Here is a 288,358-nt window from a genome sequence, read left to right as displayed (position 1 = left end):
CAGTTTCCAACCTCTCCTCATTTGATTTTATACATTGCATCAGGGGTCTTGTACTTCAGGCACTGGGCTTCTTCTTGGTAGTTTACAATGGCTCCATATTGTTCCTGGATAAGGTAAAAAGTTCTCACTATGACCAACTGACTTTAAAACAACAACAATTGTTTTTTATCTTCCAGAAACATTCATTAAACTCAATTTATTAGGTGGCTTTCATGTGCTAGAAAGGTATTAGAAATAGAAAGATGAATAAGACACAGACCTTGTTCTCAAGGAGTTTACTATCTAATGGGAGTACTTAAGTGCAAAAATAACTAAAACAAACTAGAATGTGATAAGGGCATAGTGGAAATATAAAATTCCGTTAATGAATGAAGGAAGGAAAAAATACTTACTAAGCAATTACTATGTGAAAAACACCAAAGAGAAAAAGAGAAAAGCAAGATAGTCCCTAGTCTTCAGGAGCTCACATTCTAATTGGGAGAGAAAGCATATGTAGGAGGTTTCAGTTGCAAGTCAGATAGAAATACCCAGTAGTCCTTAGGGTGCAGTGATGAAGTAGATGACAACCCATCATGTTCAGTGTCATTTCCATGGATAAAACCATAAGTTGAACTATTTAATGGTGTGGAGGATTTCAGCATCAAGAACCACCCCCCTTTGTTTAAATAAGACTTCAGTGTTATGATTGCTGAAGACTGGAGGACTGAGGCATCTGCAGAGGTAGGTGCCAAATCCTATCTCCACAAGGATTGCTCCCCTGGACAATGACTGCAAGAGCTAGGCTGGATGCAGGCTTGATAGTAGTCGGGGTTGGGAGGAGGGTGCTCTGAGGGGAGGTGGTGAGAGTGGTTTGACCCATTTGTCATATGCTGTTTCCTGTCTCTCAGGGTGCCTTGCTGCTTTAGCTAGGCTGACTCCCTTGCCCTGTTTGTGGCAACTGATCAGCAGTTAGCTGGTGGTGGCACACAGTTGCTTCACGGGACATTTGAGGAGGGCAAGATCACTTTGGGCTGAAAGAGATTGCTTTTGGTCAGGGGTGGGGGGCGGAGATGGTATCTAAGCTAGACCAGAAATATGTGAAGGATTTTAATAGATTGAGAGATAGGGAAGAAAGTGCATCCTAGGCATTTGGAGACAGCATGAGCAAAGAAACAGAGGTGGATTAGTATAGTATTAGTATAGTATGGTTTGACTTGCAGTAAAAACAAAAAACAAAAAACAAAACAAAAAAAAAAAACACGTGAAGGGGAGAAATGAGAGGCAACCAAGAGAAGGGTAGAAGAAAGCAATCGATGACGTAAGTAGGTAGGACTAGGGAGACCTAAGGATATTTAAGGGCAGAGGAGAAGGATCTAGTCTGTGTTAAAATTGTATCTTGTTCTGATCTTTCTGAAGATCTACCCCCTTCCAGTCACTATAGTAAGTTTATGTGTAGCCAGTATAAAGGGGCAGTAGCAGGAAACAAAATTGCAAATGGACAACCTAGAAGTTGTATACCAACTATCCCAAAGATCAAAGGAGCATAATTTCCGGGTTGTATCATATAGTAAACAAAATTCAAATCCTGGTAAAATGTGCTGAATCAACAGAATCCATCTAGGCACTGTTGTCAGGATTCTGGTCCTATGATATATAAATTCCAGGCAAAATCCAAACCTCCACAGTTCCAGACCAGCAGAACATCATTAAGGTGCTGATAACTTTGAGATGATGACTTTGAATTCTTACCCATAACTTTGAGATTATTTGGATATGTTAATAAACTAACCCCAGGTAGCACAGGTTTGTTCTCCTAAAACTCCATAAAATAGACCTCAAGCTCTTGCCTCCCACCCCTCCCCAAGCACTCTTCCATCTCCACTAGGTCCATGATGCCTAGTGCTCCCAACTTTAATCCATGGTTATGGGAGTGATACTTTCTGCCTCTCCCTCTTCCCCATTCTCTTCCTCTATACTTCCCATCTTCACTACCTCATCCTCTGATACCATGCAACTGTCTCCCTCTGTATCCTTTTTACTGCCTGTCTCTGTGCCTTATTAAAGGTACCCCTATTCCCATGGTCAATCATAGTGTTTCCCAGAGAGTATCCAAATTCCTGGACATGTTTGCCTCCATTTTATAATTTAATAGATTAATTATCAATTCACAGTGAAGAAAAGTTTATTGAAGATATATGAAAGTGAGTAGCTAACTGCTGGAGCAGGGTCTTGGGGGAGACAGGAGGGTATGGGATCAGTGGTAAAAGGTTTAGTCTTGGTCTAGATGACAGGAGTCGAGGAAGTTCCCTTATGACATCTTCTACTTTCTCAGTAAAGTAGGGAGTGTACAGGTATACCTCATGTTATTGCTCTGCTTTATTTTGTTTCACAGAGAGGACATTTTTTTTTTTACAAATTGAAGATTTGTAGCAACCCTGTATCTAGCAACTCTATTGTTGCCATTTGTCCAACAGAATGTGCCCACATCGTGTGCCTGTGTCACATTTTGGTAATTATCCCAATATTTCAAGCTTCTTCATTATCATTGTATCTATTATGGTGATCTATGATCAGTGATCTTTGATGTTACTATTGTAATTGCTTTAGGGTGCCATGGACCCTGCACATATAAGACAGAAACCTTTATCAATAAATGTATATATTCCGACTGCTCCGCTGACCTGCCATTCCTATCTCTCTCCCTCTCCTTAGGCCTCCCCATTCCCTGAGAAACAAGAATATTGATATTAAGCCATCTAATAACCCTACAATGAAGAGTCAATCAAAGTGGCAAACTTCATTGTTGTTGTATTTGAAGAAATTGCCATGGCCACCCCAGTCTTCATCAACCACCAACCCTGATCAGTCAGCAGCCATCAACAATGAGGCAAGACACTCCACCTGCAAGTAGATTATGACTGGCCAAAGGCTCAGATGATGGTTAGCATTTTTTAGCAATAAAATATTTCTTAATTAAGACATATGCATTGCTTTTTTAGACATAGCACACTTAATAGATTACAGAATAGTGTAAACATAACTCTTACATGCACTGGGAAACCAAAATATTCCTGTGACTTACTTTATTGTGCTATTCATTTTATTGCAATGAAATAAACCCACAATATCTCTAAAGTATGTGTGTAGTCATCTCCAGAGTGGCGCAGTAATAAGGCTGAGGCCCAGAGATTAGAAATGTTTTAGAGCAGCCAATCTAGGAAATGTGAGAAGGATGTGATCAGAGATAAATAAAAGGATAGCCAAGAAGCAAGTAGGACATAGCAGAGGTTATCTAGCATAGATCTGTAGCAGGGGGTTGTGACTTTTCCTAGCAGTGCTCAGCATTCTGACAGAAGGTCAGACAAGGCAAATGCCAGAAGTTACCCACCTAGAGCAGATTGTGCATGGGGGTTCTACTAATTTATATTTGCTTCTTATATATATATATGTGTGTGTGTGTGTATATGTATATATATATGTGTGTGTGTATGTATGTATATATGTATATATATGTATATGTATATATATGTATATGTATAAATATATATAAATAATTCTTATCCTTTTGGAATATTCTTGTGGAATATTCCGGGTAAAATTTGCACTGCCTGCTTTCTTCCTCTACACTAAATCTTTCATTCTCTCAAAACTGTATGCAGTCAATTTAATTCACTTATTAAGCACGTACTAGATGCCAATCACTGTGCAGTCAATGGGAATACAAAGACAAAAAAGAAATAATTCCAGCCTCCAAGGAGTTCACAGTCCCTTGTAATATAATATATACATAGATAAGTAAATACAAAGTAATTTCAAATGGAAAATAACACTAACCACCACTAACAACGTAGAAGGTAGGTATGAAGAAAGGTCTTCTTTAGGAGGTAACACCTGAGCTTTGATTTAAAAGAATCATATTGAATTAAACTTTCCCATACTAACCCAATTTCCACCAATCATTCCAGTTATCTCAGCATACTACATCTCTTCAGAATATATTTGTGTTTCTTTGATTTCTTTCAATTATCTCTATATATCTAAATGTTTCAGTTATCTGAATTTGGGGTATCTTTCCCTCATTAGACTTGGTAATTTTCTTCTATTTGGGCAGAAATCCTGTCTTCTCTTTCCTTTTTAATGATCACTCAGCAATTAGTACACTATTTGCACACAGATGGTGTTTAATGAATGTTGCTGAGTGATGGCTTAACTAAAATTTGATCTTTGAGATGGTAAATGGTGATCGTTCCAGGAAGTTTTGATGACAACCCCAATCGAGGCATGCTAATCATTCTGAATGTGGTGCTGAGGTAGGCTTAAACTCCTAATTTAGCCTATTTTTTGAAAAAGATGGCCCAACTGGGGACATGATCAGAACTGCAAATGACTTTTCATACACAAATGCTAATTTAAACACTGCCAAAGCTACCTTCATTAATTTAAACTGCTATGTATTTCAGCTTCAAAATAGGAACATAAATTCTCACATTAAAAGTGAAGTCTCTGGAAAAACAACAGTCAAATCAGGAACTGTTAGAGTTGGGGTGCCTTATCTCTTCTTATAGGAGGAAACAAGTCCATAGTGGGAAAGTTAGCTGTCCAATTCCACATAGCTGGTCAATGGCAAAGTCTGAACCTGTCAGTCACTAAACATTTATTAAGCAACTACTGTGGGTCAAGCACTGTACTACACCTTTGGATTTGGAGAAAGGTAAAAGGCTTTTTCTACCCTCAAGTAGCTTACAATCTAATGGTCAAGAGAACATGCAAATAACAATATACAAACAAGCTATAGATAATCTTCTTACTCCTTGTCCACTATTCTCTCTCTCTCTCTCTCTCTCTCTCTCTCTCTCTCTCTCTCTCTCTCTCTCTCTCTCCCTCAGCACCTTTTGTGTTTTCTTTATCTATCTGTTTCTTCCTATCATTCCCTTCTGAAATTTCTACTTCTTTTGTCACTACCTGTTGAAGCTCTGCTTTTCAAGGCCTGGCTCAAATGTTATCTCCTCTAAGAAATCCTCCCCGTTTCCTTTCAACTGGAAATGATCCTTCTCACCTCTGAACTCTGTCCAATTCAGCCTCATGGAAGATCTTGGGGGAGATCTTAAACATGGACTGCATTCTATTTTGTATCCTATTTTTGTTGTAACCCCAGTATCAAAGGCCACTGGTGGTAGGGGACTCTTGTCTTACTGGCAGAGATCAGTGCCCCGAGACTATTATCAGGGACCCACTGGAGTTCATCCAAGCAGGAGGACTTCAGCTCCCTCATGTAGACATGGAGCATAATGAGAAGAGAGTCCCCTGGCAGAAATATGTATACACTCTGAGTCAATTGTTAAATTTTCAGTGAGAACATTTGCATCTCAGAATTTCTGCCAGAAATCAGAGTTTGATTTATTGTTTTGTTGATTATCTAGACTTAAGACAGTGACAGAGAAAACATTAGTAATGCAGATTAAATTTGAGTGTGTCGTATGTACATTTTCCCAGAAATCCAGTGTTAAATATTTACCAACTCATCCACAAGCAAAGACATCACCCCATAATATCATTGCTCCTTTTTGAAAATGAAGGACAAAGAACAACACCTCCCTCAGTGTCTAGTACTAGTGCTAGATAAATGTTCACTAAGATAAATTGATTTGATCATCTCCATTGATTACTTCAGTTCATTATTTTTTCAAGTTGCTTTCATTGTGATAATCATAAGATTTTCTTTTCTTGCAAGTTGTGTATTGTTTTTAGAGTGGTTACAGAAGTTGTGATTTATAACTGCTTTGAAAAAGATTTGTATATAGCCATGTAGAAATATTGATTTTTTAAAAAGTGTTGATATTTTGAATATTGTGCATTACTCTTCATCGACTTTTCATTTGGATTCTATCAGCATTTTTATGATGAGTACAGCACCTATATCCATGAGCTTTGTTTGGTCTTGGCCCTAGTCGTGCTGACCTACCTCATAAGGGCATTAGGAAGAAATACTAATAAAAATGTTTGTGATGCAGTTTTGTGGAGATTAAGTGCTACAAAATGCAAACAAGGATAATTATAGAGAAACAACCAACCTGAAATACAATGTATAAGAGCTGTACTGAGGCAAAGTAAAATAGAAATCTTGCTGTTTTAACATAGCAAAAGCCAAATATCATTGAAAATGACTCACATTTCCATTGCCTTTTAAGGTGTACAGTCTGCTTTCCTAACAATAATCAAGTAAGGCACAGATAGTGCCTTTCTCTTGAGGAAACTAAGTTTCAGAGAGGGTATCAAACAGCTACTTCAAGTTCTGGACATCTCTCCCTCCCCCCCAATATCCTATGAGGGTTGGGAATAAGAATTTATATAGCCTGTGCTAAGTACTTTATAAATGTTATCTCAGTAAGCTCTCAGAACTCATGACACGATCTCTCCAAAAAGCCTCCAAATAATGCCATGGGATAAATGTTATCTCATTCAATCCTCACAACCACAGTTAGAGACAGGTGCTGTTATTATTCCCATTGTACATTTGAAGAAACTAAGGCAAATAGGGGTTAAATGACTTATCCAGTGTCACACACCTAGTGTCTGAGGTAAAACTTTAATTTAAATCTTGCTGATTTCAGTCTCAGCACACTATCCACTTCACCAACTAGCTGTCTCCAATAGGGATATATAGGACTGCAGTTTGATGAGAGGACAGATAGAGATTTCTAGGATCAGAAATTATCTCTATCAACCCTCTAATGTTAGATTTTGGAGTCATTATGAGATAGTGATTAGTCAACCCCTCAATTCCAGTGCCTTCCCTCTGTTATTTCCTTTTTTTCCTGCATATAGCTTGCTTTGTATATATTTCTTTACGTGTTGTCTCCTCCATTAGATTGTAAGCTCCTTGAGGGCAGACACTATCTTTTGCCTCTTTTTGTATTCCCAGTGCCTGGCACATAGTAGGTACTTAACAAATGTTTATCAATTGACTGAAATGGAAGAAAAATAGGTTGTTCTGGGTACATTGCATTCCATTCCCTGTCTCTGCCCCCCAAGTTCAGAATGCATTTGTTCTTCTCTTTCCCCACAGAAACACTAGCTTCCTTCAAAGCACAGCTCAGGTAGTACCTTCTGTATGAGGCGTTTTCTGATTCTTTCACATGTTGGTGTTCTCCTCCTCCCCCCCTCCACTGGAATACAAGGGCAAGGACTGTTTCTTTTTCTTCCTTCCTTCCTTCCTTCCTTCCTTCCTTCCTTCCTTCCTTCCTTCCTTCCTTCCTTCCTTCCTTCCTTCCTTCCTTCCTTCCTTCCTTCCTTCCTTCCTTCCTTCCTTTCTTTAAATATCACCATTACTTAGCCCCAGTGCCTCACACACATAGTAAGCATTTAAATCATTTCAATTCAATTCAGTTGGTGGAGTTTGTTTTTTATTTCTCTTATTGAAATAATGCCTGTTTATAGATAGCTTATAGTCATGTCCTTATATAGGTCTTACTACTTTTGTGTTCAACAGTTCATATTTACATCATGCTTTATGGTTTACAATGCACCTTTACCATAATAACTTGGTGAGGCAGAGGATGCATGTATTATTATTATTTCCATTTTAAAGATGAGGAAACTACAACTCAGAGAAATAACACAGTTAGTGTCATACTTAACATTTGAATTCTGTTTGTTCCACACTACCACATGGCTATAGGGTTTTCAACAGACAAATTGACAATGATTAAATATTTATTTTGTACGGATGAATCCTAAGAAACCCCAAATTGTGAAAATTCAAATTTATAAACATTGATAAGTTAAGGAAGGGATGATTATTCACATTATATAAGAATTATTTGATTTCTAAAAACTCACTACAATACTCCCCTTAACTAGCTATTTAGCCTAATGCATTGAAAATGGGTTCAATTTGTGAAAATATGATTTATGTTCTGCTTTTCAGGGGGCCGCATAAAGTGAGGCACAACTATATTCATGACAAGATCAAATTAAGTGCATTGATTGAGGGTATGATGAAAGGCAAAGTCAAAGTCAAGAAACCTGCATTAGGCACCTATTGTATGCCAGATACAGTGAAGGGGGAGAGACAAAGAAAGGCAAAACAAATCTCTGTTCTTGAGATACTCACAAACTAATGGTAAAAGAGATTAGAGCTACAAGACCTTCATGCTTAGACTGGTAGAGATCAGAAAAGAATCACTTGCTTATTATTCTGGGATGGCTTTCAGGATGAGGTCAGGACCTCGGGAACTGCTCTTCTTTTGGGACATATCGCTATGCAGATCCCCCTCTTTGACCAGTCCTTCTCTGTGTCCTTTCCTAGCTTTTCTTCCTACTAGTTCCAAGGCTCAGTCCTCAATGCTTCTTGATTCCCTCTGAAAGCTGAACTATTCTCACTCATGGCTTCAAACTCTCAACTCTGTGCTGATGAGTCCTCTGCTGCTAACTAGCTTTATGACCTTGAATAAATAACGTCTACTTTCTGGGCCTCAAGTCTTTCATCTATAAAATGAGAGAATTGAACTAGATGATCTCTTTGGTTCCATAAATCTTTATCTCCAAGCTCCTATCCTATAGTTCTCACTGCTTACTGGATAGTTCTTGGATGTGTGACTATAATTTCAAGCTCAAAATGTCCCAAACCAAACCATCTCTCTCTCCCCTAGCCCAAACCAGCTCTGACACTCAATTTCTCCATTGTCTGTGGTACTAGTCATCCATTCCTAAAAATAGAATCACTTTGATTCATCCCTTTCTTTTATTTTCTGTCTCCTGTTTCTTCACTAATGCCTATTGATCCAGACAAAAGTTTTGTATATCTAACTGATCCTACCAATGATCCTATTCCTGTTCATCAAATAATTAGATTACTATATAAGAACCTCTTACCTGGCCTCCTTGCCTATAAACTCCTTATATTCTTTTAAAAAATTGATTTTTTTCTGAACTTAATGAAACAAGAATTTCCTTAACAGTAGAATAGAAAAAAAAGATGATTGCACACAAAACTTCAAATCTATTAGGTATAACTTGGTATTCCTTTTCAAATATAGAATAAAGTTATCAAGTAACTTTTCCCCCCCTCTCCCCACCCCACAGATGGCCACCATTAGACACAAATATGTCTGTGTTTGTGTGTGTGTAAATGTATATATGTACATGTATATATGTAAAATCATTCTACACATACTTCTGTTTATCAGTTCTTTCCCTGGATGCAGATAGTATCTTCCTTCATAGGTCCTTCGTAGTTAATTTGGGTATTTATAATAGTCAAAATGACTTAGTCACTCCAAGTTGTACTTAGAACAATATTGGTGTTACTGTATATAGCATTCTCTTAGTTCAAAGGATATGAACAGGTAGTTTTCCTATGAAGAAGTTAGACTCCTAACCCATCTGGAAAACTGGTATTAGATGAATTTTCCTTCATCATTTTTTTATTCCACCATGTCATTCCTTTGCTCAAAATCTTTAATCCTTCCAATCTATTGCACCACTGCATCAAGCCTAAATTCCTAGCCTAAATTTAAAGACCCTCCTTAATCTAGTTGTGCCCCATCTAAAAAATGCTTCCCACCACACTTTGCCATAAAACCTTTGCTATAACCAGGCTAGCTGCTTTGCTGGTGTGATCATTCTATAAACACATCAGACTCAGGTTGGAGGTCCCAACTAGTCCCTAACATCTCAGTATCTTTCTGGATGATCTCCAGGGATTCTTTACATGCTCACACCTGGTCAGAGGAAAGTCTTTTTTTTTTCTTTTTCTTTCCACTGTTCTTGTCTTATTCTGATCCCCACCTACTCACATCCAGTCAAGGGTTTGCTGGAGCCCGCACAAACTGACTCTTGTTAAATTGTCAGTGTGAGCATTGACAATTTAAAAATTGGTAAATACTACAAACTGGGACTTGATTTATTGTTTTGTTGAATGTCTAGACTTAAGAGAGTGATGGAGAAAATGTTCTGATGTTTTAGATTAAATTTAAAAGTGTGTCAAATGGACAGTGTTGTTATTGTTTTTATTAAACATTTGCCAACACAGCCCTGCCCCCACCCCACAAGAGACAAGAGTTGGGTTTTTTGTTGTTATTGTTTAGTTGTTTCAGTTACATCTGACTATGACCCCTTTTGGGGGTTTTCTCAATAAAGAAGCTGGAATGGTTTGCCATTTCTTTCTTCAGCTCATTTTACAGAATGAGGAAATTGAAGTAAACAGAGTTTAATAACTTGCCAAGAACTAGGAAGGCTGAAGGCTGAGGCTGAATTTGAACTCAGATCTTCCTGACTCCAGGCCTAACTCTTTATTCCTTGTGCCATGTGGCTTTCCAAAGAGGTTAGCTGTATCTATGCTAATGCTAAAAAATTATACATTGGTGACTGATTTTCTAAACAAAAATTATTATAATTTTCCACTCTCTTCTTAATATACAGAGAGGGAACATCTCCCAGCAGGTATAACCAGCTTCTAGATGTCTGAAATTTGTCCAAAAAGCTAATCCTCTTAGTCTGATATTGGCCTTAGTAATCTATTTGGGTAGCAATTTCTTGAGGAGGTTCATTTACATAATTTCTAAATATTCATCTAGCTCTGACACTCTGTAGTCTAAGTTCTAAAGTCCTTTCCAACTCTAAATGTTGTGATCCCATAATCCTTTCACTCGTGTGGTTTCCTTCATTTAGAATATGTCCTCTTTCCCTTCCCCCACCTAGACACCAATCCTTCAGGGTCCAGTTCTAGTTTTATATCCTCTGTGAAATATTCTTTGACTGCTCTTATTTCTCACTGATCTCCATTTTTCTCTGAACCTTTAGAACACTTCAAGCAAGTACCGTGAATTTGGGACTTAACCTGCTGTTATATTGTTCACTATGCTTTGCCAAATAAATTGCAGTCTTCTTCAGGGAAGGAATCGTGTTTTAAATTTCCACATCTCTTTCAGCACTTAGTACAGCATTGAACCTGAACTAAGGTCAATAAAAACTTGTTGATTAGTTGAAAGATGGCTTTGAGATCTGGGTAGAAGTAAAAGTTTTAGGATAATAATAATAATAACAATAGCTTACATTTATATAGAACTTTAAGGTTGCCATAGTGTTTTGCATGTTTATTATTCAGTTGATCCTTCAAATGACCCTATCAGTTGGATGCTACATGTATTATTAACTTCATTTTAAGGATTCTGAGGCTCTATGAGCCTCATATCACATAAAAGAGGATAAATCTTGAAGGGTGGGATACAATTACTAAATCACAACAGTAAGAAGCAAGTTTGTCTCAGGAAAAAAAATGGCTCTAGAAGCTAGGAAGTACAAGGCAAAAAGGGAAGGTTATTGATACTGGTGAAGGACTTTGGGCATGTACATGTATAATTGTAAAGAGCACTGACTCTAGAATAAAAAAGACCTCCGTTCAAATTCTATCCTTGATACATACTACCTGTGTGATTTCAGGCAAGTCAGTCAACTTGCTTGGGCCTCCATTTCTTCATCTGTAAAAAGAGAGATTTGGACAATACCATGAGTTTAAATGACCTGCCTAGAGTCATGCAGCCAATTTGTGTCATTGGTGGGACTTGAACCCAGGATTTCTTAGCTTTGAGACCTGCTCTCTATCCACTATGTCAAGTTGCTTCATTGTATGAGATCAAATTAAAATACATTGGGACAGCTGGGTAGGACAGTGGATGGAGCACTGGACAAGGAGTCAGACCTGAGCTCAAAACCTGCTTCAGATATTCACTAGCTGTGTGACCCTGGGCAAGTCACTTAACCTCGGTTTTTTTATCTGTAAAATGAGGATAACACCTACTTCCTAGGGTTGTTGTGAAGATCAAAGAAGATATTATTTGTACTTTGTAAACCTTAAAACACTATATAAATACTATTATTAGTCAGGAAGACTAATCTGAGTATAAATCCTACCTCAGACACTAGCTGGGGAAGCTTGGGCAAGTCTCTGTCTGCCTCAGTTTCCTCATCAGTAAAATGGAGATAATACCTGAGAGGGTTATTGTGAAGCTCAAAGGAGTGAACATATTAAGGGCTTTGCAAATCTTAGAGCATTATGCAAATGCTATAATAATAATTGTTTATTATATATATATATAGTATGTCACTTGTGGCCAGGGGGGAGAGGATTTTTCCAGAAAAGGGGTCCAGAATTCCAGCTTCACCTAAAGACATGGATATTGTCTCCCCAAATGGATTATTTATAAGAAATCTTCTCCAAAAATGTACTCAGTGCACAAAGTAGACATCAGGGTGGCTCAGCTGATTGTCCTCATTGCATATGCAAGCGCTCTTTGCAAACCTTTAAGCACTATATAAATGTCAGTTATTATTTTAATCATCACAAGAGTAAATATTATTTCTCTGGAGGAGATATCACTAGACTCATCTCTCTTCAAAGCATGGCAAAGCCAGGGACATTTAGAGAATGCTGAAGTGTGGATACCCTGAGAGCCTAACCATGTTTGTAAAGCCTTTAAGATCTACATTTATTGTAGCAAACCAGTAAGCCCCTTAAAAGCCTGGCAACTGCAGGAGCCCCAAGGGACCACTGCAGAAATCACCTTAAGGTCCAGCTAAAATTCTGCTTCCTCCAGAAAGTCTCTGAGCTCATCAAGTAATTATATCATATAACACTAAAGGTATACACACATATACATATATGTAGATATGCATGCATATATGTGTATGTGTATGTGAGGTTAATCTTCGGTTTGTAGGCTCTTTAAGGTCAAGTAATGTTTCTTATGCTTTTGTAAGTACAGAGGTAATAGCCAACACATTACTAGATACTGTAGTACAATGTGAGGTGTTCTAGAGTTAATTTCCTCCATGTTTTGATGGGCTGAATCAATGAGGAATATTTACAAAGCTTTAACAAAGACTTCTAAGACCAGAAAATATGTTATTTGCATAATATTCACTTCAGCTAGACTCTCTAAAATTGCAGAAGGCTCCTACTTGCTTCCTCATTTTTTAAAGACAATGCTGATTGAACAACTACCCCACAAAAAGCAAGACTCGGAACCCTATAAAATAAGAAGAGTGTCCTGGATGATGTCTATGGTCCTTTAAATCTATAATCCTTTAATATCTTAGCACCACTCCTGCCATTTACTCACTATTTTTCTTAGGTACAGCTATCCTAAGAGGTTTTGTTACTGTAGCGAGTCCTGGAGATCTGCCTATTTTGCAAATACTATTCTGGAAGCCATTGGTTCAGAACCTGGTATTTGGAAGTGGAAGGAGATCATTTGGTTAAACCCCTCCCCACTATGGTTGAGTAAATTGTGACCTAAGGAGTGAGACTGATTTACCTACATTCACATGCAAGTAGTATGTAACGACGGTGACCTTTCCTTACGTACCTGGTAAACTCAATGCCTAGTTAAAACAAAGAAGGAATGGAAGTTGGCATCCATCAGTCATCCTTACTACTCTGTATTTGTGACTTTTTACACATCAGTACAGGATGAATTTGGCAGGAGTTAGGGGCAGGGGATGCGTATTGCCTGGAGGATTGGGTAGATGTCACAATTTGGGGTGGGAAATTGCTTTTCCCAGGATCCAAACAGGCGGAGTGACAGTCAGAGGGGAAATAATCTACTCTCCTGCTCCCCCCCCCCCAAAAAAAAAGGTGGGTGGTGGAAGACTAGGAATGGAGAAAGAGTATATTTTGTGGAGTGGGAATTCGGTAAACTGTTGGCCTCATCTTAAGAAGAATCCTGCTAGCAACATAGCATGCATTTTACCTGGAGGCTTTCGAGATCGGCTGCACCATTTTCTGTCATTTCACTGCCTAAGAGTCCCCTAAGTAGCCCCGAGCTCAGAGCCTCAGCACTGTGCTCCCTGCTAGGATTTGCAAGTGAGCGAGCCCCAAGGGGAGCAGCTGGCTCCTTTCCCAGCCCTCGCAGAATTCCAACTCAGTCTTAAGTGCTAAGTCTAGGCTTAAGGCCACCTAAACCCTTTTTTTCCTGGCGCTCCCATTACAGTACAATTTCCGTCACGGCTTCGAAGTGAAAAGGGAAGAAGTAAAGAAGGGAAGGACGGAAAGGAGAGGGAAGGGGTCGTTCTTCAGGGTATATGGGCACGTGGATGCGAGAAAATGCGAAAGAGGAGTAGAACCGGCAAGTGAGGGTTGGTCCAGGACTACAATTCCCGGAGCACACTGCGCCGGCCACGCCTCGGCCTGCCGGACTCCTGTCCCTCCCGGAGGCTTAAAGGGGCGAGATCTGAGCTTGGGTGGGTGCTGGAAAAGGTGGTTGGGTGACCAGCCAAGAAGTTGATATTGTGTGAGGCAAGGCTCAGTTGGGAGTGTTCTACGCTGGAGATTTCTGCGCGTGTGCGCTCATGTCCTTTCTGTTGTGCAAGAGCGGCGGGAGCTCTTAGGACCTGGACGGGTGCCCTACAATCTTCAACGCCTGAGGTCTGGTCCGTTAGCTGCGCAGATGTCAGTGGGAAAGCACGTTCTACACCAGACTGTCAGGGAAATTCTTTACTTAAGCAAGGATGAGCGATGTGAAGAAGGCTTGGGGTCAAAATAGGGGAATAGGAAAAACTCAGAAAGAGGGGGGAAACCTTTCATTTTTGTAAGCATTTTGTGCCCTTAGACATTTAAACAATTTTTTATTGTAACATTTTTGGATGTTTGGATGCTAACTTTGCTTTCCCTCCGGGTTCCTTCTCCGCACCGTCCCTGCCCTCTCAAACTAAGCATAAACAGTAGGAAGTTTTAATGCAAATATATACACTGCATTTCTACGTGTGATTTCAGACTGTGCATTTATGTCAGAAACTCTTTATCTGGTGGCACACATTAAATCACCTGCACACATCCATTTGCTTACCTAAAGTGTTGGAAATTGCCCTGCACAGAACCCTAACAATGGTAACAAAAAGAAAAAAAAATAGTTCTTTGTTGGTGGACCCTCCAAATGGGAGCATGTGGAGCTGACATTGTATCGTACACATAGAAGTTCCTTGGCGAAATCCACAGGAACCTCTATATGTACGATACAATGTCATCAAAAGAGCTTGGTCTCAGCAGCCAAACTTGAAAAACATAGTGGATGAATGCATGTTGTCCAAATTAGCTGGATGGATGCAAATAAACCGGCTACCTTCCAGGGGGTTAATCCAGCAATGTGCTGTATGTAATAAGGTTTTCACAGTGTGACGTAGTAGATAGTACCTGGCCTCAGAAAAGGCAGTCTTGCTTCTGCTGTCTACTGGTTGTATGTCCTTGGGCCACTTCTCAGTGCAGAAAAGATGCTGCTCTGCATGTAGGAGCTCCCTACACTAATGAAATCCCAAGTCCCATTAAAAACAATTCATGTCAGCACTTGTGATTTCATCAGGGTCGGGCTACCAGTCTCACAGTAAGCATATGTATATGTATGTGTATGTGTATGTGTATGTGTATGTGTATGTGTATGTGTATGTGTATGTGTATGTGTATGTGTATGTGTATGTGTATGTGTGTATATATATATATATATATATATATATATGTAAAGAGGGAGAGATTTAAGAGTGGGAGGTGGAAGGTAGTGAAAGTGTTGTACTGCAGAAAACTGGAAGGAGCTTGAATCAAGGGGAGATGAGGTCTTGATAAGAAGGGTCATTTTCTTCATCAGATATTGGTGGAATATGAAGAAGAGAACATTATAAATTGAAGAGAGGAGGGAAAAGGGAGTTCATTGAAATGGTCTCTCTTTTCTGGGTAAAATATGAGACTAGGTCTCTAGTTGTGAGGTTGGGTATGTATATAATACATAATTTATACATAATTGTTCATAAACATATACATATACATATACATACATACATACATACATATATATATATATATATATATATACACACACACAAATCACAAGTCCAGGTGTTTTAGGTGTTGTTTTTTTTTAATCACAGGTCTGCACCTGGGCACAGTCAGCATATACATACATAGATGCAAATATGTGTGTATATATGTAGTTATAAACTTTACAAAGACTTTTGGAGTAATATACATATACACATACACCTACATAGACACCTACACCTATACCTACCTACACCTACATATAAGTAGTAAGCATATGTATATGTATACGCATATGTAGGTGTAGGTGTAGATGTAGGTGTCTATGTATGTGTATGTGTATATGTATATTGGTCCCAAAAGTCTTAGTAAAGTTTAAAACTATTAAAGCTTATACTTACATATATACACATATATTTGCATCTATGTATGTATATGCTGACTGTGCCCAGGTGCAGACCTGTGATTAAAAAAAACCAAAAACACCTGGACTTGTGATTTGTATGTATATAAATGTATATGTTTATGAACTATTTTGTATATATTATGTATTATACATACCCAACCTCACAGCTGGAGACCTGGTCTCATATTTTACCCAGAAAAGAGAGACCATTTCAATGAACTTCCTTTTTCCCTCCTCTCTTCAACTTATAATGTTCTCTTCTTCATATTCCACCAATAGCTGATGAAGAAAATGACCGTTCTCATCAAGACTTCATCTCCCCTTGATTCAAGCTCCTTCCAGTTTTCTCCAGTACAACACTTTCACTACCTTCCACCTCCCACTCTTAAATCTCTCCCTCTTTACTGGCTTCTTCACTGCTGCCTATAAACATGCCCAAATCTCTTCTACCCTTAAAATGCCTTCAACAGCCGGACGATCTCTTTGATTTTTCATTCTACATTTCTCCTCCCTCTTTCACTCAGACTCCTAGAAAAAAACATCTATATTTGTTGTGCCCATTTCCTTTCCTCTCATTTCTCAACTCCACAGGCTGATTTCTGACATCTGGCTTTGTTACTCAACATTAACGGCTTTCCCCAAAGTAACAATAATTTCTTCATTGCCAGATCCTATGTCCTTTTCTCATCCTTCTTGATTTCTCTGCAGCATTTGACACCGTTGATCACTGTGGGTTAACCTGGGTACTGCTCTCTAATCTTATCCTCCTGCCTGTCTTGTTGTTTCAGTTGTGTCTGACTCTTTGTGACCTCCATGGGGTTTTCTTGACAAAGATACTCAAGTGGTTTGCCCTTTCCTGTTCCAGTGGATTAAGACAAACAGAAGTTAAGTGATTTGCCCACACAACTACAGTCTAAGTCTGGGATTTGAACTTAGGTCTTCCTGACTCCAAGCCTAGCACTGAGCCACCTAGGATGCCTCATAGGCCTCAATCCCTTTTGCTGGATCATTATTGATATCATGATCCCTAACCATTGCTATACTTTCAGGCTCTCTTTCTGGATCTTCTCTCTTCATATTTTCTAAGTGATCTTATTAGCTCATATTAATTTGAGTGGCATCTCTCTCCTAATGACTCCCATATCCATCTATACAGCCCCTAGACTCCCTCCTGAGTTTGGGTCTTAAGTAGATGCCCTGTTAACAACTCAAAAACATGTCCAAAACAGAGTTCTTTCTCCACAAACCCACCCTTCTTTCTAACTTACCTATTCTTTTGAAGGTGCAACAGAAAGAATTTCCAATCACCTATGCTTGAAACTTCATGGTCAGCTTCTGCTCTTCACTCTTGCTCTCCATGTGTTCAATCACTTGGAAAATCTTGTAGTTGCTATCACCACAGCATCACCTGGAGCACTGCAATAGCCTCCTAATTGGCTCTCTGCCTCAAGACTCTCTCTCCTCCAAAAGACCCTCCATATAGTTGACAAAGTGACTTTCAAAAAGTACAGTCCTGGGGATAGAGCCAAGATGGCAGAGGAAAGGCAGTGACTTGCCTGAGCTCTCCCCAAAACACCTCCAAATACCTTCAAATAATACCATAAGACAATTCCCGGAGGAGCAGAACCCACAAAAGGCTAGGGTGAAATAATTTTCCAGCCACAGACCACTTAGAAGGTCAGCAGGAAAGGTCTGTTATACTAGGGTGAGAGTGGAGTATCCAAAAAGAGATAAAAGACAAAAAGTTGAATTCAAAATTGAGAGATGCCCATCAACTGGGGAATGACTGAACAAATTGTGGGATGAGATTATGATGGAACACTATTGTGCTGTAAGAAATGGAGCAGGCTGCTATCAGAAAAAACCTGGAAAGACTTACATAAGCTGATGCAAAGTGAAATAGATTGTATACAAAGTAACAGCAATATTGTAAGACAATTCTTAAGGGGGGGTGGTGAGGGAGGGAGGAAGAGAATTTGGAACACAACATTTTAAAAATCAACATTAAAATTGTTTTTATATGGGGGTAGCTAGGTGGTTCAGTGGATAAAGCACTGGCCCTGGATTCAGGAGGACCTGAGTTCAAATCCAGCCTCAGACACTTGACACTTACTAGCTGTGTGACCCTGGGCAAGTCACTTAACCCTCATTGCCCTGCAAAAAACAAAAAAAAATTTTTTTTACCTGTAATTTGGGGAAAAAAAAATTCTAAAGGAAAAAGTATAGTCCTAAGTCACTCCTTTACTCAATAAATTGCAATGCTTCACTATGGTCAACTGTAAACTCCTCTGTCATTCTTCCCATCTTTCCAGTCTTATTGCATGCTACTTCCCTCCATGCACCCTGTGTTCCAGCACTCGTACTATTCTATATATGGTCCATGTCAGTTCATTTCCCTCCTCTGTCCCTTTGTGTGGGACTCATTCTCCTCTATGCATTGAATGTATTCCCTCCTTACCTTCATATTTTAGAATTGTTGGTTTCCATCAGGGTTCAGCTCTACATGAAGCCCTTCCACCTTGCCTCCAGTTTTCCCTTCAAAATCACCTTTGCATCCCTAGTGCTTTGCATTGTGTTTGGCGCATGGTAGGTGCATTTTTGTGCGCCTACTATGCACTTTGTTGATTGACTGACATGCATATATCTAGAGCTAGAAGGGACCTCAGAGCCTATTTTGCCCAATGCCCTCATTTTGCAGTTGAGGAGCCTGAGTCACGGGGAGACTAAGTGACTTTCTTGAGACTTCATAGGTAGTATTAAAGGAGTAACATAAAATGTATTGTTAAGGATAAATGTGCTTAGAAAAGGAAGTGGACCAGTCACTTTCGGAGAATAAGAGACAACAAATGGACCTCTGACATTTTAAAAGAATGCAAGAGGGGTCTTAAGCTCATTGGATAGATTTGCTGGAGGATTTATAGAAAGACATGGATAAAGATCCAGGCTAGATTATGGAGGGATTACAATTTTGCTTTTGTGGAAGAGGTGTCCATACCAATGAAAATCACAGCTCCATCTTGCATTTCTCCTTATAAATCCAGGAAAAACAAAAACAGTTGCAACATGGCATAATGGAAAAAAGCACTGGACTCAAGATCAAAAGATCTGGATTCAAATTTGTTCCATGATGCTTACTTGTGTGACTTTGCACAAGTCATTTTAATTCTATAAGTTTGCTTTTCCACATCTGGAAAGTGGGAATAATAATGCTTTTACTACCAAGATCACAGGGCTGTTAGGAGGAAAATGCTTTGTAAAACGTGAAATATTAATAAATGTGAATTGTTAAGTGGAAAAACTATTAAGAACACATGAGGAATTTTGTTGGCAGATAATTCATGCTGCTATAAAACTCTTGGATCCAAGATTCAAAGGCAAAAAAAATGTTAATGATGACAGCCCTGCTAATATTTGAATGGATTACAAAGCATGTTTCATATTTAAGCCTTGTTGTTGGAAAGACACTTTCAGATAATATAAATTATAAAAAGTCTTTAGTTGTACGTTTTGGGGATGAATTTGGCGATTCTTCTAAACAGAGAACAGGCACAATAAGGAATAGTTCTTAGTCATCCATGAAACAGGCACTGAATTAAGAAAGGAATTAGTAGTCATAACATCTGGTAATACCCAAATTCTCCTAAAGGTTCTTAGATTCACTGAGCTCTCTTCACACAGTACTGAGGATTTAACAGTGCCTCTGCAAGTAGAGTGACTATGGTTAATAACTGTCTTGGAAATATTTTTGCTTGGGCCCACAGGGCAGGCAGAAGTAGATCCTCTAAAACAATGAGCAGAAGGTGCAGAGAAGAACATTTAGGCTCAACATAAAGGAAAATTTAGTAACAATTAGAGGTGTCTCAGAGTGGAACTCCCAAGAGGCCTCAGGAGTTGGTGGTTACCTCCTCAAAAGACATCACCAGGGGGCAGCTAGGTGGCTCAGTGGATAAAGCACTGGCCTTGGATTCAGGAGGACCTGAGTTCAAACCCAGCCTCAGACACTTGACACTTAACTAGCTGTGTGATCTTGGGCAAGTCACTTAACCCTTATTGCCCTGCAAAAAAAAAAAAGACATCACCAAAAAACCAGGACTGATGTTGACTTGGGGATATTGTAGAGTTTTTATTCAGTTATGAGTTGACTGGATAGTCCCTGCATAGTCCCTATTTCACTTCTAAGATTTTATAATTTTTGGAGCCCCAGCCTAAGTCTGAGTGACCAAGGAAGGTTAGGGATGGGAGGATGTAGGAAAAGGCCATACTGTTATGATCAGTTAAACTCCAGAGCCTCTTTTAAGCTAGTCATTTGGACAGTTAGTGCGGGGTCAATTTGCATTGAAAAAAGACACATAGGAGCTTTCAATGACAACCACTTGTCTTATTTTCAATCCTTTTAACATGGTTTTATGGTTAAACTAGTGGGTAGGGATACAATTAGCTAGCTTTCCCAGAGGATCCTGGAAATGTCTTGGAATCTCTGATATGCTGGTGGAGCAAGCTGTCTATATGAAAACTGAATGCCTACCTGTTCCCATCTTCCTATCAGATGAACCCATGTCTAGTATGTAGAACTAAGTGGTAAAGTGAGAAATTGCACAGATCCTGGCCCTTCTACCTGTGTGACACTGGACAATTCACTCCACTTGTGTGGGCCTCAGTTTCCTCATCTACATTAACCATAAGATGATGTTAACTACTAACCTTTATGCCATTCACTAAACAAGCACTTGACTCTGGGGAGTCCCATGCTCACCCTAATGATTATGTACTCCACCCACCTGAAGGGGATTGCTGGGGAAGTGACAACACTCTATAGCTCTCAGAGGTGACCTTTCTCCCAGTTCTACCTCTCCCGGGAAGGGTGTGCTCATCTCTTTAGTCCAACAGGTGTGGTTTCTCTGGATTTACCCAATCAGAATGAGCTCTGAGCCCCTAACTAATGAAAACCTCATTTCTTCTCTATTTGCTACACGATATTACACCGTCCTAGTGATGTGACCAATCATAACATAGTGGCTCCTTCACTAAGCAATTAGGCCTTTTTGAGTACTGTACTCTTTTTGCACAAAACCACTGAAAATAATAAACACTCCAAACCTAGGAGTTCCAGGAAAGACACAGTTCAGGTGTTTTGTCCCCCTTCATGGCTGTTCCGCCTGCGAGCAGGCACAGGTGTTCCCAATTAATGTTTGACACATGGCATCCAGTTGGGCAAGTCATTAGATGAAAGGCTTAGTACCTCTAGATATGGGTTTCAACTTATCCTTGTGGTACAGGGACATGGACCCATGTGTAGACAGATGCTCCTAAAGGCAGAGGTGTCCCACTTATAGTCTTCTGCCTGCTTCTCACTGTGGTTAGATCATTATTGGTAGGATTAAGGGGAGTGGACCCCTTAAGGTAGACCTCCACAACGAGAGCCTGCCAACACTAATCCACTTTCTCCTTTCTAATCTCTAGACCTTCAGGTTATTTTGTTTGTTTGTTTGTTTTTTTGAGGCATATATCAGATCACCACACTCCCTTCTCACTACAACCACTCCTCAATGCTCCTTTCATTTCTCCTTGGATTTTTAGCTTTATGGGCAGGGTTGACCCAAAGCACAGAGGTACAGTTGTCATATGGGGCATAGATATCTAACCCCTATGTCATGTGAGAGATGTATAATACTTTTATTACCTACCTCAAAGGGATGTTTTGAGGAAAGTGCTGTGTAAACTTTAAAGACAGCACATAGTAGGTGCTTTATAAATGCTAGTTATTACAGTTATTATACAGGTGTATCTTGGTTTATTGTGCTTCACTTTATTGTACTTTGTAGATACTAGTGGGTGGGGTGATTTGTTATTGTGTTTTGTTTTGTTTTGTTTTGTTTTTTACAGATTTGAAGGTTTGTAGCAACCCTGCATCAAGCAAGTCTATCAGTGCCATTTTTCCAACAGCATATACTCAACACTGTTTCTCTGTGTCACATTTTGTAATTCTCCCAGTATTTCAAACTTTTTCATCATTATCGTATCTGTTATGGTGATCCGTGATCTATGATCTTTGATGTTACTATTGTAATTGTTTCAGGGCATCACGAACCACACCCATTTAAGACAGCAAACTTAATTGATAAATGTTTGCTCTGACTGCTCTACCCAATTCATATCTCTTCCCTTCTCCTTGTGCCTCCCTGAGACACAACAATTTTGAAAATAAGCCATTTAATAACCCTACAATGGCCTCTAAGTGTTCAGGTGAAAGGAAGTCAATCTATGCAACAAACATCATTGTTGTCTTATTTGAAGAAATTGCTGTGACCACCCCAGCTTTCAGCAACCACCACCCTGATCACTCATCAGCCATCAACTCTGAGGCAAGATGCTCCACCAGTAAAAAGATTATGACTTGCTGAAGGCTCAGATGTTGGTTAGCATTTTTTAGCAATAAAGTATTTTTTAAATTAAGGTATGTATATTGGGGGTTTTTAGACACAATCCTCTTGAGCACTTAATAGACTATAGCATTGTGTAAACATAACTTTTATAGGAACTGGGAAACCAAAAAATTCATGTGACTAGCTTTATTGCAATATTCACTTTATTGCAGTGGTGTGGAACCAAACCCATAATGTCTCTGAGGTATGGCGTATATATAGATGAGAAGTATTATGAGAGTTAAATGGCTAGCCCTTTTGTAGCCTATCACAAGGCAGAACAAAATCTGGCATAAAGTTTCTCTTCTATTTTCTTTTTGAAATAAGGTTATATGTGTATATGTCCTACCAAACAGGAGGGGTGTCTTGTATAGGTCCAGTGAAAAGTTTCCAACCATGTGGGCTATCTGAGGATCAGGCTGGCTGAATTTGGAAAGACTCATCACCAGGGTGTACTAGGTGCTTTATAAGTACCTTTTGATTGATCATGGATCACTAAAATATTATAAAAGTATTTTGTTTAGTAGTATCTCAGTGTTGTATCATATGGAAAGTTACCTCTAGATAGCCAAAGATATCTTTATATCTACAAAGGAGACATAGGAGACTTTGCATTCCTCCCCCTACCATATATATGTATATATACACATATATAGTTATTTGTAAATTATATTTATGCATATGACTATAAGTTCAGTTTATTTAAATGCTTTTATATTTATTAAAAAACTATTATAAAACATTTTAACATAGAATATAATATACAATGTCACATAATATATTATATACATGATAGATATATTACATAGCAATTTAAATGTTACAATAAAATTTAAACTTTTTTATAAAAACTATTAATATCAGGGGCAGCTAGGTGGCACAGTGGATAGAGCACCAGCCCTGGAGTCAGGAGTACCTGAGTTCAAATCTGGCCTCAGACACTTAACACTTACTAGCTGTATAACCCTGGGCAAGTCACTTAACCCCAATTGCCTCACTAAAAAACAAAACAAAACAAAACAAAACAAACAAAAAAACCTATTCATATCTTTTTTTATATCACCTTAAAATACTTCATTTTTAGTAAGTTCCTCCCCTCTTCCCAAATATGAGAGTCTTTTTTAATAACAAAGAATAAAAAAAAAAGAAACAAAAACTTTTTTTGGCAAAACTAAACATGAAATGAATCAAACACCATACGCATAATCTCCCACTTCTAAAAATAAGAAAGGGAGATGACTTTTCTCATGATTTTTTTCAGGGCTGAGTTTGTATATGGTATAATTATAATGTACTATATTCAAGTTGGGGCAGTCTCCTCTCCCACCCCCATCCCACCATTTATATTGTTATAGTCATCATGGAAATCATTTTCCTGATGCTGCTTATTTTACTTTGCGTCAGTTCGTATAAGTTTTCCCATCCTTCTCTAAATTCTTTATCTTCCTTCTTTTTTAGTAGACAATAATTCCATAACATTTATGTGCTGAAATTTGTTTAGCCATTCCCCAATTGATGGTCATCCACTTTTTTTCTATTTCTTTGTTACCATAAAAAGTGCATCTTTGAATATTTTGCTGGATAAGGGGCCTTTCTTTCCGAATTTGATCTCTTTGGTTATACTATAGGCCTAGCAGTTAGAACTTTGTGTCCAAAGGTAGTCACTTCTTAAAACATAATTCCAAATTGTTGGACTAATTCACATAGCTCTACCAGCATGGCTCTACATCTCCTCATACATTAATTATTTCCATCTTTTGTCATCTTATATGATTCACTGAGTATAAGGTGAAAATATCAATATTATTTTGATTTTAATTTCTTTTGTTAGAAATTTGAAGCAATCTTTCATATGGTTTCAATAGTTTGCAAGTCTTTTTTTGAGAACTGTTTCTCTATATCCTTTAACAATTTATTCACTGGAGAATGGCCCTTGGTTTTCTATATTTGTGTTAGTTCCCTACATGTTGGCGATATCTGACCCTTACCAGAAGCATTACATTAATTTCGTTCTTATTTGAGCTTTCTAATGTAATCGAAATCATCTATTTTATCTTTTGTGATGATCTCTATCTCTTATTTGGTAAAAAATTCACACACACACACACACACACACACACACACACACATGCCCTAGCCATAGATTGAGTATGTCCAAACCTAGGTAAGAAAAATGAAGCAAATCAAAGATTCCGAGCGATCAGTGTAGGATTGGTGAGTAGTTCCCTGTCCTTCCAGTGTGAGACAGATTAGGGGGGACTTGGTCTCAAAAAATAATTTTTCTTCACCTTTAGGAGATGTTTTAAAAGTTGCTTTTAGATAGTTAATTGAGAAATACAATAGTTGCTGTAAGGATTAAAGTTAATGGTCATTATTTTAATGGACACATAAGCCATGATTGATGGTCTAAAATATATATCATGTACGATCATAACAAGGCAATTTGGAGGGGACAATTAAGGAGATTTGTTACCTATACCATTGAGTACTTTAGTCTCAGAAAGCCTATAGGTCGACTCATAAATCCTCTTTGATTCTCAGGTGGTGGCTCAGATCCTGAATGCTGTGCCTAATAATAATTGTTGATTAGTGACCCACCCATGAACTGAATTATAATTGAATATTTTTATGGATCTGTTTAAAAAGATGAGATCTTTAATCTACTAGATCCTAAATCTACTAGAATCATATTCTAAACAGTTATGTTGGCTAGAGTTTTTCCTTCTTTTTCTCTGACTTCACCATCATGGTCCTATATCTCTAAAACCTCTATATAGCCTGTGCTATCAGTAAGTCCCTGGCACAGTGCTTTAATGCAGTAGGAAGTTGATAAACACTGATGATCTAAAGAAATACAGAGATGATTTCTTGAACTCTGGTAGACCATGCTGAGCTTGTGCTGTGAGCAATTAATTTTTCACATTCTCACCTGGTTTTAAACACAATTATGTGAGGCAAGCAGCCACTAACCTTGTTTCAAAATTATTTCCACCTAGGGGAGGGAAATAAATAGTCTGTATGTGAAACATGTTGAGGGAGGCCCCCCAAAGCAGAAACTTTAACCTATAAAATCACCTAGGTAGTAGCACCAGCTGCCGGTAATATCCACCCACATGCACACTTGAATTGTTTTTTATGAGCCTTCTTCCCATAAGAAACAAAGCTAAAAGATATACACCTGTAAAAATAATGGCCAGGGAGTAGCACAACATTATCTAAATACTTGGCACTGGGTTAGCCATAACTTTTTCTTAGCAAACAAAAAATGTGCTGACCAAGTGTCACATGAGGAGCTCTCTTTCCTCCAAATCAGAGAGGGATAGGTTTAAGATTGGTTCTGTGAATTAAACTTTGTTTTGTTATCACTCTGAGGTCTAATTATCAGAATTCTTAGAGTAGGTCTGTTCTTGGCCAGCACAGACTTTTGGGTCAAGGATTGTGATCTAGTTGAACAAGTGAGGTGTGTGACTCAGCTCTCTCTCAATGAAGAGTAGGAGTTGTCTTTTTGAAAACTGGGAGCTTAAGCACGTGAGCAAATTGTAATATGAATTACATGAGTCATATCCACAGTGAGGGGAAAGAGCTGACTATAAACACCTTAGTATATAAACACCTTCCTAGAGGATTTTTATACTTTTTTGGGTGCTATACAAAATTGAATCTCATCATAGTAGGTAAATATAGCTTAGGTATAAGGGTAACAACACTTGTGGATGAAGCACCTGTAGTAAAAGGTGGATGAGCACAGGACTTAGAGTCCTCTATTACGAGTCCTGAGTTTTGTTTTCTTATGTGTGAACACAGGAGGATTAAATATGAGGTATTTGAATCCAGTTCTGACATTTTGCTGATATGCCCCTGGGCAAGTCACTGAATTCCTCTGAGGTTCCATTCCTTCAAATAAAAAATAGAAATTTATGCTACCTAGCCCATGGAGCTATTGTAAGGAAAGTGCTGTGTAAAGTTTAAAGTGTATTTAAATTATCATTATTAATAAACTTCTCTTGGCTCAAACTCTAGCACAGGAACCTGTGGGACAGTCCAAAGATTTCCTAATACTGATCACAAACACTCATCACAAAATATGAAGGAGAAACTTTTAATAATAACAAACAAGTAACACTATTTAATATTAGCAAGAACAAGAGACCAGTGCCTCCATTTTGAGGCCCCCAAAGTCACTTACTCCAAGATTCCCTACTCCAATACTGATAAATCTTGTGTTCCTCCCCTCTATCTATCACTTGTCTGTCTGTTGGAAGAACCACATAGCTATCCCCCAGACACTTTGGGAGTTACTAGAAAGTAGCCTGGTGGCTGTCTCTACATCTAGACAGCATACTGTGACACCCTTGATATCATGGTGGCAAATCAGAAATAGAACACTGGTGTTAGGAGTGAGGGTCATCCACACCTAGAACACTAAAGATCACAGGTGTAGCTACTGACATGAGACCATGCTTTTTTGTGTCACTAGGCCTCAGTTTACTTCTCTACAAAATCGAGAGGCAGGGAACTAACAAATCAGTTTCTAAGGGTCTCTTCTAACTGTCTATGTAACTGTGAGGGTCTTGTTATCACCTCAAAGAATAGTACATTCTTCTCCTGTGGAGCTACATTCAATCTTGATGTGGTTTGGCAGGAATCCCTGTTGCTGATGTTATACTTAGGGTGAACTAGGGCTCAATTTAGGCCTCTTGTCCTTTCAAGCTCTTTGTAAACGTGTGAGACATTCCCAAAAGATTATACCTACCTCTCCAGGGGAGGAAGAACCCACCTAATTGTTCTTTGTTTCTTATTAGGCATTGAGACATTATATTCATTAACCTCAAACACACACACACACACACACACACACATGCAAACTGGTCCTAATAACTACCATGGGTTAAAGTAGGTGAGTATGATTAGGTCATACTTTGTAGGTAGACAGGGTCCTGGGTGTTCTGTAGAAGAGTGGCATTCTGGAGTGTGTGAGTAAGAACTATCAGGTAAAAGGTGATACTTCACTGTGTCATTATATACTTACTGTCAGAAGAGGTGGTGGTGATGGTGACAGTGAGATGCAATTTAGTATAGGGAATGGAACACAGGATTTAGAATCAGGAAAGTCTGGGTTTGAATATTTCCTCTGACACTTATTAGCTGTGGACAAGTTATTTAACCTCTCTGGGACTCGATTTCCTCATCTGAAAAATGAAGGATTGAAGTTTATGATCTTTGTAGATAATATCTATGATATTATGATACTATGGGAGTGTGAGACTAGGCAACCTTGGCCTTCTATCTCACTTGTGACATCTCTACCAGCTTTTATATATCTACATAGCTATACATACATGTATATATGTATATGTATTCTATGATTAGAAATGAAATTGTATCTTAATTTAAAATATAGTATATGCATTTCTTTATTTTTAAAAGTTCAATATTGTATTTTGTTTTTACATTACATTTTCACATTACCAACACACCATGAGAGCTCTTTTTAAAACAAAATAAAATTATTAAACAAAATTAACAATGCAACGACCTCAACTGAAAGTAGGTGAAACATTCTACCTCTGTAGCACTCCTCACCTCTATTTTTTAAGTTTTAAAAAGTTTTCAGAAATACCCCCTGGAAAAAGAGAGAAAAGAAAAAAAACAAATTCTTTGTAATAAATGTTCATAATCAAGAAAAAGAAATTTCATCACTGGCTGAATACAAAAAACCAATTGTGCTGTAAGAAATAAAGGAATAGGTGATTTCAGAGACACCTTGGAAAGACTTACACGAACTGATTACACCTACTATGAAATATAATGAAAATCCATCCACCATTTTAACTTGTACCTCCCCTCCAGAACTGGAATTTTCCCAAATTTGTTTTGTAAAGTCTGTAAATGAATTCTGTGATTCTGTCCACATTTTCCACCCTCCAAATCCTCCCAGAAGGTTTATGGTAAGATAGTGTGCCCTGTAAGAAACGTTAAAAAAAAATGGTCTCTGTCTTCAAGGAATTTCTAGTCTAAAAGCAATTAAATGAAAGATTATAGAGTTTTAGAATTAGAAAGGGGGGTGTCATTTAACTCCTCCCTTTTTCCCTTTCCCCATTCCCATATTTTACTAATATAGGAAGTGAGACTTAGGGAGTTGAAGGGCCACATCAATAGAAACAAGGATATGTAAACATACTTCAAGTGGGCATTATCGTGAGAGAAGATCTATAGCTACACTCCCAAGTAAGTAACTCATTACTCCCCAACACAAGCCCTATTAGTCCTGACAAACTGGTTTTATTCATTCTGGGGAAAACACAATCCACTTTTCCAGCCCTTGCAGTCACTTCACACCAGTTCCCCTCTCCCTGGATTGCACTCTTCAATTATAGAATCCTAGAATTTTAGAGTTGGATTGAACCTCAAAAGCCATCTGGTCCACTGTGGTATCTGAATTGGAATCCCCTCTGCATGCCAGGCAAGTGGTCATGCAGCCTTTGCGGGCTTCTCCAGGCTGAACACACCCAGATTTTTAACCGTTCCATAGGTAGCATGACTTGCAATTCTCTCCTCATTCTAGTAGATTAGGATCTTTTTTGTTCTCTTCTCTGCGGGTCAGTGTCTTTGCTCATACATAGCACCCAGCACTGAATACAATTCCTTCATCCTGCCCAAAGAATCGATTTTCTGGCTCATTTAGAGTCTTCTCTCCTCTCTGGTACAGAGATCTTCCTACTGCCAAACCCAAACAGTACCTACTATTTACACCATTCGTTTGATACCTGATAATCATATAATGCATTGTATTGTTGCTTAAATAAATAGCATTATGTAACTTTTTTACATCCTTGTGTTTTATCTCCCTATCTAAACTGTGAACTCCTTCAGGGCAGAGCCCTCGTCTTAAGTTTTTCTGCATGATCCATTGAATAACCCCAAATAAAGTGTAAAAAAATGAAATTGACTTTAAAATGTGTAATGCTAGTATACAGTAAGGCCTCAAAAAAAAAAAAAGAATGATAAAACATATGACACTACAGGCTGTGAGCCTTGGGGAAGTTACTGTGACCTGACTGTCCTTTCAGAAGTGAAACATTGATTAACCAGAATCCAGCTAATTAATCCTGGCTCTGGTATTGCCTAGTTCTGACTTTGGCCAAGCCACTTCCCTTCTCTGAAAACTTCATCATTGGTTAAATGAGAGGGCTGAATTAGATAATGTTATGTGTCCTTTCCAGCTTTAACTTTCTTTTTTTCCTTTTTTTTTAGATAGCTTTCTGTCATTCTAATCATCTCTTAATTAACTGAGGTTCCTTGTCTAACCCCTACCCCAATCATATACCAGACCCTGAGAAGAAAAGAATTAATCCTAAGAAAACATGCTGATCTTCCAAAAGACCAATCTCATAGTTTCTCCTAGGAGGCAGTATAAATTTAGTAACAACAACAACTCTTATTTATATAGCTCTTTGAAGTTTTCAAAGTGTCTTACCCTCTGTCTCCATGTCTTTGCCCGGGCCATCCTGTAATACACTTCCTCCTCTCCTCCCCATTACAGAATCTTTCTCTTCCTTCAAGACACAACTCAAACACCACCTTTTATATAGTCTTTCCTAGTCCCCCCAACCCCTCCTGTCCTCCCTCCCAAACTACCTTATAGTTAAGTACTTTATATTTACCCTGTATGGGCTTATTTATGTACATGACTTTCTTGTTAATATGTAGGCTCTTTAGGAATAAGAATTGTTCCATTCACTATATTTGTATCCCTAACATCTAGCATAATGCCTAGCACATATGTGGCATTTAATAATAGTAGGGATCACTGGTGGATGGAATAATGCCCTTGGGGTACTATAATTTAATTGAAACCTAATTAATCATCATCTCTGTGCAGAACATTGTACTTAGCACTGAGATAGATGGAAATTTTAGATAACATGGGATCCTTGATCTCATGCATTAGGAAAGAAAGACAACTCATATTCTATATATTGTAGAGGTCAAAAAGATTACTAACAGATTTTAATAAATATTTACCAATAATGAAAGGCAAATGAAAGATGCTAGGAGTTCTGTTTAATCTTTAGGTCATTCAGAAATAAGACCAAAAAAAAAAAACTCTTTGGATATTCTCATTAATTGAAGTTTTATTACATAAAACTCTCAGACCCTCCCAATACCTCCTAAAGTTTTCACCCCCATGCTTTTCTTTATTTCTTTTTTTTTTATTTGCAGGGCAATGAGGGTTAAGTGACTTGCCCAGGGTCACACAGCTAGTAAGTGTCAAGTGTCTGAGGCCAGATTTGAACTCAGGTCCTCCTGAATCCAGGGCCAATGCTTTATTCACTGCACCACCTAGCTTCCCCCCCCCCCTCCTAAAGTTTTAATGTATAAAATGACTGTAAAGTTTTCTAATCATATATATTGTGGGTAACTGAGTAATTACTCCCTTTGTGAGAGTGCTAGGAAACTCTGCTACGGAGAGATTTGCTTTGCTAGCTAGAGCTCAGGTGGAGGATTACCACATTTAACAATGAGTGAAATACATTTTGGGATTAAAAACATTAGGTCTCATAAGGTTAGATTGAGGAGGGGTACTAAGGAGAGGTTGGACATAGGAAAGTTAGAGTTGAAAAGGACCACATTTATGAAGGTTATATGGTGTATCCTAGAAACACATTGATTAAAATATACAAAGTACCTTCTCTCAGAAGCTTATATCTTAATAGAGAGGAAGATCATTTGTATATATATATATATATATATATATATATATGTGTGTGTGTGTGTGTGTGTGTATGTATATATATATATATACACACACATATATTGTGTATATATATATATACATATAATACAAATTAGACTATCAGCACTTAATTGTATAAAATTAGGAGTCCATACTTATATAGTGCTTTAAAGTTTAGAGTTTAATTTGAGTCCTAATCCATTGATTCATGTTGACTCAGAATTGACGTAGGTTCTTGAATTTAACACAAACTTGAAAAACTGGGTATGGTTCAGGTGACAGAATGTACCTGATGTCTGAGGACCAGCCCAACTAAGAATGAAAAGGCACATCCTCATTAGCATGGAGGTGAAGAATTCATTATCCAAGAAAATGAAGCAAATAAAAATGCAAAATGGCCCTTGGTTCTGCCCCAGTAGTGGTAGAGTGGTGGAGAAAGAGTCAGAGGGTATGAAGAATCACACAGTTTTTAAAAATCTATAAAATATTGGTTTATTCTAAATGTGATCTCCTCCTTGTCCAATGACCAACAAGTCTTCGTACTTCTGGAAGAACTGAATAATATCAATTCTGACATTATAATTGTGAACAAAACCAGAATTTGTAGCCACATGGAAAAAAATGTTCAGGGATTCTCCTTGGAGAGGTAAAAAGGTGAAGCTGAATGTAAGCTCCTAAAAGGAAAGGACTTTCATTTTTGTCTTTGTATCCCCAGTGGTTAGTACAGTATTTTACACTTAGTAGGTGCTTGCTAAATGTCATTTGGATGGAAATTGAATTGACATTGGTTTTATCAAGTGCCCAAAAGTAACAAGAAATAATTCCATTGGACACTTGGTTATTATGAATCGCAATACTCTTGATGGGCATAAGCAAAAAGATTACCTTGAAAATATCTGAATCTAATGAGTTTATATCTGTTTCAGAGAAAGAGAAGAGATCTAAATTCCATGAAGAATTCAGTAGAACTCCCAAGATCAGATCATCTCATACTTTGATTCTTAGTGACTTCATTGCAAAGGTGGGAATTAGGAGAAAATGGTCTTGGTCATGGTTCCATATATGCTACTATGGAACACTCAGAGACTGAAATTTCAAACAAATGCTTTTTCTAATAAAAACATTTAAATAGCACCAGATAAAATGGTCTCCAATTGGTTAAATAGTATTTCATAAGAAGGTAAAAGCAAGGACAATAAATGTACTTGGCAGAGAGGTTCCTTGGAACTTAGGGTTTCCCCGACAGAGCCCTAGAGTTGACTTTTTCCTCTTCTTACAGCAAAGAGCTCATAATTGGATCAAAGATCAATATGCTTGGGGATAAAGCTACTTAGAAATCTCCCAAGTCTGCTCCTTAACTTCACTTAAATAGTCCTGGCTGGTGTTTGTGGGAATGTGGGGGACGTTAACTTAAGCCTCCCCCATTCTACCAGTACTCTGTCCCTGCAATACTTGGCAAAAAATTATGTTAGAAAATATGACCAAGCATCAAGGAACAGATAAATCAAAAGGCTTGTAGACTATAAAGAAATCTAATGCCTACATATCTTGAATTCTTTCTTCTTGAGAAGTTGGGGAGGCAATGGACAAAGTGATTGTTGAATAACATCAAACAACAAAGAAAAATTAACTATAAAGTAAAAATTGATAGAAAAGGTTAGTGATGTGGAATTATTTCCACATGATAATCAAAATCAAGATCAAATTAAGAAAAAGAATATATATGATAAGCAAGTATGGCATTTATTTAAAATATGACCTATTTAAACAAATTATTGGGGGCAGCTAAGAGGCGTGGTGGATAAAGCACTGGCCCTGGATTCAGGAGGACCTGAGTTCAAATCAGGCCTCAGACACTTGACACATACTAGCTGAGTGACCCTGTGCAAGTCACCTTAATCCTCATTGCCCCATAAAAACAAAAAACACATTATTGATTGATGAAAAATTATAAAGGGACAAAGGAACAGAAATAACTACCATCTCCAAGTAAATTGTCCCAATTGAAACTGTTTATCACACACACACACAGCACACACACACACACACACACACACAAAACTAAAATGCCTAAAAGCAGTTACAGGTCAATAACACTTAGTATACTAGTCAGTAGAAAAAAATGTCAGTCAAAGTCAGTTTACAATATCAACTCATTAGCAAATCTTACAGAGGAGTATGGTGAAAGGGTTATGATTAATACAGCTCATAAAATAATCTGAAATGTAGTAGAGGAAAAAACAAACTTGTAGAAAGCTTGACATAGACTTAATCTGAACTGATTCAGAGGTGAAGTGAATGAACCAGGAATGGAAAGAAACAGAACCAGTGCAATTTGTATGGTCACAACAAAATTACAAAGACAAACGACTCTGAAAATAGAAGAACTCTGATCAAAGCAATGACCAACCACAGTTCTGGAGGAATAATGTTGAAGCAAGTTACCCATCTCCTGACAGAAAGCTGATGGCCTCAGAGTATAGAATGAAGCATTGCATTTCTGGCATATCCAATAGCATGAATGTGTTGTGTTTGACTATTCTTAATTTTTTTCCAAGTAGTTTTGTTATTCTTTATGTTTTGGTTATTGTCAATTATAGGAAGGAAGTGATAGGAAAAGACTACATATTAAATATATTCTTTATATAGGTTACATTTATTAAAGTAAATAATATCAATGAAAAATAGGAACTAATCAAAAAGCAAAATTAGCATGGATATAGTCACTGGACTTAGCTGTTTCTGTGCAGTAGCTATTTTCTTTCCAATATATATAATTCACCTATTTCTACTAATGTCATCATAATCCTTTGAATGAGACCACACTGTAAAAACTCCTTGTTGGCAGGGTGCCCGGTCTCTGTCTTCAATTCACTCATATCACCAAAAGATTTGCTAAGTTCATCAAAGTTTAACAGCCCTCTCTGATGGAGGGTAGAACAACTTTGTTGCAACCCTAATGAATGAGATGATGGGTAGAGAGGATCCCAGAGAGGAACACAGCTTTGTTGGACATAGCAGGAATAGTTCTTGGTGGAAGGTGATGCAACTTTCAGGGTTTCTTTTAAGTCCAGTGTCATGTAAGTCTCTTGTGTATGTTATCTGAAAATGGCCTGTGAAACTATCCTCTGTTGCTTTTCCTGCTTGATTAATTTGTCCTTGGGAAGGTCCCGAATCAAGTGCCCTAGTTGTCACTTCTAGGAAGCAAGCCCTTGGACTTTTTATAATCTGAAAATATACATATGCTGAAGAGAAATGCATGCTACAAGGCACTTTACATACTCTGCTATCTTGTCAATGAGAGTATTCTTTCCAAAGGCACAGATCACAAGCTGTCCAGATCTGCTCATCCTGTGTAACTCTTTCTTAGTCAAATCAATATGGGGGTTCTACCCAGGTGAGCTTCAGGTCTTTGTCAGACTCTCTTAAAATCACAAGGACACCAATGTAGCCCTTGTCTTTCTTTTATTAGGCAATGTGATGCCATCAAAAGAGCTCATTTTGAGGGCAGTTAGGTGGCGCAGTGGAATAGAGCACCGCCCAGGAATCAGGAGTACCTGAGTTCAAATCCGGCCTCAAATGCTTACACTTACTAGCTGTGTGAACCCTGGGCAAGTCACTTAAACCCCAATTGCCTCACCAAAAAAAAAAAAAAAAAGAGCTTGTTTGGGAGTCAGAAGTTTTGGAGACCAAATCCTGATTCTTCTATCTGTATTCTATCTGTATGACTTTGGCAAGTCATTTAACTTCTGTGGGCCTTGGTTTCCTTGTCTTCAAAATGAAGGAGTTGGATGACACAGATTAGGTGTTTATTAAATTAGTCTTGATCTGATTGGACTAGATAGTCTCAAGGGTCCCTCCCACCTTCAAAGCTATGATTCTATATCTCTAGCCCAGTGTTATAACCAACATCAGCACCTCTGAGACATAATCTTTTTAAAGCATTTTTAATTATGAACTTAACAAATACCAAATAAAATGAGCATTTCCATGTGAAAAGTAGAACAGGAAAAGAAGATTGAACAAGATCGCTGCAAATATCTGTGACATACAGCATGCCTTTTCCTTTTAAGTATATAATTAAAAGCAAAATCTAAGTTTCAAAGGCTAAGTCCTAATCTTTCCTGAGGTGGTTGTGATGTAGTAAAAATTCAACAAATATTTATTAAGCACCTATGGTATGTGAGGTACTAGAGATACAAAGACAAAAAAAAATGATCCCAGACCTCAAAGAACTTACATTTGACCTGTATGTTGTTATTGTTGGGGTTGTTTTTTTCAGTTGTGGGTTGACTTTTACGTGGGGTTTTCTTGGAAAAGACACTGGAAGGGTTTGCTGTTTCCTTCTCTAACTCATTTAAGGGGTGCGAAAACTGAGGCAAACAACGTTGTGACTTCTCTAGGGTCACACAGCTAATAAGTGTCTGAAGCCAGATTTGATATTCAGGAAGAGGAATCTTCTGACTCTAGACCCTGCAATCTATCCGTGCACCACCTAGCTGCCCCATTTAAAATGTATACAGATAATGGAATTCTATTGTTCTGTAAGAAATGATGAGCAGGAGGAGTTCAGAGAAACTTGGAAGGACTTGCATGAACTGATGATGAGTGAGATGAGCAGAACCAGAAGAACATTGTACACAGTATCATCAACATTATGTGTTGATCAACTGTGATAGACTAGATTCTTCTCACCAATACAACAGTACAAGAAAGTTCCAAAGGACTCATGATGAAAAAGGCTCTCCAAATCCGGAAAAAAAAGAACTGTGGAATTTGGATGCTGATTGAACCATACTATTTCTTTTGTTTTTGGTGCTGTTGTTTTTCTTTTTTGAGGTTTTTCCTTTTTGCTCTGATTCTTCTCTTATAACATGACTAATGCATATATATATACGTAACCTATATCAGATTACCTGTAGTCTAGGGGAGGGGGGAGGGAGGAAGAGAGAAAAATTGGAAATTGAAAATCTTATAAAAACAAATGTTGAAAACCAAAAATTAAAATAAAATGTATACAGATAAGTAAAATACAAAATAGGGAGTGAAAGGTACTAGTGAGATTTGGGAAAATGAAGGAACTGCAGAGGACCTCTAATCCCTAGCTTCTTAAACTGTGGGTCAAGGTCCCATACAGCATTGTGTAACTGAATGTGTGTGTGGCGGGGCAGGTCACAAAAAATTTGGCAGCAGTAAAAGGTTATGTATATCTATTTTATATACCTACATGCCTGGGGTTGTATAAAAATACTCGGTAAAAAAGGCTCATGAGTGGAAAATGTTTAAGAAGCCCCTGATCCTAATCTACTCCCTTTAATTTTATATAAGAGAAAATTTACTTGTCCAAGGTCACATAGGTAATAAATAACTAAATGCAGGTCCCTGATGAATGTATCTTTCAGCTAGACCACAAATGACTCTAGGAAAATATGAAAAGGGGTGAGTACTAACAACTGGGGGGATAAAGGAGGTTCACTGAAGAGGAAACACCTAATCTGAGCCTGAAGAAAAGCTAGGATTCCGGAGAGGTAGAAAGTGAGGAGAATGCATACTGGGAATTAGGTACATATAGGTTTTCAATACACAGAAATGGTAATAGGGAATCAGAAAGATAGTCAGCAGGACCTTGAGGGGCTGACATGCAGAATGGTATGGAGAGAATTATTGTGAAATTAGGCTGGAAAAGCAGGTTGGAGATTGATCATGGGGGCCTTAATGCCAGGCAAAAGAGCATATATTTTGTCCTAGAGGCCTCTGAAAGGTTTTTGAGCAAAAGAATGTATGATCATATCTGTTCCCCTAGTACAAATGTTTTAGCAGCTGTGTGAGGGACAGATTGAAGAGTAGAGAGACTGAGAGATGGAAGAGCAATGAGGAAGCCAGTAAAGGGTCCAGAAGGAGAAGACCCACATTAAAGCAGTAGTCAAGTCAGTGGAGAGAAAGGGCTGGGCTGGGAGAAATGTTATAGAGGTAGAGTCAACAGGACTTGGTAATTGCTTGGATGGGGCTAGATCGATGAGGGAAAGGGCCAAGTGAGACTCATGGTTATGAAACGACTGAAAGGTAGGTGGTACCCTCAGTGGAAATAGGGAAATCATGGAGGAGTGTTGGGTTTAGGAAGATTCTTGTTTCTGTTTTGAACATGTTGAGTTTGATGGGACCTCCATGTGGAGGGGTTCAATAAAGAGTTGGAGACTTGAGACCAGAATTCAGGGGAAATATTGGGGGTCACCAAATCTAAGGGAGATCATAACTGAACAGACTCCACAACAAGATAAAGAGTGTAGAGAAGGAAGAGAAGACTACCCTATGCAGATCCCCTTGGCCATACCTATCCTGAGATCATGGGGAATGAATGATGATCTAGTAATGGAAACCGAGAAGGAAAGGTCAGATTGGCAGAAAAAGAACTAAGATCAAGCACTCTTCCAGAAGCCAAGGGAAGGAAGAACATCCAGGAGGACAGGGCACCCAACTGTCAAAAGTTGAGGAAAGGTCAAGGAAGATGAGGAGTGAGAAAAGGCAGCTAAGATTCAGCATCTAAAATCCAGTGATGAGCTTTTAGGAAACACAGTTCAGTTAATCAGTGGGGTACAAAGCCAGACTAAGAAGTGAATGAGTTGGTAGTACAGAGACAAGTAGGTAGGATTCTTTCTTGGAGTTTGGTAGGAAAATGGAGGAAATACATTGGTCAATAGTTTGACTAGACCACAAATGACTCTAGGAAAATATGAAAAGGGGTGAGTACTAACAACTGGGGGGATAAAGGAAGGTTCACTGAAGAGGAAACACCTAATCTGAGCCTGGAAGAAAGCTAGGATTTCTGAGAGGGTAGAAAGGAGGGAATGCATTCTGGGAATTAGTACATATAGGTTTTCAAATACACAGAAATGGAATAGGGAATTCAGAAGATAGTCAGCAGACCTGTGGGCTGGAATGCAGAATGTATGGAGAGGAATTTTGTGAAATTAGGCTGGAAAAGCAGTATCTTGAGATAACAGATTTAGGGCTGGGAGGGACCTTAAGGATCATCTAGCTCAACAACCCTCTCAGGAAAAGACTGTCTAGAGAGCTGAAGTGACTTGAATTGAAATCAACAGACATTTATTTAGTGCCTATAGCACATGAAGTATCCATCCTTTTACACTGCCCACCCCCCCATAATAGCTTCCCCAGGTTCATGTTACTACCACTCAAAATCATAGCTCACAAGTACTATTAATGTGATAACTTTCTTTCTCTAGAGAACAGAGTTTAAACCAGAGTGTTAATGAAAATCTTAATAAATCATTTTCCTTTCTAAATCTGGGGCACACTGTCCTCCCACAATTATACACATGATCAGTGGCACGACTGGATGTATATATAGGGATCATGCATGAAGGGTATACACACCACACACACACACACACACACACAGAGTGTAACAAGTGTGGCCAGGGCATATTTGTCGAGGGGTAACTCATGCTTCTAATGCTCCAGGACTATAGGCGTTTCCTGGTGATGTCACTGAGCTGGATCTGCTTCCTGATGGGTTGTAGCAGCATCTCTGTTGTGCATGTGACTGTTGGTCCCCAAGTGTGTCCTGGTGATTTCAGAGCAGTCTCACTTAGTCATTTGGTATTTTCTGGGATTGTAGACTTTGCTGAACATTGCTCTGCTAGTGTCAGATGATATCTACTAGGCAGAGTATTTTGTCAGCTTCAGCTCTAAGGATCATCTACTAGCCATTTCATCTTTGGTCCACTAAGGCACAGTGACTAGAACCTCTCCTAGATAAAGGCAGAATGACAGCTCTATAGCTAACAAAGGACACCTCAGATAGCTAACAAAACCCAGGAAGACTGCCTCAGGGCTAAAAGAAAATCTTTAATATTTTAATCCTAAATCTTCTTGTTGCTTGTTGTTCAGTCCTGTCCAACACTTCTTGACCCTGTTTGGGGCTTTCTTGGCAAATATACTGGAGTGATCTGCCATTTCCTTCTCCAGCTCATTTTACAGATGAAAAAAACTGAGGCGAACAGGGTAAAGTGACTTGCCCAGGGTCACACAGCTAGTAAGTGAGAACTGATTTGAACTCAATTCTTCCTGACTCTAGCAACTGCACCACCTAGATGCCCCTAATACTAAATCTAGGAAGAGGCAAAACTAATCAGTTACAGAAACTATCTCATTCAGGATTAGACAACCCTCAAATCTTTTTAGGTTTACTATGTAAATTCAATTGAGCCAGGATAAAAAGTAAGTAAATGAAGCAAAATCATTGTTCTTCACTCCATTACCAGGCACGGAGTTCTTCCTTTATTGTGCATATCAGTCAGTAATAAATCTGTTGCTTTGGTATAGTGTTCCTACTATGTGTTAGGTACAGGAAAAGAGGCAGCTAAGTGGTGCAGTGGTTAGAGCACTGGCCCTAAAGTTGGGAGGACCTGAGTTCAAATCTCACCTCACACATTTACTAACTGTGTGACCCTGGGCAAGTCACTTAACCCCAATTGACTTAAACATTTGGGGTCATCCTAGTCTTGCCACTGGACCCAGATGGCTCTGAAGAAGAGAGTAAGGTTGGTGATCTTGCACAGCCTTCTCTTACTTAAATCCAATTCAGTCCAAGCCATGACATCACCTCCCGATGTCATGCTTCTCTTTGAGAATGAAGGACAAACAACAACAAGGCACTGGTAACACAATGAAAACCAGTCCCTGTCCTCCAGGAGCTTAAATTCTACTACAAAGTGATCTGAGCAATATAGATAATAAATAGAAGAGCCTGATCTCAAACTGGAGTCCCCTGACTCCAAAGTCATCACTCTCCACTGAGCTACCCTCTCTCTAGTTAAGGTCTTTAAAAAATGGGGGGAGACCTTGGCATGTTGACAGCTGAGAAGGAGCCACTGATTAAGGAGAGAATGAATGAAATGGATGGATGGAATGGGTTGATCACTACTGGCCAGGTCCCAGAGGAGACATAAGAGAATGGAAAGATTTGATCTGGAATGAAAAGACCTAGGTTTGAACCCGAATGCTCATATGTACTAGTTATGTGACCATGGACAAGTCTTTTAAATTCTCCAAACCTCAATGTGCTCATCTGTACAATGGGAATGATAATGCCCATTTTGTAAGGTTGTGAGATAATGTTTATTGTGTTACATAAAAGTTGGTTATTATTACCATCATTCCCCACCCCCTACCCCTCATCCCTCTACCCCCACTACTACTTTCCTTTTTTTCCCTTACACACTAGCCTTCCCAAAGGCCAGTGCTGTTCCTCTCTGGCATCCCATCAAGGAATATTGGTCCACTACTGCTCTATCACTACATGCCACACCTTCCTGGAATTTGCTCCTGGGGTTCCATTTCCTTCCAGAGATACAAGTCTCACTCTGGGTCTAAGAGGAAAGAAAACATTTTTGTTGTTATTTACTTTGTTCTATTTCCAAATAAAAGAATTAAAGGCAGTGCAAGTAGAAAGAGTCTTGGATTTAGAGTTATAAATCTGTGATTGAGACTTTGTGGTTCTGGGCATGTCATTTAACTTCTCTGAGATTCAGTTCTATATCTCGAAAGCAAAAATAATAATATTTGTACTTCCTACCCTTCAAGGCTTTTGAGCAGATCGAATGAAATAATATACATAAAGCACCTTGTAGCCATAAAGCCTTATAAAAATGCAGCCTATTATTATATGCTATCACAAATTGCTAATGGTGGGATGGGAGATCTGGAGGACACAGATTTGAAGGTATATTGGACTTCACCAAGAAAAAAGTGTTCTCCAAGACTGCTCAATTTTTACAAATCTAATCTAAGTCAATCGATTAAACACTCTACCAGTGCCTCAAAAAGTAAACAACAACCAACTACTGGTAATATTTTTTTTCCCCATAGGTCAAAAGATTTTTACTTTAATACACAGATATTTATAAGAAATCAATTTAGTTCAAATCAATATCCTCCACTAACATTTTCCAGATGACCATATCTAACGTATGTGAACATAATTAGGAACAGGGCTGTAACTAGTGTGGAATGACTGGGGATTTGCCCTAGGGGACTGACATCCATAGGATATACTTCCTCCCAAGAGGGATCATGGTTCATTCCCACAGGGACCACCATCCCTGTACCTTACTGCACAGTTCTCTGCTGCTTGAAATACCCTATGAAATGACCACTCATAAGCTGCCATCACTCTCTTGGGGGTTTTTCTTCCTCTATTTCTCCCTGTTGATACAACATGGACTTTCAGGGCAGTGGTCCCTCTCTCACTCTCCTGGAGTCACACTGCCTGTGATCAAGCTATCCCCATCTATTGTCATACTCTTTCCACCCTTTCCTCTCCCCAGGTACAAGAGTTCTTCGTTTTAGTTATGGTTTGGCTATTTACATCTATAGCAATGTGTAAAGAATAGATGAAATGGACATAATTTTATGTAAGTAATTTAAATTTTATATTTTATTACCAGTGCTATTTTCTCCTTTCTAAAATGAGAGGATTACCATGTTATAATGGATAGAGGACTGATTCGGGATTCAAGTATCCGGGTTTGAATATCATCCGGCCACTTCCCATTTAGGTAGCATTAAACAAGTCACTTAACTTTTCTGTGCATCAGTTTTACCATCTGTAAAATTAAGGGGGTAGACTAGATGACCTCTAAAGTCCTTTTGAGTTCTAACATTCTGTGAAGATATTTCTCCAAATAACCGGGTGATTCATTCCTAGGTTTCAGTCAGCAGTGTTGTAAAGGAAACTTTATAGCACCATAAAAAGGCAATAATTTGACCAAGGTCACACAGCTAATGGGAGAACTAGGACTACCTGTTGGACACAAATAGGAAAAGGTTGTTTTTTCATTCTTGAATGAAAAAGGGTTGTATTTCTGTTCAATTAAAAACCTACTTATTCGGAGGGAAAAAGCCAGTCTAGATATGTGAAAAAAATCAGAAAGAAAGAATATTTATTATAGAATATAGATGGAATGCTTAATAAAATATTGAATCTTATTTATTGTGATATGATTTCTAAAGTTCTGTTGATAGAATCTTTATTATTTGGAAGCAGTATCATGTTTATTGAGTGACAGCCTGATGAAGTAAGATAGAGATTTGGCCTCCAGGAATAAGGAAGACCTGGGATCAAGGCCTGCTTTTAACACATAGCTGGTTGCATGACTCTGGGCTAGTCATTTAAATTCTCAGTGCCCTGGGGCAAGTCTTAAAGATTATAATTGCAGAAAAGTTGCTAATTTGCATTGGTAGAGAGATGTCTCCCCATAAGACTGACAACCACAGTTTTGGACCCCTCTCCCACAATGCCATTTAATATTAAATTACTATTATTTCATACAAATCATGGAATCTTTCAAATAAACAGACTACCGACATTCCTCATAATCATAATGCCATTACTTTACACTTGTATGACACATTACAAAACATATTTTATACCTTTTGCTTTTTTGGGACACTCACAACAGAATGAAGAAACTAAGGTCCAATGACTTTTCCAAGGCACACAGCAATAGTTGCATGAGTTGATGATAGAACAGATCCAAGCTCTTTTTGTTACATATAATGACTTTTATATTCTCTGTCATCAGAAGATAGATCAGTGCTTGACAGATAGCCGTCATGTTCATTATATTAAATAATATTTACTAAACATTCCCTATGTTCAGGGAAGGGCATCTTAAGACTAATCTCCTCTTGAAATCTTTTCTAATTATAGCTGCCACATTTGATGCCTTTTCTGAATTCATATAGCGCTGATAGGCTCTGCCACACGCCTGGCACATGATGATGTACTGTCTTGTGTTGTTCTCTAATTGTTTATGTATGTACAATATACTTCACATCCTATCCAGCCATCTTCCCCAAGCCATATTCTCTCCATTTGCCCAGCTGCTACACTCTCCAGGCAACCACACCTACAAAGACTGTGCCCTGGTGGGAGGGGATTAAACCTTTCAGCTTCGGGCCAAACTCTTCTGATTAGTGGGTGAGTGAACGCAGGCTCATACAGCTCACTATATCTAGCCTGTCTCAGACCAGACTAGACAATTCTTCCTCATCATCTTCTTGTCATTCTTCCCTTCATTCTCCTTCCCGATCCCCTGCCCAATTTCCAGGAACTATAATTGAATCAATACCATCATTGCTTCTGGAAAGAGTGTGCCAGTCAATCCACTCATGGCTTTACTCACCAAATCTAACTTCCCAAATCAAAACATGCTCTGTTGTTATTATTGTTAGAGGATATCTCAATGACATCTCAAACTCAATGTGTCCAAAACCCCCTTCCAACCTGCCCCTCTTCAAAACCTATTTTTGTCAGAGGCATGCCCATTCACCAGTTTCTCAGGTTTGTGACCTTGGTGTTCTACTCAACCCCTCAATTTTTTTCACTCCATATCAGTTGCCAAAACATGCCATTTCTACCTTCATGATACCTCTTGCCTCTCACTACTTCTCTTCCATTCACAGAGTCACCATTTTAGCTCAGTTCCCTCATCACCTCTCCCCTAGATTATTGTAATAGCCTCCTCATTGGTTTTCCTACTTTAAGGCTCCCTCCAGTCCAAACCATCCCCCACACAGCTGCCAAAGTGATTTTCCTTGAGTACAGATCTAATAATTTCACTTCTCAGTTCAATAAACTTCAATTGCTCCCTGATATATCTAAGATAAGGAATAAACTCCTGTTTGGCTTGTAAAAGCCCTTTGCAACCTGACCTCAACCCATCTTTCTGGCCACAATCTACATTACTCCATCTTCCATACTATAGTCCAACCACATTAGCCTTTTTTCACACACCACATTCCTATCCCGTCTCTGCATGTGCCCTATTCCTTTTCTAGGATGCACCACCTCCTTACCTCCACCCCATGGAATTCCTCTTTTTATTCAAGATGTAGTTCAAGCATCATCTTCTACATGAAGCTTTTGCCTTAACCCTCCAACCACCAGGCCCCTCCCTGCCCAGCTACCTTGTATTTATTGTATATTTATTCTGTATACATGTGTATATGTCGTGCCCGTCAGTGGAATGTAAGATCCTTGAGAATAGAGAGTGTGTCATTGTATCTGTACCCCATGACTTAGCACAGTACCTGGATTGTGGTAGGTACTTAATAAATGCTGGATTAGTTTAAATGAAAAAAAAAAGAGCTTAGCAAGTAACCAATAGAAACCTCAGGGTTAGAAGCACTTAAAGCACCAATTTTGCCTCCTACCACACTCTTCCTGGAGATGTCTATGGAACTCCTATAGGTAGGCGTGAAGGATTCAATAGCCTATGTACCCAGAGAGCTGTTCATTGGCCTGTGTATCCCGAGTTAGCTTTGGGACAAGAAGCAAAGATGATGGCAATAATTCCTGGTCAGAAGAGATGCTTTTTATAGCTTTAGCAGGAATTTCAAACTGAAAAACAACCAGCAAGGATCATGGGGCAAATAGGATGGGATTTTTTTTTTTAATTGGTGTGAGGGACAGTATTATGTAAGTATCACATAGTATTATGTAAGCATTATGGCAGTATTATTATGTCTGGAATTGGAGTGAGAAGATGTGGTTGTCACACTTACTAGCTGCATGACAATGGGCAAGCCATTGTACTCCTTTTAGCCTAAATTTCTTGACCTTGAACTTAGATGATTTCTAAGGTCTCTTCCAGTTCAAACATGCTGTAATTCTCCTCAATCACAAAGAATTCACTGGAAGATAGGTTTCCAAGCTTGAGTAAAGAGTGGGGTTTTGTGCTTTCTTTATTTGGAGAGGAAGCATTTGAAGAAGGAAGGTGGTGAAATGATAGTAAAGATCCTAAATTGATAGATTAAGAGCTTGAATGACCCTTAGTTGTGCAGTCATTTCAGTCATGCCAGACTCTTCATGACCCCATTTGTGGTTTACCATTTCCTTCTCCAGTTCATTTTACAAATGAGGAAACTAAGGTGGGGTGGGGTGAGGGGGTGGCGGGGTGTAGAACGCTTGCCCAAGGATGCACAGTGGTAGAATTGGGATTTAAAACCAGGTCCTCGACGGGGCAGCTAGATGGCGCAGTGGTTAAAGCACCGGCCCTGGATTCAGGAGTACCTGAGTTCAAATCCGGCCTCAGACACTTGACACTTACTAGCTGTGTGACCCTGGGCAAGTCACTTAACCCCAATTGCCTCACAAAAAAAAACAAAAACAAAACAAAAAAAAAAACCCCAGGTCCTCTTAGTTCAAATTCTTTGCACTGTTTCTATTCTACTGTGCTAAACTGTCTATAAGGAAGATCGAGAAAAGAGGCCTCAGTCGACTATGGGGGAAAACACTGTGTTTCAGCCCTTGATAAGCAAACTGTAGCTCAGGGCTCCTCCACCCCAAGTGGAGACATTCATCAGATAACACACTCTTAACTCTACTGTTGCCTGCCTGTAGGGCAACTGGGCTTACTTTGTTCTTCAGGCCTACACTTATATACATCTCCCCATAACCCTGCTTAGGGGAAATGAAGCCCCTCATTCTGGGAAGCTGACTTGTTTATTGTAACTCTGAGTCATTTGGGAGTATTCTGATGTCATTTGGTACTGGGGACAAAGGGCAAACTGTTCTTTTCCCTCTGTTGGAATTAGGGATTTCATAGGCAGCAAGGGTCATACAAGTATTAACAAAACCAACAGCAAAATACCCCCCCCACACATTCCTTCCCAATAACTTGATATAAATGCCTTCTTTATCAATAAAACTACTCCTTTGCCTGGCATTCAAGGCCATCCAAAAATCTGGCACAACTTTCCAGCCCTGTCTCCAAGAGTGTTTTCTCTATGCTTCTGCCAAACTAAAAGACCTGTCATCTCTGGAAATATGTCCTGTGCTCAGATTTTATGCCTTTTCTCATACTCTTCCCTGAGTCCTCTCTTTGCTTATTAAATTCCTACCCATCCTTTGAAGCCCAGTTTTAGTGTAACCTTCTGATTTTATCTCATCAGCAATTACCTTTCCCTAAGGACTGTGAGAATACTTTTTCGGCTCATGTATCCATAGCTATAGTTGTGCCCCAACTAGACTGTAAGCTTCATGATGGTAAGGGCTTTTATACCTTTGAATCTTCCCAGCCAATCTTTATGCACCCAACAGATACTTAATACAGGCATACCTCATTTTATTTTGCTTCACAGATACTTTGGGGCAGAGGTTGGGGTTAAATTGAAGTTTTATGGCAACTTCATGTCTGCAAATCTATTGGTGCCATTTTTCCAACAGTATATGCTCACATTGTGCTTGTTTCACATTTTGGTAATTATCTCAATATTTCAAACTTTTCATTATTGTTATACTTGTTATGGTTATCTGTGATCAGTGATTTTTTTAATAAAGTATTTTATTTTTATTTCCTGTTACATGTAAAGATAATTCTCAACTGTTTTTTATACAAGCTTTCCAATTTCAGATTTTTCTCCCTCCCTCCCCCATCCCCTAGACAGCAGGTAATCTGATATAGGTTTTATATATATATATACATATATACACATAATAACATTAAACATATTTCTGCATTACTCATGTTATAAGAGAAAAATCAGAGCAATGACGAAAAACCTCAAAATATAAAAACAACAGCACCAAAAACAAAAGAAATAGTATGGTTCATTCAGCATCTATACTCCACAGTTCTTTTTTTTCCCTGGACTTGGAGATACTCCTCCATCATGAATTCCCTGGAACTCTTCTGTACCATTGCATTGGTGAGAAGAATCTAGTCCATCACAATAGATCAACACACAGTGTTGATGATACTGTGTACAATGTTCTTCTGGTTCTGCTCATCAATCAGTGATTTTTGATGTTATTACTATAATTATTTGGGGGTACCTCAAACCACGCCTATATAAGACAGCAAACTTAACCAATAAATATTGTGCATGTTTTGACTGTTCCACTGACCAACACATTTCCAGTCTTTTTCCTATCCTTGGACCTCCCTATTTCTCCAAGATACAACAATACTGAAATTAGACCAATGAATAACCCTACAATATCCTCTAAGTGTTTAAGTGAGAATAGGAGTTGGTCTATGTAGCAAACTTCATTGTTGCCTTATTTGAAGAAATTGCTATAGCCACCCCAACCTTCAGCAATCATCACCCTGATGAGACAGCTGTCAACACTGAGGCCAGACTCTCCACCTGCAAAATGATAACAAATTGCTGAAAACTCAGATGGTTAGCATTTTTTTTTAGCAATAAAGCATTTTGTTTCGTTTTTGCGGGACAATGAGGGTTAAGTGACTTGCCCAGGGTCACATAGCTCATAAGTGTCAAGTGTCTGAGGCCAAATTTGAACTCAGGTCCTCCTGAATCCAGACCTGGTGCTTTATCCACTGTGCCACCTTGCTGCCCCAGCAATAAAGCATTTTAAAATTAAGGTATGTACATTTTTAGACATAATGCTAGTGTATACATAATAAACTACAGTTTAGTGTAAACATAACTTTTATGTACACTGAGAAACCAAAAACTTTGTGTGACTTTCTTTATTGCGATATTTGCTTTATTGTGCTGGTCTGGAACTGAACCCATAATATCTCCGAGGTGTGCCTGTACATGGTTACTGTATTGACTTAAAATTGCATTTGCCAACCTCAAACCAATGTGTCACGAAGGTCATTTGCAAAAGACTTGTTTTTACAAACAAAGTGGGGAGAGAAAGGCATTCTGTCTTGGCAAAGCTTGTGCCCATCCTCTTCCTTTAGACCGAAGTATGCATGACAATGACATTTTGTAAACTGATGCATCACTGCCTTCTCAAGGTTGTCCCTTGCATTGTCTCAGTTGTATTATCTGATGAAGAAGGCCCAGATGGGACGGTTACTGTTGAGGTCATTTCAGGAAGATGAATGGGGCTGGAAGCAGAGTTGGGTATGGTGAGCAGAGTGGTCTAAGAACATTTTTGATTCAGATTGCCAGGACTTTGAAAGAGGATTAAGTCTCACATCTACTTACATGCTATTTGGGATATGCTAATGCTGCATGGTGAAACAAACGTTATAAAAATATTAATTGCATTTTTCATTCCCTTCTTTGTATATTTTATAAAGAAACCTTTTAATCCTAATGTTGGTGATTGATCTGTCTGGTCTCAAGTGGGTGGACATAGAGAGGTAAATGGGATGCAATAGGAAGGTGTGACCTATCTCCAAGTCAGATGGGAGATATGGAAGTGATGCGCTTTCTGATGGAATTGAACACAGAATATGCTCTAAAGGTATTCGGTGAGAGATTCTTAGAAGACAGAGTGGGATAGTACATGACTCCTACCCTTATTCTCCCCCTCCCCAGCCCCTTACTTTCTATTTTTCTCTCCTCCTTCTGGACCTCTTGTGGAGGGAACTGATTCCTTCTCACTCCCTATAATTATAACCCCAAAAATGTTAGGGGTAAATTTATAGACCTAATCTCTATAAAGAGCTTGGTAATTTGATCTCAAACCCTTGAATCTTCTCCTCTACCATTGTCCATAAGTGCATTATCATCATAGTCATTTGATATAAATTCAGTTCTTTGAAATGTCTTCCCAAAGGACTCTGTGGGTCCTGGTAACTTCCTGAACTCCTTGTTGCTGTGTACTGATGTCGTTTCAACAAAAGGTTAGGGGCAGCTAGGTGGTGAAGTGGATAAAGCACCAGCCCTGGATTCAGGAGGACTTGAGTTCAAATGTGGCCTCAGACACTTGACACTAGCTGTGTGACCCTGGGCAAATCACTTAACCCTCATTGCCCTGCAAACAAACAAACACAAACAAACACAAAAAATGCCAAACCAAACCAAAAAACAAAAGGTTAATCCAACACATTATGTTCTCTAGGATTCTCTTCGGTCTGGACTCTGCCATGCACTAGTTATCTGACTTTGAGCAAATCACAATCTCTGAACCTCAGTTTCCTTATCTGTACCAGTCCATGGGTTTGTGTCCTATCATTTTGACTGCTGAGTCCAGTGGTGAGAAATAGTTATGAGGGCTCAAGAAACTACCTGGTTTTTTTTTTTTTTCATACAGAATGCTTTTTTTAGTCCAAGGTTTGGTATCTCATTCTTGCTTCTTAGTAGCCAATCCCAAGGTTTCTTCTAAGCTTACAGGGGCATAAGCACCTCCATATCCTTCTTTTAAAGGTAGGAAGAATACATAAAACAGAGACAGAAGTTACAGCAGGTTCACACAGGTACAAGTCATGGAGCAGAAGCTCTGGTAGGGAGATGAAGGCCTAAGGCCTCTCTCTCCACTGGGGGTTTATAGCAGACTCTCCTCACTTAAGCACAGCCTGCCAGGAGAGAGCAAGAGGCTTGCTTTGGTTGCTTAACACCTTTTAAATGCACCCACCCAAGTTCTGGCTCATTAGCCAGATAAAAGTCTGGTTAGAATGACTGAAGACAGTTTATACATTCTCCAAATTAGGGAGTCAGACCCTTCTATTATAAGTCATACTGCCTTTTAAGAAGTAGGCTCCCCCAACCCAGGCCATTGCACACGCTTTGAGGGTGCGGCTTCTATGGGCTAAACCTCATAACAAGTTACTTGTCTAATTACTTCAACTCTTGGCTTGAACTATGGATATTGAATAAATTCATGTTTATACATTCATAGATTTAGAGCTATGAGACGTTCTAGATGAAGCAGATGAGACACAGAACAGGTAAGGTATTTATCTATGGCGACACAGCTAATAAGTGTCTGAAGTAGGATTCTAACTCAGGTCTTCCTACCTCTAGGTTTAGAAATCTATCCACCATGCCACTTAGTTGCTTGATAGTAATGGTGATAGAAGTCAGATGTGTCTCCTACATGGGGCCTTTCCTCATCCTTCAAGTTATTAACTTTACATCTCTCTTAAAATTCCTTTATATTTACTTAATTGTGTACATATGTATTCCTTGCCCCAACATTCTCGGAAGAAGGTGCTTTTGGAGGGCAGAGAACCTTTCATTTTATATGTTCGTGTCCATAATGGCTGGCACATGGTAAATACTTGATGCTTATTGACTTGAAGGGATTACACTACTAGTACAATCACATTTTTGAGGAAAGATCTTGGTGGTGACCATGGAAACTCAAGGACCCTACTCAAGAAACCACTGAAACGAATGAACCACCTCATGTATCACACAGTTCATTCAGAATCTCATCCAAATGTTCCCAGAGTATGGACTCAGGTGAGAGCTCAATATCTCATTAGCTCTCCATGTGTGTTTTTGTTGCTTCATCTTGTCCCTCAACTTTGCCATAGCTCTGTGCCTTCCGTAGAGCGGTATCTGGTTCTTCTTTGCTTACTTTGTTTATCTCATGACTTGAATCAATAAACAAAGTATTATGGGTCAAACGGATGACTTCTGTGGTTTTAGACTGATCACCTGGTCCCTTACTCTTAACTAAACAGCATTGTTTCTTTCATGGTTGAATTCAAGAAGTAGCAAGAGGGGCTTCCAGTGAAAGTTGGATAACCATTTGTTAGGGATGGGGTAGAAGAGATTTCTGTTGAGATGAAGGTTGGATTTGATGACCCCTGAGGTCTCTTCTAATCCTAAGCTTTGTTTTAAGTAATATTTTATATTAATATTTTTATAATTTTTATAATATTTTATATTAAAGGTTCTTTTCATTATTAGGTCTTTGACACTTAAAATATATTAAGTTGTTGGGAAACTGGAGTGACTTTTGTTAGATGCCATTGGTGCCTTCTATTGTTTCATTACTAAAGTCAGATTGAGCCCACTTCACCAGAGTTGCTCAAAAAACAAACTTTAAGCAAGATTTTTTTGGAGAAGGTAGCATCTCAGGTTCATCCTCCTCAAGAAGAAATGCACACATCTTGTAACCACAGTGGCAATGGTATAGTATAGTGGGAAAAGCAATTGTCTTGAGGTGAGAGGTTCTGGGCTCAAGCCCAGGACTCTTAACTTACTATCTAGAGTTAGCTAGGTGATGCATTGGATAAAGCATTGGAAAAAGGAAGACCTGCGTTCAAATCCATCCTCAGATATTTACTAGTTGTATAACCCTGGGTAAGTCACTTAAGCTCAGTTTCCTTAATTGTAAAGTGGGAAGAATAGTAGCACCTACCTCCCAGGGATATTGTGAGGATCAGGTGAGATAATAATTGTAAAACTCTTAGCACAGTGCCTGGCACATAATAGGAATTATATAAATGTTAATGTTAATGTTATTATTATTATTATTATTATTATTAATTATGTGACCTTGGGCAAGCCATTTAATCTTTCAGAACGTCAGGTTCCTTACCAGTAGACAGGAGATGATAGTAACAAATATTATACTACCTACCTTTCAATAGTGTTGTGAGGAAAGTGCTTTGGTAAACTTCAAGTGCCATAAAACAGAAGTCATTTTTTAACTTCTTCAACAGAATATAAGCTCTTCAAGGGTTCAACTGTGTTATTTGTTGTTGTTGTTAGTTCCAGCCAACTAGTGCCTGGAACTAACAAAATGTGTGTTCTATGTTAGGATGGAGCTCTAGGTATTTCATGTAGTTATTGAATTGCTGGATCTTTTAGGCCAAGTTATAAGTTTAGCAACAGCATGAACTGACTCACAACTTTCCATGTGCCAACTACTTAATTGGTTACTTTTTGTATTTTTTAAAAATCACTTAACCAACCATTCTGGTGAGCAATTTAGAACTATGCCTAAAGGGCTATAAAACTGTGCATACCCTTTGATCCAGCAATGTCCGAAAGACATCCCCCAAGAGAGAAAAAGACCTATTTGTACAATGATATTTATAGCAGCTCTTTTTGGGGTGGCTAAGAATTGGAGAACAAAGGAATGTCCATCAATTGGGGAATGACTAAACAAACTGTGGTATATGATGGTGATGGAATATTATTGTTCAATAAGAAATGACAAAGAGGATGATTTCAGAAAGGTCCGGAAAGATTTATATGAACTGATGTATAATGAAGTAAACAGAACCAGGGGATCGTTGTGCACAGTGACAGCAATATTGTTTGATGAAGAACTGTGAATGACAACTATTCTCAGCAATACAATGATCCAAGTCAATCTCAAAAAACTAATGATGAACTATTCACCTCCAAAGAAAGAACTGATATTGATTGAATATAGATTGAACCATGCTATTTTTCACTTTTTTCATTTTTTCAAGTTTTCTTATACAAAATGACTAATATGGTAATGTTTTACATAATTGCACATGTATAACCTATATCTGATTGCTTCCGGGGTGGGGGAGGAAGGGAAAGAGGGATAGAATTTGGAACTGAAAATTTTAAATAAAAATGTTTATTATTATTTTTTAAAATAACTTTAAACATTAGGATTTTAACATGAGAAACTAAAATATTTAAAGGTAAACATTACCAACCAGAAATCACACTGGAAAAATATCCTTAAGGATGTTATCCTTTAAGATCCATCCATTTAAGATAAGAACAAAAGAAGAAGGTGGGCTGGTCACATGGAGACATTGAGGATAACTGAACAACAGCCCCTGTGCTCTACTGATATCCTTGCAATGGTGAGAGAATTTGAGGAAAGATCCCAGCATCATTGGAGGCAATATCTACTTTGGTGAGATCAGAGATTTACTGGAGTTGAAAAAAGATAAACTCCTCCATGGAGCACTTAGATTTCAGTTTAGTATAAATTATCCAAACATCCATCCATCCATCCATCCATCCATCCACTTATCCATTCATTCATTTGTTCATTCATTCAGCAAACATTGATTTAGCACATACTGTTTGCAAGGCATGGTGTTGGCTTAATAAAAATCCACAATTACACAGTGCTCTAAAGTTTATAAAGTGTTTTCCTCACAACAATCCTGTGAGATAAGTAACACAAGTATGATTATCCCCATTTTACAGATGAAGAACCTGAGGCTTGAGAAAGTTAAGTTACTTTCCCAAAGTCTCATAGGAAGGTTGGGGGGGGCGGGGCTGGGTACTACATATATATATGTGTGTGTATATATATATATATATATATATATATATATATACACACACACACACATGTATATATATGCAGTTATGCAGTACATATGCATACATGTATGAATGTGGATATGGTATAGTGTAATACACCTTCACTCTTAGTAAATTTTATTAGACTACCCTTCTTCCACCGCTTTCTAACCTTATCCTCTAGTCTTTATGTTTCATTTAAATAAACTGGCAATTTTATTTCTGTTTATACACGTGTAGCCTTATACCCAGGGCTGGGTGGCATGATTACACTAGAGATCCCAGTAAATAGCCAGGACCTAAGTCAAGAAAGGGAGGAGCCAGTCCCGTTCTAGGCAGTTTCTGGGGCAGTTGTGTAGGAGACACATTGAAACACTCCTCTACCTACTTACATACTTGGGAGCCTGAATGAGCTTGCACCTGTGGGTTATTGTGAAGGAGGAGGCATAACTAAGCCTTGGCCTGGATTTCTTTGGCCGACTTTCATAGCATTATTCACTAGAAGAATGATGCAAAAGAGAGAGAGGATAGCACTCTCGTGGGTAAGGTACAGTGCAGAAGAACCAGGCATCCAGTTTTGGAGAAGCTAAGGTCAAGTATGGGCACTCTAGCTTTCCTGATTTGGAAGTGAGGGAGTTGAGGGTATGAATAAAGGGAAAAACAGGTAACCATTCTGGAGAAATTGATCCTCAGATGCTGAAGAGATGAAATAGAATGTTGTATGCCTTTGTATCTGGGTGACAGACGATGCCTGGCTGACTTCTTAGCTTTTTAATATACCAGAGAGAAAAAGGAAGACTCCCAACTGAGGTGAAACATTCCAAGAATGTTATCCCTTGTTATGAAGAGGATACAACTAAATGCTTTGGACCTCTGGCTGGAAGAACAACCAGAAAAAATTAGGACCAGGAATGTGAATTCTTATTGTGTCAAAACGCCACTCTGAGAAAGGAGAAACATTTACAACCATCACTTCTTTCACAACCAAAAACTTTCTTTTTATTTTTTTATTATTTATTTATTTATTTTAAAAAACTTCCTTTTTAAATTCACATACTCAATTCCCTATGCATGTCCACTAAAGATTTGTTATATTCCAGCTCCAACATTTAGGATGATAGATTTAGAGTTGAAGGCAACTTAGTGGTCATCTAGTGCAATTTCTTTACTTTATAGATGAAGAAACTGAGGCATGGAATGATGAATTGACTTGTATTATACCTAGGAAAATTAGCTAAATCAGAATTTGAACCCAGGTCTTTGTGACTCCAAGTCCACTGCCCTGTCTACTAAGTAATTAGCTGTTTGTCCATGGTTCATCTAATTCCTGTGAACCTCAGTTATCTCACCTGTAAAATAGGAATGATAATTGTACAATTTACCTCACACCTCACACAAGTATTGTGAGGAGATCCTTCATATACTTTAAAGTACAATAGAAATATGAGTTGGCATATTCATAACTAGTGGTATTGTTTATTATATTAATAAATTGACTAATGTATAACAATAACGGGATCATAGATTTAGAGCTGGAAGGGTCCCTAGAGATTCTCTAGTTTCTCTTCCTTATTTTACAGAGAAAACTGACGTCCAAAGAAGTTGACTGATGTGCTCAAAGTCATAAAACTAGTGAGTGAAAGATCCCTGGGGCATAAAAGGAGAGAAGCCCCCTAAGATCTTGATTCAGCTCCTTTTGTTTTACAAAAATACCTGGTTTGAAAACCACATCTTCCGACTAGTGATAGAGTAGATCCCATGTTCCTTTGACATCCCAAATATCTCTAGCCCCTTTCTGACCTGGGTCTCCCAAGTCTATAAAAGCTTTTACTTCCCTCCTTCCAAAGAATTCTTGACTGATTCCCTTATTTACAACCAGATCTTTTAAGCAGGGTATCTAAATCAGTTCCCTCCATTTCTTTACCTCCTCCTGCTTAGTCCTTACTTTTCATAGTATTTCCTAAAGTCTGACTTCTGTCTTCATCATTTCACTGAAACAATTTTGTTGGAAGGTGATAAAAGACTTCCCTGTGACTAAATCAACTCTCAAACCTATAATGAAAGGGTCTGTTTTCCAGTTGTATGAGAGCTTAGATTTCTGGACTTCTCCATTGCCTTTGGTATTCTTGAACACTCCTTCCTACTTGGTAATCTCTATTCCTGGTTTGCTTCTCACCATTTTTCCTTGTTTATTTTTCATCTCCCCAACCCTGAACAATGGACATTCAGTAAGTGTAGCTAACTAGTTAGTATTCCATACCTTTTTCCCCACTTTTTGGTCTGAGGATACTTTTATTCAATATATCATTGTATCTATGATCTCATTCATGTGGGTATTGACTCTGTTAGAGAAGAATAAAACCCATTCAAGCTTTTTCAGCCTGTGGAATTCTTGCCCATGTTCTGCCCCCACTGATTCTTCACATGAGATCTACCTTACTCTAGGTCTTTTTCTGTTTGGAGTGAAGTGCTTCAGTTGTCTACCTGCTTTGTTCATTTTAGAGACAACTGGACCTATTCCTTTTCTGATAATTTATTTCTTGGATTACATCTCTTAGGCCATAAATATGATTATTGGAAATATATTATTACTGACATGCCCACCACACCTCTATCCAATGCCTTTTGAGTTACCCACAACTTTGATTTTTCAGAGATAGTTGTTTTTTAGGATTCAGAACAAAGTAATTATATATTCTCATCAGGAGAGCACTAGTATTTTAAAAGATGGGTTTTTGTATTGGGAACCAGCTTGGTGTCATTCAAAGGACTTTATATCTTCCCCAATACAATCCTGTCTGCTCTATTCCTACTATTCAGTTCTGGGTTCCAATCATTGTCCATTTGCACTAACTGTCTTAGATGTGTCTACTATTGTAGTAACTGGACTGTTCATCTAGTTGCATATCATAGCCCGATCAATAGATATTTTTCATCCATTTGGTTGTTCCTATATAGATTGGTAGGCTAATCTATTTTACATAATTATGAATCTCATTGAGGAAGCCCTCCTGGTATCCTGGGATTTGATACAATCAACACAATTCCATCCTCAAACAGGAATATATGGAGGACTTCATTATCTTTAGTTACCTCTTCCATTTAGACCTTGCACAGGCCAGTCTCCTTGAGAGTGGTGAACTCCTTTGGAGAACAAATGCCTTGCTGTTTTATATCTCTTCTAACATTAAGAATCAGGTGAAACTGTTGAAGAGTTATCTCCCTAGAAGCATATACAAAGAAATCTTGTATTATCTTATCTTATGCATGAGACTCCTTATTGAAGGAGAACCTCTAAGGCTGTATTTTGTTCTGTCAAGGCATTTGTTTTTATTTATTTATTTTTTTTTTTGGCAATCAACAAACAATGCATATGGCAGTATCTTGTAATTTCTGTGTTTTTCTCAGCCAAAGTCCCTTTAAAAAGCTGTTTATACTTAGTGCTTCCACTTCTTTTCTTATTCACATTTAAACCCTCTTCAATCTGGTTCCTGACTTCATCATTCAAATGAAACTGCTCCTTGCAGGTACCAGTAATTTCTTAATTGCCAAATCTAATGGCTTTTTCTCTCCTCATCTTTTCCCATTTCTCTGCAGCATCTGGAACTGTGGTCTACTCTCTTTCTCTTCTTTGGGTTTTTGTGGTATTGCCTTTTCCCATTTCTCCTCCTACCTGACAGGATGCTTCTTCTCAGTCTCTTGTGCTGCACCCTCATCATTTCATGCCCACTAAATGCAGATGTGCCCCTGAACCTTTGGATTGGTCTTTTTTTCTATTTGCTGGCCTAATGAGCTCCCATTAATCCTAATGATTATCCCTTCAGATGGTTCCCAGATCTACATATTTGTAGCCCCAATCTCTCTCTTGAGCTCTAGTGATGTAGAAAACAGAAATCATCTTTTCCTCCAATGCCACTCTTCTTCCCAACTTCCCTATTATTTTTGAGTCACCATCATCCTTCTAGTCAGCTTGATTCCAACTATGGTGACATCCTTAATTCGTCCCACATATTAAGTGAGTTGTCAAATCTTGATATTCCATCTCCACGTTTTTCATCCCTCCTCTTTTCTCTACTCTTATTTCTGCTCTCTTAGCCCACATCCCTATAAATGCTTGTACAAATAGCTTGATATCTCATCTTGCCTCACACCTCTCCCCACGTCGATCCATTTCCCACATAACTGACAACATGAAGCATGGGTCTGCTAGCAGCTAGCATCTAAAGCTCTTCACAACCTGGTTTCTTCCTACCTTTCCAGTCTTTTCATACATTATTTCCCTTCATAACCCTATGATCCAGTCACACTGACCTACTTACCCACTGTTTGTCATATGTGGCATTCCACCCTCCACTGCTCTGTCTTTGAACTAGCTATACCCCATGCCTGGAATTCCCTCCCTCCTCACTTCAGCCTTTCACAAACCTCTGGTTTCCTTCAAAAACTCTCCTCAGGCATCACTTTCTATACAAAGCCTTTCCTGACTCTCCCAGCTGCTACTCCCCTCAAAACTAGCTTGTATTTACCTGGTATACATTTAATGCATATTTATGTATGGACATGTCATCTCCCTGGTTAGAATGTAAGCTCCTTGAGGGCAGGGAATGTTGTAATTTTGTCCCTGTATCTCTACTGCTTAGCACAGTGCCTTGAATGTAGCAGGTGCCAAACTCTTTGCAGAACTTTTCTCTACTTACCTCTCTATCCTTTGAGTATTGTACTTGGAGTCAGGAGAGACCTATATTTACAATCCCATCTCTGACACTTATTAGCTGTGTAACCATGAGAAAATATTTTATCATTTGTGCCTCAGAGTTTTTTTTTTAATCTGTAAAATGGGATTGATAATATCTGAAATACCCATCACAGAATTGTTGTGAAGATCAAATGAGATAATGTGTATCAATATTTTTGCAAACTTTAAAACTCCATGTAAATGTCAGCTGTTATTATTGAATTTGGACTAGAACTCCTTGGAGCATGTATATGCCTGGTCCCAAATAATTTCTAATGCATATGTGAGTGGATATTCTTTTGTGTGGATGGGCTCAGTAGGGGTTCATTCTAGTTTAAACTAAGGGGTGCCAGGGGCAGCTAGGTGGCAGTTGTGGTTGACTTTTACTGATCCCATTTGGGGTTTTCTTGGAAAAGACACTGGAAGGGTTTGCTGTTTCCTTCTCTAACTCATTTTAAGGGTGAGAAAACTGAGGCAAACAACGTTGTGACTTCTCTAGGGTCACACAGTTAATAAGTGTCTGAAGCCAGATTTGAATTCAGGAAGAGGAATCTTCCTGACTCTAGACCCTGCAATCTATCCAGTGCACCACCTAGCTGCCCCATTTAAAATGTATACAGATAATGGAATTCTATTGTGGATAGAGCACCGGCCCTGGAGTCAGGAGTACCTGAGTTCAAATCTGGCCTCAGACACTTAACACTTACTAGCTGTGTGACCCTGGGCAAGTCACTTAACCCCAATTGCCTCATTAAAACAAAACAAAACAAAACAAAAAAAAACTAAGGGGTGCCACCCAACTAATCTCCAGGTCACTCTTGGAATTTGGATCAACAAAGTAGAGATTTAGAAAGCCCAGGAGAGAAAAAAAGAAGGATATGGATGTTTGTACCTGTGGGTTCTATAGGTAGGGACTTGCAGCCATGTTAATAAATGCATGATTTTTCTTTACACCCAGGATACATAAGAGAGTAGTAATAGGATAACTTGGACATGAGACCAAAAGGTCTCGTGTCAGTAAGGTAGTCGGGGTTTGCTTAGGAGTGTGTGAAGCTAGCAGGAGGGAGTCAGGCTTATTACCTCCAGAAGTATTCCTGAATAGATTTGTGACCTCCTTGGTATAGGCAATCCCTCCAGTGGTACAGATAGCAGGCCTCTACTGTCCCTTCTCAACTTGCGCAATTTCTTCTTCAGAGATATTGGAATGAGGAGGACCTTTAGTTGGGAAGGTGAACAAAGACCTCGGGGTAGAGTGGGGAGAAAAGCCCCTTCCCCAGCCACACTCCCCCCCTACCCTCACAGCTTAATCTAAGTTATATGCACTATGGAGCTCTCAATTATTCAGATAGTTGATGAAACTGTTACTCAGGCCAAGGGTTTTTGCAGCTGACCAAAATGCTTTCCCGAACTAAAATAACAAGTCTCTCAGTGGTGGAATTTTGGGATTTAAGACAATAATAGGCAGGGACAAGATGTGGGGCAATGGAAAGCCTCCTGGATTGGGAGGAGAAGGCTGGGGTTTGTGTATCTTAGATTTAACCCTGGAAGGGATAAATCCTCAGAGGTCATCAAATCCAGTCCCCTCATTTTACAGATGAGAAAACTTACCAAAGTCACATGGATAATTAGGAACAGAGGTGGGCTTTAACCCCAGGTCCTCTGATTCTGAATCCATTGATTCAACTTTTCACTGCTTTGGGTCACATTTCCACCATTTACTACTTATGAGTCCTGGATCAATCGATTAACTTCTCTGGCATTCATTTATCTCATCTTTAAAAATTCAGCGGGGTGGGTTAGATGATAACTTGCAGTTCCATAATGGTTTATGATTCACAAAGACTTTTTTTATGACAAATTAAAAATTTTAAAATATTAAGTCCCTACTATGTGTAGGTACCAGGGATACAAAAATGAAAAATGGCTTCATCTTTGCCCTCAAGGAAATTACAATATCATAGGGTTAGTGGTGACATGTATACAAAGTAACTATAATACAAGAGAGCGCCGTATGATGGCAAATGCACTGGACTTGTAATCCTAGGTTTGATCTAGATTTGAATCCTGGCTCTGCTACTTATTATCTATATGACCCTTGGTCAAGTCACTTAGCCTCTCAGGACCTGTTTCTTTATGTATAAAACGAGTAGGTTGGACTAGATGACTTCTAAGGTCACTTCTGGCTGTAAACTCATGATCTTATGTGATAAGTGTGTAAGATAGGTCAACGAGAGAAGGATGAGAGATCAGAGAGACCAGTTTTAACCAGAAACATCCCTTGATGAAGTAGAATCTGAACTGGATTTTGAACAAAGGGAAATCTCTCCATGTGTGGAGTCATGGAAAATCCATTTGGTATAACATTAATTACCCAGTTTGGAGAAAACAAGATAGGTTTAGGGCATGGCCAGTACATCAATGGGTCTGGAATACAGGGAGTATAGTGAAATAATGCTGAAAAAGTAGGTTGAAGCCATGTTGTAAAGGCCTTGAATGCCAGAAGCAGGAATTGATATTATGTTTTGTAGGAAATAGTGAACCACTGAATGTTTTTGACTAAAGACTGACTTGGACCTGACTGGTGCAATAGGAACCTTGCTTTGGCAGCTGTGCAAAAGACAGACAGGAGAGAGGAGACAATAGATAGTGAGGGTTGGAACTAGAGTGGTGGCATTTGGAATATAAAGGAGGGTATGTATAAAAGATATTGTGGGAATTGAATCAAAAGAAGTAGGCAGGGGCAGCTAGATGGCGCAGTGGATAGAGCACCAACCCTGGAGTCAGGAGTACCTGAGTTCAAATCCGGCCTCAGACACTTAACACTTACTAGCTGTGTGACCCTGGGCAAGTCACTTAACTCCAATTGCCTCACTTAAAAAAAAAAAAAAGAAAAGAAGTAGGCAGGGCATCTGGGTGGCACAGTGGATAAAGCATTGGCCCTGGATTCAGGAGGACCGGGGTTCAAATCTGGTCTCAGACACTTACTAGCTGTGTAACCCTAGGCAAGTTGCTTGGCCCCCATTGCCCTGCAAAAAAAAGAGAGAGAAAGAAAAGAAGTAGGAAAATGATTTGCAAGCAGGGAATGAGGGAGAAGGAAGAGTCAAACCTGAAATTGAGGTTTTAAGCATGAGTTACCTGAAGGATCATGGGGCCATCAACAAGAATGGAAATGTTTGGAGGAAGGACAGTTTTCCTGGGTAGGAATTATAATAATAACTGGTACTTATGTAGTGTTGTGAAGTATGTTACATATGTTGTCTCATTTGAGCCCCACAGCAATGCTATAAGGAACACGCTATTATTTATCCTCATTTTAGAAATGAAGAAACCTGGACTGAGTGAGGTTAAGGTAACTTGCTCATAGTCACACAGCTAAGTAGCATTTGAGACAGGATTTGGACTCAGATCCTCTTGATTCCAACTCTAACTCCAACAGTCTATCTGCTGCGCCACCCAGCTGCCTAATTCAGTGTCAGACAAGTTTAAGTGTTACAAATATATCCACGCAAAGCTATCAGCAAGTGGTCATTTGGGACTAGAACTCATGGCAGAGGTTTGGGGTGGAGATATGGATCTGAAAGTCATCTGCATAAAGGTGATAATCGAAGCCATGAGATTGAAAGAAAGTGAATGGAAAGAGCCACAGGGTTTTTGGAGGATGCTTGGATTCAGGAGATCAGAGGAGGAAAAGGTGCCCGTGATACTGTGTGACCCTGGGCAGTTTCTTAACATGTTGGGGTCTCAGTTTCCTACCCTGTGAAATGAAGAGTTAAATTCTTCTAATGATCCTTAAAGCTTTAAATCTATATGCCTCTAATCTTATTCAAGAGACTGAAAAGGAATAACCATCAGAGAAATAGAATAGAAGAGAACATTAACATGGAAGTCAAGGAAGAAGAGAATATGAAGAGTCAGCAGTATCAAACTCAGTAGAAAGGTCAAAGGGGTTGAGAACAGCAAATACGGAAATTAATAGGTCGTTAGTAACTGTTTTGGGGGAGGCAGTTGGGGTTAAGTGACTTGCCCAGGGTCACATAGTGTCTGAGGCCAGATTTGAACTCAGGTCCTCTTGACTCCAGGGCCAGTGTTTCATCTACTATCTACCACCTAGCTGGCCCTGTCATTATTAACTTAAAAAAATGTGTATGTATATATATATATATATATATATATATATATATATATATATAAAATTTTTCCCAATTACATGTAAGAACAATTTTTAACATTCATTTTAAAAAATCTTAGTTCCAAATTCTCTCTCTCTCTCTCCCCTCTCCTCCTCCTCTTCCCCTTACCCCTTTATTGAGAAGGTGGTCATTAGTAACTTTGAGAAAAGAAATTTCAGTAGCTCTGTGGGAATAGAAGTTATAAATCCAGGAGATGAGTGGTGAGAAAATGGACTCATAAGTCTAATCTACTTTGCCCAGAAGTTTGTCAATGAAATGGAAAGGGAGAAATTGTATGACTGCTTGATGGGCTAGTAGGTTTTTTTTAGGATGAACTGATGGAAGCAAATTTAGAGACACAGGGAAAGAAGCCCAGAAAGAGGGGAGTTAAGGATGTAAGTTCTTTGAAGTAGGTCATTTCACAGATGAGGAAACTGGCTCAGAGAGGTTAAATAACTTTTAAAGGTCACACAGCTTATATATGTTGGAGCCTGGACTGTAGCCCAGGTCATCTCATTCCTAAACCAGGGTGATTTTCACAGTGCCTCAGTTTCCTCCACTGAAATGATCTCTACCAGCCCTTCAAGTCAGGCACTCCTTTCAAGCTATAGAAGTCAAGAAGAAGCCAACTCTATTTACTCATAAAACTAGCCCATCTCTGCCCTCTCAGCTATAGCAAAACTTCATAAGTTTTTGTTGGCTTTCAGTTTTTAAATGCAATGTGTGGGAAAACATCCTATCAGAGCAAAACTGCTTTATGGGCCGTGCCTGCAACCTAAAATAACACCATCAACCATATAATAATACCTTCTATGTTTATAGGGCCTTTCTTCTGAGAAGCTCAAAGTGTTTCAGCAAATATTTTATTCATCTTCATAACATGCCTGTGAGGCAGGTAGGGGATAGATATTATTAGCTACATTTTACAGATGAAGAAAACGAGGCAGAAAACCCATAAGTAATTTGCCCAGAGTCACAGAGTTAAAGCAAATACATACCGGGGACCAGAACTGAGATCTCTAGACTCCTAATGTTTGTTCAGAAGAGGGTTTGGCGAGCAGAGTTATAATGTAATTACCAAGCCTCAGGATTGGTTCTCTATGAATCATCTATACAACTCAAAAAGGGCATGCTGTGTGCCTTATAGATTCATCGACAATATGTTTATTTTTCATTGTGTGCTGAGAAGAAAGATAGTTTTCTAAACTGGACACTGGCCCCAAATGGGCAGTCTGAGGCGACTGTGAACCCTGAAGTTCCTGTTATCCCGCCATGGATTTCACACCACACACCCGTCTTCCCGCGGGGGAGGGGGGAGTCACGAATGCTTGTAGGGGAAGGGGGAAAAGACCGAGCAAGTGCATCCTTACTTATCCTAGTGTAAGGGGGAATCTCACTCTGGGCAAAGGGGCAGGGATCGAGGAAGGCGTTGAAGGGGGGAAGAGAAAGTCTTTAATTGCACCTTCGACATCAAGAGTTAAGTTGATAAGGTTTGAGAAAACAAGAGAAAGCGCCCTCCACCCTCAATCGCTGTTTTAGGCCTCCATCACCAAGCTAAGGAAACTGAGAATAGAAAGGGCAGAAGGGGCTCTTTCAAGCAGTTTGCTCCCACTAGGGCTCCCTCCCCACAAAGGATGAGGAGAAAGCGGGCTTCTTGCTTTCTTCTCTTCTTTACTCCTAAGTTAAGGGGGGCGGGGGGGGGAGGTACTTTGAAGCTTGAGAAGAATATTTGAAATACCGGGTCGCCTGTAAATACAGACGGGAGGACAAAGCGCGGGCCACTTTACAAGGGCTTTTCCTAGAACGATCCTGGGCCGACCCACCCTTGGTGACCTGCCTCAGTTCATCCCATCTCCCACTCAGCAGCGACCAAGACTGGGGGAGTCCGGCTCGGCCTGTTGCCCTTTTAAGGGGCGTGCCGTTCCTCCACGTGCTTTCGGTGAGTGACTGAACTACATAAACAGAGAGCGGGGAAGTAGGGGGTGGGGAAGAGAAAGAGAACAGAGTTTGACCGATAATAACCCCGCTGTTCAGAGCAGCCGAATCTATAAAAGGAACTAGTCCAGGCTAAAAACCCTTAATTCTGGGAGTGAGGGACTGAGGACCGTATGCTAGGCGCAGCAGGAGGAGCCCGTTGGTCGCACACAGGAAAGCCAAGGCAGGGACTGGCAAAGGCAAGGGAGGGGGCGCCAAAGGGGTATCGGGGGCGAGAGCCCATTTCTTGGCTCTCGTTTTTTTTTTTTTTTAATTTTTGTTTTGATTTGTTTTCCACAAGTATTTCCAAAGGCATAGGGGAGAGAGAGTCGCAGAAACAAAAGTGGAAAGCAGGTAAGAGACTCCAACAACTTAAGATTTTGCTTTTTGTTGTTTGTTGTTATTGGGGGGTCCCTCTTTTTCTTTTGGAAGGGGGGAGGAGGAGGAGGAGGTAGGAAGAGTAAAAGTCTGATTTATTTGATTTGTTCTAGCGATTGGGGTGGAGGGACCCCCACATCTGCCTGCCATCTCTCGCCTCCGGGCAGGGTTTCTACCCAGCCCATAGCTTTGCTTTGGGCACTAGAATACCCCCCCCCCCATTCCGTCATTGCACTCTTCTCGGGAGTAAGTCTGGGAGGCTCGTCTCCTCCTGAGAGAAAGACGAGCATCCCTTGGGATCCGAGGGGACTAATGGCACAGGGCCCCTGCCTTTGTCCAACCTGCTGACCGCTAGGCTGACTCGGGGAGAAGGTGGGCTGGGAGAAGGAGAGGAACATTGAGGGGGAGAGACCTACCGGAGCGGAATTCAGAGTTTTTGTGAACTGAAGGGAAGGAGGAGCAGTACTTGGTGCAGCAAGGGCTCTCGCCTTTGTTAAGGGATACCTGAACCCCGTTTTGGTGTTCTGGTTCGTGCGCTTCTTTAGCTGGGGGACGGTTCCTTCGCTTCCTCCTCTGGGTAACCAACAAGAAAGATATCGAGCTGTCTTCTTCCTGATTAGGTGTTATTAATAAAGCATTTCTTGTGTATCCTTTTAACATGCCACATTGCTTACACAGTTTAACTCCTCTCACACCGGTGATTATTGTTTTTCTCCCCTCCGACACCCCCTTCCCCCCATTTTGAGGATAGTTCTTATCATTTCTAATGGACATTCGTGTGGTTCACCTGGTGAACATTTTTGTTTTTTTCAAAAGAAGGCGTGAAGCAAAAGAGGGGGTGAGGGGAGATGGTGGATTAATGTACACTACGTGCGCTTCTGTCTTCCCTCCTTGACTCTAGCTCCCGCCCCCTCCCCCAAATTTTGGTCTTTTTATGCTTTGCTGCTTGTCTCGGTTGCCTGTGTGTGGAGACGGCGGCGCAGCTAGAATGACCGAGAGTAACCCCGGCCGGCTGCGCAGAACCCCGAGCTCTGCCACATAGCGTGGGGAGGGCGGGGGCGCGCAGCAGCACCCCCCGCCCCCCCTCCAAGCCTTTCCTCCCCTCCTCTTTTTGTCCTTCCCTTGCTTCTCTCCCCCTCCTCTTGGGTTAAAGAATCCCGAGCTCCTCGTTCCAGGGTAGGATTTCATCACGGTGGGTGGGTGGGGAGCGGGGAGCTTGAAGGGGTCCCATCTAAGAGCCAATAGGACGGATTCGGAGGAAGAGCTTGACGATTAGGGCAGACAGCCCGTCTGGGCTATAGATTGGAAGTTCATTGTTTCCTTTCTGATCTAGACTGAGTCAGCCATGGTTTGGGAAGCCGTGTTGGCGCAGACTAGGAGGAAACTCTATAGAAAGCCCTATTTTGTTGATTTTCATGTTTGTTTCTCTGCCGCCAACAATCCTTGGCTAGATCTTGGAAGTTTCCTGGTGGTGCACGTCCATAGCTCAGCGCACTTTCATTGTCTTTTGACTCCCTCCTTTGGGGACTTTACAAAAATGAAACAGACGCAGGACAAGAGTAACCAGGCACCGGGTTACTGGTCTTTTTCGGTATTGAGATAATCAGATTTTAGAAGGCAAGTGATACTTTTGAAGGATACTTCGTAGAGTGAGCGCAGGCCTGAGACTCATTTCATTGTTTTACTCTTGTGACGCCCTGTGGAGATCTGGTTCTTAACCAGCAAACAGAATAATTATGTGCATAACTTTAGCAGCTCACAATGCATTAATTATTAAAATGGAACCAAATGAAATCACAGCTCTAATTGTCTTTTCTCACCTTTGGCAATAACATCATGTTGAGGGTGAGCTTGCTCTCTCCACCCCTGACTCCCAATAAAACAAAGCAGAGCAACTTTTTCTACAGTACATATTGGACTGTGTCCACGGTATGGACCAGTTTAAATGAAAATGCAAAAAAAAAAAGTAGTTAACTCATTTTTATTTTAAATTTTACTTTTCCATTCTTAACAAACTCCAAATGAAGAAGCATTTACATATCCACAGTAGAATAGAACGGCTTGTACCTGAAACTTCCAATCTCTTATGTATATACAGTTTGCTTTTAAAACTAACAAAATTAGCTTTTATGTAGTGCTTTATGGTTTCCATATATTTGATCCCCAATATATTCGGTGAATTAGGTGCTATTATTAATAACCATTTTATAGGGGCAGCTAGGTGGCACAGTGGATAAAGCACCGGCCCTGGATTCAGGAGTACCTGAGTTCAAATCCGGCCTCAGACACTTAACACTTACTAGCTGTGTGACCCTGGGCAAGTCACTTAACCCCAATTGCCTCACTAAAAAAAAAAAATAATAACCATTTTATAGAATGGGAGACTGAATTCAGACGTACCTGACCCTGTCCAACATTATATCATTATAACATTATATGGTAGTCTATAATAAATTCGACATGTAACTTTCAAAGCTGTCCTGCTTGTTTGATATGCCTCATTTTAATGTAATTTCCCATTACCCACTTTTAAAAAAGGATGTTTTTATTGTTATAAAGCCCATTGGAAGACCTTTTCCCTCAGACCCTCCCAAATCAGTGAAAGTGTGAAATCCCGAAAATCTGATTTGAAATGGTGCTGTAATTTTTCCCCCCTTTGAAGGATCTATCCTCAGCTAAGGTTTTCCTCTGCTCTCATTAAAAGCAGTATCATTTTGGGTATAGTGGAAAGAACACTGAATTTAAGTCAGAAGATCCGGTTGGAATCCGGACTTATTAATTGTGTGACTTTGGGCAAGTCATTTTTTCTCTGAATCTCAACTTGCTCTTCTGTAAAATAAGTGGTTGAGAAAGTGGTCGAGGTCAATCTCAAGTCTAACAGTCAGTAAGTATCAAGTCAGTGCACAAATACAATATTTTTTAAGGCATTTCATATATACACACCCCAAAGTAGAATTGACTTGAAAGCAAAAGTCACCAATGAGCTTATGACCTTAAAAGAATATGGGGGGGGCAGCTAGGTGGCACAGTGGATAGAGCATCGGCCCTGGAGTCAGGAGTACCTGAGTTCAAATCCGGCCTCAGACACTTAACACTTACTAGGCTGTGTGACCCTTGGCAAGTCACTTAACCCCAATTGCCTCACCAAAAAAAAAAAAAAAAGAATATGGGAATTTGCAATCATTTTAGTTTTAAGTCTCAAGCATATATGTAATAGATCAGGCTCATATTTTGTTTTCAGTAAACATCTGTACAGTATTTTGAATTGACACTATCACATCTTCCAGGACTGGTAAAGTGCTCATTAATGTTCTTTGGGTTCTCTAATATTCTGATACATTAGGAACTCATTATACATGCATTATTAAAATGGAGTGAAATGAAACCCCAAGTCAGATTGTTTTTCCCCCTCATGTTTTGCAGTTATATCATGTAGATGGGGGAGCTGGATTTTTTGTTTTATTTTGTTTTAAAGTTTTTTTCCAGTTTCTTCTTAGTATTATATTTGTCCTTTAGTCTAAGATTTTAATTTACCTTATAATTTTTTCCCTTGAGTATCTTGAAATAACCAAATAACTATCTGATGACTTTTGCATATTAAGGAAGATTTTTGATAAGAGATAAGATAATAAATAATGGAGGTAGCCTGAAACTGGTGGTCTCTTTAGGCTGTGGCTTCCATTTATCAAATAAAAAGATGTTTTTGAACACTTATTTTAATGCATCTATCCTCAGAGAGGACACAACACATGTTAACTCTTGCCTCTGTAGAAATGGAGAATTTAACATCCTTTTTGACAGTAATTTCCTTTCAAGATTCTAATGAAATTTATCTGCCTCTCTTATTCCCTACATATTATACATAAAAACCAAACGTTTTTATAATGAAGTGGGTGTGACTTTTTTCAGTACCCCTAGTAATTACAGTGAAGCGGATATGAATTAAATTGAAGAAAAGGACAGTCCAGTGAGTGCCATTGAATTAAATGAATTTATCTTCTATGGCCCAGTCCAGATCTTCAGATGATCTAATAGTTCACCTAATTCCACCATTAGGCCAGCCAGATTCCTGTTCAGTTTACTGAGAATTTTATTTAAGTATTGCAACACTGTAGAAAGAACAACAAAGGGTAAAGTTTACTCAACTTTAAATTTCCCAACTTTCTCTTGGATTAAAATTAAGACCATACTATTATTTTGCTCATTTCCTATGAGTATCTTGGGTTCACATCATGTCCAAGCAATATCAGAGGAAACAATAACCATTTATTAAACTGACAAAAGAAAAGATTGGATAGTTTACCTTTTCTTCAGTGGATTTTTTTTATTGGTCATGATAAAATGAGATTACCAAAATGCCTTTCCTTAAATTATATTGTTGATCTGTTGGTTTAATTTCTTTCTCTGTTATTTTAGTTTTGTTAAAGGTGTGATTTCCAAGTTATGATAGAACAAGACACATCCGGGATTCTTTTCCTTTTCCCTTTTCCTTTTAAAATTTTTCTCCTTTTGATTTTGTTTTTCATTTCTGGCACTTATTATTACAAGGAAACATGGGATTATTTCATAGACAGAGTTTTAGGGAAAAGGTGTAGGATGGAAAACTGATACAGCTTTTCTTACAAAATTCACTGACAAGTTAGAAAGGATACCAACACTCAACAAATACTTCATCTCAATTGGGGGGCAGGGGTGGGGCACTTGATTAAAACTGTAAATGTTTGGGGCCAGCTAGGTGGTACAGTGGATAGAGCACCCGCTCAGGATTTAGGAGGACCTGAGTTCAAATCCAGCCTCAGATACTTGACACTTACTAGCTATGTGACCCTGGGCAAGTCACTTAACCCTCATTGCCCTACCCCCCCCCCAAAAAAAACCCACCAACCTGTAAATGTTTTGCTAATTGAAATTTATGAAAGACAAAGCAAAGTATTTTGAGAATTTTCTACCGAAGTTAGATATATAGCTAAAAACATGGATATATTATAGAGAAATAATATAGCTATAACATAGGAGGCAGGGAAGTACTATAGATGGATACCTAGCCTCAGGAAGATCTGAGTTCAAGTCCCACCTTTGACATGTACTGGTTGGATGGCTGGGCCAATCATTTAGTCTTTTTGTGCTCACTGACTGTTTTGTAAGACTGTGATTTAAGACAATTTCAGCTTTGCATCAACTCACAGGGAGGCCATACAACATAAAATCACAAGTATGGGGGGAAAATTATAGACCTACATAGATTCAGACAGTAAAAATCTTATTCCAATGAGGTTTTCTGATGCCTTTTCTCATGCTATGAGAGAGCACTCTAGTACCCACTAACCACATTCTCAGCTTAGCATAGTTTGTTGTTCATCCTCTGTTCTTGAAGAGGACCAATGACATAATGAGGGTGATGTCTTGACTTTTGTGTGACTTGGATTTAATCGAGGCAGAGCATATTGAATAGAGTGACTTGGAGCCAGGAAGATAAGCAAAGTATAGTGTTAACTTTAAAATGCTGTATTCCTGCCAGGTATCAACAAGAACATCATTATCATTATTAAACTGAGATTCTCTTAGAAAGTTTCAGTGCCAGCACTATTTTCCCCTCTAATATATTACATGTGAAATTATTCATGTACCAAAAATATTTGAGTACAGTATTTTTTATTTGAAAATTGGCCTAATTTGCTTTATTTCGCTCCAGACTTTTTCTTAACCCTGGTCATTTCAGGTGGAGTTCATTTCCCCATACTCTTGGGTCAGCAGCACTTTGGGGGCATCTTCTGTTTATTTCAAGCCCAAGGCTGTTCTATGACTAAACTGAGTTGGTATGGGTTTGTCTAACTCAAATCACTAAAATAGCATATCAGCCCTCAGCACCCCCCCCCATTATTGCTGAAACTTTGTGAATGAGCATGACAGAGTTGTAAAATCGAAGGGAGTTGTAAGTCAGAATTTTTTTCTTATGCAATTGAGATTTTTTTTTTTTACATTGTAAAAGTGGGTAGTATGATGTGTTGTGGAGTAGAATAAGTAGCTACAGAAGAAATCTATGTAGGAAATGACCTGAGTTAGGTCTAGATAGATTTGTGAACAAGATTGGGAATTTTTTGCTCAAGATGCTGAGTCCAAAGTATTTTTATTGGAACAAACAATTCTCCTCCCATCCGGTTTGAAAACAAGTAGTTTCATTTCCCTTTCTTAAGACAGCTGTGCTCTTCAAAAAATGTTGTACCCTGAAATTCTACATTTTGATACTTTTATTAATGCATTTTTGTTATGGGAGAGATTTTCCACAGAAATGAATTAATTAAAATTTAAAAAAAACCCACATACATTGGGGCAGCTAAGTGGCACAGTGGATAAAGCACTGGCCCTGGATTCAGGAGGACGTGAGTTCAAATGTGGCCTCAGACACTTAACCATCATTGCCCCACCAAAAAAACCCCCAAAAAAACCCCCAAACCCACATACATTTCTATGTGTAAGTCAATTAATTTACTCTTGCTTTTATATGCTCATAAGTGTGTAACATTTCTTAAGCTGAAATCTTAGTTCTGAGAAATTCTGAAAGAAAAGCATTTGAAGTGATTGATTTTGAAGACTCTCAATTTTTTGTACCTTTTTCCTTTGAAGAAATACAATAGCGAAAAGGCTCAAAGTTAATGCATTTTAGGAAAACAGTGGTATTACACTAACTTATTTTTCCCCCAGCAAAAATTTCTGTATATAATATTTACCTGATACCTCAATTAAATCCATATTTCATTGCTGGGACTTACTAATCTTTCTCATGAATCCTAAAACCACCCACTGAAGATTCAACTCCACCTTAAACTATATTTGCTTTTAGTTGTTTGCATTGATTCTCCCCAAAATGAAGACCAGACAGTTTATTTATTGAACTCCACATGCTGCAAGAAAACACCCCTTTGGGCTTTTATTTCCCCATCTCCCCTTTATATGGTGTGGCCTTTATGTGCAAAACTTGGACAATATTGGACAGAAGAAAAGCCAACAGACAGTTTTTGCTCTTCACCAAAAAATTATGCAAAGCCAGAGTCCTCGATTTTATATATCTATATATCTATCTGGAAACAACCTTAGCACTCATTCCAGTGCCCTCATTTTCCAGATGAGGAGACTGAGGCCCAGATATGAAGTGGTTTGGTAATAAAGAGCAGGTACTCTTTGAATAGAACTAGTACTCTTTCACTGGGTTTCCTTGAGTTTATTTGGATTCTGGGTCCCTCTGGATTTTGGGACACTCAGAAGGCAGTGATTAGGGATGAGTAAAGTGTCAAGTTGTAATCCTGTCCTAAATTTAGAGTAAGACAACGGGATTGGTTGTTGCTAGAGGGGAGTGATAAATGAGGCTTGAAGGGATGGAGGGATGGGAAAAAACAATTAGAAAAACCTGGCTCTTAGGATTAGGTGAGCTAAAGAGATTTATTTGCCAGAGGTGGCCCTCTCTAGGAAACATTCCTTTAGTAAATGCCTTGTATTAATTTTACCCATCTTGGGAAGATTAAAAACCAGCCTTCTCCCCCCCCCCCTTTTGGACAAGACATATATGGAGCTTATTTTTTCAAAAAAAACATTTCACCAGTGGATGGCAGCATGAATCCAAACGGGTTCCTCAGTAGCCCAAGGTGTTATTAAGCTTGGAGCTCTTATAAATGTTGATACTGGCATGCAATACTTTAAGGAAATCTGTCTTTACCAAACAGATACCTTAGAGGCGAGTGGTTTTTTTAAAAGGGTTATTCACTTTATAAAATGAATCACCACAGTGTTCCCTTAAATAGCAACATCCCCCAAAGGGTATTTAAAAATAAAATTCTATTTACTCAAATTAATGTTTACACTCAACTTTTCAGGAACAAGCCTGTTATGTAAAAGTAAAGTTCATCCAGATTGAACTAGAGTCTGCTTGTGTGGTACTTCTGTTTTAGTGAGTTGGGCACTTTTAGAAGCTTCAGCAGATAATTCTTGCAAGCTATCAGGACACTGTTTAGAAAATTACTGTTTTAGTAACCCCCATAAAATGTTTGGGTAGTTAGCCTCCTCCCCTTCTTGATAGATGGATGGTATCTTAATGCGATGAATTTGTTATTGTTTGAAGGTCAAAAGCTTGGGTAAGAAAGGGGTGCCACCCTTCACCTGAATCTTCATTTTATCCAAGGTCATAAATGACACCTGACTTAGAAGAGGTGTGTCTTTGGAGAAATAGACCAGGCCAAGATCTGATTTTCATTTAAACAGATGATTTTGACTGTGTCTGGCATGATTTATAAAGGTCAAATCCCTTTCCTAGGGAACCTCACACATTTTGAGATGCTGATTGATTTTGTTGGCAAAGCAGGTGTTTGAACTACTACAGATTTGGCAACTTGGTTCTCTGTGAATCTAGGTCTAGGTTTAGAGGTTAGGTTACTTAGAGGCTCTTGAGTAGTTCTAAAAGAAAATGGTGGTAAATTCAAGAGGGTTTCCCAAAATATGAAAAAGAAAATTGCACTCAGGCTAATGGGCTCAAATTGATTGGTGTTATAATAGCAGAGCTGTTTTTTCCTTTTGAAATGGATAATTCCCCCTCATCTTATAGTGCGAGATAGAGTGAATGGAGGTAAGGCAGAAGAAGTGAAGTGCATTTTAAAATAACCATACAGGGGCAGCTAGGTGGCAAAGTGGCTAAAGCACTGGCCCTGGATGCAGGAGGACCTGAGTTCAAATCTGGCCTCAGACACTTGACACTCACTAGCTGTGTGATCCTGGGCAAGTCACTTAAAGAAAGAAATAAAAGAAACATAAGACTTCTGTTAGTTTGTGTTCCTTGAGTTGCCGTCACTGTAGAACCTTCAAAAATGCTGTCTATATTTTAGTCTTGAGAGCTATTGAACAGTATAAGTTTACTTCCTAGATATAATTTTCCTCAACTAGCTGTAGTGTTCTCTTCTCCTTTATCATCATCATTCTGAAAACATTATCTCCAAAAAACAACATTAAAAAAAACCCAAAACAAACTACATTTGAACCTTGGCCAAACGTCACAATCACTTTATTTCTAAGAAAAGAAAATTTCACAGAACCACAAAATTTGAGAGTAAGGAATGGACCTTAGGGGCAGAATTAAGTTGTTTTCTTTTTGAAGAAATTTTAATTTTTAAATTTCATTAATGTATAATTATTAATTAAAATAATTAAGGGTTTTTTCCTTTTCTTTGGCAACCACCCAGACAACTCCCAGATTACTGTCTCTTGCTAGGGAAGCAGCTGTAATGTCAGAGATCTAGGTATGTGATTCCCCCATATCCTCAGGATGAACATTCTTTTGAGCAGGAATGAGAGGAAGCTGACATTCCAACAGAGAACACTTGATATTCTTTAGTTTGGATGAAAGACATTCGGGGCGTTTTCCCCTTAGAAAACAAGGAATTGTGTACATTAAAAATGAATCTTTGGACATTGGATTTACTTTATTTATTTTGCTTGTTCTAATTTGAACCTTGGTGCACTTTTCAATTAGGCTGCCTTTGCATTTATTCCAAGAAAGGCCCATTCCTTTTAAATTTTAATCACCATGAGACCTCATCTGAGTCCTAGGGCCCCTCAGAACTTAAGACATTCTCACTGTTTGGGTTTTTTTTTTGTTTGTTTTTTGTTTTACCTCTGGAGGAGATAATACACCCTCAACCCGTAATGTTTTTACTGTTTAATAGTCCCCACAGGCACGAAATTTGCCTTTATACCTAATTTACAATAATTCTGTGACAAATTAAAACCACAGATCTACGCCTATCACCGCAATCCAGTCCTGAGCTGATATATGTACAATTCATGTATAGCAACTTGTCTTTTTTTTCTTGGTTGGACATATTAGGTAGGCCCAGAAAATAATCGTGACAATGATTAGACACCTAATCTTAGTTTCTTATAAAACATCTGTTGTCCCTCTTTCAGATAGAGAATTTAGAATCCTATTGGTCAAACAATACATTTTTATCGAGGACTTACTTTATGAGAGGTAATATACTAGGTGTTGTGCTGGCAGCTAGGTGGTGCAGTGGATAGAACACCAGTCCTAGAATCAGGAGGAAGTTCAAATCCAGCTTCAGATACTTACTAGCTGTGTGACCCTGGGCAATTTACTTAACTGCCTCAATTCCTCATCTGTAAAATGAGCTAAAGAAAGTAATGGCAAACTACTTCGTTCAGTAGCTTTTCCAAGAAAAACCCCACATGGGGTCAGGCAGAAACTGAAAAGAATTAACAAAAACAATAACAACAGTGCTGCATGGAAAGACCATCCTCAAGATGCCCACACTTTAGTTAGAGAGTTAAGATCACCAAAAAATGACTATCAAGCAGTGATTCAGAAATTATTCACAAACCAACTATGAATATTGGTCTATTGCTTTATAGTAAAATGCTGAGGATACATTCTAAAGTAGCTACAAAGATGAGATGGTAAGTGCCCAATGGGTGGTAAGTATGTTGGAGACACTGCTCTAACTACTGGGGATATAAGAAAAAAAACCAAACAGCTCTTGCTTTCCAACACATAAAAGGGACCCGAAAAAGGATTGGGTGGTCCATAGTGTTTTGGTCCTTAGCCCTGGGTATTCATGAAAGTGAGATTCTGCCAGATAGATGCTTGATCCATTTTCAGAGGTCCTTTTAAATGTGTTAGTTGTGTGGCCTTTCAAGGCCCAGTGTGACAGGGCTTTTTAAAATGACACGTAAAATCACTATGCAATTTATCAGAGAGAAATTTTTTTTCCCCCGAGCTCCCCCTGCTCTCCCCCACCCCATCCTGAAACCTGCAGGAGCTCTGCTTGAGATTGGAAAGTCTTATCTGTGGCCTTTTGGACTCTAGTCTTATGCAGAGGATTGGTAATCCTGGTGACAAAATGTTGCTGACTAAATTTAGTTGGTCCATGAATCCAAGTGCTTTCAACACTGATAGTGCTAATTCTCCTCAAGTAGGAACCTTGAGTGAAGGAAATCCTGAGTCAGCCATGTTTACTCACTTGTCTGTCCTACTTTGCATTTGCAAGTTTATTGGAATTGGTGACATTTCTCAATTTTTAACCCCATTCACATTTTATATGTATATTCCCTGGCTATTACTCCATAATGTAAATAGAAGTTATATTGACGTGTACTATTTGTACATTTCTGTTAAAACGGCTTCATTGAGGGAGGATTTCTGTGTCGCTGTAGACCAGGAGTAGTATTTCTTAGGGATCCTAGCTAGATCCTGTAGGAGAGATTGTGGTAGGTTAAAGTTACATCTGTTAAATGGTGATAATTGCCCTCAGATGTTCCCACTGCCCTCACTAGATGGTTGTAAAGATAATTGGAGATAATGGCACAGTAAAGGGCTGCGTAAGTGGTAAAATGTTATACTTCTATAAAGTAGAGAGTAAATAGAAATAGAAATACTGGGATTTACACTTATGTAATCACTTACCAGGATTTTGTGTGGGTATTATGTCTTGTGATTCCCCCCTCCCCTTAAAACCATCATAAATTCTCATTTGAAGAAGAGGTGATTCAGTCTATAGGTAGAAGCAACTTCAGAAGTCATCTAGCCCAACCTCTTCACTTTACAAATGAGGAAACTGAGGCCCAGGGAGGTGACTTGCGCAAGATCACACAGGAAGTTAGCCTCTTAGGTTAGATTTGAATCCAAATCATAGGATAATTGATTCAGAGTTATAAGCGACACTGGAGGTACTCATCTCAGTTTACAGATGAGGAAACAGGCTAAGTGACTTGCATAAGGTCACAAAGCAAATGTATTTGAAGCAGAATTTGAACCTAGAACTAAATGATTTACAAGCCCAGGGCCCTTGAGGCAGTGCCTTGGTACTTCAAGATCCACTGTACTATATTATATTTTGGTCTCCACAGTTTGTTAACCTATCATTTTCTATTTTTCTTCAAAGCTGTTTTGACTTTGGTAAAGAGAGCAATTTAAAAAAATTTTTATTTTGCAAAAAATCCTAGTGAATGTGATACTTTCTATAAGAGAAATGCTAACAAATACAAGTCCATGTTTTCTAAGCCTCTCTTGTCAATAACATAATTTACTTTGCCCGTTTAAGCGTTTTTAAAAGTTTCTTTCAAATTCACTAGCATGTACCAGTGCAATCTAATGAAAAGAGCATGGGATTTGAAATCTGAAGGCCTTGGTTCAGGTTCATGCTTTCACATTCATTAGCTCTGGGCAAGTAACAACACACCAGAGCCTGAGTTTCCTCATCTATAAAATACTGGCATTTTACCCATCTCAGAGGGTGGCTTTGAGGAAAGATGAGTTTCAGGGTTTGTGTTTCTCCATCTGTAAGGTGAAAGGGCATTATTACTAGGTAACCCCTAAGGTGGTTTCTAGTCGTAAAGCCTTTATATGAACATCCACGTACTTCTTTTGGCAGTTTCTTCAGAACTATCTAGTCAGGCGGCCAAAAAAGTGGTTGATTCTGGTAAGCATAATAAGTGGCTGAACTTTAAAGGGCAAGACAGCAGAGCCTGGAATCTTTTTGTAACCATGTTTACTGGCAGGCACCTGTTTCTGATGGTTGGTGAAACTCATATCACTTGATTGATCACATACCTGGCAAACGTCAGCACATACTGTGGGTTAACAAAGATATTTCTGAAGGAGGTTGCATCTTCTGTCCATTTGCTTCTTTGGTTGAGATTGGGCAAGGAAGCTGGAAAGTGATATATTTGGCTGACAGACTTAAAGGAATGGAAGTTAGTGAATATGGAGACAGTGGTATGCAGGTGTTTGCTTAACTCAATTACTTGAGTTCTTCTGAGCATACAGGTCTAGAGTTCAAGATTCCTCCCTAGTGCTGATAGCTGTAATATCTAAGGGTGAGCACTAAGTGGCATTGTTTTCCTGGATTTGTGTATTAAACAGGGATTCTGCCACCTTGATTCTGACAAATTATACATTTACCCCACTGATTGCAGGAAGAATTTTGTCGTGAAAGGAAGAAAAGAGGATAGTAGCTTGAGATGGTAGGTATGTGTGTGATGGGAGTAGGGTGGGAAGAAGTCTTTTCATTTTAATTTTTAGAGGTTCATGGGAAAACCTCAGCATGTTTATAGGCATAAGGAAAGGGGGTTAATGGATAAAAAAGACTGAAGACTCAACAGAGAGGTGAGAAATCAAGAAATCCTGAGAAACTGATAAATATAGAGTGAGAAGATATAACTAATAAGAGACATAGGGGGTAGAGTTAACTTTGGAAAGGTGTAGGGTCACTTCAGTTTTGAGATAGAAAAGAAGAAGGAATGGATATAGAAAGATTCAGAGATTATTTGAGATGGAGACAAAGCTTTAGTCATGGAGATGTATTGAGTTGGAAAGGAAAGGAGAGAAGGGAAAAGGGCAGAGAGAAGAGGGAGGCTGCAGGGTTTAGAGAGATGGGGAATCACTTTAGGCCAGGTGGCCTTTATCTTGCTAATGTGGTCAGACTGAGGGAAGTCTGGTTGGACTAGATTCTTGAGTGTGGAATGATTTGGAATCTGGTGAATTTGATACAGAATTACAGTAGATGAGTGAAAGGGTATTCAAGCATCCATGGGGGTACAGTTAAAGTTAAATAACATGAATTTTTGGTCTACTTGGTAAGTACGATTTCTCTAGGAATATTTGGCATCTTCAGGAACAGAAACAGAAGAGGAGAAAGTTACCCAGTATTGGAATGATGGGGTTGGGAAGATTAAGGGGATGAGTAAACCTTGGGTAATAGCATGCCCATATTTTATTGGTTGTATGGAGAAGCATATGGAGGCAAAGTGGGGAGGGTATATGTGGGGAAAACTTATGGAATGGGAGAATTGGAAGGTGGAATTAGAAAGTATGTTAAGGATCTGGCCTCAGACACTTATTAGCTGTGTGACCCTGGGCAAGTCACTTAACCCTCATTGCCCCACAAAAAAAGGCAGGGGGAAGAAAGTATGGTAAGGGTTAAAGAATGGATTTAACAGGTTGGATGTAGGGTGTGGGGTGGAGAGAGCTCTAAGCTTTAAATTTTGGAGGTGAAGCAGTTGTGTGCCCAAGGTGTGGTCATGCTGGTGGGTGGTGAGCTATCTTTTGTTGAGTAGAGATTCATGTAATTAGATTTGAGAATACTGAAGGGCCTGAGAGGCTAGGGTGTCAAAGTCATAAACAGGGATTTTGGAGTCACCAAAATTAATGACAAGAAAAGTGATGGAAACAAAAAAAATGTGGCTCAGAAGTGTGTTTCTGTTCCCATGGTGGAAGTTCACAGAGACAGCTTCACTCTGAAAAGATGATATGATGTGCTGTAAACTTTAAGGGAGAAGGTTTTGAATGATTATGGGTGGTCTGAAAGTGTCAATAGGGAAAAGAAAGGATTCCGATGAGCTCTTTTCTTCTGAGTGTAAGGAATGGTTAACAAACCCCTCCCCTGTCCCCCCAGTTGATTTAGAGGAATCATTGTCCAGGAAAAGCCACATTTGGTTTCAGGTGGGCAAGTGAGTGTAGTGAGGGCTGCTGCAACCAGGACAAGGAATGTAGAAGTTTGCTTACCATAGAACAAAAGCAGACAAAAGGGACAGTGTGCATGAGGAGGGGTGGGATTGAATCCAGGTAGCCTGAGAGCATAGGAGGAAGGAGTAATTTGGATTTTCTTTTGGTTTGTTTGTTAATAGGTAGGCTTATAGAATGAAGGAAGCAGGAGGTTGGGATGTAATACATAGAAGTGCATGCAAATGAGGGAAATGCTGGGTGGCCAGAATTTTGTTTTTAAAGGAGGTGTGTAGGGCTCTCCAGCTCCATCGCTCCTTTTCTGTAAGCTTAAGTTTGCTTTAAGAAGCTTGTTTGAGGCAAAGAAACATGGAGAGCTCTTTTATTTTTGATGACTTATAAAATGCAATTTGAAAAGTTTGCCTTGATCATAGTCCCATCTGCTGGGAAGCAGGCTATCTTATCACTGGGTTCAGGGACAAAGGTCCCTTAAGATTTTAGTACGATTCCATTAGACTGGGAGAAGATAGGGCTAGGTAGACTGTCTTTGAAGGACTTTTATCTGCCTAAGGTTTGAGCAAGACAAAATAGTTTGGTTTTTTCTTGTATAGTCATCAGAAGTCTGTCTAAAACACCATCAGGACTCTCACCTTACATCAAAAAGAAAAAACCTCAATCGAGTTTTCATGCAAGGAAAAAAAAAAAAAACATTTCAAGGAAAGCTTGCCTAAGTGTCTGGGGCTTGGGGGAGGGAACTTGGTGAATTTGACAGCCTTTTCCACATCCTTCAGAGGCTAGCATTGTGTTTGGCTTTGCTAAAGTTTGATGTTTTTCCTTGAAAAATAATGTTGAAACAGTGATTTCTTATTTAGGGGAAAGGTTCTTCCCTCCAATCCACCCCCACCCCCCATAGTTAAAAGCAAATAGTTGTATTGTTTGCTCAGATCCTGCTTTCAAGGTTGTTCTGTGTTTGTTCACTGAAGTTCCTGAAGTGTGGTGTGTGAATGGACAGTCACTAAACTTTTTAGATTCTCCACGGTTCTGCAGCTGTCAAAATGGAGTTCTTTCTTTGCAGTAGATCTGTTTTTGGGAACTTTGAACGACTGTAGCTATTAAAGCTGCTTTAAAGTAAAAGAGAACTTAAGAATATACCCATTATTGGTAGGCATGAGGAAGGAAAAACGTTTTTGGGGAAGTGAATTTTTCTTCTTTAGTTGTCAAAATGTAAGAAATGTGAACAACAACAGCAACAACAATAATAGCAGCTAGTATGTATATGGTATTTTACAAATACCTCATTTTATCCTTCCAATTGCCCTGGGAGGTAGGTGCTATTATTAGATCCATCATACCAAAGGGAAAACTGTGGGAGCCAGAGGTTAAGTGACTGCCCTGGATCACATACATAGTAGGTTTCTAAGGCAGGATTTGAACTCTTTCTGACTCTAGGAAGGTTTCCAGGATGCTTTATTGATTAGCTGCAAGCTAGGTAGAAAAGTGGACAGAGTATTGGGCCTGAAGTCAGGAACACTGAGTTCAGATCCTGCCACACACTTACTAAGTGTATGACCCTGGACAAGTCATGTACTTTTGTCAGCCTCAGTTTCCTCATTTGTGCAATAGGAATAAAAATAACACTTAACTTCTAGGGTTGTTGTGATGATCAAATGAGATAATATTTGTCAAATGCTTTGCAAAACTTCAAGCAACTATATAAATGCTAGCTATTATTAATTATTATCCTTAAATGCATTTCATAATGTCATGGTATAGTGGGGAGAATGTTAGATTTAGAGTTCAAGGAACATTTGATTTTATAACTACTCTAAATTACTAATTTTTCTTATCTTGAGGGTATAGAGCTCTATTTAATGAGAATAACGAAACCCACAATACCTGTGTTACTGAGTCACTATGAAGCAGAAATGAAATACTTCATGTTAGATGCCTTCCAAGGTAGCCTAGTGCCTGACTTGAGTCAGGAAGACCTGAGTTTAAATTCTGCCTCAGATACTTTATCAGTTGTGTGAGTGTCACTTTCCTTATCTGTGAAATGGGGCAAAATAATAGCCCCAATGCTATAGGGTTATTTTGAGTATCAATGAATATTCTATATATGCATATAGAAAACATACACATATATTCATATACATACGTCTATATTATACATATATACATGTATATATCACACATACATGTACAGATATTTACATTAGAATATATGGATATATGTGTATATGAGCATGTACATACACATGTATGTAGGTTTGTATATGTGAATAGGTGTGTATATATATATGCATTCATATGTAATGTTTTATAAACCTTAAAGTACCAAAAAAGTCCTGCAGGTTTTATTATTTTCAGTGTATAGATGACACTAGGGGTCAGAAAAATTAAGTGATTCCCAAAGGCTACCCAGCTAGGTATTATTCTATGTCTTTTGTTGTTTTTGTTGCTATTCCTTCTGGCAGTTGACAAATTATTTTATGTCTTTGTAACCCAAGTGACATTCTGAAAGTGAGGAAGTGTTTGGAATTATTTCGTTTTTACTCCTCAAAACATCCATAGAATATATTAAAAAAAACCCAAACAAGTAGGGGCAGCTAGGTGGCCCAGTGGATAGAGCACCAGCCCTGGAGTCAGGAGGACCTGAGTTCAAATCCGGCCTTAGACACTTGACACTTACTAGCAGTGTGACCCTGGGCAAGTCACTTAACCCCAATTGCCTCACCAAAAAAACCCCAACAAAAAACCCAAAACAAAAAAACAAAACAAAACAAGTAAAGGGAAGATTTCTAGCAGGCTGAAAAGTGATACTGGAGGATTTCTGAAAGGACCCGGAGAGGAAGCGCAACAGGATGCGATGGCACAAAGAGGGTGAGATCCTTATTCAGAATTGGTGGAAGGTCAGAGCCCACACTGATAGATCACAGTTATTATCAAAGAGTGTGACTAACCACCCATGTGAGCTTGTAGAAATCACTTAGGCTTCTTTGTGCCTTAGTTTCCTCATATATAAAGGGAGGCAGCAAATTCAAATGATAGCTAAGATTTCTTCTGGTTCTGAAGTCCTATGTTCTCTCTTCTAACAGTCTGTATTCTAAGGCCTTTTCCCGCTTTAACGTTCTTCAAACTCCTCTGTCACTGTAATGCAGTCATTGTTTATGTTTGTAGTGTGGTGTGAGTAGTGCCCTTTCATGCATTCATTATATAGAATTTTCTGTTATTCTAGAATTTTTGCTTCTATTATCTTGCAAAGTTTGAATGCTTAAAACTATTTCATAAATTCTGAAATCAGTCTAGCCCATTCTTTTCTTCCTGTTCAGTTCTGGACCTAGATTATCATCTATGTGCACGATATCTATTCAAGATATATTTGGGGGCAGCTAGGTCTTCATTATGTTGGGGATTTATGGAAGGACGTGGACAAGACTTTCCTAGGGTAAGAAGGCATGGAGGGGGAATCTTTTTTTGCTTGAGTCTGATCGCAAATTTCAGTATCAAAGATATGTATGTATATCTATTACATCATCATATATATGTGTATATACACTTATGTATCACACTGTATTTGCCCCCTCTTAATTTAGCCTTTTAAAATTTGAGCTTTTTCTGTTTGTTTAAGCATGGTTACAATTTAATGCCGTAATGATGTGTACTGAATGTGGCAAGTATTCCAAATCTAAGGATCACCAGCCTGTTTCCCTATTGCTGGCCTGTGTAACCAAGGCCAGTTTCACACGATTTTTGGACTATTTGGGGAGAGGGCAGGAGGAGGCAGAACCAGCATTAATAGACCAAAGCAGAAAGGGGAATTGGGACTAGAGAGATTGGGAGAGGTTTGAGAATCATACAGAATTTAGTGGATTACATAAAGAGTTGTACTACGAACTGCCTTAGAACAGGGGAATGATAAACTGAGATTTGATTTGAACTGAGCTGATGAATCAGAGGGAGAGAGAAAAATTGCAGGATGAGTCAAGAAACCCTCCCACTATGGAAAAAACCCAAAGAAGAAATATTTTACAGTGAAATTATGGGTGGGGCGGACCTCCTTGTAATAGAGCATATTTGGCAATCAGTCACAAAACTGTTAAATAACTTCTGATGTATCACAGCCACTGACAAGCTGATCTAGATACATACATTGACATAAAAAGAATAGCCATAAATCAAAGAATAGCCATCTTCCATGGTAAGGAATAAAATTAACAAACCATTAGGGGCTTATTTAAAATAACCTTTCTTCTTTCATATACATGAATGCTCACATGACTCTATCCAGAGTAGACACATTGACCTTCTTTAGGCCCAATCAATGAATCAACAAGCATTTATTAAGTGTCTACTATGTGGCAACCACTGTGTTAGGCACTGGGGATGTAAACTTTTAGTACTGGTGGTGGTGGTGGGGGGAAGAGATCAGAAGGATGCTAATGGTAAAGAGGTTTGATGAAAATCAAAACCGTAGAATATGAAAGTTGGAAGGGACTCAGGAGGTAATCTGGGTAAATTCCCAGCTGAGCAGGAAATCCCCCTTTCCTTATAATATTTCCAATAAGTGATCTTCCAGGCTACATTTGAAGGTCTCCACTAATGCCCACCTCATTACTTTCCAGAGGCAGTCCTTTCTTTTTTTCCCCTTATACTTAGGAAGTTTTTCCTTACACTGAATTAAAATCTACTCCCTTTAACTTCCCTTAGCTGCTCCTAGTTTTGCCCTTTGGAACAAAATAAAACCAGTCTAATCCCCCTTCCACAAGATAGCTCTTCAGATACTTGAAGACAGATATTATGTCTCCAAGCCTTGTTATCTCCAGGTGGGAGACCTTCATTTAATCCTGATCTGGCAGGTGTTTTTGTTGCCCTCTGGATTTAACCCATCTATTTAGTGTATCAAGAGCTTTGGAATCTTAATTCTGCCATCTAGTCAACTTTGTGGTATCTGAAAATCTGATAAGCACGTCTTCTCTGCCTTCATACAAGTCATGGATAAACATGTTAAACAAAACGGGGCCTAGGAAAAGCTCAGTGGAGCTAGACACTTCCCATCAGGTTATTATTGATTCATTCATCATCACCTTTTGGGCCCAGTCATTCAACCAGTCCTGAATATCACTCATATCACTCCATTTTGGTCAGAAGGCTGTTGTGAGAGATTTTTGTCAAATGGCTTATTGAAATCTATGTCTGTCTACCATTCCCCTCATCTATCTGACAAGTATCCCTATCAAAATTAGAAATTAGGTTAATCTGTCATAATTAATATAATATATTAATATAATATAATAATAATCTGTTTCTTAATGAATCCAAATTCACTCATAATGATCAATTCCCTTTTTTAGGTGTTTGTGGATTATCCTTTTAACAATTAGTTTTAAAACTTTCCTAGGAATGAAAAGTCAAGCTAATGAGTCTCTAGTTTGAAGAATCTGATTTTCTCCTTTTTTTTCTTTTTTAAAATAACAGTTTCTTATTTCCAGTTTTGTGACATACCTCCTTTTCCCTACGAATTTTTCTGAGATCACTGACAGTAGTTAAGTAATAACATATATCAGTTCTCTAGTACTTAGGATGTTTGTATTTTTGCCAAGAAAACCCCAAATGGGGTCATGAAGAGTCAGGCATGACTGAAAAACGACCAAACAACAATGATATAAATTCATCCCTCATTTCAGCTCCCTGTTAATTTTTGTTCTACTTTCCCTGCCTGAAGATGAACTTTCTTGCTAGAGAAAACAGTAAAATGAGAACTGAATAGTTCTGTCTTCTTTCTGGTCCCATCTCCTGCCTGCCCCTCCCCCAACTACCTTTCCCTCCTCCCTCCAAACCCCAACACTATTTTCCCCCATCTTGGATCATCCTTTTACTGTTTAGCTTTTGTCCCCAGACTAAATGCTCCTGATTTTAACAGGCTTATTATTAAACACATTGTAGAGATGCTAATAGAAGAGGACTTATCAAAAAATACTGTCTATATTCCTCTTAGTTGCCTAGAGAAAATCTCTTGGATGACAGTTATATTTTCTCACAGCCCCTGAGGGAAATGCAAATGTACTCAATTTCCCCCTTGGACAATGCAAACTGATGTGAGAGAGATCATCCTGGTTTTGGTTTTTCCTCATTCCAAACTTTATCTATGTTCTTTGTGAACAGGGATTAAGAAGCATTTCCCTTCAGATCACCGGAAGGGAAGAGAGGGGCAAAGGAATAGCTTTTATATAGTGCTTGTTATATAAAGAATTGGGCAGGCTCTGTGCTGAACTCTCATACAGGAGTCTGTGAGCAATAGAGAAAATGGAAAGAAAACTCAGTATATACCACTCATTCAAGGAAAGTTATCCTTTCAAGTTATACTCTGGCAAATGTTTTGTCCAGCTGCTGTGGAATGCAAAAGGCTGGTTCTCCCCCAGGGATCTCAGATCCCTGGAGTTTTGGTTTGGCCTCATTGTCTTTTCACGTGCTTATATTTTCTTAGTTTAGTAATGTGAGAGCTGACTATTGGACACTTGGGTAAGGAGGGAGTAGATACTGTTTCTACATACAACTAGCCTCATCTTTCCGGAGATACTCTAACCTAATTTTCACTGTGCCAGTTTCTATTGTATTATGATATTCCTATGTGGCTTTTTATCATGATCTATTATTTTATGATAATCCCATGTGGCTTTTTATTATTATGTATTGTATTATGATACTCCTTTATGGCTTTTTTCTTTAAGGCAGAAGGAAAGTAATTGCTATTTTATTTTATTTTTTCAATTACATATAAAGATAGTTTTCACTGTCATTTTTGTAAGATTATGAGTTCCAGATTTTTCTTTCTCTCCCTTCCCTTCCCCCTCCCAAAGCCAGCAAGCAATCTGATATAGGTTATGGATTACAATCATGTTAAACATTTTCACATTAGTTATATTGTGAGAGAAGAATCAGAACAAAAGGGGAAAACCACAAGAAAGAACCCTCCCCCCAAAGCAAAGTGAAAATAGTATGCTTTGATCTGCATTTAGACTCCATAGTTCTTTTTTTGGATGTGGAGAGCATTTTCCATCACTGAGTCTTTTGGAATTGTCTTAGATCATTGTATTGCTGAGAAGAGCTAAGTCTACCACAGTTGACCATCACACAATGTTGCTTTTACTGTGTACAATGTTCTCTTGGTTTTGCTCACTTCATTCAGCAACAGTTCATTTAAGTCTTTGCAGGTTTTTCTGAAATCTGCCTGCTTATTTCTTATAGCCCAATAGTATCCCATTACATTCATATACCACAACTTGTTCAGCCATTCCCCAACTGATGGGCATCCCATCCCCTCTATTTCTAATTCTTTGCCACCACAAAAAGAGAAGCTATAAATATTTTTTGTACATGTGGGTCCTTTTCCCTTTTTACCTAGTAACGGTATTGCTGGGTCACAGGGTTTACAAAGTTTTATAGCCTTTTGGGCATAATTCCAAATTGCTCTCCAGAATGGTTGGATCAGTTCACAACTCCACCAACAACACATTAGTGTTCCAATTTTCCCAGATCTCCAACATTTATCGTTTTCTGTTTTTGTCATGTTAGCCAATATGATAGGTATGAGGTGGTTACCTCAGAGTAGTTTTAACTTGCATTTCTCTGATCAATAGTGATTGAGAACATTTTTCAAATGGCCATAGTTAGCTTTGATTTCTTCCTCAGAAAACTGCCTGTTCATATCCTTTGACCATTTCTTGATTGGGGAGTGACTTATAGTCTTATACATTTGATTCAGTTCTATATATATTTGAGAAATAAGGCCTTTATCAGAAACACTGGCTGTAAAAATATGTTTCCTAGCTTTTAGCTTTGCTTCTTATCTTGTTTGCCTTGGTTTTGTTTGTGCAAACCCTTTTTAATTTAATGTCATCAAAATGATCCATTTTGCATTTCATAATGTTCTCTATCCCATCTTTGGTTATAAATTCTTCTCCTCTCCATAGATCTGACAGGTAAATTATTCCTTCCTCTTCTAATTTGCCAATGATACCAACCTATATGTCTAAATGATGTGGGCATTTTTACTTTACTTTAGTGTATGTTATAAGATGTTGGTCTATGCCTAGTTTTTGCCATACTATTTAACAGTTTTCCCAGCATTTTTGTCAAATAGTGAGATCTTATCCAAGAAGCTGGAATCTTTGGGTTTATCAAACAGTAGATTGCTATAGTCATTTACTATTGTGTTTCCTGTGCCTAACCTATTCCGCTGATCTACCACTCTATTTTTATTTTTTTCTAGCTCTATAAAATAATTATTGGTAGTTTGATTGGTATGGCACTGGATAAATAAATTAATTTAGGTAGAATTGTCATTTTTATTATATTAGCTCGGTTTACCCATGAGCAGTTGATATTTTTCCATTTGTTTAGATTTGATTTTATTTGTGTGAAAAGTGTTTTGTAATTGTGCTCATATAGTTCCTGGGTTTGCCTTGGCAGGTAGACTCCCAAATATTTTATATTGCCTACAGTTATTTTAAATGAAATTTCTCTTTCTATCTCTTGCTGCTGTGCTTTGTTGGTCATATATAGAAATGCTGCTGATTTTTGTGGGTTTATTTTATATCCTGCAACTTTACTAAGGTTGTTGATTGTTTCACATATTTTTCCCATCGATTCTCTAGGATTCTCCAAGTATACCATCATATCATCTGCAAAGAGTGATAGCATTGTTTCTTCATTGCCTATTTTTATTCCTTCAATTTCTTTTTCTTCTTTTATTGCTAAAACTAACATTTCTAGTATGATATTGAATAATAGTGGTGATAATGGACATCCTTGTTTCACCCTGATCTCATTGGGGATACTTCTAACTTATCCCCATCACATAGATAGTAAAGAATAGACTAGCCATTTGAACCCAAGTCTTTGGACTCCAAAGTCAGCACCCCTTCCACAGCAGTGTGCTGGTAATTAGGAAGGAACAACATGACAAATAACATGACTAGAGTACTAGACTTGAAGTAAAGAAAACTTCAGTTCAATTCCACCTCAGATAGTCAATAGACATTTATTAAGTGCTTACTATGTGCCAAATACTGTGTCAAACACTGTGGAAAAGAAAAGGCTAAACTTTCCCTCCCCCCAAAACAAATAAACAAACAAAAACCAAACCAACATTCACTAGTTGAGTAGCTCTGGACAAATCATTTCCCTGAGCAAGTTTCCTTATGTGTAAAATGGAAATAATAAACCCCATAGTTACCTATTTCAAAGGGTTGCTGTACTCACATAAAGGAATGCATCTAAATGGCTTTGGACACTTTAAAGCACTATGTAAGTTATAATTATTCTACACACAAATACATGTATGTATGTATATGTTATATGTGTATATATACACAGAGAGAGATTGGTTGTCAGGGTGGTTTTTAAATTAGCTTCACTTAACTCTTTTTTGTTGTTGTTGTTAAAAGCTATTTAGACCTTTGCTCTACTTTTGATTTACTGCAGTTTTTTGTTTTTGCTGTTTTGCTTCAAGCTCTGTCAGAAACATAAAATTCTTGTTCTTTTAAAGCATGAGTTCTTAACCTGGTGTTCTTAGATGGATTTCAGAGCAGCCATGGATTTTTAAAAAATATTTTTGATAACTGTTTTAATATACCTGGTTTCATTTATAAATCTCATGTATTTTATTTTATGAATAAATACATTTTTCTCCTTAGAGGGGGCCCACAGTTTTCACCAGATTGCCAAAGGGGAGGGGAAGTGTCCATGACACAAGAAAGCTTTGAGATCTTCATTTTGAATGTTAGCCTAGTCTTTTGCACAGTGACAAGAGATAATAGAAGCTAAAGCACAAAGCACCTTTTTTCCTCCTTTGTTGGGTTATTTGGAGGTCAGGAATTAGATTTGAAAAAATAGTCACCGCAGACCAGTGTTACCATTAACTATCTTCCCTGTTGGCCTCTTCCCTGACATCCGAATGATTTCTTGGGTTCCTTTCTATGACTGTTAAGTCCATGCAAAACTACCATACTATGTTCAGTCTTTCCCAATAAATAAAAACAGTACTTTCCAACAAGTAACTGGAATTGGTACATAAGGGGAGAATTGAGTTACCAGCCTTGGGAATGTTGGGAAAGATGACATACAGTACAAGCTTTTTTCTTTTTTTCTGTTTGTTTATTTGTTCATTTGCTCCCTTGGAAAACTGATGTGGAAATCCCACATTGGCCTTCGTTACTCAAACCTTCAGTCCTTGTGTTGCCAACGCTTCTCTTTGCACAGTCTTCCTCTGCACTGATTTGCTACCTCCCAGAATGGTGTGAGAGACCATGTCCAATAGATAAGGATGACTTTGAGAGGGAAGTTACCCTTCCTGGCTTCCCGGCAAGTCTCTGATCCAGGTCAGGGCATTGAGTACCATATGCTCTGACCTTAACTTCTCAGCAGGAAATGGATTATTGTCTGTATGTAAGAAAGTAGACTGTGGAGTGGAAAGGGACGTTAGTGACTAGAGAATTGGCAATCCTCTTTGATCTCTCAAGGATTGGTGGTTCCATCAGCTACTGTCTGTGCTGTAGAATATAGTCATTTTGAGTTGCTTTGGTTAAATATTTTGTCATCAGCAGGCCCGATACTTTAGTGATGGACCTAGCTAGCTTTGGCCTCATAGGGCAGACTCAGCCATGCTCAAAGCCTTTCTATTTTGATCTGACCTCTAAGAGTTTATGTTTTACTGGCATAGCTTTTGCAAACCCAAGGTCACCTCTTGGCCAGAATAAGGTACCAGAATAAGACTTTGGTGGAGGGCATGACTATTTAATTTTAGAACTACACCAACCAAGAAGAGCCTTGTTTATTTTCTTCTCACCAGATTTGCCATGTCATTCCTTGCTGTCCTTCCTTAAAGCTCTTAGCACAGTGCCTGGCACATAGTAAGTGCTTAATTAATGTTCTTGCCCAGTCTATTTGTCTATCTAGCCATCTCTCTATTTCCTCTTTGGGGGAATTAGATTTACATATTTGGGATTCCCTCAAAGGGCCACCACCCTTGGGCATTAAATAGCTTAATTTTTCCCCTTTCTTGTCCCCTATTGCAATTTAGAAGCTTGAGACCCAGTTGAATGCAGTATCTGAAATCAGATTAGAAGACCATCTAAGAAACTAAGGCTGTTTTCCTGTCAGAGAGAGCACACCATCTAACTGGCTGCCTTCAATTTAGGGAGATGTAAAAAACAGCTGAAAATCCATCATAAATTAGAGTGTTGCTAACTAAATGTTATCTTAGGCACCTAAAATCATTCCTTTGGCTAATAAAAGAACCTCATTTGTGTCTAAAAATCGCATATCAATTAGGAGAATCTGACTAATATACGTGCACAGTTGTATCCTTCTTATAGAACCTGTCTTTTCCGGCTCTGAGGGGTATACTTTGGGCCTTACCATTTCTTACAGAACTTCATAGGATGAGACTCTAGCCCCATTATTCTGAAGCCAGTTAACTTTTTAACTTTTTTCTAACAATGAAATATAATCTGATAGAGGATTAATTGGCTTTCACCCTTTTTTTTAAATCACTTTTTAAAGATTCTGCTGCCTCTTTGAAATTAGCTAGGTGATTGATGTGAAAAAAAAGAAGTAGGTCCTAATAAAATGTAATAAAGAGTGATAAGTATGAGGACTTACAAAGACATCTGGGAAGGTCTTTATGCAAAAAATGTCACATGAGGGGTAAAACAACTAGAAAATTGGAGCACACATTATAATCATTTATAAGAGGAAAAAATAATGAGAATGATCTTGACAAGGACCTAGAGAAAGTGACTGAAAAATTGTTATGATGCTTTACATGTTGAAATTAATTAATTAAAAACTGTTGTTTGGACTTTTGATTTTACCTGTGAACGTAGGGAACTCTCCTAGCCAGGGAATTCCTTTCCATGTGTATCTGTAACTGATCGGTAGCTCACTGTCTTTTTTTTTTTTTTTTTTTTTTTTTTAGTGAGGCAATTGGGGTTAAGTGACTTGCCCAGGGTCACACAGCTAGTAAGTGTTAAGTGTCTGAGGCCGGATTTGAACTCAGGTACTCCTGACTCCAGGGCCGGTGCTCTATCCACTGCGCCACCTAGCTGCCCCCGGTTGCTCACTGTCTTAAAGAGTTACCTGGACATTGAGAAGTTAAAAGGCTTGGTCACAGGAGGCACAACTTTGTTCTAGAACTCAAGTGAAAAATCATTAGAGCTGAAAGGAAACTCTGAGGTGGGATCCAACCTCCTCATTTTGCAGTTTGGGAAACTGAAGTCCAGGGAGTTGAAGGAACTGCGGAAGGCTGCATTGCTAGTAAGTGTCATGGGGTAAATAGGAACCTAGGACTTCTGATTCCAGCATGAAGGTTCTTTCTCTCTCTTGAGCAAGTTGAGTTGATTATATGGGTATTCACTTCTTAAGAGATCATTTAATTTGAGAAAAAGCAAAAACAGCTCTTCACATTTGTATATCTCAAATGTTTTGTTGAATGTTGTTAACTGTTTCTCTGAAAGAGATAACGATCAATGGGGAACCTCTTTTATTTTAGAAATCATATCCATTCTGTCCCTGCCCCTCACATTCCCTTTTCCTCTTCCCTTCTTTCTTCCCATCTTCCTTCCCTTCTTTGTGAATTCATAAGAGTGCCTACCGAGAACCAATTCAGTACTGTTTCTTCTCTGTGGGTTATATGTAGCCTTGCAGAGTTGAATGGGGCACTAAGAATTGTTAAGGAACTTGCCCAGAGTCACACAGCCCATATGAATGGCTCTTTACCCACTATAGCATATGCTCATTTTACCCAATATTGATTATTTGTAGTTCTAATCCTAAGTATGTTTTCATCAGTTATTTTTTATTTAAAGCCAAAAATACCATTTTAGTTACTTTATTATTTTTTAATTATCTCTATAATCTTAACTATTATTACATTTTAAAAACACCTGGATTACAATAAACAGGACTAATATTACATCACCTTGAATGATCATACTGAAAGCGTCGTTTTGTCCAGATAGTGATTACTGAAGGCTGATAATTTGTGGCTATTTAAATAAGTATGTTGACTAAGACTGGGGAGTTGGAAGCCTCTGGGAAAAAGCTGAGGAAACAGACCTCATTGGTGTGCAAGTTGCTAAAATGACTCCCGCTCTCTCCTTTTTATCTTCCAGTTAATGACCAGCCACAGAGTCCCTGCCCAGTGCTGCCTCTGCTCCCTCCACTATCTGCTTGGCTGAGGGGAGCTGTGGGTGTGTGCTGAGGTAAGATGGCCTTTTGGTCTCAGCTGGGACTGCTGCTTTGGAAGAACTTTACTTTCCGAAGAAGGCAAACAGTAAGCATCTATTTGTTTCTCTCTTTAGGGATTTCCCCCCTCATTGTGTTTACCCTTGTGCCCCCCGGCAAAAAAACAAACCATAAGCTTGTAGTAATACATCATCATAGATTAAGAGCTGACTGGTACTTTTGGGGGCAATCTCATTTGACCCCTTTATTTTCTCATTTTCTTCTTATTTTATAGATAAGAAAACAGGCCCCAAAACATTAATATGCCTAAGGTCACATAGCTAGCAAATGACAGTATTTTTGTTTTTTGTTTCATTTTGGTTTTGATAGTTGAGATGAGTTCCTCCTGTGTTTTCTGAGTAATCACTGATAAGCCTCATTCTTGTTGCTCAGTAGAGGGAGAGACTCCATGATAAGGGAACATGGACACCTCTCTGGCCACAGAAATTGAGAGGAGCTGGCTGGGTACTCATTACAGGTTTTAATTGCTATTGCTATTGCTATTGCTATTGCTATTGCTAAAGCATACATTTCCACTTTAGTAAGTGGGTATTTCTAGGTCAGCTGTGTTTGTTAAAAGTAAGCAGAACCGTATTACCACGTTCCTTAATTTTCTATTTACTTTTGAGGGCTAACTAAGGCCATAATCCAGCTCTTTGGAATATTAGCACACAGTGGTTTTCAACACTGGTTCCTAATGGGCACTGGAAGGGTCAATGGACACCATGTAATCCAACCTCTTCATTTTTTTGTTTTTGTTTTGTTTTGTGGGCATTGAGGGTTAAGTGACTTGCCCAGGGTCACATAACTAGTAAGTGTCAAGTGTCTGAGGCCAGATTTGAACTTGGGTCTTCCTGAATCCAGGGCTTGTGCTTTATACCACCTAGCTGCCTCCTCAACCTCTTCATTTTAAAGGTGAGGAAAATGAGTCCCAAGGAGGGTCTGTGATGTGGTCACTCCTAGTAGCAGAGGTAGCAAGAATAAAATCTAGGTCTCTTGTCTCAATTTACTGCTCTTTCTCTCTATTGTTCTCTCTAATATGTCATATTGATGCTCAGCTTACTTTCAATCCTTCCCATTTCTATCAGTTGGTCTACCCTTATTCTCTCGCTAACCTTGTAGTTACCATTGACTCTTCCCTTTCCTGCCATATCTAGTCAATCTTCATGTCTTGCCTGTTCTCCTGTTGAAATGTCTTTTCACTTCCATACTCTTCTTCTTCTTTTTTTTTTTTTTGTGGGCTCTGCAATGAGGGTTAAGTGACTTGCCCAAGGTCACACAGTTAAGTGTCAAGTGTCTGAGATCGGATTTGAACTCAGGTACTCCTGAATCCAGGGCCGATGCTTTATCCACTGCGCCACCTAGCTACCCCCACTTCCATACTCTTCTTTCCATTTTTATCATTGCTACCCTCTTCCTAATCTTCCTTCCATAGTAACTGCACTATTGCTAATGACCTCTTAGTTCCCAGCCAAAGCTCTCAGAACCAGTCTTCTTAAAACACAGCTTTGAAAGAAACAGGATTTAGAGGTGGAATGTACCTTAGCTATAATAGGGGCCAACTTCCTCATTTTATAGATAAGAAAACTGAGGCTTTTCAGGCTAAATGAGTGGCCTAAGGTTACATAGGGAGTAAATAATGCAGGCAAGATTTGAACCTAGATTCTTGGATTCCAGATGCAGTGCTTATGTACTAACCCACAGGCCTGGTCAAAAACCTTCAATGCTTCATGATAAAGCTCAGCATAACCTCCTGATTCCTACGTAGTTTTCCAAAGGAATTTTTCAAAGCATTCTACCCAAACCCTTTACTCCATGCCAGACTTATCTACTCATTGTTCCTCAAATACTTTATTTACATCTTTCTTTTTTCCACCTATATAACATTTATTCTTTCTTGGAAGCTTTACCGTCTGTATGTAGCTTTGCTCAATTCATGCTTCCTCAGCTAAATTGTGAAGTCCATGAGAGCAGGGATCAAGTCTTTTATCTCTCTCTCTCTCTCCCAGCTTTTAGTACATCCCAGGCGCTCTGTAAACATTTGTTGGACATGAGACAGCTAGGGGAGATAGTGGCTAGAGCACCAGACCTAGAGTCAGGGAAATCTGAGGTTGCATCTCACCTAGGTACTTGCTCTCCCTGTGACCCTTGACAAGCATTATCTAACCTCATTGAGTTTTAGTTTCCTAGTCTGTAAAATGAAGGGATTGGACTCCATAGCCTGTAAGGTCCTTCCAGCTCCCAATCCGTGATACTATGCTAGAATCTAGAACCAGGTTCTTAATATTACCTGGTTCTTATATGGATTCCTATGCACACATATACATATACCTACCTATGAGTTATATGTTATCCTAATCAATGTAACAGCTATAGCTTTAACATAATAATAATATAATATAATATAATAAGACTAGCATTTGTGTAATCACTTTAAGGTTTGCAAGGCTTTTTACATACATTAAGGACAAACAACAACTCATTTGATTCTCATGATTCTGTGAAGTAGGTATTATTATCTCTGTTTTGCAGATGGAGAAACTGATGCTAAGAGAGGTTAAGTGAATTGCCTAGAGTCACACAGCTAGTGAGTGTCTGAGGCAGCATTTGAACTTGGATCTTCTTGACTTCCAGACCTGTACCCTATCCACTGCCCCACCTATGTAACATACACTATCTAGAACACAACTGCTAATCACTCTTTTCTCCAACAAAGGAATACTAGTGTCGTCAAAGGATTTCACCTTATTTTATACTCACAAAATGTATTTATACCCTTTTAATGGCATCATAAGATTCATATGAATTCCCTTTGCACTCCATATGAAGTGAATGTAATCAATTTAAATCCTTTAAGAATGGGATACAATTGTAGGCAACATGCCTACCCTCAAGGGGTTTACAATATAGTTGGGGCTAAGGGGCTAGGAATTCAGTGTTCTGGGCCCCTTAGGGAAGGCTTTACAGAGGAAATGGTTCAGAAAGAGAGAGGTCGTTAGGAGAGAGGAGCCGGGGGCTTTTTGTCAAGTCCGTTTAAGGGGGCAGCATCACTCTGGTGGTCTGTTCTTACCCTAGTAAGATAGTTCTGCCATTTTATCTTCTGCAAAGCAGTGTCAGGCTAGGGTACTCCTGCAGCATCCTAGAATATTAGACGGGGACTTAGGAGGGATCCCCTCATTTTACCATCTAAAACAGTCTCCTAATTTTGTAGATGATAAAATTTAGGCATAGGAAAGTTACTGACCTGCTCAAAGGGAATGCAAAAAGTCAGTGGCAGAGCTCACTTTCTAACCCCCTTTCAGCTCCCAGGCCCAGGCCTTTGTAGTGACAAAGAACAAAGACTATAGAGGACACTGAGTCACAGGGAAACAATTACCTAGAGCTAATGAAGGAGTGGAACAGGAAGGAATCTTATCTTTCAGTTGCTCCATTCTCCACCATCCTAACAAACGAAACCTCACTTAGAGCATTTTTTCTTAGCTTAATGGTGGCCTTAATATGGAGTGGGTGTTTTTGTAGGCTTGTGTGTATTGGGTGATGTTTTTTTGAAAGAACTGAAACATCATGGTGTAATGGAAAGGGACAGGAGACTTGGGTTCTGGATGAGTCTCTGCCAAGTGATTCCACCTTGTTGGGCCTCAGTTTCCTCCTCTGTCAGATGAAGGAGACCTTAAATTCCTGAGGGCAGGGACTGTTTTACTTTTGTATTTGTATCTCTAGTCCTGGAATAGGCCCTAGGACTATTAGATTGATGGGAGAGTTGAATGAGATATTTCAATTCTGTCTTTTTATTCCACCATATAGTGCATAGAGTACTGGTTTTAGAATCAGGAATAACTGGATTCTAATTTGGTCAGAGATGCTTACTAGTGACTATAGGGCACCTTGGTCTCTCTGGGCCTTAGGCAATGCCCTAAAAACTTATCTATTAAATTATCAATATGGGGCAGCTAGGTGATGCAGTGGATAGAGCACTGGCCCTGGATTTAGGAGGACCTGAGTTCAAATACAGCCTCAGACACTTAACACTTACTGGCTGTGTGAACCTGGGCAAGTCACTTAACCCCAATTGCCTCACCAAAAAAAAAAATATCAATAGGTTGGCAGTCTTTATTGCTGAAGGGACTTCTCATAACTGAAAAAAAAATCAGGCCTAGTATCCCAAGATTTTAGAGGATGGGATACAGCTACCAAAGAAATCTTCCTCAAGTAGAGTTTATTGATAAACTCCAGTGGCTCCCTATTACCTCCAGGATCAAATATAAAATCATTTTTTTTGTCATTCAAAGCCCTGCATAACCTGCTCCTCCTATACCTTTCCAGTTGTTTTTTTTTTTTAAACATCTCGCTTCTCCTGACCATTCCCTTTGTACCTTTCAGTCCATTGACATTGACCTCCATACTGTTCTTCAAACAAGATACTCAATCTTTCAATTCTGGCTGTTTTCACTGGCTTTTCCTCATGCCTGGAATTCTCTTCCTCATTGTCTATACCTCCTAGCTTCTCTGGTTCTTTTCAAGTTCCACCTTAAATCCCACCTTCTACAGGAAACTTCTCCAGATCCCCCTTAAGTTGAGAGTGCCTTCCCCCTGTTGTTCATATGTAATTTATCCTATATTTATTCTATTTGTACATGGCTGTTTGCATATTGTCTCTTCTAGTTAGACTGTGTGCTCCTTGAGGACAGGGACCATCTTTATATCCTCCAAACTTAGCACAGTGCTTGGCATATGGTAGGAGTTTAATAAATAGTTATTGACTGACTGTTTACCCAGTGGACACGGAACGTGTAAAGTTGTCCCTGCATTGAAGGTCGTTGGCTACTTGTCCTCTTGATTGCTAGCAATGACTGATGGTCTCTCAGCTATTGAATGCAGTAAGGAAGAAAGGAAGAATTGGCTGGCATTTCTGGTACCATGTGAATCATCTGGGGTATCTCTGAGCTGTTTCATTAGCTCATGGGGGTGAGGCCGACTCTGCCTATTTGTAGTGGGCCCTTTCAAACAGATAGAGGGTTTGTAATTGTTTTAATGGCTCATTAGTTACTTTTCAGCGAAGGTCTCTGTAGGAAGATGTTAATTACTTTCTTCTGCTTTCTTCCCCAAGGCTTAGTAACCTGCTAATAATGATTACTATATGAGCCGTGAGCTGTGGTGCCAGGAGGGGAAGGATATTCAATTAAAAAGCCCCAAGTTGTATGCCAACCATGCCACTTTTGCTTCCCTTGTAGGAAGAGTTTGGAGCTGAAAGGGACCTTTGGGATCACATATGGTCCAATGTCTTCATTTTGAAGATTTAGAAACTGAGACGCAGGGAAGGGAGACTACTCAACTAGAACCCACATAAACAAAAGCTCTTTGGAATCTTCAATAGTTTTTAAGAGTATAAAGGGATCCTGAGACTAAAACGTTGTAGAACCACCACTCTGGCCCTCTGAAATCACAGGGTCATTCCCAGTCCCTATCCCTAATCCAGTTTCAATGATGGGTAATTAATTAGATGTCTTGCCCATGGCTGCACAGCTAATAAATGTCAGTGTTAGGGTTTGGACCCGAGGGCTTTGCTGACACCACATTCAGAACTCTCTATGATATGCCACACTGCTTCTCAATTCTCAATTCCTATCCTGTGGCAATCAAAATGAAGCCCTCAAATCTCACCCCCTTTTCACTGCCTAAAAGCAGTGACCACTCTAACTAAAGCCATATCTGTGTTAAATGGTTTCCACCCACACATATGAGCAATTACCGTGGACCCAAGCTGAGCTTTGCACCCAAATTTCACAACTGCAATTGCAGTGCACCAATTTTTTTCTTAAAAGGGGGTTGGGAGGAAGGCAAGAAACTGAAACCTCTAACTTACTAATGACCTCCCTGTGTTCTTGGGACAGAGAACAGGAACGTTCTTCCAAGAAATGCATATCTGAACAATAACCTGACATTGGTGAGATGGAAAAGGCTGTGATTTGGGATTCAGAAGCTTGAGGATCAAATTCCAACTCTGCCACTAGTTATCTGGAGGTGACCCTGGGTTCTTAGATGTTGTGTTTTTAGAGCTCAAGCTATGTTGGGTGCTATCAAGCTGCAAAGCCTTCAAGGAGGGACTTGATGATGGATTGTGTATCTGTCATCTGAGAAGAAGCTGAGCTAAATGCAGAGAGCCTCATTATGACTGAAAGGCTGACCACAAGGGGATGATTTTTTTTTGGCTATGATGAAGACTCACTACTAAGGTGTGGAGGAGTTGTGATCCTCCTGTGATCCTCCTGGTGGAGAGGACACTCTTGCCCATAAAGTTGATAAAATTGTAGAACTTTTCTAAGTATTTAAAAAATATCCAGTAATTGAAATATCCCATGGAAAGAGGGCAGAACTAGCAGCACTAGGTGGAAATTGTGAACAGGTAGATTGGGTTGTCTAGGGAGGTCCGGGGTTCTGTCTTACTGGAGGTCTTCAGCCAAAGGTTAGGTGACCATTTGTCAGATAGATCATAGAAGGGATTATTAATCATTAGATCCTAAATTTAGATCTGGAATGGGCCTTCACATGGGTAGGTGAATTTAGGTCCTCTGATTCTTTCTCCTGTACCATGCTATAGATTCCATCCCTTGAGATTCTGTGATTTTGTGTTCTCAGCCTACTTTATCGACCAACAACTTAATTATAGGCTATAATAAACTCAGAGGGAAGGAACATTGAAAGACCGTATGATCTGTGGTCCATTTTTTCATACCATGTTTCTTTTTGAAACTAAACATGACACCAAATGGAGGTAGTGGAAAAAACACTGGAGAAGTAATCAGGAAACCAGAATTCTTGTCCTGGCTTTGTAACTTGGAGACTGAGTCATTAAGCCTCAGTTTCCTCCCGGTAAAATGAAGGACCAGGTGTTCTCAAAGATCCTGTACAGCTCCAGAAAGACTTTCAGTGATTTGATTACTTCCAGAAATTTGCCTGTTTCATGGTAGCTCATGTTGATGATTAAAAAAAAAAAAAGTCACTTTTCACTGAGTGGAATTTTCAGTGGTTTAGGCAACTACTAGGAAACTTGGATTATTTTTTAGAAATCCCAAGTTTATGAATTTATAAACAAGTGAATGAAGTTAATATAGCATGTATGTGTTTATGCATATGTAATATTCATTATCCTTCACATATGAAGATGATTCTACCATCAGGAGGATAATTTTTCCACCAATGGAGATTAATTTACACTGAACCAATCCCACTTGCAGTCCAAATCCCATTTTGTATCATGTCACACATTTAAATAGCTGACTAGAATTAGAATGATAATCTATGGTTGAGGAAACACAATTTTGTTTTGTTGGGTTTTTTTTCCTATTAAAAATTAGTGGGGCAGCTAGGTGGTGAAGTGGATAGAGCACCGGCCTTGGAGTCAGGAGTACCTGAGTTCAAATCCGGCCTCAGACACTTAACACTTACTAGCTGTGTGACCCTGGGCAAGTCACTTAACCCCAATTGCCTCACTAAAATAAAAAAATTAAAAAATTAAAAATTAAAATTAGGGGGCTTAAATTTGGGAGATGGGACAGGGCTCCATTGTATTTCCTTTTACTCTAAGTGTGATAAATTCTTAATCAGTGACCTAAAAAACATGCTTGTCTTTACACAGAACAAGTAAATATGCAGGGAAAATGTAGAAAATGTAAAACATGCGTTCTATCTCGAGAGCTTTCGTTTGGCCTTGGTGATGACTCTTATGGGGATACCTTCTGAAAAGAACCCTTTTATTCCCTGTCTCTCTTCTCTGCCCTCTATACTACACATGCATCCTTCTTCAGTAATTAAAATTTAAAGTGGGGTATACATGAGAGTGATACTAAAGGCTTACAAAAAGAAGGCTTGCAGTCTTTTCTTAAGTGGCTTTTGTAGATTTTTTCCCCCCTAGCCCTGTTTTTGTTTTTGTTTTTGGTGAGGCAATTGGAGTTAAGTGACTTGCCTAGGGTCACACAGCTAGTAAATGTCAAGTGTCAGGTCACATTTGAACTCAGCTCCTCTTGACTCCAGAGCCAGGGCTCTATCCACTTAGCTGCCCCACCTAGCCCTGGTTTTTAAAAAAAGTTTAGGAACAATAATTCTTTACTTAGGAATTTTGCTGAGATGGAAAATTAATGATGAAAAGATCTAGACTAGTCCTTCTTATGGAAAACAAATACATACTTTTTGAAAAATAAATACTTTGCCTTTCCCTCCCACTCTGAAACTAGTCTTATATGATGAATGTCAATAGCTAATTTTAGAGGCTCAGGATACAGGCAAGCAGGGTAACTTGGATTCTATCTTGTTTCAGATACAAATCTTACTTCTATGACCTGTATTTGGCAGAGGGCATTATGTTCAGTGAGAAGGAGCTTGGGAGGCAATTTTTTTTTCAACACTATATAGAGTCTGTCAGCAGTGGAGGCATGCTTACCAAGGGTCCCAACTTGTAGGTCTGAAAATAGGGAAAATTTGTGAAAAGCCCTAAAGCTTTAAATTGCCTGGGGATGTGGAATCAATTTAGATTAATCCAAAATCCTAATTTTAGCCAGCACAAGTTGGTTGAATGACTGTAAAGACTGGCCTTTTCTTGCTTCCCCATTTAAAAGTTGAGTAGTTTAAATTCCATATATCTCAATAAAACTTTAGAAAAGAAAAAGTTCTTCCTCTAAAACTTTTCCCTCAGAAAGGTACTCAGCTTATACCCTGCAGGTATTCCCTTCTTTCCTGGGTCTCCCAAGAAAGCCAAGGACTTGGGTGATAGCTTGACTTTTAGAGCAGGGGTTCTTAATAATTCTTGGGATCATGGACCCCCTTTTGGTTGTCCATGGACCCCTGGCTACTAACCCCTGCTTTAAATCTCTCTCTGTATATGGCTACCTCCAAGTATACTTGCATTGCACCTTTTTAAAGGTTTTTGGCCAAATTCTCTAGCTCATGATAATCACCCATATTTATTCACTGCTTTAAGGGTTACAAGACACTTTCTTCAGAGCGGCTCAGTGAGGTAGGTAGTGAAAATAATATTAGCCCCATTTTGTAGGTGAGAAAACAGGTTTAACGTTTCAATGACTTGTTCAAAATCACCTAGGGAGGTATCAGAGTTGGAATAAAGACCTGTATTTCTCTCTCCTTCAGGGCCAGAGAGTCTTCCATGTTCCCCTGTTGAGTCTCATCCCCAGCGTTTGGTATTTTGTACATGAGGAAAATAGAAAAAAGAAAACTATCTTCAATCTACATTTAATTAGCTTTCCCAGAATTCATTCTCCTCACTTGGCTGCATCTGGTTCAGACATGCTGGACTAGGTAGTTTCAGTTCAACTCTTTTGGGATTCCAGTTTTAATTTGGTGAAGCCAGCTTAAACTTTTCAAGGGTAACAGGTCCTGTCTAGCATATTGGGGTTATGTTTTCCGGAATTATAGCCCCTGACATATGAAAATCAAAACTGTTTGTGTTACTCTCAGTAGAGGTAGATGTACCGTCATTTTGTTTCCAGATATCTCCTTTGTTGAGGATGCCCATTGATTTTCTGTCTTTTTCCTTTGTGGGTTTTTATTTTTTTTTGAGAGCAGTCAATAATAACTCATAATCTTTTTTTTGGGGGGTCATGAATGATGGTTTAGTGCTTGCATAGGTGGTTTAGTGGATAGAGTTCCAGGCCTGAAGTCAGGAAAGACCTGAGTTCAAATCCAGACTCAGATACTTACTAACCACATGATCCTGGGCAAATCCTGAACCTCAGTTTGCCTCAGTTTCCTCCTCTGTAAAATGAGGATAATAATAGAACCTACTTCTCAGGGTTGTTGTGAAGATCAAATGAGATAATAATTGTAAAGCACTTAGCCTATTGCCTAGCAAATATTAAGCATTATATAAATGCTAGTTTAATAATAATAATAATAATACTGTTTAACCATAGGATTATTTTCCCCTAAATGTATCATTTTGCACTTTATCCACATTAGAGTTCGTGTCCTTCTCTGTAGCCTTGCGAAATCATAGTCTCGTGTAATCTTCTTATATTTTATCCTAATAAACTTGACATCTAATAATATTAATAATAGTTAACATTTATATCAGGGGTTAATGATCTTTTTGTGTCTGGGACCCCTTTGGTAGTCTAGTAAAATCTATGGACTTCTCAGAATAATGTACTTAAATGTATAAAATAAAATACATAGGATCACTAGGGGAAACAATTATAGCATATTGAAATAATTATCAAAATATTTTTTAAAACTCAAGTTAATGGATACCAGAAGTCCTGGTTTATATAATGCTTTAAGGTTTGCATAGTGATACAAACACATAAACACACATGTGTGTATGTGTGTGTGTGTGTATATATATATATATAAAACATATATATACATGTATATATGGATGAGTGTATATATGTATATATACACACAGAGTCATTTGATCCCCAGAAGAGCTTAGTATCTGTCATCTGGAGATTTTGCTGTATAATTCTTCTTCTGGATCATTAATAAAACTTTTTTAGAAGACCAATCTCAAGGGAACTCCACTATTAGCACTAATTTGTTCAGAAATGAAGACACATTGCTACCCATTTATCCCAATCCTTATTTTTGTTCACCTAAGCTTTCTGTGATAAAATTATTCTTCTTGGTTTTGTAGTAGCTCATTTTTAAAATAGGCTTCGATGTGGAATTTGTCAAAGGTTTTTTTTAAATTTGAAATCAGTTGTGGTCTTAGCTACATTTTTAATTACTATTAACCAAAAGAAACCCATAGCTGTGGTGGGTCCATAGGGTCTAGGACAGTAGGACATTTTATACATATGATGAAAATCTGGAGGATCAGATTTAGAGGTAGAAAGTAACTTAAAGAGTAATATCTAGTCTAGCTTCTTTCATTTCACAGATGAGGTTATTGATACCTAGAGTAAAGTGACTTTCCCAAGTTCATACTGCTAGTAAGTGATGGTGGCAGAATTTGAACCCATTTCTTCTGACTCTAGATTCTTTCCACTCTACCTTTCTAGGATTAGTGATAAGGTGAATGTAAGAAAGCCTCTTGGGACTTGATAGCTAGCATTAGTGGTTTAAGTAAATTTTTCTTGTTACTTTCATTTTTTTTTTTAGCTGGGCAGTGACTTGCTCAGGGTCACACGGATAGTGAGTGTTAAGTATCTAAGGCTGGATTTGAACTCAGGTCGGCCGGTGCCTTATCCACTGTGCCACCTAGCTGCCTTTCATTTTGACAGTTTTGGCTACAGGTTTGCTTTTCTTCTGAGAGAACTCTAGTAGGTTAGCAAAGGATCTCCTTTTGCAGAAATCATATTTCCTTTAATCCAACTTTTTGGTGGTTTTTGTTTTTTTTTACTTGTTTATGTATACAATGGTCTAGCACTTTGTAGGCTGTGATAGGAACAAGGAGTCCTCAAGTCTTTCTTGGGCTTCTCCCAGGCCTGATTAAAACTACTTTCTATGATGAGGGACTTTCAGATTCCGCAGGCACTTCAGCTGAATGTGCTATATATCTTGTGGGTTTCAAATATTCCCCCCTTACCGTGGATGATCAGAAATCAGCGAGGCATTGTATGGACATCCTAGTTGTGTTTGGAGCAATTTTCTGCACTGGTACTCCTTTACTTTAGTCTAGCTCCTAACTTGACTTTGTTAGGGGCAATAGAAAACTATTTTGCTTTTTGAGATATTAATGTACTGGATAAGTGGTCAAAGGATGCAAATAGTTTTCAAAAGAAGAATTGAAGCTATTAGTGACCATATGCAAATATGCCCCATATTGCTAATTGTAAACTCATCCCAATTGAAAACAAGCCTGAGATTTTATTTTATGTTATACAAAATGGCAAAGATGATAAGAAATGGGAACAGTCAGTGTTGGAGAGTCTGTGGGGAGACAGAAGCACTAATATACAATTGATGCAACTAGGAATTTGTCCAACATCTTGGCTATCATTTGGGAATTGTGCAAGTAAAGTGATTAAACTGCCTGTACATTTATCCACAGTGACAAATATCTAAGGATGTCAAAGATTGGGGGAGAGGGGAAAGGCCTACTGTATACAACTATATTTATAGTAGCACTTTGAGATAGCAAAACAAATCGGAAATAAGGTATGAGGACCCATGAATTGGGGAATGGCTGAAAAAAGCATGGTATATGAACATAATTGCTTTTCTTTGTCACAATGTAGGAAGTTCAATCTAGAGGGAGAATTATTTTATTTTATTTTTTGTATGTTTTTTAAAAAACATCTGTGATGTAAAGACAAAATGAATAAATAAAAATATTTTTTAAAAAACGAAACATTAATATTGTGTCTTTTCCCCCTTTTCAGTGTCAGCTATTGCTTGAAGTGGCCTGGCCTCTATTTATCTTCTTCATATTGATTTCTGTACGACTCAGTTATCCACCTTACGAACAACATGAATGTGAGTACCGTCCTTTGAATTCATGTCTGCTGATAAAATTAGAATTCTTATTACAGAGAGAGACTAATTCATGTCTAGCTGGTAAAAATTAGAAATTTTAGGGGACTAAATTGTTTCCAGGAGAGTTTAGTTAGAAAACCACCCCCATAGAATTAAAGGTGAAAACCTGGATCACCAAAAAAAAATTTTTTTTTGAAAAGCATAGTGTAGGGGATCACATTCCCACTTGGGTTCACTTTTGATCTCTGCTGTTGCTTATAAAGTATGTTAATCCAACTCTATTGCTCCTGGATTATCCCTGTTTGCATTGGCCAAGAGAAGATTATTCATTAGTTCTATAGAAATACAGAGGCCAAACATTTAAGTAGGAAGACCATCTCTGATATAACTTCTTTTTCCACTTAGGCACATGAAATGCAATCTTTCAGAGAGAGAGCTGTGTGATGGAATTGCCCTTTCAATCTTTTTGGGTTTTTTTTTGGTGAGGCAGTTGGGGTTAAGTGACTTGCCCAGGGTCACACAGCCAGTAAATGTTAAGTATCTGAGGCTGGATTTGAACTCAGGTCCTCCTGACTCCAGGACTGGTGCTCTATCCACTGTGCCATCTAGCTACCCCTGCCCTTTCAATCTTGATCTGATTCTGATGACCTCCCTCCACTGGCAAAAATGAGATTTTTCTTGTCTCTTTTAAAAAAGATGTAGAAACATTTTCCTAAACATGATTTCTTAAATTCAGTGGAAAGGAAAGGACTAGTAACATTTGGGTAGTAATGCTGAAAGCAAGACTACCATCAGATCACTGAGATAGAAGATAATGCTGCTTGATTGAGGTTTAAAAGCTCAAATTTCGAACCCGCAATTATATTTTACCATTGTTTAGAACATACTAAACCACAACAAAGGATATTTCCTGGTTGGCTCAAATTGGCCATAATATATACTTCTTCTGCGAAAGGAAGATGACAGCTGGGTGTGGTGGCACATGCCTGTAATCCCTGCCCTTGGGGGAGGCTGAGTTTGGGAGTTCTAAGCTCCTGTAAGGCTGAAGCTGGTCAGGTATCTGCACCAATCTGATGATCCCTTGAGAGCTGAGGCCCTCCAGGCTGCCCAAGGAAAGGTGAAGTCACCCAGATTGGAAATGGAGTAAGGCAGAATTTCTGTGCTGATCAGTAGTGAGATCTTGCCAGTCAATGGCCTCTGCATTTTCAGCCTGCATGAGATAGAGAAAACTGGGGGCAGGGAGGTAAGGAGGATGATAATTCCTCCTTTGTATATGAAGTCAGTAGAACTATCAGGAATTTATATGATTTGAGTTGTTTTTTTCTGTGGTGGATTTATTCTTGAGAATCAATCCATTGTCTCTCAACTTGTTTCAATTGTGATTAGTGACCTACGTTAAAGTAAGTGGTTGAGGGTTAGGGGTGTGGCCATGGAGTAAAGTGAAGCTAATCTGTTCATTAAATGACCTTGACGTCATTAAATAGTAACATATTTTTAACCAACTTAACCAGCCATACCTGTGAAATTTATTGCTGTTTAGTCATGACTGACTCTTCCTTACCCCTTTTGGGGTTTTCTTGGCAAAGATACTAGAGTGATTTGCCATTTCCTTCTGCAGCTCGAGGAAACTGAGGCAATCGGGGTGAAGTGACTTGCCCAGGATCACATAGTTAGAAAATGTCTGAGGCCAGATTTGAACTTAGGTCTTCTTGACTATAGACCCAGCACTCTATCCACTATGCCATCTAGCTGCCCCATTAAACCAAACAAACAGTTGCTGTGAGCTAGGGTGAATCTTGCCAAGTGCACATTGCCTTCTGGGTCCTCTGAGTTATGCCAAACAACTGTCTAGAAAGCATTTCGTATTTTGAGTCAGTATCATAAAGGGTTCCAATATGACTTTACTGTGTCCTATGATCTCACCATGTAGAATGAATGGATTCTGGGCAATAGATATTAATTCAGCATCGCAACTCAGAAGTTTCATGGCAGAGTAGGAAGAAGGCTAGACTTGGAGTCAGGAGAGATCTGGGACTTGCCTTACATACTCAGTTTCTTCCTCTGTAAAACCAAGGTAGTGATAGTAGCACTACTTACCCCTCAGGATGTATGGAAAGTTAAACATAGGGCAAATGTTGAACTGCTATGTACACATGAGTTATTATTTTCATTGGAAACTAGGATTAGCTTGCATTAATGTAGCCCTTTAAGATTCACAAAGCCCTTTACCTGCATCATTCCATTTGATCCTTGCAACAGCCCTGTGAGGCAGGTTTATTATTATTATTATTATTATTATTATTATTATTATCCTCATTTTACAAATGAGGAGACTGATCCAGAGAGGTTAAGTGATTTGTGTGGGGTTTCACATTTAGTGTCTCAGGCAGGATTTAAATCCGGATCTTCCTCACACCAAGTCAGTCCCTATGCTGCAGTACAGGCAAATGTACTGAACTCTGCTTTACCTGTTAGAGAAACTGGTTTATTTCCTTCAGGGCCTTCCATCCTAATGTTGCTTGAGACACTTTGTGCACACTAGTTCTAAAATGTCATTCATAGTTTAATGGAACCAGTTTCTTGGTAGGCAGAAATATCAGTTCAGGTTATCTAAATCCTCTGATCAGGGGCAGCTGACCTCAGCTGGATTTCTTGTTTGGTTTTCCTTTAACTCATTATGGGGAGATTAAAGCAGTTGACCCAAGTCAATGTTCTACTCAACTAAGCCCCTGTTGGAAATGAATGACCACAGGGGTCTCCTAAGAATCATGTTTTTGCTCATACATGATTTGGGTGCTACCTTTCTTCTGGGGGGCAGCATGAGATGGCAGGAGATCTTTTTGTAGAGAAGAGGGATGAAATGATAGGATGCAAATTAAGCAGGAAGCAAAGGGATTGTCCATCTCAAATAAAGCCGTAGCTAGGAGCAGAAGCATTTCAGATCTCACAGGTTTTCTGTGGAGGGAACCATTTAATTTTAGGGAATTAGGTGGGGATGAAAGGGTGGGGGAAGAAAAGAAGTTGCCAAAAAAGACTAGATAGTCATTGTCCCTCTGTTTTTATTAATTGGCTTGGTCCATAGACTTGACCAATGCCTTGTCCTAATGCTCATCAAACAGGCTGTAAAAGGTAGTCAGGGATTTTTTGTTTATAGCTTTTTTCACTTGTGTCACTATCATTTGTACTATTTACATGGCATCACACACTACCTTGCACTTTTTAAAATGATGCATACAACTTTGTATTATTCAGAACATGCAACAAGGACCTTGGAGATGGTCTTGTTTAGCCCATTCGTTGTATATTTGAAGAAAGTGGCAGGGCTGGTATTTAAATGCAAGCCCTCTGATTCCAAATTCCAGTACCCCAACAAATACGTCATCAGTATTTGTTAAATGAACAAAGAACCGAAGAAGTATGCCTTCTGTCAGATGACTCCATCCAGTCTAGAATTCTGCCTCTGACGTTGGCACCATGACATGAGTCATGGCAGGGCAAGGATCTCCAAAGGCCAGGGGTCCATCCAGAATATTTCTTACTTTTTGATGGCTTGTTCCATTCTGTCATCTGCAATTTTACCTGAAGGCTTCTTAAATCTTTTTATGTTTTGCTTTTGTGACAAGCTCATATTAATGTAACTTGCTATGTTGTTCAGGAAGCTAGAAATCCTTAAAACAGCCTGAACCCTTACATAATCACCAAAAGACTGCCACACAGATAAGGATAGAATTAGTGGATTTATTATTATTTTTTAAACCAGCCGATATCTAATGAAGTTAGTTAGTAGCCCCCTTTGACAAATAATGAAACAGTTGAATAAGTCATTTACTTTTTTCTGGTCCACATGGGTATTTATAGCCATAACTTGTATTAAGTTTTTTCAACAGACATTGTTACACAAAAACATTATTAATAATGCAAACCAAACCACACATTAGAATCACAAAGCCCTGCTGAAACGTCATTTGGCCAATCATCCCTTTATACCATTGTTCTCAAGGAACTGACTGCCCCAGTAAATAACAATGTTTCTTCCAATGTCTTGTTTTCAAGGAATGAATTAATGATTTTATGTGGGGATAGTTCCTCATTCATTATTTGGACCTAGTATTTATTTGGAAAGCATTCAATTTTGGAGGAATCCTTTTATTTAATTTCTACTCCAAAAACCTTGTAATAGTTGTCAAATTCAAACATTCTAGAGCTTAAGTGCTTTGGGTGAAAGATAAAAGCTAATAAGGCTCCTTAAATTAAATCACTCCCAGACCATCCTCCACTTAGCTGTCAAGTTAATATGAAGTACAGGCCTAACCATGTCACCCCACTATTCATTAAACTCCTGGGACTTCTGACCACCTCAAATGTAAATATAAAATCCTCTCTTTGGAGAGGTCTTCTCCTCCTGCCTTTCCAGCCTCTGTATATCTCATTCCCCCTTATATTTACACAATCCAGTGACGCTAGCCTTGTTCTTCCTTGCATAAGACACTATCTCCAGATTCCAGACAGTTTTACTGGCTGCCCCCCATCCCTGGAATTCTCTCCCTTCTCATCTCTACCTCCTGCCTCCCCTGGCTTCCTTCAGAAATCCCAGCTAAAGTCCTGTCTTCTGCAAGAAGCTTCTTCTGATCTCCCTAAATGCTGGTGCCTTCCATTGCTGATCATCTCCAATTTATCCTGTATATATCTTGTTTGTGTTTGTTTGCATTCTTTCTCCCTCATTGTACTATGTGAATTCCTCCAAATTAGGATTGTCTTTTTGTCTTTCTTTTCATCCCCAGTACTTAGCATAGTGCCTGCATATATTAGGTGCTCAATAAATGCTCATTGACTTGAGTGTAGGTTAATAAAAATATAGAGAGTGAGATGTCATTAGCAACTTTTGTATTTACACCAGGTAATATAAAAAGGTACCTAGGTAAGTGCTATAAAATAACCCTCCATTGCAACTGGAAAGGTCCCTGCAGGATGAGGTAGAGTTGGGTGGGGTAGGAATAGAAGGGAACTCTCTGGTGGCTTCCTGTTTTAACTCATTATTCTTGCTAACTTAGTGATAAGATCAGTTGTTTCCATGCTTGCAAAAGAGCTGAAAGTTCTGTCTATGTCGTCTAACTTGCAGTGCCTAGGAGCAAAGCTCTGGTCACCTTGCCTGAGTTAGGGCTCTAGCATAGGGTGTATTGAGCCATTGCATAAGCATAGCCATTGGGAACTTGTCTAAAACTAGGAAATGTGGGATCCAGCATAGTCGTGCCTATATCCAGATTGAATTCTCAAATGCAGTGTTTGCATGTAGTTTCTCTGATGATGATGATGCTTGGAGATAACCTATTACTTGTGTTCTAATGATTTTTTAAAAAATCCTTCTCTAAAACAACCTTGGTGAAGTAATGAGTACCTCTGTTTCATCATCTCTAAACCAGAAAATCTCTGAGGTCCCTTCAAGCTCCAAAATTCTGTGATCCAACATAATTGGGTGTTAGATTATAAGAAAGGCAGCATAGTGAAGCCAACTAGGGGAGGGCTTCAGTTTCCTCATCCCGGGGATTTCAGTAAGGGAATGTATATGAAAATCCTCAGTAATTGAGATATATGTTACAGCTATAAGTTGTCAGCATCATTATGTAGCTCATACTTTTAAGTGCTACATAGTATCTATATGGGAGTACAGGTAAGGGAAGGATCGGTGTGGACTGGGGGTGGTGGTATTTGAAGAAAAAGAGACAAACTCACTTTGCAAAGTAGCAGACATGGGGCTGCTAGGTGGCGCAGTGGATAGAGCACCAGCCCTGGATTCAGGAGGACCTGAGTTCAAATATGGCCTCAGACACTATACACACTTACTAGCTGTGTGACCCTGGGCAAGTCACTTAACCCCAATTGCCTTACCAAAAAAAGAAAAGAAAAGAAAAGAAAAGGAGCAGACATGTAAGGGAGAGAGTTCTTGGAGGGGAAGTAAGAAAACTTAGGTTCTGGTCTTGTCTATGCCCCTAATAAACTGTGTGGCCTTGGGCACGTGATCAACTCTCTGGAATTCAGTTTTCTCATTTGTAAAAATGAAAGGAGGGGCAGATAGGTGGCTCAGTGGATAAAGCATTTTCCCTGGATTCAGGAGGATCTGAGTTCAAATCCGGCCTCAGACGCTTGACACTAACTAGCTGTGTGACTCTGGACAAGTCACTTAACCCTCATTGCTCGGCAAAAAACCAAAATAAAACAAAACAAACAAACAAACAAAAGAAAGGGTCATAAAGGTTTAGAGTTAGGCTCTCTAGACCAGCCTCTTCATTTTACAAGTGAGGAAACTGAAACTGAGAGAGGTTAAGTAATTTTTCCAAAGGGTCACAGAAGTAAGAGGTAAAGTTGGCCTATAGGAAGGATTCTTAACCTAGAATTTATGTTGTGTGTGTGCACACATACATACACACGTATACATATGATATGTATATGTGTATATATACACATGCATACATTTATATTACATTAACATTTATACCTGCATATATTTTGATAACTATTTCAATATAATTGGTTTCTTTTGTTATCCTATATATTTTATTATATGCCATTTAAAAACCTGATTCTGGAAAGAGGTCCAGAGGATTCAAAAGAAGGGAGGCCAAAGGGGAACAGGATGCAAAGACAGTTAAGAACCTCTGGCCTAGATGTTCTCTGAATTCCCTTTCAGGCAGATTTCCATTTCAGACTCTATGACTTCCATGGCTATTTGAATTGATAAAAAGGAGAAGGGGGAGGGATTTCCAGGTGTGTGCAGCAACATGACCTGATCACAGGAGGGACACAGCGTGCTGTGGGGAGGATATGACCCACTGGACCAGAAGAACAAAGAGTTCATATTGGGGAGTAGCGGGAGATGACCATGAGTGCTCCAAAAGACGTTTCCCATTGTGGTTTTTCTCTCCCTTGTTTCAATAGGCCACTTTCCAAACAAAGCTATGCCGTCTGCAGGAACCCTTTCTTGGGTCCAGGGGATTATCTGCAATGCTAACAACCCCTGTTTCCGCTATCCAACCCCTGGTGAATCTCCTGGTGTTGTTGGGAACTTCGACAAATCCATGTGAGTATTAGATTAGATTTTTTTTCTTTTTCAGCTGGTCAGTTGATAGCTTCCCCCAGAAAATAATAACTGTTATTCCAAGGGAATATTGAATGGTTACACTAGGACAAAGTCATTTTTCAAAGAGATTTGCATGACTGGAGGCATTGTGATAATACTAATGGAAAGAGTCATGACTCTGGTTCAGAGGATCAGGGTTCAAATTCCACCTCTAATTTTACCTGTCCAACTTCCTGGTTGACTTAGCTGTAAAATGATGGAGGGGGATTGGACTAGATAGATTCTGAGTTTCCTTCTAGCTCAAGATCTATGCTCTCACAAAGGAGGGGAAGGAGAATTGCATAAAAACCTTGATGCCACCAGGTGCAATGAGTAGTCTACTGTTGTAGGCATTATCCCTGGTAATACACATGTAGCCAGATATGCAGAAGATAGCCCCCTTTGCCACTTTTAGTGTCAGAGACTGGGGAGTTGTGGAAAGAAATCATCTAACCATATCAAAGTCAATTATTCTGTGAGAATCTGTGGGGAGATAGGTCAAGCACATTTATGTGCCCAGTTCCCATTTTTCTTTCCTTTTCCTCTCCTCCCTCTGCAGCCTTTCACGACTCTTCTCAGATGCTCGGAGACTCCTGTTATATAGCCAGAAAGACACTAGTATGAAGGACACACAGAAGCTTTTGGGAACTTTGCAGAGTCTGGGGACTTTCAACTCAAGTAAGTGGAAAATTTGGTTTGCTCTGTGATTGAACTGTTTTGGTAAAAGAAAGACGATGCAGTCAGTCAGTTAACAAGCATTTATTAAACACTGTAATGCTAAGAACCAGGGATACAAAGAAAGGCAAAAGCCATCCCTTCCCTCAAGCTCACATTCTGATGGGGGTGATAGCGCTTAAGTTACTATATACATAATATAATATAGACTGGGTAAATTGGAAGTTATCTCAGAAGGAAGGTACCAGTTTGAGGGGGATTGGGAAAGGCCTCTTGAAGATGGTGGGAGTTGAGCTAGGTCTTGAAGAAAGACAGGATGTGAGGAAGGCTCAGCTTAGGGCACTAAACAAAAATGACTGGCCCTTCCTTCAAGGAGAGATGCCAGAAATCTCAGTGGCAAAGAGGTGATCTAGTCCAGTCTTTTCATATTATAGAGGAGGTAGCTGAAGCCCAGAGAAAGGAAGTGACTTGCTACACATCTAGTTAGCTAATGGCCTTTAAGGTTATGTTTTTCAATTTGTCATTAGCATTAAATGTTTTGAAAGAAGAACTGGGAGGGTTAGTCACCTAAAATAGTTGATGCATTTTTTTTTTTCCTGGGGAATATGAAATTATAGTCTTTAGGGAGAACTGAGATGAGTCACAGGTTAGAGACAATGAGTCTTGCTGATTGTGGAATGTGGATTTAGAATGAGCTGCACCAGCGGGGAATGTCTCCACTAATGCAGTGCCTCATTCTAGTGGGCCTGTAACCCCAGGTTCTGAGGGCCTGTGTCACTGGAACATGAATTCTGGTTAGCTCATAAACTAGAAAGTCTTTGAGTAGGGGTCTGGCGACAGACTGTGTTTCTGTTCTCCAAGGGCCAGCCTTAATAATTTTGGAAAGGTTGTCACCAGAATGTTAGCTATCCAGTGATGAATTTTTTCCAGCCACACAGACTCACAAAAACTACCTAGTAGTAAGGTGCAGAAGGATATGATTTACGCACAGTCCATGAGTACCCATATCAATGAATATGGGTACTTAAATTATTGCTTAATTAGATATTTCAATTATTGAAGTAGTGGTGAATAACAAAGACCAAAGCTGAAATCCCCAGACAATAGGCAGACATTTATATTTCTCTAAAATCAATTAGAATTATAACAAGGTATGCACACAGGGGTTTCTAAGAAGGGAACTTCAGGTTTTCTATGGCTATTCACTTGATTCTTCAGTTTGAGTGTATTTGAACCTTGATTTTTTTTGTTTTTGTTTTTGTTGGGCAATGAGGGTTAAGTGACTTGCCCAAGGTCACATAGCTAGTAAGTGTCAAGTGTCTGAGGAGGACCTCCTGAATCCAGGGCCCGTGCTTTATCCCCTGTACCACCTAGCTCCCCTTGAACCTTGATTTTAAAAAGTAAAATCCTCTTTCTGTAGCCTTATAGACAGTAGTCCTGTTTTGTGGACTGCCTTTGTTCACATTTATATAAAGTAAAAATTTTCTCCTAAGAACCCTGGGAGGTAGTTTGTGTAAGTATGATTATATTCATTTTTCAGATGAGACAACTGAAGCAAAGATTGGTTATATCTTGCCCACTGTCATACACAATGTTAAGATCTCAGAGCTGGGTCTCCTGGCTCCAAGTTCTTTTTTTTTCTCTGTGCCGTGCTGCCTCTCATTAAATATACAGATGTGCAGTATTTAGTACCAAGTGATGATCAATGAATTCGTGAATCTGATGAGGCTACAAAATAATTTTCTGAAAAAAATGTACTTATTTCTGACTCTCTACTGGAGGGTGGGGAAGGAAAGGGGATACTTGACTAAAAGACCTATTCAGTGATGATATATCTAGTAAGGAAGGAGGTATCTGTAAAAGTGTTGGTGTTTAAACTGGGTTAGAGAATTATATATTTAGAGCTGGATGGGACCCCAGGCCATCTAGTCCAACATCAAAATCTCAAAGAATCTCAGACCTTGGATTTTTTTTTTTTAAGATGTGAAGGAGGGGAGAGGAAGGAGAGAATTCTAGGACCTCTAGATTTCCTATTAAAATCTGAAAGGTGGGGGCAGCTAGATGGCACAGTGGATAAAGCACCGGCCTTGGATTCAGGAGTTCAAATCCAGCCTCAGACACTTGACACTTACTAGCTGTGTGACCCTGGGCAAGTCACTTAATCCTTATTGCCCTGCAAAAAAACCCCAAACCAAAAACCCTCAAAGGTGGGGGAGAGTATGGTGTCAGTCTGTTGACTGAAGGAATGATAATGAGGTCAAAGAACTTGTATTAGAAAGACTCTACTTCAGCTCTATTTTTAATGATTTTAGATTCTAAATTGAAACCCCTATTTTTGCAGATTAGGAAATTGAAGTGAGACCAAAGGAGATTAGGTGATTTATTAAGATTACTCAGGCATGGAGTGATTTGAACCTAGGGCCTCTGACACTACCCTATGTGAACTTGGGGAGTAACATAATATTCCTGGGCCTCAGTTTTCTCAAATGTAAAAATGAAGGGGTAGGATGAGATGGCTTCTGAGTCCCCTTTCAGCTCTGGCATCATGAGCTGGTGTTCCTCCCTGTGTACAGTGGTACTTCCCTGATGTGGGGACTTCTGGTGTCCTGTTGCAAGTGTGAATTCACCAACACATAGGCCTACTGGGCCCGACAGAGGGGTCAAATTTTTTTATCCCCTTTTCAACAATAATCCATTTTGGAATGCCTAGGAGGGTGCCTCTGCCAGAAAGCTTTCCTGTTGAAATAGAGCTGCCTCTGGGGAAGGTGGGGAGTGGAGTAGTTATGCAGTCTCCAGTCTCTGCCGGGGTTAACTGGGAAACAGCTATTTTGCTACCAAGAAAAATTGTCATTTCATCTTTTGAGCATGAGAAATGATGGCAGCAACGTTCCTGGTGGATTTGAAAAGGACGCTGACCTGGGAATCCAAGAGATATGAATTTTCAGTGCCTTGGTCACTAACCCGATTTTTTGGCAAATCCTTTTCCCCTTCTTTGTGCCTCATCTTCCTTGTTTGGAGCTTGTTTTTAGTGTTGTCATCATTATTTGCAAAAGTTGGGGCACTCCGATTCCAAGGTGCCTTCCTGTTCTCATTCTTGAGTTCTGAGAAATTTGCTGATTTTTTTAACTGCCTCTTGTCAGTCCTCGTTAGACACCTCTCAGGTACCCTGGTGCTTCCCATTTTTGCTGATTGCGTGCCATGCTGCTCAAGAAAAGTGAGGAGCCCTGCAGCGATAACTTAAATAGCTTCCCCCTTTCTCTGCTCTGCCAGTGGCTCTGAGCCAGATCTCTGTCTGGAGGGAAATGTACAGACACATCACTTATCTCTAGCAAGAACCAACAACTTGTTGGAGATTTCCAGCAACACCACAGGGAACTTGCCAGGGTAAAATCACTTCCACTCACCTAAGCTGTTAGTGGGCACCAGATTAAATTATCTACTTTGAAGATGTGCCTTTATCTGTGGGAATATTCCTACTGAAAACATGACTACATTTGCTTTCATACCTGGGTTTTCTGACTACATCTGTGTTCATCTTCTTGCCTTTTATTTGCTCCATTTGAGGAGCCCTTTGTAAATCTATCTGCATGTTATCTGTGAACACATAGATTACCACTTGGAGTATTTCCTTTCGGGAGCAAGCCAAGTTTCTTTCTTTTTTTTGGGGGGGGGTTGGGGGTGGGTACTATAAGATTCCAGGCTTTAGCATGTTCACTTGTCTGTGGTCCCATGGCATTTCCTTGTTTTTCTCATCATTAAACTTCGGTCTTCATGCCCCACAATCCAGTCACAGGAAAGCCTGATTATCCTTGTTTATTCTCCTGATGGGAAATTCCAGGAGAAAACCTTACAAACATGTCTGGACAACCTTGACTATGTTATCACTAGATCTCTTTGAGCATTTAATTTGATTTAATTTTTCCCCCAGGGTATATTGAGACGTGTGTGTGTGTGTGTGTGTGTGTGTGTGTGTGTGTGTTTGGTTAATTTTGGGGGGGACTGAATGTGGGTGTGGAGGATTCCTATAAGTCACCCTGAGGAACATTACCCTTCTAAAGCTCTTGTTATCTTTATTATTAGTTTTTCCATGCACAGATGATGGGTTATTTTTACCTCCTTTTCCAGCAGAAATTGATATCTCCATAATTACACATGTTCTCTTGTGACATGCCTCCCAGTCTTCCCCCTTCTTAATTTCTCTGTAGCATTTGATGCTATTGACCACATTTTCATATTGGATACTCTTCTATTTCTTCTTTTTTTTTGATACTATTCTCTTTGGGTTCTCCTCTTACCTGATTGCTCTTATTAGTGATTTTCACTAGATTTTCCATCATGTCATGTCTACTGACTGTGAGTATTGTCCAGTCACTTGTCCTTGGGCCCTTGACTCTTTTCCTGCTTTCTCTGTCACTTGGTGATCATATCAGCTCCCTGGAATTCAGTTACCATCTCTGTGCATGTGATTCCCAGATCTACATATTCAGCCCTAGCTTCTCTCCTGAATTCCAGTCCTAAGCATGGCCCATAGGCATCTGAAAGCCAGTGTATCCTCAGACCTGGCCTTCTTTTGAGTCCTATTACTGTGGAAAGCACACTAACATCCTTACAACCACCCAGACTCACAAGTTTGGTGTCATCCTCATTTTCACCCATCCCACAAATCCTGTTATTTCTCCCCCCATTACTAGAAGGTTAGCTACAAGAATAACTTTTCTGTCTGCAGCAGCTTTTCATGAAGACCACCTATCTACTAAGATATGGGTTATAATCTCTACTTGTAGATAGAATACTCACACTGATGAAATCACATTTTGAAGTAGTGAGATAAAAGCAGTAGTATAATGTAACATTATTATTTTTAAAGCATTCTTGGCTTTACTTCCTAATGAGGTTTTAGTTTTTAGGTATTTAATTCTTCTTAAACAACACAGTAAACCAAGAGGTATCCCAGAGGCTAGGAAGAAGCAAGTCATTTCTTCACCTCCATATTTTTCTTGTTTACTTTCACTCTCTATTCCTTCTGTCTTGTAAAAATAATCCTCAGTAGGTGTTTCTGGTGTCATCTGGGACCTCGTCGCCACAGGTCACAAAATCTAGACAGTCCAAATCGTTGGCCTTTCACAGTCATGGTGTCCAGGAAATCTGGAGCCAAGATAGGGCACACTTGCCAAAGATGTGATTTGGCACAGACTGTGATTTGGTGGAGGCCTGCCTCTGAGCCATATAGTTCATCTTGGCTTCATAGGAGGGAAAGAAAATTGGGTTTAGCCTGTCACAATAAAGGGCAGCTGTTAAGCAATTTTGTTAGTCTTTTGCATCTTGTTCCCCTGCCTAATTGACTTATTTAATTTCTTATCTGTTTTGCAGTCCCCAAAGATGGTATCTAGCTGGTGCATTGCTTAGTGGTATTAAATAGGTATTCTCCTGTGTTCAGATTCTATTAATGTCCAGCCTGATTCTGCAGCTGTTAGTCAGCAAGGGAGGACGTCCCTGCTGCCTTCCTGGGCCAGGTTCTGTCTTCATGTTGCAAGTTAAAGCTTGGCCTTTTCATTACAACTTCCCCACGAAAGAGAAAACAAAATTCTCTTTGAGACCTCAAGCTACACTCAAGAATAATTCAATTTTCAAACTTTGTTATAACAGGATAGTAAAACTCAGTTAGCTAAGTGGCTCTAAATCTTGTGATTCTAAGGTCCTCTGACTCCAGCTGACTCAAAAGATCTTCCTTGAATTTTTTCTACTTCTCCCACTCAAAGCAGCTACCATAAGCCCATATTTTGGAGGAGCTTCACAGTTTATAATCACATGAGATAATATTGATAAGGTGCTGAGCATAGTTCCTGGCTTGAAGTAGGCACTTAATAAATGCTTGTTCCCTCCCCCTCCCTGTTCAGAAAGGGATTTCGATGAACTCTTCTTCCCATTCATTCCCATTCTTCTTCCTATTCATTGTTACTGTTTGATACTTAGCATGTCCCACTTCTCACCTCCTGTGCCAAGGTCTCAAAATAGTGAAGGATGGATGGAATTAACAGCATCTCTGGAACCCATAGCATTTGAATTTAGGCATCCAGGGTTATGTTATCACTACATAAATTGGTCTTGCCTTTGATACTTTAACACTGTACAGTTGCACAGAATCATTCACTATATATGCTACAAATCTTAGAATCACCAAATCTTAGAGTTGGATTGAGCCTTAGTCATAATTTAGCCCAGTCTTATACATGATGTTGGAATCCCCTCTATGACGTCTTTGGTAGGTAGTCAAAGAGCCTCTGCTTGAACACTTTCAGTTTGGAGGAATTCGTTACTTTTGAGGGACTCTGTTCCATCTTGTGCAGCTCCAGTTTCTAGTTATTCTTTCTCCTGAGTAGAAAATGTGACTCCTTGTACCTTCTACTTATTGGCTCTTGTTCTTTATTCTGGAACTACTTAGAGGACATCCAGTTCCTCTCGACAGCTCTTTAGATTCTTGAAGACAGCTATTATGATACTACAGAGTTTCCTCTTTGTAGGTTCCTTAAACTATTTCTCACATGATGTGGTTTCTATGTCTCTCACTGTGTTGGTTGCTTTTGTCTGAATGTGCTTTGGCTATGGTCCCATCAACAATCATTAAGTGGGAAAATCAACTCCCATAGTCTAATAATTCAGCTTAAATTTGTATTAGCTTTATTGGAAACTATGTCAAATTATTGTCTCATATTGATCCCATAGTCAACTAAAATGACCCAAGTTTTTGCTCCACAGGTTGCCATTAATGTGGGTCTTTCCCATCTTATACTCTGTCAGGTTGTTGGCTTTTTTGAAACTTAAATGCAGAATTTTTACATTTAACTTCATTAAATTTAATCTTGTTAGTTTTAGGTCCTCTGCAGGACTGCTTTGGAAGGATCCCAGCTAAACCCTTATCTTAATAGCTCCATCAGTGGCCTGAACTATATAGGAAATGTTGCTTAAGAAGGCAAAAACATCTGAGAGGAAAACAAATGGAATTGTTGCCCTCTCATGTGGGGCATTCATCACTTCCTTACTTGTACTGTAACTGTTAAAATACTTCTCTATTAGTGCATTCCTTGAGTACTGGAACACATTCATTTTTGTATTCCCCATGGTATACTGGCACATTGCCTTGTGTGCAGCCAGGGTTCAATAAATATTCATTGAGTTGAACTAGATGTTCCTGAAGAAGCATAACTGACCTCACAGTGAATAAGTGCTGGACTTGGAGTTAGGAAAACTTGGGTTCAAATCCCTCTTTGGCACTTACTAGCTATATGAGCGTTAACTTCATCAAACCTTTGTTTCTTCATTTGTACCAAGATAATATTACCTACAGCATTCCCCTTATAATGTTCTCATGAGGGTAAAAATGGCGTAATGTAGGCAAAACACTTGGCAAACCTTCAAACACTATATAAATGTCAACTATTAATATAATGACATTTGTTGTTATAGAAACTTTTAAAAAAAGTTATTCATACATTTAAAAAGGTGATTGTTTCTTTTGTTAAAAGAGCCCAGGCCACTGGATATTTACTCATTCTGGATTTCTGGACCAATAAGAAAAAGACCAATATGGTGCCAGAAATTGTCTCATATAATTGGAACAGGAATTAGAGACATGTTCTTTTGGATTAACAAGAGCAACCTGAATCTTAACAAGTTAAAAAGGATTATGATTTTCTCAGCAATTGAGCTACTTAGTAGTTCCTTATATTTGCAGGAGGGCTTAATAAAAATTTGTTGAATGAATGACAGAATAAGTCATGCTTTCAAAGTATACATATTCCTGGGAGTACTGACTTATATTATCAGTCATTAATACCTTGTCATGGTAGTCTAAACTATTGCTTTTCCACTAATAGCTAGCCAAGATCATTGATTCTGAAGTCATGAGTGGGGGTGAGGAAAAGAGTAATTAAGAAATTTCAGTCACTTCAGAGGAGGGCCAATGGATGAAATAAAGAAGAGGTGGCTTCTGGGTAGCATGAAACCCCTGGGACTTAGGGGAAGGGGTAGGGATGAACACTATGGAAAAGGGAGCATAAAGGAAGATGGGAGATCTTTGAAGATAGATCACAGATTTCTATCTGTGTCACAATTTTATTGGAGAGCTTTGTTCTTGGATAATGCTCTCCTTGGAAGCATGATGTGGTTCCTTGTTTCTTTTACTTTGCTGTCTGCTAATATATATTTTATCCATTTGGATCAGTTGCTGAAATTGAAACATTTGCTATTCTTTCTATATTACTCTTCTTGTGTGTGTCATCTTGTGGATGGTTTTGTTTTGTTTTGTTTTGTTTTTTTTTTTTTAGTGAGGCAATTGGGGTTAAGTGACTTGCCCAGGGTCACACAGCTAGTAAGTGTTAAGTGTCTGAGGCCGGATTTGAACTCAGGTACTCCTGACTCCAGGGCCAGTGCTCTATCCACTGTGCCACCTAGCTGCCCCGTGGATGGGTTTTATGACAGATTTGTCAATATTATGTCATCAAAATAGATTAAAAACCCCACCTTCTTATCATTGGATGACTATACTTTCTTTCTTCTTTCAGTCAAAAGTTTTCATTTGGGATTTGACTCTTTAAAATGTTGAAGTTTCTAAAGTTAGAGAATATGTTTTTGGCTCATTGAAATAGCTTCCCAGAGATGTGGTCCCTTCATTCAGAACAGAATGGGCTTTGGACAGAACTCTGATTATTGGAGGGCAATGCAATACTATACTGATGTGTTGAAATACTGTCTGTACTGAATTGAAAATTGAATCAAAGGTCAGCTTTACCCAGGCAGGAACAGAAAACACAATTTAACTAAATCATGAACACCATGTGCCATGATGCCATTCCAGAAAACCCTTTTTTTTTTAAAGTAAATATCAGTGTGGTATAGTGGAAAAGAATGCTGGATTTGGAGTCAGAGAATCTGAATCCTATATTTGCTCCTTATCACTGTGAAACCTTCAGCAGATTACTTAATATCTTCAATTTCTAGGTTTCCTAATCTATAGAATAGAGTGTGTGAACTAGATGTCTTCTGAGGTCTTTTCCTGCTCTCCCTCTATGAGCTATGATCAAAAACAAGGTTTCCTACTGTCTGCTTCCCTCCCAGGTTTAGATTTGTTTTGTCCTTGGCAGGAAAGAACAACTTGAAGACTAGGACCCACCAGAATAAAAGAATTTCAGGTAGTAGTAACAGTGACAGCAAGAACACAGTATGAATAATGTGTGCTTCGCTAGGAATGAGTTATTCAGGTCTCTGCTTTGGGCATTAAGATACCTATAGTCAACCACATGTAGAGTGTTTGTTTAGGAGGGACATCAGAAACCTAAAGAGTATCCACAGAGGGCAGCTAGATGGCACAGTGGATAGAGCACTGGCCCTGGAGTCAGGAGTACCTGAGTTCAAATCCGGCCTCAGACACTTAACACTTACTAGCTGTGTGACCCTAGGCAAGTCACTTAACCCCAATTACCTCACTAAAAAAAAAAAAAAGAGTATCCACAGGCGAGGGACAAGAATGAGTAGGCACCTGGATATAAAGATGGAAAAAAACAACAACACTGGAATACTTACCCTAACATGAAGGGCTCTTTTTTGGAAGAAGGATTAGCCTTGATCTTCTTGGCCCAAAGTACAGTGGGTGTGTAGAAGTTATGAGAAGGGTAAAAAATATTTAAAATGCTTAGCCATCCAGATCTAGATTAACTGCTTTAGGAAATAGCAATTTGCCCCTCAGTTGAGTGAGGTCTCCAGACTTAGGCTGGATGACCTCATGTTAGGAATGTTTTAGAAGGGGGATTCCTGCTCAGATACATATTGGACACCAAGTTGGCTTAAGAGATTCATTTCAGTTCATAGAATCTATGATTCAATGCAATGGGTTGTTTTTGGTGATACCCTTTGGGATGACTCTAAACCTAATACTTTATTGCTGACCTGAAAAACCTTGTTTCCCTTAATTTCTGTATCTAGCTCTAAAAGCAGGATCTCATTCCCCAGGGGATATAATGGGCATTGGAGAGGGATGAGTTCCCATTAATTTGCACTGTGTTCCCCTTACCCCCATCCTGTCCATTTTCTCTAAGGAGTCAGCTCACTTAATTGGGTCAAGTTGCCTTGCTCATCCTTTCTGCCTCCCGCTTTCTGTTTTCTGGACTAAAATTGTCTTGGGACAGGACAGATTTCTCAGATTGTTTATCAAACTCAATAAAGTTGGAAATAGTCATAAGCAGAGGAAAAAGAGAAGCCCTAAACCACAAAGTCTTTTGCATAAATTTAGAAAAGAATGCCAGGGCCCACTTTTCCTTAAGATCTGGTAGGTTAGACTTCTACAGCGTGAGATCTCTAAGTATCTCACTAAACATTAATGTCTCAATTCATCTTGAGCTGGGCTAGGAATTTGAATTCTGGGGACTCAAAGCTAACTGTTTGAAGCACCCCCCTGCACCTTCCTCTCTTAGCAGTGCTCAGCATTGGCCATACTTTTGTGGTCCCTAAATCTTGGAAGGGCTTCTGGTAGTTAGTTACACTTGAAACTGATAGCCTCCTATTTTATCTCTTTGCTTCTGCTTACTTCTCCTTCCTCCCTATTTTCTTCTCCATTTTTCCTCCCCCACCTACTTCTCTTCAAACTTCATGATTGCAGGGTGGTTATTTTTCCTGCTAGTACAAAAATGACTGCAAGGCTCTTGAAACCAGAGATGTAGGCTAGAGTGCACTGACCGATAGTAACCCCAGCACACTCATAGAGGGAGCGGGGAGGGTGACTTCCCCTACTCCTTCTCCTTCCTCCTTTCTCCGTTTACAAGGCGCAGACCTGCCCATTGTTGTTCAAGAGAAACCAGTGGCAGAGAAAACTCGGCCTTCCTGCAGTCCTGCATCTTTTTCTGCCTGTCTGTGGCATTGTTTCCTCTGATCTCAGCCACACTGGTCCAGGATGGTCAGCAGAGCGGCTACTTGAAAAGGAAGAAAGTTGGGGAAGGAGCAGAAGGAAGGGAGAGAAGGTTGTGGGGGAAAGATGATGGTAGTCTAGCTATTTTGATCCTGTCTTTACCTCTAAAGGATCTCTAAGCTCAAGAATGAAGGGGTTCCATATTTCTGTCTTTTGGGTCACCCCTTGGCACTCAGTACTTTGCCCTAGTGAGTTTTTGGTAATAAGGGATAAACCATATGCAGAAATGATAATGACACCAGCTTGGTAGAATGTGAAAAGTAAAAAGGAGAAGTCACAAGAAGGAGTCTTGAGAAAATTGAGGAAGGTGCAATCAGTTTGTGGAATGGGGGTAGGAACAGCATCAGGGAAGACTTTGCTAGAGTAGTTTGGGTTGGGTCAGGTTGAGAAGGGATATATTTTATCAGGTGGAGGTTGGGGGCAAGTGGGTACTCAGAGGGGGAAGTCCACTCCAGGAATGTCAGATAGCCTGAGCCATTACACAAGGGATGAGAGAGCAGAAGCATTGATCTTTTTTAACATCAGCTGACAACTTTCTAGGGTCAGTGCTATCCTTAGTACAGTTCTTAGAATTATTACTGTTATCTACTATGACATGGGCCTTTTGCCATCAGAGCCAATGATCACCTTTATGACTTGTTATAGATCATTCTTTGACTTATATCTAAAAGGATTGATTGTTCCCTTTTGCTCTCAGTTTCATAGTCAGTGGAAGTTACAAAAGTGCTGGTTCAAATAAGTCCAGTTTGGGAAAATGTTGGTTTGAGCTTCCCCCAACCCCTCCTCCTGCCAAAGCCCTCTTAATAACTGCTTTTTGTTTTTAATGTATAATTCCATAGCATCTCATATAATATCATCTCATATATATGTGTATATATGAAATAAGTTTATATTATGTATAAAAATTAAAACTCATAAATGGCAAAAAATAAAGAAAAAATAATTTAAAAAAGTTATTTAAATATCAGACCCCTTTGTGAATTTTGGCCCACCCTGTACATGGCAGATTGGTTCCTTCTCAGCAATTTATAGTCTTAGAGGTTTGCCTAGAGCTTGTTAATCCACTTGCACAGCCAGAGTGTGTATTAGGGGTAGGGCTTGAACCCAGTTCTCCCTGGTTTTGAAGCTAGCTTTCTATCAGCTATACCACATTTGCCACTTCTTGTAAATTATGAAACTCCATGATTTCAGGTGATTTGAAGTAGTAAAATATGATAGCTTTTTTGAGAACATTCCTGACTAGGAAAAAAATTGGTGGGCCATATGGAAGATGAGAAGTAACAGTCTGAATGGTATGTTAGTACTCCCCAAATGTCAGACAAAGAGGAAAGCCTTGAGCACAGTGGGGGAGAGCCCCCATGGAAGGCTTAAGGAAAAAATATAGCAAAGACTTACATAGGAAATAAAGGCACAGGAGGGGTCATGGTCTGTGCTAGTAGAGGACGTGCCCACACTGATCAAATTCCCTCCCAAGCCTCATTTAGGATTCACTTTCCAAAGCAAGGTGCTCATTTGTGTGTACAGAGTCTTAAATTGGGGAAAGCTTTTTAGTGGGCATCATTAGCTGCCTCTCTGGACACTTCTGCATCTTCAAATGTTTTCTTAGTTGTCTTGGCAAAAATAGCTATGGTTGCTGTCCTGTCTATCTCCAATGTGCAATCACGGTTGCACTCCTTTGGATGGAAGATGAACATTTAGGCACAATGTAGCACCAACACAGCAGGCAAGTCAGGAAGAAGAATCGGAAGGAGGGGATCTACTACCCTCTGCTACTTATTGGGTTTGGCATGAACCATTGCAAATATTGATCATTCCCGCTGTGCCTGGAGAGGTCATCTCATTTATTTAACACCATCTTCCCAATATTTCAAACACTGTGAACTCATTCTGTGCCCCTCTATCCCTCTAAAGCATGGCTCATCTCTGACACAGCCCAGTTGGGCCCAATCCTTGACTCATGCTGGCCTTTGCCTTCCTTAGAACTGATACAGCTTTGTGCGTTTAAAGAAAATCGCTGGTGTGTCTGAGCTAGTCCATTACAAATTCACACACTTAATGATTCAGTTCTCCCTTAGCCATTCTGCAAGGTGATATTATCATTTCTTATTTGTTACTTCTTCGATGCACAAATCACATGCAGTGTTTCAAATGTCCCTCTTTCTCCTCACATCCATCACTTATTAAGCACCTACTCTATACAAAGCACTGTAATAGGTGCTCAGGCTACAAAGAAAAAAAGTAGTCCCTTCCTGGAAGGACCTTACATGCTATTTGGACTATGAAATGCACATATATAAGTTAAGATAACATAATTTGAGAAGAAAGAGAGCCTTAGCAACTAGGGGGTGAGTCAGGAAGGGCTTCATGAGGAAAGTGGCATTACACTTTATGCATGGCTTGGAAATGACTCTTTCCTGAGCCTTGAAGGAATCAGAAGTGGAAGTGAGGAGAGCGTGAATTTAGCAGATGGGATGGGGTCAGGGGTATATGGTGATGATTGGATTAAAAAACACCAAACACATTTATTAAGTGCTTATTTTGTGCTGGTCATGCTTGCCCTCAAGGTGCTTACATTCCAGGGGAAGAGACTATATGCAAACAACTTTTTACCAACACACATAATAAGAGGAAGGTAATCTCAGAGAAAAACACAAGGGAGGAAGAGAGAAGTCCTGGGAAAGTCCTCTTGCAGATAATAGGATTTGAGATGAGTTTTGTAGGTAGACAAATTTTTGTTTAAGTAAGTTAAGTAATTATATACTTTGGATTGTAAACTTTTTGAAGGCAGGGATCTTCATAATTCCTTCATGCTCTTTCTATTCCCAGTTTACTCTAACATGGGTGTTTACCAATTGTTTTTGACTAACTGAAGAATAGGAGACTTAGATTTTTTTTTTCCTCCTCAACCTTGGAGGATTCATTGTGAAACAATCCAAAGTTTGAGCACATCCAGCTGTCCTTAAACACAGATCCCTATTTGCAATAACAGAGAAACATTAGAAACTCACTCAGAACCGTCTTGGCAGCTGAGTTTCACCACATGGTCAGGAGGCGTTGAAAGTGCTATATAGGCCAGCTTCTCACACCAAACCACTTTAAATTCCCTTGGAGTTGCAGTTGAGGTTTTGATTGGGTTATCAGGAAACTTCCTTTGGAGAGAGGAGTCCACATAAAATTGGGTGTACCCCAGGAGGAACCATAAGCATCATGAAAAGTTGCCTGCTATTCAGTGGATGTGCTTGACCAGTCCTAGGTGGCTATATATTTAGAGGTCTCAAACTCATCCCCCTGGACCTAAAATTTATGAATCAGTACCTTGCTAAAGGAGATTGGAACAAGACGGACTTGCCTTAGAGGACACACTTCCCTCTATAGCTGCTTGGGGTGCCCTTTTCTATTTATTGCTTTAGCCATAGAAGACCTCTGGGAATAGAGAATTATTTTTGGATAATAACCAGGGATTCTGGTACAAAATGGAGTCTCTGGGGCTCTGCCAGGACTGCCCATAGTGGAACACCATGAAATTAGTCAGTCTTGTCAAGATTCTAGACCCGGAGCCAACCTGGACCCAGAAGAGATCTCCTAGCTTGGCCACAGGCAACTCTAAAACATTTGTATACACTGTGACATTATGAGAACATAAAAACATCATGAGATAGTATCAAGATATTTATTTGTTACAAATGACAAATAAGTGAAGGGAATGGGAAATGACCGAGATACTAAAAGAGCACCAATAAAAATACATTAAAAATACACAGATTAAAACAATTCAGAAAGGTACACAAAGATCAGTTTTGTGATTACCAGCCAGCCAAGGCATTGTGCTAAGCCCTGGGGACACAAAGAAATTTGAATTAAATTTAACATATATTTAAAAAATATCCAAACTGCACAAGTTCATGGATTCATGCACAATCTTTTCTTTTATTCTTCTTTGTATTTTGAAACATTCTTTTTTTGGTTAATGATTATTAAGTTTATAATTTTTAAAAATTAAGCATCAGGAGACAGAAGGGATATGAGTATAATGGCAGAGGAGGCCTTGAGAAAGATGTAATTAAAACTTGTCTGGTATTCTGATAGCTGGCATTAGTTGGGTGGTTGCACCTTAGACACCTAGGTCATTTCTGTTAGTCAAACCATAAATATCTTATTTTCATCTCATTAAACTTGTTAGAAAAATTTAAAAAAGGGCGAAGGTGGGAACTGGAGGCAGGAGTGACATGGGGAGGAGTAGAGGCCATCCAAATGGGACCTTATAGTTTGTTTTTAGTGCAATTCATGAAATTTTAAATGGCAACAAGACCTTAGATTAGGATGGAATCTCTCAATTTACAGATTAAGAAACTGAGACCCAGAGTAGTGAAGAGTTTGTTCAGAGTTACATGGCTAGCTACCACTAGAGCCAGGGCTGGGGCCAAGGCATTCTGACCCCCTGCTCTAGGGCTTTCTGCAACATCTTAACTGCCTCCCACCTCAAAAGAAAAGTTGTTTCCCATGCCGTTTGGTAGACCAGTTTAGCAGCTGTTATGCTAGTGCAGGAAAGTCAGAAAGAGGTGTTCTGCCAGAATGAGAAGGGTGTTCAGCTTCACGTTCCGTCCAGAGGGAGGTTTCAGAAGTCAATCAGAAAGTCAACTGACAAATGGTGATGCTGGGAGGTAATGGTGTCTGTTTAAATAGCTGGTGCTCCGAGGTGTGCCTTAATTTTCACAATAGGCTGCTTCCAAAAAGCTGAATTTGTCACATTTTCATAAATTACATCATATTCAAGAAAATGTGCAGGAACAATGTAGTATTGAAAGGGGACCCTCTGTTGAATTTCATCTCATCAGTTTTCTAAGATTCAGTTTTCTGGTTTTTGAGATGGACCTCACCCAGACTTTGTCCCAGAATCCTATGTGGTTTTGTCTAGAAATGAAGTAATGTATGTGAAGGTGCATTGCAAAATACATAGCATTATATAAAAATGAAGGATTTAATGTCAGCTCATGGAGCCCAAGGGGAAGGCTTAAAATAGCTCTTTTAGCTTAGGCACATGGATCAGGAGTCAGGATTCTTCCTGCCATTTTTTCTTACACTTGCCTTAGAACAAGGTAAGTGGTTATTCAGCAGTGTTTGGGGGTGAGGTTCCACTTTGAAAAGGTTCTATTTTTTGTCTGAAAAAACAAGGCAGGGGTGTGTGTGTTTGTGTGTGTGTTGAGAGAGAGAGAGAAACAGAGAGAGAGAGAGAGAGAACACACATGAGAACATTGAGTTTAGCAGAGCACATTGATGACAATTCAGCAGTTTCAAAAAACCCTCCAGTATCCTGTCTGTACTGGTAAAAACACCATCCCTATTTTTTTTCATGTTTGTGCTGAAATGAATTATATCAGGATTGTTGATTATTTCAAATTAAAGCTGTCAACGTTATTTTTAAAAGAATACATTTTTTATTTTTGTTAAAATATTTCCCAATAACATGTAAATTGTTTTAATATTCATTTTAAAAGATTTTGAGTTCCAAATTCTTTCCTTCCCTCCCCCATCCCTTGAGAAGGCAAACAATATGATACTGATTATACATGTCAACAATATTTCTTCCCATTGCCTTTTTCCACTACTTCCCTATCCCCAGCATCCAACACACATGTACTCAAATGAGCATGTGTGCACACATGCACACACATACGCATATCCATACAGAAAACCAGGCAAGTTCATAAAATTATTTCCTTTTTTCCCCCTTTTAACTGATAGGCATGAAGCTTCAGGATTTCCTGGTGGACAATGAAACCTTCTCTGGATTTTTGCAGCACAATCTCACCATGTCCTATCCAGCTGTGGAGGAGGTTCTGGACACTGATATCAATCTCCAGCAGGTAGAATACTGTCATTTTCAATTTCCTCAATGGGTCCAAATTTCAGGTAGAAATATTAGATTACCTTGAAATGAAAAATCCCTTTGACTACAGACTATGAAGGACAGAGAGACTAATTTGAACTGCTCAGCTCCCACAAGTTTTCACTGCTATATCCACACTTACTAATACCATAGCAGTGATTCATCTGATGGAAGTGAGTATTTATTAGTAGGCTGAAGGAGTAATGGGCTATGGGGGCAAGGATTCAATTTTTATTTTTTTGTGGGGCAGTAGGGGTTAAATGACTTGCCCAGGGTCACACAGCTAGTGAATGTCAAGTGTCTGAGGCCGGATGTGAACACTGGTACTCCTGAATCCAGGGCCGGTGCTTCATCCACTGACCCACCTAGCTGCCCCAAGGGTTCAATTTTAATATAAATTATAACTCACCCTTTCCTAAAAGTACTTGTATGATAAAAATTGTATTTCAAGTTAAAATGAGCTAAGGAATTAAGTTTTTTTTAAAAGACTTTCACAACATCCCCTGAGGTTGTAATTGATAATACCCTAGAGTGTTAGAAAACCAAGTTTGGGAATCACAGCTTTCCAGCATCAGAAGGCAGAATGTTTTCTGTGATGACAGATTAAAATGATTCAAAATTTAAGGATAAACATGAAATGAATAGCTTATTTCTTTTTCAAGTAGGAAGGCAATAATTGCCATGTCTGTGTGGACTATTTTCACCTTAAAATCTTACAATATTCTGCACTTTCATTAATGGCTATAGCTCTCCTGGAGGGTGGAGATAGCAAAATATACTGCTTTTTAATATTTTACCAGTCCGCAGAGAAGCTTTATGGTCTGTCCAAGGCACTCATCGGCCCATCTGGGAACAGGTTCCTAAGATAGATGTCCTAGCCATTACTGAAAGCCATTTAGGGAAGGAATGTAATCTGATGTGTTTCTGTCCTCGCTGGTAGTGGTGAGAATATTATCATTGATTCATAAGATTTGGAATTTAAAAAAATTAAATGATGAAAAAGTAATCATAAAATCATAGATTTGGAACTAGAAGGGAACCTTGTTGGAGGCCATTGATTCTAACCCCCTCATTTTCAGATGAGAAAATGGAGGTTGAGAGAGATTAATTGGTTTTTCCAGGATCACACAACTAATGAATGTCAGAGGTGGGATTGAACTCAGGTCTTCCTGACTCCAAGCCCTGTGCCATATGCACTATTCCATACTCTCACTCTTAATACCCTGGAGCCCAAGTCAGAATACCTGGGTTCAGATCCTAGCTCTACAATCACTCAACTCTGGGCAACCTTTGTTAGGCTGTAACCCTTTCTGGGACGTGGTTTTCTCATCTGAAAATGAGAGGATTAGAGTAGATGACCTCAAAGGTTTCTTCCAGCTCTCATTCTAGGTTCTATTCATAGTTACATTCTACTACACGGCCATGGGTAGTTGCTTATTATATGGCCAAGAAACATTCCACAGACAGCAGCTTTTAACATTCCCCCTCCAGTCCCCTTTTAAAATGACAGCCTTTCCCTTGTTGGACTATGTGATCTGGCTGCTATGTTCTGATAAACACGAAATTAAAAATACAAATGCCGAGTATTTAAAATCTATCCATATAGCATCTTAATTGCTTGGGTTGTACTCAGATGGTAATTGGATCCCACCCTGTGTGTAGTGTGGCTTTGTAGGCACTAACAGGAGTCTGATTGCACCGCACTGATTGGGTGTCTGGAAATGACCCTGATTGCCTGAGAAAATATGAGAAGAAAACAGTGGTCGGCGAAAAACCATGCAACATGGGGGTATGGCAGTTCAGGGACTGAAGCCTATAGCCCTTCCTTTTGATTTACCTCAAATGCAAGGCTTGAAAACTGCATTGATATAAATGAAGAGGAGATGAAGGGGCTAGAAGTGGGGGTGGATTGCCTATCTGAATTACTGAACATTTCTGCAAGAAATAGAGTTTTGTTACTTTCAGCCACTGATTCCAGGAGGATTTGTAGGAGGCAGTGTGTTGTAATGGCTAGAGCAGCGGACTTCGAGTCAGGAAAACTTGTTGAGGACACTTAATAGCTGTGTGACCCTGGGCAAATCACTTAAATTGCTGCCTCATTTTCCTCATCTGTAGAATGAGGAGATAGACAATTGACAGAGTCAGTCAAAAAACATTTATCAAGCACCTACTGTGTCAGGCATCGTGCTAAGCAGTGGGTATACAAAGAGAAACAACAGATAATGCTTGTTCTCAATGGTGTCTAAGATACTTTCTATTTCTAAATCTATGATCTTATAGCCCAGTTGGGACAGCTAAGTGGTACAGTGGATAGAGCACCAGGCTTGGAGTCAGGAGGACCTCAGTTCACATCTGAACTCAGACACTGAGGAACTGTGGGCAAGTCATTTAACCCTGTTTACCTCAGTTTCTTCATTTGTAAAATGAGCTGGAGAAGGAAATGGCAAACCACTCCAGTATCTTTGCCAAGAAAACCCCAAATGTAGTCAGAACCCACTAAAACAACTGAACAAAAACAATCCAATCAGCATTTGGAAGCAAAACTATTGCCAGATAAAGCTCCTTCAAGAATCTGCATTAGGAGGATGATTAGGGTGATGAAGGGACATGAGAATTGGTTCAAGAACCAAACATTTCTAGGATGTTTAACTTGAGAAGACTTGGGCACAGGACATGCTAGCTGTTCTCCAGTATTTGGAGGGCTTGTTCTCTTCAGCGCCTGAGGGAAGGAGGAGGAGCAGCAGCAGGAGGTGGAAGTTGGAGGGAGGAGGAACAGCTTGTAGTTCAGGGTAAATAAGAACTTCTGAAGAGGTGGTGCTTTCCTTAGGTGGAATGGACCACCATGGGGTCTTCACCTCCATAAGATCTTCCGTTGGATGATGGATGTGTTCTTGGCCTCAGGTGTAGATTAGGCTGATCGATCTCTGAATTTTTTAGTTGTGGTTCAGTTGTGCTTGACTTCTCATGGTGCTATTTGGGGTTTTCTTGGCAAAGATACTGGAGTGGTATGCCATTTCCTTCTCCAGCTCATTTTACAGATGAGGAAACTGAGGTAAATGAGATTAAGGGACTTGTCCAGGGTCACAGAGCTAGGAAATGTCTGAGGCGAGATTTGAGCACAGGAAGATGAGTCTTTCAGACTCCAAGCCTGGAACTCTGTCCACTATGCCACCTGACTGACCCAATTGATCTATGAAGGCCCTTCCAAATCTGAAATTCTGTTACTCTATGATTTATAATTGTTCTAGCCACTGTGTGACAATGGGTTTTTCCGAAGTGCTTGGAAAGTTCATTGTCTTACCTGGGTTAAGCACCAACACCAGTGATCATAGTTTGCTGCTTTACTTTCAGTGGTCGAATTTTCTTTTCATAGACCTGGAAAAGGTAGATGGGTTCAAAGCCTATCTGAATTTATCAGAGATATTAAATTGATGAGCTTTTATCTAGTTTAAACTGGTTCCAGGCGATCAGATCCTAGATATCAATGAAGTGAGCCACTTACAGCTCCCGTTTTTGAGAGAGTAAGAATGGAAACAGGCTCTGCATAAATGGGAGGAACTGCTGCTGCTTTGTCTTACATGAGCAACAAGGATGATACCTCAGACACAAGTTGAAGAAAAGTTAGGAGTAGTGGATCAGCATTTTCCAAACCAGTTTGGTCATGGAATACTTGGATCTTGATATCTGAACCACAAAATACTGGTATATTGGGCCTGAGAACATGCAATAGAGACACCCTGTGGGTGCCATAGTGCATAGAGCTCTGGACCTGAAGTCAGGAAGGCCTGAGACCAAATCTTATCTTGGATACTAGCTGCAGGTCACTTAACTTCTGCCTCAGTTTCTTCAACTGCAAAATGAGGATCAAATGAGAGAGTATTTACAAAGCACTTTGAAAGCCTAAAAAACTCTACATAAATGCTAGTTTCAATTATTTGCGGGGGCGGGGGGGGAGCACTAGATGGCCTAGTGGATGGGGGGGCCTGGAGTCAGGAAGAACTGAGGTCAGATCCAGCCTCAGACACAAACTAGCTGTGTGACCTTGTGTAAGTCACTGAACTCTTGTTTGTCTCAGTTTCCTCATCTGTATAATGGAGATAATAATACAACCTACCTCTTTAAGGTTGTTGTGAAGATCATTTGAAATAGTATCTGTAAAGGCCTTAGCACAGTGCCTGGCATATAGTAGGCTTTATATAAATATTAGTGATGCTGATGGTGAAACACCCTGGAGACAAAGAAGGGTTGGAAACATTCTGGGACAAAAATGGAGGAAATTAACTTTCTACTCATAGCTAAAATTGTTAGACATCATAAGTATTTTTGATACATGAATAGTTTCTCTTTTAACATGGTAGAAGGAAGAAATATTGCCAACTTTGACAGTTTCTCATGGAAACCCCTATTCACATTGTGTAAGAGATCAGAGTTCATAGAACACAGTTTGGAAAACTTTGGGGCAGCGAGCCTTAGTGCACTATTCTACAGTGTGGTTGTTTCCCTTACTCAGTCCTTAGAGTAGAACCTGGTGGGACTTGACCTTTTTCCCCCTGGCATCTCACTTTTATATGCCCATCCTGGGAGGTACCCCAAAGGAAAGTAACTGTGATTCCTAAGAGAAGCATTTTTACAAAGGAACCCTTGTTTCCAGACCAGATAACCCATTTTCTCATGTGTGTGCGCATTTTTTTTTCAGGCTTTTTTATATGGCTATAAGTGGAAGTTGAAAGACCTATGCAAAGAATCAAACTTAACGGGATGGATTAAACCACGCAGCCAGAAAACACGGGAGCTTTGTGACCTGCCAAAAGAAAAACTAGATGCAGCAGAAAAAGTATTCTACTCCAATGTGGACCTTCTGAAACCTCTTCTGGTAAGCAGATGTGTTGTGTACTGTTTAATCCATGAAATATTGATGAAATGCCTAGTGTGTGTGCAGAGCATTGTGTTAAGCGTGGGTCACATAAAGATAACTGGTGTAGGTAAGACGTGATCTTCTGTCACAGAGCTGATTGACTAGTTGTACACATGCCAATCCTACGCAGTTTCAAGTTTTTAAACATATGATGGTGAAGCCATGGGCTCTAATATTTCATGAATGTGAAGGCTCTTTGTTAAAATACTATTTTACTTTTCTATAGTGTAGGGCTTGCATAAAGTTTGAAATGTCATTCATTCCTAACCCCTAGACTTGGCCTCCCGTCTCTTATCTCTCCAGCTTTTAAAGACCTACAGGGGCCCTCGTAACCCATTCCAGTTTTCATGTCCTTATCACCAAATGTCAGTCTAGCCAATTCCCTCACATTGAACCCATTTCTTTGTTCTGTTTAAATTGAAGGAGGTGGTCTCCCTTTTCTGGGTAATGTCTTCTAGTGTACCCAGTGAGTGAGTGAAAGTTGAAAACTCTGGATTCTTTTTAAGAGTAGATTTTTTTTTTAACTTCTGCTGCAAGGCTCATTTTTTTCCCTTATATACTGAGTGTCATACTCAGTGAGAAAGTGACCTATGTGGGGAATTACTTAATGTGGTCCAGAGAAATATACTTCTGTCTAGAGGGCCTCAGATGGCCCACTTGTTTTTGTCAGATACCTTTTCTTTAGACCCAGATGAATGCCGTATTCGGGCAAGGTAACTTAAAAAAATTGTTATCAGATATTCTTTAATCTTTTTTGCACTGCGAGAATTTTGGAGGATGATAGTGACAACAACAATAATGACAACAATGGTAATAGCTTACATTTATATAGTGATTACTATTTGTGATCCTCTGTGCTAATAAGCATTTTATAATAATTATCTCATTTGATCCTCACAACAACCCTGGGAGGTAGGTATTATCTCCATTTTACAGATGAAGAAACTGGGGCGAATAGATGAAGTGACTTTCCTGGAGTCACAAAGTTACAGCATATGGTGATTTTTTCCCTGAACTCTTTTATATGCCTTGCTTTCCTGGCAAGCCTGAAACACTCACAATTTTGGCCTGAGCAATATAAGGGTTTTCCATCTCCATTGACCTTCTCCAGGTGCTTAGTGTATTTGTGGCAGGCCTGCAGCCTTATCCTTGCAAAGTGTCTGTTTTATTCTGTTCTACTTTGGCAAGCATTCACTAAACACTTTCTGCTATTCGCTGGGCACAAGATGCCTAGCTGGCCCCACCTCCCTCCTCTCTCCTCTGAATGACTTTGGGTACAATATGTTACCAGTTTGGAGCCCTTTTCCTTGCTATGTATTAATTAGACTATGCAGACCTACAGGTAAGCACTGTGAAATCCATAAAATGCTACTTGAAGATCATGCAGAGGTAGCTAGGTGGCACAAAGCATTGAGCGCTGGTCCAGGAGTCAAGTTCAAATGTGGCCTCAGACACTTATTAGCTGTGTGGCCCTGGGAGAGGTGGTTAACCTCTGTTTGCCTGATTTTCTTCATCTGTAAGATGGTGATATTAGCAGCACCTACCTCAAAGGTGTTCTGAGGATCAAAGGAGATAATATTTGTAAAATATTTGTTATATTTATTTTTAAAAAGTTTATCATAGTGCCTGGAACATAGTAAACACCATATCAATGTTTATTCCCTTTCCCATATATGATTATTATTATGATCACCTCTGCTCAGGAACCTTGACATATTTCTTCTGCAAGCAGAACCCATCCCCAGGCTTGTCTGATGGGTACTTTCCTGGAGTTGATTTGAGTAGGGGGGCAGCTTCTGATTGTTGGCTTCTTCTATGAGGCATACATTATATTTCTGGCAGACCAAGTAGGGCTCTTGTTCTAAAATCTCTTTTGATTTTAAAGTTTATTCCTAGTGGGTGGAAAGGAGCTCTCTTTGCTCTTCCTGATAGTGAGACCACATGGCGTAGTAGTGTCTGATTCTGAAGTCAGGAAAGCCTGGATTCAAATTCTGTCTCAGACATTTCACAGTTGTGTGACTCTGGACAAGTAATTTAACGTCCTTCAGTTTTAGTTTCCTCATCTGTAAAATGGGATTAATAAGAGCATCTGTCTTTTTTTTTTTTTTTTAAGTGAGGCAATTGGGGTTAAGTGACTTGCCCAGGGTCACATAGCTAGTAAGTGTTAAATGTCTGAGGCCGGATTTGAACTCAGGTACTCCTGACTCCAGGGCCGGTGCTCTATCCACTGCGCCACCTAGCTGCCCCAAGAGCATCTGTCTTAAAGGATTATTTTGAGGGTCCAATGAGACAGTGTCTCATTTGCCAAACTCTTTGCAAACCTTAAAGCAATATGTAACTTATTTATTATAAAAGATAGTTTTAAGACCACAAATGGGTGAAATTACTGCAAAGCATTTTGAACTGTGGTCCGTATTTCTTGGACAAAGATGGGTGTTCAGAAAAGACATGCTTATGCCCCCTCCCTGGGTATAATGAAATTTTCTTTAATATTTGGCAAAGTTTTCCCCTGTCATTAAAATTCCACCCCTGATGATGATAAGCAGGTGTGACGTGTGATGGAACAGGGTAATTAATTGCTCCCAGAGCTGCACTGTGATCAGTGACCAAATGACAGTAGCTGCCTCTGCATAAAGGACATGAGAAGAGAGTTGGACATTTCTTCCAGAGTACACTGCTTCCCAGAAGCAAGCATCAGAAAAGATGTCATTGGGAATGTTTTCACTTTGTTATGCTTATTATACTTTCACATATTTTGGTCAAGGGTTCTTTCCTGCCTCCCGCTTTTCACCCTTTTCCCAGTGGGCAGCAGTGTTCTGCCAACCATTGGTTGCTCTCGAACTTCTGAAAATGCCAACAATCACTTCTGTTCTGAGAAATATTTGCTGGCAGCACATACTTTTTCTCTTGGTGACAAATATTTGGGCTGTTGAGCTGGGGAGCCAACACAATGGTCTTGGAATACAGATGACTTGGAAAGGGATTTCTTTGATCGGCATGCCCAGGGTCACGCATGGACCCTACAGACATGCTGTTTTATGTTGGCACCCAAATTTCCCCCCTTGTCTGATGACTCATCCTGTGTGTTTGGATATTCACTTTATTCTTAAAACTCTCAGATGGAATGACCTCTAAGGTCCTTTCCAGCTCTTAAACTTACTATGAGCCTAGCATCCTCTGAATATATTAATTGGTTTTTGTTATATATTTTGTATATGTACATATATATGTATATATATTTTACTTGAACAACTTAATTTAGCAAAATAAAGCTTTTTGATTGTGTGACTCTGGGCAAGTCACTTAACCTCGAGATACCTCAAGTAATTCTGTAAAGCTCATGTACAAAGTCAGATGATTTGATAGACTGAGTTCCATTAAATCCCAGGACAGCCTGCCCGGGATTAGTATGCTCAATTACACAAATACCTAGAGGCTCTGGGGAACTCTTGGTATGTGAACTCAGTCCATCAAATCATCTGACTTAGTATATGAATTCTACAGATTTTCCTGGGGCACCTAGAGGTTAAGTGACTTGCCCAGGGTTACATAGCTAGTAAGTGTTACAGATGGAGCTCACTGACTCCAAGCCCACCACTTTTCCCCCTGCACCACACTACCTTTACTTATGTGGCCAATCATGGGAGAAAAACCATAATTATGATTAGTGCTAATAGCAGCATTTAAAAGATAAAAAAATAATGGCCATAGGATGTGACAGAATGGAAAGATAACAAGATACTCACACATCCTGGCTAATGACATTTTGTTTCATGGCCCACTTGGGACAAATTCAAACATGGGCTAACCTTGCCAGAGTTCTTTGGACATTAGCTATGGCTGTGATTTGATGTTGAGATTCAATATATCTAAAGTGCTCCATCTGGCTTTGTTTTCTTTTTCTCTACCTCACTCCTCTGCCATCTTAATCATGTTCATATTATATTTTCAATATTTGAAACAATGCCCCTGAGACCCTTTGATGGGGTGCAAAAAGAAAGTGATAAATCCCTGGACTGACATTCCTATTTTAGTGAAGTCTGTCCATTATCGGTCTTCTGGTTCACAATGGAATTGTGTGAAGTTGAATGCCATCTTCAAGGCCAGAGTTTTGAACTTGGGAACCCCCTGAAAAGCTGAACTTGGAACTTTCCTAGTCAGGATGTGAAACTTCCTTAGAGATTGTTTAGTTTGAATATGAAACACATAAGATGTGATGGTCCAATGGATTTAATTCCCATGTCGGGAACCACTCATTTGAAACTGTGTCGTGTGATTATTCAGTCTTGACCTATAATATCATCAGCATAAAAGGGAATGTTCTGTTTCTGCTGCACAAAGAGTTCTGTTCAAATGTAGCTTATCGATGAGGGCAGCACATTCCTTCAGACGAAGACTGAGGACCTCAGGTCCTTTAGACAAAGGATCTCTTGGCAGAGTCCTCTGGGGGTCATTGAAGGCCATTAACCTCTCAGATGGGTTACACATAGACAGAAATAGAAAATGGCCAAATAGATAACAGAAATAACACTTCTGAGGGCATTTAATAGTATCTTTGCCACTCAGTGTTGACTTAGACTATAAATAAAACTGAATATCAGACTCAGTACCCCCTGGCTAATGGTTTTCAAGACTTGTGGAATGGAACCACTTACAGGAAGGGGTCAGTGGTAGATATTAGAACTAGAAGGGATCTTACAACTTAATTAGTCCAATTCCCATATTTCATGGCCAAGGAAATTGAATTCAGAGAAAGGGTGTGACTTGTCCAAGTTCATACAGCTATTGAGTTACAGAGCAAGGATTAAAGCCAGGGTCCTTTAACCAGAGATTCAGTGAGCTTGCCATTACTCATTGAGGGCTCTAGTCTGTGACAATTCATTTACAAGTATGCATTGGTAGTAGCATCTCTCTGGGTGACTTAAGGGGGAAAGATTGTAAGTGAACAAAAAGTGTGCTTTTCCCCTGGAAAATTCAAGCAGGTGAAAGAAAAGTAATTTTTTGATCAGATGTGGAAATGGGAGTGAGGGCTGATCAGGTAAGGTTTCATTGAGGAAAGGACATTTGAGTTGGGTCTTGAAGGCTGAGTAGGATTTCTATGGGGATGGATGGATGAGGAGGGCATTCTGGGCATAGAGAAAGGTGTGAGTGACACAGAGGAGGGAGAGGGCGAGCCAGGGTTAGATGATGCCACGCTGTACAATTTAGCAGGAATATAGGCTACATGGTAGGGGGCCATGCTGGAGGAGAGTGAGATAAAGATGGAAACTGGAGTGGGGCCAGCTTGTCTAGGGTCTTGTACCATCCCAGAGAGTAGTTGCTAAAGGTTTTATGCTTGGAGGAGTGACGTGGCCAGACTCAGGTTTCTGTTTTAGGTGCTCTCCTTTGGTGGCTTCAGTTATGTTAACAGCTCCTAAACTTCTATTTCCATTTCCTGTTGCCCTCAATCTCTCCCCGGGGAGTTCTTCAGTTCAGTATTTTCAGCTCCCCACTAGGTGCTTCTTTTCATTTGATGTCCCTCTAGCACTCAATATTCTCCCACAAAAACCTCAGCACTCCCAACCTTCCTCAATGGCCTTTGCACTTATCACACTCGCATGGACTCCTAAACTGGATTCTCTCCACCCTCTTCACTCTACACATCCAATTAGTTGCCAAATCTTGTCATTCCTATCTTCCCTGCACCTTTTTCCTCCAGCCCCTCCTCCTAGTTTTTATGGCATCCATTCCATTTCATGCCCTCATCCCTTGTTATTTATCATTCAGTCAACCAACAGGCATTTATTAGACACTTGCTATGTGTCAGAGATACAAAGACAAAAATGAAACAAAGTCTGGATTATCCTAAGAGTCTCCTAACTGTTCTTTCTGCTACCAACCTATCCCCTTTTTGTTCCATTTTCTCCACAGTTGCCCCAGTAATTTCCCCAGTCTACCACTTTTTTCATATCTCTCCTCAACTCTAAAACCTTCACTGACTTCCCATTGCATCCCAAATAAAGTATACATTCATGACATATAGCATTCAGTGTCCTCACAGTCTGGTTCCATTCCACTGGTCCAGGTTGATCTCATACTGCTCTTTACTCTGTCTACATTCTAGCCAGACTCTTTCTGTTCTAGCCATTATCTCTCCCCTTGACCATCCCTCTCCCATCTTTTTTTTTTACTCAAACCATACTGCATGCAAGAAACAGTCTCCCTCTTCCCTTGAAATCTCTATCTGTTGGTATGCCTCCTTTCTTTCCAGGGTCAACTTAGCTGTCACCTCTTCCATGATGCCTTCTCTTGGCCTCTTATGAAAGTGATCTCTTTCCTTCTTTAGGTTTCTCATAGCATTTTGCATGCACTTGTTTTAATTTATCTCCTCTTCTTTTGTATCAAGATTTTGTGTGTGCATATTATTAGATTAGATTAATAAACTCTGAGAGCAAGGGTTGTATAGTCCAGGTCTTTATATCTTAGCCCAGTGCTTTGAATAGTAAACACTTAATAATCTTTAGGAGAATTTGAATTTTAATCAGAACAATGCATAATGGAGATTAATTTAGCTAGCAGTGGCATGAAATATAGATTGGAAGACAGATTAGAAATAGAAAGACCCATTAGTAGATTATCAATAGTAACATTTTAAACATTTATATAAACATTTATATTTTAAAATTATATCATCTTCATTCTCTTTAAAATACTAAAACTTCCAAAAGGCAGGTGAGCTTTTGGTCCAGATTTTTTTCTTAGTACAGAATTATTTGGAAAAAGACAAAGATATTTCAACATAGAGAACTATGCTGCAACACTTCCAGGATCCATGGTTTTGTTACTGTAGGTGTTTCCTCCATACATCTGCATGCACCCACACAGGTAGCTATCCTTTTCTGTAGATGGCTTGAAAGTTGCTGTGGCCAAACAAATCATCATCCTCTGGACAGTCTAGTAATGGATTCAAACCTAGCTAGGCTGGTCCTTGGACAGCAGTCCTAGAGTCTATCACCATACCAATTCAGAAATATATTAGAAACACAAATATGATTTAAAAGGCATAAATATCAAAGTACATTTAAAGACTGATAAACTTTAATTGAAAAAATGACTTTTATTTGGCATCTTCAAAGAATATGCTGACTTTATGATTCCCTAGTCCACTAACGGGTGTTTGGTGAGATAAAACAAACAAACAAAAACTTCTCTCTCTTTCTTTTTTTTGGCAGGGCAATGAGGGTTAAGTGACTTGCCCAGGGTCACACAGTTAGTAAGTGTCGAGTGTCTGAGGCTGGATTTGAACTCAGGACAAAAACCTTCTATTAAAGGAAATCTGTCCTTGCCACTTGAATCATTAAAAAAAGTTCAGACACTCTCTTTGTCTAACTTATGAATTATTCAATTGTGAAAATGCCTGTCTTTAAACCGTTGCCTACTTTATATCAGTCCTCTGAGTCATTTCCTATAATGTGGACTTGGCTTTGAACAGGTTAATCTTTTAGCTTACGTTCAGGCTTTTCCTGTATAAGCAGAGTCAAATGGAGATTTGAGTCAATTATTAAGACAAAAGAATTCTAAGGAGGAAAAAAGCATTTTTGGGAAGTTAGAATGATCTGATTTATACATTTTAAAGCACACATATGGAAGGTCATTAAATTAGAAATATAACTCAAAACAACACCTTTTGAAACTGCTTACAAGTGTATATGCACAGCTGTTATTTGACTGTATCTATTAGTTGTGCCCCTGAAGTTATATAAAACAGATTTTTGTAAATCGATTCATATTTTTTCCATTGTCTTCCATTATAATTCCTAAGATAATATATCTTTATTAATTATAATTCATTAGGCTGGGGTGCCTAGGTGTTTTAGGATTAGGTTTTCCTGTTCCCTTTCTCATCAGTTTCTTTGCTATCTAAAGTCACAGAACTCTAGAATCCTACAATTGGAAAGATATTAGAGGTCATCTGTTCATAAGCTAAAGCACACTAATTAAATTAATTGAAATATTTACATATTTAAAGAATTGGGCCAGTGCTGACATTCACATATAAAGCTTTTTCAGAGTGATTTTCACCTTTATTTTCTGCCAGTGTACTTTTAGTCAAAATAAAATACTAGTTTTAAAACTGTAACAAAAAAGTAGGACTTAGACCCTCTATCTCTATGATTTGAAATATGAGCCACAGAGTGGTAGGGTTACAGATTAAAACCCAGAAGGAATCTTCGTGGTCATCCAGTCCAGCCCACTCATTTTACAAATGATGCACCTGAAGCCCAAAGAAATTGTGGCATATGGGAGATGACACAGTTGAAAAGTGGCAGAATCTAGATTTAAACCTAGAGTCCTCTGATTCCATAGCCAGTGTCCTTTCTACTCCACCAGGCAGCTACATGTTACCTTCCAGAAGTCCAGGGCCAACTCATAATGAGTTTTGTCTCTTCAGTACCAGTACATTGGAGTGACACGATATTTAGGAACTGTACCCAGTTGGGACGCATACATTTTACTGGAGTGGGCAGGAAACTTCAGAGAATAAAAAAGTACTTGTGTTTCCTTCCTCTGATAATATGGATGACATTTTGTCATGAACTAAAATATTGAATAATACATGAATTCCAGTTAGCTTAACACAGAAAGTATAGTTCCCAACCAGAGCGGGGCTTTTATTACTTCATACAAGCTAATCTTTTGCCTCCTGTGGTCAGTGGTGACATACATATATATATGTGTATATATGTGTGTGTGTATGTGTGTATGTATGTGTGTGTGTATGTGATTTAATCCTCTCACAGGCTGTGGCCAAAGACTTTTTGTTGGGAAAATAATAACAGAAATTCCAAGATATGTATTATTTACTGGCACAGCTTGGTAAGATAATTTAACAAACATCATTTGCCTTTGTCAAGTCAATATGAGTAAGAGACCACAGCAAGAAAAGAGTATGAGCATGTGCCACTCAGGCATCATTGTTGGCCAAATTCCAGCCCATAAGATAACTTCCTGAGGTTACTAGACACCTTTTGAAACAGCTTATGAGTATTTCTCTCAGTCTCTCACTGCTCATTTCCCATTTTTTTTATTTCATAAGCAAGGGTAAAGTGAAAGAAAGAATTGAGGTTATCACTTGTATAATTCAGGGTTTTGAATCAGATGTTGAGTAGTTTTTGTTACCTTGGGTCTTGAATATGTCAGTCTATTTTAACTGCAGATTTCAAACATTGTTTTGCAGCTAATAAGTGGAGCATGGAAACAAACATCCCAAGGCCTGGCTTCTTTCCCTCTAATTAGATGTGTGATCTTGACAATCTCTCTGGGTCTCAGTTTCTTTGATGACTTTAAAAGTTCTTTCCAATTCTGTGCTATGTCATGCTACCATTGACTAATTGTTACTGAGGACTTTTAGGAAAGCTAAAATTTTTGTTTTCAAACAAGCTGTGATCCTGGATGACAAGTATAAAAAGGATCCTAGTTAATTAATGCCAACTATTTTTTTCCTATTACTTACTGGTGTCTTTATAATGGCCCTGTCAAAAGCAAAGCATTGAATATTGGCATTGTCTGTACTGTTAAATGATATTTTTATTGTGTATAAATGTGGAAATTCAAAGTTATAATCACCATAGCAAAAGACCTTGATTGCAAATATTTGAATACCATGCACAGTCCATTAATAGCATCCGTGTGTCAAGCAGTGACCTTTTAAAATGCCTGTTAGGGACTCAGTCCTAGAGACAGTGTTATAGAGAAAGGATCTACTGAATTTTGGAGTCTGGAGACCTGGATTAGCATCTTGGCTTTGACATTTATTACCTGAGCCTCAATTTCCTCATCTGTAAATGGGGATTACAGTTATAAAAATCACAAGGCTGTTGTGAGGAACATGGAGATGAATGATAAATCTAAATTGGATATATATGTATATGTATATATATATTTAATAGTAAGAAATCTAAAATAATATGTTTCTCAGAAAAAAAATTGTTCAGTGCCAGTAGTTTGAGAAACCTTGTAGGGACTGTTGAGTTATTGCAGAGGGATCCTAATTTCATTCCTACCTCAAGTGAAGGTTCAGTAGTTAAGTAGAACAAAATACATGGTGTGAACATTTCTCACATCTGTACTATATTTCAAACATATAGAAATACCACTATGGTTGATGAAGCACAAATGGATTTTTAAAAGTTATCAAGTTCGTAATAGTTTTTTGTCATGTATTTTTTCAGGTGTCTTTATTTTTTCATCATGTATTATTGTCAGTCTGTCATCAAGCATATATTTATTAAACACCTACTATGCACTGTGCTAAATTCTAGGATTACAAAGAAAAGCAAAAATAGTCCCTGACTTTAAGGAGCTCACATTCTATTGTGAAAGACAACATGAAAACAACATTTTACAAATAAGATTATAGAGAGAATGGATTGGAGATATGAAACAGAGAGAAAATACTAGCACTAAGGGAAATGGGAAAAGGCTTCTTGTAGAAGGTGGGACTTTGGCTGTGACTTAAGGAAGTTAGGAAAGCCAAGATGGGGAGATGAAAGGATAGGGCTAGGTAGAGGGAGAGGGAGAAGGAGAGAGTGAATGCTCCAGTCATGGGGGATAGCTAGTGAAAGCTTGCAAAGTTGGTCGACATAGAGTGATGTGGTGCAAGAACTAGTAACAAGGTGGCCATTGGAATGGTATTAGGTACAGGCTCAGCAATAGTTACACTGGTCCTCAAATAAAATATGTAGGCTAAGTATGGTCATATGAGTCATTACCAGAAAGCCACTACTCAGTCATGAAATTTGGGCCCTGGCCATACGAATGCACAATGCATCAAAAAGCATTTGAATGCATAATGTGCACATTCTAGTAAGTAAAGAGGGATAGGATTAGGGGATATGTAAGTCCCATAGAGGGAGAAAGTAGAAAAAAGGATCATAAACTTATTTTCCATTCAGACTTTGTAAAGGAAAGAAATTTAAGAGGAAGTAGGTAATGTTGAAAGACTTAAGAGTACAAAGATCTGGATTTAAGGCCTGATATTGTGACTTAATGACTTTGGAAAAGATACTCTTTCTGTGCCTCACTCTCCTTATCTATAAAATGGGAATAATAATGTTTGTACTTCCTATCTCACAGGATAATTACAAAAAGAAAATAATTTTACAGATGTAAACCACTACATAAATGTGAACTATTGTTATTATATCATAGTCTAAGAAAAGTAGACATCCGGAAATACTTACGGTAATCAATGAGCTCAGCCTGAGGATGCCATTTTAGATTATTGGATTGGAGTAGTTTGTCAATGAGAAATGTAGTTCAAGTTGTTAGGCATGGAAATCACTGTTTTCTTAAAGGAGGCCACTTACCTTCCCTATTTTTATTCAGTATTTATTTTGCTAACTTGTTCTGTAGTCAGACTTCTTATTTTTGAAAGAAAGGAAATTCAAAATCCATTGTATATGAAAGTAAACGCATTAGTTCATATCAGTTGCCTAGATACATTAAAGATTTATTTTAAAAGTAATTCCTCACTCAGAATTCTGGAACTAGTCTTTTTGACATAGGATCCACATCCAGGTTGCTTCTAGTCTTTTTACCAACAGGATGCATATAAAGGTAGCTTAGCTTTTGCTGGATTTCAGTGGTGTCAATGACTAAATTAAAGGAGATCAAACAAATACCTATTTTTTATTCCAAACTTTTCCTCATTCTTGAAGTATTGGTAATGGCTAGAATCAAATGAAATAGAATCTCAGGTTTAGAGCAGGAAGAGAACTAAAAAGTTATCTAATGCTATCTTTTCTGTTTTACTGATGAAGAAATTGAGGCCCAGTGAAGGCAAGTAATTTTTTTCAGGTCCGGATATGTGGGTAAGTAGCAAGAAGTGAGATTTGTATTCAGATTCTAAGACCCCTTTCGATGACACTAGTAGCATTACAATTAGGGGTGGAGGGGAAGGGTGTTCAGCTTTAAAATTCTTGTCTCAGTTTTTAAGTTAATGGAGATAGGTGGCTCTAGAGTGACCCTGTATGCTTTTCCCTCCAGTTCTCGTTGTCTTTTCTTGTTCCCTAAGAGGAAACATGGTCACAGTTAGGAGCTTGTGGTTAGAGGTTGTGGTATCTGGATATATTCCAAGTTCTTTTATTTATTTATTTAGATTCCAAATTCTAGTGTCAGATTTTCTCCTAATTTGCACACACGCACCAAATCTTCAATAGTCAGGAAGCAGACATGTATTTTTTTTTCTTTTGGTGAGGCAATTGGGGTTCAGTGACTTGCCCAGGGTCACACAGCAAGTAAGTGTCAAGTGTCTGAGGCCAGATTTGAACTCGGGTCCTCCTGAATCCAGGGCTGGTGCTTTATCCACTATGCCACCTAGCTGCCCCCTGTATGTTTTACATTTTATATTATTTCAAATTATTTTTTAAAACCATTAATAAAAGTATTGGTAAACTTTAGTTGAAAAAATGTGTTCAGGATAACTGTGGTGGATTTTTTGGGGGAGGATAGGTTTGAGGTATGTGTGTTTTCAGTTAAAGATGGTGAATGGTTTGAATTAACTTGTTTGTTTCTTTTAGTGACTACAGATTTACATTTGAGCTCAAAACCATTTTTTTTTCATTCCAGAAAGAAATAAACTCCCCTTCTATCCTGCCAAACCAGGAGCTGGTTGAAACAATGAAAACTATGCTAGAGAGTCTTGGAAAGCTGGCTAAAGAGGTAAGTTGCTTTAGCTGGAGCCCTAGGAAGCAGGCCTGCCCATTACTCTTTTGCAATCTGAGTTTGGTTTGGCCAGCCACTGTTCATTGCATTCAGGCAAAGGAATTTGTAAGTACTAGGTGGCCCTCTCATTATTGTTATTCTTATCTTTTTTACTTCAAATGCCTGGTTTTCAGGGAGAATTTTTCTTCTGGTGTGCTGCATTTGGCTGTCTCCTTAACCTACATTCTGCCCATATTTATTCATTAATGGTGAAAAATCTGTTTAAACAAAATATGAGTTTTCTGGCCTGGGGGAATAATGTGTGGACCTAAAATCCAGATCTTTCTCCATCTGGCTGTCTGGTTACTCAAGTCAACCTGTTAATATGATGTCTATTTTATGTGGCATCTTGTCATCAGAGCCAAGATGTTTATTTTCTTAACATGGCTGAGCCTCAGACAGATGCTTGACTTGGATTCATCCAACTGGGAGGCATATCTACCCATTTGTCCTTTCCCTTTAGGAAGTACTACACCTGAGCAGAGCTTTATGGGTAAAAATCAGAAGAGAGTGGGTACCACGAAGGCCCAATGTGTAATTGGTAAAACAGGGAAGACTGTGATTCTACTTTAACACATGCCTAAGTAAGGGATCTCTTAGGTGGAATCTCTTCTGTTGATGTGGATCACAGGCCCTCCATAACTTCTCATCCTCTGCTGACATCGTTTATATGTCTTTCCATAAATAAATATTCCATGGAGTAGAGAGTATTTAACCTTTTCTTTGTTGAGGAGGGGCTGTAGGTCTCATGGATGACTTTGGACTTCCAGTTATTCCCTTAGACTTAATGATTTTAAGCACATAAGAAAAAGTACATAAATAAATACAGAATAAAAAGGAAACCCATTATATTATAGTGATCAAAATAAACAATAAAAACAGTAAAAGACTCCTCTAAGTTCACTGATCCTAGGTTTAAAAACCCCCAGTATATAGGATCTCCCTTGCTGATGCTGATGGCCTTTCTCTGGTTTTTGTGTTATTTAATGAAATTCAGTGCATTTATTTATCTGTTTTTCCTCATCTATACAACATGACAATTATACACCCTTATGATACAGGATGTCCCAAAAGTCTTAGTGCAGTTTTAAACTAGTAATACACAAAACTTCACTAAGACTTTTGGGACACCCTGTATCATGTTAAAAGTCATACAATCCAGGGCAGCTAGAAAGCACAGTGGATAGAGCACTGGCCCCGGAGTCAGGAGAACTTCAGTTTAAATTTGGCCTCAGACGTTTACTAGCTATATGACCCTGGGCAAGTCACTTAATTCCATTGCCTCCCAAAAAATACAAGTACATGACAATAACAATTCTTATTTCTTCTATAATTTCACCATTTTCTTTCTCTATAGTTAGGTGGGTAAAGACCATGGGATCATATTTTCTCCTTATTGGCCTTAATAACTTTTTAAAAAATTGTTTTCAAAGAGGTAATATGGTTTAGTGCAGGGCTTCATGAACTTTTTCTTCTCATGACCCCTTTTCACCAAAGAAATTTTTACATAACCCTGGGCATATAGGTATATGAAATAGGTATACATAACCTTTTACTGTTGCCAAATGTTTTGCGACCCCCCCCCCCACATTCAGTTACTCGCCCTCCTATGGGGTCATGACCCACAGTTTAAGTGAATAGAGATCTAGCCTGCATTCAGGAAGACCTGGGTCACAATATTACCTCAAATATTGAGTAGTTGGGTGGTTTGGGGCTATCTGAACCCCAGTTTTGTTCTCTATAAAATGGGGATAGTAAGAGCCCCTACATCATAGGCTTGTTATGAAACTCAGATAAAATAATGTATGCAACGCACTTTGTAAACTTTTTTAAAGCACTAAATAAATGTGAGCCATTGCTATTTTTCAGTTTGTCTTGATTTTTTAACTTTCATAGGCTTTCAAACATGCTTTATTAGCCAAGCCCAACAAACCCATCTGCCATTTAATGTTTCGAAATTTGATTACCTTCAAATTGAGAATTATTATTTTGAACAGTAATTGAATCGAAGCAAGCAAACAGTTTTAAAGTGCCTACCATGTACGAGACACTGTGTATAGAAAAAGTCCCTGCCCTCAGAAACCTACAGTCTATGGAGGTAGGAGTAGACGTATAACATGACATCATTCATTAACTTTAAATTGGTAAGGAACCTTAGAGGTTTTCAAGCCCCTCATTTTGAGGAAACTGAGGCCCATAGAGTTTAAGTAACTTGCCCAAGCTGGAATTCAGACCGAGGTGCTGTGATTACAAATATAGCATTCTTTCCAGGTTATCATCCTTCCACTCCTAACCCCTCTGAAGAAAACTTTAGTTTGAAAGGGGATCAAAAAAAAAATCTCACCTGCCTTAATTCTGTCAGGCAAGTTATTGTAGATAATGAACTCTAGTAACCTTATAACAGATGAAGAAGTAAGGATCATCTGAGGTTACTGGATTCCCTACATCCAGAGGGTAAATGGGGAAACATATTGAGCCCAACAACTAGATAAGCAATTGATTTGGTTTAATCTGAAGCTGTGCACCACGGTTATTTGTTCTGAAGTGGACACAACCTCTTTCTTTCTTTTCTTAACTTTAACTGAGGCAAAAGCTGTAACTGTTACAGAAGAGACTGTATCATAAATTTGCTTCAGGGTCTGGTTACAGCTGTTTCCTGTTACATCACCCAGGCCTGCCTTTTGTCTGGGGTTAAAAAAAAAAATTGAAAGCATGTGATGTTCGCCTTGCTGATGTGGCGGAAACTCTTAAACTGAGCCACACGCATATTTTCTTGGCAGCTGCTTCCTTGTACCTTGCAAGCTGCTGCCCCATTCCAGTGCAAACAATGGCTTTGGGCTCTTCATGGTAGTATAATCAAAGCACCCCTAGGCTGCTTGACCAGTTACTTATTGTCTGATTTGCTCATTTTCTTCGATCAAATGGGAAAGAAAAGAATCAATTGGCTTGTTTATCTTACCGGCCACTGGAAAGAAGGCTGCTTTGTTTTTGTAGGGGTTTTCATTTGTTTTGTACAATGCTACAGAGCCCTCATGATTCTTCTTAAATTGTTTAAAACAGTTTTCTGATATTGAAGTGTGTGTGTGTGTGTGTGTGTGTGTGTGTGTGTTACTTGTGGCATACAAAAATTCTTCCATCTTTGGTGCAGAGAAAGCGGATGGTATGGTGGATACAATTCAGGGTTTGGAATAATGAAAGACCTGAATTTCAATATGGCCTCACATACTTACTAGCTATATGACCTTGGGGAAGTCATTGAGCCTCTATTTGCTTCAGTTTCCTGAGGTGCTGTGTAATGGGATGATAACAGCAGCTACCCCTTAGGGGTTTTTTGTCAGGATCAAATGAAAAAGTATTTGTAAAAACACCCAGAATAGTACCTGATGTGTGTGTGTGTATGTGTGTGTGTGTGTATGTGTGTGCGTGCAAAGTAAGCACTATATAAATGTTAATCCTTTCCCTACTCTTCACTTGGGCAAACCTGTGGTGTTAACTGTGTGGTTATTCTCTCCACCAAAAAAACAACAAAAAACGATAAAAGACCCTTCTTGCCTTCTTAGCATGTTATTCTTGTCCATAATTTTTCATAGAGGACTTAACCCAATATGCTGGAACCCTTTTAGTTTTTCAGAGTTGTCTGCATGTTATTTCTCCTTCTTGCTACATGACTGGCCTCCTGTCTCTCCTAGTCACACATGCCCACTCTCCATTTAGCACACCAAACATTTAAATGGATTGTTTCCCTAGTCCTGAGCCCAATCTACCAGAGTACCTAGATGGTGTGGATTTCTGATGAAGGTGGGACATTGGTATTAAAGCCAAGATTTTTTCACATCTCAGCCTGAATGAGCTATTTGTCAAGAACTGGCTGCTTAATTAACCCCCTTAATTTGCTTTGCCAGATTTTCTGATCTATATAAGATACTGCCTTCTTCTTTTTTTTCTCTTCAAACATAATAGGAGAAAAATGAATGTTTTAAAAGTGAAAACAAACCCAAATTTGCTGTCTTTTCCTATGATGCTGTTGATCAGGTGTCAGTTGACCTTGGGTTTTTGAGTTATAATTTCAGAAGCGGTGGTGGGGTCATCATTTGTTCACTTATCAGCATGTCTGAGATAGCCAGATAAAGTGAAGAGTATAGCCAGGGAACAGAATAAACCCAGTTTGCTCATATAGGGGATTAAAGCAATGAGGCTGTATTCTCATGAGTGTGACACTAGGTATCTGAGCTAATTGCTCATTGTATTTTACAATAATGGTGTCTGACCACTAATTTTGTTTCATTACAGCTACTTTAATGAATGAGCTGGGATTGACGTTTCTGTAGTCACAGAAATGGTGCCTCATGAGAAATACATGGTAGTAAGAAAAATCTAGAGGTTTCTAAAGTGTGAAATTATGGGACGGCTATAGTTATAGTTCTATCTGTACCTCCACATTCATTGGTATAGCTACTTATGCAAGGGAGTAGAAGGGGAAGAGCATTTTTGAACACCTTTCCAGTCTTCCTTAGTCTTTTTTTTTTTGGGTGAAGCATTTGGGGTTAAGTGACTTACCCAGGGTTACACAGCTAGTAAGTGTTAAGTGTCTGATGTCAGATTTGAACTCAGGTCCTCCTGAATCCAGGGCCAGTGTTCTATCCACTATGCCACCTAGCTGCCCCCCTCCTTAGTCTTAGTGCCTTTCTTCTTAGACAATTTATCCTGTGTATACTTTGTTTGTACATAGTTCTTTGCATGTTGTCTCCTCACTAGGCTGTGAGCTTCTCAAGAGCTGGGAACTAATTTTTACCTTTTTTTTTTTTTGGTATCTCCAGTGCCTAGTGCAGTGCTTGGCACATAGTAGGAGGTTAATGAATGCTAGTTGATTAACTGACTAAACATTCCATTTAGCATGTCAAAATGCACATTTTCCTGGAAATCCTATTTTTTTACTATGATGTTTCCAGTTGCTATAATAATATATGAAAAATATAAAAATGTAGGAATGCAATTTGAAAAGAATTTTTTAAAGATAGCTTTTAAAGTAACCCATGACATTGATGCTGACTATCTTTATTCCTAATAGATTTTTAGTGCACTCTTTGAACCACTGTAAAGGAGAGACATACTCTGGTCCTTTGGATTGCATTGGGGGATGGTTAGGGATTTCCATTGAGGAAATAATGCTTCTGATGAGAAATCATGTTCCTTGAAGTGGAACAACTACATGCAGTAAATTTATGTCTTGACATGGCTCTATGTACCAGGGGAGATGTCCATCTCTCTTGATTTGTGTCCAAGTACTTATACCATGCCTAATTTTACACTGAGATTCTCTTGGTCCATACAGAAATATTGTTAATGCACCACCATCCACTTTTTATTTATGTCTTGTCAGATCTCATTTGTAGCCCTGTCGTGGAGGAGATTTGGGTGGTGGTAGGGTGGGATAAGCCAAGGCAGAACCAGTGCTAGTAGACCCAAAGTTGGATGGACATCAAGGCTCTGGACAGCAAGAGGCCTGGAAGTCAGTGCTTACCAGATAGGAAAGATGAGCATCAGGTCTAGAGAAAGGTGAGAATTCCACAGAGTAAGGGGCAATTTGGCATTGAGTGTGGGAGGAGCAGTCATGGAGTATATTCCCAAATAAGGAGAAAGAAACAAACATCTGGGAAATCAGTCAGCAGAAGTCATAAACCCAGATTAGGAACCTGGGGACCACCAGGGCAGAAATCCAGGTATATAAAGACTAGGCAATGGGGTTTTCAATTTCAGGCACGGAGAGACTGGGCTAAAGTTTTCAGAAATTCAGGCTTGGAGAGAATGAAGAATTGGTTTTGGAACTGAGGTACAAAATCTGAGTAGCAGGGACAAAATAAGGGATCACCCATTCAGTCAATAAACGTTTATTAAGCACCTACTTTGTGCTGTCCTAAGCACTGAACATGAATGACTTTGATTTTGAGCTAGCACCTTTTGAGGTATGGGCTCCTAAAATACTACCTAACTTAGACCAGAACTGATGTCAGAGTTTGGATTAGACTGAAGCCAAACTCTGGGTGGAACTGGGGGCTGCAGAAATCCCATTTGATTGGAAGAAGGAATTGACAGAAAAAAAGATCATATCCTATAGCAGAGCCAGTCGTATTCCTGTGCTGGGGAGGATTCTTCCCACCCTCTGACAAACTTCTTCCAGGCCCCTTTGTTTCAGTGGCTCCATATTCTTTCTAGGATTAAATGCAAACTGCTCTTTGGAGCATTTTCATATAATATACAGTGTAGACTGTTAAAACTGGATACCTGCTGTTCCCCTCATTTGACATTCCATCTCCCATCTCTCTGTCTTTCCTGGGGCTATCTCCCAGCCTTGCCATACACTTTCTTCTCACCCCTAACTTCCTTTTGAGCTCAGCTCAAGTGCTCATAATACATGAAGACTTCTGATTTCTTTGACATGTTAATGTCTTTCCCCCCAAAGTACCTTGTATTTATTGCATATGTGGTTTGTGACTGCTTATATGTGTACATGTTGTTTATCTCGATGAAATTTGAGTTCCTTTATGGTAAGTAATATCTCCTTTTTGTCTTTGTATCACCAGCCTCGGGTCCGTTTCCCAGTATGTAGTAGGCATTTAATAAATGCTAGTAGATCGATATTAGAAAAACATGCCTTTGAAATAAAAAATGCTACCTAAACTATGTAACCATTCCTCTCATGCCTATCTCTTGTTCCATTTTCTAAGGAATAAAGCATGCTATGGTCGAAGGTTGTTCCAACAGAGAGGATTAGGAAATGGAGATTCTAGGCCCATCCCATATCTGACTGTGGGAGTCTAGACAGCTCATTCTATTCACCACAACCTTTAGTGTACTCATCTGTCTCAAGGACAGAATGTTAAACTATGTCTACAGATGACGTTTGTTTTTGTTTTTTGTTTTTTGTTTTTTTAGTGAGGCAATTGGGGTTAAGTGACTTGCCCAGGGTCATACAGCTAGTTAAGTATTAAGTGTCTGAGGCAGGATTTGAACTCAGATCCTCCTGACTCCAGGGCCGGTGCTCTATTCACTGCGCCATCTAGCTGCCCCCTTGATGTCTGGTTTTAATGGGGAGAAATTATATTTAAAAAATTTTTCCTGTCTAGTTAAACCTTTGTGGCTAAATTTGGCTATATTGTGTAGAACATTGTTCTCTAGTGCTATATCTTTATTTATATCAGAGGAGTTGGAATAATTGACATTAGGAGTTCACCCTTCAAAGACTGCTAATGTCCTTTTCTAGTCCCTCATCGCGGCATGGTGGTCATCCAGGTTGCTCAAAGGCTATGATGTCAAAAGATCATAAGCTGGAAAGGATCCCAGTATAGACTATCTGCCTCTTTTCTTTCTTTCTTTTTTAATCTGCCTCTTTTCTAAGAATCAGCTCAACTGCGTTCAGAGATGCTCATCACTATGTTCAGTCAATCAGTTAGTCAAGCATTTCTTCAAAGCACTATGTGTTAGGCACTACAGATACAAAGAGAGAAAGAAAATAGTCCTTGATGTCAAAGAGCATGCGTTCTAGTGGGGGAGACAAAATGGACAAATACAGGTATGAGCAAAATATCTTGAGAAGTCTTGTTTCGCCCCCCCACCCCCACCCGGGCTGCTCCTTCAGTTTGCACTCAGATTTGTACATTGGGTCCTCAGAGGGAGGCTGGTTTTTCAGGTTCTAGGGATAAATAACCCTGTGGAATTATATTTCTATAACTATAGCTTGAAGCCCCCCAAATTGTGTTTCCTATGAACAATCAGGAAGTAGACATGATTAGCTCTTAGCAAAAGTATTTACTAAGATTGAGATCAGAACTACAGGGGCAGCTAGGTGGCACAGTGGATAAAGCACCAGCCCTGGATTCAGAAGGGCCTGAGTTCAAATCCGGCCTCAGACACCTGACACTTACTAGCTGTGTGACCCTGGGCAAGTCACTTAACCCTCATTGCCCCACAAAAAACCCCCCACAAAACCAAAAACTACATCTGTGGTTTCTTTGGTACAGAGAATTCCTAGGTGAGTGTATTCCTTCTTCCAGTGGAGGTCAACACCTTTACTGCAATTTATAATAGAGAGTTGCCTGGAGCACTGAGAGATTAAGTGACCTGCCCAAGGAGACTCAGCCAGTACATGTTAGAATAAAACAGCCGTGCAATTGCAGTGTGGCTAAGGAAGACCCCATATGGCACAGAGACCTGGTGATTTGAAATCCTAATGATTCATTGTTAAAATAGAGCTATGTAGCTAAAAGCAACTCTTCTTTTTCTGTGTCCTAGTTTTCTTTCTCCGTGGGAAGAGATTGGCAGGATTGATGTAAAGGAATTGTGAGAAATATAGTAATTTATTAATGATGGTGAACCATTTGGAAATAAAAGTGCTATATAAATATTTAATAATAATAATAATAACAACAACAACAACAACAATGGCACTTGGGCCAGTAATTCTACAAGGAGCCAAACTACATTTGTATTATAAGATGATGGCTAGAGTTAGGAACTAAATAGCAGTTAGGATATATTTAAGGGTAGCATCAGCATAAATTAATATTCATTGAGTAGCTCCAGTTTGTCTGCCACTTAATGTGAGAGGTATTTCACAGAAGATTGGATCAAAATGGCCTTTATTCTCAAGAAAAGCATAAACTTTGCATCCTCAAAGCCCTAGTGGAAGATATATGATATTATCCTATAATTATTTGGAAATTATTTTAATTGTTCAGCATAATTTTTAACTTAGCTTTCCCCTTTCTTTCCTTGCTGAATTTCTAACTATACTTTAATACTCAACCCAAATGCTTTCTCTACATAAAAGCTTTCCTGATTCCCTTGATTGGTAACAAACTTTCTTGTCAAGTGTCATATCATTCAGTTACAATGTTTTATTATATCCTAACCCATTCATCATTTCTTTGCCAGTTTCTCTTATCCCTTAACTACAGGTTGGAGACCATGTTTTGTGTCAACTTTGTAGACCTCAACAATATTTTGCATACAAAGTAATTAATAATGTGTATTGTTATCATATAGTTTGTTATAAAACTAAGGAGAAAAGGGATCATACAGTTACAAAAATTTACCCCATACTATGCAGTAGCATGAGAAACAATATGGCATGGTGGATAGAGAACCAACCTCATGGTCCAAAATGATTGGATACTGGCCATGTGACCCATGGGTAAACTATTTGACTTGTTAGGCAACTTTTAGGCAACTTTTTAAGACTAAAGATTACAAAACAGTTGTTGATCTGCTTTGGTAGAAGGAGTTTTCTATGTCAATGAGGTCAAAGGTTTGGTCTAAAAGAAATGTAGTCTTTGCTTTCTCCTCCTCTGTCTTTTACTCCACTGGAATTCTATATTGTTTCATTGTGGCTTGGAGGTGACCTTATATTTTCTAAGGCTGTGTCAATAATGTATAGGCACTGGCCAGTTTGTTCTGCCAATCTGTAAAGACTTTCTGGAGGAGCCTGGTGATGGACTATGTCCTCAAGTTTGAAGAGACTCATCATTACACTAGCCATAGGGTAATGAATTGTTATGGTCATAGCAACTTTCAAAGATCTTCTGCCCTTCATAGAAAGGTGGTTATTTGAGGAGATACCCACCCTAAGGGAATCTCAGGTCATTGAATCATTATTATGAACTTAAAAAGTTATTAGATATAGTAAGCCAGTGTATTTCTGGAACATAGTTTTTGAACTGAAAAGTTTTTGTGTGCCCCAACAGAGAAATAAGACTTCTGACCTTTTTTCCTTTCACCCTTTTATTGCCATCCTTATCCCTTCTCTTCTCCATGCTCATTTCAGTTATCCAGCATGAAAAGCTGGAGTGACATGAGACAGGAGGTGATGTTTCTGACCAATGTGAACAGTAGCAGTTCCTCCACCCAGATCTACCAGGCGGTGTCTCGAATTGTGTGTGGCCACCCTGAAGGTGGAGGACTGAAAATCAAATCCCTTAACTGGTATGAGGATAACAACTACAAGGCCCTCTTTGGAGGAAATAACACTGAAGAGGAGGCAGCGAACTTCTACGATAATTCCACAAGTAAGTACCCTGGGACTTGAGCCAAGTCAAGTATTCCCTTCTTTCTTGGAGCCAATCTCATCCCTCATGAAGAAATCACGAAGCAACTTAGTCCTCTCTTTTCTGAGATCTTAGATCAAGTTATTCTATCAGAACTTGATCTAAAGTACATCATGATGGTAAGAGAGTGAGTGTGTATTCTCTGATATGACCATATGATTCACTGTTCATTTTTGGGTTTTCCCTGATAAGGAAATGTTAAATACTCCTGAAACTTCATATCTATTAGCCATCTCTTGGTCATTTGGTATGGGTGTACACCTTTTATTTAGTGAAGTAGGGTGGAACCATTGTTAACATTTTAGACAGTGCTATACTTTTTTCACTGACAACATGTTGCAGCTGTTCCTTTCTCCATTTCCCAACCACAAGTGTGTATTTCAACCATGGTTAGATAGCTTTTTGTGGTTTGATGTAATGTAAGTTTTTTTTTTTTTCTGAAGTAAGACACCAGTGGCTTGGACATCTGCAGATTGCTTCATAGCACTGAAGTTTTGTTTTATGGGAGGTTTATGAAATAGCAACCTTACCTCTTCCTTAATCCTCGTGGCCACTCTAGATGTATTCCACTTTATATAGCAATATAAAGTTTGGTTAGGGTAATCAATAAGGTAAGGGTCTTGAAAGTTGTGTGTAAATGCGATTTTTATAAATTATGTCATTTGGTGTAGGAAGAAAGTTCACTATTTAAATGAATCTTTCACTGTTGTTGTTTTTGTAAATGGAATTCTTTTATATAGTGAACAAGTCCCTCATTAAGCCCTTGTAATTTGGATTCTTATTTATTGAATATTGTTAGAAATCTTTTCATGTACAATAGGAAGAAATTTAGGGAGACCAAATTACTGGTTCTCTCTTCACTAATAGAGGTTTTGGGGGAGCCTTCTAGGTCAAATTTAGCCCACAGGTAGGCCTGTTCCATTTCAGTGGCAATAATATAAACTTCAAAAAGGTAGTGTAAGTATAGAATTGTTTTGACCGTCTAAACAATTAAAAAATATTTTAAAACTTCATATTTGGGGCAGCTAGGTGGCGCAGTGGATAGAGCACCGGCCCTGGAGTCAGGAGTACCTGAGTTCAAATCCGGCCTCAGACACTTAACATTTACTAGCTGTGTGACTCTGGGCAAGTCACTTAACCCCAATTGCCTCACTAAAAAAACAAAAAAAAACCCACAAAAAAAAACCCAACAACTTCATATTTTTCCATATTTCGTGTATACACTTGTTTATGTGTGAAGCTGTCAATTATAACGTGGCAGTACTATATATTGTTTTTGTACATCCATGTTGACTAGATCTCATCTTTTTCTCTCATAGCTCCTTATTGCAATGATTTGATGAAGAATTTGGAATCTAGTCCTCTTTCCCGTATTATCTGGAAGGCTCTAAAGCCTCTGCTTGTTGGAAAGATATTATATACTCCTGACACTCCGGCCACGAGAACAGTTATGTCTGAGGTAAGTAATAGGGGCATAAAACTTGTTTGTACTTAAGAATTCCCTAACTCTTATGATGATGAGGAACAGAATTATTATGTCAGAAAAAAGAGTGCATTTTCTAGTATAAAGCACACTGCATTTGGAGCCAGAAGATTGGGTTCAAGTTGGGTACTTGTCATTTCCCACCTCTTTGAGGTAGAAGTCACTTATCCTCTGGAGACCTCAGTTTCTTCATCTGCACATCGATGGAATTGGGCTACATTGTCTCTAAGGTCCCTTCCAGCTTTAAATTCTCTGCTCTGTCTTCTGGAAATGTTCTAAGAAAGGGATGGAGTGAGACATACTTGATTTCCAAAGTAGTTCTGATCTTTTCACAGAGTAATGAAGTTTGTGGCAGTTCAGAAAGTTAGATGATACTTAGACTGTTTTCTAATATATGAATTCACTTAATTTGTGTATAGTTTAAAAAGTCATCAAATGCTTCTGTGACTTATTTAAAAAGAATGACTTGGTGATTTTCTTTTTCTGAAAGTCAGTGTATTTCTCATTCTAACTTATGGCTTATTGGTATAAGGTAAAGGTTGTGTGTGTGTGTAAGTGATTCTATTGATAATGGACTATCTTGGTGTCATTCAGCCTATAGATAATCTAGGTTGAATTTTTTCCTATAGGTAGTTTGAAAAGCTATGTCTTTGATAAGATTTTACAGTGTATTGGAAAGAATACTGAACTTGGAGTGAGGAGTTTCAATCCCAACACCTACACATGCTAGCTGTGTGCCTGTTGGCAAATTACTTCTTCTCTCTGAGTCTGTTTCCTTACCTATTAAATGGATGAGTTGGGGAGGAATAAACAGCATGATGTAATGGTGTTAGAACCAGGATATACAGTTGGTTGTGCCATAGTGCACAGAACACTGGGCCTGGAGCCAGGGTGATTCATGTTCCTAAGTTAAAACCTGGCCTCAGACACTTACTATAGCTGTGTGATCCTGGGCAAGTCACTTAACCCTGTTTGCCTCAGTTTCCTCACCTATAAAATGAGTTAGAGAAAGAAATGGCAAACCACTGAAGGATCTTTGCTAGGAAAACCCCAAATGGGATGACCGAGAGTCAGACATGATTGAAAAACTCAGAGCCAGGAAAACCTGAATTCAGGTTCTACATCTGCCCACATACTATCTGTGTCACTTTGACCAAGTCATTTAACTTCTCAGTGGTCCTTCGCAACTTTCTGAAACTCTTGAAGTTGGAGAAAAGTTGCTGATCTGTTATTGGTCAAGGGTGTTACCTACTTGATGTTTCCTAAACTGATCAAATCTGGACCAAGAACAAACAAACAAGCAAAACCAACAACAAAACATATTTGCTTCACAGGGTTGTTGTCTCATCATCATCATCATCAGTTGTCATTGGTGTTGTTATTATTATACAGGGTGTCCCAAAAGTCTTAGTGTAGTTACTAGCTTTACTTTAGTGAATAAACATATTTATAAATGTGTACTGGTATTGAGAGGCATCATGCTGCAGTGGAAAGAATGTTGGTTTTAAAATCGTAGGACCTGGTTCAAATTCGGACTCTGTTGTTTTCTGCTTGTGTTCCCTTTGGACAAGGCCTTTAACCTCTCTGGGACTCCTTTGTGTTCCCTTCCAGCTTCCAACCTATGATCCATTATCATTTGATTGCCCTAGATTAATTTAGAATAACAACTCTCTAAGTGGCCTTCACTATAGTGATCTCATCTAGGGAATGGAGATAAAACCATAGACTTTCCTACTCCATTTTTTTTGTAAGACTTGTTGCCTTAAAAGGCTTCTCTACTCTCTGAGAATGTTTCTATAAAGATCACTGGATCTTCCCTGAAGCTCCTTGGAGAATAGTGTCTTTCAGAGGTGGAATGTGGCGGAGTCTGACCATGTTACCCTTTCCTTCTTCAGATCTATGGAGTAGTAGAGCTTGTTGGCTTTAGAATAAATCCTCCACCTACCTATAGCTGACATTTATATAGCACATTAAGGTTAGCAAATTGGTTTGCATATGTTTTTTCACTTGATCTCTTAAGTTTTGGAAAATTTATATACACAAAGCAGATCTTGAGAATAGCAGTAGATTTTTGATGGTATTTTTTTCCTTTGTTTTTCAGATATGTTTCCACCCCCATCCCCACCCCCTCTTCCATTAGTAGTGTCATATTATTCTTGTGATAAGTATTATGTCTCTTCATTAGCAGGGCTGGGCTTTCCCTGGAATCGTAGCAGAATTTGGTCAAGACCCATTGCAGTGTGACATGGTTTGGATGGGAAATGTTTGTGAAGTTCATGTGATGACTGACACTCTCTCTCTCTCTCTCTCTCTCTCTCTCTCTCTCTCTCTCTCTCTCTCTCTCTCTCTCTCTCTCTCTCTCTCTCTCTCTGTGTTGCTCTTCCCTGCCCCAGGTGAATAAAACCTTTCAGAACCTGGGTGTATTCCATGACCTGAAAGGGATGTGGGAAGAGATCAGCCCCAAAATCTGGACATTCATGGAAAACAGCCAGGAAATGGATCTCATCCGGGTGAGTCCCCTGCCCCTACACTTAGCTAACTTTGTATTTGCCAAAGCTGGGTGAGGCATAATTCCCAGAAGTGAGCCAAACACATCGTTATCTCAGACTTCATCAACAACACTACAGTACTGAGCTTTTCTCAAATGGCAGGGCTGTTGACCCTCAGCAGACAAAGGATTCAGTGCCCTGGGAACAATGATGTTGGTGCACAGCCCCAACACTTATTGTATAGATAGACAAAGATATATCTACAGAAGGGGCAGTATGAGCTGGTGGGGAGGGTAGGGAATAGGCTTTCATAAAACTCTGTTCCTTTCTGTTTCCTGTCCCATATCAACTGATGATTTCAGTGCATGATTGAGAGGTTATTTGTTTAGCTCTCCCATAGCTCAGGAGCACCTGGATATAAGAAAACAAAAAATAGAAAATATACATAAAACACACTCTTTATATAGGAGGCACTTTGAAATCCTCTCCTGAGGCACAGTGAAAGTCAAGAGGGCCTTGGGCAGTCTGTAGATAATAGCATCTATAACTCTGTTTTCATGCATCGTGAAAAGGATAAATGTTTTAGAGACAATTGAATTTAAAATTGTGGCAGCTTTGTAAGTACTGAATGTCTCCCTCAATTTTAGTGGAGTGCTATTTAATCACATTATCCTTTGACATGCCCTGTGTCAGTGCATCATTAGCTACTGTTTTCTCTTGACAAGATGGGTGAGAGCTATTTCTACCTCCCCTGTTTCCACCAATAAGCAGAATACAATTCTGTGAGTCCTCTCTTCCCTTTAAATGTTTACTGTTTGAAGAGAGGAACGATGATGGAGACATCAAGACCTCAGACATTCCTGTCAGGTTAAAGCCCCTATTCCTAATCCCTCTACCCCTGGTTTTACGCATTAGTCTAGCATCCATTTAGTGTTTTGAGGTAGGTACTATTATTATTTTACAGATGAGGAAAGGAAAGATGAGAAAGAAAAGAGGTTTTAAGGTACTTGCCCAGGGTCACATAGATGGTAAGCCTTTGAGGATCTGAACTTGGGTTTCCACCCTCTCTGCAGTGATGAAGTTAGAGAAAGCTCAAAGAATTATCTCTGAGGTCTTTCCCAGCTCCAAGTCTATTAACCTATGATCCTATGAATCTTGGATTCAGATTTTTGCCTCATATACTTGCTATCTAGGTCGTCTTAGGCAAGTCATATAATCTTTCTGAGCCTCAGTGTTCTTCTCTGAAAAATAGGGGTAGTAATAGTTGAACTCTTTGAGTGTTTGTGAAGATAAAGTGAGGGAATATATGTGAAGCGCTTTGTTACCTAAAGCTCCATAGATGTGTATGTTGTTGTCATCATTACTAATTATTGATATTGGGCTTTGGGACATTACAACAGGTCCTTTGTAATCTTTTTTCCTTCCCTACTGCTTCTCTCTTGTCTGACATTGGCTCTTGCCTACTCTTCTCATATTAACATATTAAGGGGCGGCTAAGTGGCACAGTGGATAAAGCACCAGCCCTGGATTCAGGAGTACCTGGGTTCAAATCCGGCCTCAGACACTTGACACTTACTAGCTGTGTGACCCTGGGCAAGTCACTTAACCCCCATTGCTCTGCAAAAACAAACAAACAAACAAAAACCAAATAAACATGTTAACACATAATCATCTGATTGCCTGTAGTCAGTTTCAATAATTATTAATGAAAATAATACACTTATATAACACTTTAAGGTTTGCAAAGCCCTTTACATGCATGATATCATCTGAGTCTCACAATCCTGTGAAATAGGTACTATTATCTCTATTGTACAGGTGAGGAGACTAAGGTTTAAAGCTAGTAAGAGCCTGAGGCTGGCTTTAAAGCCAGAGCTTTTTGACTCCCAAGTCCAGGACCTTATCCATTATATCATATTGGCTATCCTTTTTCTGGATTCTGCCTAGTTGGGTGTTCTAAGTCCCCTACCCCTCTATATCTATGATTCAAGGATCCCATATGGGCCGTTCATGATCCATTTTACCTTACTTGGTATTCACTGTGCCCCTGGTACTGTGCCATTCTGCTTCCTTCTCGCTGCTGCCCACTTGGTACAGAGGAACATCCTTTGGCTTAGTATTATAGGTTGGAAGGCCCCAGATTCTGCAGGCTCAGGGTGCCTCCAAACAGCTGTGGTCAATCTGGAAAATAATTATCTTATTTTCTGACTTCCCATTCATTTTAGCAACAAAGCAATCCATAGCATTTTCCCCAGGGAGTGTCTGTGGCTCTGAAAATATGCTAAGCCCAGGGTGGGGGAAACTGAGCTTTATCGTTCTACCCATAAATGGGGTTTTAAACTTTCATAAAGAGCTTTGTGAACCTCAAAGTTCCATACAAATGCTAGTTATTGTTGTTATTAATATTATTCTTATGATTTGTGCTATAAAATGATACCTAGGGGACTTGTGGTGAGATGTTAACCTATCTCCCTTCCTCTTCATCCAGATTTTCTGTTGTTTCTAGCTTTACAGTGCCCTTGTGATGTTTGGTCCAGTAGTCTAGTTACTGTTTCAGTTGTTTCTAGATCAGAATCCTGACAGAGTGGAAAGAACATTCTCTTTCTGGCTTTGACATGTCTGTGTGACTGTGGGCAAGTCACTTTGTTAAGACTCTGGTTGTTTTTTTTTTTCACTTGTGAAATGGAGAATGTAATAATTTCATTACCCATTTTACAAGGTTGTTGTGAGAAAATCACCTTGTCAACCTTAAAGTTTTGCAAAAATGTGAGTTGTTAGGATTTTTTATTATTTACCGTTACAGGTATGCCTCTCTTTAACACCACTAGGTGAGTGTTTGAGAAGTTGCAGGGAAAGCACATCTTTATGCATTAATCTCTATTTTTCAGTTGCTTGGCATTGTTAGTTCAGAGTCACTTCAGCTTTAAATTGAATGTCAGTCGACAGTGGCGCCTAATACTCTGTTCCTTCTTCTCTCTGTCAAGTAATCAAATCTTTAGATTTGATGCATTAGATGTTTAGATGAATTCTTTTGTAGAGGGAAGAATCCTTCTGTAATGTGAGAAATCACCCCTTCTTTATATTCTTTTTTTATCTCCTTGGTAAATTTAGAAAGGGTTTGACCAAGTGTAAATGAGTCTTAGAGTAAACAAGGAGAGGCTATTTTTCACATTTATAGAAAGATGTTCTAAAGGGAACTTGGTGGGTCAGAGAAATAGCTTTCCTGAGTGGATACATGGTTATTAGGGAGGGTAAAATAGATTTAAATGATAGAGTACCCTCATGGCATAGGTCAAGTCAAGGAAGTCAGCACAGGCCATAGGAGAAGAATATTGGTGAGAATCTAGGGTTAGACGGGCATAATCCTCCTGGCTACTGGCAATTGGATCAGCATGAGTTAGGCTGGGCAAATATAGATGCCCTCAGTAGCAGCCAACCAGCTAGCATTGTAGTCCCTTTTACACACACAGAGACACGTATGTTTGTACATGTTTGTATAGACTTTTCCATGGTCACACAACTTGTATGTGTCAGAGGCTGGATTTGAATTAGGTCTTCCTGACTGTAGGGTTGGTTCTCTATATGTTATGCCATCCATACTACCTTTGTGTCTTACTTAGTGAACAAGCACAGAGAAAGGAAAAGGGAGAGAGAGGGAGAGAGAGAAAAAAAAGAGAGGAGAGAGAGAGAGAGAGAGAGAGAGAGAGAGAGAGAGAGAGAGAGAGAGAGCGAGCGAGCGAACGAGCGAGCACGCGAGAGTGAGCATGACCGCCAGCCAGCCCCAGAGTCAGGAAGATTTGAATTAAACTTATGCCTGGAACTTAAACTGTTTGTATGTTTGTATGCCCACCCCACCTCCCTTCCCCCTCAAGTCACTTAACCTCTTAGTGCTCTAGACTTTGAGAGGTTAAGTGACTCTTAACTTAACCTTGAGTTAAGGTTATATTCTCTAAGACTGTTAAGTTGAAGATAGTTACTAGTCTGCTTTGCTGTAGACCTTGACCTCCCTTCCATGCCCCTTCTCTGTGCCCTCCCCGCCAGCATCTGGGCCTAGTGCTCACCGTTTCCATTGATTCAGCACCTTCAGTACTGAACCCCAAGTTGTAGTAGATCTTTTGTTTTCCTGATAGATCTTATGTGACCCTATAGGAATCGGAATTTCTTTAACAACCATTCTCCCTGACGTGCTCAGCTCTGATGTTCTCATCACTTTGTTTTCATAAGGTCTTTTCCCCTCAGGATTAACTTTCCTTCCCTCCCCCAATACATCTTTAATTTTTTTTTCTTTCTAGACTCTTTCTCAGGAACTTAAACAAACCTGCCATCTGGTGGGGGTAGTGGTCTCAGTTGTGAGAGTCAGTGATACTTTTCTGGACACTGGATTTTTTTCAAAGTAGGGCAGGGACTGTGAGCCAAGGTTGCCTACTCCTTAAAAAATAACATGCAAGTAGTAAGGATAACAATTAGAAATCATATTTACATGTGCTTTAAGGTTAACAAAACACTGCCTTTAAAAAGCAGATGTTAGAGAGGTGATGACCTCAGGGTGCCAAAGGAGACCTACATTTTGAACAGGGGCAATATGGAGAAAGTGTTCCAGGCATGGAGGACAGCAGGGACACCTACCTGATTTGCTTTTCCTTTCAAATGTGGTGGTACGTTTGAGAATCTAACAAGTGGGCAAGTGAGTTAAAGGAAGGCATTCTAAGGTTGTGGAAACAATGCTATGTATGATTGATCTTTATTGTAAGTAATCACTCAATAGGACTAAAAGACTGAGAAAGATTTGATAGATTGCATTTGATAAGATAAATTCCCAGAAATTGAATTCATCTTTGATTTAAAGATGGGCATCTACCAGGGTAATCATTCACTTCTGGACTCCTGATGTTACCTGTGAGCAAATTCAAATTCAACAAACCTTTACTCAGCATCTACTGTGTAAGAGACATAGAGTTTAAGAGGTCACTGCCCTTATAGAGATATAATCTAGTAGGGGAAAGCATTTTGTAATTTTTATAGTGCCTTATAAATATGGATTGTTATCCGGTAGATAGTCCTTAGAAATATCTGAATAGCATCAATTAGCAAAAACTTGTTTATTGTTATTCTACTTGCATTTTTTGGAGGTGGGGCAATGAAGGTTAAGTGACTTGCCCAGGGTCACACAGCTAGTAGGTGTTAAGTGTCTAAGGCTGGATTTGAACTCAGGTCCTCCTGAATTCAGAGACAGTGCTTTATCCACTCTGCCACCTAGCTGCCCCCTTGCATTTTGAATAATATCATTTTCACCTTGGCCTAGTTATGAGAAACTTCCCCTCCTTTTTTCTTTATCGAGTTATTCATTAGTCTAGACTTCATTGTACTAATTGCACTTTCTTTTCCAATTCCAGACTCTGTTGGATAGTAAAATCAACAGCAATCTTTGGGGACAGCACTTGAATGGCTTAAACTGGACAACTTCGGACATTGCAGCCTTTTTAGCTAAGTACCCAGCAGATGTCCAGACAGCCGGTGGTCCAGTGTATACCTGGAGAGAGGCTTTTAATGAGACAAATTGGGCAATCCAGACAATAGCTCGATTCATGGAGGTAAGTTGCTATGAACACAAAAAATAGAGAGTAAAAAAATGTGGTTTTTTAAAAAGTCTTTTCTTCTCATCTAGTGTTTATTGTAACTCTGCTGTGGAGAGACAATTGTGATAAGTGCTATGTTTCTAGATGTGCTTCCTAGTCTCAATATAGTTAGGAGCACAAGGTATGAAATAATTGGAGAGTGAGTACAAGGTAACATTTGAGCCTATGCATGAGTGTGGTACAATTTAGTTGAAGTGCTGAGGAATTCAAAGTAAGGGAAAGATGAGCACATAGCAGAGCTAATTGGGCTTCTTAGAACTGAGTTTTGAGAACCTTGCTTTTTCGTGTCTTCCTCTCTGTAGTTATCTTCTATACCCTGTCAGACTGAGAGCAGGTGAAAGTCGCAGTGGGGAGAGAAGGTAGAGTCATTGTGGAGGGAGCCTATAAAATCATGATTAGACATGCAGGGAATGTCTAAGGTTTTTTTTTGTTGTTGTTGTTTCTTTGTTTTGTGGGGCAATGAGGGTTAAGTGACTTGCCTAGGGTCACACAGCTAGTAAATGTCAAGTGTCTGAGGCCAGATTTGGACTCAGGTCCTCCTGAATCCAGGGCTGGTGCTCTATCCACTGTGCTACCTAGCTGCCCCCAACTCCCTCTATTCTTTCTCTTAAGTTGAGGCAGTTTCAGGCAAGAGGAAAAATCCTAAATGACACAGTTCCACAGTCTCACCTAATTCTAGTGTTTTCATTCTTGACTAATGAATCTTTCAATATAGTTGTCTTTTTGACCAGGGAAGACTATATTATGTAGTATTTTTTCCTTTGTTAATGGAATATGTAATAAGGTTAACAAGTGTTTGTTAGGAGAAACAAAGATTTAGATAGTAGTAATGAAAAGGATAAATACTAGGAATTTCTATCAGATATTCAATTTAAGTGTAAGGCCACTCTTCTGGACTGAAAGGATGACTGGGCCATTGATCTAAAGTATTCTGTCAAACCCTAGGATATTGTCAGACATCAAACTTAGATCTAATCTAATGAAAGAAAGATTAAGATCTCCCTCCCTTTCTACCTTTCTCCCTCCCTCCCTCCCTCCCTTCTTGTACTTCACTTTTTTTGTCTCTATTAGAGGCCATTGCATTTTTTAAAGTTTGTTGTATCACAAACTAGCTAGAGGAATAGAAAGGAAAATGAGAAACATTTATTCTTTTAACTTATTCCCTGGAAAAAAAGAAACTCAACCCCCTCCCCCAAATGTGTTTGTTAAAAACAAAATTATTTCCTTTTGCATGCTGGAAAGCTAGCCTCCAAACATTTGTGACCTTGCCGAAAATGAAATAAACACTGTGCAATACTTTAATACCTGTGTTTGATGTGCTCAGTTTGATGCTTATCATTCCAAGAGCTACGTTCCTAATGGAAGCTATTCCTCATTCAGTGTGTCAACCTGGACAAACTTGAGCCAATACCTACAGAAGTTCGACTGATTAACAAGTCCATGGAGTTACTGGATGAAAGAAAGTTCTGGGCTGGCATAGTGTTCACTGGCATTGCTCCTGATAGTATTGAACTACCTCACCATGTCAAATACAAGATCCGGATGGATATTGACAATGTAGAAAGGACAAACAAGATCAAGGATGCGTAAGCTCTTGCTTTCAAAATTCCAACCCAGACCTGGGAAGGAGGGAGGGTGGGAGGAGTGGAAAAATATACCTGTTGGCTGGGTCTGAGAAGTTTTGTTGACCACCTTCTGCTTTGGTTCCAGGTACTGGGACCCTGGTCCTCGTGCTGATCCCTTTGAAGACCTGCGCTATGTCTGGGGAGGCTTTGCGTACTTGCAGGATGTGGTGGAGCAGGCCATTATCCGAACACTGACAGGCTCTGAAGAGAACACTGGCATCTATGTACAGCAGATGCCTTATCCTTGTTATGTAGATGATATGTAAGTTACCCATATATTGTCTTCTAGAATCCAAAGACCAGCCCTCATGTGATCTAGAAAATAGCTGTGGTCCCATCTGCCTAATAAGAGAAAAAAATACCATAGAGGAGCAGCAAAGGATGCTGCTGTTTCACATTGAGTTTCCCATTGTTATATGCCTGAAAAAGCTCTAGATTGCAGGGGGAGGGGAAGGAAGGTCTATGAGTTTACGAGGACACGGCCCCCATATATAGTCTTCTATTTGGTCCAACCACACATACAAACACCCAAACCAATTATCTACCATCCTTCCTCCCCAGGCAAAAGCTAACAAAGAGGGGTGAGGAAATTCACAATACCATAGTGCACTAAGAGAACCTTTGCAATTCTCCCAAAACTCATGACAGACACAGAAAGGCAAACTGCCTAGACTTGTCAGAACTGGTTTAGACTTGGGCCGAGTTTGCAAACCAAAGTTCTAAACAAACAAAACAAAACTGAATGAAGCCTTTTATTCTCATTTTGCTTTTAGGCCTTAGATTATAGAGAGTCCCACTGTAGGAAATGCAACTTTAAATGTTAATTATGTATTTTTGATTTAATGAAAGAGGTGGGAGAAAGTGGAAGCCTGCATTCAGGTGGTGTTATTTACTAAGTAATTAACATTTAAATGACTAAAAAAATAGTAAATGTGTCTTCCAGAGAATTTAATTAACTATTCCAGACAGGGCCCAATTTAATTTTTTTTTGTTTTATTTCCAATGAATAGTAATATTCTTATTTTCTGTTGCCATATTTGAGTGAGTGTGTGTATATTAGTGTGCATGTTTATATCAGGATTAGCCAGGGCTTGCCTCAGCTTAGCTCAACTTGGCATGATTAGCTTTCTGCTTTGATTTCAGCATAATGCTTACCAGGACATCTAGGTCACTCCTGAAGGCATCTGTTTTCTCCTTCAGAAAAAATACTGAAAGAGCTTTTTCAAAGGTCCCTAAGACAGGGCATTATCAGGGGAAAAGGAAAAAAAAATGTCCTTCTGTACATCTTTAGCATTGCTATTGTGATGTTCTGATAAACAAAAAAAGCTGTATCAGTTAAACCTCAAAAAATCATAGTTCATTTGGACTTTGTAAGGATTTGGAAAAGGAATGTCTGAAGTTTACTTTTACACTGATAATTTTGTTGAGCAACTGAATATCACAAGTAAGGGAAAATTAAGTTTTTTTCAAGCCATTTAAAAGCACTCTTTGATTTATAGATTGCTGCATCTTTACTTGACAACACTTTCTTAGTATTATTCAGATACATATACATACATATATGCACATAGAAGTAAAACACTTATATTTCTCTAAAATAATTTTGTAATATAAACTTTTGACAACTCAGATTAATCTTTCCCCCAGTCAGTCCAAATGAAAATATTTTTGCATTTGTGTTATTTCAACACCATATAACAAGGGTTTTGTTACATTAGTATACTATTGGTTACCGCAATTTAGGGATGGCAAATATGAGCTAGAGCAGATCTGGGATATGAATAGAGGTGGGGTAGGAATTATTCTGTAAGGGGACTGGAAGCCATGCCAGGCAGAAGTCAGTTGAAAGAATGGAGAATGTTTAGCTTGGAGAAGAGAAGATGTGGGGAAAGAGCTATTCTCAAATAGTTGAGTTTAGATTCATTTTGCTTGGCCAGAAAAGGGCAGAACCAGTTCATGAAAATTATGGAGAGGCAGGTTTTAGCTAGCTTCATACAGAGAACGGTTCCCTAAGAACTTTTTGTTGTTATTTTCCTAGACCTGTGATTTTTATTGTTGTAGGGAGCTCTTAATGAGGAAACTCCTTCTACCGCTGCAGTTATACAATTGTTCTGCTACATATAATCTTAGAGAGTTATTTGGGGCCTCGAAAAGTTTAAGTGACTTGCTCAGGGCCACACATCCAGTTTTGTACAGGATTTGAACCAAAGTCATCTAAACCCTCAGACTGTCTCTCTATCCGCTACACAATGCTACCTTCCTATTAATAGTGCTTTCTAAATGTAGAGTGAATGTGCTTCCTTGGTAGGTAGTGAGTTTGATATTAGTAGAGGTCTTCAAGCAGGGACTGGATCTCCATTCACTGGGAATGCTTTCAGTGGGATTATTAGGTTCAGGTTGGACTTGATAACTTTAAGATTCTTTCATTCCGCACTTCTCTCTATAATCCTTTCATTTTTTTTCTCTTGGGGCGAAATAGATTTCTACGGGTGATGAGCCGCTCAATGCCTCTCTTCATGACCCTGGCTTGGATCTACTCTGTGGCCGTGATCATTAAGGGGATTGTATATGAGAAAGAAGCCCGACTGAAGGAAACCATGAGAATTATGGGCTTGGACAATGGCATCCTCTGGTTCAGCTGGTTCATTAGCAGCCTCATCCCGCTCCTTGTGAGCGCAGGGCTGCTGGTATTAATCCTGAAGGTAAGGCTGGGTCCCGCTGAGCTGGGTGTTTATGGTCATTGACACAGGAAACACCTGAATTTTTTTTTTCTTTTTGGCGAGTCTTTGTATGAGATGTGTCTTGGTTTGATCGAGTCTATTTGATGGATCCAATTCCTTTCCAGCTAGGAAACCTGCTGCCCTACAGTGACCCCAGCGTGGTGTTCCTGTTCCTCTCTGTCTTCGCTGTGGTGACCATCTTGCAGTGCTTCCTGATCAGCACACTCTTCTCTAGAGCCAACTTGGCTGCCGCCTGCGGTGGGATCATCTACTTCACACTCTACCTGCCCTATGTCCTTTGTGTTGCTTGGCAGGACTATGTGGGCTTCTCTCTGAAGCTTTTTGCTGTAAGTAGTTTTTAGATAAAAGCAATGACTGTGCTTGTTTGGTGTCTCCCCCCCCCCCATAACTTCTGTTATTACTATTATCATGACCATTAATGAATCCTAAACAAATTACCAGCAAGTGTAGTCTGTAAAAGAAAGAGGTGAAAAGGAGTTTTCTTTCCCACGGAATTTTTAACCCCCTCACTTCATTCATTAGATAGCAAAGAATACACTTAGCCAGGACCAAACATTTTAATTTTTACTCTTTTGTAAATGATGAATTGTGTATAGTGGCTATTTGCTGGTGGTTCCAACTGCCTCAAGCTTTTATCCTCTCACTGTTATCACCATATTAATCTCACTTCAGAATATACAATTATATAGAGCACCAGCCCTGGAGTCAGGAGTACCTGAGTTCAAATCCGGCCTCAGACACTTAACACTTACTAGCTGTGTGACCCTGGGCAAGTCACTTAACCCCAATTGCCTCACTAAAAAAAAAATAATAATAATAATATACAATTCTCACTTTATGCACCAGTAAAAGATGTCAAAAATGTTATGTGCCTATAGTGAATTGTTGGGAATCCATCACTTGGGAGTAGGGATGGCCTAGATGACCTACAAAGTACTTTCCAATTCTGGGATTCCATTATTAGTCCCTTAAAACACATGGAGGAGACTTTGATATTTAAAGGAATCAATTTTGGATTCTTTTGTAAAACTAATGATCACCTTTTAGTTTTTCCAGTTTGCAAATTCAGATTTTTCTACATCAGCACCAATTAAAGTGGGGATACGTCTGTAATGTTTAAAAATATGGGGAGAAAAAAAGATTGATAATACTTTCTCTGGTGTTGCTTCCCTCAGAGTCTTCTGTCTCCTGTAGCTTTTGGGTTTGGTTGTGAGTACTTTGCCCTCTTTGAGGAGCAAGGCATTGGAGTGCAGTGGGACAACCTTTTCGAGAGCCCTCTAGAGGAAGATGGCTTCAGCCTCACCACCTCAGTCTCCATGATGCTATTTGATACCTTCCTATATGGTGTGATGACCTGGTATATTGAGTCTGTCTTTCCAGGTACGTTTTGTTCTACCATTCAACCCTAGGACTCCTATTTTGTAAAATCTTGTCCCTGGTATTGGATTTCATGAAGTATTAATTTTTTTCTCATTACTTTTATGTTAGGGTAGAGTCTGTCTCAGGGCTCTGGGCTCTTTGGAAGAAGATAAAGCTTTATACCCATGGCAAACTGAACAGAATAAATATAGGAAGTAGTTGGCAATGTAAAGGCAGTGTTAGTTGGACCAAATAGGCTTTACAGTCTTGTCAAACACTTAAGATTCTTTGCTTCCTGGCTCTTAAAGAGGTGATAGATGATGGGATGTATATATATATATATATACATATATATATATATATATATATATATATACACACACATATATATATATATATATATATTTTAGTGAGGCAATTGGGGTTAAGGGACTTGCCCAGGGTCACACAGCTAGTGTCAAGTGTCTGAGGCAGGATTTGAACTCAGGTCCTCCTGAATCCAGGGCTGGTGCTTTATCCATTGCGCCACCTAGCTGCCCCCATGATGGGAGATATTTTATTTTTTTAATCTAAGCATAGGTTTGGTACTGTTGACCTATGACCTTGTGCAAACCCACAAACCCCTCTGTATCTCCTTATACAATATCTGAGATGGGCCTGTCCCATGTTCAGTTTCATGGTGTAGCACTCACTAATGAGGCCTTGTAGTAAAATGAAAAGAGAACTGAACTGAAAGTCAAAATATCTGAGTTCCAGGTTCTTTTCTTTCACTTAATAGCTATGTGATCTTAGACAAATCGCTTCAATTCTCTAGGTCTCAATTTCCCCACTGGCAAAATGAATTTTGGCCAGATTATCTTGGGGGAGAGGGAATCTCTTCTAGCCTTAGCTTTTTAATTTTTCATCAGTTAATTAATGTTTTTAAAGAAGTACTTTATGGGATGGCTAGGTGGTGCAGTGGATAAAGTACTGGCCCTGGATTCAGGAGTACCTGAGTTCAAATCCAGCCTCAGACACTTAACACTTACTAGCTGTGTGACCCTGGGCAAGTCACTTAACCCCAATTGCCTCACTTAAAAAAAAAGAAAAAAAGAAGAAGTACTTTATAAGAAACTGAAGTTTTAGTTATTTAGCTCTTCCAATTCTAGGAGGCTTCAAGATATTTATTAGGGATAGAACTTGCACTGGGTTTCAGTATAGCAACCCAGGCACTAGGTTAACTTTAAATCTTCATAATGGGTGCTAGAATAACTTTAAACCTGCCTAATGTCTGTTTTTTGTTTTCAGGTCAATATGGAATTCCCAGACCCTGGTATTTCCCTTTCACCAAGTCTTACTGGTTTGGTGAGAAAAGTGATGAAAAGAGTCATCTTGGTTCCAGGCAAAAAGGGACTTCGGAAAGTAAGTTCTGCTGAGAGTCTTCAACTCTGTCCCTGCCTTTTCCATTGATTGTTGGTATTCCATTAGAGACTGTTGGCCATGACCCTGCAGAACTCTAGAATCACTCTTCTGTCAACAAAGCCCCACTTAGCATAATGCCTCATTCTCTAGTTTCTTGTGCCTTTCATATTGTAATTGGTTGACATCACAAGAGTGTGTCTAAGGATTATGTCAGAACCAGTGCTTGTAGCACTTGGTAACATTTCTCTCCTTAGCTGCTACTGTAGCTTAAATTACTTCCCTTCCCCCCATACCCCCAGCCATTCACCTAGGTGTGAGTGGGGCAGAATATTGAGTTTTCCTTTTCTTATCCTGATTATGTGACTGGATATGGCATCACCAAACGTCCATCATCCAAATATTTTACTTTTAAGACTACAAGAACCACAGTTTTGGATCCCTAGGCAAGCCCATTTGAGTCAGTTTTTTCACACCTTTGTAGGAGAGAAAGACAAGGAGAACCCTAGGTAAAGGATGGAACCTCTCTTAGCATGTTAGGTGATGTTCCTGGGGAATATTTCCCATTTTTCACATTGCTTCAAGGGAAAGACTGCGCTGTCTCTGATGTGTGATGTGGCATTGATGTTGCTGGCATAGTTGGTAATAGGCTGACATGCTCTCACCATCTTAAGTAGATTGAATTTCAGAATCCAAGGGTAGACCACTTCTCCCCACCAGTATGATGAGCCTTACTTCTGGACCTTTCTACATCTACTATATCACTTTCTGAACTTCTTTCTCATAGTCTGCATGGAAGAAGAGCCCAGCCACTTGCGTCTGGGGGTTTCCATTCAGAATCTGGTAAAGGTATATCGAGATGGCATGAAGGTGGCAGTGGATGGCCTTGCACTGAATTTCTATGAAGGGCAGATCACGTCTTTTCTGGGACATAACGGAGCTGGGAAAACCACCACCATGTAAGAAGAGGACATTTTTCTTTTACAGAGTAAACCAGAAGGAAGTTCTGAGGCTTAGTTAGAAAACTATCCTAAAGTGACTATGTGTATGTATGTGTGTATGTGTGTGTGTTTACATAGACATAAATCTATGCTTCAAAATATATAGATGTATGTGCACATGTATATGTGTATATATATAGACACAAAGATGTGTGTTTATATATAAATATGTATAAATATAAACATAAGTATACGTGTTTATATTTATAAATATATACATTTGCATGTGTGTGTGTGTGTGTGTGTGTGTGTGCAAGAGTTTTGTGATGCATGCCTATAAAAAGAGGCATGATGCTGAATGAGAGGTCTAGTTAACTCTTGGAACTTAAGAGCATTTTTAGAAAGTGTAGCACCCAGATATCCTGAGAGCCAGTCTCTCTATTTGAGCTTTCTTGGTATTTCTTTATGATTAGAATGAAGAAAGACAATTCTGTGAAAGAGAATCCAAAGTTTTCAGAAAGATATGTATTTCTGGCAAAGAGACCCTTAAGCAGAGAGCTCAGATGATCATTTCCACTGTTATCTGAAAATGACCTTAGTTGGAATAGCGTGTTAAACTAATTAGGAGCCTACTGTATGAACCATCTTATGTTTGCCTGATGTCATGACACTGGCTCTAGTGACTTGGAGCCACAGCTTTCAAAGTATAGTTTATGAACCACTGTCAATTTTGATGAGACCAAAAGGGGCCCTCAGAGGTTCCCACTGGTGACTCAAAATGTAAATTACATAAAAATGTGAGTATTTGCATTTAAGGTGCATTTACCACTGCAAATTTGAATCCCCACTGATATTTTAAAAGAATAGAATTAACTATTTTTTGAATTAACTATTTTTTAATAAAACTGAGACCAAAAATGTTTTTTTTTTTATGTAGATGGCAAAGAGATATGGAAGGTAGTGGTGGATGGGTATCTCACAGGGCCTTTTACCAACCCATGTGGAAACATTTGAGGATTATTGGTTTGGTATTTACTTACAGTGCATTTCTTTTATGCCTAGGTCCATCTTGACGGGCTTGTTTCCTCCGACCTCGGGCACTGCCTACATCCTTGGGAAAGATATTCGTTCAGAGCTGAGCACTATCAGGCAGAACTTGGGGGTCTGTCCTCAGCATAATGTACTTTTTGACATGTGAGTAGCAGCTGTGTGTTTTCAGAAGAATGTGTTATTGTATGTGTTTCAGTAGTGGGTGAAAAAGAAGTGGCATGACTTATATAACAGTATGGGGAATACCACTCTAGGGGGATTTCTGTGCACCAGATGCCACCTGGTTAAAACATATATCAAGGGCAGTCTTATGCAAAGAGAGAGGTCACAAAAATGCAACATGCAGCCTTGAAGGGGGCATATAGAAAGAGAGAGCGAGCCACATTGTCATTTCCTTGCCCATTCTGGAAGGATTGGCAGTTTGAGCATCTCATTGTCAACCATCCAAACCACAGAGCTTGGCACCCAAGCTTGTTTTGGAAGATAGCTGTTTCTATGTTAAGGTGGTAACAAAAGAAGTCTACCCATTTACTCCGACTACAGCAAATGATGAGTGTATTTATTTAGTGGACTAGAGAGAAAGAGATCTTGGCAAAATTATTCTTGGGAACCCGGAATTTTAAATTTGTTGCCATACTTATTATCCATTTCCAAGGTTTCTTTCCCTATCCTTTGTTTTGGGTCTCAGACTCCCATGACTGCATCCTGAGCCAGGCTTGATGAAAGCAACTTTATCCCAATTATGAGAAGAAAGCTGTATGACTTTATTTCAAAACTAATTCTTATTTATTACTAGAGTCAGAAGAAAAAAAAATTCAGTATGACTACATTCTCTCAGTAATTTATTATTCTCTCACCAGGAACCTTCTTACCAGGGCCCTATCTCAGCAGTCAGTATTTTGGTGTTTTGATGGATCTGCATTGATAAGGGCATTCCATACAACGATGTAGATTGCAACCCACCATTGCTGTCTCATCCTAATAATTGATTATTTTTCAGGGACTGAAAAAATTTTCAAAAATCTCCCATTTGCTCTTCCATGATTTGCCTTGTTTCTTTTATGATTGATTTGAAAAATAGCTTTATTCCTGCTCTGAGCAGCATGGCCCCAGCTGACCGGTAGCATGTCCACTCTCTTCCCTAGGTTAACAGTAGAGGAGCACATCTGGTTTTATGCCCGTCTAAAAGGGCTGTCAGAAAAGAGTGTGAAGGAGGAGATGGAGCAGATGGTGCTGGATGTTGGTTTGCCACACAAACTGAAAACTAAGACGAATCAGTTGTCTGGTAAGTCCAAATGTTGCCTGCACTCCCACCTCTTCACATGAGATCAAATGAGATTTGTAAAGCATTAAGCACTGGGCCTTGCACATAGTGGACACTTAATGCTTCTTCCTCCTTCTCCTCTTCGAGTTCAGAGATATCAGTTAGCATCGTGGAAGAGATCGAGGGTGGTGGGGTTTCAACTCTTTGAACAACTTTCATTCCAGAGCCTATGCAGATTATTCCAAAGCTCTCCTCCATCCTTTCCTTCAACTTCTTTCTCCTTTCCTTCCTTCTTTCTCTTTTTGTTTCTCCCTTTTCCTCTTCGTTCATTTTCTAAAGAGCTGAGTGTCAGAAAAGGTTCTAAATGTGAGAGCTGGAGAAGGAATGGATTTGGGATTCATTTCAGTTCTGTTTTTCTCCTCACCTAAAAGAGGTAGCTGGCACAAATGCTGCCAAGAGGACAGGTTCTCCAGTGTGTTATGTTGAGACCTGAGGCAGCTAGGTGGCACCATAGTATGCAGAGCTATGCACCTGGAATTAGGGGAAGGAAAGGGAGAGGGGGAGGGTGAAAATAAAGTCTGTTCCTGGGAGGTAGGTGCTACTACTGTCTCCATTTTACAGAAATATATGTGTATAGGTATACATACTATATATATATATATATGTGTGTGTGTGTGTATGCAAAAATATATCTATGTGCATACATATGTATATATGTATACATACATGTGTATGTGTGTATGTGTATGGGGGGGTGAATGGATGGATGGATGGACTATTTGATTTAGTGACACTGGCCTCCTGGCTATGCCACACTTCATCTCTCAGCTCTGGGCCTTTTCTCTGGCTGTCCCCCATACCTGGAATGTTTTCCCTTTTCTGCTCTAGCTACTGACCTCTCTCTGGCTTCCTTTAAATCCCAACTAAAATCCTACCTTTTGCCCAAAGCTTTCCTCAACCTCTCTTAATTCAAGTGCATTCTCTCTGTTAATTATTTCCTATTTATCCTATATATAGCTTGCTTTGTATATGTTTGTTAGAATGTCTACCCCCCACCCCCCACCCCCGCCTTAGATTGTAAACTCCTAGAGGGCAGGGACTGTCTTTTGCCTCTTTTTGTGTATGCCTAGCCTGGCACATAGCACGTGCTTACTAAATGTTTAAATGTTTATTGAATGAATGACTATAGTAGACTTGTAGATATGTAAAGCTCTAGAAATATATACTAAAGCGCTATCTAGAGAGTATATATACCAAATACGCACCTATTCTCCCCCATTATTAGCTTTTTATTTTGATCTTAAGGGAAAGAGTGAAACCACTATTAAAAGTTGCAGTTATGATGCAGTGAAAATAGTTGACCCTGAAGATGCTAATTTTTTGGTGCTAATTTCTTGCAGAGGAATCATGCTGGCCCTGTCTCAGCAGTCAGGAAGGGTAGGAGGGTCCAAGTCTGTTGTCTCTTGGCTGCAAAGTTCTAGAGTGTAGATTCTTCTTTCTTAATTTACCATCTGTCCCCAGAGGAATACTAAAAATCAGTGTTTCTGTTTTACAGGCGGAATGCAGAGAAAGCTGTCTGTGGCCTTGGCCTTTGTTGGCGGATCAAAAGTGGTCATTTTAGATGAGCCGACAGCTGGGGTTGACCCTTACTCTCGCAGAGGGATATGGGAGCTGCTCCTGAAATATCGGCAAGGTGCTTACTGTTTGGTTTTTCTTAATTAACAAGAGAAGTTCAGGTTTGCATGAAGTGTGAATGTATCAATACAATCCTCCCTGGGCACCTGCCCAGAGCATCAGAGCTACCTTCTGCATCTGAGGAAAAATGTTGCTCTTCCTTTCTGAGACTCCAGGTCCCAGACCTCATACAGAGGCTTGTTTTGATGACATCAGATACTATTTATGCTTTTAAAAATGGTTTCTTGATGCTTTTTGTTGTTACATGGCTGTTGTGTCCCAGTGACTTCTGCCCATCCCTCTTGCCCCTACCCTCTAAGCTTTCCTTTTAACAAGTAATAAGCCAAACAGCCCTGCACATTCACCATACTTATGGCCTGTGTCTTCCGAGGCCTGCTTCATTGTCACTCTTCTGAAGTTCAGATCAATAACTGCATTCTGTCTGACTTCTGGTGTCTCTTAGTGTTGTTAATTATTTACTTTTTTATTCATCTGATATGTCTTACTTTGCCCTGCATCCTTTCCTGTATGTCTCCCTAAGTTTCTCCAAAATCTTCATATTTGTCATATTTTATGATATAATAGTATTTCATTATATTTATACACCACAATTCATTCAGTCTTTTCTCAGTTGATGAGAACTGAGTATCCAACTGGGCGTCCTGTCCTGAGCTACCACAATAATTGCCAATATGAATATTTTCACAAATGCCATACTTTTTTCTCAATCTTTGACTCTTTTAGATTATATGCCTGAAACTTTATTTTTTTTTTCTAACTCAGTAAAATAATTTTTTAGTAATTTGATTAGGCTGACACTGAGCCCATACGTTAATTAGGTGACTTTACCTATCCATGAACAATTAATATTACTTCAATTATTTGGATCTGAGTTTATTTGTATAAAAAGCATTTTATGTTCACCTCCAAACAGTTACTGTGTCTTTTTCGGCAGGAACACACTCAGGTATTTTATACTGTCAAGTTATTTTAGATGATCTAAAACAATATTAAATACTGTTGCTGACACATAATGTAGTTTCTCTATTTTTTCTTTTGATTAAATCTATTTTAACTTTGGGGAAAAAAGATTATATGCCTGGTAGTGGAACTGTTTATTACCAAGGTGCCCACATTTTGTAATCTGTAAACACTAAAATATCAGGAATCCTATAGTATCCAGACATTTTCTCCCTCTAAGTGCCTAAGACAGTGTCCCATGCATTTTAGGTGCCTAATAAATATTGTTGAATTTAACTGAGTGCCACTTTAAGTAGCAATAACCAGACTGGTGCTTAGGTTGGCCTCCTTCATGATGGAGGGCAACATCACCACTTATTCTCCGGCTCGTGTCCTGCAGGTCGCACCATCATCCTTTCCACTCACCACATGGATGAGGCAGATATACTGGGAGACAGGATTGCCATAATTTCTCATGGGAAGTTGTGCTGTGTTGGCTCCTCTCTGTTTCTGAAGAATCAGCTGGGAACAGGCTACTATCTGACCCTGGTCAAGAAGGATGTGGATTCCTCTCTCAGTTCCTGTAGAAACAGCAGCAGCACGGTGTCTTACCTGAAAAAGGTGAGTCTCCTATTCCAGGTCTTAGGGCTAAGTAGAAATTAAGGGCTGCTTCTGTTTGATTCCTCTTGCTGCCTCATTCTTTGACTTTGAGGAAAACCGACTCCCCTTTCTGCTGTTGTTTTGCTTATTCTGGTATATACCAGGTCTCATGGAAGGCTGTCTGCCCCAAAGGAGAAACAGAGAATTGAGGATGACTCTGGCAGCAAATTAAACCTATGTAGGATGCAGTACAATGCTTCAGAGGCATAATGACTCATGGAAAGTGCTCCCAGGGCTTTTTTTACCAGTAGTAGGTGACTCCTGATGTTTGCGTAGAAAAAGCAGAGAAGGAGAGTGAATAGCATGGGAGTAGGGAAAGTGGGGATTTGGCCCAGCTTCACTTCTTAATTGTATATGATCTTGAATAAGCAATTTGTCTCTAACTGCTTAAAATTCTTCATGTAAAATTAGGGTGATTAGATTACACTAAGGCAACAAGCATTTCTTCATTGTTTTTATGAGCTAGATACTGTGCTAAGGGATTACAAATACAAACATGAAAGCAATTCCTGCCCTCAAGGGGCTTCTTTTTCTATTTGCTTGTGTTCTTATACAGTTCTTGTGGGGATTGATGAGATCATACATATAAGGCAAGGTGTTTGTAATTCTTTGGAAGACATTTATGAGCATCCATTTGCTATCTATTTTTTCCTTTTGCCTGTTATTTTTCCCACTGTGACAACAACTTATTTTTTGAGAGTTGAAGGAAAGTCAATAGCCTAGAGTAAATAGCCTGGTTCCAGGGTTCAGCCTGTTAGCTGTGCACTGTACCTTTGAACCTGGGGCTCAGATTAGCCAAATCAAGTCCTTAAACTTACAAGTAGGAACCCTTTTTTAAAAACCAGCTAACTTACTAAAAGTGAAAAAGAATAGTTTTTATTTTTAACTTTTTTTTTTTGCGGGGCAATGGGGGTTAAGTGACTTGCCCAGGGTCACACAGCTAGTAAGTGTTAAGTGTCTGAGGCCGGATTTGAACTCAGGTACTCCTGAATCCAGGGCCGGTGCTTTAACCACTGCGCCATCTAGCTGCCCCCTATTTTTAACTTTTAAAACTTCATTTTTAAGAAATTTCTTGACTGGAGAGATTCTCTTTGTTTAGCTCAACAAGCCTTCTCCCCGGGTTGTGACATCAACCTCTCCTTCCCCCTTTCACTTCTCCCAATATCATTATCATTCCTGTATTCTGCCACAGGAAAATAAACAGGGAAAAGAATATTCAAGTTGGAGTCAGAGGACCAGGGTTCAAATCCTGGACCACTTACTACTTGTGGTACCTGGAACAAGTCTGTTCACCTCTCCATGACTTAATTTTTCTCAATTTTAAAATTAAGGGGATGTTAAAGATGGCTCCTAGTCTCTTCTAGTTATGAATCTATTATTCTGTCTATATATTTTAAAATGTTTTCACTGGATGGTTACTTAACACAGAGCCTAACATAGCAGGCACTTGATAAATGCTGACTGGCTAATTCCCAGGCCTGATCCAACCTAAGCACCATCTTAAACTTTGTAGCATCTGGTGTTGAGCAAGGATTTTGCTTGGGACCCTAATTCCTGGTTCTTACTCCAAGAAGAATAGATGTAAGTATACTGCAGTCTTGTAAACTGGTTGACTCTGAAGCCTGGGGTATAGGATCGAGCCATGTGAAGCATGTGCCTGTTGTAGCATCTCAGGAAAGCAAAGTACTTTGAATAATCTGCACGAGGAAGCTGATGCCAGGCACAAAGAGAATGAAGAAGAGTTCTCATTCCCATATCCATCTCTAGGTATAAACATAATCCCTGCTTTCTTATTTGTCATCAGGAGGACAGCGTTTCTCAGAGCAGCTCTGATGCAGGCCTGGGCAGCGACCATGAAAGTGACACCCTGACAATAGGTAATGTCACAACTGAGATTTGCCCCCAACAAGGTTTTGTGTGACAGTAGTCAAGCCTTGACATTCTGTGAGAATGGCTGTGTTGGGGGTCTCCTTGAAAGTTCTAAGCATCATAGAATAGCATGATTTCTTTTTTTCTGGGCAATTTAATCATTTTATTAATAAGGCCAGCAGATTATTAATAAAAGCATGATCATTTGGCCATCTCTCTCAGACCACACAATTTATATGCCCTTCAAACAGTAGGTGGTTCATCAAACAGCAATCAAATCTAATTGGTTAGTGTAATTGGAGGTCAGCTATACTAAAATAAAGGGCTATACCTGACCACACCCAGCCTTGGGCTAGCAGTCAAAGAATGTATACCCTTTTTGATGGCTGGGTTGAGTGACCCCTGGAGGAGAAGCCTTGGAAAAGCATGATTTCTCAAGGATCACTTGTTTTAAACCCTTCAGAGACTCATATATTTTAGGCAATGGGGATCGACTTTTTCTCTCCAAGGGGAAAAACCCAAACTAGCAGAAAGTATCCAGCATCTGGCCTATCTGAGGACAGCATGTTTAACCTAATTGGTATTTGGCATCAGCAGTAGAGATATCTGAATGGAGATTTTTTCTTAATAGCTAGCATTTATATAATGCTTTAAGGTTTGCAAAGCCCTTATAAATGTTACCTCATTTAGTCATCATAACAACCTTATGAGGCAGGTGCTATTAGTTTCCCCATTTACAGATAAAGACATTGAGACAGAGGGGCTAATGATCATACAACTAGTAAGTGTCTGAGGAAGGATTTACATTCAGGTCATTTCACAGTTAATTTTACAGTATTGCCTAGTTAACTTCATAGCCACGCACTTTTTGTTTATACCTATTCCATAGGGACAGATCCTTGCATATTATTTTCCAGAATGTAAGCAAAAGGGGGGAAAAGACATAGGTTGCATGTGACATTAAAGACCAAGAATCATGATGACTGTTGGACTTTGGTCTCTGTAGATGTTTCTGCTATCTCTAACCTCATTACGAAGCATGTCTCAGAGGCTCGGTTGGTGGAGGACATTGGGCATGAATTAACCTATGTGCTGCCCTATGAAGCTGCCAAGGAAGGAGCATTTGTAGAACTTTTCCATGAAATTGATGACCGACTCTCTGACCTGGGCATTTCGAGTTATGGCATCTCAGAGACCACGCTGGAGGAGGTATGTTGGGCAAGGAATGTTTCTTCAGCTGTATAAATTAGGCAGAGTAAATAATTCCAAAGACCAGGACAAAAAAATACCACTGGATGACCTGAAGTTTGTTTGCTTTGGATCTGTTCCATGCTTCAGTCTACATCTAGGAAATGGTGTCTCTGATTAACTACTTCATGTCAGGTTGGAGTGAAAAAAGACATGAGGGAAATTTTAAAAAGAGAAGAATGTTGAGAGCTCAGTAGGGAAGTTCTTTCATTACTGGGCATGCAGAATCCTAATTTATTCAGAGAACCAGGAAAACTGGATGGCAGAGAGTCAGTAGTCCACCCACCCCTTCCCCCACAGGCTCAGGGCATGTTTCCACTTGGACCCATTTGTGTCTGAAGTATTCCTTGAAGTAAGGCAAGGCTTACATGATCATCTTTTTAAGAAGATGGTACCAGCTTAATCGCTTTCTTCCCTTAATGCTTTAAAAGGTCCACAATTTTCTTGGATTGGACATTTGTTTCAGTAGCTCAGATAATGCAACACCTTAGCAGAGAGTTTCATGAGGTGTTGATGAGCTCAGCTCAAGAGCTCCCTCTTAGATGAGATTTTTCCTGGTTTCTTTCCCCTTGTCCCCCACCACATATCCAGGTACAAGAGCCCTCCCCCAAATTTCTAGGTATATATTTTGTAGTTACTTAGTGGTACACATGGTGTTTTCTCCAAATAGAATATAGGCCCTTGAAGGCAGGCCGTGGTTTTTTTTTTTTTTTAATCTCTGTATTCCCAGCACCTAGCGTATTACTCAGCACATAGTAAGAGCTTAATAAATGAGTGTTGAATTGAGTAGTTGAATTAGGTAAATATACTACCCAACGTATGGAAATATGGGCATGGGAGGACTTTTCAGAACTTGTGCTCCTTTGGCATAACTTCTCAGGGTCATCCACTGTAATAAAAAAAATGGAATAAAACTTTGGTGGATCTTTCACTGGAGGGATGAAGTTATTGAAGCTAGCTGGCACAACAGATAGAGCTGTGGATCTGGAGTCGGGAAGACATGACTTCAAATCCTGCATCAGACACTTAACTGGCTATGTGACTCGGGGCAAGTCACTTAACATTTGTTTGCCTCAATTTCCTCATCTGTAAAATGGGGATAATAATAGCACCTATTTTCCAGGGTTGTTGTGGGGCTCAAGTGAGTTAATATTTGTAAAGGACTTTGAAAATCTTAAAATGCTATATAAATGGTAGCTATTACTGTTATATTAATAACATTAATAGTAGAGTCTTATCTGTAAGGTCCTGACAATATGCAATACCTATTTTTTATTACCAATATCATAGAAACATGGGACCTTAGGATTTAGGACTGGAGGAGGTCTTAGAGATCATCTAATTTAATTACCTAATTTCTCAGGGCTTATAATGCCATTCAATTAAATATTTAATTATAGTACTCACTGGTATAATAACTATTTTCTCACCTCATCTTATTTTCAGATATTCCTTAAAGTGGCTGAAGACAGTGGAGTAGATGCAGAGACCTCAGGTAATTCCCCTAGTTTAAGCTATACTGTTTTTGTTGCACAGTTAATTACAATTAACCTGAGCTCACTCACTTAGACTGAAAGGATTTGAGAACTAGAAAGGAAAAATGCATTCTGTTTGTCTTTAAAGTCATTTTTTCCCAAATTCATTTCTAGTATTTGGGGTTCAGTGTGGAATTCATTTGTGAGTAATTGGAGTAGATGAAAGCTAATGTCTCTCTCCCCCATTTTCCCCCTTAACTTCAGATGGAACCTTACCTGCCAGAAGGAACAGACGTGCCTTTGGGGACCGCCAGAGTTGTCTGCGTCCATTTACTGAAGACGATGCTTTTGATCCCAATGACTCAGATGTGGACCCAGGTAAACATCAATAAGAGCTATCTCCTATCATTTGAAACAGCATTTTCTCTCATACTTGCTTCTCAGAAGGTTTTCCTAGAAGGACCTCTGTAACCATTTGCTTTAGATAACATTTATTGTGATATATATAGATAGATAGATATAGATATAGATATAGATATTAGTGAGGCAATTGGGGTTAAGTGACTTGCCCAGGGTCACACAGCTAGTAAGTGTTAAGTGTCTGAAGCCGGATTTGAACTCGGGTACTCCTGACTCCAGGGCCAGTGCTCTATCCACTGCACCACCTAGCTGCCCCTATTGATATATTTTGAATAGGCAACATGGTCCCATGGAATCTAAGATTGGATTTAGGGTCAGAGAGTACAATTTCACTACTTGTGTTTCCTCGTCTGCAAAAATGAAGATGTTAGACTAGAGGACCTCTTCTAAATACATGAAACTGTGAAATTGTTGCAAAAATGAAGACATTGGTTTAATGTTTACACATAGCCAAACTTGACTATTTATGATTATGTTTAGTGTACATATTTTCTCTCTCATATTTTAGCATGTAAGTGGCTTGGCAAATGTCAGTAATGAATCTAATTTGGCCTGGGATCATCAAGTCCAGGAGTTCTTAACCTTTTCTGTGTCATAATACAGACCCCTTTGGTAGTCTCCTTTTGGTAGACTTCTTCTTAGAATAATGTTTTTAAATGGAGGACAAAAGAAACCAGTTATATTGAAATATTTTGCCTCTAATATTCTCCTTGGCATCATATTATATCATAACATAATTGCTTTTTGAAATATGTTCATATTATTTTAAAAAGCAGAATGGTGTCTAAGAATTTAAACTAAAGACAGCAAGCAAATAAATATGATTTTTGCATCCATTAGATTGTAAACTCCTTGAGGGTAAGGACTGTCTTTTGCTTCTTTTTGTAATTCTAGTACCTAGCACAGTGCCTGGCATATAGTAGGCACATAATAAATGTTTATTGGTTGATTTGATACATGTATGTGTGTTCACCTGCCTTTATCATATGGTATTATTTTCATAGTTCTAAGGCATAGATATGTGTGGCCACTGTTTCTCTTAGTTGGATTGTGGTTCTAAGGACTGAGTTAAATATCTTACCTTTGAATGGAGATTAAGATCGACTGAATTCAGATCCTGTTGTAAATAGGATCGGATACTTTGTCTTTTGTCATGAACAATATGCATTAGCATTTTTCTGAAAATGGATTGACTATGAGGCTATAAATGGCTGCAGAGCCTCCAGCTTTGACTGAATGTGCCTTTTCATCTTCTAAACCTGATTTTCAGTCACTGTTCAAGGACATGGACTTTGTTGTTCTCATCATACGGAGGCTGATGGGTGGAGGTTTCATGTTTTGTTTGACATTTTGAACCCTTCCCCATATTTTCAAGGGGGTGATTTCCCCATGATAGCTCTTTCTTTCAGTAGTAGGTTTGGAAGAAGCACATGTCAGGAACTAGAATTTGAAAGATCAAAGACAACCTGAGAATGAAAGGAGATGAAAGGTTGTGGCATTCGACTGAGTAAAATGACTATGGCAACTTCTGAGGTGACACCCAGGATCCTTTTCTTTCAGAATCCCGTGAGACAGACCTACTCAGTGGCATGGACGGCAAAGGCTCCTACCAGGTGAAGGGTTGGAAACTCACCCAACAGCAGTTCGTAGCCCTCTTGTGGAAGCGGTGGCTGATTGCCCGGCGTAGCAGGAAGGGATTTTTTGCTCAGGTGAGAAATAGGGGCTCTGTCTACACCTCGGGTGGGGCAGTGAAGAAGCCATGGAGAAGGCTTTTCTTCTCTTTAGACAGAGAAGCCAGCTAGGAGGTCTGGGAGGCTGGCTATGTAAATCCCTCACAAAGAATGAGAGATTCCTAGATTTATGGGATCTATGAACATGCAAGCCGGAAGCCTAAGTTTTCTAGGAATTGATGGTCAGCTGTAGACTGTGTGTGTATGTGTGGGGCGGGGTGGGGGGGCCGTGTTTGTAAGAGACAACCAAAGTCAGCAGGCAGCTAGGTGGTGCAGTGGCTAGATCACCGGCCTTGGATTTAGGAGGACCTGAGTTCTAATCCGACCTCAGATACTTGACACTTACTAGCTGTGTGACCCTGGGCAAGTCACTTAACCCTCATTGCCCTTCAAAAAAAAAAAAAAAGAGACAACCAAAGTCAGGCACACTGTAACAATTTACATAATCTTGCCTGTTGCAAAGAAAATTAGCTGAAGTAGGAAGACTATCCAGGGAGTCTTTTATTGGAGTTTTCCTATTAATCTCAGCTTTCTTCCTTCTCCTTACCTAATGGTTTCAGATCGTTCTGCCAGCAGTATTTGTCTGCATTGCCCTTGTGTTCAGTCTGATTGTTCCTCCTTTTGGCAAGTACCCCAGTCTGGAACTGCAGCCGTGGATGTACAATGAACAATATACATTTGTTAGGTATGTGCCCCCTGCTCATGGAAAACAAAAGGAAATAGAAAAGATGTACTAAGTGCCCAGAGTGGTGAATGAAGTTACAAAGTGAAATATATCCAGTCCTATTTTATCTTGTCTCATCTCATCTGCCTAAAAATGGACCCCTGCAGCCGCTAGTCTGGAGCAGAGAACAATTAGCTTATCCAGATGATTTCCAAGTCTTATTTCTCATGTGAGGATTAGTATTTCTTTTATGTAGGATATTATTCCTTGCTTAAAGTCCACACCTAAATAAGAATGTGTTTAAATTTTCATAATTATGCTCGACTTTTATGTCAGGACCATTGTTCAATTTAGCAAACATTTTAACTGTGTGTGTAAGGAATTGTGAAAAACTCTAGACGTACAAAAAAGGAAAAACAACTTGATTCCTGCCCTTGAAGTGCATACGGTTTATTTGCAAAGTGGGAATGTGTTACAAGTTAGAATAGATAAAATGCACTTTGTAGGTGAAATAGAGTGATTGAAGAGGTTCTAATAGTGACAGTCATGAGATACTTCTTAACATAAATTATTTGTTACAATAGAAGTGCAGTAGCTTCACTCATGGAATTTCCTAATTGTTCTTTCTCATTGTGGACATTAGCTAGTATTTGGTCTTTAGGCAAAATGTCTGCTGTCTAGCACTGAAAAGGAAAATATCAACTTTTCAGTAAGAAAAGAATAATACATGTGCAGTAATGGAACAAGTGTGTGGAAGAGCTAGGTTAAAAGGAGTGTTAAAACCCAACAAATCTGCCTAAACTTTTTTCCTATTATGTACCTTATATTTCTTACCCACATTTTGGCTTCAGTTCATATATATATATATATATATTTTTTTTTTGGCCAGTTTCCACATCTCTATCTGAAGGCAAAAATAGTGTTGTTGATTATTGTCAAAGGCCTCCAGAGCAGGACCACATCCTTTGTTCTAGTGCGACAAATGTCCATTTTAATGTGTCCCTGATACTCTCTGTTGTTTATAAAATCTCTACACAGATATTGAATCAATTAAACTTGCCTTCTGTTTCCTGGGGGAGAGAAAAAACTCAATTTCCATGCAGAGGAAAATAATTCTAATGTACACTTTGATGGAATTTGTCAGATAGACGGTATTAAGATACTAACTTTTAAGAAGCCCTTTTAAAAATTCTATAAATTTCAAAACTTGATACAAATTTGGTGCTGCTTTCCAGTGTAGGATATATGTTCTGGAAATATAACACTTTGGTGACTTAGTTTTTTTTTCCTATTTTGACATTTAATCTTTAAGAGAAACATGCCTGAATTCAGTTTTTACTTGGAAAATTCCATCTATCTCTTTTGCTAACCCTCATTGATATTTACCTATGTGTTAGACTTATTTGAGGTTTTAAGAAATATGAATTATTTTAGCAGTTCCTTAATTAGTTTATTTCTGGTGTATCTTTAGCAACGATGCTCCAGAAGATGCAGGCACTCAAAAACTCTTAGATGCTCTGACCAAGAGCCCTGGTTTTGGTACCCGCTGTATGGAAGGACAGTCAATTCCGTAAGTACCATTTTATCAGTAACAGTCTATAGGTTTAATTAAATTCCCACAACTTACAGTTTTCATGATGATTCATTGCCTACCAGATAGAAATCACACCATATCCATCATGCACTCTTAATACTTAAAAAAATTCAAAGCTAAAATAACATCTACTTTTCAAAGGAATAAGTACATTGCGGGCCAAAAGTCATGAATGGGTCTGATGTTTTAATAACTTTTTGAAAATCATCAAAAAATTGTTTGCCAATTGTTTATGAGATTTGACTTTTTACATGTAAGGTAAATTCATTTCCTATATATAGTGTATATAATGCTATAGTATTATCAACTAAAAACAAAAAATAAAGGAGTTATTAAATATTTGTGACTTTTGTCCCAACCTGTATTTGTAAGAATTCTGAATTACCCAGAAACAGAGAAGTATGGAAATATAATTATGCTTGCTGTTTCTGCCTTTTTAGCATTTAATTGACAATATTCCTCTGTACTCTATGATCAGAATTTTCTTCAGTTTCTAAGTATAGTGCCATCCTTTTGTAAGGCTGTAAGGTACAAGTTAATATGAACTCGGGTCTTCCATACCCCAAGCCCAACACTCTATTACTGCACCAAATCTTAGGTGCTTCTAATGACTCCTTTTCAATTAATCATTGAAGGTGATAGAATTGTTATGTCCTTATGTCTGGGAACATAATTTTCCAGTCAGTTTTGTTCAGTTGTGCAAAAGCCCTGTTCATACCAGTTTCTTTTCTTTTATACCTGGAATATAGCTAATCCTTAATTCAGGCATTTTTTATTAGTTTATTCTCTTGGTAAGAACTGTCAGCCTATGTGCTGGAAGAAATTTGAAGAAGGCCTAAGTCTAAATAAAGAAAAAAATTTTGGGTCCTAAACCTAGTGATTGAATTAATATAGGGTATTGATTATGAGGATGTTCCCTCAAGCAATGCAGAATGCCATCTGCTATACATCTTTTAATCATCAAGATTTGCTTAGGACACCGAGAGCTTAAGTCACCTCTCCAGGGTCACAAAGTCAGAGATAAGGCTTGACTCTGCGTCCTGGTGGCTCTTAGGTTGTCTTGTTCACTTTTTGAAAATGAGTGTGTTTGTTCATATACAGTCTTTTTCTACTTCTCCTCTTTTTTTAAAAAAAATTACCAACAGTGGCCCAATAGTCACATCAACCATTTCTTCCAGTACCCCGAGATATAATTTGCTTGGACCTGTTGACTTTGAATTTTTTTTAATTGACTTTGAATTCATTGAATGCATCCACATTCCCTCTTATTACTTCCTTTCTTATCTACTATCTCCAAATCTAGCGTATTTGTCAATTCTCCATATCTTCTTATTAATTCCACTTTGAAAACCCAGGTTAGTAAAGGATAGGAAGAGGAGTCGGCTGTTAAAAGAGTCTTTGGAAAATTAAATCCCTTCCAGGTGACTTTAGATTCCATTTTCTACTTTCTTCAGGGATATGCCCTGTGAGGTAGGTGAGGATAAATGGACTACTGCTTCTGTCCCTGAGTCTGTGATGGACATCTTCCGGAAAGGGAACTGGACAATGCAGAGCCCTTCACCTGCCTGTCAATGCAGCAGTGACAAGATAAAGAAAATGCTTCCTGTGTGCCCCGCTGGCGCAGGTGGATTGCCTCCTCCCCAAGTAAGTTTATTCTCAGCCTATAACAAAGTGATGGTATGGCAGATTTGGTTAATGTTTGTTAAACAGGAAAGGTTAAGATTACATCAATGAAGATTTTCCAGTTTTTTTTTTTTTTAGATTTATTTTTTTTTGCAGGGCAATGAGGGTTAAGTGACTTGCCCAAGGTCACACAGCTAGTAAGTGTCAAGTGTCTGAGGCCGGATTTGAACTCAGGTCCTCCTGAATCCAAGGCCAGTGCTTTATCCACTGTGCCACCTGGCTGCCCCCTTCCAGTTATTTTTATGATCTTAGTCTAGGTGAGGTATATTAATGTTCTTATTCCACAGGTGAAAGTACATAGGTCTTTAAAAAGTAGTATCTTTTTTTTCTTTTCAGTGCAATCTAGCCATATATTTGTGCTCTTCTCTCATTCTGTAGTACACAAAAATCAACATTAAACATTTAAGAAACATCTCTTTGGAGTATAATGTTCCTGCTTCTAAACCGAAACAAACTACTTAATGTCTCTTTAGCAGATAAACTGTATTGCACTCTGCTGATGCAGTGAGGGTCTTTTGCTGTTCAAAATATTGTGCATGTATAAAGCAATTTCTCTGGCACACTACCTTGGGACGTGGGGTGTCTGCAATGAGGATATGATAGATTTTATCACTGCCTTCACTCTGCCTATTGTCAGTGCTCTAAACTCAAGCAGAATACCTAAGAACATTTCTTGAGACTTTAGAAAAGAAAATGTGGCTGTTAATGCTTTGTATGTTAGGAGTCAGTCTCTGTTAATGGAAACTCAGCATGTAAACTGTAAGAGGCATGAACAAATCCTCTTGCATATTTCTGAGTTGTTATTCCTTGTTTATTTGTATAAAATAATTATTGGGAAATAATTTTCCTTCTGCTAGTTTTAGCATAATTTACTGAGTTTAAAGACTAGGGGGTAGTTCAGATCTAAGTACAGTGGACAGAAGGAAACAGTAGACTCCATTTGTTGGTGCCTTCCCTCTATTGATTATCCCCAATTTATCTTGTACATATCTTGTTTGGACATAGTTATTTATGTGCTGTCTCCCCACTAGTTTCCTTGAGAACAGGGAGTGTTTTTGGCCTTTCTTTGAATCCCTAGTGCTTAGCACAGTGCCTGGCATGTAGTAGGTGCTTATTGACTACTGACTGACTTGATTATTGGCCTGACTGGGCTACTGCAACAGCAATTTTCTATGGCTTTTGCTATGTTATTACAAGGAGTCCCCAAATCTCATAGCTGTACTCTCCAGTATTGTATCCATTTTCATGCTATAGTGTTCAGGTTGAACTAATCAACTGAATAGTAAAGACAATTGTATTTGATTTGACAGAGAAAGCAAAACACATCTGACATCCTTCAGAACTTGACTGGAAGAAACATATCAGACTATCTGGTGAAGACCTATGTCCAAATCATAGCGAAAAGGTGCTTGTTTTGTAATTTATGTTCCGTATTAGAAATTATTAAGGGAACCTTTTTCTGATATGAATGGAGTGGAGAGGAGAGGAAAACCCATATTCTCTATATGGTGATAACTTGTTAAGATGGGATCTCAAAATCAATTAGATTATTTGTAGTGATGTGTTTTCAATTAATTGCTTGCTTTCCTCTATTAGTTTACATGCATTGCCCCATTTGGCCTTTACAGCAATCCTATAAACTATATATACAACAAGAATTGTGTCTTATCCCAAAGTCATGCAGCATCTATAAGTAGAAGAGAGCTAGAATTTGAATATAGGTATTGGGATTCCACATTACCTTTCAAAAAGATGCTTCTTAGTTGGGTTTTTCAAGTAACTGTAGATAAGAGCTGAAAGCTCAAATGATTGAGTGATCAGAATGAGACAGCTTTAAATTCTCAATATCTTCATATCATTCTGCAGTAGTTGTTTGCAAATTCATCATTTCTTTGGGGGGAAAAAAAGCAGTCTCTTTAAATCATATGATTAGGATTGTTTTAAGTACTGTCTTTGTAAAATAAAAATGTCCAGGCATCATGGATTAATTTGGTACATTAATCACATTAAAAAGGGCACAGTTTGTAAGCTTAAGAACAAAGAACCACATCATGATTGACTTCCATCCTACCTCTTGCTATTTTTATTATCCCCTAAGTATTCTTCCCTTTCCATCTTCTCTTCCCTTAGTATTTCGATGTTCAATTTTACTCATTTCTCACTGGCAGGAACAGTTTTAGTGTCTTTGAAATGATTTTGCTTCTTTGTCTTTTTCCCCCCGCAGCTTAAAGAATAAGATCTGGGTAAATGAGTTTAGGTAAGTCTATGGCTTTTTTTCTGTCATTGGTTTTTCTTTGATTCCTCAGCCTCATGATGGGAATGATGAAATGTCTTTTGGCTTGCACAGTATTCATTTGGGAATTTTATATTTGATTGAGAACTACATGAGGAACGCAGAAAGTGTGAGGAGAAAATGGGATGAATAATATGGAATTCCTTTTCGTTTGTGGAATGGAACCACAGATGCATGGTCCAAAGCAGGGACCTCAAACTCAAATAGAAATGGAGGTCACATACATAAGGATCTCTGTGGGCTACAGATTGACTTAGTTTTAAAATGTAATATTATCTGTGTTATTGTATTTTCATTTAGTTTGTAAAATGTTTCCCAATTACATTTTAATCTGGTTTGGACTGTACTTGGTAGAGTTATGGACTTGATAGGGCCCATGGGCCACATGGTTGATACTTTTGACCTAGAGGTCTGTGAACAACATAAAGGTTGGAATGCCTGGTGGGACCTAACTATTGACCTCAAGTATCAATTCCTCTCACTTTCTCTTGCAACCCCAATGAGCTTATATACTGACCCTACTTACTTTTAACTTCAAGTTTGACAGAAAAGATGGTGTTGTGAGGCATCCAAGTATTCCTTTAGTTATATTTTACCCCCAGAGGCCAGATGAGTTGTCATAGTCTTGAGGGATTTGAGGGTAAAGAGTCAAAGCTACCAGTGGCTGCACAAGGCTCCAAGTGGCTAGAAGAAGAGTTCAAGGTCACTCTTGAGCTTTGAGTTCAGGATTTTCTTAGGGTGGGGGAAAAGCTATAGCAACCCATGACCACTTGGAGCTTTGAAGGAAAATGTAGATGAGAAGAGGACAGGAAACAAAATAGAGAAGGGAAACAGGGAAAGCCTTTTGGCAGTGCTTTGCACTGATTCAAAAGTAGGGTGGAAGAATTAGCACAACCCATAGAAGACATGGTGCCAGGATCTTTCTCACTAGCCTCCTTCCCATTTCTTCCCTGAGTGCTGGTGAGTTTATTCCTACACACCTGGGCAGAACAGACACAGACCCTTGGAATGTCTCTGGGATTCAAATTACTAGGCATGAACCAACTCCAACTCCAGGGCCAACGTGGAACATAATGCATCCCAGCCTACCAGCCTCCAGGCTTGCTCAAGTCCCTAAAGGCAGACAGACAACTTGGCCCCAGCAGCAAGGGAATACACTTTACCATTTTCTCCTCAGACTTCAGGATTCTGATTTTGGAGCTACATGTTTACCTGGATCCTCCTTAAATTTCTGTAATTCCCACCTTCACCCACAAGAACTTCATAAAGTAAACTGAGGGCAGAAATAGTTTAGACTGAGCCTAACTGCAAATTACATTGTGTTTCTAGTTTTGGATTTAGTTTGAAGAGGAAGCAATCCCAAGTTTAAATATAAATTAGGAAGGCTGTTTGGGGGTGAGAGACACATTGCAACTATTTAATCCACTGTTAAAACAACTGTCTGATTTTTTTCAAGGTATGGTGGCTTTTCATTGGGTACCAGTAATGTGCAGGGATTACCTCCAAGTAATGAAATTAATGTTGCCATCAACCAAGTGAAGAAACTTTTTCAGCTGACCAAGGTATGGCATAGTACAACATCTCCCAAATCATGCCTGGAAAACATGTATCTCTGTGTATTGGCACATGCATTGGCAAGTCATGTCACAGACAGAGCTGATAACCGGGAAACATTGCCATTCATTGTGAGGAAACATGCTAGATATGGTCACTGAGACTAGTAAATCTTTCTTTGCCAATTGCCTGTGTTGACATTAACCAAGTTCCCCTCTGAGATGACTGTGGATTGGTGCTAGGTGGCTTCAACTACTTTACATAACTCCTCCTGTCTCCTGCCCCATTCCTCACCCTTTGTTCCTAGGGAGGAAAACATGAGCTTGGAACAAGCTCTATAGATTCAGTGTCCAAGGCTAGAGAGACATTGATAATAAAATAATATCATAAACAAATCAGAATCGTTGGGACATTTGAGTGCTAGCACCTAGGGTGGGAGAAGGGAAAGAGAGCAGGAAACGAGTTTCGGACTATATCAGCCTAGAGAAAGAAGTTATCTTCTTTTCTGGCCACCTGGGAGTGCTGGGGCCCTGGCTAGGTGCAGAGTCCCTATCGAGCCAAAGAAAGTGCCAGGCTTTGCTTCACTCTATCCTACATCTTGTCACCTCTCAGCACCTATCCAAGTGGATCAGCAATCCCCTATCTTGAGGCAAAAGGAGAGTCACTTGATTTAAATCAAAAGTCCTTGAACCTTTATCAAAAATAGTTGGTGATTAATTTCTCAGATAATCTGGTTATATGAATCTTCCCAGTGAAAAAAGCAAACTGGGTTTGAAAGAGACATTCCTAAAACAACAGCTAGCTATTTTCTTTTTCAGTTGGCTTTTGTCCTTGATTTGGTATAAAGCATAGGTATGCACACATGCATGTTCATACACATATGCATACAAAGCCCGAGAGTACAGCTGGTGCAGGTCAACATCAGGACTTCCTGACCTCCCTGTTAATGCCTTCTGAGTCACAGCATTGGCTTGTGCCACTGCTGATGCCTTTCAGGAATGGTGAGACTCACAGAGGCATGGTGGCTCTCTGTACCAACCAGCCCACCCCATATGTATTCAGTTACCAAAACAAGGTGCAATATTTTAAAAGGCACAAGGCTATCTTTGCATGTGTGTTCCCCTTCATAAGTTTGTATATTGTCCATGGTTTTCAGATTAATGAAGAGAATTCAGTCAATCTAGGCAACTCTTGAAAGTCTTTTTCGGGAGATGGGACTTTGGAGGGTAGACAGTAAATGAAGGAAAGTCTTTTTCAGTCCTGGGAGGGAGGGCTAGCTTTGGAGTCTGGAAGTCATGGGGTCAAGTTCTGCCTAGGACACATACTGGCTCTGTGACCATTTAAGTTCTTGGTTTCCCAGACAACTTCCTTAACATTATAAATTAAAGATGAGTAACCTATCTCTATCAACAGAAGGAAGTCTCACACCAGAAGGTCTTTAGACTGGTAAAATTAAATCTAGATTAAAAAATAATATAAAAGAGTACTTACTCTTTTATGGATGCCTGTGTACTCCTTATAAGAGTAAAATTCTCCTTGCCAGTTTGGAATGTCACATTCGGTTTTGTGTTTGTTCTTCGCCATTTATAGGACAGTTCTGCAGATCGATTTCTCAACAGCTTAGGAAACTTCATGACAGGACTGGACACCAAAAATAATGTCAAGGTAAATCCCTGTCATGGCCTTCATACCTGGTAGTGCATCATGAAGAACCCTAGGCTCAATATTACCTTCCCTCAGAGAATAAGGTTGAGTAAGGCTGTTCATAAGAGGAAAGGACAAATTTGTGGCTGCACCTGGTAGGCAAATAGGTGTCATGGTGGATAAAGTTCTGGGCTTGAAGTCAGGAAGACCTGAGTATAAATCCAGCCTGGGCAACTCACTTAGCCTCTGCTGCCTCAGTCTCTTCAACCAGAAAGTAGAGATAATAATAGCACCTACTTCCCATGTTTGTTGTGAGGATCAAATGAGATATTTGCAAAAGCACTTGGCACAGGGTCTGGCACATAGTAGACTTCTATTAAATGCTTCTTCTCTTCCTCCTTTCTCCTGTGTGATATGTGTTTGTAATCTATTTTTTGATTTATATATGAACTTCTTTCACAAGACATGTATAAATTAGGTATAAATGTCCAACTCTGGGAGTGGGTTGCTTGGAGGGAGTTCATTCAAAGCTAGCATTTTTGTCTTTCAGGTGTGGTTCAATAACAAGGGTTGGCATGCCATTGGCTCCTTCCTGAATGTCATCAACAATGCCATCCTCAGAGCCAACTTGCCCAAGGGAGAGAATCCCAGCAGCTATGGCATTACTGCTTTTAATCATCCTCTGAATCTGACTAAGCAGCAACTCTCCGAAGTGGCTTTGTAAGCTTTATGAGTGGGGAAAGAAGAGAGTACTGGGGAGGCAGGGTTCATTCACCTATTTAATTTGCCCCACATTTATCAAATGATTACTCATTGGAGGCACTATCATAACCTCTGGGGGAAGATAGAAAGATAAATAATTAACTTATAGTCCTGGCCCTCATGGAAATTACAGCTCTGAAAGAGTATTTGACATATGGAAATGACTCTAATACAAAATAGAATGTGGTGAGGGAGGGAGGGAGGGAGAGAAATAGAGGGGGAGAAAGAGAGAGAATGAATATGTGCTTCACAAGGTGTGACAAGGAAAGATCATTTCCAAATTGAAAGATGGGGAAGAGGCATTTGAGCTACAATTTTGAAGGATGGATAGGATTTCAACAGGCAGAGGTATGCGGATTTTGATAAAGTATGGGAAGAGCCTTCCAGCTGTACAGAGTCGGGGCGAAGGCATAGATGCAGCAAAAAGCACAGGATGTGTACAAGGAATGAGAAGTAGTACAGATCGGCTGGAGTACAGAGTCCACAGTAGGCTGTTGTATGTATGAAATAAGGCTGGGCCTCTCCCACATGGTAAATCCTTCAGGGCAGGGATTATGCCATTTAAAGTTTTTATATCCCCAGACCTTAGCACAGTGCTATGGCAATATAGTAGGTATTTAAACAATTTTTGGAATTTTAAATGAGTTGATACTCAAAGAGTCTGATGATTTTGAGAATCGTTTCCAAAGTATTATTACTGGGTTACATGTTTTAATTTAGGATTTCTAACACCCAGTCGAATCTCTTCCTAGTCTAATGGATCCTTTGAAATTTGTTTGTTCAGGATGACTACCTCAGTAGATGTCCTTGTTTCCATCTGCGTGATCTTTGCAATGTCCTTCGTCCCAGCCAGCTTTGTCGTGTTCTTGATCCAGGAGCGTGTCAGCAAAGCTAAACATCTGCAGTTCATCAGTGGTGTAAAACCTGTCATCTACTGGCTTTCTAACTTTGTCTGGGATATGGTAAGAGCATGTTGCTAGATGGCTCATTTGGGATGCTCCCCTTTATGGTGCATGGCGGGAATCAATATTGTGGGGAAAATGCTCAATAGGATTAAAAAGAGATGCCCAGAAGAAAAAATAAAACAGTTATATAGTCTCTTACTGTGTTTTATCATGGTAAATTATCATTAAATATGCAGTGTAATGCTAAGAGCCTTGGACTTGTAGTCAAAAAAACCTGAACTAGGGGCAGCTAGGTGGTGCAGTGCATAGATCACTGGCCCTGGAGTCAGGAGGACCTGAGTTCAAATCTGGCCTCAGACACTTGACACTTACTAGCTGTGTGACCCTGGGCAAGTCACTTAACCCCAGTTCCCTAACCCCCCCCCCAAACCTGAACTTAGTAAGTTTAATCATAGGACCTTGGGCAAGTCACTTCACTCTATCTCCTCCAAACCCACAGCAGTGCCTCAGTATCCTCTGTAAAGCAGAGTGGTTGGACTTGATCTCTAAGTTCTTATCTAGCTATGAATATTTGATACAAAATTGTTTTTTATCAATGGGATGGCGGAATGGAGAGAGAATAGATTTTTGTTCATTAAAAACACTAAAACAGGTAGGAGGATGTTATAGATGTGAAATGTTGTGCATGTTTAGATGAGGTCACTATAATGTAGTTTCACTTAATTTGTTTTTTACTTTGTTGCAAGAGACTTCTCATGGAAAAGGGGTAATAAGTAAATATTTATACCCAAAAAACAAAATATGTCTTTAAAACTTTCAAAAAATATCCATGTTACACTTCTATTAATGCAGCCAAATTGTATTAGTTGGGTTATATGGTTGGTTTATATTGGACTTGAGATCAACTAAAACTTCCAGTCTTCTTCAAGTGTATTATTGTCTATTCATATAACTCCCACTTTTTTATTAATCAATCAACTGGCAACATTTATTAAGCACTTAGTTCATATCAGAGAATACACATACAAAGAGTGCAAATGAAGTATATGAAAAAAGCTGAGGATTATTCTTACAGTGGAAAAAGAGATCATTGCAAATACAGGGTGTTCCAAGAGTCTTGGTGCAGTTTTAAACCATTAAAGCTAAAAACTGTACTAAGAATTTGGGGTGATAGACTCAGATGGTTTTATCCCCTTTCTTCCCCCTCCTCAAGAAAAAAAAAAGTTCCTAGACAGTGGAAAAAGTAGGATCATACACACAATGGCATAGTGAAAAGTCACTCCCATTTTTGTAATTGATTTTCTGAATTTATATGCAGGACTTTTCATCCCTGTTCATTTCCCCTTTAGTCAAGTCCATTATTCCTATCTGTTGTGATTTTTTTTTAAATCTTGAAATTTATGAATTTCACCTGGTGTAGTAAATATTCCTCCCGGTCTTGTGTTAGCTGCAGATTTGTAAAGTATGTCTTTTCTGACTTCATCCAAATTACTCATCAAAATGTCAAATATTAGAGGTCCAAAGATTTATGATATTAAAATACCATAAATCATAAAAAATCATAAAATACCATAGCCATGTGGTATTTTACTAGAGGTTCAACATCAATTCATCTAGTCTACCATCTATCAATTTTTCCCAACCTGAATAAATAGGTTCTACCGTCATTGAGTTCAAATTTTTCAGTTTCACCATCTGAACACGTTCAAGACACAGATTTTTAAACTGACCTTTTTATACTGACATAACTCTGCTGCTCATTTTATAGTTACTTTTTAATGGACTCATTTTACAGGGAAGACAGTGTCATTAAAAGCACATTTAATCTGGGATTTAGAAGAACTGGATTAGAGTCTTGGTTTAAGTATCTGCTGACTATGACTTTGCATCATTTAAGCCTCAGTGTCTTCATCTAGAAAATGAAAATAATAATACCTGCTCTGCCTACCACATAGTTTTATTGGGAACATAAAATGAAATAATGAATATGAAATTGTAATGGGTAAGGCACTGTATAAATGTAAGGGTATTGCTATTTTTATAATTAGGTAAACTGTAATGTAGCATTATATCATTATTTCAGAAGTGTAAATTCATACGTATGGGTACTCCCTCCAACAGTGTAGACCCTTTCATGTCTTAGTAGTCAGGCTTCAAAAATGTCCATGTCTCCCTAATTCCTAAGAGAAGTCATTAAAACAGAAAATTGTTATTATTATTATTCATGACCAAGTCATCTGAGTTTTATTATTATTAATATCAATAATAATTTATTTTCTGCCGATTAAAAGGAAGCTCTTGAAACTTAAAATTCATCTTTTAGTAAGCATACTCAGCATTAACATCTAGGAATACTGGAACGATAGAAGCAACACGAAGTTTATGAGGTTATCCAAGGGTAAAATGCTTGTCAGAATTTATTGCCTAATCCTAGGATTAATAGTTTGTATGCTATTCATCTACCATTATTCTCAGATATCTGTCCTTTGTTATCATAGGAGATAGGTTTGGATATAGTTATAGAGCTAAGGATGAACTTTTCTTTTATCTTTTTTTTTTCTTTCAGTGCAACTATGTGGTACCTGCCACCTTGGTCATCATCATCTTCATCTGCTTCCAGCAAAAGTCCTATGTGTCCTCCACCAACCTGCCTGTCCTGGCTCTCCTTCTCTTACTTTATGGGTAGGCATTTTACGTCCAGAGTTTGAGATAACTAGATAAGAATGAAAGAATAACTGAAACAAGAAATAAGGCTTAATCTTATCATGTCTTGTGCACTACCAGGTGGTCAATAACCCCTCTCATGTATCCAGCCTCCTTTGTGTTCAAGATCCCCAGCACAGCTTACGTGGTCCTTACCAGTGTGAACCTCTTCATTGGAATTAATGGAAGTGTGGCCACTTTTGTATTAGAACTCTTCACTAACAATGTAAGTATTGTGATTCCTTCCTTTAGGATTTACCAGCTTTTTGGTTCCAAATACCTGATGCATGGTTGTGATTGTCATAGAGGAAGTGTAGCATTGTAGAACAGATGGAAGACCTTGCAAGGTTCAAATCCCACCTCTGACATTAGCTGGGTGACTATGGAGTCAGTTCATTTAACTTCTGTGATCCTCAGAATCCTCATCTGTAAAATGGGATGATAATGCCTATAGTGCTCACCTTCAGAGGGTTATTTTGAAACTCAGATGACATAATGTGTATGTAAAGTACTTTGAAAAATTTAAACCAATAGATAAATGGCAGTTGTTATTATTATTACTTAAAATATGTGTTTGGGTATTTGAATAACCAAATTAATGAGATCATGTATCTTTGGAAGTATTAGGTCTTTGAAAAGACATCAGTGGGGGCAGCTAGGTGGCACTGGCCCTGGATTCAAGGAGGACCTGAGTTCAAATCCGGCCTCAGACACTTGGCACTTACTAGCTGTGTGACCTTGGGCAAGTCACTTAACCCTCATTGCCCAGCGAATAAGAATAAGAAAAAGAAAGCATACTATGATGCTTCTTTGGATGGGTACACTAAAATGTTAAAACATATATTGGTCAGCTAGATGGCGCAGTGGATAAAATTGGATTCAGGAGGACCTGAGTTCAAATCCAGCCTCAGACACTTGACACTAGCTGTGTGACCTTGGGCCAGGCACTTAACCCTCATTGCCCCACAAAAGTTAAAAAAACATTTTAAAAAGACATCAATATTTTCTTTAGAACTTTAGAATGTACTCTAACATCATGAAATTAAAGCAAAATTGCAGTACTATGAGATACCACCTCATCTATGGTGAAACTTCCTTAGGAAAAATAACAGCTCACAATTATATACTTTGTTAAAAACCACTTCTTTCACAACAACCTCGATAGATGGTACAAGTATAACACCCCATTTTACAGAGAAAAAAATGAAAGCTTAGAGAGATTGAACAGCTTGCCTATAGTTTTACACCCAGTAAGTGATAGAGGCTTAATTGAACCCCACATCTCCTGATTCCCAGTTTGATTCTCTTTCCTTTATTCCTGGAAGCCATTTTTCCAATAGCTGGAAGTTTCACCCCTTTAACCTAGACTTTTCTATTTCAACCTATTTTCATGGAAATAAATCTAATTTTCTGCCTTCAGGAACAGAGTACACAGGAACACCATTTAACCTTTAAAAATTGCAGTAATCATAATTTTGAACATAAGCTACTGTATTTTTCTCTATAATAGTGATAATAATTGGGCTCATTAAGGTTTGTAGGCTTAGTTGTTACAATATTAGTGGCCCTACCTAGGCTACTGAACTTCTGAGCTCGCTCTTTCTTCCTTCCTTCCTTCCTTCCTTCCTTCCTTCCTTCCTTCCTTCCTTCCTTCCTTCCTTCCTTCCTTCCTTCCTTCCTTCCTTCCTTCCTTCCTTCCTTCCTTTCTTTCTTTCTTTCTGAGGTAATTGGGGTTAAATGACTTTTCCAGGGTCACACAGTATCTGCGGCTAGATTTGGACTCAGGTCCTCCTAACTCCAGGGCCAATGCTTTATCCACTGCCACCTAGCTGTCCCTTTTTGAGTTGTTTCTGCTTTTTGTAGTTTGCCTAAGTCCTTCCTTATTTACAAGTTGTCTACTGTTACTTTTGTCTTTTGCCTGTGTTCCTTTTTTTCTGCCTTTGATCCATTCTGATTTTGTTACCCAGAAGCCCTGTAACACAAGACTTGTTAAGCTTAAGTGTAATAGAAGAGTAAATAGATTCTAAGTGAGGAGCTCTTGTGAGTAAAATGAATAAGCTTCAGAACAATCATTTTGTCATGTTCATTTTGGCTGCATGGAAGCTTTTCGTTTGCTTGTTTCTTATTCTCAATTGTGTTCTGAATAAGTTACACTGCCAGTTATTATAGACACTCTTATTTGCATAACTTTTGAGAAGCCTGGTCCCCTCTCTGCCATGATAATGCAGTGAAGTGTGACTCTGAAAATGGGTTTTGGAATATGTATCAGAGTAGAAGTATAGAAAAATATGCACAAGCCCCTATCTTAAAGGTTCACAGTTTTCAGCTTGTATGTATTTTCTCATACCTAAGACATTCTTCTAAATTCTCCAAAGGATATTTCTTATTTCATCAACTATGATTACTAATGGTTTTTGGTAACTCACATCAGAGATTTACATTAATATAATAGAATCTCAAATTTTAGAAGGGACTTTGAAAGTCATGTTTTCTAAGTTGTACCTGAGTAAGAATTCTGTCTCCTAAACAAATGATCACCTAACCTCTACTTGAGGACCTCCAGTGAAGGGGAACTTGGTCTCCCAAAGCAGTCCATACTACATTTGGATAACTCTGATTGTTAGAGCAAAATTCCCCTGCATTCTCTCTGCATTGTCCCTACTTCTTCCCTCTGGAGGCAAGTGGAACAAATTAAGTTTCTTTTCTTTATGATGCCTGTCTTCAAATACTTGATGCTACCAATGCTTGAAGGTAGCTATCACACCTTCTGTAAGTCTTTTCTTTAGGTTAAACATGCCCGATTCCTTCAACTCCTTTAAGCCAACAGATCTACTTCTTATCCCAGTTTTATAGTTGCCAAATGCCACTGATAACAGGTTTTTTGATGCTTTGTTTTAACAGAAGCTGAACAATATTAATGATATCTTGAAGTCTGTGTTCCTGATATTCCCTCATTTCTGTCTGGGCCGGGGACTAATTGACATGGTGAAAAACCAGGCAATGGCTGATGCACTAGAAAGGTTTGGTAAGTGAATACTCTGGATACACCCTTTACTACTGGTTATTAATGTTAATGACTTAGGGCATTACCATTTTCCTTCCTTCATCTGTGAACAATAGATACAAGTATTATTTCCTGTACTTGGCTTTCTTTCCTTCATGATCAGGTCTTATCCTCTTTTTATTAGATTGTTCACACCATTTATACCTTTCCACCCATCCATGACCCTGTGTCCTCATAGTGTTCAGAAGTGAGATGGCATACTGGGTGTAAAAGCATAAACCTTTTACGGAAAAAATTACTGGATCCTGTCTGGGCTCTGTATGTTAATACTATTGAATGTACTTGTTGAGTCTATAAGAAAGGAAAGCCCTCATCTTTGAGACTTGAAGCTACATCTGGAAAAGACAAATGAAAGAAGAAACATTGATTGCAAATCAAAAACTAACTTTAAGGCAGAAAACTGTTGGTTTTCTGTTATGTGCTCTGTAAAGAGAATTCATTGTGGCTTTGTTAATTCTCTTAACATCTCCCCACATTTATTCACTGGCTTCATAAGTAAAGCTCCACCAAGAACAATATAGGAGGTGTTTGCCCACTACATTTCTCCCATGTATCTAAAGGTGATTTCAGTGGGGTCAAAGATCTTTCCCAGAATAATTAACTTTGCTCATGAATACCAAGAATTTCACAAATATCAGATACTTTTTTTAGCTTAAAGAGGAAGATACATTACAAGGAATTTTGAGAAAATAAGTAGGGAATAATAAAGGGTATTAATTATTCCTTACTGTATGAATCTTGAAAGTATTGTCTTTCCAGTTAGTGTACTCTGATACTTTTCTTTATCTGTTATCAATAAATTGCTTCTAGTTGTCCTAACATTCTATAATAAAGATATCTGATCTACTCCTTCTCCTTTCCCTAGCCCTAAACTGGGCTCTGATACTTACTAGCTCCATGGCTATGGGCAATCCCAAGCCTCAGCTTTCTAACCTGTAAAATAGCATAATGATGATTTGCCCTGCTTACCTCACAATGTTGTTATGAGGATCAAATGAGAATGAATGAATGAAAACATTTTTAAAATGCTTACTGTGTTCCAGGAGCTTTGTTAAATGTGTTATTTAAAGCAAAGATAGTCCATGCCTTCAAAAAGCTTACATTCTAATATAAGGAGATAGCACAGATAGAGGAGCATAAGTTGGGTGGGGGAAGGTGGGGATGGTTAGCCACGTGCACATGCTTGGTGGAGTGAAAGTCTGCTTATCAGAGCCCAGGTTCTAGGCACAGTAGTCTGAATTCTAGTGGGAGAAAGATGAGGAGGAAGCAGGGTCTAGAGCAGAATGTATGTCTTTTGCTTGGTAAACTGAAAAGTATTATGTGTGTTGTTATTTCTATTTTTAGAAGAACTTTATCTTGTATTATTAGCAAAAGAACTATTTTATTTGTGTACATATGTGCGTACCTGCATTTTTATAGACAGTCACAGCACTCCAAATGATAATAGTGATGAATATAGGTTTTGCTGAATCTCTCCTGGTGAATACCTTATTGAGTCTATTACTTAATGGCTGTATAAGCAATCGTCCTTGATTACCTGTTTTTGAAAATTGCTTTGTTCTTACTTGGCAGTGGATGATGGCCATCAACCTGGCCATGTGCAGTAGAAAGCAATAGACCCTTAAAGTGAATCCTAAAACATTAGTAAACTCAGTGTCTGTGTCCTTTTCCTTCTGTATGGCTTCTCTTTTCGGATTAGGGACTGATTTGTGTGCATGCTCTATTTGGTTTTCACTAGGAGAAAACCGCTTTGTCTCTCCGCTCTCCTGGGACTTGGTTGGCAGGAATCTCTTTGCCATGGCCGTGGAAGGAGTGGTCTTCTTCCTTATCACAGTACTGATCCAGTACAGATTCTTCATCAAGCCCAGGTAAGCTTATTTCTCAGATTTCACAGAGTGCTGGGGTTACTCGTGGAGGAGACAGGGAGACATGCTTCAGAAAACAGACTGAAAACCCAAGTTGATGGCTAACACATAGTATATTATTATGAATAAACCCCAAACTTCATGGATTCATGGAATTTCAGCATTGAAGGAATCTCCTCTACTACATCCTTAACAAGTGGTCATCTAGTTTTACTTACGGACCTTCAGTGTTGGGGAACTCACTACATCTTGGGGCAGCTCATTTGCTTTTGCACAGCCCTGGTTAGGAGAATTTTCCTTATTTCAAGCCACAATCCTACTCCTTACTCCTGATTCCATTTTCTGAGCTAAACAGATTGTCTTCTTTCACATGGTGGCTTTTCAAATATTCAAAGATAGCAATTGTGTCTTCTTTAAGTCTTCTGTTCTGCAGGCTAAATATTCCTAGTTTCTCTAGTTGATCCTCATTCATCCTTATGTCACCTAATTACCAGCCCCTCCACAATCTTGATGACCCTCATCTAGATACTCTCCAATTGTCAGTATTCTTTTTTTTAGGACAATGAGGGTTAAGTGACTTGCCCAGAGTCACACAGCTAGTAAATGTCAAGTGTCTCAGGCCAGATTTGAACTCGGGTCCTCCTGAATCCAGGGCTAGTGCTTTATCCATTGCACCACCTAGCTGCCCCCATGTCAGTATTCTTTCTAAAATGTGTTGTCCACAGCTGAATACAGTTCCTAATGCTCATCTTTTCACTAAAACCAAACTCCATTCTCCCTGAATATCCCATTTTTCTTCTCTTAGATCATGGTCCCTAACTTTTTGCTTCCATTGGGTTCTTGACACTTTCCATCAGCACTAGAATCATGGATTCATAGGATAGAAATGGAAGAGACCTTGGCTATCACCTCTTCCAACCATCTGGGAAATGACTTGGCTAAGTTGTATTACTATTTAGTAGCAGAACCAGGTCAAGGACCTTGGGTCTTCTCATTACCCAGTGAGAGTTCTTTCCACTACCTCACAATGTTTCTAAACAAAATGTGTGAGAAGATGTATGTGAAACTAGACTTTTCTAGGTTTCTGAGACACAAGGTGTTCATTGGAAATTAGTTTTGATTTGGAGTCAGGAAAGACCAATGTTGATATCTCGCCTCTAAAATGTCCTCGCTGTGTGAGCATAGATGGGCAAATTGTTGAGTATTTTTCAACCACAGATTTCTGTTCTGTTACTGACTTTCCTTGACCTTGAATGTGTTCATTTTAGGGGTTAGTTTTCACTAGAATAATATGTTTTCCTCTATTTTTCCCTTAAGACCTGTAACTGCAAAACTTCCTCCTGTAAATGATGAGGATGAGGATGTAAGGAGAGAAAGGCAGAGGATATTGGATGGTGGTGGACAGAATGATATTCTAGAAATCAAAGAACTAACCAAGGTGAGGAAATGAATAACAACTTTAAGTTTTCTTTCTTCAAGTTTCTGTTTTGTGTTAATAGTAAACATTTGGAGTATGGGGCACTTCACTTTGCATAAGAAATGTACTCCTAAAACTTAAATGTAAGTTGAATTTTGAAAGAAGAATCTTTGGTAAGACCATTATTCTATTATGCATCTGCTTTATTTGTTCAATTTTTATATATAATGATATATAGTAACATAAAAGGAACTCACAAATTCTTTGTTTGGTGGAAACAGAATTAGGGAAGAAAGGAATCGTGACTTTTATATCACAAAAAATGGCACCTCTGATTGATATTCAAGGAGAAAAGTAACTTTTTATATTTGCCCCAACCCTAAGAATGCATCTTTATGATGGTGGTGGTGGCAGTTTATCTATCTTAATGGTAAGTTTCTGACCTTCATGTATGGACCAGAAAGAATCACTGACTAGCAGGACAGCTTTGAAAGTTATATATTGAAATTTTTGTAAACTTAAATGGAAAAATATGCCTATGTATTAGAGATTCAGCTTCATGTGCAATCTTTTCCTACTATTCTATGTATAGAAATGCTTGTTTTATTGGATGTTTGTTAAAAAAAAGAAAAAGAATAAAAGTGACCCCTCCACTGAGTTTAAAAGTGGAAATTTAGATTGCAAAAATCAGGCTAATTTCACTCTCAGCCTCTAAACAAAACAGAAACTTGGGGTATCACAATGCCAGGTCTTTGTGGTGCTATGAAGATATGACAGCTTTATCAAGAATATTTGTTCAAGGGAATGCTGAGTTTTGAAATATTTATTTATTTATTTATTTTAATGAGGCAATTGGGGTTAAGTGACTTGCCCACAGTCACACAGCTAGTAAGTGTTAAGTGTCTGAGGCCGGATTTGAACTCAGGTACTCCTGACTCCAGGGCCAGTGCTCTATCCACTGCGCCACCTAGCTGCCCCTATTTATTTTCTTTTAACTTAGTATTCTTGGGATGACCTTGAATCACTGATGTTCATGTGTTTTTGGATGTGGCTTATTTTAGGTCTATAGAAGCAAGAGGAAACCTGCAGTTGACAGGATCTGTGTTGGCATCCCTCCTGGAGAGGTAATGTCAAAGTTGACACATTTGTTTTTATACTAGTTAATGAAGATTGTTCTAAGCCAATTAGAAAAGGAGTTGGAAGTAGGGAATAAGAAAAAAAATGTTCATGGACTTCTCTAATTAGATGTTCTGTAGGACATTAATAATTTAGAGAGCAGGAAAACCCATATCCTGATTTTCAGCAATATGAGCGATTTAGGAAAATTCCATACTTTGGAAACATTTCTTTTCTGATCTATCACATCTACATAGATGATGAAAAAATAAATATAAGATGGGATTTCCTCTTTCTTGTTGATATTATTTAGTTTTTGTTTTCTCAGATTGGATGGTAAAATTGGTCCTCATTTGTTTGTTGCATATTGATTTTAACCTTAGCTTTGATCATTGAACTACTGCCTGTATTTGAGAAATCCACACATATATACTTCAAAAGAGCCACTATTTCATTACTGTGGGTACTCCTTCCATTGATGTAGATTGTAACCCCTCTGAGCCTTAGTAGTTGTTGGTTTTCCTTAATTCCCGTGGCTGAAAAAGGTCATTGTCACTTGATAGTTTATGGTAATGAGCCTTTCTGTACTCCTGGGTCCATTAAAGTGGGTCACTTGATATATGCTCAAAATCAGTCCATTTTGGTAAGACCTGCTCCCTGCTCAAAATTGTGCTCTGTTAACATAGCTTGTGAGAATCTGGTCTCCTATATTAGCCACAAGTATAGGTCTTAAGTGGAAGATACCTACATACATACATACATGTACACACAATCTAAAACATTACAATATTTACTACCCTCTGACCCATTCTACAGATCCACTGCAGAAATGAAAATGAGGGGCATTTTTTTTTTTTGCTTTTTTGTTTGGTCTGGGCCAAAGAATTTATCATCACCAATGGCTTCTTAACTAGGATGACCTTTGGATAGCAGAATCAGCCCATTCCCAGGACCATGCTCAAAACCCTTCTTATTGTAGAATTCATCGGAGCTTAACCATGATGACATAGGCATCAGAGTAGGATTTTGTGTATATGTCTGGATGTATACATAAATCTATAGTACCTGTATATGCTTATATGGATTACACATATACATTTATATGTGTGTGTCAATATGTTTATGTTTATATACAGAATATAAAGATTTCTGCTTCTCAACCTTCTTGAATTGTAATTTAAAAATAAAGAGCATGTTTAATATTTTAAGATTATGTTCTTTGAAAGCTTTTCTACAATGGTTATCTGAAATCTCCTTTATGTTTGATATTTAATGGTACCATTATACTTGATCACATGGTCTGATTCAACTCACCTAGCTTTCTTTTTCAGTGCTTTGGGCTTCTGGGAGTGAATGGGGCTGGAAAATCATCGACTTTTAAAATGTTAACTGGAGACACCAGTGTGACAAAAGGAGATGCGTTTCTCAATAAAAACAGGTGAGAAATGGCCCTTCTTTTTGGCATTTTGCACAAAGTCCCCATAAATATCTTTTCTATCATATATCTGATTATTTTGCATAATATCATATATTTTGCCCTTGCCCCTGTTTCTTCCATTAAAAGCTTTGTAAACTTAATGATCCTTTACAAAATGTCATTATAGTAAAGCAACAATATCTATATCTTAATTTTTAAAAAAATCATTAGTGGATGATGGCACTACTTTATTGACAGACTGAAGGATGAGCTTAAAATCAGCAGAGTGTAGTACTGGAAGGTGCAGCTTAGGTGGTATGGGAGCTATGAACATAGGCCAAGTAACTAGTGATTCATTAAACGCAAAAACCTCAACTACTTCCCTTATGTTTTTCAGTATCTTGTCAGACATCCAAGAAGCACATCAGAACATGGGCTATTGCCCCCAGTTTGATGCTATCACTGAACTGTTGACAGGAAGAGAACACGTGGAATTCTTTGCACTCTTGAGAGGTGTCCCTGAGAAAGAAGTTGGCAAGGTAATGATGGCTTAAAACCAATGCCAATAGTGCATCTGCCTATAATAAGCATTCTTTCCAAAATGTATTCACCCTATAAGCTTTCTAGAAGCAGCTCCTGACTTTTTCTGATGAAAGAGAAAGAGCCATGTGGAATTTCAGTTCCTTCCCCGACTATTTCTGGGTTTTGGGGATTATGTGGTGACTGAATCAGGTGAAGATGACAAAATAGGGATGTGTTGCTATGACACATGCCACTGCAGCTGCTACTATGCACATGACCCACTTTTAATGATCCCATGTTACAAGTGAAAGCCCTAAGTCATATGTTTCTTTCTTCCTCTCTTGCCAGATCAGGGCAGCGTATAGTGGGGGAGATAAGAAAGTACTAGTCATCAGTATCGTTATCATCAGTGTTCACATGTAGGCTGCAAGAGAGAGGAAATCCTTGGTTTTGTGCTTATGGGGTTTTAAAAAGTTTTTTTCCCTTTTCAAATCCTCAAGTGACATGGTAGAGAGATTAATATAAGTTATGATATTTTTTTGACATTAAGTTTATTCTATTGCTTCCTGTGACCTTTATCTTCAATATTGTATCTCAAGGCCTTCTGTCTCATCAAGTGTTTTCTCCCTTAAATATAATACTGAGTCTTTTTGATGGGAACTGAACTTTGTTGTCTCCACACAACATTTGTGCCAGCTGTTACAAAATTGTCTGCTTATGACCCTGAAAAGCAGATCAGGGCCATCCTTTTCCTTTGTTAATTTTTTTAGTGCAGGCTGTTTTTGACAAAGCACCTTTAAATAGGGAATCAAGCTCTGCCCTCAAACACTGAAGAAAGAATGGGAATGGCAAAATGTTGGTCTTTGAGTTACCTTGTAGTGGAATAGATGATTATAGAATTGGGATCTGTATATTTCAAGTATTTTCATATAACATCTTGCTTATTTGAGGGTAAAAACTAAAATCAACTGGATTTCTCTTACTATAGGTTGGCGATTGGGCTATTCGAAAACTAGGCCTTGTGAAATATGGAGAAAAATATGCTGGGAATTACAGTGGTGGCAACAAACGAAAACTTTCAACTGCTATTGCTTTGATTGGGGGGCCTCCAGTGGTGTTTTTGGTGAGTGTTAGAAAGTCACAGCTCTTTGGAGCTTTTCCTATGTTGAAAAAAAAAAACCTTGATTTTTTTGGCTATAATTAGGATACATTTTAAATTCACATAAAAACACCATTCAAAAGAAATTGTATATGATGATTATCATTTTTAGATCTTTTTAGATTTACCTGTGTACTAGTTTTCATCATTATTGTTATCATGTGTGTTGCTAGAGAGAGGAAATCTTTGGTTTTGTTTTTGTGGGTTTTAAAAAAGAAATAATTTACATTGGCTTCCATTTTCAAATTCTAAAGCAGTGCTTGGTCCTTCTAAGTAAACTTTATCTAAAGGTCTTAACATATTAACATCTCTGTACTATTTACTAACAAAATTAACAAAGTTTGTTCTTTGTGAAGAACAAAGTTCAAATTAGGCACTGGGGGAAAAAGTAAGTTAAATTTAACAAAAAAAGAAATGGGCCGGTCTTAGGGGTAGAGTGGGAAGCTCTGACTTTAGTGCATGGCTAATGTTATAATGTATTCATGTTATTTCAAAGAGACAGTGGCTGTCTCAACTTCAGGTGGAATGTGATTAAGCTTAGCACCTAGAGCATCTTTTCATAAAGACCCAATCGATCAATCCACAAGCCATTTATATGAGGAAGAGGATATGGATTGCAGAGTTGGGGTGAGAATAGATACAGGGTCACAGAATTTGAGAGCTGGAAGGCACTTGGAGTCTTGATTATCCTCATTTATTAGTTTTTTTTGTTTTCTTTTTTTGTGCGGGGCAATGAGGGTTAAGTTGCTTGCCCAGTGTCACACAACTAGTAAGTGTCAAGTGTCTGAGGCTGGATTTGAACTCAGGTCCTTCTGAATCCAGGGCCTGTGCTTTATCCACTGCACCACCTAGCTTCCCCCCAGGGATCAAACTTAAACTTCTCGCTATATATCTCTCAACTGTTCTTTCTGTATGACTTCAAAGGTTTGGAGATGATGGGTAACCCAACATTACCAAGAAAATGAGTAATAGTGAAGACAGGATTCTAGGTTTTGGAGCTGAAAGGAATCTTAGAGAGCTCAACTAAATCCAACCCTTTGCTTTTAATGATGAGAAAACCAAGGGCTGGGGAGGTTGTGGTTTCCCTAAAGTCCCACAGAGTAAGGGGCAGGAGTCAGATTTGAACCCCCATCCTCTGACACAAATTGTCTAAGCTTTCCAATGCACCATGCTTTACCCAGCTGCTGGCTTCCATAGAGATTCTGGGTGCAGAAGGCTGTATGTAGGTAGCTTTTCAAAAAAGCTGACATTGAGAGAGAGTTTGACCCAGGGATGTGCTGGCATGATGAACTCTGAAGGGTCTTCCCAACATAGGATTCTGGGATTCTGTACTTGTATAGCACTCGTTCTCACTTGTAGTAAGAATTTTTAAAAAATTAAAAAATGTTTTGTTTTCTTTGTTTGTCCTCACAACAACCCTATGTGACAGATAGTGCAGCCATCATTAACACTATTTTACTGATGAGGCAACTGAGACAGAGGAGGGCAAAGTGTATTAAAATACTTGTTACATACCAATTTTTGTTTTTATATTGTCTATTTTTAAAAAATGCTTCCAGCACTGGCCCTGGATTTAGGAGCACCTGAGTTCAAATCTGGCCTCAGACACTTGACACTTACTAGCTATGTGACCCTGGGCAAGTCACTTAACCCTCATTGCCCTGCCCCCCCCCCAAAAAAAAAACCAACCTGCTTCCAAATGAGGTTGTCTTAGTTTTTATAAATTGCAGTGTCCATACAGAGAAGATTCAGAATTTGCCTTGTGTAGCAGATCCCTAAGGAGTCTCCTCTACAATAACCTGAAAATACCCATCCCTAGAAAGTCTGCTCCTTCTTCATTCATGTAGGAAAGAATTACTTTAACATTTTAGTGAACATTATAGAGACAGAAGGATGGCTACATTAGAGCTTCTTGGAAAATACTGTACTTTAAAAAAATCTATTTTCAATTTCATTTTCAGTCCATGAAATCTATATCATTTACATTGTAGGATGAACCAACCACTGGTATGGATCCAAAGGCCCGTCGCTTCTTATGGAATTGCGCCCTAAGTGTAATCAAGGAGGGAAGGTCTGTGGTGCTTACCTCCCACAGGTAAATAGAGGTCATTTGACTCCAACTTACCTTTCTGCCTGCCATATCTCTAGATAGAATGGCATTTAAAAAAACAGCCTGCAATGAAGCGGGAGTTAATTATCTATGTTGTCTTGCATTGTGTGTTGTGTTGTAGCCTAATGTAAATCCCAACTGTCAGTTTGATGGGCTCATACCCTGTCTGCAAAGCTAAGCAATTGTTTTGCTTTTTGCACAGCATGGAAGAATGTGAAGCCCTCTGTACCAGAATGGCCATCATGGTCAATGGGAGGTTCAGATGTCTTGGCAGTGTCCAGCACTTAAAGAACAGGTGAAGCCTTGGTTTTTGTGGATGACTCAAATTGGGGAATTAGGTAGTCCTACCCTTTCCTAAGGTAATTGGATTTGGGAGACTCTCAAAATACAAAGCAAATGGGGCAATTGAGTTAAATTACATTTTCTAGTACTTTTTCTGGGGACTGGAAAGAACTCTGTATTTTTCACACTATCGAGTCTCATTTTCCCCATAATAGAGGTTGTCTCTGGATGAAAATTCTTTTCAGGAGTTTTCTAAGAATTCTCTCACCTTGCCTTTGTTGGTTTCAGGTTTGGAGATGGTTACACGATAGTTGTACGAATAGCAGGCTCGAATCCTGACCTGAAGCCTGTTCAGGAATTCTTTGGGGTAGCCTTTCCAGGAAGTGTCCTCAAAGAGAAACATCGGAACATGCTTCAGTACCAGCTTCCATCTTCACTGTCTTCCCTGGCAAGGATATTCAGTATCCTTTCCCAGAACAAAAAGAGACTCCACATAGAAGATTATTCCGTTTCTCAGACAACACTTGACCAAGTAAGTTTGCTCTGGGATAAAAACTGCTTCACTTTTAAATGGCGGAGGGCTTTTATCCTGGTAAATCCTCAGGGAGAGCTTTGGACTCTCTACAATTCAGTTTATTGATGCTGGGAAGTGAATCTTCCACTTTCCTGTAAGCTTGCCTATGGATAGGATTTTTTGTTTGTTTGTTTTTTTGGGGGGCAGATCCTTTTTTTTCCTTTATGGAGGATTGAGCAGTTGAATTATAAACAGTTAATGATAGATAGACAAAAAAGATTTTTTCCCTTGGGTTATCCAGATTTTCTCCTCATGTTGTTATGAATTCACTTGCCCTACCAATGTGAAGATTGAGGGTGATTTGGGGTAAACAATAAAAAAGCAAAAAAAAAACCCAAAACATGATAGGAACTAATCAAAGACTACCTTTCGTTTGACAGGTATTTGTAAACTTTGCAAAGGACCAAAGTGACGATGACCACTTAAAGGACCTATCATTGCACAAAAACCAAACTGTTGTAGATGTTTCAATTCTCAAATCTTTTCTGCAAGATGAGAAAGTGAGAGAAAGCTATGTCTAAGTTACCCTCTCCTTCCTGAGAGAGACTGAGAGACAGGAGGAACCAGAAGCCTTCCTTTTGTAGGAAGTGAAACGTTCCAGGGGACGGGGCCAGAGGATTTCATGGGAAAGAAACCAAACTGGACCCTGTGCTGATACTCTACAATGCAATGCAATTCAATGCAATGAAGACAAACAATTCCATTACAGGGGCAGTGCCTTTGTATGTAGTCTTTGCCTTGTCGTATGGCTCTCAAGTGAAAAGACTTGAATCTAGTTTATCAATTTAGCATAACTATGGGAAACTGTAGTATGGAACCTATTGGGTTTTAAATCATCCCTTTTTGTCCCTTTTATATTTTTACTAGGGTTGCAACAATAATTCATTGAGTAATCATGGTCAGTGATTATTTATTGAAATTATAAGGCATGCACATCCTTAGTCATTCAATCCTGTCATGCCAGGAGTAGGGTTTCCTGGTGACACATCCATTGCTGGCAATGAATGCACCGAACCTGCTAGTGCCAAGACATGACAAACTGAAGCAGCATGGCGTATTATGTGCGATTTTTATGAAGGGAAAGCCTCAATGACTGCTCTGTAATTAAGGGACTGCTGAAAAAAAATCACTTGACAGTCAACAATACGGGGCCACAAATTACATCATGGATAGCAATGAACTGCTTTGATTGACCCTTTTGTGAGTTACTGCAGGAGTGGCACCATGCCAAATTTTGGTGGCTCTGGACAGATGGGCTTCTTAGTTCCATTGCCATGGAGGGTTTCCTGTCCTTCTTTCCCATGACTCTTTTGGATGAGCCTAATTCTAGTAAGGAGTCAAGAACAAGGAGCCAAACTGCAGGTAGAGAATGAATGCGCCAGATTTCTTGACCGCATATTGTTAATGCTAGAGCATATTAGTAAAAAGAGACAGCATGCAAACCTGCTGGGTACTATGTCCATCATTTCTCAGTTGTCCAATAAAATGGTACCCTGCATCTAAAGGTAATTTTGTTCAACACAAATGTAGTATTATTTCAGGCTTTGTGAATTTCAACCAGAATTTGGAAGAAAAAAATGTCATTTTATTTTAACAAAAGGTATTATACTTTTAATGTTTTCCATGTTATTTGAATTTTAAGTACCTTCAGTGATTTCTAATTCAACCTTGTAGTGTATTATAGTATGGCTGCATCACCTCACAATCTGGGATGTATCTGTAGATATATAAGAGGACTAGTGAAAATATGGTGTTAAAAAAAACAAACAAACTCTTACAACAATCTCAGAATTGGGACAATTTTCAGGTTGCTTGAAATTGACTTCATTTAAGACTATCACTAAGCATTTTTGAAAACTTCTTGCTGAATAGAGGCACTAAGTCTCAGTAGATTTCATGTGCCATATTATTTCACATAATTGGTTTACATATGTTGGTTGGTGGAGAGGCATGGAATCATAACTACAGACTATCATCTTGGTGTTTGAGAAACAATCCATTGAAGCCAGTCCACTCCTTAACACCCTTCACCAAGGATCATCAAGTGAAAGGTCTCAGAGAACAACAGCATAGAAATGGTTAACAGGTCTCAAGACTAAACAAAAACTTTTTGTTATGGAGAAATTTGCTGACTTTAAAAGCGTACCTTGTTCACCTGCCACTACCGTACACTTAAAATGATTGGCTTTGCAGATGTCAGAAACCACATTTATCCCAGATAATCTTGTAGCCTAATTTTTTTCCTAATCTATTGCAGTTTCGCTTACAACATTAAAAAGGACAAAATGTTGTTTTTTAAGTCTCTTAGCTGGCCTGAAAATAGATATAAAGAGAATTACCTGCTTATCATGGATGTGTCCAAAAATTAGATGATGTTTATTACCTTTGTATTTTGAGTGGGTAAACACTTGGGAGTAATGTTGAGTCGTGTGGATATTTTTGCTTTAAAATTATTAGCCTGTCTGGAGACAACGTAAAAATAGGAGAGAACTACTGTGTAGTTACAGTTGAAGTGCCTTTTTTCATATCAAGCACCATTTTTTTTAGATTTAAAAAATAAACCTTTTAGAGAGATTTATCAGAGAATTTCAGGCTAGTCTGTATTTTTGTTTAAAATTAAAATAACTTTTTATTGTTAAAGGGGTTTATTATGGTATTTTCATCATTTGCATGATTATCCCCAAGTTAATAAAAAATATGACTCCTGTGTTAACATCCTATCATCTCCTTAAAACATGAGTATATTTCCAATAATCCTTGGTAAGTGATCACCCCATCTTTGTTTTGACTCCATTCTTATGTAATGCATAAAATAGTTTCTATTGATGTAGATTTTCAAAGTTCAAAATGATAGACTTCAATTGGTTGTCTTCTTTGACTGTAATCATGACCTAATCTTCCAAATCCATGAATAGTACTATTGCTTTATTTTCCCAGGCTCCTTTAACCTTAAAAAGAACATTGAACTAATAAACCTTTTTCCAGAAAAATAATTTTCAGCTTTCAAAACAAAAGTATTTTCTTTTTCAGGTAGAGTCAGTCTCGATAAGAGTTAAAAAAGAGATATCATTTTATCTCTGTGTGCTCTTTCTTTTATTGTAGAAAATAAGTTCCCTATTGCCTTTATTTATAAAACTCAGTTGTAGAAGAGATTTTTAAAAAATTCCATGCTTAAAATTTTAAAACTTAATTGTGTCAGTCCTGTGTAAACTTAAGCTTGTGGGTTTTAAGCCTTCCCTAAAATATGCCTTGAAAGATGTCTGCTATTTCTTCCTCTTGACACTTTGGAATTTTGTCAATAACTGTGAATCTGAGAAGGAATCTCTAGTTAGTTCAATTGTTGAAAAACAACAAATCCTGAAACTACTGTGTTTAAGTGTACTGGGAGCTCTGCGGCTCTTGAATATTGTACTTCATGCATTCGTTAACCATCAATCATTTACTAAGGTGTTTTCTGTCGATTTCCCCATATTATACATCAGGTAAAATTTTCCCAAAGAGCCATGTGTTGTGTGATATTGAACCACTTTGATAATGAAATATTCATCTAAATCCTTGTTACTAGATGCTCTTTTAAAAATTGTTGCATCCCCTTTTATAGTATGTTAGTATTTTACTAAGGATTAGGTATATTTCTCCTCCCTCACACCTCGTGATAAAGCTCTGTTTTTTTGTGCTTTTTCGATATTGTTGGTCCTTCATTCCAAGCACTTTATGCTGTCTGTAATGGGATCTATTTTTGCACTGGAATATCTGTTAACTGCAAAAAACTAGACAAGGTTTCACGATAGATTTCTAAGTTAAATAATTTTCATTAAAATGAAAAAAAAAATAAAAAACTGTATTGTCAGTAACTTTATATGAATTATTAAAAATCATATTTCTATGTTGTATTGAGTCACCAAAATAAAGCTGTGACAGTTCCTTGGTCTATATATATTTATTTTTGTGCACTGCTGGGAACACATACGTACCATACTGTTAAAATGATTTCATAAAACTATTCTCATATCAAAGACTATATATTCATCACACAGCTGTTTAGGTCCTCAGCAAAAATTGTAAACCACACAATGTTACATCTTTTACTAAAAGTTGAAGTGATCTCCTGGTCCAAATTCTGCCTGAATCATGAATCTAGTCTGAAAAACCATGATCCATTATCCCCAGCAGTTCATCATTCTGCCTTTCTCTTATCATAAGGAAACTTCTTATGATTCAAACAACTTATTCTGTTATTAGCTCTAATTATTAGGAATCCCCCCTTAAATATTGAGTGGAAATCTTCAGTATAACACGAATCCATGGATCTAATCCTCTATCTGCAAGACAGTGCTTCAAATACTTGAAGGCAGATAAATACTCTCCACTCTAGGCTAAATAACGTTTCAAGTGATACTCGCAATGCTTTCTAGACTGTGGAACATCCTATAGCTACTTTTTGTATTGGCTGGGCTTGATAGCAGCCCTTCTAAAAACGTGGTACCAGGAACTTGATACTTAACATGGGATCTGACTAGAGCAGAACACAACAGAACTATTACCTCCCTCCCTCTGAACACTACTATTAATGTATTCTAATGTGACTTGATCTGGCCGTCCCACTATACTTTTCTGCTTTCTGGATGACACCTTTTAAGTCTGATTTACTTTAACCTTTTGGTCTCGTTTTCTTAATTTGTAAAATGAAAGGTCAGGACTAGATAGCCTGTGATGTTCATTCCAATTTTGGATCTTTATGCCCATGAGTCTGTGATCCGGTTATTGTTCTTTTATCTTGTTTCCACATTGTTGGCTTTTGTTAAGAATTGTTTAATTTCTCATGATGATAGAATTCTCATTACATGCTACTTCTCTGCTAACACCAAATTTACCTTTATTCCTTTTCATACATTTATCATGCACTTTGACATGTACTATGCTAGGTTCCATCCCCTTTCTTTAGCCAGCATCGGGGTTAATATTTTTTTCCTTTTAGGGATTTATTTCTCTTCAGTATCTCTGAATACAAAATATATTTTTTTCACTGTTAGAAGTTCTCTTCCCCACTATTACCCCATTTTGTTCATGTCCTCATCCTCTACTTTATCTGAGAAGCCATTCTCTTTTGAGGTTTTTAGGTTTTACTTTCTTCTCTTTTCTCATTTTATTTGGGAAGGCATTTTTATATATTTATATGATCAATACAGAGGAGCTGGGTGAGATCGTTCACAGCATGTCATTTTGCTGCTGTTGAATGCAGTAATCAGAAGGGGCTTTCTTGACCTCATTTACTGCAGGGTTGAAGCAGGTCTTGTGCTATCTCTGGAAACTTACTGTACCTGGAGCCTGTTCTTCTGACCAGATGTCAGTCACTCCCCAACCTTTGGCTGCTTTGCAAAACAACTTAACTCTTCCCTGTTGCTGTCCATCTGTTGCACTCCTCCCAGCTGAAGTGTATTGAAACCCTGCTCCACCTGCTCCTTTTGAGTACTCCTGTATTCTAGTGCTGTGTGGTGTCCCAAATTGTATTTCTCTTCCCTCAGTTGCTGCTACTTTGGTAGCTCTCTTTTATTTTGGGTTGACACCATCTTGGGAAACCTCCTAATAAATAACTGGTTCAAGATGCAGGAATCAGTTCTGAATCATCAATCTATGTGCATATAAACCCCTGACAAGTTATAGCAAAGGTAAACACTAACTTACTAATACCAAATTAGAACAAAACGAATGAGAAGATAATGAGTACAGTCATGATAGTTCCAACCTGACCTATTTAAAGCAAATTGCTGACTCTGAAAAATGGGAAGCAGATAAAAGAAAAGTTGAGTCCACGTATTACCATTTTAAATATCTGTTTATCTGATATGAAAGAGCCATGACAATGAGTAGGCCAAAATAACTGAGAAACAACCTTGGTTGGAGATCCCTCTATTTTGCCAAGTAGAGAAACATGGTTCTCAAAGATAATAGTTTAGAGTAAAATTATACTTGCAAAACACCATGGGAGTATAATGGTAAAAAATTATGATCATTTTGTCATATCAAAAAACAGTGAAAAGGGGGGCAGCCAGGTGGCGCAGTGGATGGAGCACCGGCCCTGGATTCAGGAGTACCTGAGTTCAAATCCTGCCTCAGACACTTGACACTTAGTAGCTATGTGACCCTGGGCAAGTTACTTAACCCCCACTGCCCCGCAAAAAACAAACAACCCCCCCAAAAAACCCCAAAAAACCAAGCCCAAAACAAAAAAAAGTGAACAGCAGGGAGAAAATGAACATACACAAATTTTCATTTAAGACCCCAATGAGAATCAGCTAGGTGGCGCAGTGGATAAAGCACCGGCCCTGGATTCAGGAGAACATGATTTCAAATGCAGCCTCAAACACTTGACACTTACTAGCTGTGTGACCCTGGGAAAGTCACTTAACCCTCATTGCCCCCACAAAAAACCAAACCAAACCAAAACAAGACCCCAATGATTACTAGTTAAAAGTGATATTATACAGGAAAGAATTAAGATGGGAGGACTGAAAGTAGGTAATATACTAAAAGTTTCACTGTGGAGAATGAAGAATGTCTAGCTCTTTTTATGTTCAGTATTTTATAAGAGGCAGATTTCCTTAATTTTGAAGACACTGAAATCTAAGTATCTTGGCTAAACAGTTATACACAATGAATTTTTTTAAAAAAACACCTTATTTTCAGCATACTCTTAGGAAATGTTTTCATTGGAATAGGTACTTTCTCCACTGATAATAATACCACCCATATTACTTCCCCCCTTTTTTTGAATTGATATGGTGGGGGAGAAAAGTATCTTTTGGTGATGAACCTTCATGAAATGAGTAAAACTGACACAAGGCCTGTACTTGAAATCTTTCTAGTTTGTTAGGACCTGCCAGCTCCCAGTTTTACTGGTATAACCTTTGAGCATATGTTATGTAGAGAAGAGGTGTCAGACGTGGCCCATTGGCTGAAAATACTTCCAAGTGAGGTCTGTATGAAATTAAAGTATAATTGGGAAATATTTAACAAATAGATAAAATATGATAAAACATAGATAATATGTCATTTTTCTAAGTCAATATGCATCCCACAGGGATCCTTATGTATAGATTAGTGGCCTGTTTCTATTTGAATTTGACACCACTGATGTGGAGGTATCAGAAGAACACTTTGATGGAGGGTATTTTTTGACAACTTGTAAAATAGCTTTTTATATACATACAACCTTGGTCTTTCTTTTTTACAAAGAGAAAACTTAGATTTTTCCTGATATTTATATATGTCCATTATAAAATAGACTTTATTAGGTGAAAATAAATGGTACTCAAGAAAAAATGGGTTTGAAATGGTAGAAAAAAAGACTTTTTTTGTAATCCTGGTTATGGAAAAGTACAATCTTGCCTAATAAATAAGTCTCATTAACTCAAGTAAGATTACTGGAAAAAGCAAACAAAGATGACTACAAATCCAATAGGAGAAAAAGAGAAATATTAATGAAGTAATGTTAACAATACAACAAATAAATTTTCACTAAGTCTACCAGACACTGAAATGTTACTGAAGAAAGTGATCAACAAGATAGAGTGAAAGTGATGAAGAATGTCCCACTTAGTACCTGTGTTAGGCCAGTAAAACTCTTGAAGAACAGTAGCTACTCTGATTTTGCCAATATAACCCAAAGTGTCTAGTCCTATGCCTTGCACAAACACAGTGAACTGGACTGTTTCAGTTAATTAGCTCATTAATTTAGTCAAATAAAAATAAGAAGTTGGGTGAATTTAAGGAACTTTATTAGAGACTGTTGGTATAATGCAGATATAGTAAGTATCTTCTTATTTCTGCAGAAAAATTACTTTAGTGGTGAAAATGCTGTTGGAATGAGAAGCACATTTTCTTGAGATTCCAGGTAGGTACAACTCTCCCGGACTGGGGGGGGGAAAGCCAATATATTAGTAATAATTTTAACTGAAATTAATACAGCATTTACATCTACAAAGCATTTTATGGTCCTTCATCTGAGTTGATTCTAACAACTCTAATAAGGTAGGTAGTTACCACTTTTTCCAATTTGTGGGTAAGGGAACTGAGGCTCATACCTAGTGATTGGCAGAGCCAGGGCTTGAATTCAGGCTTTTAGACTCCAAATTCAAGTCTTCTCACTATGCAATGCTGACTCTAATGTTAATTCAAACCTACACAAACCTGACTTAATATGTTTTGGACGCAAAAGTAATTCATGCTGAACAAGGACCCAGTCCCCCAGCTCACCGGCTGCCACCACTCGGGCATCTTCATGGGCTCTGTGTCTTCCAGCTGCTCGAGTGTCTGGTGTCTCAGTCCACCAAAGAACATGAACTGTGGAAACCAAATCCGAACATTTCATTATTAAAAGTAAAAAAAGAAAATCCAAGGGAATCAACAGTGCTGAGTTTTGTTCTTTAATACACTTTTCCAATAAGAGAATACCATACAGAGGTGGAATTCAAAAGGATTTCAGAAGAAACAGAGAATCAGAAAGCACCCTTGAGATCAAAATACGGCACACTGCTCCCAAAAACATGATTAAATTTATTAAAGAAAAATGTAAAGCACTTTATTTAGGCTAAAAAGGCAATGGCATTAAGTTCAGGAGAGGGAAGACGAGGTATACCAGCAGTGCATCTATATCATGTAAAAGATCTAGAGGTTTTCATTACTTCATCATTAAAGAGTCAACACTGTGATTTAGCTGCCCTAACAATTAATCCAATCCAGAGCAACCAAACTAATAACAAAAGGAATCCTAATATACTTTACAATGTTAAGACTTCTACTACAATACTGTTTTCAGTTCTGTATGCCACACATTCTACGAGACAACCTGCAGGATGTCTAGAAGAGGGTAGCCAGGATGAGGAAGAGTTGAAGGAGTGGGAGTGCTTAGCCTGGAAAAGAGAAGGATTCTTAAAAACATAATAGGATCTTTAACTATTAAAGCAGGGCTTGGTACTATGCATTTGAAATATCTTGTACATGTTGTCTCCTATTGTTGGAATGTGGATTCTTGAAAGCAGGGACTGTTGTGATTTTCTATTTGTACTTCCAGCTCTTCACACAATACTTACACATGGTAAGAAATTAATAAATGCATTTTTCATTCATACGCTCCTTGGGGGTTTTGGAACTCTACTGGGTGAAAGTTACAAGAGAGCAAATTTTAGATAAACACGAAGGACTCTACAATAGCCAACAAGAAAAAAAAACGGAATGCTTAAGTGTTCAGAAAATTTCTGGTGACCATTCATCAGGGATGTTTGTTTCTGTTTCTGGGTTTTGGGGTTTTTTTAGGAATAGAAAATTCGTTGTTGTCCTTCATTCTTTTTTTTTTAATCTTAATAGTATTCTATTTTTCCCATTTACATATATAGTTTTCAACATTTGTTTTTATAAGATTTTGAGTTCCAAATTTTCTTCCCTCCCTCCCCCCTCCCCAAGATAGAAAGCAAACTGAAATAGATTATATATAATCACATTAAACATATTTATGCATTAGTCATGTTGTGAAAGAAGAATCAGAACAAAAGGGAAAAACCTCAAAAAAGGAAAAAACAACAACAAAAAAGAGTAGAAATAGTATGGTTCAATCTGCATTCAGATTCCACAGTTCTTTTTTCTGGATGTGGAGAGCATTTTCCATCAAGAGTCCTTTGGAATTGTCTTGGATCACTGTCTTGCTGAGAAGAGCTAAGTCTATCACAGTTGATTATCATACAATGTTACTGTTACTGTGTATAATATTCTCCTGGTTCTGCTCACTTCACTCAGCATCAGTCCCCTTGAGTTTTTCTGAAATCTGCCTGCTCATCATTTCTTGCAGCACAATAGTATTGCATTACATTCATATACAACTTGTTTAGCCATTCCCCAATTGATGGGTGTTCCCTCAATTTCCAATTCTTTGCCACCACGAAGAGAGCTACAATAAATATTTTTGTACATGTAGGCCATATTCCCTTTTTTATGATCTCTTTGTGATATAGACCTAGTAGTGGTATTCCTGGGTCAAAGGGGTATGGACAGTTCCATAGCCCTTTAGGCATAGTTCTAAACTGCTCTCCAGAATGGCTAGATTAGTTCACAGCTCCACCAATGCATGAGTTTTCCAATATTTCCACAGCTTCTCCAACATTTATTATTTTCCTTTTTTTGTCATATTACCCAATCTGACAGGCATGAGGTGGTACCTCAGAGTTGTTTTAATTTGCATTTCTTTAATCAGTAGTGACTTAGTGCATTTTTTTTTCATATGGCAACACATAGTTTTGATTTCTTCATCTGAATATTGCCTGTTGTTTTTCCTTTGACCACTTCTCAATTGGGGAATGACTTGTATACCTATAAATTTGATTTATTTCTTTCTTTGATCTACATTCAGACTTCATAGTTCTTATTTATTTATTTTCCAATTACATGTAAAGTTAGTTTCCAACATTCTTTTTTTTTTTTTTTTTGTGAGGCAGTTGGGATTAAGTGACTTGCCCAGGGTCACACAGCTAGTAAGTGTTAAGTGTTTGAGGCTGGATTTGAACTCAGGTCCTCCTTAATCCAGGGCTGATGCTCTATCCACTGCACCACCTAGCTGCCCCTCCAACATTCAGTTTTATAAGATTTAGAGTTCCAAATTTTTCTCCCTCCCTCCCTTTCCTCCACTCTCCACAAGACAGCAACCAATCCAATATAGGTTATATATGTATAATCCACAAGTGCTCTTTTTTTTTTTTAGTCTGTGTTCAATCAGTATCAGTTATTTCTTTGGAGGTGAATAGTATGCTTCATCATTACCCTTTGGGATTGTCTTGATTCATTTATTGCTGAGAGTAGTTAAGTCATTCACAATTGCTCAGAAAAATACTGCTGTCACTGCACAATGTCCTACTGGTTCTGCTCACTTCACTATACATCAGTTCATATGGGTCTTTCCAAGTTTTTCTGAAATCATCCTGCTTGTCATTTCTTATAGCACAATATTATTCCGTTACAATCATATACCACAGCTTGTTGAGTCAATCCCCAATTGATGGACATTTCATTGATTTCCAATTCTTAGCCACCACAAAGAGTTGCTATAAATTGTTATTTTTTGTACAATTTTTTTCTTCCTTTTTCTCTTTTTCACAATTAGCATTGTTAACTGTTTCCCTCCATCCTATTTCCTTCCCCATATTTATTCTATTATCCATCTTCTGTCACCCTATCCCTCCTCAAAAGGGATTTGCTTCTGACTGCCCCCTCCCCCAATTTGCTCTCCCTTATTTTGCCCCTCCCTCCTTATCCCCTTCCACTTCTATTTTCCTGCCGGATTAGATAGATTACTCCACCCAATTGAGTGTGTATGTTATTCCCTCCTTGAGCCAATTCTGATGAGATTAAGGTCTTTGAGCCAATTCTGATGAATGTTAGGCTCATTTACTGCCCATCTTAAATAGATTACTCCACTCAATTGGGTGTGTATGTTGATCTCTCCTTGAGCCAACTCTGATAAAATTAAGGTCTTTGAGCCTATGAGTATAAAGTTCATTTACTGCCCTGCTCCTCCCCAATTTCTCCTCAAGCTCCATAAGCCCTTTCCTGTTTCTTTCATGTGGGATTTCACCCCATTCCCCCTCCCCCAGTGCATTCCTCTCACCCCTCAATTTTACCCTAAAGATGTCATCATGACCCCAAGCAAGTCACCCAACTCCAACCACCCCACAAAAAGATATAAACAAAAAATAACTATTTTGCAAGTATTATCCCTTCATAATCAATTCCCACCTGTGCCCTCTGTCTAAATTTATTTCTATCATCTGCCCTAATACTGAGAAAGTTCTCATGAGTTAGACTTATCATCTTCTCATGTAGGAATCTAAACAGTTTAACCTTTTAATATCCCTCTTAATTTCTTTTTCCTGTTTACCTTTTTATAGTTCTCTAGGGTCTTGTATTTGAAAGTCAAATTTTCCATTCGGTTCAGGTCTTTTCATTACAAATACCTGAAAGTCTTTTTCATTGAAGTCCCATTTTGTCCTCTGAAAGATTATACACAGTTTTGCTGGATAGGTGATTCTTGGTTGTAATCCCAATTCCTTTGCCCTCTGGAATATAATATTCCATGGCCTCTGATCCTTTAATGTAGAAGCTCCTAGATCTTGTGCTATCCTGACTGTGGCTCCAGAGTACTTGAATTCTTTCCTTTTGGCAGGTTACAATATTTTCTCCTTGACCTGGGAGCTCTAGAATTTGGCTATAATATTCCTGGGAGTTTTCATTTGGGGATCTCTTTCAGGAGGTGATCAGTGGATTCTTTTAATTTCTATTTTACCTCCTGCTTCTAGAATATCAGGGCAATTTCCCCTGACAATTTCCTGGAAGATGATGATGATGTCTAAGCTCTTTTCTTGATCATGGTTTTTAGGTAGTCCAATAATTTTCTAATTATCTCTCCTGGATCTATTTTCCAGGTCAGCAGTTTTTCCAAGAAGATATTTGACATTGCCCTCTATTTTTTAATTCATTTGGATTTGCTTTATTGTGTCTTGGTTTCCCATAAAGTTGCTAGCTTCCAAATGTTCAATCCTAATTCTTAGGCAATTATTTTCATCAGAGAGTTTTTCCATTTGGCTTTTCAAGCTGTTGACTTTTTTCTCATGTCTTTCCTGAATTACCCTAATTTCTCTTTCCATTTTTTCCTCTACCTCTCTAACTTTATCTTCAAAGTCCTTTTTGAGCACTTATATGGCCTGAGACAAATACATAGTTTTCTTGGAAGCTTTAGATGTAGGGTTCCTGATGTTGCTATACTCTTCTGAGGGTGCACCTCAATCTTCCTTGTCACTAAAGAAGTTTCTATGGTTTGCAATTTTCTCTGCCTGCTCACCCTGCCCATCTTTCACTTAACTTTTAACTCCTTCTTAGTGTGGGGTCCTGCTTCCAGAATATAATGTCCTAAGCTTCAGGGGCTCCCATGTGTCATGATTTAATGAACGGCACTTTCTTCACTTGGTGGGCCCTTTCTTTGGTCCATAGATTATCCCAGGCCAATTAGCCAATCAACCAGAAAGAAAAACTTTATGTGCTGTGGTTGCTCGCTCCAATGTGCCTATACCCCTCCCCAACCTGGGCAGCCACTGCTCAAAGTTTCTTCCTGGTTCCCTGCCAGAGTAGGACATCTAAATCCCCTCTTAGCTCTTGCATACACCCCTGTAGACTCCTCCCCACTCCCAACCCGCCGACCAGCCATTCAGTCCTCTCAACAGACTGTGAGCTTTATTCCAGAAGATACTGACACTGCAGCTGTTTTGGAGGCTCGGGGCTAATTTTTTCTGGCACAGCCTGACTGGGGCTGTATCTGTGTTGGTGCGATCGCAGGGCTGGACTCCATTCCCAGCCAGGATCCCCCTTCTGCTGAACTTCCAAGGTGTCTTTAGCTGGAAATAATCTGAGCCCTCTTTCTGTGGGTTCTGCTGCTGCAGGAGTTGCGTTCTGGCTGTGTTTGGAGTGTTTTGGGTGGGTTAATTGTGTCAGAAAGTCTGAGTGGTTACTGCCTTTCCTCCACCATTTTGGCTCTGCCTCCTGGAAGCTGTTCCTTATCTATATATTTTAGAAATGAGGCCTTTATCAGAAACAGTAGATGTAAAAATTGTTTCCCAGATTTCTGCTTTCCTTCTAGTCTTGGCTGCATCGCTTCTGTTTGAATAAAACCTTTTTAATTTAATGTAATCAAAATTTTGCGTTTCATAATATTCTCTATCTCTTGTTTGGTCATAAATTCTTCTCCTCTCCATAGATCTGAGAGGTAAACTATTCCTTCTTTTCCTAATCTGCCTATGGTGTCACCCTTTATGTCTAAAGCATGTACCCATTTTGACCTTATTTTTGGTATATGGTGTAAAATGTTGGTCTATGCCCAGTTTCTGCCACAGTATCTTCCAGTTTTCCCAGTAGTTTTTATCAAATATTGAATTCTTATCCCAGAAGCTGGAATCTTTGGTTTTATCAAACAGTAGATTTACTATAGTCATTTACTATTGTGTCTCCTGTGCCTAAACTATTTCACTGATCTACCACTCTATTTATTAGCAAGTACCAAATAGTTTTGATGATTGTCACTTTATAGAATAGCTTCAGATAAGGGACAGCTAGCCCACCTTCCTGTGAATTATTTTCATTGGTTCCCTTGATATTCTTGACCTTTTGTTCTTTCAGATGAATTTCATTATTCTTTTCTAGCTCTATAAAATAATATTTTGGTAGTCTGGTATGCCACTGAATAAGTAAATTGATTTAGGTAGAATTGTCATTTTTATTATATCAGCCTGGCCTATCGATGAGCAATTAATATTTTCCCAATTATTTAGATAAAATTTTATTTGTGTGAAAAGTGTTTTGTAATTGTGTTCAAAGAGTTTTGGGGTTTGTCTTGGCAGGTAGACTCCCAAATATTTTATATTGTCTACAGTTATTTTAAATAGAATTTCTCTTTCTAGCTCTTGCTGCTGAGCTTTCTTGGTAATGTATAGAAATGCTGATGCTTTATGTGGATTTATTTTATATCCTGCAACTTTGCTAAAGCTGTTAATTGTTTCAAGTAGCTTTTTAGTTGATTCTCAGGATTCTCTAAGTATACCATAATATCATCTGCAAAGAGTGATAGTTTTATTTCCTCCTTGCCTATTCTAATTCCTTCAATTCCTTTTTCTTCTGTTATTGCTAAAGCTTACACTTCTAGTACAATATTAAATAATACAGGTGATAATGGACATCCGTGTTTCACCCCTGATCTTATTGGGAATGCTGCTATCTTATTCCCATGACATATAATGTTCCCTGGTTTTAGGTAGATACTGCTTATCTTTTTTTTTTTTTTTTTTTGGTGAGGCAATTGGGGTTAAGTGACTTGCCCAGGGTCACACAGCTAGTAAGTGTCAAGGGTCTGAGGCTGGGTTTGAACTCAGGTACTCCTGACTCCATGGCCAGTGCTCTATCCACTGCACCACCTAGCTACTCCAATAGTTTTCTTAATGTTGAACCAGTCTTACGTTCCTAGTATAAATCCCACTTGGTCATAGTGTATTATCCTGGTGATAAATTGCTATAATATCCTTGCTAATATTTTATTTAAAATTTTCACATCAATATTCATTAGGGAAATTGGTCAATAATTTTCTTTTTTCTGTTTTGGCTCTGACTGGTTTAGCTATCAATACTATATTTGTGTCATGAAAGGAATTTGGTAGAACTCCTTCACCTATTTTTGCAAATAGTTTGTAAAGTATTGGAATTAATTGTTCTTTAAATGTTTGGTAGAATTTACTTGTAAACCCATATGGCCCTGGAGAATTTTCCTTAGGGAATTCATTGATGGCTTGTTCAATTTCTTTTTCTAAAATGGGGCTATTCAAGTCTTTTATTTCCTCTTCTGTTAATCTGGGCAATTTATATTTTTGTAAATATTCAGCTATATCCTTTAGATTATTAAATTTATTGGCATACAGTTTGGCAAAATAGTTCCTAATTATTGCTTTAATTTCTACTCAACCCTTTCATTTTTTTTTTTTGGGTGAGGCAATTGTGGTTAAGTGACTTGCCCAGGGTCACACGGCTAGTAAGTGTCAAGTGTCTAAGGCCGGATTTGAACTCAGGTACTCCTAAATCCAGGGCTGGTGCTCTATCCACTGCGCCACCTGGCTGCCCCTCACCCCTTTCATTTTTGATACTAGTAATTTGTTTTTTTCTTTTTTAAAATAAAATTAACCAAGGTTTATCTATTTTATTGATTTTTTTCATAAAACCAGCTCTTAGTTTTATTTATTAATTCTATCATTTTCTTACTTTCAATTTTATTAATCTCTCCCTTGATTTTCAGAATTTTTATTTTAGTATTTAATTGGGGATTTTTAATTCGTTATTTTTCTAGCTTTTTTATTTTCATGCCCAATTCATTAATCTCTTCTTTCTCTATTTTAATCATGTAAGCTTTTAGAGATATAAAATTTCCCCTATGAATTGCTTTCGATGCATCCCATAAGTTTCTCATTCTCTTTGATGAAATTATTGATTGTTTCTATGATTTGTTGTTTGACCCACTCATTCTTTAGGATGAGATTATTTAGCTTCCATTAATTTTCAATCTATTTTTTGTGGCTCTTTATTACATGTAAATTTTATTGCATTGTGATATGAGAAGGATGCATTTATTATTTCTGCCTTTCTAAATTTGACTATGAGGTTTTCGTGTCCTAATATATGGTCAGTTTTTGTGTATGTGCCATGTACCACTGAGGAAAATGTATATTCCTTTCTATTCCCATTCCATTGTCTCCAGGTGTCTATCACATCTAACTTTTCTAAAATTCTTTCTTATTTATTTTGTGGTTAGATTTATCTAGTTCTGAGAGGGGGGGAGTTTACGATCTCCCACTAGTATAGTTTTGCTTTCTATTTCCTCTTGTAATTTATTTTTTTCCTCTAAGAATCTGGATGCTATACAACTTGGTGCTTATGTTTAGTACTGATATTACTTCATTGTCTATGGTACCTTTTAGCAAGATGTAGTTTCCTTCTTTATCTCTTTTAATTAGATCTATTTTTTCTTTTGATTTGTCTGAGATAAGGATTGCTACCCCTGCTTTCTTTACTTTAGCTGAAGCATAATATATTCTGCTCCAACCTTTTAGCTTTCCTCTGTGTGTATCTCTGTTTCAAATGTCTTTCTTGTAAATAACATATTGTAGGATTCTGGTTTTTAATCCACTCTGCTATTTGCTTCCATTTTACTGGAGAGTTCATCCCATTCACATTCACAGTTATAATTACTGTGTATTTCCCTCCATCCTATTTTCCCCTTTTAAAAATACTTTTCTTTCTTCTTTCAGCCTATTCCTTCTCACCAGTGTTTTGCTTCTGATCGCTGCTTCCCTCAATCTGCTTTCCCTTTTATCAGCCTCCATCCCTTTTCTTTCCCTTTCCTCCCCTGCTTCTGCCCTTCCTTCTATCAATGCCCCCCCTTTTCTCTTTACCCTTCCACTTCCCTAAAGGGTAAGCTAAATTTCTTTATCCTAATGAGTGTGCATGTTATTTCCTCCTTGAGCCAAATCCAGTGAGAGTAAAGCTGAAACAATGCTCACCCCTACCTTCTTTCCCTCTATTGTAATACGTTTTTTGCACCTCTTCATGTGATGTAATTTACCCCATTCTACCTCCCCTTTCCTCTTCTCCCCATATATTCTTTTTTTTCCACCCCTTATTTTTTATATCATCATATCAAAGTCAATTTATACCTATACCCTCTATGTATACTCCTTATATCTGTACAAATAGAGATACAGTTCTCAAGAGTTACAAATATTATCTTCCTGTGTAAGGATATAAACAGTTTCATCTTATCGAATAACTTTTTCCCTTGTTTACCTTTTTATTATTCTCTTGAATCTTGTATTTGAAGGCCAAATTTTTTGTTCAGTTGTGGTTTTTTCATCAGGAAAACTTAAAACACCCCCATTTCAGTGAATATTCATCTTTCCCCCTGAAAGATAATGCTCCATTCTTCTGGGTAGTTGATTCTTGGTTGCAATCCAAGCTCCTCTGCCTTCCAGAATATCATATTCCAAGTCCTCTGATCCTTTACTGTTGAAGTTGCCAGATCCTGTGTAATCCTGAGTATGGCTCCATGATATTTAAAATTTTTTCTTTCTGGTTGAAGTATTTTCTCCTTTACCTAATAATTCTGGAATTTGGCTACAATATTCCTTGGAATTTTCCTTTTGGGGTCTCTTTCAGAAAGTGATTGATGGATTCTTTTAATGACTATTTTATCCTCTAATTCTATAATATCAAGGCAGTTCTCTTTTATAATTTCCTGGAATATTGTGTCTAGACTCTTTTTGATCATGGCTTTCAGGTAGTTCAATAATTCTTAAATTATCTCTCCTGGATGTATTTTCCAGGTCTTTTCAATAAGGTATTTCACATTTTCTTCTATTTTTTATTATTTTGATTCTGTTTGACTCATTATTGGAGCCATGGAATCATGGAGTCATTAGCTTCCACTGCTCATTTCTAATTTTTAAGGCATCATTTTCTTCAGTAAGCTTTTGTACTTCCTTTTCCATTTGGCCATTTTTTTTTTCCTTTTGGTCAATCGTATTTTTTAAAGAATTGTTCTCTTCAGTCATTTTTTTTGTGCTTCCTTTTGCAAACTGTTGACTCTTTTTTCATATTTTTTTTGCATAACTCATACTTCTTTTCCCATTTTTCTTCTAACTCTCTTATTTGATTTAAAAAAATTGAGCTCTTCCAAGAAGGCTTTTTGGTCTTGAGACCAATTCACCTCACCCCTTAAGGCTTCACATGTAGGCATTTTGACAGTATTGTCCTCACCAAATTTCTGTTTTGGTCTTCTTTGACACAGAAGCTCTCAATGGTAAGGGTCCTTTTCTGTTTCTTACTCATGTTGTAGCCTATTTTTTGACTTTTAAAATTGAGCTCTGCTCCTGGGGCACAGGGGCCACTGTTGCATGGTTCTTGCACTTGGGGATAGGGGCCTGGTCATTGGCTTTCTGCTCTGAGGTCTCTGGGACTTGTGGATTCCTCACCACTCTGGACTTGCTTCCTGATCTGGGATGTCTTGGTCTAGTTGCACCTGTCCTGTGGGTGGTTCTCTAGCTGGCAGTTTGCCCTCTCAGCTGGGGCTGGGGGTGGGGGAGTTGCTGGCCTGCTGGCCAGGACCAAGGGGCCTCAGCTGCTGATCTATTCTGTGGCCAAGAGCCTCCTACTGACTTGTCTGGACACCCTCTGCACAGTGCTGAGCTGTGCTCCCCTTTTCCCCAAGTGAGACCGACCTTTCCTAAAGGCTTCTAAATTATCTCAAGTTGGAAGATTGTGTCTCTCTGTCTTTTTGTAGGTTTGGTAGCTCCACAATCCCTTGAGAGGCTTGATTTAATGTTGTTTCCAAGGGAAACTCAGGAGAGCTCCGGCAACTTCCTGGCTTTCAGGCATCTTGGCTCTGCCCTCTATCAGGGATATTTTTTATAAGATTTTTTTGTTTTTAACTTGGTGGGAAGATAACACCAGATAATCTCTAGCAGGCAGCTGGGTGGCTCAGTGGAAAGAACACTGGGCCTGGAGTCAAGAAGACCTGAATTCAAATTCACCCTCAAACCTTTGCTAGCTATTAGATGTGTGATCCTGGGCAAGTTACTCAACTTCTGTCTGCCTCAGTTTCCTTAACTGTTAAATGGGGACAAAAATGAGACCTATCTGCCAAGGCTATTGTGAAGATCAAGGGAGATAATATTTATAAAGTGCCTAGCACAGTGCCTGGCATATAGTTTTCACTTAATAAATTCTTGTTTCCTTTTTCCTTCCTCCTAATATGTCTTCCAATTGTAATCATAATATGATTCCTTTCAAACGAACTCAGTCAACATTTCTGCATAGCTTTCTGCTATACGTAACCTTTATTTTACCCTATTATCTAAAAATTGAAGAAATGGGGGCCCCAAGAGGTTAAGCTGCAGGTCCACAGTCCCATTGCTACTTAGGATTCACACTCAAGTCTCCTGGTTGCTTTAATATTCACTCTCCAAATCAGATATAAGGTGATTCATTTTTTTTTCTTGGTATTCAAAAGGTAAAGTTCAACATTCTCAATCAGGGAAACACGCAACAAATAACCTGGTATTACATTCATCAAGATAAAACACATCTGAATCCAGAAAATATTAGAAAACTCTAGTGACTGTGAGGTCCTTGATGTAGATACTGCCTTCAATGAATGATGTACTTCATAACCATCAGTGCCCTCTCATCCAATGGTCCTGTTCCATATCCTCTGTGGGAAATCTAGTGAATGAGCTTGGGGGGAATCTACTCTGCTTTTAAACATTCTTTACAGTGCCTATCTTATGTCTCTCCATTGCCTTCTGAATAATTTATAGTTTTAGTTCTTCAGAGACATTCCAGGCCTCACAGTCAAATAGCATAATAAGAATACTGCTGTTTAAGGGAAGGACCTTTTCTTTAGGGAGAAGGTTGGGGGGTCATTAAACAGCATAGGATAGCCTGCTCTCTTACTCCTATTTAATTCTGGGTCAGTTCACTGCCCACTGTGCATCTGTCTAGGACATGTGCATTGATGGATTGTTATATGGGTTGTACACCCACCTGCATAGCATAATTTGGACAATAACTACCCTTTATCCCCTTGCTTTTTTTTTTTTTACTGTTTTCATAGGCTAGACTCTTTTTTTTTTTTTACTGTTTTCATAGGCTAGACTCTTTTTTTTTTTTTTTTACTGTTTTCATAGGCTAGACTCTTTTTTTTTTTTTTTTTTGGCATTTAGCATTTATTGTAAATTTTACCATGTATAAACCCAGCATAGAATTCCAGGAAGGGGGGCTGGGCCGAGCACCCCTGGGTAAGGTAAGTCAGTATCCAGGAGAGGTGTAGAAAGGAGAGAAGAGAGGGGGACCACGCGGCTGCATCCTCCGGAGTCCCAGCCAAGTGCTTGAGACAGAGAGCATAAGCTTCCTGCATTCCAGAAGAGAATTTTTTTCCCACACTTTCCACACTGCTCAAAGCTAATCTACTGGTTTACTTGACTTGAGGGTGGTCCATAGTACAATGAGCAGTATGGGCTAAGGTCCAGAGGACAGATGATAGGCTGGACTCTTGATCGAATTTAGGAGGTATTGCAATGTTCTGGGGCTTGATGCAATAAAAACAGGAGCATTTGGAGTACCTCCTCATGGATGGGGAATTATTTCTCTTCTATTTAGACTCTTCCTTGAATAACAAGATGATGATTATTGTTACATCTTTCAAAGAATCCTTTATGATTCTGACCTATATAGAGAGAATACCTTATTCTACTGAATCAAATGCTTTTCTGTAGTCAAACAGTGAGAAGAGCAGGAACCTGTACTTTCTAAACCTTTTAGTCAATTATGTGACCATAAAGATGTGATCTGCTGCAGAATACTGTTGTACAAAACTTTCCATTCCCTTCTCAACTATGTCCTTGGTATAAGTGTGACTATATAAGTGTATAAAAATATATGTGAGTATATATATATATATATATATATATATGTGTGTGTGTGTGTGTGTGTGTGTACACATACATATACATATATGTAAATGTATCTCTCAACACACACACATATAGATATACTAAGTTTTTTTTTTTTAGCAATGGGAAAGTAGGCGCATGAGATGATATTCTTTCAATTACTTAAAAAAAATAAGATTATTGATTTTTTAAAAAAACCACCATTTGCTCTCTTCCCTTCTCTTTCAGATATCTTGATAATGAGACCCTCAATGCCCTCAAAACTGAACCCTCTCTGGCACAGAATTTCTCTCCTTGGTTTAATTTAGCTGCTTTTCTCACTTTTGTTTTCCTCATGCACCTTTCCATTTCAGACTCCACATAAGGTAGCTCCCCTGTCACTGATGGACAAAGTAGTTTCTTATAAAGAGTCTTCACATCATTTGCATTTTTCCTCTTTTTATTGTACTTCTTCTGTTTTAAAATATTCTTGGGGTGATTCAGTTTTGCCAATTTAAATATATTAGCAAACAAAAAATAACTGGCTGAATATATAAAGGTGGTAAAGATGAATCATAACAATAAACCACTTTTATTGCCCTTTAAAGTTCAAAAAGAATTTTTCAGATAATCTCTCCTTTAACCCTCTCAACAACCCTGTGAGGTGGGTGCTATTATCATCCCTATTTTACAGAGGAAGAAAGTAAGGTTGAGAGAGGTTCAATGACTTGCCCAGAGTTACAAAGTTAGCAAGTGATCTGGAGTCAACTGTTCCTGACTCCAAAGTATGGCTCTATGCCTACTCTACCACCTCGATGCTTCACAAAATTATCTCAAGGAGAAAAGGGGGAAAAAAATCCAGGTAACTTAGTGGCAGATAGTTTGACTAACATTCCTGCAAAGAGAACATTTTTATCAAAAGTAGATTTAAGCAGTACCTCTATTAAGTGTTCCATACTCTGTGTGGAAAACTCCGATCAATTTTGAATAGCCTACTTGGATATGGCTGTTCACTGCGCTTTGAAAGGCTTCACCCCATAGAGCTGGGCCACCAGGTTTCATATGAAAGGTGACAAGTTCATAGACCCCTAGAGAAGGAAACATATTTTAAAATTAATCAGCTGCAAAATGAATATAAGCAATTTCCAATCATGTTCATTTTGGTAAGTATAGCTATCTGTTGGGCAGCTGGGTGGTGCAGTGGATACTGTGCTGGCCCTGGAGTAAGGCGGTCCTGAGTTCAAATCCAGTCTCAGACACTTCCTAGCTGTGTGACTCTGGGCAAGTCACTTCAGGCTGTTTGTCTCAGTTTTCTCATCTATAAAATAAGCTGGAGAAGGAAATAGCAAACCACTCTAGTATTTTTGACAAGAAAACTCCAAATGGGTTCATGAAGAGTTGGACACAAGTAAACAGAAACAAAAATAGCTCTCTGCATAGACAGTGTGTGTGGTGGATAGAAGTTCTGGTTTGAACTCAGTGTGATTTGAGTTCACATCTAGCTTCTGGCTAGGTGAATCTTAGTAAATTCCTCAATCTCTAAGTGCCCTAGGCAACTCCCTAGTACTTATCTCCTAAATCACAGATGGATTCTGATCTGCTTTCCTAAAGGGCTTTTCCACACCACAAATTATTCATTCTGAAGGAAAAAAAAAATCACAGTAACTTCTTATATTTCCTGTGTACCAACATGTACATGGATTTGAAGGTCTACTTATATTTGGGAGTTAAAAATTGTTCACATGTGTTATGTACATGAATGTTAGTTACATTCTGAAAATGTCTAAACTCTACCATTACCAATAGCCTGTTGTAGGAATTTAAAAAGGAAATGGGTATTTTGAGTGGCTTCAATACATTCATTAGAAACATCCCATAAGACATTTGTGTTTAGCTTCCTACATTTTCTTTCTTTCCCTAAATTTTCAGTGGAAATAGATGTATATTTTCTCTCAATGTATTTTCCTTTAATAGGTTGCCATTTTCAGGAACAGCATTCATACAAAAGATTTTAAGTGACTCTTCAGTATTTCTCTAATTCTAGACCAGAAGAGTAGAATTTATTTTATTGTTCCTTTGTACCCATACAAATGCTGAAAAATAATCTTGCCTCTCTATTAAAGAAATACAACTATTTTCCCCAGACAATTGAAGAGAGGGAAGAAAAGGGAACTCAAGAAAGAACCCTGGGAAAAGAATTGGAGTGAAGGTGAAGGAGCCAGTGAAGGTTATATTGAAGAATCATTAGTTTAATAGGTAGAAAACCATGATTTGATATCACAACAGAGGCAAAGCATATGTGTTCACTGGTGCTTAACGCTAGAGAGAGAGACCTAGGTAAGTGTGGATTTAAAAAGGACCATGAAAAAAGACTCAGTAATATAAAAAAGAGTAAGAGTGGAGCAATAGGTAAACAAGATGAAAAATTAATCTGTAATTTAATAATCTGCATCCTGGTCCAGGCTTGGCCACTTATTGGCTGTGTGACCTTGAACATCATTTTCCATGTTTAGAAAATTAAAGAGTTGGATTAGATACTTTCCAAGGTTCCTTCCAGCTCTTAAACTCTACGAATTACATAAAAACATTTCAGAAAAGAAACTGGAGTAAAGTAAATACTTTAATTTTCAGGAGGTTCTTTTTTGACAAATTATTTAAGTTTACATTAAAATGATATGCTAAAAAAGTTATGCCTTTCTAATCTAACCTTGTCTTAAAAAGTGGATTGAGGTAATTATTTCTTTAAGTCATCAAGAAGAGATATCAGCAAGGAGGCAATGTTACTGGATGCATTCACAGATCTTTAGAGAAAGTTTTCATATGAACTGAGAAATAAGAAAGAAAGAGGAAGACAAAAGTTAGATCAGAATAAAAGAATCTGACTGTTCCCAATGACCTGCTTCATACATTTAATCTTAATGAATGTAGATTACTAAGATTAGTTGTACTAAAATTTATACACAAACATGCCTATATTTGGGAATTAATGTTAGAGCACTGATTCCCATGTTTACTTCTTATATTTTAACTTTCAGAGGTTTAAAAATCTTTTTAAAGATGTTATTTCTTACTTTCTTACAAAAATCTGTCAACCTTTACCTATGACCTTCTAACTTTGGAAACATGAATATGAATTATGACTAAGGCTTAGGAATCTCAAGACAACCTTCCCTTACACGCCCTTTGGAAAACACTGTAATATTTAATTTTTTTCTACAACAATAAGCAAAAAAGGGCCAATGAATGGTTTTTGAATAATCATCACCTATTCCTATAGAAGCTAAATAACTGTTCTCATTTTTTTGAACATGGCACTTTTAGAAAAGTCTTGCTGGCTTAAAAATCTGATCAGTGAATCTACTTCAGGAACAGTTCTAGTGACTGAGAAGGATTCACCTTCTTTAGGAGGCTTTGTTATTTTGCACCATGGTACTAGATAAGCTACTTCATTCTTCTGTTGGACAATAAATGGTAGGTTTTGGGAAATATATTTTTCTTGCCATTCTTTATCCTTGGCTAAGGCTTCCCGAACTTTAGCTCGATGAGCAAAATCATCTGTAGGAAAAGGAAAGAAATGTTAAGCATGATGAAAATAAAAAGTTCTCTGTTTCACTAAGGGTTAAACTAAAGGTCAACTACATTTTGAATAAAAAATAATACAAGTAAAATGATAATGAACCTTACTTCTGAAGACTATGCCTTCTTTTCTTCTCTCTTTTTTTTGATGCAATCAGTGAATTAATGGGATTACAGTATACTTCCTGCCCCCACCCCCAATTATTTATTTATTTTATCTGCTCATTAAATTAAATAAATATACATTGTCCTTATTAGGTCTTAAAGCTAGTGAACCACAAGAATCGCAAATGGATAAAAGCTAAAAGAAAAGTTATACGAAAAAAGAAGAGTAAGACAGTAGACAGGGCATTAGATTTGTAGTGAGCTGAGTTCAGACGAATTAATGAATATATTTATAAAACATTTATTAAACTCTTACTATGTACTAAGCACTAGGGATACAAAAAGTAAGATAATGTCTGCTCTCCAGGAGCTCACATTCTAGTGGGGAAGATACCACTGGTGGAAGATTTCCAAGTCAGATAGAAAGGTCCCATAGTCTTTAGGGGGCATCATTGGCAAAGCAGATGGTGATAACTCTTCTTTAATGTCATTTACACTGATAAAATCCTATCAGTTTCTGATGTCAAACATTTTTTAAAATGGTAAGGACTTTGGTGGAAAGAACCTTCTTTTCTGGATCTTCAGTACCTGTAGCTGCCACACCTTCAGGAGTTGTTGCCAGGCTGCATCTCCACCAGTGTAACTTCCTGGGTTGAGACCTGGGGGCACTGGGCTGGAAGCATTGCTATTTCCAAGGCTTTTGGGTTCAGGGTGCTGGGCTGTTTCCATCAAGGTCTGAGGGGAGATGGTGGTCAAGATGGTGCTGGTGGTTCCACTTGCAGATCAAGTCAGACCTTTATTATAATCCTTACTTAACATCTGAGTCTCTGGAAGACTTAAAAACTAAAGCTACAAATGATATGTAGTTTGTATCAGAACTCTGGACAAAATCACAGATGCCTAATGTGTAAGGTTAAAACAGAGAAAGGCTGAATTAAGGGAAAACTAATACCTGCCTTCTTTGATAGGTTAACTGCTATATTTTGTATTTATAGCTATAGCTGTTATGTTTTGTGGTTCATTTAAAAGCACCTGTGCATAAAAGAGGTTCTTCTGTAACAGAAAAATGTAAAAAAAAAAAAATCTATGGAAGCGTGCTATCTACTTCTTATTTTAGAATTTCAAAAGATGTATTTATTGTTTCAAGATGTATTCTATCCAATAATCCATACCTAAGTAGACAGTTTTATAAGTTGCTATCTCTAAAAAAATTCCTTCATTGCAACCAGTGACCAGACTCTCCAAATTCAAAGGCTGGTCGTTGGCTGATAATCCACCACCAGACCAATATTTAAAGTCGTCCAGGGCAGCAAGACTTTATTGAAACCGGTTCTTCAATGACAAATGAAAATTCAGGGTTACCTCTGTGCTATGATGAGGTGTCATGGCTGAACTTTACTGGAGAATGCATAAAATAAACACTAATGAGGAGTAATATACACAAGAATAGGAAGCTGAAATAGTAGTAGCTGACATTTATGCACAATTTTAGATACATTCTCTTATTCAGTGTGGTGATGCAGAATGAGAACTCACACCACAGGGGGGACCTGAGTTTAAATCCCACCACTATGCTCCCTATATGGGTGACATCCTATAGGCAAATCCTTTAACCTCTCCAGACTTCAAAGTTTCCTCACCTAAAATTACGGGACCATATTAGATGGCTTTTCAGTGCAAGGTCACAATAACCAAATGAGGAACGAACCACAGTTACTATTATCCCCATTTTAAAGATGAGAAAATTGAGGTTAGAACAGTTAAGTGATCTACCCATGGTCACAAGGCTATTAAGAGAGACTAAGTTGGAATTCAAACCATGATCTCTCCTGCCTCTCAGTGTAGTGATTATATCATATTCAAACAGAAAAAAAGTAGAACAAATAGAATTTGGGGAGGGGAAGTTGGGGTCTGTTGTCTGTTCTAGTTTATAAGCTATGCTCCAGATTACTTCAGTGGGCGAAGGAAGGCCTCTTCCTATGACTTCTATGCTATAATAGAGTATATGACAGCCCTTATGGCTCTGGAATGTAGAGTGGTTCCTTTACAGTGACTAAATCTAGGACCATGGCATACAATTTCTCCAGTCACCAAGAAGTGCAGTTCAAGAAGTGAGCTTCCTTTTTTATCTAGCAATTATATCACATCAATGCACCTAAATATATACATGATAAATGTTGTTACAAGCCCATGTTAGGAGGAATATCTCCCAGGGTTCTTCATATGTGGGTTAGACTTTTCTTTTCCTTAAATGATATTGAAACTGTCCTTGAGACTTGATTGACTCAGGGGACTTAAGGCCTGGGCCATTGATATAGCTTCTTAGTTTCAGAGTACAAAACAGCCAGTGCATTAGTTCTAGCTCTCCTTTCAGAAGGCTTCTGACAGAAGACCAGCAACCTGACCAACAATGGCATAACAAAGCAATATTGACCTGAAATAAAGGTTGTACTCTTGTTGAACATCCTCTTTTCAAATGGCTAAATGCTCCATGAATTATCTCATTTTGGTCCAATTTTGAACCTTAGTATTTGCCTGGCCTACTAAACACCTATTATCTACACATAGATTGTCCATACTGGAAACTACCTACATACCTCCAGAATCACTTCCTTATATGGATGAATGGAAAACTTCTCTCTTCATTCAGCACATTCCCTTTTATTCTGTGCCCTTTACTTTGCATAATGCCCTGGACAAGACTGTCCTCAAGTGATTAAGTCAAAGCTGGGCAAGTGATTTAAAGATTTTATTATCTAATTTTTGAACTGCTGGCACTAATTATTTGCATGGCACCAAAAAGTTAAAAGTTCACTATGTAGCATGTTATAGATGAAGAAACCAAATTCTAGAAAGCAAAAGTACTCAGCAAAAGTATAATATAAACCTGATACTCTCTTTAAACACCAAAGAAATGAATGTACATTTTAGAATTTAAAAGTACAATTGCTTGCTGTCAATATTTCTGGAACCAACTTATACAATTCTTATAGTCATCTTTTTTTCTCCAATATCGCATAAATAAATTCAATATTGAACACATTTATTATTTTTTGCTTAAATAAATTTGTTTAATAATTCAGATTTTATATACATATATATCACTTAATTTCTTAGAATGACAATCTAAATTAAACATTTAAAATGGCATGACACATACCATATTTCCAAATATGAAAGACTTTATTCATCACATCTCCTCCAAACTCTTGTTTCCAATATCCAACTAATTCAGAGCAAGCTGTACGAAGGTGAATATGTTTATTAGTGTTTTCCAGGAATTCATTCATCTTTTCTGGTTGTATGACATAAGTACGAAATTCATAGAATGTCCCATCAAACTGTCTGGGACCTGTAGCAAAAGATGCACATACCTGAAGAAAAGGTAAAGCAAATTGAAATATCTCAGAAATCAAGCTTATATTCCATCAAATTAGAGATAAAGACCAAATGTGAGCTTTATTGGGAAATAGAACATTTGTGAATGTATTCACTGCATCCAGGTTGGCAGTTACAAACATTTTGTTTAAATTATAGTTTCTTTAGATAACTTTTTGTCAGACAACAGCTTGAATTTGGTAAGTATATGCCAGGTCTTGTTAATTCTTACTGAAACCTCACTTTCAGTACATATATTTTTGTTTCCCTTTCTTGAGCATATTACTTTAAATAAGTCTTCCTATATTACTTTGAATGATTTACACATTAGTTAATTTACAACATAATAATATACCATTATATTTAAGTACCATAATTTTTATAACTTTTTCCCAATCAAAAGATGTTTAGTTTGCATCTTTTTTGCTTTCGTCTTTTATTAAATGCCTTGAGGAACATTTTTGTACATTAGGCCCATAAATAATTTCCTTAAGGTATATGTAGTCCTAATAGTATGATCACTTGTTCAAAGGATATGAATAATTTTGCAGCTCCCATGGTAAAATTCCATATTGCTTTCCAAAGAGGTTGAATAAATTCTAAATTCAACAAGATTATAGTTATATGCCTAGTTTACCACATTCATGTCAGGAGAGGATTTTGTATTTTTGTCTTTCCTAATCTGGTGTCAGGTAGAATTTCGGGTTATTTGGCATTTCCTGAACTTAACATAATGGAAGTCTTTTTTAAAAAATATTATTAGGAATAGAGATTTAAAAGCAAGAACTAACTTTATCTGAAATGAATCCTGGAATTCTTCCCAACTGTTAGCTATAGTACTAGAAATGCTAAGTATAGTAATAAGATAAAAGAAAAGTTAAAGGTATAAATAATCTATCCTAATGTACAGATGCCATGCTGGTTCACTTAGAAAATGCAGGAGAAGCAGCAAAGAAACTACTTCAAAGGATTCACAACTTCAGTAAAGTAGGAATATACAAAAATAAATTCATGAAAGTTATCATCACTCCTACACAATAACAACAAAACCTAGGAAAAAATTTTAAATAACTATAAAATACATAAGATATGTGGGAATTAATTTACCAAGACATACGTAAGCTTAAAAACAACAACAACAACTGATTATTTTGGAAATAAAGGAAAACTTCAAATCACTGGAGAAAGATAACATCGTTCCTCAATGGACTGTGCAAATATAATAAAAATAACAATACTAAATAAATCAATTTATATTTTAGTTATATAACAATCTAACTACCAAGTTCAGCACAGTGACTGGCACATAGTAGGCCCCTAACATAGGTTTACTGACTATTGACTACTGAATGGCAAGCAGTATGAGGGCAACTTTCACAACATTTTGTGCTTCTTAACTTTGGAAGGAAAAAGGAAAGAAGTGGTAAGGTGTAGTAAAAAAGCTCTGGGCAAGTTCAATGTCCTTGAGACAGTTTGCTCCTCTGTAAAATAAAGTGGTCAGATAATCTCTAGGGTACCTTCTAGCCTTCATGACCGTAATTCTAGAATATATCAAATCAGAAGGGTCATCTTGTCTAATTCCCTGCCACTCTCATGAATCTCTCTATATAAAATCCTGAATAAATGGCCATCCAGTCTCTAAACTTCTCTAATATTTTAATTATGACATATTAAATTGGGAGAGCAGCCATGCAAATTAGTGGGTATACAGGACTTACACAAAAGAAATGCTACCAACAAAATGATTGCTAAAAATTCAGACAGTAGGTGTAATAGAAATGTAATCAGTGTTGCCCATATAGGTTTTTGGTTTTTTTTGGGGGGCAGGGCAATGAGGGTTAAGTGACTTGTCCAGGGTCACATAGCTAGTAAGTGTCAAGTGTCTGAGGTTGGATTTGAACTCAGGTCCTCCTGAATCCAGGGTCAGCGCTTTATCCACTGTACCACCTAGATGCCCGCCCATATAGTTTTATTATTTTATGGTGTCTGTGAAATTAAGCTTGCTTGAACATAGGCAAACATTTATTCATGGCATTTAGGGCAATAATATGCAATGGGAATGATTAGGAAATAGCTAAGGAATACCTCTTGTGGGTGAATTTATTTTCTCGGGGGTAGGGGAGGAGTGAACTACCAGAAATAATTCCATATGTAGCTAATTAACAGAACAAGGAATTGAAAGGGAGATCTACTCCAAGCACTTTGCTTTACAGATAAGGAAAAGGAGCAGGAGAGTGTGAAATAGTGAGTCTAAGATTACAGAAGAGTCAGCTAGGTGGCATAGTGGATAAAGCACTGGCCCTGATTTCAGGAGGACCTGAGTTCAAATTTGACTTCAGATACTTAACACTTACTAGCTGTGTGACCCTGGGAAAGTCACTTAACACCCTATTGCCTCACAAAACACCCCCAAAACAAATGTACATCATTATTGTTGTTGTTACTATTAAGCACCCACTCACAACATGAAAGGCTCTGTACACTCAGAAGAAAACCGTCCTCAAATATTTAGATAAATTCAAAGCAAAATTTCAAACTAAGGGGTCATGGTATAGTAAAAAGGATACTATATTTGAAGTTGTGAGACCTAAATGTTAGATTTCTCTCTCTGGTTCTCAGGTCATTTATTTGTAAAATAAACAGGATAGACCAGCTACCTCTAAGACCTGTTCCTGCTGATATATTCTATGGGGAAAGTCAGCAAAGTGTAGTGAAAAAAAACAACAACAAACCTTACCAGACTCATAGTCAAGAAGACCTGAGTTTGAGTTACAGTTCTGCCATTTACATTATATATGGCTTGCCTGGGGAAGCCATTTCATTTTTCTGGGCCTCATTTTCCTTATCTGTAAAAGGAGGATGGTCTCTTTTAGACCAGATAATCTTTAAGGTCCCTTCTCACTCTGAATTTTCTACATTTACTCTTCCACTACAATCAGATGCTGCTATCTCATTTTGGTGTGGCAGTAACTGGGCTCTCAAGGGCTATGTGTTCCTTGGTATAAATCTGTCTAGCAAATTCTACACAAAGCTAGAAATGTTTTGAGTATGGGTGGGCCCAGCAATCAACTGAATATCTGGACTTGGGCAAGGACTAAGTATGGAGAAGTTCTCACCAGGTGGTTGACTATGAGGTGATTAATTTGGCAACTCATAATAGCTGATAGCATTTTAAAGTTTCCAACACACTTTGTACACATGAACTTGCTGGATCCTCACAACAGACCTGTGAGTTAAGCCCTATGGTCATCTCCATTTGCAGATAAGTTAAAAGAAGTTTTGAGAAGTTAAATGATTTGCCTAAAGTTACATGGCAATGAAGAGTCTGAAGTAGGGTTCAAAACAGTGTCCTCCTGACTCCAAGTCCAGGTCTATTTCTATTGTGCTAAGCTACTGGATACTTAGTCTGGAAACTAAGCCATAGAACTATTATATTTGTATCCGTGGATCAAGTGTCAAATTGGGGAATTATTCAATTAAACTTGACTCATGCAGTGGACGAACTGGGGTTCTGCTCTAATATTGGAAGTTGGCAGGGAGAGGAACAGAAGAACCTGTGATTTTGATGGCTTGCATATAGAAGGTGTATAATAAACTTGTACAAGTGAATTGAATCTCAGGGTTAAAAGATAAAGAAACTGTTTGCTTAGGTTTTCAATGCATGCAGGGCTGCTAAGCTGTAGGAAACAATTTAAAGAATAAGAATACGCAAACTGAGCCACTGTAATAATTAGTAATGATAGCCAGTATCCATATAGCAACTTAAAAATTTGCAAAGTGTTTCAATCATTTTTATAATAGCGAGCATTCACATATCACTATAAAATTTGCAAAGTGCTTCACGATTATCTTATTTGCTCCTCACAACAACCTTGTGAGTTAAGTGCTATTATTATCTCCATTTTCCAGTTGAGAAAACTGAGGAAGAGAGAGGTTAAGTGACTTGCCCAGTGTTACACAGCTCCCTGACTCCAGGCCCACCACCCTATCCATAGCGCAAGAGGAAGATTTTTAATATGTGTGTGTATGCCCGTGTGTGTGCATGTGTTTTGGGGGGAGGGGGCGTTCGCCTTATTCACCCCCCTGCCCTTCCCAAACTTTCTGGTGCAAAAAGCTGGTGACGCACAATGCGGTTGAGGAAAGTTCCCATTCCGAGCCAAGTGCCCAGGTCCGCTCCCGCTCACTCCGCGGGAGGTCTGAGGCTTTGAGCTCACCTGCGAACCGCTACTCCAGAGATGAACTAAAGAGAGGCTCCGCAGCTCGCCGGCCCACGCGCCAGTTAACCACCCCGCCCCCACCGGCCTCGACTTCCTCCCATTGGTCTGCCCCACCCCCACCCAGAACCGGGGTTGGGGGGGAACTTCACGCCCACTTCTACCTGTGGTGGGCACCACGAAGCTGAGGCAACCAGAGTCCACCAGCGCCTTCGGAGGTGGAACATGGCTCGGTGGGTTCTGGGAAAGGCGTGCCCAAAGCCGGGAGGCTTGTCCTTTCTTCGCGGTCAGCTCAGGAACTGTCCTGTTGGGGAGGGCTTCCTCTTCCGGACCCTCCCCTTCGAGTGTTTTTTTCCCCTTTCCCCTCCTCTTTCCTGGGCAGCCCGACCCGCCTAAGGCAGCCGAGATGGGGAAAAACACCCCAACCCTAAAGCAGGCGTGAATATTTGGGGAGGGAGTAGAGGAGGAGCTGTGGCCTCTTGGATGGAAATGGCAGGCGCTCAGCAGCCTTGACCTTAGAGAGAGGGTCGGGCCCTAAAAAAATCCTCTGGTCTGCCGTGTTAGTGATGACCTTCATCGGCAGATGCCCGCCCCCGCACTTTGTTGTCACCCCTGGAATACATTTATTTTGTAATGCGTTTTAATGGTTATCCAGGATAAGGCACAAGTCTTATCAGCCCACTAGAATGGAAACTCCATGGGGCAGTGATCACGCACTGAGTTCTATCTACTGCATCATCTAGCTGCCTGTTTCAAGATATTAAATGTTGATTTTTAGTTAGTTTTTAAAATAAAAATACTGGTAAAGGGTTTTTATTTTAAAAGTGTGTATATGTATGTGTGTGTGTGTGTATATATATATATATATACACACACACAAACACATATATACATACACGTACGTATGTATATGTGTGTGTATATATATATATACACACACACACACACACACACACCTACATAGTAGGTTATATATACCATACATTTTGGGGGAGAGACAGGCACTGTGATTTTTTTCTTAGCCAAACTATAACTCAGTGCGACAGATATGCACAATAAAGACAAGCATCTCGGATAGGTGGATGGAGAACATTGACTCCTTTGCCTTTGGTTCTGGCTTAAATTAATTTGCAGTTAATCCAGAGATGATCCTGGGACTTTGACAGATGGGTTGAGCTCTTATCTAGACAGTTATCCATAACAGGAGGATTTGACTCTGCCTGGCTTTTGTCAGTTCGTTTCATTTGTCAGCTGATTTGCCACCAGCTTCTCTGCTTGGTTTTGACTACTCCAACAACATCATGTCCCCCTCCCTGCCCACATCCTTCATAAGCTTATTGTGAGGAAACTCTTTTTTAAAAAATACACATTTTTATTTAAAGTTTTGAGTTCCAAATTCTATCCCTTCACCCCCTTGAGGTGGTAAGCAATCAGATATAGGTTATTCAAGTGCAGTCATGTAAAACATTTCCATATTAGTCATTTTGTATAAGAAAACTTGAATAAAAGATGAAAGACAGTGGAAAATAGCATGCTTCAGTCTGTGTTCAATATCAGTTCTTTCTTTGGAGGTGGATAGTATGCTTCATCATTGTATGGCTGAGAACAGTTAAGTCATTCACAGTTCTTCATAGAACAATATTGCTGTCACTGTGCACAACATTCTCTTGGTTCTGCTCACTTCACTGTATATCAGTTCATATGCCTTTCTTGGCTTCTCTGAAATGATTCTGCTTGTCATATCTTATAGCACAATAATATCTGAGGAAACTTCATCACGGATATTGCTTTAGCTTTGGTACTCACGCCTCATCAGTACCCTCAGTTGCTTCTGCTTGTCTATATGCCTGGAGAATGAAGCAAAAAAAATCTCCCCAAACCTCCCTTTATACAGGGCAGATCTCTTTGCTATGTGCTGCTTCCCTTGATTTTAACTCCATTATCATCATCTTTGCCTCACTCCTCCCCCACCCCTTTTCAGCTTCTGTTTATTTATTGTCTTTTCTTATTAGGTTGTAGACTATAAGGGCAGGGATTGTCTTTTTCTTCTTTGTATCTCTATCACTTAGCACAGTGCCTAGAACATGGTAGATACTTAGTATTTATTATATTATATTATATTAGATTTACATTGTATTGTATCATATGGTAGATATCAGTTTACTCTTTTTGAGGAAAAAATTTTAGCTGCTATATCTGATTTATTTATCTCCAAAGTGGGGCATCATGTCTGACTCCAGTAGGAGTAGGAGTAGAAATAGGACATCAATGAATCCAAGAATGAGAAGATGGATTAAATCTCACCCTTCCTGTGATAGTTATTCATAGATCCATCATCCCCAAACTCCCCCATTTACTTCCTAAATTGTGTAATCTTTCAACCTGGCCCCTTCTGCACCAGTTGTCTGCCCCTCAGGGCACTTATAATGGTTACAGCTGTCTTTGGGAGCCCCTTTTTTTTTTCTCCCAGACCACTCACGTCCTATCACTCAGGGTTTGCAATAAGGGAGGGGATTCAATTTTCTAAGGGAAGCAATGTAAACTCTTCCACAGAGCTGACTCTGCTCAGGCAGACTACATGGCAGGATTACAAATAAAATTTGTGCAAAGTCTTTCTCCCTCTCACATTCTCTTATTCATAAAGTAACCCAGGAACTCTATGAATATAATTATAAAACACTTTACACACAAATCAAATCAGATCTAAATAATTGGAAGAATATCAATTGCTCATGGATAGGCCGAACTAATATATTCATAAAGTAAGCAAGTATTACCTTTTCCTTTAAAAAATATACCAAATTATATGTTTCATAGGTCTTAACCTTATCATAATAATCATTAATAATGTTTAATAAGTAATAGCTGAGTAATATAAAATTTCCTCTTAAGTATAGGCAAACCTAGAAGTTTCTAGTTTCTTGAACTACAGTATTTCAGAATATTACAACACATGATCAGTAGGGCTGATAAAATACAAAAGTTTTCGAATATTTTTCCACCTTCTTTTAAGAGTTCAGTTTATAATCTAACAACATCCAGATTAAAAGAGAAACTCCTTTCCTAACAGCATATCTGACATAGTAGTTTACCAAATTTCATAATGGGGTGGAACTGGCCTCTAAGCAGTGAATGGCTGGAACGGAACAGAGCATGATAGAGATAGGAGAGTCAGGAATCAGAGAAGTTTTATTTTCAAAATGAGGAAAAAGGCTTTGCAAACAAGGACACATGTCCCAGGACCCCACCCGTAGTGAGGAGGCCCGAAGCAATGTGGGGAAAGTCCCATACTTATGCTCATGGCTGTCCCGTGAGCTGTAGCTCTGACAATGAGGGCATAACAGCAAGAATGTGACAAGTTTGATTCATTGCAGGACTTTCTGAGTCTGTCCTGTGCTTGTCCAGCTCAGAGAACACTCAATGAATTATGTGATTTTTGCCAGAGGGTGAAATTTTTCTCTTGCCAAGATCAGGGCACTGCTTGCCTATTGGGCCTTAGCTCTGGAAAATAGGGGTCCTTCTAATATTTTGTCAATATCCTACACAATATCATGAATTTGAAACTCGAAACAAAACCCATTACGTCAGGTGACCTCAATTCAATTGAATGTATTTCCAAATTACCTATACAGAAAATTATTTATCCTATCACACATGGCTTTAATAAAGTGGAACACATTTCTTTTATTTCTTTATTTTTTGCAGGTAAATGAGGGTTAAATGACTTGTCCAGGGTCACACAGTTAGTAAGTGTCAAGTGTCTGAGGCCGGATTTGAACTCAGGTCTTCTTGAATCCAGGGCCAATGCTTTATCCACTGCACCACCTGGCTGGCCCAAATTGAACACATTTAGGTGTAACTCACTTCCTTAACATAAACTGCTGTATACTGTAAAGTAATATATAAACTTTTTGATTCTAGTTAGGTGTGAAGTGTCATGGAGAAAAAGGTGGGGGTCCTTAGGTATTCCTCAATAAAGAATCTTGGGGCAGCTAAGTGGCACAGTGGATAGTGCACCGACCCTGGAGTCAGGAGGACCTGAGTTCAAATCTGGCCTCAGACACTTGACACTTACTAGCTGCGTGACCCTGGGCAAGTCACTTAACCCTCAAAACCCTGCAAAAAAAAAAAAAGAATCTCACTCTCACACACAGTCCAATTAGGGTTAAAAAAGCCTTTTATTTGGTGCTAGAGAAAGTGACCTAGGGGTAAGTCAAAGACTTCACCTCTGGGGAGAAGGTGGATTGGAAACATCCTTCTCCTAGAATAGAAGGAAGGCAAAAGCTTTTATAGAGGATGGATGGGGTGACCACCTGAAAGTGGAAAGTTCCTTTTTGGGGTGGGGTAGGGAAAGCCTGGATGCTTGTCATATTCCTGAAAGTTGAGGGGAATTTTTAATTTTGAAGTGGTGGTCCTGACCTTTGGAGTTATCTCCGTCTCCTAGCTCTGGTCAAGTAGTAGCCATGGCTAATTGACTTTACTGCTATAGAATTTTATCTCCCCATACTTCTTAGGGATGTCTGTCCTGATATGTAGTTGGTCAATCTAAAATTTAATAGAACCTTGATTCCTGAATATGTCTGTCCTGTTATCTGGTCATTTTTTAAAATTTTTTATTTTTTTGCTTCTTAAAGGATAAACTTCTTTTGATTTATCCTAAGCCCCATGTCATGAAGCTAGCCTTTTCACCTCTGTAGCTCTCAGGTTTAAGCATTATAGAACTTATATCACCAGTAGAATTAAAACAGACTTATAACCATTTCAAATAGTGAGAGTCTGGAATATAAAACAGTGAAGAATTTTTTAAAACCACTTTTATAATCCTAGTCAAATACCCCAAATAGTAGGTAACTCTTTAACAGCTAAGTTTATAACCCAACAGAATCTGAATTACAAGTTATTTTTCTATGTTGGTGTTACTAAATTTTACACCATAAGCATTGTACTTAATTTTATATTAACAGTATTAGAAAATACATAAAAAGCTGTACCAATTTAGCTTCATAACTCTTATTATGTTAGCTCAAAGTTTGTTGGGCTAAGTATTATAAGCCATTGCTATTAAAATTCCTTAATCTAAGACTCCAGGTGGAGGACTGATTTTTGCCTCAGTCAAAAAGCCCTAAGGACTTTGGTCTGATATTGGCAGGCCATAGCTCATCAAAGTCCTTCAGAGTTTTCTCATTTGCATGATACAAGGAAAGACCTAAGATACAAGGACATTTTAAGTAGTCTTTGTTATACCAACCTCACAGAAAACCATTACCATTATTTTTTTCTAAATTTTAAAGAGGTTTAAAAAACATATTTAAATTAGTCTTTTAACACTTAAGTCTATAACCCAAGAGAATCAGTTTTTCTAATCCATATTTTTAATACAATGAATTATCATATTTATGTTAGACATTATTTTCATACAGTTAACAAGCTGGCAAGTTGAGGTAACTTGGCTTAAGACCACACAGCTAATAAATTTCCTTATCCATACATTTCCCTAATGCTTTGTCTTAATGACAAATAATAAAATCTGACAGATCATAACTGTCACTTAAAATGAAACCAGAATTAATTAAATCACATCTAGATCTATATTCCCAAGTAGTATCATACAGAATGCTTAAGTGATCATTTCAATTATTTACCATTATTCTTGTTAACCTGGAAATTAATGAAACAATCAATATAGGAGAAAATAAGCTCTTTCTTTAATCTGGGCAGAGGAGTTATAGCTTGGAGTATCACAAAGCAAGAATGCTAGAAATACTCGAAGATGGGTTCTAAGGACAGGGTTTATATGGGATAACAGAACAGAGTGAGAAAGAGACTGCTCTTCGGAAAAGTAAGTTTCTCACTAACAGAAACTACTTAATGTAAATGAGCATTTTTGCATAATAACCTAAAGTCCAGGAAGTAAGCTTGGAAATCTTTGGGAGGGGAAACTTGTTTGGGGGAGTGCCACTGAACAGGCTGCAACAGCAGCTGCTTCTGGAACTCAGCCCACAGATGGTGAGGGAGTTGAGCCCTTGGCCAGGGGCAGATTACAGGTGTCCCTTTGCTGGCACTGAGGTGGAACTCTGTTGTTTTGCCTGTGTTTGGATCTGAGTCGCATTCTTGGGTGACAGTCCCAGGTGGGGAGGAGCACAAACACAAACAAGAGCTTGCAGCCACAGTGAAATAGGTCTCTGTTCTGGGTTCTAGAGCAGAGAAACAGCTTGCAGACCATAGCACAGGATAGGAGAGTGGTGAATATATCTCTCTTTACATCATACTACCTTGAAAGAACTAAGGACTTACAAATTCTTAGAAGTATCTCAGAGAACAGATTCTCAAATCCCCTGAAGCTTGGGGTAATGCCCCCTCCATCCTGGAAGCAGTGCCCCACCTTAACAAAGAGTTACAAGTCAAGAAATAGTCTGGGAAAATGAGCAAACAGAAAAAAATGCTGACCCTAGAAAGTTTCTATGGTGACAAGGAAGATCAAAATACACCCTCAGAAGATAACAAAGTCAAAGCTCCTATATCCAAAGCTTCCAAGAAAAATATGAATTGGTCTCAGGACATAGAAACACTCAAAAAGGACTTTGAAAATAAAGTAAGAGAAATAGAGGAAAAAGTGGAAGGAGAAATGAGAGTGATGCAAGAAAACCATGAAAAAATAGTATCTGCTTGAAAAGCCAAATTGGCCAGATGGAAAAGGAGGTACAAAAGATCTCTGAAGAAAAGAATTCCTTAAAAGTTAGGATTGAGCAAATGGAAGCTAATGACTTTTTGAGAAATCAAGAAACAATAAAGCAAAACCAAAGGAATGAAAAAATAGAAGGCAATGTGAAATATCTCACTGGAAAAATAACTGACCTGGAAAATAGATCCAGGAGAGATAATTTGAAAATTATTGGAATCCCTGAAAACCATGATAAAAAAAGCCTAGACATCATCTTCCAAGAAATTCTCAGGGAAAATAGCCCTGATATTCTAGAAGCAGAAGGTAAAATAGGAATTGAAAGAATCCACCAATCACCTCCTGAAAGAGATCCCAAAATGAAAACTTCCAGGAATATTATAACCAAATTCCAGAGATCCCAGGTCAAGGAGAAAATATTGCAAGCAGCCAGAAAGAAGCAATTCTAGTATTATGGAGCCATAGTCAAGATAACACAAGATCTAGCAGGTTCTACATTAAAGGATCAGAGGGCTTGGAATATTATATTCCAGAGGGCAAAGGAACTGGGATTACAACCAAGAATCACCTACTCAGCAAAATTGTGTATAATCCTTCAGGGGAAAAAATGTGAATTCAATGAAAGAGAGGACTTTCAGGCATTTTTGATGAGAAGACCTAAGCTGAATAGAAAATTTGACTTTCAAATACAAGACCCTCGAGAAGCATAAAAAGGTAAACAGGAAAACTAAATCATAAGGAATATTAAAAGGTTAAACTGTTTACATTTGTGGGAATGTATTTTGATTTGGGGACCCTGCCTTTGCGCTGAGATAAAACGCCTTAGGCCCTCGGGTTTTTTTCTGTGTAAGAGGGGCTGGTGCCCCTCCCCCTCCACTTCAGCTGAGCCAAAAAGCCCTGTGGGCTATATGGGCTGCCAGGTCAGACAGCTGGGGGAAAAAGCCCCAGCTCCCTCCGCCCAGAGGGGATCTACCCCAGAGATCCCAGGCTCATGCAGGCTGGCCTCTAGCACAGCTCATGCAGAGGTCCCAGGTGCATAGCAGGGGGCACGGGCCCTTCGAGACCCTGCTCAGCCATAGCGCTACTATGGCAGTGGATTAGCTTGGTGTATGCGGGAGCTCAGGGAGCCTGAGGTTTGAGAGGGGAGAGAAGGAACATATATATAGGGGAGAAGACAGTGAAGGAAGGAGGCCAGAAGATTGAGAGAACAGAAGGGATGCCAGAAGATAGAGAAAGGGAGAAAGAGATTGGAGAAAGTGAGGAAGGGCTATGATACAGAGATACTAGAGATGCCAAGGGGTTGGCAACAGAGCTGAGGATGCTAAGGGGCTTTTCAGGGGGTTGACAAAGTGAAGGGGGCTTGGAGTTAGAAGAAAGGAGCTGAGCAGTGAAAGTGAAGCTGAAGTGAAGGAGAAAAAGAGTGAAAGTTGGAGAAAGCTGGAGCATACCCTAAGGCAAAAAGCAGACATGTTGTATAATTTGCATTTCTTAACCCTTATCTTTTACATTGATTTTTATAAATAAATTCTGCTTTGATTATTTAATTAAGAGGCTTCTTAATCATTTGCTTATCAATTTGGGAGCAGTGTGGAGAAATTTTATAAATGGCCCATATTAAATTAATAGCAGTCAGATAGCCAGCCAGCCAAAAGTCCCCAGATTAGTCCTCCAGTCAGATTAGTCTCCCCAAATTAGGCCAATTAGTTTAAAATATTTTTATATTTGAATGTTGACCGCGGCAGGACTTATGGCCCAATTATAATTTTTCTAAAGTTATAATGTTTCATATCAGTACAGTTTTATCATGTTTTCAGATTACATATAGTTAATAATTTTTTACACATTCCTACATGAGTAGATTATACTTGTAACTCATAAGAACTTTTTCATTATTAGGGCTGCTGGTTGGGGTATATTTAGACAGAGGGCACAGGTTGAGTTCAATATGAAGGGATGATATCTTTAAAAAATAAAATTAAGGGGTAAAAGAAATACAATGGGAGAAAGGGAAAGGGAGAGATGAAATGGGGTAAAGTATCTCACATAAAAGAAACAAACAAAAAAAGCTTATGGAGTGGCAGGGAAGGTGGGGGAGGTGCTGAGGAGTTAATGAACCTTTCATCAGAATTGGTTCAAAGAGGGAATAACATACACACTTAATTGGGTATAGTAATATATCTTATTTTTTGATTTTTTTTTTTGTTGAGACAATTGGGATTAAGTGACTTGCCTAGGGTCACACAGCTAGTAAGTGTGTAAACTGTCTGAGGCCAGATTTGAACTCAGGTGCTCCTGAATCCAGAGCTGGTGCTCTATCCACTGCACCACCTAGCTGCCCCAGTAATATATCTTATGCTTCAGGAAAGTAGGAGGGGAAGGGGATAAGGGAGGTAGTGAAAGAAGGGAGGGTAGATTGGGGGAGGTGACAGTCAGAAGCAAAACACTTTTGAGGAGGGATAGGGTGAAAGAAGATAGAAAATAGAGTAAATGTCATGGAGAGGGAATAGGATGGAGGGAAACACTGTTAGCAATAGTAACTGTGAAAAAATTTTGAAGCAAGTTTGTCTGACAGGCCTCAGTTCTCAAGCAGAGAAGTGAGTTAAATTTGTTAAAAAGAGAGCAATTCCCCAATTGATATAGTGATCAAAATATATGAAGTATTCAGATGGAATAACCAAAGCTACCTATAGCCATATGAAAATAAGTTCTCTAACTCACTATTTATTGGAACGATGCAGGTTAAAACAATTCTGGGGTACTCCCTCATACCTATTGGATTGGATAATAGGACAGCAGAGGAAAATGACAAATGCTGTAGGCAATATGGGGGAAATGAGACACTAATACACTCTTGGTAAAGATGTAAACTGATTCAAACATTCTGTAGAGCAATTTGGAACTATGGCCAAAGGGCTTTAAAACCATGCATACTCTTTGACCTAATAATACAACTACCAGTTTGGTTTCTAAAAAGAGATTTAAAAAAAACCCAAAAAGTTTAATTTAAAATTGAGGAGATGCTCATCAATTGGGGAATGACTGAATAAATTGTGGGATGAGAATATGATGGAACACTATTGTGCTATAAGAAATGATGGAGAAAAAACTTGGAAAGATTTACATGAGCTGATGCAAAGTGAAATGTACTGTATACAAAATAACAGCAATATTTGTAATATGATCTGCTGTGAATGACTTAGTTATTTTCAGCAATACAATGATCCAAGACAGCTCTGAAGGACTTATGAAAAATGCAATCCTTCCTTAGACTGAAGAATAAATTTTTAAGTTCCTTTTTCTAAAGATTTTTTGTCTATTTTCTTTAACAACCTGACTAATGTGGAAATGTTTTGCATGACTGCACTTGGTATGACTTTAAATATAGATAACCCAACAAAAAGATGTAGAAGTACTTCCTGGCAAAGTCTTGCGGAAGCTGATCTCCAAATATTAGACTATTGACACACAGAGATACAAAGACACAAAGACAGACAAGAACATACCCATGGGATACCAAACTCAGTGAACAGAAATAAAAATTACTTCTCTTGATTATCTACTTTGCTCAAAGAAATCATTTGCTGATTTGAATCCCAATTAAGATGTGCGTTGGGAAAAGACTTTCAGGGAAAATTAAAAGTGACCTTTTCCTCAAAACATATACACATGTTGCTGTTTCCAATTTGGCCACTAGATGTACTGCACAGAGACCTGCTATCTAATTATCACAGACAAATTGATTTAAAGTAAAGTTTATTCTCTCATAGATCAATGAACTGGACTTCCTTTAGAGGCCCTCTTATTCTGCAAATATCTGATGTACATACACCATTAGCAGCTTGGAGTTATAGACGTTTTACTGAAAGCTCTGACTTCTAGAGGAGCTAATATAAAAGGTGCAGTTAATACTCATAGAAACACTCAAAACAGACATAGAATATATATATATATATATATATATATATATATATATATATATATATATATATATATATATATACCTTTCTTACTGGGAGAAGATCTGATTGTTGTGAATGGGGAGAAAGCCCATTCATGGCCAAAAATTACCCCAACAGAAAGTTCCCCATTGTGGACCAAATTTTCCACATAGGCCCAAAAAGATATGGAGGAGATTTCTGATAAGAATCTTGGGGGAAACAGCTCTTATTTCCATCCCTTCCTAGTTGCCATTTATTCATGAATAAAATTCCAAGACAATGTTCTGGGTATGAAAGATGAATTTATTAATTAGGCTGGCCAATAATCAAATGATTGATTGTAAGTGGTCTTTCTAAGGTGACCAAGACTGCCAAAAAGCAGTCTTGTATCACTTTAAATCTTTGGTTTACCTTCTGGCAGTGTCCTCCCCTGACAAGCAAATGACAATCCTGATTGGTGGATATTTAATGAAGGGGTGAGCCTCAAGTCAGTCCCTCTCCATTACTTCATTATCAAGGTGGAGAGGACAGCTGAGGAATGAGACCTAGTCATGAGTTTTAGCAGCCTTCAGCAATCTGGGGCAGGACAAAAACAAAACAAAACTATTCTGGCTTGATTTCTCTTTCATGAGCTAGGTCTCCCCAAACTCTAATGAAGGGGTCAAGGTCACATGAGTAGTTCTTGGTATCACCGACAGCTCAGTTTAGCTTTTCAAAAAATTTTTAATAGGGTAAACAAAAGTAAGGCCCAGCCCAAACCTTGGGAGAGTGTGACAGTCCTCAGCTAAATGGGCTGGGAGCGTTTTCTCTTTAAACAAGAAATGGCCTGTGGATCAAAGAGGAGGGAATATTACGAATTAACATTAATAATCAAATGATACAGCATTAAAATGAATATTCCTCAGGTTCTAATCACTTCAATCACTTCTCACCTAGACTGTTACAATGGCCGTCTAATTAGTCTCTCTGCCTAGAATCTCTGTCTTCTAATATATGCTCTGCACACTTTCTAAAGTGATTTTCCTTAAGTGCAGGTCTGACCACCACTGCCTTCTGCTCGTCTCAAAAATCTCCATTTTGTCCTTATGACATCTATTATCAAATATAAACTCCTTGGTATGGCATTTAAAGCTCTTAATTTCATAATCTACCTTCCCAGCTTTATATGTCATTCCCCTTCCTGAATCATATAAAATTAGCCTTCTTACTGTCCCTCACATTCATATAAAAATACAATTAAAATATCCATATATGAATAGGAAATTAAGGTATGATACTATCTATTAAGAAAAACCAAGTAAAGATGGAGAAATGAATTTATAGTGTATTTTTGACCAGTTCATAGAACACCTGGGATATATATATATATATATATATATTTTTTTTTTTTTGGTCTGGACTTGTGATTTTATAAATATAGGAAACTCTTAGTATGGAAGCTCCCTCTACTGATGAAACTTAGAAATGATAATAATGCTAGTAGCATTTACATAGTACTTTAAGGCTTGCAAAGTGTTTTACATATGTTGTTTCATTTGCTCCTCAAAACAACACTGGCAGGTAGGTGCTATTATTATTTCCCCTTTACAGATTAGAAAATTGAAACTGACAGAGATGAAGTGACTTGCTCAGGGTTACACAGTCATTAAGTATCTGAGGCTGAATCTGATTTCAGGTCTTCCTTACACCAAGCCCAACTCTTTATCCACTGTGGCACCTAGCTGTACTGTGCTACCTGTATAGTCTTAGGATTTCCTGGATGTTCTAGTAGTCTTTTTGTTTATCTTTCTGTACTTGTCTTCTAATCCATCTCAGAGATTCAGGACTCATATATAAAGCATTAAAAAAAGCCCTGCTAATATAGTTTTACATTTTCAATCAAGGTGAGAAGTTGAGACCCATATTCATGGTCACAAAAATTCTGAGATAAGTAAAGAAAAGCTTCCCAGTTCAGCTGTTTTACTTCCATTCACAAGTCATTAGATCTTCATTTGTAAACTGTGAATAGTAATAACACCTACCTCTAAAAGTTATTATGAGGATAAAATGAGAAAACTAGGTAAAGCTCTTTGCAAGTCTTAAAATGCTATATAAATGGGGGGCAGCTTGGTGGTGCAGTGGATAAAGCACTGGCCCTGGATTCAGGAGGACCTGAGTTCAAATCCGGCCTCAGACACCTGACACTTACTGGCTGTGTGACCCTGTAAGTCACTTAACCCCCATTGCCCTGCAAAAAAAAAATGCTATATAAATGGTAGCTTTTGCCCTCTCAAAAATGAAACCAATCAAACACACAAACCCCCCCCCAAAGTACCTCTCTTAGAGTTCTATACTCATTCAGACTTACCTCCTGGAATCATCCTATTTTTCAGAAACAAAAAATGAAGAGCATATGTAGTATGCTCTTTCATATTACATGTTCAATTGCTTTCAGTTCTGAGGGGGTGATTATTGAGAGCCTTTCTGCTTCCTAAAAGAATCATCTCAGAAGTACTTTTATAAAGTACCTTTATCCACTTGAAGAAAATCACTCAAGGGAGAGGTCATTTCATATGAAAATCTCAAGGTCATTTCCCAGTAAGAACCAAATGGGGACATTTATTAAAAGATATACTTTTACTACTCTTTTATAAATTAATAATGGTGCTGCCCAAACCCATGAATGCATACATACATATTAGATGTGGTTTTACTAAATTTTTTTTTTCTCTCATCCTTGTTGAATAACACAGGAACAAATCTATTTCGATGCCTGTTGCCTCTCTGCCTGTCCTCAGGGTTGGCCCAAGCAATAAACTGTGGGCTTTTCACAGATTCAGATTGAGATTGCTAAAATGTTCGATTTTTAAGCTTGACCTCTGACTTCAAAGATGAAATGAACAGAATGAAAAACATGAAGAAGTGAAACTTCTTGTAAATAAGGAAGGACTAAAGCCTCACTCTCAAGCTGATGCAACTTCCAGACTGGACCTCTATCACAGTTGGAGTAAGAGCAGACTTGAAGTTAGAAAACCCAGGAGGCTAAGAAGGATGTGCCTCAGCTTGCTGGTTATTGTTGTTGTTCTTTGCCCCAATGCTTCCGTAAGTCTTAAACATAAAAATTCACTGTGGTCAAAAGATAGAGGATACAAGATGGACATCTATGTGATGTCATGGATAGATTACTTGATTTGGAGCCAGGATGACATGAGTTTGAATCATTCCTTAGACACTAGATATGTGGCTTTGGGCAAACCTTTCTTAGCCTCAGTTTTCTCATCTGTCAAAGAGGCATTATAATAGTAACTGCTGTGAAGATCAAATAGGATAATATATGTAAAGTGCTTTGCAAGCCTTAAAACATTTTACAAATGGTAGCTATAGTATCATTATTATTATGCTATATTTAGCTCATGTATATAGACACTGGTGTTGCCATTGAAGCCTGGAACTGAATAAAAACAAACACTGATACATTGTTAATTATACTTTCCCCTCTGTATCCTTTGAGTTCTTTTGATTTCTCTGAGGTCAACTTTCTTATGAGGATTTTTTCCTCTAGTTTGTTACATCTTTGATTTGATTTCATATATTTGTTAATATTTTGAAATGAGAAAGGAGAGCTAGGTTTAGTTAAACCACTCATTTAAATATCTTGGACTGATCTCTCACATTCATGCCTTTTTTTTTTTTTTTTTAAGACTGGGTCTCCCTATCTTGCCCAGGCTGTAAGTTCAAGGGCCCCTCACAGGCCAATTCCAGTTCTAAGTATGGAATATTTAACCTGTTCCCTTTCCCCCCAACTATCCAATTTGGCTTCTGTTAAGTAGACTGGTGGTATCACACTCCTGGGGATTTCACCATATGCCTTACTTCAGATACCAGATCAGCTTTAGCCCTACTGCAGCTCAAGAATACTTGCGACTTAAGCCATCCATCATCCTCAGCTTCCTCCAGTGATAGGGATTAAAGTCATGTGCCAACATACCCAACCCCATCCATTCATTCTTTTGTCTATTTCTTTTATGTATTTTTCAACTGAACTTGGAGCTTTCACAAGAAAATCTGGGATATATGTATACTTGTCATAAATGTAACACAAGGAGAGAAATATATGAACCCTCTCATTTTGTATTTTGTTTCCTACTATGCCTGACATTTTTCTGGTCCCATTCTTTTGACTGTCTTAGGGTGCTATTATGGCTTGTGACCACTAGATGGTGAGATAGACTTACTTTTCTTCTGAAACTCAAAAAATTTCTCAAAGAAAAGATTATGTGAGAATTAATGTTTTGTTGCTTAGCATTCTTAATATTTATAAAACAGATATTTCTCAAGTGTCAGCATGCCAATTGAAAAAAATTTTGGCATTGTGGAAAAAGGATCAAATTTGTAATCTCAAGAAATGAGTTTGAATTCCAGCTTTTCTGTGTGACTTTAGGTAACACTTTTCTTGTTTGAGCCTCAGTTTTCTCATCTTCAAGGTAGATGACCTCTAAGGTCCCTAAAAGTTCTCTCTTTATTGGTTGAAAATATTCCTGTCATATTTCTAAAAGGAGCCCAGCCTTTATAAGAAATTTTACAAAGGCCATGCAGGCATAGACAGCACATATATCTTAAGACCCTCCCACAATAAGGCTAAGAAAACCTTAAATTAAATTAAAAGGCCAGAAAACCTTAAAGTGAATATAAAAAAGAAGAATGTGAAATGCCATCACTTATGCACCAATTAAAATGCCAAGAAGCCCAAAGCAGAAATCAAATAGTAAGAAGCAGAAGTTTTGCCCTAGAAGGAAGTATAAAAGGGTCGAGAAAAGATGATTAGATGGTGCTATTTCCCTCCATGGCTTTTTGTTTTTTTGTGTATGGTATGTGCCTTTAAAGACTTACCCTTTGGACAACTAAAAAAAAATTTCTGATGCAGATGGTGTGAGAAAAACTAAAAAACTAAAAAAAATCTGTGGAAAAGCATTCCTTCAATCAATTTATCAGCAATCAGCAAATATTCTCTAGTGCTAGGTACTCTGGTAGGCATAGGGTATAAAGAAGAAGAAAGAAGAAGGAGGAAGAAAAGGAGGAGGAGAAAGAGAAAGAGGAGGAATGAAAGAAAAGAAAAAGAAAAAAGAAAGAAAAACCTATTCCTACTCTCAAGGGACTTTCGTTCTGGGAGGGGGGAACAATGTCTACATACATAAGTACGTATAAAAGAAGTTGATCTAAAATTTACGCACAACAAATCTTTGTAGTTATCACTGAATAAAAGTAAATGTAAGTGTGTACATTTTTGTGCTAAAGGATACACAGCAACTCAATATTATGGTACACATATTGAAAGTGGGAGAGACTGATTACTTTGTTCAACTTGGCAGAGCTGAATATAACTAATTTGTCTTCAATTTAGATGTTATGAACAACTGAGGCTACTTCAAACATCCCTTCCAATTCCATATGTTGATATTTTTGGTTTTATATAATATTAAATTTTTGATTTTTGAATAGATTTTTGTGGACATATATTTCTTTTATCACTTTCTTTTCCCCTCCCCCTCCAAAAAGGACATTCTCATATCAAATAACTTTTCTTTAAGTAAAAAAGAAAAAAATTAAGCAAAATTGATTAATACATAAAACATAATCTGATGTTATATGCAGTGCTTCACACTTATGGCACATCTTGAAATTTTTATCCACCAGCTCTGACCATACCACTCCCCTGATGCCCAATAAAGTCATAACTTTAGCCATCTAACAAAAATCCCTAATTTTTCAGGAAACTGAGGCCTAGGGAAGTTATGTGATTTATTCAATGTCACATAGGAAATAAGTATCAGAGGCAGGATTTGGCCTCAGGTTCTCTGATGGTAGGACAGGGCTCTTTTCCTTATACCATCAACCCCGTCAGCCTGATTTCACACTATTCTTCATATGTTCTATGCTCTAGTCAAAACAGAATATATTTGTTCCTTAAACAGACCCTATACTTTTCTACTTTTCTGCTTTGTTTCACTGCCTGTGCAACATGGTGAATAAAACACCAGGAGAGTTTCCAAGTATTAAGAATCATTTTGGGGGCAGCTAGGTGGTGCAGTGGATAGAGCACCGGCCCTGGAGTCAGGAGGACCTGAGTTCAAATGCGGCCTCAGACACTTAACACTAGCTGTGTGACCCTGGGCAAGTCACGTAACCCCAATTGCCTCACTTAAAAAAAAAGAATCATTTTGTTGATTATTGGCTAACCTAATTAATAAATCGATTATTAATACCTGGAAATTCTGACTTTTGGGATTTTATTCACCACAAAAGCATCCTTCAAGGCCAAGCCTATTACTTCTTCCTTCCTTCATTCTCCCTCTTTGATCCCGTTTCTATCCCCTCTTGCCCCTCCTTGATTTAGTTGGAAGAACTTCCTTCCCTTCTTCTCTCCTTTGAATTCTTAGCACTTTGTATCTATGTGTACTATGCATCTTTTATGCTTTACTTTGTATTATAGTCATTTGTATACTTGTCTTATACCCCTTACTACATTATTGGCTTTTCCCTGTACAGTTTTCCCTGGAGCAAGCACAAAGCTACTTAAGAAGCTTTCTCTGTATGTGGAATCTGAGCTAGTGACATTCTTTTTATCCAATAGTATTATATATCTTCTGTAATTCAATATATAATTCCATTCTCTATGTAATTCCAAGCTTTTTCCTTGTGAATGTTTCTTGATCCTGAGATTAACTCTCATCTAATCTTCTTTTTTTGAACCATAGGATATCCATTCAGTTTATTTCTTTAATCTTTTCAAAGATATATGTGAGCTGCTCAAATCTTTCCTGACTTGGGACTTTTTGACTATATAACATTTGTCTCTTGTTGGGCTTTAAACAAAATTGACCTAACAAGCCCATGCATTCCTTTACAATAAGGAACTAGACCTTTATATTACATCTTAGCTTTGGCAAACTAGGTAGCCTAACCAAACCTGGTGATATTAATAAAACAAAAATTGTGGACTTATGCAATCCCAATTGACCTGGAGTATGTTCTTGATCAAATATCTCAGTGGTTAAATATCTTGACATGAAATGTGGTAGAAAAGGGGAAAATGCGAAAATCCTTATTTTTGTTTTATCCTAATTGTCTTTTCTCATTTTAACATTATTTGTCTAAAAATATCTGACTTTCAAAAACAATTTTTTTCTTTGGTCTAGACTTGGATTTCACTGGTATAGGGAACTTCCTGGCATGAGTACTCCCTACACCAATGCAGATATAAATGTATCTGTAACTTCTAGAAAGATACATGGAACACTGAGAAGTTAGTCAACAAGTCTTTATTAAGTGTCCACTGTGTTCCAGGCACTGTGTTAAGCCCCAGGAATACGAAGAAAGGCAAAAACCAGTCTAATTCAATTTAATAAACTTGCCCATTATTTTATTTCTAGTATACGTAAGGACAAAACTTGAACCTAGGTCTTCCTTACTCTAAGGCTGGCCTCCTATCTCTATTATGCTACAGTGGAAAATTAACCCTCTCATATCCAAGGTTTTAGAGCCTTTTTTTTTTAATCCACCCATATGGAGAAATGACTTTGATAGAGGCACAAGGAGCTACCTCTGATTAGGTATGGTAGAAGTGAATGTTAGAGGATTGGGTACTTGGACCGGTGGTGGAAATGGGTGAGATAGGAATAAGAAGGAGTGGCCATTTCTGGAGAGAAGGGAAACAAAATCATTAACAAAGTTTTACCTCTACATTATTGGGCCCTTTGGTAATAGCCATTTAATAGTTCTGAATGCAAAATTTATACAGATTTTGATGTCTTCCCTATCATCATTGATTCTCCCTCATTTCTATACTGATGTTGGAGTGGGACATGTGCCACATAGAGATATAGTTCCTGCCCTCAGCCAGCATATAGTTGTTATAATCATCCAATAATTTTCATTCATTTCCTTAATTAGATGAACTGTGGAAAAAATAGAATAATTACACTATTTAGTCATATTTAAAGTAGCTTTACAGGTGAGTTTTATTGGACAGAAAAAGAAGCAACTCAGAATGTTACCAAAACCCTCCGAATGACTTTATAGGTATTAAAATGAATCAAGGGCAAAAATAAAATGCTGGCACCTATCAAAACTCCTAACAATGTTGTACAGACTACTGAAGAGTCCCTGGGACTCTTCCATCCAGAGATAGGAAAAAACACATCAATGGCTTATGGAGACACCTCATCGCAAGGGCTTGTTTTCCCTCTCTTTACTTAGATCTTAATTAGCAAAGTATTTCAAACAACCAACAATCTTTATTAGAGATCAGTCTATAATGATTATTTATGGTCATGCTCTCTGTAAAACAATTCTCTACCTCTCTATATCTTGCTTCTCCTCCAGGAATACTCACTGAAGCCTTAACAAGAATCCTGTAGGAGGGAAACAAGTTTCATGGGGACAATTAAAAGTTAAAGTTTCCACCACTCTCTTCAAAGAGTTGTAAATAGGTTACAGTGGGACTCAGTACCATATCCAGGGAAAAGTCTCTGGTTGAGTTTGTTGGAAAAAAAAGTTTTAACTTTATTTACGAGGATGACTTTTTCCTGGAGAGGACTGGAAGTCTCTTTATAATGATAAAAATATTTGATCCATAGTCTAGTTTACCTCAGTAACTGGGATACCATTATCCATGTGAGAGACCTGAAAAGTTTGACAAAAAGCAAATGCTTGTAAATTAATTCTATGTTGGTGAATGAAGAGTGCACTATAAGGGATGCTTTAAAAAATCAGTCCCTTTGTAGTGTTATCTAATTTATTTTTATGTTCATAGTTCTGTATATTTTCTTAATTGGGTATTAGTAAGTAGTAAGTAGTAAGATTCTTTCCAAGTGTCAATTCAGGCATATAAATAGGATCATGGATTTAGAAGAAGAAGGGACCTTACAGGCCAATGATTCCAGCCCTTTCATTTTACAGATGAGGAAACTGAGGATCAGAGAGCTTAAGTGATTTCCCCAGGATTACATAGTTGATAAGTGCCTAAGATACATTTGGAACTCAGGTCTTTCTAACTCCATGTCCAGTGCTCTATCTACTGAAGAAAATAATTTCCTCTAGTGGGAAGAGAATCAACCAGAGTGGGCTCTAAGTAAAGAATCCCCACAATAATCTTTAGGATTTTGTTGAATAAAAAAAAAGTTAGCATCAGATCCTTCTTGTTTCCTTCCAGAAGGGCCTTTTAGATCCCTAGATCATTAGAGCCTGAAAAAAATTTAGAGATCATCAGGGCTGAGCTCTTCATTTTATAAATGGTGAAACTAAGACCCAGAGAGGGCCATGAAGTGATTTGACCATTACCTCATAACTAGTTGGGAACAGAATCAGAATCCAGATCTGAATAGGTTCATGGCAAAGATATCTTACCTTTCGTCATCCCCTTCTCTGTGCCTCCCCTCTCCTCATCCCAGGAAAAAGATCAAATGAATATTAGCTATATACTGAGAATCTTCAGAACTGCTAAGATCAGACTTCTTTTCTTAGACAATATTCCCTTTTATGCACTGTAGAATGTAAACTCAAGAGTAGGGCCTGTCTCACTTTTTAATATCTACTTCCTAGCTCTTTGCACACTGTCTGACAAATAGTAGATGCTTAGTAAATGTTTGTTGATTGATCCTGCCTTTCTCCATCTATCTCGTACTATTCTTATACTGTTCTGGCATTTTGAATGTCTGAAAGATGGGCAAACGCTATGTAAAGATCTCTTGAAGTGAATGGAGTATTCGGTTCCTCCCATTTTTGAGAGCACACTAGCAATTACTCAACCACAAAAACACTTATTAAAATCGAGTACATCCCAGGTATTGTATTAGGTTCTGGAGATGTAGACAAAGATGAAATGGTCTCTGTTTTCAAGGAGCCTATTAGGTTTAAGGTAATTTTAGTGATGAGGGCATCAACAATGGGTAAATGGAGGGTATTGCTTTAGCTAAATTTTGAAGGAAGCTAAGGATTCTAAGAGGAAAAATGGAGGAGGAAACAAGGAGGGAATGTATTCTAGGCATGGGGGACTACCCATGAAAAGGTAGAGAAGATGGATTTTTGTGCATGAAGAGCAACAAAAAGGCCACTTTGACTAGGCCATAGGGTAGGAGAAGGGCAGTAATGTGTAATTAACCTTGAAAGGAAGGCTGGAGTTATGTTGTCAAGAGTTCTGAATACCAAATGGAGGAGTTTGTCTTTTGATCCTAGAGGCAGAAGGGAGTGAGTGGAACTTATTAAGAAGTAGAACCTGTACTTTCGGAACATCACTTTGGCAGTCATGTGGATAAGGAATTGGAGAGGAGAGAAATGATATAGTGAGATTAATTAGGAGACCATAGTACTAACCCAGGCAAAACACCTGAATTTAGCTTGGCAATAACACAATGCATTCACTTATATGAACTTTTTTCCAGTTTCATTAAAGGGTAGCCACAAAGAAACATAGTCCACAGCTGGCTAATTAAAACAAAGGTGAAACATGGCTACCTTTGGTACCCCCATGTGTGTGTGGTAATACAGGGAGCATATCTTCTGGATCTGTATGGGCATATGCTTACACAAAGCATGAAGCATTTGTGAACAGAGGTAATTGAAATTCAATTCTCCATCTTTGTCCTTCTAGAATTCTTTCTGGGATACTGTCTCAGAATTCCTACTTTTGATATTTTCTTCAAGTCTTTTAGTGTTTTGATTAATGTGGATGTGTAATTTTAACTTGCTCCCTGCCTCTGGGACATATACAGTTTTTTTTTTTGTAGCCTTGCTTATAGATTTATTCTGTGGCCTATATAGCTTAGACCTTCATGACTTTGGCTAAAGTTTTTATCTTACATAGGATAGAGCACCTTCAGAAATATTTCCAAACAATTAAGAATTTTTTCCTGGGAAATTTAATCATTTTATTAAGACAAGCAGATTGTTAATAAAAGGGTGGTCATTTGGCTGTCTCTCCTAGACCAAAGACCCCTAATGGTGAGGTCACAGTTTATATGCCCTTCAAAGAGGAGGTATTACTGAGGGATGCCTAATAGATTAGCCTCTTATTGGTTAATCAAATGGGAGGTGGGTTATCTTGGAGTACATGACTTAGGTCACTCAAATCTTGGTCAAAGAGACATCAATTTCCATATCACCTGTCTTTAATAATAGGGAGAATCAACATTTTCCCAGGACCTGTCTGAGTAAATACAATGAGCAGGAATATATCCATTAGCCCAAACTTATATTTTCTTTTACTTTCTAATTATATCTTGGTCTGGGTAAATCTCTAAGAGAAATTTCTCACACTAGTTGGTTTCTGGATGAGAAAGTAGAAAAGGGAAAAAAAAAACCTTGGTCCTAATAAAATAATTAATTATCAAATATAAGAGAGAAACATTCATTTCTCACATTACCCATTTGATTATAATTAAGAGACAAAGTCTCCTCAATGAATCACTAACTGACATTAGAAACACTTCATCAAGGGTTCTTAAATATGGGGCTTATGATGGCTAACAATGTGAGGGGGAAAGGGAGAGAAATTGATCGAAAAAGAGGGTGGTCCTCTTTAGTAAGCAGACCTTACAAATAAAAGCTACAGAAAGAAAAAAGTATACAGGAAAATATAAAATTGTCGATTTAAGTCCAAGAAGTCTCATCCCATACAGCTGTCTGATTCTTGGAATATCATCTGATGCAGCATTCTGGTCTGGGTGTGGTCTCAGAGCACTTTCTTAGACTCAGGTCACTTGTATAGATCCTCTTTTTCTGTTAAAAATCTTCTACAAAATGGGTCTTAACATAGATTTAAATTACTTTGCAAATAACTAGATCAAATAATGAAAGTTAACTCAACCCTCATGCCTCTATTATTATAAAATAAAATTTAGAAACTTTAAAACTTTAACATTTTTAGGTTGGTCAATTGTCACGATGATATATCTAAGAAACTCAAATACAAACGAAAAAAATTAGAACCAAATATTTATACTTGGCATTTATTCATTCCCCCATTAGGAGGATGAGATTCCACTAAGGAATTTATAACAGAACACTTTTTATAAGATGGACTCTAATATTAATTAATTAATTTAAAAGTTGCCAGATTAACTTCACTTGTAACAAAAAGTTCTGGGATAGTATATATAAATATAAATATAAATATATATATGTGTGTGTGTGTATACACACAGATATATACATGCATACACACATACATATATGTATGTATATGTATATATACACATACATACATATATACATTTATAAATACATTGAATAATCAATTTCAAAGCAGTGCTTATTAAGTAAATTATTTATAATAAAAGCACTTTCAATTTCTAACTATGTTTGAATGAATAACCCCTAAAAAGTGTATGTCTCTTTAAAGCATTTATAAGCTTGACCATAATCCATTCTTCTTCTAGGATGACTAAATGCATAGATATTCCTCTCCTTAACAGAGAACTGAGACAGTTATGATGTTCACTAAATAACAGAATCCTATCCTGAGTTCACAAATCTTTGCATCATTTGCCTAATTATTCCCATGTCATGTGAGAAATTAAAGGACTTTAACTTACACAGTAATATATAGCTAATGATACATGTCAAGGCTAAGTTCTTAACTAGTTAGTTGTTTGGAATATGGAAAGGACCAAAATTCTAGGCCAAACAGCTCAGATCTTATACCTGCATCTTATTATAGTAACGCAGATGTGCTCTAGTATTAGCTTATAAGATAAAGATTTAATATTTTGTTCATACTGATTATCTGACCTGATTATTGAATTTTGTCATAAAAGAATAAATATTAAATAATTTTACAAACATAGTTTGCCTAATGATAGACACATTTCTTTTGGAATAGGGTGGGAGTGAGGGATGGGATTGTGCTTTCAAATAGCCATTTTGCCTTTGAAATTGCATTAGACTGTGGGGGCCAAATTTAATATATGAAGAGTTAATTGGGTGGCTCACCTAAATACTGGGGTACTGGAGATAATAAGGGACCTCTAGGTTTAAAGCTCCCTCCCCTCAGAAACTGCCTTTTTAGATATTTCTCCCAGGTCAATGAGAAAGGAGCCTTACAGCCTCTGTTCCACAGAAGTTTTATTAGGGAGAATAAAGTAAACAGCAAAGGTGAAATTAATAAAATCAAAGACAAGGAAACAGAGAAAAAGCGATATGGATAATCATCCTAGCTCTAACCTAAGTCTATTCAAAAGAGTAGAGTACCTTGCCACCTGGAGCTCGTAGCTTCAATGGAAAGCACAACTTACAACCAGGCTTGAGGGACTCGGCTGCTGCTCCTCTGCTCATGCCACCAGAGGGGAGGAAGAGGGAAGAAGAGAGAGAGCTCGGGAAGAGCCTCAGCATCCCCTCAGCAAGCGTCCAATTTTCTTCCCCCAAAAGGGGAGGTCCTTCCACAACTGCCGTAAAGGGCTAAAATTCTAGCTAGTCTGTCTAAAATATCTAATGAGTGGTCGCCAATTAATTATAAGCTTTAGCAAGAGTTAGACTTTTAAGCATTTATTAAGGAGAATAAGAATTTGGTGAAGAGAAAGAGAAAGGCCTAGATTCATTTATCTATTAAAGGGAGAGTGCATTTCTAGCCCCCTTTTCCACCTGAGTCCTGAGGAAAGAGAGCAAGAGAGCCTGCCTCGCCCCTTCTTCCTCCCACAGGCAAACATTACTTCCTGATGCCAAAGAAAAGCTGCATGACCTTGCCCTCAGAGGCCTTCTCCTCATGGTGGAGCTTTCCTACAGTAAGTCTCCAGCAGGTGGCATCATTCCAATCATTACATTGCCTATGGAGAGAGGCTTCTCCTTCTGACCTCAGTAGCATAAGTAACTTCAGGGCGGGCCAGGTGTGGCCCCTCCTAAATGAGTCAGCCGAATTCTAATAATTTTACCACAAGAATCCACAAAGTTTTCTTGAGTTGTAGGTGGCATTGTTTATACAAGAAAGCATTGCGGAAGATCCTTATGGTAGTTTTTGGGATGTGAAATGTTCACCTGAAGTTACAAGTTAGCTATTCAAAGCTTCTATGATTTGGAGCCTTTTGGACATAATGGTTACTTTTGGACCTTGATCAGCTTTCCTAATAAACTTGAAATCTATAGTCCAGTTAAACTGAAATACTCCTCTGTCTCCCTGACAATGCCTGTGACTTTTTACATGAGCCTTTGCTCATACTGTTTTTTTATGTCTGGAATGTGCTCTTTCTTTTTCCATCAACTACTTAGTCAACTAGCATTTATTAAAGTGCCTACTATGTGCCAGGCCTCTACCCACTTCGGACCTTAAAGTTTGTTTTATACCTTTCTAATGCATTTATTCCCTACTGGTGCATATTGTCATATATCTAACTTACCTGCCACTAGGCTGTAAGCTAATTACTTGTTAGATGATCAAATCAATGGATTCCTAAATTTTGGACCTCCACCATAATCTAGCACAATGATCTGCATAGGGAAGGTACTCACTAGGTAGTGAAATGGATAAAGCATGGCCCTGGATTCAGGAGGACCTGAGTTCAAATCAGATCTCAGACACTTGACACTTACTAGCTGCGTGACCCTGGGCAAGACACTTAACCCTCATTACCCTGCAGAGAGAGAGAGAGAGAGAGAGAGAGAGAGAGAGAGAGAGAGAGAGAGAGAGAGAGAGAGAGCACTCAATAAATGTTTGTTGAACTGAAATAAATGTATGTAGCTTAATATTTCCTCAGCTTCCTTGAGTACTGTAAGGTCTAAAATTCTAGCTGTGACATCTAAAATCTAATGCGTGGTCACCTTAAATTAGAAACGTATGGCACCAATCTTTGGGCATTAAGTACTTATTAAAGTATATTAGGGGTTAGTAAAGAGAAACATGTGGATAAAGTATGAGATCTGTCTACTCTCCCTATTCTCCCTGTCCCTGCTGCCAAGCTGAAGTCCAGAAAAGAAAAAGGCCCACTTCTCATCGGCTTCTCCCAGAAGGCCCCTCTGACACTGGAAACGGGGCCATCCTTACACAGAGCTCCAAGCTAATTGCTTGATAGCACTGACTTACACAACTAACAGGTGGTAAATTCCCGGATGCCAATCTGACATTCTGGACACTAAGTCATATGCTTTCTCTTTAGGGCAGAGCTGCCCTAATTCTCACAATATCTTTCTCAGCAGGGGTAGCACTCCAATTCTTACAGTACCATACACTACTATTGAATTGTATTGAATGTGGAGGCTACTAAAAATACCAGCATTTTTTTGTTTGTTTGTTTGTTTTTGAGGGGAGGAGGAGGAAGAGGAGGAGGAGGAAGATGAGGAGAGGGGGAGGAGGAGGAGGAGGAGAGGGGGAAGAGGAGGAGGAAGAGGACAGTTGATTTTTAAAAAAGTAAAGTATAGTATTTTATATTTATCCTCATGAAATAATTTCACCCTATTAGATTCCATCTTTGTTCTTGCCTGCCAAGAGGTTTTTTTTTTTTTTTTAAATCTCAATTTTTTTTCTAACCTGGCTCAGTTCTTAGCTCTCTGGATCTTTCCAATCTACTCACATGTGAGTATCTTTCTCTCCATCCTGAGCTCTTCCCTCTTTCCAACACTTAAATTTTTTTTCTGTTTTCCTGTATTAGAATGTAAACTTCTGGAGGGCAGGGATTATCTTTTATGCTTGTAAATATAACTCTGTTACTCAGCACAATCCTATTACATAGTAAGTGCTTAATAAATTATTTTTATCTAATCTGGTATCCTCTAATTTCTCCATTATACTCAGTAATTTATCTTAACAAGCATTTATTTAGATGGTTCATTATGTACTCCATTGAAAAGAGTATTCTTATTGGTGAGGTCACAGATCCATTTAAGTATTGAAGACAAAGCAAGCTTGTGGTTTTGTAATTATTGATATCTTCTTTAACAGTCAGAGGATACAGGAATTCAAAACAAAGTTATTTGACAAAATAGCACATTAAGAAAATTGCATGAAAACATTTTATAGCAACAAAAAATTGTCCCCCCAAATCTGGTGCATCATCTCTCACAAATATAAATATCATCAACAGGAGTAGAACACCTATTGGAAGCACATATAGAGAGGCACACATTTAGGGCACATATGTGGTCAACTTATATGGGGAACATATATGATATATGGAAAGTTGCACACACAGGGAGCATGTGTGGTGCAAGCCTCTGATGCCTATATCTTCTAGTGGTATCACTATGCAGTTCCTACTGACAGTGGTCTTTCTTAGAATGGTCATCTCTGCATAGTTTGCATCCTTTCAACTAGAGGCTGTTCTAATGGACTAAATAGTCCATGGCTATTCTTGGCTGTTCTTCAGCTAATGAACTTAGGCTTATTTTATTTGTTCTCTTTGGCTCCCTAAATCAGATACCTCATTGTGTTGAGTACAATAAACTACCCGATTTTTAATTTCTGATGGTTAAGCAATAGATCAGGTAATTGATATTTGCTTGATAACAACGGACAATTCTGGGGTTTCAAGATTCCATAGTTTTTAAACCTTCAGTCTTTTTTATTGTTCCACATCTGCAATACTTAACTACTTCACCTCCACTTTATAGAATCTCCAAATATCTTCAAAACACAGCCCAATTCACCCTTTCTACAAGAAATGTATCTTGATTACCCCCAGTTGTTGGTACCCTCCCTCTGAAATTATTTGTATCAATTTCGTGTATTTTTATATTGAACTCATCGCATATATTATTTTTTCTCCAATGGGCCATGTAATGATTGGAATGATGCCACCTACTGGAGACTTGCTGTGGGAAAGCTCCACCATGAGGAAAATGCCTCAGAGGCATTGTGGCTTTTCCTTGGCGTCAGGAAATGACTTTTGCTCATGGGTGCTGTCTATCAAGGCTACCAGCCAATCAACTTGAGGAGCCTCCTATTTTTCTGGGAGGAGACAGGAAGGAGGAGAGGGAGCCTGTGTGGAGAACTCTTGCGCTTTTTTGGGTTCCTGACTTGGTGGTGGTGGCGGCAGAGGACTTCAAAGGAAATTTGAGGAAAGATAGGAATGCCAGGCTGTTGGAATTCTGTTCTCAATCTTTTTCTTTCTATTTTCCAATAAACCCTTAAAAACCTAAACTCGTTTTATCAGTGATTTTAGTCGGTTTCCTCCAAAACTGGGGGAACAGATTAGAATCCACATTTAGAATCTTAAATTACACAGACATATGCTTCTTGAGGTCAGGGATTATCTTTGCATTACCAGCTTCCATTACAGTGTTTTGTACAGAGTAGGTAACTAGTACATTTTTGGTTAATTGAAAGGTTTAAAAACCATATCGAAGGAGAAAGAGTTGAAGAAAGGGTGGTTATTTTTGACTTAGAGAAAAAAATTACTTAGTATATGAATATCATCCAAAAATTTTTGGAGAGATATTATCTATAAGACAGATAAGAAAGATTTATTCTCTCAGGACGATAGAACTAGGACCAATTAAAGAAATAACAAAAAACAAAAACAAAAAACAAAACAAAACAAAACAAAGAAATAACAAGAGTTTACTAAGTGCATACTATATATTCTAAATGCTGGAGGTACAAAAAGAGTAAAAATAGTCCTTGTCTTCAAGAAACTGAATTCTATTCTAATGGGGGAATCAACACACATATATAGAAATATATATCATATAGAATGTTTATAATATATGTATATAATATTTACAAATATCATATAAGATGGATTTAGGAAGAAATGTACTAACATTTGTGGGATCAGGAAAAGCTTCATATTGAAAGTGGTTCCTGAGCTTGGTCTTAAAGGAAACTAGGGATTCTTCCAGATGAAGGTGAGGAGGGAATGCATTCCAGGCATGGAGAGCAGCCACTGCAAAAGTAATGGAGACAAGAAATAGAGTGTCATATATATGAAACAGCAAGTAAACCAGTGTGTATTGACCATAGAGTACATGGAGGGGAGTCTTACATAAGAAGACTGGAAACATAGGAAGAGGCCAGATTGTGAAGAGATTTAAAAGCCAAATTAGTATATTTAATAATAAAATTGTAGATTTAATACTGTTAAGAGCTAAAATTCTAGCTAAACTGTCTAAAATATCTAATGAGTGGTCGCCAATAAATTATAAGCTTTAGCAAGAGTTAGACTTTTAAGCATTTATTAAGGAGAATAAGAATTTGGTAAAGAGAGAGAAAAAGGCCTAGATTCCTATCTATTAAAGGGAGAGCACATTTCTAGCTCCGCTCTCCAACAGAGTCCTCAGGAAAAAAAGCGAGAGTGAGCGCCAGTTTCTTCCTTCCTCCTCCCACTAGTCCGCGTCACTTCCTGATGCCAAAGAAAAGACTCCTGGTCTTGCCCTCAAAGACCTTCGCTTCATGGGCAGAACTCTTCTACAGTAAGTATCCAGCAGGTGGCGTTATTCCAATCGTTACAATACTAAAGGTAATAGGGAACTCCTGTAGTTTATTGAATAGGGGATTGAAAAGATCTTGCATGAACTTTAGGAAGACACTTTGGCAGATAGGTAGAGGATGTACTGGAATGGGGAGATGCTTGAGAGAGTAAGACCAAATAGAAACTCCAGATGAGATGATGTGGGTGTGAACCAGAGTTGTGGCTGTATACATGGTGAGGAGGAACATATGTGAGACAGAATGCATGGAGATAACGTGACAAGATTTGACAATTTATTGGATATGTGGGATCAGATAAAATGAGGAACTGAGGATGATAACAAAAGTTCTGAACCTGGTTGACTGCCCTGGTAGTACTGGTGGTATCCTAAACAGTAACAGGGAAGCTTAGAATAGGGGTGAGTTTTTAGGAAAGAAAATGGGTTCTGTTTTGGATTTGTTGAAATTGAGCTGCCTATAGTGCATTCATGTGGAAATGTCCAATAGGTAGGCGGTGATGTGAGACTGGAGCTCAGGAGAGAGACTAGATCTGGATATAGAGATACAGGAGTAATTGGCATAGAGATGGTAATTAAATCCATAGAAATGGATGATGTCATCAATTAAGAGAGTACAGAGAGAAATGAGGAGCTGACACAAGGCAGAGCCTTGGGTTTAGTACACACAGTGTTAATGGGTATGACATGGCTGTGATGAATTAGTGAAGGAGACTGAGAAATACTGATTAAATAGGTAGGGGGAGAGCCATGATAGAGAATATATTTTGTATCTACTTTGTATATTTTTACATTTAACACACATACAAAAATAGAGAGGAGAGGATATTTGGTGTGGTCAGTAGAGTCAAATGTTGTAAAGAGTCCTGGAAGGATGAGAATTGAGAAGAGGACGTTCAATTTAGCAGTTAAGAGATCAATGATAACTTTGGAGATATAAGTTTCAGTTGGTTGAAAACCAATTTTTACTTAACAGAACAATAACTTTCGGCTGTCCAAAAGTAGAATGGGTCATCTGAAAAATAAGTGAGCTCCTTGTCTTTGGAATGGTTCAACTAGAGACTTGATAAACAGCTGCTAGGATTATTTTAGTGGAGATTCATATAATTGATGGACTTCTTAGAATCTCTAAGTTTCTCTTATTTGATGACAAACCACAGGAAAATAAATTAAGGAAATATTGGGGTGTTTAGTCCATCCACTGATGTGGATCTACCCAGTCACTCACCAATGACCTTTTTTGCTTACATCTTACATAAGCCTTTGTTTATCTCTCTCTTAACCATTCATCATGTGTTTTAAAAATTATGGTTGTTGTGTCATATACAGTACAAATTGAAGTATTGAAATATATGAAAGCAAGGCTCATGACTTATCTATGTTCTGTAACGCAGTCCATACCCAGAATAGTTCTCTCTACAAAGTAAGTGTGATTTGGGAAATTAAAATGTATCAGAGGAAAACTTAAGCTTGAAATAACTTTTCATGTGGTTTATTATAACTAATAAAAGACCAGCATTTAAAAAGGGAGACTCCTTAGTTATTATTGATGTTCACGTATATTGACAGTTCATTTGTACTTTATTTTGCATCTAGAATTTAATGGGAACCTTATATAAATCTATTGACAAGAATTTATTAGGAACTTATTATGTGTCAGACCCTATGCCTAGTACTGAGGAAACAAAAAAAAATGGGAAAAAACATCCCTGCCCTCAAGGATCTTACATTCTGTCCCCACAATTCTAATGGAAGAAAACATATTGTGTTTTTGTTTTTTGCAGGGCAATGAGGGTTAAGTGACTTGCCCAGGGTCACACAACTAGTTAAGTGTCAAGTGTTTGAGGCCAGATTTGAACTCAGGTCCTCTTGAATTCAACACCAGTGCTTCATCCACTGCACCACCTAGCTGCCCACTATGGAAGAAAACATGCAAATAACTACACATACGAGATTTATATAGAATATATTGAAGATAATCTCAAAGGAAAGTCATTATCAGTAGCAGGATTAGAAAAGGGTTTCCTGAAGAGGGTGGGATTTGAGCTGAATCTTGAAATATTTTTCTGGGCTGGATTTCAGGATGTTTTGGAAAATAATGTAGAAGTACAGGAGAGGGTGCTTTCTTTGGTAATTTTGGCAGATGATAAATACTATTTCTTAAATACATTTCACAACTATGTTTTTCTTGTTACTCATCATGAATCCCACCCTATCTGAAGAATTAAAGTTGAGGGACAGTCAAAGGCAAATAGAGAGGTGAATGATGATTGTGAGCAGCCTATAGCACAACAGCAGGGAACAACTGAACCAGAGAAGTGGCATAAATTACATCAGAGAGATATATAACTAGAAAAGGAGGTGGGCTGATCATGAATGACAGCCTTTAGGATGATTGATGGACAGCTCACTTATTCCACTTGTATCCATGCAATACCAAGAAATCTAGAAGGACAATAGTACACTGAGTGGACCTCCTATGGAAGGTTTTTCATAGCACATAGATGGAGCAGGACAGGGTGGACAGGCATGAATGGTTGCAATCTGCAAGTTGATAATCTACTGAGGTTTCTATTCTTTGTGTTTCTATTACACCATGAACCAAAGTACAACACCTTTCACATCTGTTTGCTAGAGAACTTCCTGCCTAGCAGGTGTTTCACTGCCTCTTTCACATCTTTATTCCTGAGACTATAGATTAAAGGATTCATCATGGGGGTCATTACTCCATAAAACATGGAAATTAGTTTATCTGTTGCTTGTAACTTATCTGAATTAAGTGACTCTTTGGATTTGGGCTTCATGTACATAAATAGGATGGTCCCATAGAATATAATTACCACAGTCAGGTGGGCTGAGCAGGTAGAAAAGGCTTTGCTTCTCACTTCGGCTGAGTGAATCTTTAGAATGCTAGAGATAATTAACGTATAAGAGACAAAGATTAACAACAATGGAGTCAAGATGAATAATGTAGTGGCTACCAGCATGGTAAATTCATTGCCAGAGATGTCAGCACAGGCCAGTTCCATGACCGCCAGGATTTCACATGTGAAATGATTGATGACATTATTTCTGCAGAAAGGTAATCATACCACAAGAACTGTTTGCACCAGTGAGTTGAAACCCCCTGCTACCCACGACCCAGTTGCCATTGGAACATATGCAGTCTTGCTCATGATGATAGGATACCTTAGGGGGTTGCAGATGGCCACATAGCGGTCAAATGCCATCATGCCAAGGAGAACACACTCTGTGGTACCCATGGCTAAGCCAAGGAACATCTGTATTGCACATCCAGAGAAAGAAATGGTTTTTCTTTGAGATAAAAAGCTAACCAATGCTAAAGGAATAGAGGTAGTCGTATAGCAGATATCCAGGAAAGAGAGGTTACTGAGGAAGAAGTACATGGGAGTGTGGAGGTGGGGGTCCAGGATGCTAATTATAATGAGGATGCCGTTGCCCAGAAGAATTACCACATACATTACTAGGATCAGCACAAAGAAAATGATCTCAAGTCTGGGATAGCCAGAAAGTCCCTTTAGGAAGAATTCTGTCACAGTGGTTTCATTTGCTTTTTCCATCTTATAGTATTTCTTCTGCCTGAGGAATTTAGAGGATATAAGACAAACTTCTGTTACTTTGTAATTCAAATCAAGTATGTTATCACAATCAAGTAGGTGGGCAATAGTTGCTTAGGCAGAAAGGCATCAACTGTTCCCAATAGCCCCATGAATGGCATCAGCCTCTTTCCTACTCTGAAGCTCTCTGTAAGGCATCATATAAAGGCAGGAGATGCTAGGTCTCTAGGCTGATCCTTAGGATGGCCCTTAGGTTGGTGGTAGTTAAGCTGTGTTTTAGAAGAACTCGATGAGAACTTATCATGACAGAACAGGGCAGATCTGGACAGTCTGATTAATGTGATTTCTTCCCATATTGTATTTCTCTCTCTCTCTCTTCCTTGAGAACTATCACACTCTCTACCAGCAGCATCTTTTGCTCCCTCCCCTCTCTAGCTAGTTTGAACTCCTCATTCAAATTATGTATCATACACAGGACCCCAACACTCACATTAATTTTTATACATTTCTCAGTTTCATAACCATGCCATTATAGTAATTTTTAACCTGGGATGCATGGACCTCCAAGGATTCTATGGATATATTTCAGGGGGTCCATGAGCTTGGATGGGAAAAATGCACAATTATTTTCAATATCTTCTAACTGAAGTTTAGCACTTCCTTCAATTATTAAAAAAGAAACCCAACATTATTCAGAAAATGAATACATAGGCTTCACCAGACTACAAAAGAAATCCTTGTCACAAAAGAATGAAAAAAATCCCTGCACCGGATGCTGATAATGTTAAAACCACTTACCAGAGAAGAGATCTATATGTTCTTTTCTGTCTTGGACAGTGAAGGCAGAGAACCAAAACATGATATTTTTTTCCCTACAGAAACTCATTCATCTTTAATGTATTTGATTAAATTCAGAACTCCCTTGAATGTTAGTTGAATTAGACTGCCAAGGTTATGCATGAGAAAGTGAGATCATTGCTAACAGTTACATGATTCATTGTATCTTGACTAAAATTTTAACTTTTGAACAAATATGTCATGGTCAACAAACCTATGTCCATTTTCTTTTCAAGACAGATTATAACAGAAGACAGAGCAATGTATCAATTGAACTGATAAGTGAGAACCACAGAATATCATTTGGAGTTTAAAATTACTCTAGAGGACATCTTCTCCACCCCAGAGCTGAACAGAGATCTCTTTGTTCAACGTTCCAATGCAAGTGTTCATTGAGCCTTTGTTTATAAAACCTCTTAATAAGGGGAATACATTAAATTGTAAGGTTGTCCCAAAGTGATCCTGGGATAGATATTTGATATAAGAGTAGTTTTACCCAGAAATTCTCTTGTTTTGACTTTTCTTTACCTCGTCTTTGATTTCTTTAGGAGCATATGAACAGCAGTGGGATGGTTGTTTTCCATAAATGTACCCTATTATGCATCTACTTTATGGAGTAATGGGTTTTTTTTTTGCAGGACAATGAGGGTTAAGTGACTTGCCCAGGGTTACAAGCTAATAAGTGTCAAGTGTCTGAGGCCAGATTTGAACTCAGGTCTTCCTGAATCCAGGGCCAGTGCTTTGTCCACTGCACCACCCAGCTGCTCCAACACATCTACTTTAGCTTACATGCTATTCTGTGTGTGTGTGTGTGTGTGTGTGTGTGTGGCAATTGGGGTTAGGTGACTTGCCCAGGGTCACACAGTTAGTAAGTGTCAAGTGTCTGAGGTCGGATTTGAACTCAGGTCCTCCTAAATCCAGGGCTAGTGCTCTATCCATTGTGCCACCTGGCTGCCCCTTACTTGCTATTCTTGGCATACAACACTCCATCTCTTTGACTCTGTATTGCCTATCCCCCATTCTTGTAAGGTTCTTTCTCCTCACCTTAAACTCTTAGGTTCTCTGGCTTTTTCCAAGACACAGTTCAAATTCCACATTCTGCAGGAGGCCTTTCCTGTTCCTTCTAGCTGCTAATGTCTTCTTCTCTGAGATTACCTTTCATTTACTCTTGAATATACATAGTTAATTATATGTTGTCTATCTTGTTAGAATATAAGTTTCTTGAGGGCTAGGACTGTTTTTTTTTTGTTCATTTGTTTATTTTGGTATTCCTAGCATATAGCAGGGGCAGCTAGGTGGTGCAGTGGATAGAGTGCTAATCCTGGCTGAGTTTAAATCTGGCCTCAAACACTTACTAGCAATGTGACCCTGGGAAAGTCATTTAATTCTGTTTGCCTCATTTTCCTGATCTGTAAAATGAACTGGAGAAGGAAGTGGAAAATCACTCTAGTATCTTTGCCAAGAAAACCCCAAATGGGGTCATGAAGATTCAGATATAACTGAATAACAACAACAACAAAAAGCATATAACAAACTGCTTGGCAGATACTAAGCACTTAATATACAATTATTAACTCATTAATTGACTATGTTAAAGAATATGGACCATTGAGTCACTTTTCTTGCATACTTCTAAATCGATATCCAGAATGTTTGGGAAAATTCCAAACTCTACCATTAGTACATTAGCATGCAAGGGGGCAGCCAGGTGGTACAGTGGATAAAACACCGGATCTGGATTAAGGAGGACCTGAGTTCAAATTTGGCCTCAGACACTTGACACTAACTGTATAACCCTGGGCAAATCACTTAACCCTCACTGCCCCACAAAAAACAAACAAAAAAAACCCAAACAACAAAACCAGAAAAAATATATTAGCATGCCTATTTTCCCATAGCCCTTCAACATTGACCATTCCTATCTTTCGCTCATCAAAATGTACAAGCTTAAAATTAAGAAAATCATATTTCTCTTAGTATTAGTCATTTGGACCATGTTTTCAAATGGTCTTTCAAGATTTTGAATTCTTTTGAAAATTGTTCATATTCCTTGATCATTTGCCTATTGGGAATAACTTTTTTTTGGAATAACACTTAGGGTTATATATTCATGTCAATTCCCTCTCTATGTTTAATATCAGATTTTTATTGGTTTTAGGAATAGATACCAGACCTAAAATTTTCATGAGTATGGGGGAACTCCTAGGTGAGGAAATTCTGTCTACTACAGCAAAGCAGTGTCTTCTCTGAAATTTATAGTCTTAGAGGGTTGCCTAGAGTATTGAGAGATTAAGTGATTTGCTCAGAGTCACATAGCAGGTTTATGTAAGACAGGAACTGAACCCAGATTGTCCTGGCTTCTAGACTTATTCTCTATTTACTATTCCATGCTGCCTCTAACTTTCATTGGTTTTATCTGATATAAATATTCCTCCCCCTTATTGTTTCTTTTTCTATTCTATCTTTTTCTTCTACTCATGGAAAAGAAATTTAGATTTTCTCATTGAAATGATTTATTTTGCCTCATAATCTTGTCTATCCTTTATTGAATAAAGAATTCTATCACAACCTATTAAATGAACATACCTTCTTTCATTTTGGATTTTGGGCATTTCATTTATCTGAGCCTCAGTTTTCTATAAAATAAACATAATGCTACCTTTCTCAATGGGTTGTGGTGAGAACAAAAGCAGATAAGTCAGTTTATTTTGTAAATGTACAGTTACATAGAAACATCATGTCATCATCATCATTATTTGCCACCCAAACTGAATATTCTACATATACTTTTCAAAGTAGTTAATGTAGGACAAATTTTATGTACATAATGATTCTAACTCATAACAATCAAATCTGAATAACAGACAAGCAAGCCACCAGTGTCCACAAGCCCTAATAGCCTCCTGTAATAATATGTTTTCTTAATCTCCCATTTGCCTTTGGGGGATGAGAGTTTCTCTTTCATGCTCACAACCATTTTGGTTCTTTCTAAGAAAGATACAGAACAGAGAATCTGGCTCCAATAAAGATACCACCTTCTTTCATTTCCTAGGATGATAAATAAAGAAGGCATTTTTCATGCCCTGGAGTTTGCAGGATTGATTTATTTTGGTCTTCTTTTAGAGAACAGAGAAATTCTCCAAAGTAGGAGTTCAGCCTCACCTGTAGATATGCTGTTTCCCAGCTACATAAATTCCCATTAAACAGAGTGACCTCCCTGTCACTGGGTGTGTTCAAGCAGAAGTTAGATGGAAGGTTGTAGAAGAGATTCCTTTTTTATTTTGGATAGGAGGCTTATCTAAATGGCCTCTAATTTAAAGTCCTTTTTAGTACCCAGATCTATTTTTTTTCTATGAGCAAATGACAGTATGAGAAATCAGCTTCCCAAGGCTTGTTAAATCTAGTATGTGGAAATAAAGCAATGTTAAGTCCAGTGTTCTAAAAGAAAAAGGTCTTAGAAGATAGGAAGTTCCATGTTCTGCTTTCCATAATATCTGATCACATCCTGCATTGGATGGAATCACCCAAAGGATCTGCTATTGGATACAGAAGGCAATATAACTACTTTTGGACTTTTTGGGACCTTTTTGGTCCCAGAGGCAATTTAAAAGATGAAAAGCATTAGAGCGAAAAGGTTCTGGTGTTTTGGGATTAATGCACCATAGACCCAATTATAGCCTACTTAAGAGTTTGTTAAAATTGAACTGTAAATCAAACAACTAGGGAACACCAGGAGAATTTAGAAGCTTATAAAAGCCTTTCTTCAACCCTACCCATTTCTGGTCACTTCCTGTGCCCTCTGCTAGTTGGCATTTAGTTAAGTGTCCATTCCCTTAATTCAGTCTCAGGAGGACTGTCTCGTAATCATTTGTACAATTCATAAATACTGCAACTTTAAATGGACTGTATCTTCTATTAGGATGTATAATTTTTCATCTCTTGAACTATACCAAATCAGAAAATCCTTCTGGGTTTCTCTTTCTTAGAGGAAGGAGAGCCTGAGAGTGAGGGATGGGAGGAGTCATCTCCAGTTCCCTACATCTTGGGACATAGTGGTCCTAGACTTAAATGACCCATGGGGTTTGGCCAAACTTCCTTGAAAAATTTGAACATAAATCTTGTGCAACATTATTGCAGTTCAAGGGCCTTTTTTCACTGAGTCTAAGGCCTATGATTGAAATTAATTGTTCTAGGGGGCAGCTAGGTGGTGCAGTGGATAAAGCACCAGCCTTGGATTCAGAAGGACCCGAGTTCAAATCTGACTTCAGACACCTGTGTGACCCTGGGCAAGTCAATTAACCCTCATTTCCCTGTTCAAAAAAAAAAAAAAGAAAAAAGAAAAAAAAGAAATTAATTGGTCTAGCATCTTATAACTTTGGTTATGGTGGGATTGAGTAAATCAATCACCCTGCCTCTACATTAATAAAACTTTCATAGAATCACAGAACTGAAAGGGATCTGAGTAGGCACCTACATAAATCATCAACTCTTACTAATGATTGTGGGATCTACATATTCAGCCCTTATTTCTCTTCTGAACTTTAGGCCTGCATCACCAATGCCTCATTTGTTTTTCCTGGCCATGAGTTGCCTATGCCTGTGCTCTTCCTCCATTGATAGTTTTGTAACCTGTGGGAGGATTTATTTTCCTCTGATTGCATGGGAAAAATCTTTCTGGACACTTAACTATTTACATTCTAATTAAATATCTTCTTTTAACTTATAAATCCTTTGGCTTATCCAGCAAAGGGAAAAATAATGAGGGCTCCTGAGTTATTTTTTTAATTTCTGTTTTTGCAATTATTAACTTAAACACAGACACAAAATTTCCCTGTGCAAAGAAAAACAAAAAAGAGGAAAGCATGTGAAACTAAATCTCTACTACATATGACTTTAAAATATATTTAAAATTTAATATGGTAGCTACAGTATTGCTTTATTCATTGGTGTTCCCCCCTAAACCTGCTTTGATTCTCTTCTGTTAGTTTTAAGTGCTTTATTGTCAATATTTTCTTCCTTTTTCTTTTTTTTATGTATCAGTATCACTAACCCCTCCATCTTCCAGTGTTCCCCCCAAACCACATGGTAACAATATTTTTGCAATAAAAACATAGTCATTAGAAAAATTCATTTCTGGAAAAATGTATCCTGTACTTTTCATCCATCACCTCTTTGTCAGGAGGTGGGGCATGTGATTCGTTTTCAGTCTTGTGGAGCCATAATTGGTCATTTTGTTGCTCACAAGTGTTGAGTCTTTCATAGTTGTTTTGCTTCACAATTCTGTGTAAAATTTTCCCCTTGGTCTCCTCACTTCTCCCTGAATCAGTTGTCTTCCTACATTTCTCTAAATCTGTTTTTGTCATTTTGTTATTTCATTCACATATCAAAATTTGTACACCAAGTGGGGGGCACTCATTTTGTTTCTACTTCTTTTTTTTTTAAACAAATAGTGCTACTATTTTTGTATACATAGGTCACTTTTATCTTTCTTTTATCTTTTTGATATATAACCCTAGTAATAGTATCATTGAGTAAAAGGGTATGTATAGTTCAGAGATTTTTGAGGTATAGTTCCAAATGACTTTCTAGCATGGTTGGACTAATAATTCCCTCAACAATGTATTTGTATGTCTGTGTTTCCACAGCTCACACAACAATTGTTCTTCTAACTTGTCATCTTTGCCAATTTAATGTATGTGAGGTGGAACATCAGATGATGCAAGGTCAAGGATGTGATCATCCCTATGTGTGACTCAGGTAGAGGCCAGGAGTTGGGAGATAGTCATGAGAATTGAGAATATTGATGAACTGGGTGTCCAGGGCATTTGAGAAAATATCCACATGAATATTGAGGTATTATAAAATATGGAAGGTAAGGGATAAAGGAACCAAGTACAAGTACAATTTGAGTCAAGTACAAAGCTTTTGAGGCAGGAGGGGGAATGACCTGAAGTCTGGCAGATAATTGACACAGGAATTTGTATAGGCTGATCTCTCTGGATAGCATGAAGCTCTGAGGGCAAGAGGTTGCTGAGTGATGGCAGTAGGGGAAGGTTTGTCCTGATTGCCTTTTTGGACCAGTGTTTTTGGAGTGGTATGAGAGGCACTGGAAAGGATGGGCAGGGATTCAATGTGTCCTGGGGGAATCAGTTCTCTGGCAGTAAGAGAATATGGAAGAAACGAACCAGAAAGTAGTCTAAGATGAAGGGAACTTTGTTAACTGTAGAACAGTTAACGAGGAAGGGGCAAACAGAGCTGATTTTGACTGGAGGGGCAGGTTAGGTATATTGGGAATGAGAATACAGGAAATGTTGGCAGAGAAGGCGGTGTTTTTGCTGAGGTAGCTGAAGATTTTTTGTTACTAGGATAAGTAGAATGAGAGTATGTAGTCCCAAGATGGATTCCACACCAGAGACTCATGAATGGCAGAAAGCAACATTAGTTCTATTTCAGTATCTAGGGAAGAAGTAAGGCTGCACCAGGTGTCAGTATATCTTTATGCACAGTACATGAGCTATGATAACTAGACAAGTAATTCCTGAGTCTTTAACTTACAAGATTTGAGTTCTAGTACTGAGTTTGTCACATACTGTGTGACTCTTGGGTAAACCATTAAAACCTTGCTAAGGCTAATTTTCCTTTGCTATAAAGATCTATCAAATGTTGCCTTACCTGTTTCTCAGGATTATTAGAAAAATCAAAGGAAGTCTTAGCCTCATAGGATCATAGATTTAGAGCTAGAACAAATCTTTGAAGTCATCTGGTCTATCTCCCCTTATTTACAGAAGAGAAAAGTGGGGTGCAAAGAGATTAAGTGGCTTGCCTGAAACCACATAGGTAGTAACAGAGTTGGGATTTGAATCCAGGTCCTGGTGTCTTGAAAGCACTGTATCAAGTGTTAAACTCTCTATAAATTATATTATGATTATAATGACTATTAATGGAAATTATTACTTCCATTAGTAATAATCATGATAATTTTCAATCTGAGATATACTTCACCTAAGAAATAGGACTGTTTACACTCACATACACATACATATATGTGTATATTCTTCCTAGTGAATTGGTCCACTCAGGAAAAAAAAATTATAGATGCTTTCTACCAATCAACAAATATTTATTAAGTGCATCCTACATGTCTTAAAAACTGAAGGGGATGCAAGATATATAATGGATCTTGCTCCCAAGGAATATAAAATCTAACCAGAGAAATAAGACTAACATGTTTGGGATGATCCATGAAAGCACCTTGTAAAATGGTGATCTGCAATAGGTAGTGTTGGTGGAAAAAGAATGACAGGTTTGGTTTTGAAAGCTGAATTGATGAAGAAGAAAAAAGAAGCATGTTCCTGATAAGACATCTCAGGAAAAAAAAATCCCATAGGTGGAGATGAGCATGGTGTATATGTAGAATAATGACGAAGTCATCCTAACTGGGGTGGAATATTCTTGTTTAGGAATAGGTAGAAGGAAGCTGGCAAAACTGACTAGGTTATTGTTAAGGGCTAAAATTCTAGCTAAACTGTCTAAAATAGCTAATGAGTGGTCACCAATAAATTATAAGCTTTAGCAAGAGTTAGAATTTTAAGCATTTATTAAGGAGAATAAGAATTTGGTAAAGAGAGAGAAAGGCCCAGATTCCTATCTATTAAAGGGAGAGCACATTTCTAGCTCCGCTCTCCACCAGGGTCCAAAGGCAAGAGAGCCCGAGCGCGCTAGTCTTTTCCTTCTTCCTCCCACTACTCTGCGTCACTTCCTGACGCCAAAGAAAAGACTCCTGGTCTTGCCCTCAAAGACCTTTGCTTCATGGGTGGAACTCTTCTATGGTAAGTCTCCAGCAGGTGGCGTCATTCCAATTGTTACATTATGAAGGGGTTTTTCCTAGTCAAAGAAGTTCACAGAAACTGAGAGTGGTAAGGAATATAGGCAGCTAAGTGGTGCATTGAATTTTGGACTTGGAATCAAAAAAGACCTGATTTTGAATCCCACCTTAGATGCTTACTGGTTGTGTGACCTTAGGCAAATAATTTAATCCTATTTAAAGTCATTGTTAAAAATGGAGA

General features: G+C 38.5%; 3 protein-coding genes across 3 annotated transcripts; 1 reads left to right on the top strand and 2 right to left on the bottom strand.

Annotated features, from left to right (window-relative positions):
• The first annotated feature begins 64,247 nt into the window (after positions 1 to 64,247).
• On the top strand, positions 64,248 to 218,386 carry ABCA1 (ATP binding cassette subfamily A member 1). The gene is made up of 50 exons (XM_043973487.1): positions 64,248 to 64,571; positions 92,265 to 92,425; positions 104,712 to 104,805; positions 111,739 to 111,880; positions 112,479 to 112,597; positions 129,294 to 129,415; positions 134,135 to 134,311; positions 146,963 to 147,055; positions 156,918 to 157,158; positions 158,517 to 158,656; positions 161,074 to 161,190; positions 166,563 to 166,760; positions 168,186 to 168,391; positions 168,516 to 168,692; positions 170,910 to 171,132; positions 171,276 to 171,497; positions 172,347 to 172,551; positions 173,818 to 173,931; positions 174,716 to 174,887; positions 175,932 to 176,063; positions 177,065 to 177,204; positions 178,739 to 178,876; positions 180,218 to 180,438; positions 182,282 to 182,354; positions 183,353 to 183,555; positions 185,041 to 185,089; positions 185,334 to 185,447; positions 187,050 to 187,198; positions 187,780 to 187,904; positions 189,355 to 189,453; positions 190,932 to 191,121; positions 192,471 to 192,565; positions 193,385 to 193,417; positions 194,910 to 195,015; positions 196,598 to 196,672; positions 197,202 to 197,371; positions 198,198 to 198,375; positions 200,885 to 201,000; positions 201,103 to 201,247; positions 203,923 to 204,046; positions 205,824 to 205,953; positions 207,268 to 207,388; positions 208,429 to 208,491; positions 209,815 to 209,921; positions 210,298 to 210,439; positions 211,411 to 211,545; positions 213,573 to 213,676; positions 213,894 to 213,986; positions 214,262 to 214,505; positions 214,928 to 218,386. The coding sequence occupies exons 2-50, from the start codon at positions 92,360 to 92,362 to the stop codon at positions 215,066 to 215,068; spliced, it is 6,783 nt and encodes a 2,260-aa protein (XP_043829422.1). The 5' UTR covers positions 64,248 to 64,571; positions 92,265 to 92,359; the 3' UTR covers positions 215,069 to 218,386.
• A 3,922-nt stretch (positions 218,387 to 222,308) lies between these two features.
• Positions 222,309 to 247,311, bottom strand: NIPSNAP3A (nipsnap homolog 3A). Its single transcript, XM_043973557.1, has 6 exons — positions 247,041 to 247,311; positions 242,445 to 242,658; positions 239,000 to 239,158; positions 236,542 to 236,691; positions 222,804 to 222,890; positions 222,309 to 222,461 (listed from the first exon to the last, which is right to left on the bottom strand). Exons 1-6 carry the CDS (start codon positions 247,101 to 247,103, stop codon positions 222,385 to 222,387), a joined length of 750 nt encoding a protein of 249 aa, XP_043829492.1. The 5' UTR covers positions 247,104 to 247,311; the 3' UTR covers positions 222,309 to 222,384.
• A 31,184-nt stretch (positions 247,312 to 278,495) lies between these two features.
• Positions 278,496 to 279,458, bottom strand: LOC122733019 (olfactory receptor 13C2-like). Its single transcript, XM_043973507.1, is given in 1 exon segment — positions 278,496 to 279,458. A coding segment is annotated over 1 exon segment (963 nt).
• Between the last annotated feature and the right edge of the window lie 8,900 nt (positions 279,459 to 288,358).

Source organism: Dromiciops gliroides, chromosome 1 (assembly GCF_019393635.1).
Source record: "Dromiciops gliroides isolate mDroGli1 chromosome 1, mDroGli1.pri, whole genome shotgun sequence".
Lineage (NCBI taxonomy): Eukaryota > Metazoa > Chordata > Mammalia > Microbiotheria > Microbiotheriidae > Dromiciops > Dromiciops gliroides.
Note: the sequence above shows the minus strand (reverse complement) of the source record. Positions and strands in the feature narration are given on the sequence as shown.

Bases quoted from the DNA above. Each gene is read 5' to 3' on its own strand.
- ABCA1 (XM_043973487.1), top strand. From the start codon at position 92,360: ATGGCCTTTTGGTCTCAGCTGGGACTGCTGCTTTGGAAGAACTTTACT. The intron at 171,498-172,346 runs GTAAGTAGTTTT...TGCTTCCCTCAG, and splicing joins TCTCTCTGAAGCTTTTTGCT to AGTCTTCTGTCTCCTGTAGC. The intron at 201,001-201,102 runs GTAGGCATTTTA...GTGCACTACCAG, and splicing joins CTCCTTCTCTTACTTTATGG to GTGGTCAATAACCCCTCTCA.
- NIPSNAP3A (XM_043973557.1), bottom strand. From the start codon at position 247,103: ATGTTCCACCTCCGAAGGCGCTGGTGGACTCTGGTTGCCTCAGCTTCG. The intron at 242,659-247,040 runs GTAGAAGTGGGC...CCTTTTCTTCAG, and splicing joins CTTCGTGGTGCCCACCACAG to GTATGTGCATCTTTTGCTAC. The intron at 222,891-236,541 runs GTACTGCTTAAA...TGGTTTCCACAG, and splicing joins GTATGGAACACTTAATAGAG to TTCATGTTCTTTGGTGGACT.